Here is a 288,358-nt window from a genome sequence, read left to right on the forward strand (position 1 = left end):
TGACCAGGCTGCACATCCAAGATGGTGGCCCGCTATCCTGTGGCTGAGGACTGGAGAGCCTCCATGTGACCACTGCTCGTGGCCTGGACTTCTTCTAGCATGGCAGTGTCTTAGGAGATATCCTTAGAGAATGGAGTGGAAACTGCCAGGCCAGGGAGGCCCTAGCCATGTACTGGTACAGCACCAACTCTGCTGTGTCCTATTGATCAGTCCTTGCTCTTGTCCAGGTCACTCTGGAGAAGAGCAAGTGGGTTGGGAAGAGCAGCATGCTGGAAAATACCATCTACCGCAGCTGTTTACAATGAGAGACGTGGATGTGAACTTGCCAGAAGCCACATGGTCACCGTGGAAGAAGAAAGAACAGTACAGCACCCAGTCGGGGCTAGCTGGAGGGGCTGCTGTGGACAGGTGACAGACAGACTTTGGTCCTGCTGGAGCACAGTACTTCCACGCTGCAGTGGCAGAGCCCTCGAGGTTCCTTTGGTGGCATCGGGGACTTCCAAAGGGAGCAGTGAGGAGGCTGAGGGAGGAGACTCCAGGCCCCTTGCCCCTTTTTAACCAGAACTGATCTGTTTTACATATTGGCCTTTGTTTAAGATTTCATTAAAAGGCTGGGTTATGTTGTTAAGTTAGCTGAACTGTAAATACCAAATACAAAGTAGGTACTCAGAACTGCGAGTCTGTAAGTGTGGCAGAGGGCTAGGACCGAGCCATTGGGACTTTGTGCCAGCTCACTGGAAATCCCGGGAGGTATAAAGCATGAGCTCTTTTAGAAAAATGTTCCAGAGGCAACATGAAGAGTGAGTAGTGGGAGAAAATAGAGATCAAGAAATCAGTTCAGAATTCTACTGATCTCTGAGGAGATAGAAGCAGTAGTGTTTTCTGCCTCTGATGTATTATCTTCTAGTTATTACCATCCTCACAGGCCTTGCTGTGAAACCTCCAAATCAAACTAAATTCAAATTATGTAGAGGGCATAAATTTTAATCCCAAACCTCAAATTTACGAGAAACATCACATCCTTTTTTCCCCCATGCACTTTTTAGGGCACTTTATTTCTAAGCCGCTTAGAAAATATTTTTTTTCTGTTTGTGTAAATAACACATGTTCATTAGAAAATACAGAAGATAAATCTATAACTGAGATAACATTTGTCCCCATCTGTTGTTGTTGTTGTTAGGTGCCGTCAAGTCAGCTCTGACTCATAGCAACCCTATGTACAACAGAACGAAACACTGCCCCGCCGTTCTCACAATCGTTATGCTTGAGCCCTTTGTTGCAGCCACTATGTCAATCCATCTCGTTGAGAGTTTTCCTGTATTTCACTGACCCTGTCTAGTGTATTTTATTTCAGTTTTGGTTAGAATTAGGTTAGGCTGCATGTGTCACAAAATCCAAAACACCATGCCTGAGTAAGGAGTCTCCAGGATGGTGTGAACAGCTGACACGCCTGGCTGCTAACCGAAAGGCTGGAGGTTTGAGTCCACCCAGATGTGCCTTGGAAGAAAAGTCTGGAAAGTTACTTACAAAAAATCAGCCATTGAAAACTCTGTGAGTGCAGTTCTCCTCTGGCACACATGGGGGGGTCATGAGACAGAATCATCTCCACAACAATGGGTTTTGTTTTTAAATAAGAAGGGACCTGGGAAGTCGGCAGAGACACTTTCTAAGGCTGGAACAGCCACAAAGACATGAGGGGTCTATACTTGTCTGGCATACTGCCTCGCCACCCAAGATGGCGCTAGTACAGCAGCCATCAAAGTCGCTGTCAGGAAGGGGAAGAGCGTGCTGCCTTCGGTCTCAAGGAGGATTCCTGGAAGTGGTCAGGACCTTGGTCCCAAAGGAAGCTGGAAAATATGGTCTTTATTGCGAACATACAAGGCCGCAGCTAAAAGATCAAGACATCTATTCATAAGTAGAAGTGTCCTTGGGTGGTCCGAACAGTACTAAGTGAAAGATTGGTTTGAACCCACTCAGGTGCCTCAAAGGAAAGTTTTGCTTCTGAAATGTTTTGAGAAACAATCTTTTTGCTTTTTCTAGATGCGGAGATGTGAGATGTATAATTGAATAAATCAGAACAGAAAAAGAAAAGATTCTGTTTTTTGTTCCAGTGACTGTGAAATACAGCGTGGTTAAATTTGTGAAAGCCAGAAGCTGTGTAAGGTGGAAACCTGCCAGAGAAGAAAAATTTAATTTTCCACTAAATGAGTGATAGAAAAGTGGTAAGACTGCTCCCTGTCAAAGGTGGAAAACTTGCGAGACCTGGAAAAACAAGGCCGTCCCTTTGAGTTCCAGCTCTCACAGGTTTCACTGTGCCTGTAAATCTCAGCCTGGAAGGAAATGATTTACGTAGATGTAAAAATCAAGACTAGTAGACTATAATCCCTTCAGGGATCTGCATCTGCTGTCTGAGTGCTCTTATCAAATGTTCTTGGGTACAAAGGACACAATATTATCGTTAGGATACCTGGAGGAGGGGCGGTAAGTGGGTGGAGGGGAGACACTAGATTTCAGGACATGGGAAGCTGAGGTGGGGACTTTGGCTGGTGTGGACATCTCACAGAGGCTCAGACAAGCAGAACGTGTGGTCCTGAGTCCTATCAGGGAACTGGAGGCTTCAGGTCATCCCTTGCCTCAGAAGAAACAGAGCGCCTTAATTAGTTAAGGGTGCCTTAAAGTCCAGCAACATCCGCTGGGGGGGCGGTCTGACCGGGAAGATACTTGGGGGAGAGCTATTTATCAATGAGTATTTATTTGGTGCCTTCTGCACACCAGGCTCAGTGCAAGACCACGGAGGCAAAATGACGAGGAAGACAAGCAGGGTGTGTGCCGTCAGGTGGCATCTAGGCAACTGCTGACCCAGGAGTTCCTATGGAAGCTGGTTTCCCCATCTGTGAAGGGGAGGCCCAGCTACCTCACACTGACCACAGAGGTTAAAGGAATTGGTATGTGTAAACCAAGCAATAAACTCTCAGCATCCTTCAGGTGCTCACTTGCTGGTTCCTTCTCTCTACTGAGACTTTTTTTTTATGTTTATATATAACGTAAAATTTGCCATTTTAACCACTTTTGAGTGTGCAGTTCGGTGGCATTACATTCATAACATTGGGCAACAATCACCACTATCTTTTTCCAAACCTTTCCATCTCCCCAAAGAGAAACCCTCTACCTACTAGCAGTCACTCCCAACTCCCGCTCCCCTGCCCCTGCTGACCACTAATAAACTGTGGTCTCTGCATTTGCCTAGTCTAGACATTTGTATGCTTTGGATCACACAATATCTGTCCTTTCTGTCTGACTTACTTCTCTCAGCATCATGTTGTCAAGATTCACCCATGTCATAGCAGGCAACAGGACTTCATTTCTCTCTCAGGGTGAGTAATATTCCGTTGTGTGGCTGAACTGTGTTTGGTTTATCTGATCATCCCTTAATGGGTCCCAGACTCTTCTTTGCTCAGAACCTTGCCACTCTGCCCTGTCTTGCTAGGATATTTCCATGCACCCCATGGTAGACCTTCTCCTGCTGTCCTACCAAGAGGTTGTACAAAAGTCTGAACTTGCCCTGCCGGTGCACCCCACCACCACACCTGACTGCTCCCCACACTGCACACCTTCCTTGGATAGGAAAGCCAGCTTGTTCTCAAATGTGGCTGTATTTGGGCTGCCTTATTGGGTAATCCATCCCTACAAGTTCAAAGGATTTCTGGCCATTTTATAAAGTAAATCTACCCTCAAGACAGGAAGATTTGCAGCCACGGGGAATACTAAAAAAGAATATGTCACAGCTGCCAACGGAAATTTCATTCGGTTTTAAATATAAATTTTGAGCAATGGCTCCATGGCTGGAAAAATTTGCTCCCACGGTGATTAGCTCCCAAGGAATAATGGCCACTTTGGACGTTTAATGCACGGATTACTCGGTGACTGAGAGGTGCCGTGTTTATTATTTGGCATTTGTACGACACTTCCTACTGATGATCATTATCCCCATTTTATAGATGAGGAAACTGAGGCGGGAAAAGAGCTCGCCCACGAGCACACAACAGTAAGGGGCAGAGCAGGGTTTGAATCCAGGCAGTTTGGACCCAGGGGCAAAGCTCTTATTACAAAGCTTTGTTTTACAGCTTTGACTCATGTAATAACAAGTTTCTTGGTATTCTCCGTAATATCACTTCACCTGTACCCAGGTAGCATTTCAATTTGATGGGCTTAGAAAACCTACAAAATATCAAGCTGATGTTGTTCATTCATGTATTCTCCTGTAAGAGAAGGGAAAGGAAATGACAGCATCTGTCTTTGGTCAACCCTGAAGGTACAGGTTCAAAAGAGCAAAGTAAGATACTGCCCTTTATGGAAGGCCCGGAGACTCTTTTAATTAGTAAATATCAGGCTTGGCCAGATCCTTCTGCTCATTGGTCACCTGGTGCGGACGCTCCACAGAAGAGGAGAAGACACAGAAACATGGAAGGAAGGTCTCATGAGAAGGTGGGGACAGAGACTAGAGTGTTGTAGCCACAAGCCAAGAGTGCCTGGAGCCACCAGAAACTGGAAGAGATGTGGGAGGATCTTCCCCAGAGCACTGAGAGGGAGCATGGCCCTACCACACCCCAGATTTGACCTCTGGCCTCCAGAACTGTGAAACACTGAATTTCTGTTGTCTTAAGACCCCTGTTTTTGATCCTTTGTCACGGCAGCCCCAGGACACTAGCCCAGACCCCTTCGAATACCTATGAGAGCCATGGTTTGGCCGGAGTGTGGGCTGCAGGGACGGTGTGATGGCAGATGTAGTGGGGAAGGCAAGTGGGGGCCAGGGCATCTCAAAACCTAAAAAAAAAAACAAAATCGGAATGACCAAACTGCTCCCTCCTTGGTTCACGTGTAGTCTGCACCTTCCAAGCCAATATCAACCAGGTGTGGCCAAGGTCACTGCCTTTGGTGTCAGATTATAAACACAATGGGGAGAGGGGGTCTGGGACTGGGCAGGGACATCAAATGGGGACTGAGTAACTCCTGGGGCTGGACAGGTGACTCTTTCCCATTTTCCTGGTGTCAATCAATGCTTGGAGGGCCACAGGGACGCTGCCTTGATCCCAAACCCAGCACAGCCTTGGGCCTTACACCTTTGGCTGCCTCCTCCCTCTGCCACCATGGCTGGCCCCAAACTGGGCTCCTTCCTTTCCTGATGACACAGATCCTTGAAATTACTCACCCGAGAGAGCCTGGTGAGCAAACCACAGGATGAAAGTGGTGAAACTTGAACTAATATGGCCCTGAGAACAGCTGGTGTCTGTCTCAGTTACTTAGTGCTGCTATAACAGGAATACCACAAGTGGATCACTTTAACAAAGACAAATTTATTTTCTCACAGTCCAGTAGGCTAGAAGTCTGAATTCAGGGCTCTAGCTCCAGAAAAAGCCTTTCTTTCTCTGTCAGCTCTGGAGGAAGCTCCTTGTGATGCATCAGTCTTCCCTTGGTCTGGGAGCATCTCAGCACAGGAACCTCAGGCCTAAAGGAGATGCTCTGCTCCTGGCACTGCTTTCTCGGTGGTATGAGGTCCCCAACTCTCTCCTTGCTTTCTTTTCCTTTTTATCTCTTGAGAGATAAAAGGTGGTGCATGCCACACCCCAGGGAAACTCCCTTTACATTGGATCAGTGATGTGACCTGGGTAAGGGTTTTACAATCCACCCTAATCCTCTTCAACATAAAATTACAATCACAAAATGGAGGACAAACACACAATACTGGGAATTATGGTCTAGCCAAATTGATACACACATTTTGAGGGGGACGTAATTCAATCCATGACAGTGTCTTGGGCTGGGCTAGGTTTTCTGTGTTTGTTGTTGTTGTTTGGTGCCGTCCATTTGGTTCCAATTCATAGCGATCCTATGTACAACAGAACAAAACACTTCCCAGTCCTGCACCATCATCATGATTGTTATACTTGAGCCCAGAGTTGCAGTCACTGTGCCAATCAATCTCATTGAGGGTCTTCCTCTTTTTTGCTGACCCTCTACTTTACCAAGCATGATGTCCTTCTCCAGCGACTGGTCCCTTCTGATAACATTTCTAAAGTAGTGAGATGAAGTCTCGCCATCCTTGCTTCTAATGATCATTGTGGCTGTACTTCATCCCAGAAAGATTTATTCATTCTTCTTGTGGTCCAAGGTATATTCAAAATTCTTTGCCAATACCATAATTCAAAAGCATAAATTCTTCTTCATTCTTCCTTGTTCATTATCCAGCTCTCACTATGTCATAGGTCAGGTGCACCTTAGTCCTTAAAGTGACATTTGTGCTTTTTAAAACTTTAAAGAGGTCTTTTGGCGACATCAAAATGACAGCACTAAGCTCATACTTATCCATAATTACACTGAATGTAAATGGACTAAATGCACCAAAAAAGAAAGTGAGTGGCAGAATGGATAAAAGGACACAATCCGTCTATATGTTGTCTATGAGAGATACACCTTAGACTTAGAGACACAAACTAATACTCAAAGGATGGAAAAAAATTTATCAAGCAAACAACAATCAAAAAAGAGCAGAAGTGGCAGTACTAATTTCTGACAAAATAGACTTTAAAGTTAAATCCATCAGAAAGGATAAGGAAGGACACTACATAATGATTAAAGGGACAATACACCGAGAAGATATAACCATATTAAATATTTATGCACCTAATGACAGGGCTGCAAGATACATAAAAGAAACTCTATCAGCATTGAAAAGTGAGATAGACAGCTCCACAATAATTGTAGGAGACTTCAACACACCACTTTCGGTGAAGGACAGGACATCCAGAAAGAAGCTCAAAAAATATGGAAGATCTAAATGCCACAATCAACCATCTTGACCTCCTAGACATAGACAGAACACTCTAATAACAAACTATAGCCAAGTATACTTTCTTTTCTAGTGCACATGGAACATTCTCTAGAACAGATCACATGTTAGGTCATAAAGCAAGCCTTAGCAGAATCCAAAACTTTGAAATATTACAAAGCATCTTCTCTGACCATAAGGCCATAAAAGTGGAAATCAATAATAGGAAAAGCAGGGAAAAGAAATGAAACACTTGGAAACTGAACAATACCCTGCTCAAAAAAGACTGGATTATAGAAGACGTTAAGGATGGAATAAAGAAATTCCTAGAATCCAATGAGAATGAAAATACTTCCTATCAGAACCTTTGGGACACAGCAAAAGCGGTACTCAGAGGCCTATTTATATCAATAAATGCACACATCCAAAAAGAAGAAAGGGCCAAAATCAAACAACTATCCCTACAACTTGAACAATTAGAAAGAGAGCAACAAAAGAAACCCACAGGCACCAGAAGAAAACAAATAATAAAAATTAGAGCTGAACTAAATGAAATAGAAAACAGAAAAACAATTGAAAGAATTAACAAGACCAAAAGCTGTTTTTTTGAAAAACTCAACAAAATTGATAAACCATTGGCCAAACTGACAAAAGAAAAACAGGAGAGGAAGCAAATAACCCGAGTGAGAAATGAGACGGGTGATATTACAGCAGACCCAACTGAAATTAAAAGAATCGTATCAGATTACTATGAAAAACTATACTCAAACAAATTTGAAAACCTAGAAGAAATGGATTTATTCCTAGAAACACACTACCTACCTAAACTAACACAAACAGAGGTAGAACAACTAAATAGACCTGTAACAAAAGAAGAGATTAAAAAGTAATTAAAAAAACTCCCAACCAAAAAAAAAGCCCTGGTCTGGAAGACTTCACTGCAGAGTTCTACCAAACTTTCAGAGAAAAGTTAACACCACTACTACTAAAGGTATTTCACAGCATAGAAAAGGATGGAATACTACTAAACTCATTCTATGAAGCCACCATATCCCTGATACCAAAACCAGGTAAAGACACCACTATAGACCTATATCCCTCATGAATGTAGATGCAAAAATCCTCAACAAAATTCTAGCCAATAGAATTCAACAACATATCAAAAAAATAATTCACCATGACCAAGTGGGATTTATACCAGGTATGCAGGTATGGTTCAACATTGGAAAAACAATTAATGCAATCCACCACATAAACAAAACAAAAGACGAGAATCACATGATTTTATCAATTGATGCAGAAAAGGCATTTGACAATGTTCAACACTCACACATGATAAAAACTCTCAGCAAAATAGGAATAGAAGGAAAATTCCTCAACATACTAAAGGGCATTTTTACAAAGCCAACAGCCAACATCACCCTAAATGGAGAAAGCCTGAAAAAATTCCCATTGAGATCGGGAACCAGTCAAGGATGCCCTTTATCACACTCTTATTCAAAATTGTGCTGGATGTCCTAGCCAGAGCAATTAGGCTAGATAAAGAAATAAAAGGCATCCAGACTGGCAAGGAAGAAGTAGAAGTATCTCTATTTGCAGATGGCATGATCTTATACACAGAAAACCCTAAGGAATCCTCCAGAAAACTACAGAAGCTAATAGAAGAGTTCAGCAGAGTATCGGGATACAAGATAAACATACAAAAATCAGTTGGATTCCTCTACACCAACAAAAAGAACATCGAAGAGGAAATCACCAAATCAATGCCATCTACAGTAGCCCCCAAGAAGATAAAATACTTAGGAATAAATCTTACCAGAGATGTAAAAGACTTATCCAAAGAAAACTACAGTACACTTCTGCAAGAAACCAAAAGAGACTTACATAAGTGGAAGAACATAACTTGCTTGTGGATAGGAAGACTTAACATAATAAAAGTGTCTATTCTACCAAAAGTGATCTATACATTTAATGCAATTCCAATCCAAATCCCAAGGACATTCTTTAATGAGATGGAGAAACAAATCACCAATTTCATATGGAAGGGAAAGAGGCCCCGGATAAATAAGGCATTACTGAAAAAGAAGAACTAAGTGGGAGGCCTTACTTTACCTGATTTTTGAACCTATTATACCACCACAGTAGTCAAAATTGCCTGGCACTGGTACAAAAACAGATACATGGACCAATGGAACAGAATTGAGAATCCAGACATAAATCCATTCACATATGGGTAGTTGATATTTGACAAAGACCCCAAAACAGTTAAATGGGGAAAAGACGGTCTTTTTAACAAATGGTGCTGGCAGAACTGGATATCCATCTGCAAAAAAAATGAAACAAGACCCATACCTCACTCCATGCACAAAAACTAACTCAAAATGGATCAAAGACCTAAATATAAAATCTAAAACAATAAAGATCATGAAAGAAAAAATAGGGACAACATTAGGGGCCCTAATACATGGCATAAATAGTATACCCAACCCAGTGCTGTCGAGTCGATTCCGACTCATAACGACCCTATAGGACAGAGTAGAACTGCCCCATAGAGTTTCCAAGGTTAAACAGTATACAAAGCATTATAAAGAATGTAGAAGAAAAACTAGATAACTGGGAGCTCCTGAAAATCAAACACCTATGCTCATCCAAAGACTTCACCAAAAGAGTAAAAAGACTACCTACAGACTGGGAAAAAGTTTTTAGCTATGACATTTCTGATCAGCCCCTGATCTCTAAAATCTACATGATACTGCAAAAACTCAACTGCAAAAAGACAAATAACCCAATTAAAAAAATGGGCAGAACATATGAATAGACACTTCACTAAAGAACACATTCAGGTAGCCGACAGATATATGAGGAAATGTTCATGATCATTTGCCATTAGAGAAATGCAGATCAAAACAACAGTGAGATTTCATCTCACTCCAACAAGGCTGGCATTAATCCAAAAAACACAAAATAGTAAATGTTGGAGAGGCTGTGGAGAGATTGGAACATTTCTATACTGCTGGTGGGAATGCCAAATTTTACAACCACTTTGGAAATCGATTTGGTGCTTCCTTAAAAAGCTAGAAATAGAACTACCATACGATCCTGCAATCCCACTCCTTGGAATATATCCTAGAGAAATAAAAGCCTTTGCATGAACAGATATATGCACACACATGTTTATTGCAGCACTGTTTACAATAGCAAAAACATGGAAGCAACCAAGGTGCCCATCAACGGATGAATGGATAAATTATGGTATATTCACACAGTGGAACACTACGCATTGATAAAGAACAGTGAGGAATCTGTGAAACATTTCATAACATGGAGAAACCTGGAAGGCATTATGCTGAGTGAAATTAGTCAGTTGCAAAAGGCGAAATACTGTATGAGACCACTATTATAAGAACTTGAGACATAGTTTAAACTGAGAAGAAAACATTCTTTTGTGGTTATGAAAGGGGGGAGGGAGGGGGTTGGGAAAGGGGTATTCACTAATGAGATAGTAGATAAGAACTACTTTAGGTGAAGGGAAAGACAGCACACAATACAGGGGAGGTCAGCACAATTGTACTAAACCAAAAGCAAACAAGTTTCCTGAATAAACTGAATGCTTCAAAGGCCAGCGTAGCAGGGTCAGGGGTCTGGGGACCATGGTTTCAGGGGACATCTAAGTCAAATGGCATAATAAAATCTATTAAGAAAACATTCTGCATCCCACTTTGGAGAGAGGCGTCTGGGGTCTTAAACGCTAGCAAGCAGCCATCTAAGATGCATCAGTTGGTCTCAACCCACCTGGATCAAAGGAGAATGAAGAACACCAAGGTTACAAGGTGATTACGAGCCCAAGAGACAGAAAGGGCCACATGAACCAGAGACTACATCATCCTGAGACCAGAAGAACTAGATGGTGCCCGGCTACAACTGAGGACCGCCCTGACAGGGAACACAACAGAGAACCCCTGAGGGAGCAGGAGAACAGTGGGATGCAGACCTCAAATTCTCATAAGACCAGACTTAATGGTCTGACTGAGACTAGAAGGACCCCGGTGGTCATGGACCCCAGACCTTCTGTTGGCCCAGGACAGGAACCATTCCCGAAGCCAACTCTTCAGACAGGGATTGGACTGGGGAATGGGTCGAAGAGTGATGCTGGTGAGGAGCGAGCTTCTTGGATCAGGTGGACACTTGAGACTATGTTGGCATCTCCTGCCTGGAGGGGAGATGAGAGGGTGGAGGGGGTTAGAAGCTGGTGAAAAGGACACAAAAAGAGAGAGTGGAGGGAGAGAGCAGACTGTCTCATTAGGGGGAGAGTAACTGGGAGTGTGTAGCAAGGTGTATATGGGTTTTTGTGTGAGAGACTGACTTGATTTGTAAACTTTCACTTAAAGCACAATAAAAATTATTTTTTAAAAAATGACTGGGTTATAGAAGAAATTAAGGATGGAATAAAGAAATTCATGGAATCCAATGAGAATGAGGACACTTCTTACCAGAACTTTTGGGACACAGCTAAAGCAGTGCTCAGAGGTCAATTTATCGCAATAAATGCACCCACCCAAAAAGAAGAAAGGGCCAAAATCAAAGAATTATCCCTACAACTTGAACAAATAGCATGAGAGGAACAAAAAAAAACATGAGGCACCAGAAGAAAGCAAATAATAAAAATTAGGGCAGAATTAAATGAAATAGAGAACAGAAAAACCATTGAAAGAGTCAACAAGACCAAAAGCTGATTCTTTCAAAAAATTAACAAAATCCATAAACCATTGGCCAAACTGACCAAAGAAAAATAGAAGAGCAAGCAAATAACCCAAGTAAGAAATGAGATGGGCGATATCACAACAGACCCAATCAAAATTAAAAGAATCCTACAGATTACCATGAAAAATTGTACTCTAACAAATTTGAAAACCTAGAAGAAATGGACTAATTTCTAGAAACACACTGCCTACCTAAACTAACACAAACAAAGGTAGAACAACTAAATAAACCCATAACAAAAGAAGAGACTGAAAAGGTGATTAAAAAACTCACAACGAAAAAAAGCCCTGGCCCCAACGGCTTCACTGGAGAGTTCTACCAAACTTTCAGAGAGGAGTTGACACCACTACTACCAAAGGTTATTTCAGAGCCTAGAAAAGGATGGAATACTCCCAAACTCATTCTATGAAGCCAGCATATCCCTGATACCCAAACCAGATAGACACCACAAAAAAAGAAAATTACAGACCTATGTCCCTCATGAACTTAGACACAAAAACCCTCAACAAAATTCTAACCAATAGGATTCAACAACATATCAAAAAAATAATTCACCATAACCAAGCAGGATTCATATCAAGTATGAAGGGACGGCTCAACATTAGAAAAACAGTTAATGTAATCCATCATATAAATAAAACAAAAGACAAGAACCATGTGATCTTATCAATTGATGCAGAGAAGGCATTTGACAAAGCTGAATACTCATTCATGACAAAAACTTTCAGCAAAATAGGAATAGAAGGAAAATTCCTCAATATAATAAAGGGCATTTGTACAAAGCCAACAGCCAACATCATCCTAAATGGAGAGAGTCTGAAAGCATTCTTCTTGAGATCGGGAACCAGACAAGGATGCCCTTTATCACCGCTCTTATTCAACATTGTGCTGGAAGTCCTAGGCAGAGCTATTAGGCTAGATAAAGAAATAAAGTGCATCCAAATTGGTAAGGAAGAAGTAAAAGTATCTCTATTTGCAGATGACATGATCTTATACACAGAAAACTCTAAAGAATCCTCAAGGAAACTACTGAAACTAATAGAAGAGTTCAGCAGAGTTATCAGGATACAAGATAAACATACAAAAATCAGTTGGATTCCTCTACACCAATAAAGGAAAAGAAAATCACCAAATCTGTAACTTTTACAATACCCCCAAGAAGATCAAATACTTAGGAATAAATCTCACCAGAGACATAAAAGACCTATACAAAGAAAACTACAAGACACTACTGCAAGAAACCAGAAGAGACCTACGTAAGTGAAAAAACATGTCTTCTTCATGAATAGGAAGACTCAACATTGTAAAAATGTCTATTCTAACAAAAGCCATCTATAGATATAATGCAATTCCGATCCAAATTCCAGTGACATTTTTTAATGAGATGGAGAAACAAATCACCAACTTCATATGGAAGGGAAAGAGGCCCTGGATAAGTAAAGCATTACTGAAGAAGAAGAACAAAGTGGGAGGCCTCACGCTACCTGGTTTTAGAACATATAATACCGCCACAGTAGTCACAACAACATATACTTAGACCAATGGAACAGAATTGAGAATCCAGACATAAATCCATCCACATATGAGCAGCCGATATTTGACAAAGGCCCAAAGTCAGTTAAATGACGGGGGGGGGGGGGTCTTTTTAACAAATGGTGCTGGCATAACTGGATATCCATCAGCAAAAAAGTGAAACAAGACCCATAGCTCAAATCGTGCACAAAAATTAACTCAAAATGGATCAAATACCTAAATATAAAATCTAAAATGATAAAGATCATGGAAGAAAATATAGGGACAATGTTAGGAGCCCTAATACATGGCATAAACAGTATACAAAACATTACTAACAATCCACAAACACCAGAAGAGAAACTAGATAACTGGAAGCTTCTAAAATCAAACATCTATGCTCATTCAAAGACTTCACCAAAAGAATAAAAAAATTACCTGCAGACTGGGAAAAGATTTTTAGCTACAACAATTACGACCACTGTCTGATCGCTAAAATCTACATGGTACTGCAAAGACTTAACAACAAAAAGCCAAATAACCCAGTTAACAAATGGGCAAAGTATATGAACAGGCACTTCACCAAAGAAGACGTACAGGCAGATGACAGATGCATGAGGAAATGCTCACCATCATTAGCCATTAGAGAAATGCAAACCAAAACTACAATGAGATTCCATCTCACTCCAACAAGGCTGGCATTAATCCCCAAAACACAAAATAATAAAAGTTGGAGAGGTTGTGGAGAGACTGGAAAACTTACGCACCGCTGGTGGGAATGTAAAATGGTACAACCACTTTGGAAATAAATTTGGTGCTTCCTTAAAAAGGTAGAAATAGAACTATCATATGATCCAGCAACCCCACTCCTTGGAGTATATCCTAGAGAAATAAGGGCCTTTACACGAACAGTTATACGCACACCTGTGTTCATTGCAGCACTGTTTACAATGCAAAAAGATGGAAGCAACCGAGGTGCCCATCACTGGATGAATGGATAAATAAATTATGGTAGGTTCACACAATGGAATACTACACATTAATAAAGAACAGTGAGGAATCTGTGAAACATTTCATAACATGGAGGAATCTGGAAGGCATTTTGCTGAGTGATATTAAAAAAAAAAAATTAGTCAGTTGCAAAAAGACAAATATTGTATGAGACCACTATTATAAGAACTCAAGAAATAGTTTAAACACAGAAGAAAATACTCTTTGATGGTTATGAGGATGGGGAGGGAGGGAGAGAGAGGGATATTCACTAATTAGATAGTAGATAAGAACTATTTTAGGTGAAGGGAAAGACAACACACAATACAGGAGATGTCAGCACAACTGGACTAAACCAAAAGTAAAGAAGTTTCCTGAATAAACTGAACGCTTTGAAGGCCAGTGTAGCAGGGGCAGGGGTTTGGGGACCATGGTTTCAGGGGACATCTAAGTCAATTGGCATAACAAAATATATTAAGAAAACATTCTGCATCCCACTTTGGCGAGTGGCATCTGGGGTCTTAAGCGCTAGCAAGCGGCCATCCAAGATGCATCAATTGGTCTCAACCCACCTGGAGCAAAGGAGAGTGAAGAACACCAAAGACACAAGGTAACTATGACCCTAGGAGACAGAAAGGGCCACATAAATCAGAGACTACATCAACCTGAGACCAGAGGAACTAGATGGTGCCCGGCTACAACCGATGTTGGCCCTGACAAGGAACACAACAGAGAATCCCTGATGGTGCAGAACAGTGGGATGCAGACCTCAAATTCTTGTAGAAAGACCAGACTTAATGGCCTGACGGAGACTAGAAGGACCCTGGAGGTCATGGTCCCCAGACCTTATGTTAGCCCAAGACTGGATCCAGTCCCAAAGGCAACTCTTCAGACAGGGATTGGATTGGACTATAACATAGAAAATGATACCAGTGAGGAGTGAGCTTCTTGGCTCAAGAAAACATATGAGACTATGTGAGCAGCTCCTGTGTGGAGGGGAGATGAGAAGGCAGAGGGGGTCAGGAGCTGGCTGAATGGACACAGGGAATACAGGGTGGAGAGGAGGAGTGTGCTGTCTCATTAGGGGGAGAGCAACTAGGAGTACATAGCAAGGTATATATAAATTTTTGTATAAGAGACTGACATGATTTGTAAACTCTCACTTAAAGGACAATTATATAATATATATATATATACACACACACATATATAAAATATATAAAGAGGTCTTTCGGGCAGATTTGCCTAATGTAATGCATCATTTGATTTCTTGACTCCTGTTTCCATGGGTGTTGATTGTAGATCCAAGTAAACTGAAACCCTTGAAAACTTCAATCTTTTCTCTGTTTATCATGATTTTACTTATTGATCCAGTTATGGGGTTTTTTGTTTTTTTATGTTGAGGTGTAATCCCTGTTGAAGGCTGTAAGTCTTTGATCTTCACCAGTAAATGTTTCAAGTCCTCTTCACTTTCTGCAAGCAAGGTTGTATCATCTGCATAACACAGGTTGTTGGTGAGTCATCCTCAACCCTGATGCCACATTCCTCTTCATGTAGTCCAGCTTCTCCTATTATTTGCTTAGCACACAGATTGAATAAATATGGTAAAAGGATACAACCTTGACACACATCTTTCCTGATTTTAAACCACGCAGTATTACCACCTTCGGTTCAAACACTGCTTCTTGGTCTAAGTGCAGGTTCCTCATGAGCGCAATTACGAGTTTCGGAATTCTCAAGTTTCACAATGTTATTCATAATTTGTTATGATCCACACAGTAGAATGCCTTCGCATAGTCAACAAAACACAGGTAAACACCTTTCTGGCGTTCTCTGCTTTCAGCCAGCATCCTTCTGACATCAGCAATGACACCCCTGGTTCCACGTCGTATTCTGAATCCAGCTTGAATTTCTGGCAGTTCCCTGTCAATATACGGCTGCAACCACTTTTGAATGATCTTTAGCAACTTCTTCCTTGTGTGTGATATTAATGATATTGTTTGATAACTTTTGCATCCAGATAGATCACCTTTCTTTGGAATGGATACAAATATAGCAAAACCAGTAAAGCGTATAAATATATATAGAGAGAGATTTATATCAAGGAAATGGCTCAAGGGGTGGTAAGGCTGGAAAGTCCCAAGTCCGCGGGTCAGTCTGGAGGGGGCTCCTGGCTCACATAGCTGTAGCGCCTGGAAAACACAAGTTCGACAGAACCGACAGCAGGCTTCTGGTTGACAGGTTGTGGAGACTGAAGAATCTAGAGTTTCAAATACATGAAGTCATACACGAGGCCTGTTTTCTGCCTGGCTTCTTTCACTCATCATTGTCCCTGAGGTTCATTCGTGTGGCTGCCTCAGTGGTTTACTCCTTCTTGTTCCTGAGTAATATTCCACAAACACTGTCTCAGTCTCCTGGTGCTGCTGTAACAAAGTACCACAAAGTGGGACGCTTAAAGAACAGAAATGTACTGTCTCACAGTTCTGGAGCCTACGGGTCCACATTCAGGAAATCAGCAGGACCCTGCTCTCTCTGCTGGCTCCAGGGGAAGCTCCGTCCTTGTCTCTTCCAGCTCCTGGCTGTTTCTTGGTGTTCTTGGTCTGTCTTCTCCCTGTGTGACTCTGTCTCCGTGGCTGTTAGTGCGTGGGGTTTCTTACCTGGAGTTTGTCCTGGGTGCTCCTGCCTAAGCACTGGTAGGGTGTAGCCTCCTACAACTTCCAGGAGCAGCAGTAGCCTGTCTTCAAGGTGGAATATAAGGTTATGTGAAAAGTGACATAACCATTTGACTTCCTGTAACTATTAGGATAGCGCGGGAAAGAGACAAAGCCTACCAAGTAACAAGCACGAATGTCCTATGTATCCTGGCTGAGCAGTTCTCTAGCACAAGCTCTAGTACGAAGTCGGTGGAGAGGAATCCCTGGGTCTTACTGCCATCTGCTGCCACCTTGCCTCAGAAAGTATTTGCAGATCACAGGCAGGAAGATGATGAAAGATAAAAGCTCGTCTTGTTGACATTCAACGTTCAATATTTCTACGGCTGAACATCTGGGACAAGCATGTTCATTTCTCTCCTGTGACTCACGAACCTCTTAGAGATCTGTGCAGGACGAGGGGCTTCCGTCTGACCATCAGTGTCTCTTTCCCAGCATGCAACTACGTGCATTTAGAGTACGCATCTGTGTTATGCTGTTTCAAATAAAAGGAAAACCATCAGGCAACGTGCTGCTTTTTGTAGCACTATACTGTGTGGTTCAGGTGACGTGAGACCTTTTTGTAAACTAGTAACTAACTCATCCTAAGTTATTTAGAGTAGCTACTTAAGTGATTTATATAATGAAAGAGAAAGCTGGTGGTTCGGCTGGTCCGATGGCAGTGGGTTATCAGAACTTATTAACGTTAGTGTCACTAAAGTTGGTATACAACCCCCCCACTGCTGAATTTGACTGGCTTTTTACCATTTGATTTTGCATTCAGTTAAAGGCAGCTCTGCAAAACATGCTTAAATGATTGCACTCAAAGCAACGGAGGGTGGCATTGCTCTTTGTCTGATGTTAGCAACCAGAAATGGCAACCTGCAGATCTGATCCTTCTACTTGCATGCAGCCTAAACGCCAGGTTCCTGAGGCTTTGGGCTTGGAGGACACCTGTCTCGTTTCCTGTGCCCTGGGGGTGCAGCCAGTGCAGCCCCCTGGGAAGTGTGGGCCTCCGGGTAGAGCCTAGGAGAGGGCAGGTGTCCAGGCACCCATTTATCTGCTCAGAAGCGTGATCCGTTCTCAGGGCCCCAGGCACAATTGTCCCTGATTGTCTTCTGAGGGTCAAGACCTGGTGAGGCCCTGGTGATCTATGTCATTACTGATCTCCAGACGCATCTCTGTCTCCAGCCTAGTCTCTTTGTTTAGGGGAGCTTAAGGGCAAGAGCTACAGTGCAAGCTAAGAAGGGGAGGCTACCAAGTCTCTCCTCCATCCCCTTCTGTTTGCTCTGGTTTAAAATAGTAATGGTAACAATAACAGGAGTAATAAAACCAATGGCCTTTCTTAAGTGTAGCCTTTGATAGTGAGGCCATCCATCAGAGCAAAGCCAAGAAAATAACAAGGTGATATCACTCCCTAAAGCTCCTGAGTAGGCAGGAACAAATACATACCTTTTTCTTCCTTCCTTCCTTCCTTTCTTCCTCCCTTCCTCCCTCCCTCCTTCCTTCCTTCCTGCAGTGGGCAAGAGAGCGAAGGGCTGGTGGTGGGTCCCTGAGAGAGACATCACCCCAGTCCCCGGAAATTTCACTTCAGTGAACTGTCGTCCAAGTTGTGTCATGATTCCACCTGGTGGACCTGGTTATGGGAAATGAAGGGTAAAACAAACACCTGGAGGAGTCAGGCAGCCTCCCTCTGCTCCCCAAACTCTCTGCCTGCAGGCCTGGGTGCTGGTTCCTCAAGTGCCTGGATAGTGGACTCTGCTCTAGAACCTGGCCGCAGAGGAGGTGGGCACGGTGTGTGCTCACACGGGGGACACAGCCGCAGAGGAGGTGGGCACACTGTGTGCTCACAGGGAAGACAGGGCCACAGAGCAGGTGGGCACTGTGTGTGCTCACAGGGAGGATAGAGCTGCTGAGCAGGTGGACACGGCGTGTGCTCACAGGGGACACGATGCAGACCAGGTGGGCACCGTGTGTGCCCTGACACCGGGGACATGAGGGGCCCCAGGTGATGGGATCTAGGTCACAGTACCCTGGCTGTCTCTTGTTCACTGTCCCTCCAGGGGTAATAGCCCTGTTGATCTGGGTATGGAAAGCCTTGCTTCCCCGGGGCCAGCACGGAAACTGACTTCTGGAGCCCACCCCTTGGTCCCCACTCCCATCTCTGAGCACCCCAGCCTCTGACTGTGCCAAAAACCCTGCCCTCCCTCGAGGCAAAGCACCTGTGTGACCTTCATCCTGGCCTACAGCCCCTGTTCCACCATCCACTTAATGTTCTGGCTTCCTGCAAATTCACTTCTGACCCCAACTATGCGGATTTGGGCCAAATGTCACAGGTTAAGGGCACAGCCCCCACAAGAGGGCCCTTGACTCAACTACCAGCCACAAGCGCCTGTCCCAGGCACACCTGTACTTCTGACCAAAACAAAAAGACCAAACCAGGTGCTGTTGGCTTTACTCTGACTTAAGGCGCCTCCATGTGTGTCAGGGTGGAACTGCACGCCACAGGGTTTTCAATGGCTGTGATCTCTTGGAAGTACAGGCAGGGCCTGGGGTACGAACGTCTGTTTTACGTAATCTTATAATCTGTTGTTATGAACCAACCTCCATAAAGCCTATTCCATTAAAAATTCAAGGAACATAAGATGGTTCATAATAACAAATGGGTGCTGCTTTGTGACACGCATGAGAACGTTGTGATCGCTGTATCAGTATGGTAAAGAGAGTTTATCTGGAAGTGTTTCCTTAATGTTTTTTATGGATAGAAAAGGACACTATATACCGTATAATTTTTTTTAAGACAAACATTTGCCTAAATGACCTGCGATACGAACATTACCTAACTCTTTCGATTTAGGGACAAATTTGACTTAAAGACAAATTTAGGATCAGAACTCCCTTGTAATCTGGGGTCTGCCTCTACAGTGAACCTGAGAAAGCTGACACCTGTGTAAGGCAGAAACCTGTCAGAGAAAGGAACCTCAAATATTTTCCATTAAAACAAGCGATAAAAAAAGTGGCAAGGCAGTCCCGTGGCGTTCTGGCTCACACAGGTTTCACCATACTGTCAAGCCTTTCTTCCAAGGTGCCACTAGGTGGGCATCAACCTCCAACCTTTCAATCAGCAGCCGAGCAAACAAACCGTTTGCACCACTCAGGGACTCCACAGATCTATGCTGTAATTGGTTGACATGTCCCTTAAGTGTGTTAAAAAAATTTTTTTTCAATTAAGATATAATTCACATAAAATTCATCCCTTTAAAATCTTCGAATCTATTGTTTTTAGCGTGTTTACGAGGTTGTGCAACCATCACACCATCTAATCCCAGGACATTTCATCACACGGAAAAGAAACCCCTACACCGTTAACAGTCACTCCTGTTCCCCCCAGCAAACCCTAGGCAAAGACTAACTTGCTTTTTGTCTCTTCATTCTCTTTCAGTCTAAAGATCTCTCCTCTCTCTGTTGAGGTTTCCACAGGACCGACCTCACTGACTGTTCCTGCGTGCTGTGTCTCCTGTAAACGGGCCGTTAGAGCTGCAGTCTTGACCCCATTCAGGTTGCATTATCTTTGTATTGCTTTATAAGTGCTATTGTGAACTCCTTGATAATCCCTTTCTGTGGTGTTAGCAGCCATCGATAATTGCTGCCTAGATCCATTCATCCATCAGGGGTTGCAAGACAATGAAGCTTCAGTTCTCTCATTCCTTCTTCTTTTGTCAGTTGGCAACCCTGTATAGAGAGAAACTCCTTCAGAAGCTCTTAGACTGCTCTGAGGTGCAGGACAATTACGAAATGCCAGATGAATGCCTGATTCTTTTCCTTTACTTACAGTCAAAAACAATGAGCTGACTCCCTGGCACCCTCCAAAACTGATAAGTGAGGACTTTGGGGGCAGCATCACTATAAAGTGTAGGAAGGGTAGGGTGGGCCCAGATGCTGGAGGACCTTAAACCAGCAGAAGAGCATCAAGCGTGGCGTTAGGGAGCCTTGGAGGAGCCCTGATGTGCGGTGGTTAAGCGCTTGACAGTTAACAGATCAGCGGTTCAAACCCACCCAACTACTCCAAGAGAGAAAAGACGTGGTGGTCTGCTCGGGTGAAGATTACAGCCTAGGAAACCCTATGGAGCAGTCCTACTCTGTCACACTGGGTCAGAATCGACATGACAGCACACAGCAGCAATAGGGAACCTTGGTAATTTTCTGATTGAGACATCGTATGGTAAAGACGGCCTTAGAAAGGGCAGAAGAATGGTGGGGCCGACTCAGGGGTGAGGAAGCCAGCCAGCTGGGAACTGTCACCGTAACTGACTGAGAGATAAGCTGTTCAAGTGGATGTAAAGAAGAACAGGTGGAACATTTGCTGTTTCTCTAAGGTGTGTCGAGTTGACCCCATGTGACAGAGTACAACTGCCCCCATAGGGCTCCTAGGCTGTAATCTTTGTGGGAGCAGATTACCAGGTCTTTCTCCTGAGCTTCCAGTGGGTGGATTCGAATTGCCAGCCTTTCGATGGGCAGCTGAGCGCTTAGCCATTATGCTCCCAGAGCTTCCGGAGGACATGAACCCACTGCTGTGGAGTCAGTTCTGACTCATAGAGACCCTAAGGGACAGGGTAGAATCCTAGGGTTTTCAAGGAGCAGCATATGGATTTGAACTACTGACCTTTCGGGTAGCAGCAAGTGCTTAGCCATTGTGCCACCAGACTTCTGGAGGAACACTAGGACAATACACATCTGTCCTGAGAAGCCACCCATCTGTGGTGCTTTGCTACAGCAGAACTAGAAACAAATACAAAGGTCTGGGCTTTTGTAATTATAGAAACAACACCTGCACATTATAGAAAAAACTGGGAAGTTCTGAGCACACACACACAAAATCGCGAAGAATCCCAACGAAAGCAATTGGCTGATTTCCTCCAGGCCCCTTTCCTTTCCGTTTTCCCTTAGTGCCTGGTGAGGTCACATTGTCTGCAAAACTGCCACTTTCCCTGGAGTTCTCCCAGCGGCAGGTCTTCATCCTACTCTTGGTCTGGAGACACACAGCTCCGTCGTCCGCCAAGAGTAGGGCAGCAGCTGTGTCTGCAACCAGGGCGTAGGAACGGCACCGGTGTTTCTCTCCACAGGGGACCCGGTGGCAGTGCTACCAGGGAGCCGGCCAGTCAACACCAAGATGAGACAGATCCTGGAGGCCTGGGCCCCAGCATGTGAAGTTGCCAGAGAAGTCCACTGGTGCCAGAGCCCTCCAGTAAACTCTTGAGCCTTCACCGCCCACTTGTTGCCTCAGATTTTCACCCCTTGCCTGGCACACTGGGTGTTCACCACTCACCTGGGCCCTCAGGCTGATCCCCTTCAACCAAGCCAAGTCACCGTTGTCAGGTATTGTCTTGGTTAGGTTCTCTAGGGAAGCAAAACAAGTCCAAGCTGCTCTGAGCTGAAGCCATTAGCAAAAAACAAAGTTCCAGGAATTGACAGAATACAAGTTGAAATGTTTAAAAAATGGATGCCGTGCTCCAAGTGCTCACTCGTCTATGCCAAGAAATCTGGAAGACAGCTACCTGGCCAAGCAACTGGAAGAGATCCATGTTTATGCCTATTCCCGGGAAAGGTGATCCCACCTAATCCAAAAATTATCAAACAACATCGTGAATATCACACGCAAGTAAAGTTTTGCTGAATATCACTTAAAAGTGGCTGCAGAAGTACATTGACAGGGAACTGCCAGAAATTCAAGCCAGATTTAGAAGAGAACAGGGAACCAGGGATATCATTACTGATGTCAGATGGATCCTGGCTGAAAGCAGAGAATACCAGAAAGATGTTTACCTGTGTTATATTGACAATGCAAGGGCATTCCACTGTGTGGATCATAACAAATTATGGACAACATTGCGAAGAATGGGAATTCCAGAACACTTAATTGTGCTCATGAGGAACCTGTACATAGATTAAGAGACAGTTGTTCGCACACAACGAGGGGATACTGGATGGTTTAAAGTCAGGAAAGGTGTGCGTCAGCATTGTATCTTTTCACCATACATATTCAATCTGTATGCTGGGCAAATAATCCAAGAAGCTGGACTATATGAAGAACGGGGCATCAGGATTGGAGGAAGACTCATTAACTACCTGAGTTATGCAGATGACACAACCTTGCTTCCTGAAAGTGAAGAGGACTTGAAGCACTTACTGATGAAGATCAAAGACCACAGTCTTCGGTATGGATTACACTTCAACATAAAGAAAACAAAAATCCTCACAAGTGGACCAATAAGCAACATGATGATAAACAGAGAAAAGACCGAAGTTGTCAAGGGTCATCCTCGGAGCGCGCGCGGGTCCGAGAACCGACTGTCCGGACCCCGGTGAGCCCCCAATCCCGGCGCTGCTGCGCGCAGCCCAAGCGCAAGGAGAGGGCTCGCGGGGGCCCGGGGCGCGCGTGCAGGGTGTCTGGGTGCCGGGTGGGCGTGTCGGGGTGCCGGGGCCGTCACGCTGTGCAGGGTGTCGGCTGTGTAGGAGAGGGCTTGTCGGGGTGCAGAGGTGTCGGGTGCGGGGCTTGAGGCACCGGGACAGATGTGTGAGGTGTCGGGGTGCGGTCTCGAGGGTCCCCCAGCAGAAGCCGAAGCCCCGCCAGCCTGTCGCCCGGGTCCGACGCTGCGGACACTCGGGTCCCGTCACAGCTGCAGCGGGCTCCGCGCTCACCAGCGTCCCCTCCTCTTCGCCTGGCGCGTCTCACCTGGGGGCGGGCACACCTGGCCCAGGAAGGTGCCGGTGCGCGCGCGCCCAGGGGACGCAGCTCCGGGCCCGGAGGCGCTGGACCCTTTGGGTGCAGGCGGAGGGTCACCTTGCAGCCCCTCGGGACGCGGGCGCCCTTGGGGGAGGGGCGGCCCCGCAGCGTCCATCTCCCACAATGCCCCGGGCCCGGGCGGCGGGTTTCGGGTCCACGGAGAGGGAAAGGCACGCGTCCGGGCCAGGTCACCGTGCAGGTGTGTGCATGTCGTGACGTGCAGGTCACCGTGCAGGCATCCGTCTGTGCATGTGAGAGCCACCCCCCCAAAAGCTGATAACTCTCGCCCTAAGTGTAGAGTGAAGTGGGCCCCGCAGCCTTATATAGGAAGCGGTAGGGTTAGTGTTCTGGCTGGTCCGAGTGCAGTGTGGGGCTTACAACTAATTGATCACAACCAGTTACAGATTCCTTTGTTCCTTCTCCACTCCCACTGCTTCACTAGACCGGTCTTTTGCTCGTGGGACAGGAGAAGGACTTTGTATCCTTCTTTCTTCTTTTACTGGAAAGGCAATGGCTAGGTCCTGCCTGATTTTCCCCGCACAGCAGCACATCAGAGAAGGACGCGCGCAGCACCGCCTGCGGGAAGGTGCGGTTGGGGAGTCCCGCCTGGACCCTGCTGGGCAGGGAGGCCCCTGTGTCCCCTGGTCCCTGCAGAAAGGGCGAGCCCTGGTTTGCTCTTCATCCAGGTGGGCGCTTGCTGAGGGACCAGGGCAGGCACGTGGGGCTGGGGCATCTGCAAATCCTTTGTGCCCTGCGGTTCTGCTTGACTCTGCACACAGAGCAGAACCCCGAACCTCCACGTGTTGTACGTGTGTCAGTGGGAGCAAAACGGGAGACGAGCAAGGCCGCACCGAGGTCACCTGGGCAGGCCCCTGGACAAGTCCCCGGGAAATGCGCATCTGCCTGGAGGGAAAGGCGGCGCTGCCATCGCACAGCGGCCAGCACTGGGCCACTGAGCGCACGTTTCTGCGTCCTGGGGACTCGCTCGCTGAGGGCTCCTGCAACCTCACAACTCTGCAAGAAAGCTGTGGTTTCCATGAGGGGACGGAGACAACGAGGCCCGGAGAATCTCAGTCGCCTGTCCCAGACGAAACGAAAACAAAGCCGGAAGCCCCCGGCCCCGGGCGGAGGTGGGGCCCCTAAAAGACCAGTCAAGCGCAGCAGTGAGCGGGGTAGACGAGAAGGTCGACCTGTAATTGGCTGAGAAATCGGCGGAGAAAACTCACTGCCTTCGGACCAGTCCGTCCCGTGGCCGCCCTGGGAGTATTTAGAAGTCAAGGGGTAGCACTCTTTAACCTTACGGTGACCCCCCCCGCAGGGACGGCTCGTGAACGCCCACACCCCACTGCGGATGAGGGTATGTGCCCAAACCCCGCACGCGGTCACCTGGTCCGGGAAAAGGTGGGACCAGGGGAAACGCTCTCCTCGCCTGCGCGCGCCGCGGGGCATCCTGGGAGAGACATGCAAACGAGCGGCGCCCGCTCCGGCGCTGAGGTGGCTCGGCCTCGGCTGTGCCTTCCCGTCGCCCTCGGGCGGCGCTCAGCCCGCAGCGGGGGCGTGCGGACCGGTCTCCTCGCCCCCTGCTCCCGACCCCAGACGGGTCCTCCGCCCGGGCGCCGCCGCCCCGGGAGCCCCCGCCCTGGGAACCCAGACCCTGGAGCCACGCCCCCCTCAGCACCCCGGTTCTGCGAACCCCTGCCCTGGAAGCCACCGACCGGCAGGATCCTTCTCCTGGGAGCCCCCGCCCGGGAGCCCCCCTCCGGGAGCCCCCACCCCGGGAGTCACCGCCCCGGCAGCCCCCACCCCGGGAGCCCCACCACGGGAGCCCCACCACGGGAGCCTCTGCCCCGGGAGCCCCCACCCCGGGAGCCTCTGCCCGGGAGCCCCCGCCCCGGGAGCCCCACTACGGGAGCCCCACCACGGGAGCCCCCGCCCCGGGAGCCCCCACCCCGGGAGCCTCTGCCCGGGAGCCTTTGCCCGGGAACCCCACCCCGGGAGCCCCCACCCCGGGAGCCCCCAGCCCGGGAGCCCCGCCCTGGGAGCCCCCGCCCCGGGAACCCAGACCCTGGAGAGACGCCCCTCCAGCACCCCGGTTCTGCGAACCCCTGCCCTGGGAGCCACCGACCCGCAGGATCCCCCTCCTGGGAACCCCCGCCCGGGAGCCCCCACACGGGAGTCGCGGCCCCTGGAGCCCCCATCCCGGGAGCCCCCACCCCGGGATCCCCGCCCCGGGATCCACGCCCCCCTCAGCACCCCGGTTCTGCGAACCCTTGCCCTGGGACCTAACGACCCGCAGGATCCTCCTCCTGGGATACCCTGCCCCGGAGCCCCTGCCCTCGAACCACCGCTCCCTCCGGACAGGCTCCCCACCCCCGCAATTCCCAGGACCCCCGTCCTGGGAGACCCCTGCACCAAGAGACCCCTGCCCCGCACTCAGTCCTGGCTGAGGCACCGCCCCTGCCCAGGGCCCCTCTATTGGCAGCCCTCCCTCCTCCCCCAGGTGTCCCGTTGTTCCAGGGATGAGGACAGACAGGGGTCTGAGCCAGGGGACCAGAGGGACCACAGGGGGCTCTGTCGGGTGGCAGGGCGGCAGCGTTCCTCCCCCCAGGTACCAGCACGGGGCCCCACATACAGTAGGCGCTCAATTAATGTGTGGAGTGAGTGAGTGAACAGAACAAAACAGGAAAATGAACAATGAAGACTCAGCAAATGTCCTCATTTTCAGAAGAAGGAAAGAAGAGAACAGTCTGATGAAGTGGAGACAAGGCCTCATGGATCTCCCCAGCACCTTCTGGACAGTCATTGAGAAGGCAGGTGTACCCCTGGAGCAACTTAGAAGCAATGAGGGAAAGTCACACCAAGTTAATGTAATTTTTCTTTTTTTAGTTGGACAGGGAAGTAGACAGGAGAAAAACAAAAGAGCCTGGGGGCGACACTCAGCCTCGAGTGGGCACCAGTTTGGCACCCCCAGCCACGACTGCTCCTCAGGCCTTCGGTGGTCACCCCCCAGAGCACGAGGGGGGCGTCAGACCTCTCTCTCCTGGGGCCCCGCTGCCTTGGACTGTGAAGATGGAAACAGACCAGATGAACCTACACTCAGGCCACAGCCCCAGGCATCTGCCTCCACCCTGCTGGGCAGACCCTGGTGTCCAGGTGGTACTGGACCCGGGGCTGGCGTCGTGCAGGGCCTGCCTGCTGGGTTCTGGTCCAGATTTCACGCAGGCAGAGCTGGAGGAGGACAAGCGCTGGGAGCTCCCACCAGGCCCTGAGGGCCGTTCTTAGCTCACAGGGGTCACCTCTGGGCCGGCCAGGGCCCGTTACTGGACCGCATCTGGGCCTCAGCACCCAACTACCCCAGCCCAGTGTGTGAGGAAGCTCGGCCCCTCCTCCGTGAGGGTCTGCTCTGGGGGTAGGCCGGCAGCTCTTCAATCTTGAAAATGTGAGGGGCCTTCCCGCATCCTGAGCAGGTGGCTGTCCTGCCATGGGGTGGGGGAGGCCTCCTTAGGGGTCTGGAGGGGACTTCCCCAGAAGCCATGCTGGTCTAATCCCCAGGGTCTGCTCCTGCCACTGGCTGGGCCCCTCCTGTGTTCTCTCCCTCCAGGTATCCTTCTTCGGTGTAAAAAAGCCCCTCCTCTGTTCTCATCTGTCTGTCTTGAAAAACAGAGCCTCCAGGGCCAGAGGCAGGACAGGTGCCAGCCTGGTGGGCCAGGTTCACTGGGGCTCGGTGGCGCTCAGCCAGGCCTCTGTCTGCTTCACTGGGGAAAGTTCTGGAAGCCTTTCCCAGAGCTGGCCACCTGTCTCTCACATTCTCCATGTGGAAAGCATGTTTAAACAGCCGCCTGTGAGAGCCCCTCTGCAGGGGAGTAGGAAGGGGCAAAGTGGGAGGCAGGTGCCTGGCGGTGATCACAGTGAGGATGGCTGGGGGATGGGAGGGCATGGAGCCAGCACCACAGGGGTGTGCTTTTGGGTCCCTGGGGCAGCAGGGAAGGGGGCAAGGAGGGTCTGCGCCGGGTATCAGCTCAGCAAGGGGACCCTGAGCCTGGAGCTGTGACATGGAACACGCTGACAGTGGTCCCCAGCACTGCTGTTTGGGGCAGCTGGAAGTACCTGGGCAGCTCTGGGACAGTGGGCAAGCCTGTCCTTTCCCTGAGGCCTGACTCCTAGAAAAGCCAGCGCTCTCTGAGAGACCAGGGTGGGCGCTGCTTCCACACCAGTGTCTCTTGTGTTCCTAAGCCCACCCCCAAGCCTTTGCCACACTCAGGGGGTCCTCCGTGCCAGTCTGTATCTTGTGATCCTAACACAATCAGGAAGAAAAGAGGACGTGCCTTAGGCCAGAAGTTTCTAACTGAATCCAGCCCTCAGATGTCTTGTCTTTGGCCTACATAGTGTCGACAACAAGAATTTGTATTAGATCTAACATATAAAAATTGAAGGATTAAAAAAATTGTTTTTTTCTGTCTTTTCTTGAAGAACCAGAAGAGAAACAGCAGGCCCAGAGTCCCATGTGCAGAATGGCGGGGGTCAAGCAGAAGGGTCCATTCAGGTGAGACCTGGAGCTGTGTGCCCAGCTCTCCACCACTCCCTATCACCTGCCCATACCCAGCCCTTTCATGCAGCCAACTTTTCTGCAGGTCCAAGGAAGATACCGGATTTTTTTTTTTTTTTTTTTTGTATTGTGCTTTAAGTGAAAGTTTACAATCAAGTCAGTCTTTCATATAAAAATTTATATACACCTTGCTCTATACTACTAGTTGCCCTCCCCCTAATGAGACAGCACAGTCCTTCTCTCCACCTTCTGTTTTCGTGTCCATTCAGCCAGCTCCTGTCCCCCTCTGCCTCCTCATCTCCACTTCGGACAGAAGCTGCCAACATAGTCTCGTGTCTACTTGATCCAATAAGCTTAGTCCTCACTAGTATCATTTTCTATCCTATAATCCAGTCCAATCCCTGTCTGAAGATTTGGCTTTGGGAATGGTTCCAGTCTCAGGCTAACAGAAGGTCTGGGGTCCATGACCTCCAGGGACCTTCTAGACTCAGTCAGACCATTAAGTCTTTTTGTGAGAATTTTATGTCTGCATCCCACTGCTCTCCTGTTCCCTCAGGGGTTGTCTGTAGTGTTCCCTGTCAGGGCAGTCATCGGTTGTAGCCGGGCACAATCTAGCTCTTCTGGTCTCAGGCTGATGTAGTCTCTGATTTATGTGGCCCTTTCTGTCTCTTGGGCTCATAATTGCCTTGTGTCTTTGGTGTTCTTCATTCTCCTTTGCTCCAGGAGAGTTCAGTCCAATTGATGCATCTTAGGTGGCCACTTGCTAGTATTTAAGACCCTAGACACCACTCAGCAAAGTGGGATGCAGAATCTTTTCTTAATAGATTTTATTATGCCAATTGACCCAGATGTCCCCTGAAACCAGGGTCCCCAAACCCGCACCCCTGCTACGCTGGCCTTAAAATTGTTCAGATACGGGATCTTTTAACCTCTGACCTGGAAGATCTCCACAGTCACCAGCCCACTCTGCTTGTCAGTAATTTCTGAGTTGGGTGCTTTAGTAGTGGGCGGGGCAGGGAGGGTCCGCGATTCCCATGTTTTCCATCAGAGTTTTCCATCTGACCTGAGCTGAGCCCAAGGCCAGGAACTGTAGACAGAGAGGTATTTTCCCAAAGGCTCCTTCCCCAAGCCACAGCCCCCATTTCTAAAAGGTTGCCTTCTCTTTGCTGACAAGTGGCCCTTTGTCTTCCCCTCTTCCTGGGTATCTCCGTAATCTAAGAGGGGAACCTGGCGAGTAGAGAACTCCGTATGTTCTGTTCTGTGCTGGAGGGAAAGTGGGTGCTGTGGTGGGGCAGTTACAGAGGAGGGGGAGGCTGGGGGAGGGGCAGCAGGCAGCACAAGAGACCCTTCCCCATCCCAAGCCTGGTTGTTCCCAGGATCCCTGATTCTCCACTCATTCATCCAAAAGTTGTTTAGTGAAGAGGTGCTCAGCCCTGGGAGGCCACCCACCTCCCCCGTCTGCTTTCCCACGGTGCTTGCCTGGCACCATTAACCAATGACCACGCAGACAAGACGCACTGAAGTTAGGAGGAGTGCTTTTCTAAACTGGTGTTATGGATTGAATTGTGTCCCCCCCTCCCCGAATATGTGTGGGGATCCTAATCCCTGCACCTGTGGCCACACTCCCATCTGGGAATAGGGGTTCTTTGTTATGTCGATGGGGCCATGTTACTGTAGGTGTGCCCGAAACTCAATCACCTCTGAGTTACAAGGAGCAGCAAGACATCGACACAAGCAAGCACCAGTGGGTGAAGATAGATGCCATGTGACAATCACTCAGGAACGGGGCAACAAGGTGTCAGAGTAGAACTGTGTAGCACAGGGTTTTCATGGCAGATTTTTCGGAAGTAGATTGCCAGGCCTTTCTTCCAAGGTGCCTCTGATGGGCTCCAACATCCAACCTTTCGCTTAGCAGCCGAGCAGGTCCATCGTCTGCACTACCCAGGAACCCCAGATACTCAGCTGGGCAGTGATAAGTGAATGTTCCTCAGACTGATCTCGTGCCACACACACCTCCACGGGGCACAGATTCGTTGTTCCTATTTATCAGTGAGTGAGCCTCATGGGAAAACGAGTAGGTGAGGGGACTGCTCTAGAAAGAGGTTCAAGAGACACAGCGCAGGCCTCAACGCACCCATGGAAAAAGGCGTTGGGGACATTTGTGGACATCTGATTGTGGAGTGGGCATGGGACATCAGGGAGCCGTGTTTACGTTGGAGGCCGTGGTCACGACTGTGGTTACGGAAGGAAACGTACTCCCAAGCATGCAGGGGTGAGACAACATGCCTGGGATCTTCACTGTAATCCCTCGTCATGGAAAAGGGGGATGGACAGATAGTGCAGCCCAGCCCTCGTTGTTCTAGGAGTGTGAGGGGTGGGGGCACACAGCTCGCTCCTTAGTGTGCTGGAAAAGCTCCTTAATACAGGAACAAAAGCCCCCTCAATTCAGATAACACCCACCCACTCAGCCCTGGTCAGCCCGAGGCCTGGAGTCCTTCCCCAGCCCGCCTGGAGCCCATTTGCTCTCAGTCACTGATCACTGCAGAGCCTGTCCTCGCTCCCACTCAGCCTTCCTAGAGGAGGTCCACCAGAGGGGTGACTGACCGCTGGTGCAGACCCCAGCTCTGCCTTCGCCCAGCCTGCACCTGGCAGCTGGCACCTCCTCAAAGGGGCACAACGGCACCCACACCTTGGAGACAGTTACACGAGGTAACCTGGCAAACCGCGAACCTGGCTCCGCTTTGCTAAATGCCTAATGACTACGTGCTATCTCAGGATTAAAGTACCCACCCGATCACATCAGGCTCCTGCTGAAACCATCAATGGTTCTCACCGTTGGGGGTTGTATTGTGTCCCCCAGCAAGATGTGTTGAAGTCCTAGCCCTTGTAATGTGAATGTGACTCTGTTTGGAAATGGGGACTTTGAAGATGTGGCCTGTTCAAATGAGGCCATTGTGAGAAGGTGATCCCAATTCAACCTGAGTGATGTCCTTATGAGAAAAGGAGAAGAGACACAGAGGGAAGACGGCCATTGACCGCAGAGGTGGAGATTGGAGGGATGCAGCCACAAGCCAAGGAATGCCAGGGGCCACCAAAAGCTGGAAGAGTCAAGGAAGGATCCTTCCCTAGAGCCCTCAGAGGGAGCATTTGCCTGCAGACACCCTACATTTGGTACTCCCAGCCTCCAGAACAGTGAACCATAAATCTGTTCTTACAAGCCAGAGGAAACCCTGGTAGTGTATTAGTTAAGAGCCACATCTGCTAACCAAAAGGTTGGCCATTGGAATCCACCAGGCACTCCTTGGAAACTCTATGGGGCAGTTTAGGGGGGTATGAGTAGGAATCAATTTGATGGGAATGGATTTTTTAATGGCTTTTTTTTTTTTTGTCCTCACTGGGTGCAAAGTAGATGGTGGGGAAGCCATCCACCTTGTAGTGGTCGCTGGTGGCCTCGTTGGCCGTGGCGTCCATCTTGGCGATGACCAGGCCCTTGTGGCTGCGGTACTTCTTGCCCAGCGCGGTATACACGGGCTCCAGCTGCTTGCAGTGCCCGCACCACGGGGCGTAAAACTCGATGAGCACGTCCTTGCTGGGGTCCAGCACGATGTCCTCAAAGGTCTTTCCTACCACCACCTTGACCGGCCCCTTGTTGTTCTTGGGCACTGGCTGCGACTTGATGACTGGCTTCAGCTTCCCTGTAGGGGAAGCAAGAGGGGTGGGTCAGTGCACACAGGCCGCCAGCCCAGGAGGGGGCGGGGATGGCAGGGGGCCCCAGGGTGGGGGCGGGGGTGGCGGGTGGCCCCAGGGTGAGGGAGGGGGTTGCAAGCGGCCCCAGGGTAGGCCAGTGCAACCCTGCCAGGCTGGAAGGACCCAGCCCTAGAAGCTGAGGGCAAGGCTGGTCCTGGCCACCTATCTGGGGCGGAACGATCTGGGGACGCTGGCCCCACAGGACAGCGGACTGATGAGGCCCCAGCACCACGGAGAAGGAGGAGCCATGACTAGAAGACCAGAGAAAGCGGGTCTGCCGAAGCTCTGCCGGCCCCACCGAGCTCGGTAAGACTTCCATGAAGCCTCGAAGTGTGTTGCCTACCTTCGCAAAATGTCCAAAAGCCTAGTTTACTTCCAGTATATTAAAAATAAGGTTCCCCTCTTCAATCAGGCATTAGACTGGACTATGGGATAGAAAATGATACTGGTGAGGAGTGAGCTTCTTGGATCAAGTAGGCACAAGAGACTCTGTGGGGAGCTCACGTCTGGAGGGGAGATGAGAGGTCAGAGGGGGTCAGAAACTGGCCGAATGGGCACGAAAATAGAGTGGAGGGAAGGAGTGGGCTGTCTCATTAGGGGGAGAGCAACTAGGAGTATGTAAAAACCAAACCAAAACCCAGTGCAGTTCAGTGGATTCCAACTCATAGCGACCCATAGAGTTTCCAAGGAGCGCCTGGTGGATTCAAACTGCCCACCCTTGGGTTAGCAGCCCTAGCACTTAACCACTACCCCACCAGGGTTTCCAGGAGTACATAGCAAGGTGTATATATATATATATTTTTATATATATATAAAAAAATATTGTATGAGAGACTGACTCAATTTGTAAACTTTCACTTAAAACACAATAAAAACTAAAAAAAGAAAAGTTCCTAAAGATTTCCGAGATACACCCGCCATTCTTATTAAGAAAAAAGAACGGAAAAGAAACCAAGGAGGAGAAAAGGAGCTGGCCCTGCTCCAGGCCGCCCTCCGGAGGCCAAGAGGGTGCTGACGAGGCTCTGCGTCGAGTCATGGGACCCTACGTGGCTGCCCCTTCAGATATGTCCCACACCTCCCGGCTCCCAGATAGACACCCTGCCTGCGGGTAACCTGAAGAAGCTCTGAGCTGGACCCCAAAATCCTGCTTTTTCTTTCAAGCCGACATTGTAGGGATCGCCCCAGAGGACGAAAGAGGTTCCCACATGTTAGTGAAGGCTCTGCTGCACCGTCCTCCCCCTACTCTGGGGGCCACCCTGCCCCCGCTTACAAGATCGCAGGTGTGTTGTGGGGGCCGGCTTTCTCACTGCAATGAGGACGTGAGTGGGGCCTTTGGGGGTGCCGCAGGCTGGCGGTGGGACCCTGATCTCCCACTGCAATGAGGACCTGAGGGAGGCCTCTGGGGGTGCCACAGCCTGGCGGTGGGGGCCTGTGGGGCCCATGTGCTCACCCTCCTTGAAGGCTGTCACAAACTCGCGCAGGGCATCGGCGTCGAACTCAGTGGGCTCCATGGCGAACCTGCGTCCACCCTCATCCAGCACAGTCGCGTTGACGTCCTCCCCGCTCTTGCCAAGCCCCAGGTCCTTCACCTCCGAGGCATAGTCCTCCTCGTCGGCGATGGCAAACGTGTACTCGGGGAAGTCCTTGGCCACCTCCAGGACTTTGCTCCGCCAGAACTGCGTGGCTGGGGGGACGGAGGTGTTCCTGAGAGTCTGCTGGCTGCCCGCCTGACCCCCTTGACTCCCCACCTGCCAGGGCCCATCCCCCTCACCCCCACCTGCCAGGGCCTGTCCCCTCCATCCCCACCATGATTCCTTTCACACTAAATATCTAGAAGACGCATGTGCACAGAGACAGGAAATAGATCACTGGTTAGGAGGGGCGGCAGTGGGGAGAGTTATGGCTTAACGGGCCCTGATTTTCTCCTGGGCGATAAAAGTTTTGGGAATAGTGGTGGTGATGGTTGTACAACATGGTGACTATAATTAATGTCACTGAATTGGACACTTAAAATGGCTACAATGGTGAATTCCATGTTATATATACATACACTTACCACAACAACATCTTCTAGACGCAGCCCCAGCCACACCAGCCTCCTGCCCCCAGGGGAGATCTCCAAGTCTGCGTCCCAACCCGGCCCCCTGTCTGTGCTCTGTCTCTCCCTCGGATGACGGGCCTTAGGGGGTAGCAGGCCTTTCGCCGTTTCAGTCAATGTACGTGTAAATCCTCGTTCACACACAGGATCTGTGGACAGAAGGACTCAACACCTAGAGCCCTCACGCTCTTCCCAATGCTGTTTTTACTGTCATCGTCATCCGCCTCAGCCCTATATGCCAATATGCCTTTTTTCTGATTATAAAAGCAATAGATTCCTAGTGTAACAATCCAAGTATCACAGAAATATGTAAGGCTAAAAGTAAAAATTCCTTATAACCTCCTCTGCCCTGCTCCTCACAATAACGACTGTCCAGTTAGACATCCAGAGTTCTTCATATGTTTTAAAAAACAAGTGGGACTCTATGTATACTCTGTTCTACAACTGTGCTCCTTCGATATGAAAGGGCACACGCAAAATGCCAGCCAAGGGCTCTGAGGTTCAGGCTGGAACAATGCAAAGGAATCTATCTGAAAAGCAAAGAATGACTGGGAATGCATCCTTCCAGGAAGCCCTGGGGGCGTAGTGCTTAAGTGCTGTGGCTGCTGACCCACAGGTTGGCAGTTCAGCTCCACCAGGTGCTCCTTGGAAACTCTATGGGGCAGTTCTGCTCTGTCCTTTAGGGTTGCTACGAGTCGGAATCGGCTCGACGGCAACGGGTACAGCATCCTTCCAGGTTTTAGAAAAGTGGACCTCTGCCCATGTGTCCCCTGTCTGTTTATTTCCTCGAAGTTCACCCAGAAGGGTTGCTCTCATCAGAATTTATTAAAATGTGTGTTTTCCGTTTAACATTAGCGAACAAAACAAATCCTTCCCTGGACCAGCCTAGCCATCTTATTAACTGTCAATTGCATTGCCTGAAAAGCAGTCGGCGCTTCTCTGGCACACAGTGCTGGCGACGTAGAATTCTAAACAACGTGAGCAGCCAGAGCGGCCTCAGTAACCGGCTTTGTCTTCTCTGGCTATTGTTCAGATATCTTCACCCAAAGCCTGCAGTCTGAGCTGAGTGTTAACTATCACCGAGGGCAGGGAAAATGCCTTTGGAAAAAGTCATCATTGATGACTGTGGGTAAAGAAATGACACTTCCAGGCTTGATACCCAAATCCTACATCCCTTCAAAGAACGTACTCTGAGCGCATTTCAAAAGCTAAGCTCTAAACTGGGCGCTGGGGTGATGCAAAGACGGTTAAGGTGTGGCCTCTGCCCTGCAGAGGTGGCTGAGATGGTTTCTCTCTTTACGAAGTACTAGACTTTAAAACCCTCCACTGGTCAGCGATTCATGCTCACGTGCTGGCTATCAAGGAAAACTGCTTGCTTCCCAGCAGCGTTTTTCCGCCTAGGTGCATATTAACATCCCCATTCCAGCGTCCGCACCTCTGACCTGACGGAATAGAATTTTCAAAGTTTCTTGAAAGTGAATTTCTGCAAAGTGAATCGTTCCATTATGAATTCAGATTAGCTTTCTGCACACGCACACGCACACACACACACACACACGAAAACTTTGTCTTTGAATTTAAGAAAATTATTTAAAAAGCAACCCTCTTAAAAGCATATACACTGCGTGGGTGGGCTGGGTTATGCTTAATAGTGGAAGCATTTAGCAGGTACTTAATTAACTTTCATTATTGGAAAAAATATATTAATAACATTAGTATTTTTATATGCCCCTTCATCCATAAAGAGCTTATCCACTTACCGTGACTGAGAAAGTGCTGCCATGACCCTCACTGAAGAAGGAAGTGTATCAAACTTTATTCAGAAGCCCCGATGGTATAATTGTGTGTCATGGTCTCACAGACTAATCCCACCATAGATGCTGTGGTTCCTGGAGCTTTGGGATTTGGCTACATTCTACTCCTGCGTCAAACCTCCTCTCATATCTAGCTGTATTGCTCAAACAATTTTTTTTATGGATTTTGCTTTAATCCTACTTCTAGAACTTACTTTCTTCCTATCAACTGATCAGGTAAGAGATTAAGTGGATAGTTGGTTCATTTCCTGGGATTAGAGAATGTAATATCCAAGGCTTAATATGAGCGGTCTGATTTCTAACAATATATCTTTCTCTTTTATCTTCCGATGAATCTGAGCAACAAATCCCACCATTGCTCTCATGGGGAGGAAAGGGCAGCTGCAATGCTTCCGGAATATTCACTGATATTGGGGTAATGCAGGGGCCAGGTGACGAGGCGTGCCACGTTGCAGGCAGTGTGAGAGGAACCACAGCTTTACACAGGTGAATACAACCATGACGCCTGAAAAAAAAAATTGCCATGTAGTTGATTCCTTATGACTCCTTTGTTGTTGTTGTTGTCGTTGCATGCCATCAAGTGGATTCCAACTCATAGCACACTGTGTACCACAGAATGAAACACTGCCTGGTCCTTCGCCATCCTCAACATCGTTGTTAGGCTTGAGCCCCTTGTTGCAGCCACTGTGTCAGTCTATCTGATTGAGGGTCTTCCTGTTTTTCGCTGATGTCTATATTACCAAGCATGATGTCTTTCTCCAGACTCTGATCCCTCCTGATAAAATGTCCAAATTAAGTGAGAAGTAGTCTCACCATCGTTGCTTCCAATGAGCATTCTGGCTGTACTTCTTCTGAGACAGGTTTGTTTGTTCTTCTAACAGTTCAGACCAAAACAAACAAACAAACAAAACCCATCACCTTCAAGTTAATTCTGAGTCATAGTGACCCTACAGGCAGAACAGAACTGCCCCATAGGGTTTCCATGGAGTGGCTGGTGAATTCGTACTGCTCACCTTTTTGGTTAGCAGCTGATCTCTTACCCATTTCGCCATGAGGGCTCTGACAGTCCATGGTATATGCAATATTCTTTACAAACACCATAATTCAAAGTCATCAATTCTTCTTCAGTCTTCCTTACCATTGTCCAGCGCTCACATGCATATGAGGTGATTGAAAACACCACGGCTTGGATCAGGCACACCTTAGTTTTTAAGGTGACGTCTTTGCTTGTCAACATTTTCAAGAGGTTTTTTGCAGCAGATTTGCCCAATGCAATGCGTCCTTTGATTTCTTGATTACTGCTGCCATGGGCGTTGATTGTGGATCCAAGTAAAATGAAATCCTTGACAACTTAATTCTTTTCTCCATTTGTCATGTTGTTGCTTATTGGTCCAGTTGTGAGGATTTTTGTTTTCTTTATGTTGAGGTGTAATCTATACTGAAGACTGTGGTCTTTGATCTTCATCAGTAAGTGCTTCACGTCCTCTTCACTTTCAGCAAGCAAGTTTGTGTCATCTGTGTAACACAGGTTGTTAATGAGTCTTCCTCCAATCCTGATACCCCATTCTTCTGCATGTAATTCAGCTTCTTGGATTATTTGCTCAGCATACAGATTGAATAGGTATGGTGAAAGAGTACAACCCTGACGCACACCTTTCCTGACTTTAAACCACCCAGTATACCCCTGTTCTATTTGAACAACTGCCTCTTGATCTATGTAAAGGTTCCTCATGAGCACAATCAAGTGTTCTGTAATTCCCATTCTTTGCAATGTCATCCATAACTTGTTACGATCCACATGGTTCAATGCCCTTGCGTAGTCAACAAAACACAGGTAAACATCTTTCTGGTATTCTCTGCTTTCAGCCAGGATCCATCTGATATCAGCAATGATATCCCTTGTACCATGTCCTCTTCTGAATTCAGCATGAATTTCTGGCAGTTTCCTGTCAATATATACTGCTGCAGCTGCTTTTGAATGATCTTCAGCAAAATTTTGCTTGTGTGTGATATTAATGATAAAAAAAAATGATATTGTTGGATAATTTTCACATTCAGTTGGATCACCTTTCTTGGGAATACGCATAAATATGGATTTATTCCAGTCAGTTGGCCAGGTAGCTGTCTGTCTTCCAAATTTCCTGGCGTAGATGAGTGAGCACTTCCAGTGCTGCATGACTGAGTTTTGCAAAATCAACGACTTCATTGCAAATATCTTTTTTCATCAACATAAACAGCGACTATACACATGGACCTTGCCAGATAGAATACATAGGAATCAAATCGACGACATGTGTGGAAAGAAATGATGGAAAAGCTGAATATCATCAGTTAGAACAAGGCCGGGGCTAACTGCACATCAGACCATCAATTACGCACATGCAAGTTCAAGTTGAAATGGAAGGAAATTAGAACAAGTCCACGAGAGCCAAAGTACAACCTTGAGTGTATCCCACCTGAATTTAGAGACCGTCTCAAGAATAGATTTGATGCCTTGAACACTGATGACCAAAGACCAGACGAGGTGTGGAATGACATCAGGACATCATAAATGAAGAAAGCAAGAGGTCATTAAAAAGATAGGAGAGAAAGAAAAGACCAAAATGGACGTCAGAAGAGACTCTGAAAGTTGCTTTTCAATGTTGAGTAGCTAAAACAAAAGGAAGAAATGATGAAGAGAACTGAACAGTGGATTTCAAAGGCAGCTCTAGAAGACAAAGTAAAGTACTATGATGACATGTGCAAAAAGCTTTAGAGAGAAAACCAAAAGGGTAGAACATGCTTGGAATTTCTCAAGCTGAAAAACATGAGGAAAAAATTCAAGCCTCCAGTTGCAGTAATAAAGGATTCTACCAGGAAAATATTAAATGACGCAGGAGTGTGAAAAGAAGGTGGAGAGAATACACAGAATCACTATACCAAAAACAATTAGTCGACATTCAACCATTTCAGGAGGTAGCATATGATCAGGGACCGATGCTACTGAAGGAAGAAGTCCAAGCTGCACTGAAGGCATGGGTGAAAAACAAGGCTCCAGGAATTGATGGAATACCAATTGAGATGTTTCAACAAATGGATGCAGCGCTGGAAGTGCTCACTTGTCTATGCCAGGAAATTCAGGAAAAAATAGCTACCTGGCCAACTGACTGGAAGAGATCCACGTTTATGCATATTCCCAAGAAAGGCGATCCAACTGCATGCGTAAATTATCAAACGGTATCATTAATATCACACACAAGCAAAATTTTGATGAAGATCATTTGAAAGCAGCTGCAGCAGTATATATCGACAGGGAACTGCCAGAAATTCAAGCTGGATTCAGAAGAGAACGTGGAACCAGGGATATCATTGCTGATGTCAGATGGATCCTGGCTGAAAGCAGAGAATACCAGAAAGATGTTTACCTCTGTTTTACTGACTATGCAAAGCCATTCGACTGTGTGGATCATAACAAATTATGGATGACATTGCGAAGAATAGGGATTCCAGAACACTTAATTGTGCTCATGAGGAGCCTGAGCATAGATCAAGAGGCAGTTGTTTGGACAGAGCTAGGGGATACTGCATGGTTGAAAGTTAGGAAAAGTGTGCGCCAGAGTTGTATTCTTTCACCATACCTATTCAATCTGTATGCTGAGCAAATAATCCAAGAAGCTGGACTATATGAAGAAAGGGGCATCAGGATTGGAGGAAGACTCATTAACAACTTGCGTTATGCAGATGACACAAACTTGCTTGCTGAAAGTGAAGAGGGCGTGAAGCACTTACTGGTGAAGATAAAACACCACAGTCTTCAGTATGGATTACACCTCAACATAAAGAAAACAAAACTGTTAAAAAGCAAAGATGTCACCTTGAACACTAAGGTGTGCTGATGTAAGCCTTGGTGTTTTTTCAATTGCCTCATGTGCATGTGAAAGCTGGGTGAGGAATAAGGAAGACTGAAGAAGAATTGACGCTTTTGAATTGTGGTGTTGAAGAATATTGAATATACCATGTACTGCCCAAAGAAGGAACAAATCTGTCTTGGAGGAGGTACAACTGGAGTGGTTCTTAGAAGCAAAGATGGGGAGATTTCGTCTCACATACTTTGGACATGTTATTAAGAGGGATCAGTCCCTAGAGAGGGACATCATGCTTGGTAAAGTAGAGGGTCATCAAGAAAGAGGAAGACCCTCAACGAGATGGACTGACACAGTGGCTGCAACAATGGGCTCAAGCATAGCAACAATTACAAGGATGGCGCAGGACCGGTCAGTGTATTGTTTTGTTCTTCATAGGGTTGCTACGAGTGGGAATGAATCTACGTCATATTTCAGTTTCTGGAGCATCATTGACACCTGACGTAAAATACCGAAGCTCAGTTCCACATCCTTGGCCAAAATCCTCTCCCTTAAGGAAAATAATTAAATAGTTTGGTTGGCAAATTTTTCTATGTGCAAAATATGCAAGCGTGGGCAGCCCTGTCTAAGTTTGTCCTTAAACATCCATTGTAAATACTTAAAGTTTTAAAAAGTCACCAATGGCTCGTGCTCTTGAGAAGAAGCCCCTTGGCCTGCGACGCGGTCGGAGGAGCGGAGACTGATTTTTGGATGGTTTAAACCTCTGAAGTACTCCCGGAAGAGGGTCTTCTAGCACGCGCGGGCTGTCTGGGTGGTATTTACAATGACTGGAGGAAAAGAAGGGAGTCTTGCCTGAGTCACCTCTTTGACTGTTGTTTACTTGCTCTTACTCCTTAGCCAGTTGGAGACCTGGGTGGCGTTGACCGGGATTTCTGGGGAAAGGGTTCTAATGACTAGACCGTGGAGTAACTGCAAGTCCCCCCGGAGGGATGTGGCTGCCCCCGCAATGTCCCGACGGGGCCTCGCTGAGGGGCCGCTAGAATCTGACGGGGCGGCGCTCGCACGGTGAGGCCGAGGCGCAGCTCCCCAAGGCCTCCTTGCTGGGGCGCCCGCCCCTTTGACTTTACTAGGCAGCTCGGCGTTACCCACAATGCATTTGCAAAAATGAAATGCAAAAGACGCTGGTGGCTCATATAGTTCTTGGAAAGACTACTTGAGAGAGAGTAGTTTTGCTTTGTTTTCGTTACATTTAATCGGCCAGTGTTGGGCGTTTTATTTTTCATAATTGTGAAACTAACCATAAAAAGTCTCCTTACTGAGAAAAGAATTAAGATGGGAACCTTAAATACCCAGAATCGCACAGTTAACTGCAGTTGGTCCGAGGGCTGTGGGTTATTGTTAAACTGTTTAGCATTGTCTCCCACCCACACCCGACCTTGACTAGCTGTGCCTTTTGGCATTTCTGTGCAATTGGCAGACTGCTGCAGTGTTGAAATGCACATGAAAATACTTAGTTGATGATTTGAATGGAAGGCTTTTGGAAATGGCCCTCTTTCTATAAAATTTTTAAGTTTCCAGGAACATTTATATATTAACCTTCAGAACACCTGGGGAGGAAAAAAAAAAAGCCCCAAGTCCATAGGTGGACGTGCGAAATGTATTGCCAGTCATGTAACCTTATAGGACAGAGTAGAACTGCCCCACAGCGCTTCCAAGGCTGTAAATCTTTGCACACAGACAGTGCTTCATTCTGCTCCACGTAGGGTCGCTATGATGTGGAACCCACTGGAGGGCACCTAACAGCAAGAAGTGTTTATGATCACAAAGCAGACTGCCTCATCACTCCCCTGCCCAGTGAGAACACCTTCATGCTAGTAGCTAAGCGCTTAACCACTGTGCCACCAGGGCTCCTCCTGAAATACAAAAGGACGATTTTGTTTTAATTAACTTTGAACTTATTAGCATACTTCATTTATAAAATTCTAATCGTGAAGACTGCTAATTTGTATTTACACGATAACGAATTTCTCATTATAAGTTTGGAGGAATGAGGTTGAGTTGAAGCCTCCTTTCAAAAACACATGCAACATGAACTCAGATCTGAGTGTATACAGATAGGTGCGCCATTTGTACACGGATTCAGAAAATCTGGAAGATACGTACCAAATTATCACCAGGTGTACACAAGTCTGCGAGAGGGGTTTCAAAGGAGCGCATCTGACGGTAATTTCAGAATTAAAAAACAGCAGCTTGTTGCTATCTGGTAATTTCGTGTCAGTGAATGAGTACATAATGAACATTTCTTATATGTTTATCTCCTATTTGTTTCACAGATAAAATCCAGTTTTAATACCAAACCAAAAAAACCAAACCTGTTGCCTTCGAGTTGATTTCGACTCAAAAACTGTGTATGAAGGAGGTGTACCTTTCTGCTCTGTGGCAAGGGTTCCTGACTCAAGAATTCATCCTTCCTCTCTCATACAGAATCTGAAACCCATGAACTAGTGGCTGTACTACAATCTGAGGAGCCAACAAATGGTCTTCAATCCCGCAGCTGGGCTTGTGTCCACAGGTGCTCATTATGTCAGTTTCTATACTTTTTGTATGTTCGAAATATTTCATAATTAAAAAAATCATGTTTTCAAACACAGGACATCATGGAAAACAGTAAGTACCAACAGAACACAAAACATACAGTATGATCTCAATTCATAGACACACACATGAAATACAGTAAAGGAGGCTATCTTTGGTGATTTTTATTTTCTTAATTATGTTTCTACATATTATCCAAATGTTTTATAATAAATATACCTCATTACGACCTCTAACAATCACTGGTGGAGTACACGACAGATATACACACTCTTGTTGTGAGTCAGAGGAAGCCATGCTCACTGGGAGCTGGAGCCCAGAGCCCTCCACCATCCACCCACCTGGCTTCCTGCCTGAGGTCACAGGGTTGTGTCTGTCCTTCCAGTCCCTTTCTGTGCATTTTTCTTTGTATAGCTGCATTTCTGTGCATACAGCTCATATATTTACACAAATGTTATCATACTATAGACTGTCTTACACATTGCCTTTTTCATTTGATACTGCACGTTGGAGATCTTTAAATTTCAGTACATATATATTTTCTTCATTCTTTTTATTAAAAAAAAGAGAACAAATTAACTTTATTCATTTAATCTCATTTACTTAAATAGCTGCATATTGGTTAAGAGCTACGGCTGGTAACCAAAATGTCAGCAGTTTGAATTCACCAGCTGCTCCTTGGAAACCATATGGGGCAGCTCCCTGTCCTACAAGGTCACTATAAGTCGAAACTGACTCGACGGCAGTGGGTATGGGTTTTATAATTTGTTTCGCTATATCCCTATTGATGGGCATAAAGCCATTTGGGAATGTTTGGTATTATAAACAACGTTTCAGTTACTACCCTCACCTCTATGTGCGTGTGGGAACACTTCTGTGAGAAAGTTTCCCAGCAGTGGGGCCTCTAGGTCAGAAGGTATTTACATTCTGAACAATGACCGATGCTGCCCAATCATCTCCAAGAGGCTGTCACTTTACACTCCCGACTCACATGAGCCTGCTTCCTCAAATCTTCCTATTTCACTTAAAATCCTATCTGAAAACACATTTATTAAGAAGGTTTGACACATTTCTCTGAACCAGCATGTATTCATTTTATAACGAGACAATATTCCTAAATTAATGTGTTGCTTTTTCATGACTGAAGGCAAAGGCACCAAAATGGTAAAACTGGTTCTCTCCAGGAGAAGAGTGTGGACAATTTTCATTTCTTTCATAATCTGGAAAAAAAAAAAAAAAACAGTTAACTAAAAAACAAGAATGTTAACATGTAAATATAAATGTTATGGAAAAGAAAGACATCACAAATCCATTAACCCTGGGATAGAATGGCACTGGTTGTGTTTATACAATCAACGGACAAAAAGAAAACGGACACAGTGGCTTCAACGACCCGCTCAAGCACAGCCATGATTGTGAGGATGGCGCAGGACTGGGCGAAGTTTCCTTCTGTCGGACACAGGGTCTCCAGGAGTTGGAACTGACTCGAGGGCACCTAACAACAACATACTGTAAAGCAATGCTAACTTGGGCTGCCATTCAGGTATTAAAAGCAGTTATCTGGAGTAGACATTAGATTCTTTAGAACGTTATAAAAACACAAGTGATAATCACAATCTGAAAGCAGAAATGATTTAACACCATAGAAAGTTTAATAATCGCTCATTTCCTGCCAGATCCAGCCTACTTTAAAAAGGACATTGGTTTGTAAGATTACCAGTGCGATGCTCCAAGCTCAGTGGTGGTATTCTCAAAAACCCCATCAGATACGGTGTGTGGACCACACTGAGTGAAATCAGCTCCCTCACTTTGGTAGACTGCTGACTGCCCTAGTTTAAAATGGCTGCTTTTTAAAACATGGTTCCCAGCTTAAGTTTTATCACCAGTACTCTTTCTTTTCAAAAGATCATACACCCAGTCTGATAAATTTCATCAGGGGGGAAATATTTCCCTCTCAAGTTAGCAATGAATCTCTGCAGTTGGAAATGTTTTTTACATTAAACATATTGAATCGCAACATGCTTTTAACAATAGGAAAATCCTTAGTCCACAGTTCTCAGAACTCAGAACTGCACAGCAGGGTGTCGACAGGTTGTCATGGAGCTTGTGTAGACCACAGGGGAACTGCCTGAGTTGTCCATCTAGCCCATGTCCCGGGCCAACAAAGGCCACAGATCTTAGAAGCTGAGGCCCAGAAGGACCTAATGTAGCATAGAGAACCATGCAGCCCCAACCCACTAAGGACATGTAGGAGTTGGAGGATGGCACCACCTTGGACTTGGAACAGTGGGAAAAATGATATTCAGCATCTCGTTGACTGGAAGATCTATTACCCAATCTTTATTACCCCAACCCCCCCATCCAGTAACTTGGGAATTCCTCCGTCAGAAAGCTCCCTGAGCCCAGTCCTGATTTCACAGTACTTGTCAGTCGCCAGTTTCTGAGACCCCAGAGCCAGGAGCCACAGGTCACTCTGTTTTGGGAGCAGGTCTAGGCTGCCTCATCACTGACTTCTTAACGTTGGCATTGCTAACTCTCCTCCTCTGCCCCAAACCCCACAGCAGTCTCAACTTCTCTTTGCGGCTGACTCCCAGCCTCTCTCCTCCCTCGCCTCTTGCTTTCTTGCAGAATCCTTCTCAGATCCCCACTCCTGCCCTCCTTGTCCCGCCTACCTGCCTGATTTGGTGCAAGCAGGGCAGGGACCATATCAAGCACTAAGTAAATGTCTTTTGAAGGAATGAATGGTCACATACAACTATTTTAAATATTTATGTAAACACTTTTTGACTCTTTTATGTCTGTCCAACGTGTTTATGTATGTTTACATACAATACTATGTTTTTATTTTTAAGTAATGAGTTCCTTAAGTTTATTACTTACCAAGTGAAGTAATTCTTAATTCTTCTAAATACACAGCAGAGAATTCAAGGAATGCTTTTTAGTTGAAACATGTTGGGGTTCAGTGAAAACTTTGAGTTCATTTTATTCATGTTTTCAAAAAATCTGAACACATTCACCTCAACTTTTGCTGTTTCGGCCTAGAGTCCCAATCCTTTGTCTTCGTTTAGCCGATTCTCTCCTTTCCCTCCCGAGATCCTACCTCACTCTCCTCTTAATCCTTTTACGTCCAGTGATAAAAAATGCTCACAGTATTTCCTTTTGTGGACACACCAAATTGGTTTTTTTTTTTAAAGTTTGATGGTAAGACAACTACTGTTTGGTGGCTTTTTGGGCCTTATTTTCAGGTAACATACTTCCCAGGTACCTTTCCTAAGGTTCTGACTGATAGCTTAGTGATCATCCTTCCTTATGTACATAGTGGATTTATTTTATCCCTAAATTAGTTGTCTTGAACTTTTCTTGTGAGCAAGTATCATTACCTGGCATAGAATCTTTTGGTGGGGGAATGTCTGAACAAGTTACCCTATTTGTGTCCCTGAGTGATCACCCCTTCCTTCTTGACAACTCTGTGGGGATATCATTTACATAAAGTTCACCCATTTAAATTGTACATTTAAATGGTTTTAGTATGTTTACAGACTTGTGCAGCTATCATCATAATCTAACTGTAGAACATTTTCATCATCCCCCAAAAGACAGCTTATACCAGTCAGCAGTCACTTCTTCCTTCCTCTCTCCCTCCTCCCAGCCCTAGCCAATCACTACTTTATTTGCTCTCTCTATACACATTTCATAAGAGCCCTAGTGGGGCAACAGTTAGGTACCTGGGTACTAATCAAAAGGCTGGCGGTACCCAGGGCCTTTGTGGAAGAAACACCTGGAGATCTGCTTCCATAAACATTACAGCTAAGAAAACCTTCCTGGTCAGTTCTACTCTGTCACACTAGGTCACTATACGTCGGAATTGATTTGATGGCACTCAGCAACAGACATTTCACAGAAGTGGGACCATAAAATATGTAGCCTTTTATGACTAACTTTTCACTTAGTGTGTTTTGGGGGTTCAGTTGTACAATGTATTAGTACTTCATCCCTTTCTATTACTGATTAATGTTCTATTGTATGGATGTACATGGTTGGCCATTCATCCACTGACGGACATCTGGGATATGTTTACTTTTTGGCTATTATGAACAATGGTACTGTGAACATCTGTAATACGTCTTGGATGGGTAGACAGATAAGTAGAGGCGGAACTGCTGGCTCATACAGTAACTCTGGCACTTCGGGTAGTGTGAATGGTTAATGTGCTCTGCTGCTAACCAAAAGGCTGGTGGTTTGAGTCCACCTAGAGGTGGCTAGCAAGAAAGGTCTGGAAATCTACTGAAAAGTTAGGCATTGAAAACCCTGTGAAGCACAGTTCTGACACTCATGGGCTTGCCATGAGTCCGAACTGACTTGATGGCAACTCGTTTACTGTTTTTTTTTTTTAAAGTAGTAACTGTTTATAAACGTTTTGCCGAACTGCCAGACTGTTTTCCAAAGTGACTGCGCTGCACCTTTTACATTTTCATCTGTAATGTATGAGGCTTCAGTTTGCCCACATCCTTGCTAACGCTTGTTATTTTCTTTTTAGTTATAGCTGTTCTAGCAGGTGTGAAGTGGTATCGCATGGTAATTTTGATTTGCATTTTCTAATGACTAATGATGTTAAATATCTTTTCATATACTTTTAAGCCATTTGTATACCTTCTTTGGAGAAATGTCTACTCAAGACGTTCGTCCGTTTTTAATATGTTCTTACCGTTGAGCTGTAAGGACTCTTTATGTATTCTGTACATACCTCTTCCTTCTGAGAAAACTATTTTCATGTGGGTTCCAGGACATTTCACCCTGGCTTTCCTCCTTCCTGACGAACTCTTTTCACTTCTCCTTGCTGGTTCTTTCTCCTGTTCCTTTTTTCTTTTTAAGGTTATTATGTAAGTATAACATACTTCTAGAAACGGCGTACATGTAGTTTGATAAATCTTCACAACAGAAATGTCCATTTATCCAGCATTCAGACAAAACAACATTATCAGCATTCCAGAAATGGCCCTTTGCCCTCTCTAGTCACTACCCTCCCCAAGGATAACCAGCTATTCTGATTTTTAGCACCATGCGACAATTTTGCTTGTTAAACAACTTTAAATAAATACACGTGCTTGGCTGTTAATCGAAAGCTTGGCAGTTGGGAGTCCACCCAGAGACATATATTTTATTCTGATTTCTTTCACTTATCAGGTTTATCATATTCATTCATACTATCGCATGGAGAGGTAGACTGTTCATATTGCTATAGGATATTCTGTTTGTAAATTTACTACAAGTTTATTCATTCTGTTGATGGGCATTTGGATAGTTTCTAGCTATTAGAAATAGTGCTTTTATGAACTTTTTTTTCTCCAAGTAGAAAAGCTGCCCACTTTTTTAACAGAAGTGCGTGTGACGGAAATACCGCAGTTTAAGGGATGATTCTGCCGCCTCACTGCTGCATTTCATCATTTAAAAAATATTTTCCTGTGTTTTGGTCAAAGTTTACACAGCAAATTAAGTTTCTGTTTAACAATTTCTATATGTATTGTTCAGTGACACTGGTTACATTTTTCAGAATATATCAGCATTCTCATTATTTCCATTCTGGCTGCTCTTTTTCCCTTAATCTCGTTTCCCTGCCCCCTTGCCCTTGCCATCTCATGTCTGGTCTAGGGAAAATGTTTCCTGTTTGGTTTCATTTGGATGATTATTTAGAGGCGCGCATTTATTACTCACAGGTGATATGTATTTTATGGGCCAATGTGTCACTTAGCTGAAAGCTGATCTTTGGGACTGGCTTGAGTTCCATGTCTAAAGGGTATCCCAAGGCGATAATCTTGGGAATTCAATGCAGTCTTTACAGGTCCAGTAAGTCTGGCCTTTTCTTTTTTTCAAGGAATTTGAGTTTTGTTCTACATTTTTCTTCCATTCTATCCAACACCATCTAACGTGTCCCTGGTCAGAGTGGTCAGTAGTAGTAGCCAGGCACGATCTAGTTTTTCTGGTCTCAAGGCAGGTGACACTGTTGTTTGTGTAGATTATTAGTTCTATAGACTAGTTTCTTCTTTAAGTCTTTGGCTTCCTTCTTTCTCTTTTGCTTCAGACGAGTAGAGACCAATAGTTGCATCTTAGATGGCTGCTCACCAGCTGTTAAGACCCCAGACACTACTCACCAAACCAGGATGTAAAACATTGTCTTAACGGACTATACTGTGCCAATTGACTGACTTGCCCCATAAGACTATGGTCCTAAGCCCTCAATCCCAGTAAACCAATCCCTTAAGGTGTTTGGTTTTGTCTAGTAAGTATATGAACATTCTTGTATCTGCAGTGCAACAGGTTTCTCTTTTATGTGGCCTTTCTGGCCCTGGGTTTGTAGTTCTGCCAAAAATAATTGCTTGGGCCACAGCCTCTCTTGTGACTGGTCTATTTTACATACCTTGCAGAGATTGGACAGTTTATTATGCAAATATGGTATGTAAAACCCTCGTGGGGATTGGTCAGTCTCCTATACAAATAGGGTACGTAAAACTACCCAGTAGGACTGTGTGACATGCTTATAGAAGCAGCCAACCCAGCAGATGTTTTGAGAGACAAGGGAGAGCTCGAGAAGGAGCTGTAACGTTGACGATGGTGAGATGGTGCAGCGGCACGAGCAACAGCAGCAGCGTTAGCAGCGCGAACTGGGAGGCCAGGCCAAGAGTACTGCCTGCCTGCAGGCACGGTCAAGAAGCTGAGAGCTATCCTGGTTGGAAGCTGTTCTGATTGATGAACTGTATTCTAAGTGGTATCCAGTGATTTCCAAGTTGATACTGATCCTGAGTTGTAAGCTGTTACTTCCCCAGTAAAACACTTAACTACAGATACGACTCGTGAGTTCTGTGAGATGTTGCAGTGAATTACTGAACCCAAAGATGGGATGGAGTGTACTGAGGGAAGGAGGAGTAGTCGGTGTTAGAGATGATGGAGTGCTACAGCAGCTTGGAGAAGCTGCACATTTGGGACATCTTCAACCTCCGTCTCATAGGAGTTAGCTTTGAGCTGATTCTTCTTAAAGAAATTATTCCTTTGATATCTTTTGGTAAATATACACACATATATAAGGAGTACCCGGGTGGCAAAAACAGCTAAGCGTGTGGCTACTTAAGGCTGGTGGTCTGAATATCTGTTAGGTATACACACCCAGAAGTAGAATTGCTAGGTCAATAGAGTGTATTTGGAACCCTGCCGGCACAGTACTTAAGAGCTCAGCTGCTAATCAAAAAGTCAGCAGTTTCAATCTTCCACTTGCTCCTTGGAAACCCTGTGGGACAGTCCTACTCTGTCCTATAGGGCTCTTATAAGTTGGAATCGACGCAAAGGCAACAGGTTTGAGTGTGTTTGTTCAAGTTTAGTAGATTTTACCTCTTCTCAGTTTTTCAAAGTGATTGTACAAATTTATACTCCTACTAGCACTGTATCTTTGCAATGAAGAAGTGGCTGGTCTTGCAAAATTCAATCACGTGATCTCCGGCATCGTTTCTATCACCCAGGCCATATTTTCCAACTACCGATCTTTCTTCTTTGTTTTCAACTTTTGCATTCCAATCTCCAGTAATTACCAGTGCATCATGATTGCATGTTCCATCAATTTCAGACAGCAGAAGTTGGTAAAAATCTTCAATTTCTTCATCTTTGGTCTTAGTGGTTGGTGCGTAAATTTGAATAATAGTTGTATTAACTGGTCTTACTTGTAGGCGTAGGGACATTGTACTCAGGATAGATCTTGAAATGTTCTTTTTGACCACGAATGCAACACCATTCCTCTTCAAGTTGTCGTTCCCGGCACAGTAGACCATATGATTGTCCAATTCAAAATGACCAATACCAGTCCATTTCAGCTCACTAATGCCTAGGATATTGAGCTTTATGCATTCCATTTCATTTTTGGTATTTCCAATTTTCCTAGATTCATACTGTGTACATTAATAGTTCTGATTATTAATAGATGTTTGCTGCCATTTCTTATTATTTTGAGTCGTGCCACCTCAACAAATCAAAGTCCCAAAAGCTTGACTCCAACTGTGTCATTAAGGTTGACTTTAAGGAGGCAGCTTTTCCCCAGTCATATTTTGAGTGCCTCCCAACCTGAGGGGCTCATCTTCCAGCACTGTATCAGAAAATGTTCCACTACTATTCATAATGTTTTCACTGGCTAATTCTTTTCAGAAGCAGACCACCAAGGTCCTTCTTCCTAGTCCACTGTCATCTGTAAGCTCCGCTGAAACCTGTCCTCCAGGGGTGACCCTGCTGGTATTTGAATACCGGTGGCACAGCTTCCAGCATCACAGCAACACACAAGCCCCCACAGAACCACAAACTGACAGACACATGGGAAAGATCCATATTTATGCCTATTGTCAAGAAACGTGATCCAGGTGAATGCAGAAATTATTGAACAAGATCATTAATTTCATGTGCAAACAAACTTTTGCTGAAGATCAGCCAAAAGCAGCTGCAGCAGTACATCAACAGGGAACTGCCAGAAATTCAAGCTGGATTTAGAAAAGGACGTGGAGCCAGAGACATCACTGCTGATGTCAGATGGATCTTGGCTGAAAGCAGCGAATACCAGAAAGATGTCTACCTGTGTTTTACTGACTACGGAAAGGCATTTGACTATGTGGATCATAACAAATTATGGACAACATTGCAGAGAATGCGAACTCCAGAACACTTAATTGTGCTCATCAGGAATCTGTACATGGACCAAGAGGCAGCATTTGAACAGAACAAGGGGACACTGCATGGTTTAAAGTCAGGAAAGGTAGGCAACAGAGTTGTATCCTTCCACCATACCTATGCTATCTTTATGCTGAGTAAATAATCTCAGAAGCTGGACTATATGAAGAAATATGGGTCATCGGGATTGGAGGAAGACTCATTAACAACCTGGGTTATGCAGATGACACAACCTTGCTTGCTGAAAGTGAGGACTTGAAGCACTTACTGAGGAAGATCAAAGACCAGTCTTCAGTATGCATTACACCTTAACATAAAGAAAACAAAAATGCTCACAAGTGGACCAATAAATGACATCATCATAAATGGGGACACGGTTAAGGTTGTCAAGGATTTCATTTTACTTGGATCCACAATCAGCATTCATGGAAGCAGGATTTAAGAAATCAAAGATGCATCGCACTGGGCAAGTCAGATGCAAAAGACTTCTTTCAAGGGTTAAAACAAAGATGTCACCTGAAGACTAAGGTGTGCCTGCCCAAGCCATGATGTTTTCAATTGCCTCATACGCATGTAAAAACTGGACAATGGATAAGGAAGACAGAAGAATCGACGCCTTTGAATTGTGGTGTTGGTGAAGAGTACTGAATATGCCGTGGACTGCCAAAAGAAGAAATATGTCTGTCTTGGAAGAAGGGCCGCCAGGATGCTCCTTAGAAGCAAGGATGGCAAGACTACATCTCACATACTTTGGACACATTATCCGGAGAGACCAGTCCCTGGAGAAGGACATCATGCTTGGTAAAACAGAGGGTCAGCAAAAGACAGGAAGACCCTCAACAAGATGGGACTGACACAGTGGCTGCAACAACAGGCTCAAGTATAGCAATAATTGTGATGATGGTGCAGGACCAGGTAATATTTTGTTCTGTTGTGCCTAGGGGTCCCTATGAGTTGGAACTGACTGGAGGGCACCTAACAACAACAGCAGCATGTACATAAACTTTGGTTGCTCCATGAGGCCCTAAAAGATCTGCCTGTGCCCCTAGCACTCTGAGGTCACTTACCATTGTCCATGCATGTGAAAGTTACCACCTACCATGCATGTGAAAGCTGGACAATGAATAAGGAACACTGACAATGTTAAGTGCTGAGGAGGATGTGGAGAAAACAGGAATTCCAATACATTGCTGGTGGGAATGCAAAATGAACAGCCACTCTGGAAAACAGGGTGGCAGTTTCTTACAAAACTCAACACAGCATTACTATATGACCCAGCAAGTATGCTCCTTGGTATTTTCCCAAATGACTTGAAAATTTATGTTGTACATAAAAACCTGCAAGCAAATGGCTTTATTCACAACTGCCAGAACTTGGAAGCAACCAAGATGTCCTTCAATAGGTGAATGGATAAAGAAACTGTGGTACATCCAAACAATGAAATATTTTTCAGTGATAAAAAGAAATGAGCTACCAAGGCATGACAAGGCATGGAAGAAACTTAAATGCGTACAAGTGAAAGACACCTGTCTTAAAGACTATGTACTGTACAGTTCCAACTATATGATATTCTAGGAAAGGCAAAACTATAGCGACAGGAAGATTAGTGGTTGCAAAGGGTTTTGGGGAAGAAAAACCAAAAAAAACCCCACCACTATCGAGGTGATTCTGACTCAGGTGACCCTATAGGACAGAGCAGAACTGCCCTATGGGGTTTCCAAGGCTGTAAATCTTTACAAGAGCAGACTGCCACAACTTTGTCCTGCTTTGGGAAGAAAACCCATTGCCATTGAGTCAATTCTGACACATAGTGACCCTGTAGGACAGAGCAGAACTGGCTGATTCGGTTTTCAAGAAGCACGTGGTGATTTGAACTGATCTTCTGCTTAGCAGCCCTAGCACTTAACCACTACGCCACCAGGGTTTCCGAGGTATAAGTAGGTGAAGTACAGGGAATTTCTGGGCAGTGAAACTACTGTGTATGATACTGCAATGGTGGCTACATGCCATTATGTATTTGTCAAAACCCACAGAACTGTACAACATAGTGAACCCTAATGTAAACTGTGAACTTTTGTTAATATTATCAATACTCCTTGACCAACTGTAACACACTAATACAAGATGTTAATAACAGGAAGAACTGTGTATGGGGTGGAGAAAAAGGAGATATATGGAGAGCTCTCTTCCTTTTTGTTTAAATTTTTTGTAGACCTGAAACTGCTCTAAAAAGTAGTTATTAAAAGCAGTTATAAGTTACTGGTCTAAATGGAGGTATTTCTACCATGGAAGATGATTGTTAGGTGAATGAAATCGTTATTTTACAGCTACACTTCAGTTGTGAAACCTACTTATTTTTGCACGCTTGTTGTCATTTACTCATAATTGTCCTTTTATTTGGGCACATCATTTTTTATGCAGCTTCCCTCCGAACACACTTTCCAACACTGAAAAGTGGGGAAATCACGGGTTAAACCATCCCAGACGAAGACGTCTAGCCGACAGTTTATGGGTGACCATTTCTTCTCCCAGTCAGAATTTCCTATGGAGTCCAGTCTACGCGAGAGAGTGGTATCTTGCCCTAGAGCCGCAGTCCCTTAAAAATAAATCCAGACTAACCCTAGCTTCATTGTCAGGTGAAGCAACCGGCCGGTGTAGCCTGAAGTGAACATCCCTAGCTCCTCCGGGGGAGACCACTTTCAGGAACTGCACACCGCGGCGTGCACCCCAGCTTTCCCACCCGCGCCAGCCTGCGGCAACGTCGGCACCCGGACTGGGCCATTTCCAACGCCGACACGTGCTCGGAACCACGACCGGACGCGGCTGCACGCGGCCTTTCCGGAGAAGCGTGCGGTAACCGCAGGTCGCAGGGCCGTGAGGCGACGCTGCCGCCCGCCTGAGGGCAGCGCGGGCAGAAAACGGCTGCGGCGCCCGCCCGCCCGCCCGTTACGCCCCCGGCCCCTCCGGACGACGGTTACGGCCGTTACGCCCCCAGCTTGAATTGGTTCAAACCCGGCGACGGCCCCTCCCCCACCAGCCAGCCCGCCCGGGCGCTCCGAAGTTCCCGCCAAGAGCGGTGCGCGCGGCCCCGCCCAGCCGTCCCGCGTCCCCGCCCCCGGACGCCCGCTCCCCAGGCCCTCGGTCTCCGTTTGCCTGCCTGCCGCCGTCCTGAGGCGCCGTGCGTCCTCCGAGCGAACAAAGAGGCGGTGGCGGCCCCTCCACAGCCGAGCCCCATCCTGGGGCCGCGCACGCGCTGTGCGCCCAGTCCTCCGAACGTGCCGGCTCTGGGGCTCGCTCGGCGCCTCTGCGCGCGGCCGCGCCGTGATTGGTCGGTAGCCACACCGCTTCGACCAATCATAACGGCGCTTCCTAGCGGCGGGCGCGAACAAGAGCGCTGGCGATTGGGCCGTGCGTTTGGCGCTCGGTCCGGGAGCGCCCGACACCGGCGGGGAAGCAGAGGCGGCGGGAGCCGGCGCGGGACGACGGCAGGACTGAGGTAGTGCGGCCGCGGGGAGGGCGTGCGCCGCGGCCGGTCGCGGTGCGGGTGGCGTGCTGGCCGTGCCCGGAGTCGCCCGAGCGGGCTCCTTGGCGCCGCTTTGTGCGCGGGCTGAGGGGACCCGCGCGGGGCCGTGCGTCCGGCGCCCGCGACCCCGGGGCCGGCGCTCCCGGACCGAGACCCCGACCCGGCGGAGCGGCGCGCGTGCGGGCCCCTCCCCGCGCTGCCCTCGGGCCGGGCGTCCTGTGCGCGGGGGGCGCAGCTCGAGCCTTTGTGTGGGGCGGGCGCCCGCGGGACGGGCCGGGCGGGGGGCGGCGGAGCGGCGCAGACAAAGGCGCCGGGCTCGGGGGTCCGGGGGTGGCGGGGGGCTCGGCCGCGGGGCCGGCGGTTCCGGGGGCGGGAGGCTTGGGAACGGCCGGGGTCGCGGGGGGCGGGGACGGCGCGGGGCGGGTGCGCCCGGAGCTCTCAGCCCGGGGGTCTCGCCGGCGACCGGTCGGCTGTGAAGTTTGAGGGGCGGAGCTGCTCGCCCCGCCGGGTTTTGTCCCTGACGAGGGCTGTTTGTTGAGTTCCCGCTTCTTTGTGTATCCCGCCCCCTGAAAAATCTGTGCCCGAGTTAGTTCTGAAAATGGGAGGAATCGAGAAGCAATTGGGAAAACCGGGGAAGCGCCTGTACGTGACTGAGTTGTCGCCCTGAAAAACCGGAATCTTTTAACAAAAATCTCAGCTGTTTCGGCCAACTTGTCTGGTACATCTGAGAATGGCGACAGGTGCAGCGAAATCAGCTGTCATTTAATAAGCCATTATTCCCCAAATCCCTAGGGGATGGATGAGGATGAAACGGTAGAAATGGTTGATCAAAGTAAAATGCCTATGACTAATGTGTGTTTAGATTACGGTTAGCAATTTCTTGTTAATTGGTCTTGTTTTTCGTGAACAATAGCTTTAGTGAGTCACCAAAGGCTGAATGCAGGAATACTTGTGCCTAAGAAATGGAACGTGAGCTGCCCACAGTTAAAACTAAACTTCCTTTGTTTGTCACACAGGGTCTGCAAAATTTTCATTCATCGGGAAATAAAAATGTGTTCTCGGCCGTTAAAAATATTTTAGTACAAGGTTTACTTTCTGAGTTTGAAAGATCATTATCAGTTTAACTTGAGCGTGTAATGTAAGAAACATACTTAAAAAATAAACCTGAATAAACACTAATGCTAGCACAGTTCAGTGTAGTCTATACTTTTAGACATTTTGGAGTTTTTCATTACATTCATGAGCATTACCAACTATTTCACATTTAGGAATAAAACATAGAACAAGTGAGTAATTCTTAGTCGCTTATTGATAATTTTATTTGTAAGGAAATGAAAGTATTTAAGATCTATTTTAATTTTGTGTTCATAATCCCTAAAGTTAGGAAAAGATAGGATTCTGTTCTGAGATATGCATATCAAAATCCCCTTCTCTCTTTTTAGTGGTGTGTTAGGGAATGTAATGTTCAGAGTGGTGGAGACGACGTAGGAAAATTGCAACACAAATTTTAATTTTTGTGAGAAGTGAATATATTCAAGAAAATTTTAGAAAAACAGGCACTCATAATTTGCAAAGAAATGCAGGGTAAAATTCTTTATGACATATTTTACAGTATTGGAGGGCATTGAACAGTCATTCCAGGCGCTGCTCAAATGCCTGACAGAGATAGTTAAATAATGTTTACATTTATATTAAAAAGTCAGTTGAGTGGATTCCTATTCACAGCAATCCCGTGTATGTCAAAGTAGAACTGTGCTTTATAAAGTTTTCAATGCTGATTTTTCAAAAATAGATTGCCAAGCATTTCTTCCGAGAGGCCTCCGGGTGGGCTCGAACCTAATCGTTTCCCTTGGCAGCCAAGCATGTGAATCGTTTGTACCACCTAGGGACTCCTACATTTATATCAGTTACCAGTAATTTTATACTAAAAAATGGTGTTGATAATCTTGTCTTTTGTTGTGCCATGAGCGAGTTATGCAGAGTTTGGCATACAAATGTAGATATTTTAGAGTAAGAATTATAGTTTTGCCCTTGTGTGTTCTGTATTTGGTAATTATCATCTTTGTACTTGCTAAAAGATGTCTTTAAGTCTCTTTGGGAAATTGGTTTTAAAAAACCAAAAAAAAAAAAAAAGTAGTTGAATTGAAAATGTGCTTAGTCAATTTAAGTAGCAGGAATGAAAAAACACTTGTTGATTTAGTGCCAGTATGCAAAAGTGCTTTAATACCTTTATACTAGCTTTGCTTTGTGTGTATATATGAAAGTGATTCTTTGTGCTGTCCATTTAAAAGTTTTAGACAGATTTCCCTAGGCCACACTGGGATTTTTCCAGGATATTTCCTATTCTTTTGAGTTGGCCTGCTCAGAGAATCTGAATTAATTTAAACAAACAACAGGAAAAAATACACCCGTAATGTAATACATTCTAGGGTCAATTAGAAATGATTTATGGATTAGCCTTGAAATCTGACTTGTCAGTGTAGCTGATGATGTTTTTTTTTTCCCTGTAAATTATGAAGGGTTCTATAGGGGCAAGTGAAACCTTTAGTTTGAGGGACAGCATGAGGGAGAGGAGCAATTCATTAAATTCAGAGATGGCTCATGGTCAGGATGATAGGCTTTGTACCTTCTAGAACCCTTCCTTGAATTCCCAGGTACTGTTGTGTTCTCACAGGGTTTTATTTATATTTTTCTTATACCCGTTGCCGTGGAGCTGATTCCAACTCAGAGTGACTGTATGGGACAGTAGAACTGCCCCATGGGGTTTCTAAGGCTGTAATCTTTGTGGAAGCGGGCTGCCACATCTTTGTCCTGTAGAACGGCTGGTGGGTTCGAGCCATCAACGTTTGGTTAGCAGCTGAGCACTTAAGCACTGTGCAGCCAGAGCTCTTTACTTTTCTTATAGCATATGTCCAGTTGTATTGTAGTCACTGCTTTATGTGTCTGTCTCCTCCACTAGACTCAAGTGCCTTGAAGTAGAGGCTCTATCTTACTTTTCTATGCATACTTAGCACCTAGCTTGGTGGTTGCTGGAGAACAGGAGCTTAATAGTTGAATGAATGGAGATTTGAAAAAAAATGTAAGGAAATAGTTTGACAAAGAAACTTGCAAAGTAAGTAATATATATTAAAATTTTATTGTGAGGAACTTTGGAAGGTGTTTTTCTCCCTCCTTGAGAGGCAGTAACAATGTCAAGTAACAATGTCAAGGTGAGCAAGATCCCAGGCTTTTCTAGTTGTAATACTCAACATTAGATGATATTCTAATATTGAAAATTAGATATCCTTGAAATAGAACTATTGCTATTCATATTTAGTATTTTAGGGTCCCTGGGTGGTGCAAATGGTTTGTTCTCAGCTACTAACTCGAAGGTTGATGGTTCAAACCCACCCAATGGTGCCGCAGAAGAAAAGTCTGTAAAGATTACAGCTAAGAAAACCCTATGGAGCAGTTCTACTTTGTAACACAGGGGGTCATCACAAGTCGGAATCGACTTACAGGCAGCTGGTTTGGTTTTTGATTTTTAGATGCAACTGTTGTTATTCATGTTTGCTATATTAGGCAACTAGAGAGAAGCTTGATGTGTCTGGATGGCCAGCTTGATTTGATGTGATTTCGATGTGATGATCCTTGAACAAAAATACAAGGGCAGGAGAGAGGGTAGTAAATTTTTTCATTGAAAAGTCTTGTTAAAATCAGTAAGTTCTGTTGTTGTTAGGTGCTGTTGAGTCAGTTCCAACTCATAGTGACCCTGTGTATGACAAAATGAAAACACTGCCCAGCCTTGCACCATCCTCACAGTCATTGCTGTTTGAGCACATTGTTGCAGCCACTGTGTCAGTCCATCTCCTTGAGGGTCTTCCTCTTTTTTCCTGACATTGTATTTTACCAAGCTTGATGTCCTTCTCCAGGGACTGGTCCCTCCTGGTATGTCCAAAGTATGTGAGATGAAGTCTCCCCATCTTTGCTTCTAAGGAGTCTTCTGGCTGTACTTCTTCCAAATTGAATTTGTTCATTCTTCTGGCAGTCCGTGGTATATATGAATTCTATACTGGAATAATTCAACGTAGATTTTGAACCTAAAAACTGAAGTAAATAGTGAAAATGTTTAATTATGAATCTTTTATTGAGATGTTCTCTAGCATCCTTTTAAAAGGATAAGTATAGATTAGCAAGTCCAGTAATATTTCAGAAACCTAACTCCATTGCCATTGAGTTGAGTATCTTAAGAGTACTAGCTAAAAAAAATTTCTAAAATGTTTATAGTGTTCCATATCATGCCTCTGCACCACTCACTTCTTGGTGCAGAAACATGATAAAAGTGAAATGAAAAAAAATTTTTATTCAAGTACCTACTATTTGTCAGATGCTTTATTTTTTTTAGATACTTTGTTTTTAATTCTTACAGAAACCTTTACAGATAGGCAGACTGCAGTTTAGAGAGGTCAAGAGCTTGCCCAGGTTTATCCAGCCAAGAATTTGCAGTCAGGATCCAAACTTGGTTCTGTTTGACTCCATATTATCCGCTCCGTGTGATCTAGGGGAAAAAAAAAAATTTTTTTTTTTTTTAAAGAGCTATTTCATTTAAAAAATAGTTGATATTTCTTTAAGGCTTGCTGTGTATTAGGCACTGTTCTAAGTGCTTTATGTTTATCAATTTATATGGAAACTGTAATAACAGATGGAGAGATTAGGTAACAACTAGGTAGAGTAAGGATTTGAATTTGGGCACTGTGTTTTGAAAGCCCTGATCTCTAAGCAAATATATCCTGCAGGCCACATCTACCCCTTGGCTTCCTTGGCTTGTTTTTGTAAGGCCCACCAGCTAAGGATGGTTTAAACATTTTTTTTTAAAGGAGTTGTAAAATACAAAACAAAACAACCAGTCCCAAACAAGAATAAAATATTTACCATGTGGCCCTTTATGAAAGAATTTGCTGCTCTCTGCTCTGAGTCACCAGGCTGGTGTGTGCTTCCTCAGTAAGTGGTACGTGGTATTCTGGTTTATGAATGAGTCTTCGTATTGTAAACCAGTGCTCCAAGGTGGATGCTGTTTTCTCTCCTCAAAAGAAGTGAATGTCTTTATATATGTTTGAATGCTAATATGACAGTGTTCTAGAAGGAGAATAGTCATTTCGAGATTATGTACATTTTGAGTTTTAATATTATTTGTTAGTTGTCTCGATGGCCTTATACCTAATAGAGAGAAACGTTGCCGGTCCTGCATGACCTTCGTGATTGTTGTTTCAGTAGGTGATCAGGTTTTGATAAGTGTTGTCAAATTGCCTTCTAGGAAAGTATTAAATTTTAGTTAAAATATCAACTTTATTGAAGCGTCATTTACATACAATAGAGTGCACACATTTTAAGAGTACAGTTCCAAGAGTTTTAGGAAACGTGTATGCGTGTGTCATCACGCATCTGTCTGTCAAGATGAGCGGCGTGCCATCACCTCGGGCCATTCATGCACCTCTGCAGTCAGCTACCACCCCCAACTCTTGACCTTTCTCCTGTTCAGGAACCTCATGTAGGTGGAATTCTACGGTGTATGACTTGGCGTCTTCCGTTGAGCATGTGTTTGAGATTTACCCATGGTGTTGCTTGTATCAGGAGTTCCTTTTTATTTCTGAGTGGTTATCCATTGTATGGCTATACCATAACTTGTTTATCCATTTACCTATTTTATTGGTGGATGCTTTAGTGGTTTCCAATTTTTGGCTCTTATTAATTGTTATGGATTGAATTGTGTTCCCCAAAAATATGTGTTGTAAATCCTAACTCCTATATCTGTGGTTATAGTCACTTTTAGGGAGGCACTTTCTTTGTTATGTTAATGAGACAGGATTAATATAGGGTGTGTCTTTAAGTCAGGCTCTTTTGAGATATAAAAGAGATTCAACAAGCAAGGGAGAGAAGCAGGACTGGGGCAAGATAGATGCCAAGCCATATGAAGCTCAGAGACAGGACCTTATTCCAGGGCCGACAGACGGAAAGCCCTCCCTTGAGCCGGCATCCTGAATTCAGACTTCTAGCCTCTGAAACTGAGAAAACAAATTTCTGTTTGTTAAAACTGCCCATCTGTGGTATTTCTGTTACAGTAGCACTAGATAACTAAGACATTAATACAGCTGCTATGACCATTTGTGTAAGTCTTTTATGGACATACGTTTTAGCTTCTCTTGAGTAAATACCCCTAGGAGTTGGTATGTGGTAAATATAGATCCAACTATAAGAACGCTTCTTATAAGCAAGGGTGGCAAGACTACGTCTCATATACTTTGGACATGTTATCAGGAGGGGTCAGTCCCTGAAGAAGGACATCATGCTTGGCAAAGAAGAGGGTCAGTGAAGAAAAAAAAAACCCTCAATGAGTTGGATTGACACAGTGACTGCAACAATGGGCTCAAGCATAACAAACTATTTGTGAGAATGGTACAGGATCAGAGAGTGTTTCCTTCTGTGGTACCTAGGATCACTACAGTTAAACAGCTGTGACTGTACCAGAGTTAGTTTGTCCACATCTTCGCTGACACTTGGCATTGCCAGCCTTTTAAATTTTAGCCATCTAACGAGTGCCAGGAGCCCTGGTGGTGCAGCGGTTAAGAGCTCAGCTGCCAGCCAAGAGACTGGCAGTTCAAATCCCCCAGCTGCTCCTTGGAAACCCTATGGGGCAGTTCTGCTCTGTCCTGTAGGGTCGCTGTGAGTTGGCTTGGCAGCAGTGCCTTTGGTGTGCAGTATTTGTGTTTCCTAGATGATCAGTCATATTGAACATCTTTTCATATGCTTATTGGTCATTTGTATATATAGTTTTTTTGTTCAAGCCTTTTGTTCATTTAAAAAATTGAGTTTTCTTTGAGTTGTAAGAGGTCTTTAAAAATATTCTGAGTCCAAGTTCTCTGTCAGATATGTGTTGTGAACATTTTCGCCTCAATTTTCTAGCTTGTTTTTTTTTTGGATTTGTGACTGTACATGGATCAAGGTAGTGTTACTACTGCTGGGAGCATTGTTGTTTAAATTCAGTTAACTATATGAAAATGAATTTATTCCTAATCCACAAGTTGTTTTCTTTAATTCTTCTTTAAAAATTTTATTAATTTTGTTGTAGAGAGTATACATAGCAGAACATACACCAATTCAACAGTTTCTACATGTAAATTCAGTGATATTGATTACATTCTTCGAGTTTTGCTACCATTCTCACCCTCCTTTTCTGAATTGTTTCTCTCCCATTACATAAACTCACTGCCCCCTCAGGTTCCTAACTAGTCGTTCCAGTTGCTGTTGTCACTTTGATCCCATATAGATAATTCTTAAAAGAGTATAATGCTCAAAGCAGGTATTTTTTACTAGTTGAGCTAAACTATTGTGGCCTTCAGGAGACTTCAGGGAATATTTTTGGTTTAACGTTTAAAGATTGTTTCAGGGCAATAGTTTCAGAGGTTCATCTAGCCTCAATTTTTCTTTAATTCTTAGTGTAACGAAATGTCATGTGTTTACAAGAAACATATAATCTAAAAAGCTTTCATTTGTATAGTGTTAGGTATGAGATGGATTGACACAGTGGCTGTAACAATGGGTTTAAGCATAACAATGATAGGATGGTACAGAACCCTGCAGTGTTTCGTTTCCCTTGTGCATAAGGGTTGCTGTGAGTCGGGACTGGCTTGATGGCACCTAACAACAGGTGTGTGATATGGAGAATTTTTTTTCTTTAATCAAGTTAACTAGTTTTAATACAGAAAGTGATAGTATTTAGTAATTCAATTTTCAGTTTTGGATAATTCAGATCTTTTTATTAGTGAGCTGAGCCTTAAATTTTTTATTTTCTTCAAAAGATGAATGGAAATATTAAAAGTAAATGAAACATAACTTTGATCTTAGAATCTTGTATATAGAAGTGATATTCAAAATTGCCAAGCTTGGTTTGTCTTGACAGCTAAGTAAATTTTTTAGTTTTTCTTCATTGTATATGTAATACACCCCTCCTCCTCCCTGTTTTAAGAAGGGAAAAGGAAAAAAAGCAAAACTTTGGGGTCCAGATGCCACCAGGCATCTCGTGTCAGTCTTTCCAGTGGTGGGGGATTCAAATACGAAACTCCTGCAACTAATGTTCAAGGCAGTCTAAAGAAGAGGAAGAACAGCTTCTCTCAATGAATCTTCCCTCCAGTATTTTTGAATGCCTTTCCCATGTTGAACTCTACTGGTCTTCTAGTCTCTAGGAAGTTTCACTTGGAGATTGTGTGCCCTCTCTTTTTGGGATATCTTCCTTGTCAGTTTAGTTAGCATCTCAAGATGATTTTTAACCTGTGTGACTCAAAATACTCTTTCCCTTCGCCCGAACAACTAGACACCGTGTTTCCTGCTTACACCGAGCTGCCATAATATGTGCTTTATGCAGTTGTACTTTTCTTTCTCCCTTCTCCTTCGTTTTAAGTTCAAGGGAGGAATTCTCTTTTGCTCACCTGTATGTCAGCTTGGCTGAAAGGTCGGTGATTTGAACTCATCAGCTGCTCCTTGGGCAAAAGATGTGGCAATCTGCTTCCCTAAAGAGTACAGCCTTAGAAACCCTATGGGGCAGTTCCCCTCTGTCCTGTATGGTCTCTCTGAGTTGGAATTCAACTCGACACCAATGGGTTTGGTTTTTGGTTTCTTTTTGTTGTCTATAGGTGCTGTCAAGTACCTTGATTAAGGAAAAAAAAATTCCTCATATCGCATACTCGTTAGGTGCCATCAAGTCAGTTCTGACTCACTGCGACACTGTGTACACCAGAAGGAAGCGCTGCCTGATCCTGCGCCATTCTCACCGTCATTGTTATGCTTGAGCCCGTTGTTGCAGCCACTGTGTCAGTCCATCTCATTGAGGGTCTTTTTCTTTTTCGCTGATGTTCTCCTTTACCAAGTTTGATGTATGTCCTCCAGGACTGACACCCCCCACCCCCCGCCCCGATAACATGTCCAAAGTGTGTGAGACTGTAGTCTGGCCATCCTTGCTTCTAAGGATCATTCTGGCTGTACTTCTTCCAAGACAGATTTGTTCGTTTTTTTTGGCAGTCCATGGTATATTCAGTATTCTTCGCCGGCACCACAATTCAAAGGCATCAAGACCTTCTTCTTCTTCGGTTGTCCGTATTCATTGTCCGGCTTTCGCATGCATATGAGGCGAATGAAAACACCGTGGCTTGGGTCAGGTGCACCTTAGACTTCAAGGTGACATCCTTGCTTTTTAGCACTTTCAAGAGGCCTCTTGCAGCGGATTTGTCCAATGCAGTGAGTCTTTGCTTTCTTGACCGCTGCTTCGTGTTGATTGTGCATCCGACTGAAATGAAATCTTGGACAACTTCAGTCTTTTCTCTGTTTATCGTGATGTTGTTTATTGGTCCAGTTGTGAAGGTTTTTGTTTTCTTTATGTTGAGATGTAATCCATACTGAAGGCTGTGGTCTTTGATCTTCATCAGTAGGTGCTTCAAGTCCACTTTCAGCAAGCAAGGTTGTGTCATCTGCATGACGCAGGTTGTTAATGAGTCTTCCTTCAGTCCTGATGCCTCGTTCTTCTTCATGTAGTCCAGCTTCTCGGATTATTTACTCAGCATACAGATTGAATACATATGTTGAAAGGATACAGCCCTGACTTGCACCTTTCCTGACTAAACCATGCAGTATCCCCTTGTTCTGTTTGAATAATTACCTTTTGAACTATGTACAAGTTCCTCATGAGCACAGTTAAGTGTTCTGGAATTCCAATTTTCTGCCGTGTTATCCATAATTTGTTATGATCCACACAGTCTAATGCCTTTGCATAGTCAATTTTTATATACTAATAAATGGAGCTCTGGTGGTGCAGTGATTCCGTGGCCAACTGCTAACTGAAAGGTTGGCAATTTGACAGTGGCTCCTCTGGAGAAAAGACCTGGCGGCCTACTCCCGTAAAGATTACAGCCTAGGAGACCCTAAGGAAGTCCTATGGGCTCACTGTGAGTCGAAATGGACTTGGTGGCACACAACAACAGATACTAAGGAAATAATTGTGACATAGTTTTAGGACCAGAGCACTGAAAACTTGGGCGATCTCTTTAGCAGCAAGTCATAAATTAAATGTCCCCCTCTCCCAGCAAAACAAAACTCTTTAGAGTTGCGAGCATCTATATAAAAAAAATTTTTTTTTTTTTAATTAAGTGAAGCTTGCATGGCTGTATACTCTGTGTATCACCCAGTGAACTCTGCTGTAAATTTGTATTTACATCCATACTAGATTGTTGATTAAAGTTAGGAAGCTTGAGAAACTTTGATAATGGAAAAAAGTAAATGAGGAGTATAAAAAAGATCCTGCAAATTTTTTCGAGATGATCTTTATCCGTTAATTGTATTATATGAGCTAAATTAATAGATGGCGTATCAACCTGTCTTCAGTAAATTTTTAAGTGTTGAAAAGACAAAACATCATGACCTATTCATTTTAGTGTCTTAATTTTTAATACTAAAGACCATCTTTACGTATGTTACTAGCTGAGGAATGCTTATAAGCAAAACAAAGATTTAAGAAAATAAGACGATTGATTTTTGCTAAACATCGAATTTCAAACATCATTAAAGCCACCCTTGTATGTTTTTGATCCAGTAGCACATAGTGAAATTCTCTATGTTCTATCTGCAGATACATGAGTATCTTCAGTGTGTTTACAAATAATAGCCAGTTACTGAGAACCTTCCCTGTGCCTAGTATGTGTACAGTCTCCAAATCAAGCATTTTACTTTTGAATTTTGAAAATCATGCATTTTAATTATTTAAAAGGAAACACCATGTATCATTTGTTAAATGGGAAAAGTAGAATCCATCTTCATGGATTTTATAAAAGATTCTGTTAAGAGGAACTTAATTTTGAAGTATGCTGACCTGTCATATATTGGGTGGAAAAAATTGCAGCGTGAGTGTCCCTGTTCATCAATTCTGATCTACAGTACTTCAGTATTCAAATTATTTAATCAGTGTAAGCAGAATTGGCAAAATTTAATTTTAAAGCCCCAAGTTGGAATCGTCTTGATGACTACTAACAACAGCAGTGGTATTGTATGTTACCATAAAAAGTACTTATGGGTTAGAAAAGGTTGGAAATGCCTTCTAGAGTGAATTAGGGACTTGTAGTTTTTTTTTGTAGATGGCAGAAATGTTGCTTGAACAGGCTGGAAAAGATAAGTTGTGCCCCCTCCTTAGTAATTTTGCCTGTTTGGAGAATATTTGTTTGCTTGAAATAGAGCTCAAGTTATGCTACAAAGAATGTGTATTTTGACTCCCCGAGTGGTGTAAACGGTTAACGTGCTTGGCTGTTAACCAGAAGGTTGGAGGTCTGAGTCCACCCAGAGGTCCTTTGGAAGAAAGATCTGGGGATCTACTTCTGAAAAATCAACCATTGAAAACCCTGTGGGCACAGTTCTATTTTCAGACACATGAGGTGTCCATGAGTTGGGGTCAACTTGATGGCAACTGGTTTTGGTGTAAAGGAAACCAGCATTTTAGTTAGGAGAGGATATTGAAATCATATTGCTTAAATTTTGTTGGGTTTGGATTTGACCTTCTTTAGCTGTCTGTTCAATTGAGAGTGAAGTTAGTGCTATTAGACTAGTTAGGAAGGATGAGCGGTACTTGTAGTTATCACTTGGTTTTCTTTGGACAAGTAGGAACAACTGGAATGTTACCTTGGTTTAGCAAATCCTTTTTAGGAGTAAAGGGCCTTTAAGAAAGGTAGCCAAGGGCACTGAAGTGCCGGCTAGGGGACAGTTTTTGGTTTCTTGGCCTTTAGCAACTGAGTGAAGGACAGGGAGTCTTCCTAGGTAAGGCTTCTCCTAGGTAGACCAGAGCTGGACTCAGCTGGACTCAGGGCAGGTGCAGCCTGGTCATCTGAGAGGTAGAGAGGCTTGTCTCCTAGTGGGGAGTAAGTCAGCCCTGCATCACTAGTCTTCAAGAATGTCGCTGGTGAAGAGGAAACCTGCTGCCAGGACCTGCTGCTGCAGGGCATGAAATCTCAGCCCTGGATGTCCCTTAGCCAGAAGCCCCTGCACTTCAGGTGGTAGAAAGCCTGACCCAGACTGGTTTAGACAAACAAAGGTAGTTTGTTGACTATTGTAACTGAAGGAATGGGGAGGTGACTTGGCAGGGCTGGCCTGGCTCAGGGCGTGCACAGTGTGCCTGCGGTGGTTTCTTTCTTTCTCTTTTTCTGTTGTTGACTCTGCTCTTTGCAGACTCTCCTCCTGTGGTTACAAGATGCCCCCAGCAGTTCCTTGGGCTGCATGTTTCCATGTTCAAATCTAGTAGAGACCATTCCTAAGAGTCCTTGTGATGGACCTATCACTGTCTCCAGGGAGATGGTGTCCTTGGTCAGCTGAGTCGCCTCCTCAGATGTTCCTGACCCTTGGAGGATAGCTGTGTGAGTCCCTGACGAGGGGTGAGTTGAAGCAAACACTCTTGTGTTTACTTTTATGGGCAGTGAGGTTAAAGGGCCTGCCCGTGTGGGTGATCTTTCTGAGATTGGTTTGATTCATAAAACAGGCTGGACTTTGTGGTCTCTCCTGAGTTTTATTTAACCTGTAGAACAGCAGTCATGGAAGGCTGTACTGTATTCTGTGAAGGGTTTGATCGTCCCTGGCCATAGTCTGGTTTGGCTTTTGAATTTTCACTCACAGGTAGAGTCTCGTTCCAATCACTGGAGTTATGATTTGTTTTGAATGAGGAAGCTGTTTTCATATCCTGGATAATATCATTTCACCTATGAAACTAGAACATCTTTCCAACGAGAAATTAAAGACAGAACAAAACAAAAAACTGGTTGTATCCACAAGTCCCCATCCACGTAGTAGCCAGTGTTTAAATAAATGTTGCCTTTGCCGCTACATCATATTTGGAGCTTTAATCCTCGAGCACAGAAATGGAGTCAGAAGGCCCACTTGAGCCCAGCTCTGCCCTGTCGTGGGAGGACCTGCTGTGGGCCAGCTGAAGGGCCAGGTATGTGTGTGTGTGGCTCTCATTTGGTGTATCTGACAAGCCTTGAGGGTAGGTGGTGCTATCCCTGTTTTTGGATGAGGACTTTGAGGAAATACCAGCTTTCTTATCAAATGTAAATCCCAGAGGTGCCAGGATTTGTGCTCGAGTTGTATTCATTGGTAAGGGTAGGTGAGGCCACAGGGCCCATATTCCGTCCCTGAGATTCACGGGACATTTCTGCCTCAAGTGCGGGCAGGCAGCCTCCCTTCCATACCTGGGCCCAGTGGGAGACAAGCCTGCAAGTCATCCATTTCAGTGTTTTTTATTTGTCTTTAAGTCTACTGTTTGCCAGGCACATAGCCAGGCTCAGGGGTTTTACAAGTGAATAAAAACGATTCTTCTATTGAGGAACTTAAGAGTGGGAGCCGACCCGCTGACAAACGGGAAAGCTAGACATTCATAGACAGACATAGAGTGCTGTGAAGGCGGGTGGGCGTTTGTTTTCTGTAAAACATCCTTCTCAGTGGTGCCTTAAATTTTCTCATCTTTTCAAGGATCTGCCTACCTATCCCCATACTTTGAAAGAACAGTCTGAACACTTAGATTTATTTCTTAGCTTGTAATTCAGAGGTCACGATCCTTACATTTTGATAGTTTCTCCTGAATGAACTAGCATATATGTGTGTGTATATGTGTGTGTGTATAGTGTGTGTATATATATGCATGTATGTGTGTGTATATATAGTGTGTGTCTACATGTGTGTGTATATAATGTGTGTATATATATATTGTGTACGTCTATATATGTGTGTGTATATAGTATGCGTATGTGTATATAGTGTGTGCGTATATATTGTGTGTATGTGTGTCTGTCTGTATGTGTGTGTACATATGTGTATATATGTGTATGTGTATATACGTGTGTGCATATATTGTGTGTGTATGTGTGTGTACGTGTATATATGTGTGTGTATGTATGTAGTGTGTGTAGTGTGTGTGTATATATGTGTGTATGTGTATGTATAGTGTGTGTGTGTATATAGTGTGTGTGTGTGCGCACGTGTATATATATTTATCCCCCCCGCCCCCCCCCCCCACTTTGCAGTTACCAGACCATCCTGTAGGTTAAAATCTTAACCTATGTACTTCTTTGGAAGAGTGTTGAGAAATTTATAAGCATAGAACTTATCGTATATGCCCTCCTTTTTTCCCTAAATGTTATTTATTTTGTTATTGAGAATATACACTGCAACGTGTATGCCCTGTTACAGAGATGTTTGTTCTGGAGTCAGTTCTGAAGTGTCGTGTCGACCTGGCATCCTGTCTGGCTCAGGTGGCGTCTTCGGTAAGAGGGGAGAATCTTGTCATGGCAAGCTTTATTAGAGACCTTGCTTGGAAGGAGGGCAGCAGTGCTCAAACAATACAGTGCTGTCTCTTCACCAGGGCATAAAATGTGCATCTTAAAAGGCACGTTGCCGCAGTACCCACGCCACAGTCCATTAACTGAGCACCACAGTCCTGCAGGTTTTATGGCGCAGGGGCGCCAGCTCCAAGGACCAGGAAGTGGCCAAGGCAGCAGGTAGACTAGTTGTCATGATCCAGTGGGCTCTCATTTTTAGCTGATTCCTTTCCCTTCTAGTTTCTAGGCCTTTGGAGTGCTAAAAGGTCTGAAAAATTTTGCGTAGAAATACTTAAGCTCATCTGTTAACTAAGCTAGCATGTATGAAAGCAAACACGTCACTGAACTATTGACGTGTTTCTTCCTAACTGACGTCTTTTTGTCCTGCTTCACCTTCCCTTGCTAACCTCATTTTCTGCTTGAGTTAGTCTTCTCCGTTCTAACAACCCACAGATTTGCCCAGCCAGCCCCCTCAGGAAGGCCGTCCTTGGGGCCTGTGACCTTCTTCAGCCCTCATTGTCGCCCCTGCCCATCCTCAGAGCTGTCTCCTCCTCTTTCCCCCACCCTTGCTCCTGTTGACAGTGTCTTCCGGCCAGCTCCCTGCCTTCACCTGCCCCACGCCCAGCTTTCTCGAGCTCATGCCTTTGTTGTTAGTTGCCTTGAGTTACCCGTGACTCATGGTGACGTTGTGTATAATAAGGAAATGTTGCCCATTTTTGTACCATCTTCATGATTGTTGGTATGTTTGAGTCCATTGTTGGTGGCTGTTGTGTATCAGTCCATCTCACTGAAGGTTTCCCTCATTTTATGGACCCTCTATTTTACCAAATATGATGTCCTTTTCTAGTGATTGGTCTTTCCTGATGACCATCCTCGCTTCTAAGGAGCATTCTGGCTGTGTTTCTTCTAAGATGGGTTTATTTATCTGACAGTCCACAGTATATTCAGTATTCTTTGGCAAAACAACAGTTCAAATGCATCAGTTCTTCTTCTGTCTTCCTTTCTCATTGTCCAGCTTTCACATGCACAGGAGGTGATTGAAAAAGACCATAGAGTCCCTCATACCTCAGAGAAATCCAGCTCATCTTTAAGGCTCCCTTGTCGTGTCTGCCTGCAGTCCTTCTCAAGTGCGCATCCTTCTTCCCCACTCTTCCTAACTCTGACCTTATAGGTACTTTTGTGTCTGGAGCGCGTACCAGACTGCATTTGCTTCTTTATGCCTTCTTGGCTAGAGTGTAAACTCTGTAAGGGCAAGGTGTGTCTCATTCACCTTTGTACACCTGTTACCTGCTTCATAATAGTCATTTATTACATGCTCCAGAAAATGCCATTCTTTGTCTCCCTTTCTTTCAGCTCTGAATAAACCACCTTCTGCTTTTGCATCACCATTTGGTTGTGGATGGAGTATTGTAGAAGTTACCACTGGCCTCAGGACCCTTTTTCTTCCTCTGAAGCTTCTCCTCAGGCAGTGCCGTATGCCTGAGGGTGTTATGTGCACAGGTGCATGCATCCCTGGTTAGTTATTCCATCCAGAAAGCTACTTCCTCTCTCACTTTCCATTTTAAATCATCACGACGTCCTGGTGACGTTATCTCCTAAGTAACCCTTGGACTCATTCATTCTTCTCTCACTGCAGTCTCTGGCCTAGAGACCTCTGCCAGCAGCTCCCCATAGCTGCTCTCTCCCTGGCCCCTGCCCTGCAGCCAGCAGCTGCTCCATGTGTACCCCACCCTCTCAGTGCTGGATGACACTGGAGCAGAGGTCCTTGGTGTGCCTATAATAAAGCTCTGCCGGGAACTGCCCATCTCATCTCAACATGTCATGTGACCTCTGTGCTTTTGGAGGAAATGTGATAGAAAAGGATGTGACTTGGACCTAAGTGGGCTCCAAGGGTGCTGGGACCCCAGGAAGTGGGGCCCACCTGGGAGCGAGCCGAGGGCCACACCTCAGGGTTTGTTGCATCTCTCGGCCACTCTGCTGGCGGGAGCCCCTTGTACAGGAAGGGGCTCAGGTGGGGAGCGCTGGGATGCAAGCTTGCTGTGTGCTGCACGGGTGGGTTTCCACCCACAGTGACTGGACCTATCACCACTTCTTTCTGTTGACCCCTCTGACTAGTCAGTTCTGCCTTCTGTAACAGCCAGTTTAGTGACAAGAACTTAGAATGTGCTCAGGCATTTCTTTCCCACAGAAACAAGGCTCTCAGAGAGTAAGAACTGTGGAGGCAGTGCCCTCTGGTTCCTGTCATGCTGTCACACCCTGGAAGGCAGCTGGTTTTGTGGGATATCTTCAAGGTGTAACTGCAGAGTGTCTTGCAAACACGGGTGGTATGGTGTGTGGTCATTGATTGTCACTGCTGGGATTACAGCCTCAGCAGTCAGCCTAGGCTGGCCAGATGAGTGATTTTATCATGAAACTGTTGCTTCTGCAGTGATCATGGGCCAGACCGGGAAGAAGTCTGAGAAGGGGCCTGTGTGCTGGCGGAAGCGCGTAAAGTCCGAGTACATGCGGCTGCGGCAGCTCAAGCGGTTCCGGCGGGCGGATGAGGTCAAGGTGAGATTGGCTCCCGTGAGGGGCACACACCCACCCTGGGTGGCTTTTCCCTAAAGTCAAGTAAGCTTTAATTTGAATGGCACATTCCCACCAGAGTCCTGTTCACAGCAGGGTCCCTTGAGCTGTCACAGTTAACTCCGCAGTGTCCCCTGCACATCGGTGCGCACACAGCGATTTGTCACCCTGCTTGGAAATCATCTCTTCTGAGGATACCTTTATGTTGCATGCACAGACTCAGAAACAAGACATAAAGGAATGTGTTCTATGGTTTTATGTTTCTAAAGCCAAAGAAAGGGTGGCAATGATACCGTCTTCCCCCCCACCATCAGTAAAGTAACAGGTGCGGCGGTTTTGCATTATATGAATGTGGGAAACCAGAGTGTAGTGTAAAATCTGCGTGCATTTGAGCAAATGTTCTTGATATATTTGGGAAATCACTAGATTGTAGCCTTCTGTTCTCTAACAATGGACAATTTCTGTTCTCCTTCATTTTTTTAAAGAGTATGTTTAGTTCCAATCGTCAGAAAATTTTGGAAAGAACGGAGATCTTAAACCAGGAGTGGAAGCAGCGAAGGATACAGCCTGTGCACATCCTGACTTCTGTGAGCTCTTTGCGCGGGACCAGGGAGGTTGGTGAACACGCGTGCCGCGGGCTTACAGCACGTTTCGGTTTTTGGGTTGGGTGCTGGCTTGGTGGGGAGGATGCACTGACCTGGGGATGCCCCTCCCATGCAGGGTTTTCAGTGCAGCTGGGAACAGCAGTTAGAGCACACTGTTCACTGTTCTGTGACAGAGTCCCCAGTGCTTAGAATGTGTGTTCACTGTGGATAGGTGAACTCCTACGTCCGTACGCTCTGATGTCCTCCTCAGGTCCCTTTTTAGAGCCTGGCTTTCTGATGCACAGTTGTCATCTTTTCCTCCCTTAATAGGAATTAGCCATGTAGTAGGAAATGCTCCCTTTCATACTCATGGACTAGGAACGCGGTTTATTGTGCATTTTATTCAAAGGCTGAGGCTCTGGGAATTTTTAAAATTCAGTGTTGCGAGAATGGAATTGCCTTTTCCATAGCCTTTCCTGAATGAGGTATATCTTCATTACCCCAAGAGTTTCCTATTTTCAAAGGGAGGCAATAAATGTGTGTTAGAGTCTGTAATTAAATATGACGTCAAAATGCCGCTTGCATGTAGACAGGGCACAGGATGTGGAGGCCCGTTTCAGTAGGAGTCCAGGCAGAAAACGGGCGCGACTCCTGTACCCAGTGCTTGTCGATCTGGATGTCTAAACGTGGGGAGCGTCCAGACGGTGGAATTGTCCTAAAGTAGTTTTTTCAGGGAGTAGCTGTTTTTTAGGTAACATTATTCTAGCAATCAGGTAATGGCTTGCCGTTGCTTGGCCTGTGGTGACGGCGTGACCAGTGATTCCCAGGGCCTGTCAGTGAGGCCAGCCTCAGTGCCCGTCAGTGAGGCCAGCCTCAGTGCCCCTCAGAGCTGCAGGCAGGTCCTGGTGACACTGCTGAAACGCTGGCTTGTGTGGTATGCGTGGTGTGACACGCCAGAACTCCCATCATTCTGCTCTTTTGATGGTAAGTTCTCTGATACTCAGGAAGTTGCCATGGTGTGTTCTAAATGCCACAGGCCAATGACTTTGTTTTAACACGCTGGGGATGAAAGGGACTCTCACTTTTCAGGTACAGTGTTCTCAAAAAGGACAAGGACAGGGCTTCAGAGTATTTTTTGAAAGATCTGTCTGGTGACCCTTTTGAAAATTTAGAGATGAAGAAAAAGGAAGCATTGTTCCCCCCCGCCCCCCCCCCCCCGGGTAAATCTTTGAGATTTGGAGAAATAAAGTAGAAACACATGCAGTATTTACTTTTACTACCCATCACAAATCTCAAAGTGCTTTCCAAAGTCCAATTTAGATTTATAATAAAAGCAGCGAAAGGGGCTCCTGGCCCTGTGTTGCAGGGCTTTGCAGACCTACCCTCATTGTCTTAAGGAGGGGCACGTCCTTCCTGTCGCTCCTTTTTTTCTGGGCAAGGCGAGGAAGCATCCATAGGAGCGAGTCTACCTGCCTGCTCTCATGATCTGCATGCTGCCCACACACAGCAAGAAGCACGAAAGCTCACTGTCTTTGTGAAACTTCACAGGAATATTTACTCATTGAATTCTGCTTCCAGTTTTGTCAAATGGAGATAAAAGTAATTGAACTTAAAGATACCTAACTTTTTTGAGAGTTTATGTGAAATAAAAAATTGTGAGAAGAAATTAGCATTTTAATAAAACAGAACTGTCTTCTAACGTTAGTACTTCCACACTGCTACACAGGTGGAGAAAAAAGATTATCACAAAATACTTGGAAAAAGAAGGAAAAGAGTCCCCAGCCTCAGGAATTCAGCTTTTGTCACTTGCATCTCTTACCTGGTCAAGGTCATTAGTTTTTAGAGCTACTGTTTGAAGCTGATACTGCTTCAAATGACTTCTTGTTTACTTACCCCTTTTTTTGAACCATTATCACCGAAGATTTATACCATTTGTGATAAGCTTTTTGGCATTATCACAATAATAAATCACAGAATTTTAGGAAAGGAAAGGACTTTAAGATCTCTTAGTCTAACCCCTTGTTTTTCACATGAGAATATTTCCTTGCTTGTTTTTTCTTCAGTTTGAGCATTTCCAGCTTCTATGCATTTTTTCTGTGTGCTTTACGCACTGGAATATGAGGTAACTCAGACACACAGGAGGATAGAAGTTGGCCTGCTTTGAAAAGTCTTCCCTGTAGACTGTAGAGCACTGGGCTTGGCAGGATTTCCGATGCAGTGTTGATCCAAGACCTGAGTTGAGCTTTCAGCATTTGGAAGTGCCAGGACCGCCTTGGCCAATTAACTGCTTATTTACATGCCAGTCCTGTCTGAGTGCTGATGATGTCTGCTTGCATCCTCGGCAGCATGGCGAATCGGCAAGTGTTTGTTCTTGAGTCAAGCGTTGACTCTTCTGTGCTTTTGCAGTGGAGAGACTCACTCTTTACTGGGTATCTAGGTTACCTTGGTGAAGATGTCTGACCTCACGGAGGCCTGCTGGGGAAGCTGCCTTCAGCAATGTGGAGGAGCCAGGCCTGGTGGGTAAACTGCAGGCGTCTTTGGTGTGTGCTTCTGAGATGCTTTGGGTACCTGTTGTTTTTATTGCTGAGGTCACAGAACCTAAGCAGGGTTGCCATCAGGACTCTAACACAGTGTATGTGTCTGTTTCCTCTTTTAAGAAATTTTTGTGACTGTAATAAGTTTTTTACATTTATTTCTTTAACTCTTCCAGTTGATTTTTTAAAGGAATATTCAGCTTCAAAATGTCATTATGCAGTAGATGGAGGCCAAGGGACATTCACTTTATTGCCCAAATATGTGGCTCTTTGTAAAAAAAAATTGTGTCTAGGTGACTTTCATTACTTTGTCTTATCATTTAGTGAAGAATTTTATCTTCTGTAAATCTTCTTAAATTGGTAATTACATTCTTTCTTGTGTGTGTTTTTCCAGTTTAATGAAGAAACTGGTTAGGAGTTACTCTGGTAGTTCTCATTAGAGTATTTCTTTTTGTCTGTCTCTCCACTGACAAGAACAGAAGGTGCTTTCTCCTTCGTTGATTCCTCTTATAAAGATTTTTACTACCTACATATTAGACTGTGAAGAGAGGCTTGGTCAAATAATGCCTGTCTTCTGGGCAAGTGGTGCTACTGGTTTAGGGATTTAAAAATGTCTTGCCATTATGCAGACATTTCCCAGAAGAGCGTGTAGCTGAAAGAGGCTGGTGTCTTGTCTACCTGGTGTCCGTCTAAGCGCAGGACTTCCTCAGTGTGTTTCCCGTGGAGGCAGCACAGAGAGCCAGCCTCGCAGCACAGAGGGCCAGCCTCGTCCTCACACACGAAGAGCTGGAAAGCATCTTTTGGACTTCTTCGTGTGTGTAGACTTGCTCATTCTAGTAATATTTGAAATGATATTTGCAAATACAATTTTTTTGAAGGGGATTCCATCAAAAGAACATAGAATATGGCCTCTGTTGGACTTAAGTGTTTTTGTTGAAGAAGAACATTTATTGTCTCATTTATATGTAAACACTTGATTGCATTACTTGCTGACTTGGTGTGCAGTCACCTCAGTTGTGAATAGAAATTTATAAACTATTTACAAGGAAAAAAAGTAACATGCATAGTACCCAAGGTGTGACACCACGCTCTGTGCTGAGGTGATGCCTCACTTTCAGAGCAGGGACTTGGGCTGACCAGGAGCCCAGGCGTCTGCCCCCACCAGGCGTCTGCCCCACAAGTCTGAGCATCCCTTCTTGGGCCAGGAGCTCTCCTGTGGTTGCTCCCTGCTGTCACTTGCCTCTTGTGGCTGCGTGTTGGTTTTGGTTGGAGAGTTGAGTCTCCTAGTACCACGGCATCCTTCTGGCCAGGTGACGTTTTAAATCATTCAGCCTTTGCTTTCTCTAGGCTGAAATAGAACGTTTCTTAAATGACCACAAAGAGGGCTTTCCTTTTCTTTTGAAAGGAAGCTGATATAAGCATTCTGTACTTTTCCAAAAGGTTTTTTTTTTTTTTTAAAGAAAAGTCATTTATGATGTTTCCGTTTATTTTAATATCTTAAGTTTAATAAGTGAATTTTTAAAAAATGTCAAATGTTCATATTTTGGAAAACTCATAAACCAGCAGAAATTGCTTTTAATTTGTACTGTTTTTCTCTTAGAATACTGTGTATATAGTTTTTTTTTTAATTATTAAATTGATTATCACAGGGAGTTAGAAATCTTTTGCCCCCCCCCCCCGATTTCTCTTTCCCAAAATGAAAAACCAAAATGTGACAGTTATTTAAAATACAAAACAAAATAATACCAAAAGCAAAGGAACTGCTTACCTACTCAGGAATGTTAAAAATTGTTTTAAGAAAATTTAATTAGATCTAGAACTTTTGTCATAATTTAGCTTGATAACCTGGATTGACTTAAATTTACTGCTTAGAATTTGTTTTATCTTCTCTCAATAAGACTTTTAAAAAGAATATTACTTGAGTAACATTTTGGGAGAGTTGGGGCAGATTTCCCGAGCTACCCTGGCAACTGAGGAGACAGTTTTACACTAGCCTGTGTGGGTGTGTGTGGGGTTAATGAAACTTTTGTCTTTCTCTCACCAATCAAAAGGTAATACGTTATCATTGTGAAAATTCACATAACACAGAAGTTATAAATCAGAAGGCAGAATTCCCCCTCGTCCAAGTCCCCTGACTTTCACTTGTCCAGATTTCTTCTTCTCTATGTACTAATGTGTTAATGATGACTTTATTTTTTAAAATTACTGTCCAGGTGACTGTCCCAGCATTTGTGCAACAGGCCACAGCCTCCACCCAGCCCCCCGTCACTCTCAAAGACACACCAAAATTCCTGGGCCTCTTCTTAATTAATGGGCATTTAGGGTTTTCATTTTGATTTCTACAAATATATAGTGTTGCTGTGAAGTCCTTCACACAAATTCTTGGATCTTTTGATGCTTTTGTAGAAGTTCCTAGAAATAGAAGGATTGCAAGGGCAGAAGGATGTGCGTGTGTGCAAATGTGTGGCTCTGTTTGCAACATATTTAGAATTCAGTAGATACCACCAGATTTCTCCAGCCCCAGTTGTTTTATATTCTCCCTCCTGTCTATGAAAGTAGACACTTTTACCTGTATGTTCCTGACACAAAATATTATCAGTCTTTTTCATCTTTGTCAGTTGGATAGGTAAAAAAATCGCCACAATTTGAATTTCATTTAATCAGTGATAGAGTCTTTTTGTTGTCTGTTTTATATGTATTTTGTGAATTGGTTATTATGGTCTTGGATCTTTTAAAATTAGGGGGTCCTTTTCTCATTATTTGAAAACCCTGGTGGCGTAGTGGTTAAGTGCTACAGCTGCTAGCCAAGAGGTCAGCAGTTCGAGTCCACCAGTCCACCAGGCGCTCCTTGGAAACTCTATTGGGCAGTTCTACTCTGTCCTATAGGGTCGCTATGAGTCAGAATCGACTCGAAGGCAGTGGGTTTTTTTTTTCTCATGATTTGTAAGGACTTTCTGTGTATTATGAGTATTAGTTTTTTTTTTTTTTTAACCATCTGTGTTGTAGATCTTACTTTCCAATTTGTAGTCCAATTGGAATTTTTTTTCTTTCTTGTGTTTCTTAAAGGAGCCCTGGTGGCTCAGGCTTAAGTGTTCAGCTACTAACCAAAAAGTCAACGGTTTGAACCCACCAGTCGCTCCGTGGGAGAAAGATGAGGCAGTCTGCTTCCTCAAAGTTTTACAGCCTGGGAAGCCCTACGGGGCAGATGGACTCTGTCCTGTGGTGTCGCTATGAGTCGGAATCGACTCAACGGCAATGGGTTTGGTTGGTTTGGTGTTTCTTAAAGGCTTGGGAAGTCTCTCTCCTCTTCAGGGTTGTAAAGTCATCTGCCTGTCTTTTTCTTTGGTTCTTGTAGTTCTTTTTGTTTTCATTTTTTATGTTTTGATATCCTCTAACCTGTCAGGAATTCCATTTGTATGAAGAGCGAGTTGGGGTTCTGGTTTTTAATTTTTCTCTATTTGCCCTTCCAGTGGTCCACCGTTCTGTGTCGAGGAGCAGAGGTAAATCTGTTCTGCAGAGATGAACAGAGTCACCCCACCTGCGGGTGATCACCTGCGCAAGTCCACCTCTGAGCAAGGATTTAGCACTTCAGGGACGACAGCCCGCTGTCGGGCCAGCACAGACGACGCTGCTTGTATCAGCATCTCTATTCTACTTCTTAGCTTTTGTGTTTGAATTTTTGTTTCTTTCACTGACAGTGAAGGCCAGGCTTCTGCAGCTAGGAGATGCTGAAGGGCTCTAAACCCCGGAAGCTGTGTTCCAGACACTATCTGACTCATGTTCCACATGGGTGTGGCTGTTTTCCAGGGAGAAGTGTGAGCTCACTGACCCTGTGAGAGCGTCTTTTTCTGGCACTTGTGCGAGCTCAGCGGCCGCACACTGCAGGCTGGCGGGTCCCCTTGGGTCTGGAAAGGCTGTGGGCAGCGGTGGCCGCACACTACAGGCTGGCGGGTCCCCTCAGGTCTGGAAAGGTGCTGAGCAGTCTTGGCCACATGCTGCAGGCTGGTGGGTCCCCTGGGTCTGGAAAGGCTCTGGGCAGTTGTGGCTGCACACTGCAGCCTGGCGGGTCCCCTCGGGTCTGGAAAAGCACTGGGCAGCTGTGGCTGTACACTGCAGGCTGGCGGGTCACTCCCGGTCTGGAAAGGTGCTGGGCAGCCGTGGCTGCACACTGAGGGCAGGCAGGCAGGTCACCCCTGGTCTGGAAAGGCTCTGGGCCGTTTTGGCCACATGCTGCAGGCTGGTGGGTCCCCTGGGTCCGAAAGGTGCTGGGCAGTTGTGGCTGCACACTACAGGCTGGCGAGGCCCCTGGGTCTGGAAAGGCGCTGGGCAGTTGTCAAATGCTGCAGGTTGGCGGATCCCCCTGAGTCTGCAAAGGCGCTGGGCAGTCAGTACCTGTAACACAGTGGAGATAACTTATGGTCAGTTCTGGTAGGAGCTGCTCCTCTCTGCTCTAATACCCATGATTCGCTGCTTTCATGAGGTTGTCAGGTTTGTTTTCTTCCCCACTTTTATTTCTGACCCTCTGCCGTTTGAGCCACATATTTTGTTCAGGAATGTCTCCCCTCTCCCACTTTGGCTTCTCAACCAGGTTATAAACTCACTCCTGTGTTGCCGCCTCTTAACTCTGCCCACGGTGGACAGTTGTCGCACTCTTTGATATCTCACACTTGAAGGTAGTTTTTCCTTCAGCACTTTACTCCCACAAAAGGAGCCTGAATTTAAGTTATACGCTATCATTTTCACTAGAAGGGCTAGCTGATTTTAAACTGGGGCGTGCTATCTTTTCTCTGCTCAAATCCTGAAGAATATAGGGAGCGTCGGAAACCATCCTAAGCTTTTCTCGAGAGTTGGGTGGCAGCTAATGCCTTCTCCTCACTTCCTCCCTGGGGTGGCGACCTTCCCACACCATAGCTGTGAGAAGGCTCCTTGTTGTTTTACTTGGAAAGGCTGAAGGATATCAGATAATATCAACTGTTCATTGTGTCTTCTGGCGTGAACTAAATGGGGCAGTCAGTGTCCAGGAGTACTTTCTCACTTGGCTAATGGACTGTATTTCCCCTACTATAAGGAAGCTGTACTTAACCCTCCTGATGTTGAAGGTTGCTCAGGCAGGATGGCTATGGCTAGTGCCTTCTGGGGGGTCCCACTGTCAAACAGGGCATCACACCTGCACCACAGGGAGCTGTGGATTTTAAAGACGATAGCGTTTGTGAAGTCTCTAGCACCGTGCGTGGCACATAGTAGGTGTGTTAATGTTTCTCCCTTCCCTGCAGGCCACTCACCTGCTCTTCCCTCCGCGGTTTTCCATAACAGTTTTTGCTTGGAACCAGCCTCTGCCAAGAGTCTCAGTTGGGCTGTGTCCTCCTACAGCTGCTAGTTTGGGCGTGGCTCCCCTCTGCAGCCCCCAGTGGCCCAGCCACGTGCTCGCCTGTTGTACCAGCTGGTTGATGTAAGTCTACCGTCCTGAGAGGAACCTCGTTCCTTACCAGTAAGCTGCTTCTCTGAAAAGGTAGCATCCTTGATAACTAGCAGAGTTCTGTTCTTCCTTTATGACTGATGACTGCCGTCTGCAATGACTTTAACTTGTGTGGCCCTCAAGTTGGAGCTAGAGCTGGAGAACGTAGGTCGTCTGCACAGGCCTCCTGGTGAGTGCTAGGACACGGGGCCTTTCTGGTCAAGTAAAACGTTGTGGAGACTGCCCATAAGGTCAACATCATTTTCAGAATCTGAGAGAGATGAGACTTAATTACAGAAATGGTCAAGGATGATACATTTTCAAAGAAAAAGAAGTTACTGGTAAGTAACTGGGACTTTTGAGTTGCTTTCCTATAAGTCAATAAATAATTAAGAAATTCCCAAATTTGTTTTACCATCAAATGCTTTTGCATTTGAGTATTTCATAAAAGAAAGGAATGTGGTTATTAGTTAAGGTTAATAGTTATGGGATGGGATAGGTCTCTGGAGCTCCTACAAAGATACCTACGTGGGCTCGACCTTCAGTCTTCTGAATAGCCTGCTCTCTTAGCTTTAAACAGAAATTGGAGCTGATGTCTCTGCCAGGGGAGACCAGAGGAAGTGCAGTCTCTTCATTCCAGAAACATTTTTTGAGTGCCTACTCGTTTTGAGACACTGTGCTGGTTATGGGAGAGATACAACGACACTTTGCCTCAGCTGCTTTTGCCTCAGAGAGCTTATTTCCTGACTCAAAATTGGGAAGACGTGGATGGGAGCGTGACAGGTGTGGGACTGGAAGTAGTGCTCAGCACTATATATAGCCTTTGCTTCTTACTTTCCGTGCTTGTGAAGTCCTTGCTCTTCCTGGAAAGCCAGTGGACTCGTCAGTGCGTTTTCCACATCACTGGTGCACACAGAAGAGAGACCTCCATCTAGTTGTCGAAAAGTATACTCAGCTGCCTAACTGGCCTTCTTTGTGATTTTGGATTTCAATGTTAAAGCAGGTTTAAGCTTTAAAGGCAGCTGATCTTCAGAATTTAAGCCACAGAGTTCATTTGGCCGCAAGTTTAAAACCAAGATCAAAAACTTTACATTTTTTAAAGAAACGAAGATTATTTTATACTTAAAATCACTTGAGGGTATCTAATACTTTGGTAATTATTGCCCCCCTCCTCCCCATTTGCCCAGTCAGGTGAGGAGGGACACCTGGCCACCAGAGAGGAGCCCCCCCCCCGCCCCGCCATCGGGCTCCCTGTGCCTCTCCCACACTGCACACAGTGTGCTGGTGACTGCGCCTGGCAGCCTGTCTGGCAGGGGCTGTCCCTGCCACAGTCCGCTGGTCCTGGCTGTGTCGGTCGCCCCCTTTCTGAAGATGGGCTGTTTGATTTCTCAAGCCCCACCCCTCATTTGTGAGGTTGTGGTGCTCAAACACCTGTGTCCTGAGGCTGTGATGAGTAGAACCACTTAGCACAGTGCCTGCAACATCGTAGGTGCTCAACAAATGTCACCTGTGGACGGGAGGAGGCGGGCTGGATCAGGTTCCCGAGTGTCAGCAGCTGGTCACGCCCATTACTTACTGGAGCCCTGGGCTTGGTGGTGTGATCACTTTTTATCTTTGCCCTTTGGGAAAGCAGACCAGTGGGTTAACCTGGCACAGTTCTCCCTAACCACTGTCTCCATAAACCTTCGACCAAGGAAGGAGTTTTTTCTGGGCTGTGATGGCTGTGTCTATGGCAGCATCACCCTGGCCGATGGAGCGCGAGGGCCTGGCCTGCGTGCGCTTCCACTCTGATTCCACCAAACCCACCCGGTGTTTTCAAGACTTCTTTAAAAAATGAGACGTTTAACAGTTACACATGTGTGTATATAAAATTTTTTTGTTTCATTTTACTCCTTCAGTTCGACTTCTTTGCTCAATTTTCACTGATTGCAGGGCGTTTTTGAGAAGGCCTGGAGGCCTGACACTGGGTGGTGGTGCTTACAAGAAAGCTGATACCTGGGCCCTGAGGAGTGCTGAGGTTGCCTCTAGCACAGACGTACCGTATTTCATAGAATCAAAAGTTTGTATGTGTTAACATTTTAACACCTGAAACTGGGATGTGTCCTGGAGTTGCTGTGATGAGAAAGCATTGTGTCATAGTCAATTGGCAGCAATTTTTCCTTCGTGATATATAAAGTAACAGTGTGCCTTAAAATCGATGCCATCGTAGATTAGATGAAATACGGTATTTAAGGCAGTGTGTGTGGGTGGGGTGTGAGGGCAGGGCTCCAGAGTCAGGCTTTCTGGGTGTACCTGTCCAGTGTACTGCCTTGGGTGAATTACTGATCCTTTCTTTGCCTTAGTCTTCTCGCCTGTAAAATGGGGCTGAGAATAGTACCCATTTTACAGTGCTGTATATGATAAAACATGTAATGTGCTTGAAATAGTGCCTAGCACATAGGAAGCGCTAACTTTTAGCTGTTGTCATTACTAATTTAGAGATTATGGCTTTACGGAATCTATTTGACTCCATTTTGTGACTGAAACTCAGATATATTACATTTATATCTGTGTATCATTTGATAATATCAGCAAATACTAAAAAGGGGAAAAAAAGGTTAATAAGTTTCCTTATTCTCACTGGGTAAGATGTAAGTGGCATGTTTGCTCTTTATATTACTCGTCCATGTGGTTGAGATTTAAGAAAAGTGTGGAGTGGTTAATAACGTTTGTTTCTTCTTGATATTGGTAAGTATATGAAGGGTTAGAGGGTTTGAAAATTTGTAAAATGTAAGAATTGTTTTCACTCTAATTAAAAAGAGAAGGAAGAAGAGAGGCTCTTTGGGGCTGTGAAGTTTACTGGCCTAGGTGGAGGTAGAGGATACCCTTTGCACCCCTGTTGAAGTGGGCAGTTTCTCGACAGTGTGCCAGCTGCACCTCGAGGCTGTCCAGTCCTAAGTGCCTTCTGTCGTTTCTGCCCCAGTGCTCCGTGAGCAGTGACTTGGATTTCCCCACACAAGCCATCCCCCTGAAGACGCTGAACGCGGTCGCCTCCGTGCCCATCATGTACTCCTGGTCCCCCCTGCAGCAGAACTTCATGGTGCGTACCTGTTCTCTGCTCACTCCATCTGGAGACCCACCTCACGTAGAAATGCACGGTAATTTTCTGTTTGCCAAGGGGATCAAATGTAAGTAAAAGGGCCTCAGTGGCAGCCTCGGCTGGTTTTTACAGTCTTCACAGGGTTGCTCTTTCACTAGTCCTGCTTCCTTAGGTTAAAACATTCACCAAAAGAAAACGGTTCAGCAAAAACCACACCTGGGATCAAAACCTGTTTAAAAGATGAAGCTTAAAGTTCTTATCCTTTCAAAGATCAGTCAGCACCCTGCAGTCCCAGTCTGACTTTGAGTTTTTGTCAGTTGAGAACCCATAATTTAAAACCATTTTAGGAAGCATGTTATTTGCGATAATGTACATGATGAAATATTCTTGGGGCTTATAGAACACCAGCTTAAACATGTTTTGCCAGACAGTGGCCCCATAACTTGTAATGACACACTGGCATTTGACTCTTCGTGGAAGGAAGTAGGATGACAGAGATGGGATGGAAAGAAAGTCCATTTTGTGTTCTTGAGTTGTACTTTTAGATAAAAAGTACAGAGTTGTATTAATTGGTATATAAAATGGGAGGGCTAATAAAGAGGGTGAAGGAAGTCCTTGGTGAGCCTACAGGAGAGAATCATTAGATTTTTTGAATTAAATGTTTCTAATGTCTCTAGAGGGGAGCCTTGGTGGTGCAGTGTTTAAGAGCTCAGCTGCTAATTAAAAGGTCTGCAGATCGAATCCACCAGCCACTCCTCAGAAACCCTATGGGGCAGTTCTACTCTGTCTTATAGAGTTGCTACGAATTGGAATTGATTTGATGGCAGTGGGTTTGGTTTGGCTAATGTCTCCAGGAACTTCTTGAACAGTTGTCCTGTGGGGGCTGATGGTATCTTAGCTGCTGTCCTGTAGCTGTACAGATGTGTGTGAGGCTTTGCTGCTCAGAAACTCCGACTGCCAGAGCCAAGAGGAGGCTCTGTATGACATGGACTGTAACATTCCAAAAGGACATAGTATTTGCAGTGTCAGCGATGTACACAAGTCACACATGGGTTCTGCTGGGCACTGATCAAAGCAAATCAGGCAGACTGCCCTTAGAGAAGGGCCGGAATACGTTCTGGGGAGCAAAGGTTGTAGGGATACACCTGGGAAGACAAAAGGACCCAGCTGTCCCTTCATCTTGGCTTATGGCCAGAGAAATTACCACTCCCAGTTGCCAGTGAGCTGACTCCAACTCATGGCAGCCCCGTGTGTATCAGAGAAGAACCGCGCTCCACAAGGTTTTCGGTGGCTGATTTTTTGGGAAGTCAATTTCAGGCCTTTCTTCTAAGCCATGCCGGGGTGGACTCAAACCTCCAACCTTTTGGTTAGCAGCTGAGTGCATTAACTGTTTGCGCCACTCAGGGACTCCATCCAAAGAGATACAGTCTCCTGATTCTAGTGGGCCTCAGCAGGTCAGATGAGACGAAGACAGGCCTCTCTAGTGTGCACACTTCCTCAGGTTGGAGTAGACCGGCACGTGAGAGCCTGCGCTTTCATTTGTCCTCCTTTCTCCCACCCCCTTCTCAGCTGTCTGAGTACCGTTGTCTGTGAGAACTCTGTACTGGTCCACATGTCATTTCTCTGCGCTTCCTGTCTGCTGTACTGACAGGCACCTCCTGCATCCTCTCCTGCCCACCGGAGTTGCTGCTTGATTCTGACCTGACTAGCCCACTTCAGACAGCCCTGGGCTGCTCAGTCAGGGGCCAGCTGGGCCGTCCTGTGATGAGAATTGCCTCTCTATACTTCTGTTTTCAACCGTCACCCATTCAAAGACCTGTTAAGACTGAGCCCTGTGCTCACTTCATGTGAGTTTCCTTAAGTGTGGTCCATGGAACCCTCGTCTTCATCATGGCCACACTGCGAGCTCGCCATCGGGGGTCTCTGATGGTCAGCTTGAGCACACCCTCAACTTTTCTCTGGCTCTTCCCTGCTGGGCACCCTCCTCATCCCTATTGTCTTCTGAGCCTTGTCGTTTTTAGTAGCGTTGCCCAGCTTTGACAGGCATCCCACTCACCTGAGGACTGACATATTTTACATTATTGTGGAATTTCACATACAAGCGTGAATCTTTTTAGTGTAAACTTTAATGGACCAGGAGCACTCTTTGTCCTGATCATAAAACGAAGCTCAGAAATTCTTATCCTGCTGTTTTAAAAATATAGCTATATGTAGTTGATTTCATCAGTTTAAGACCCCTCCCCGCCTGTCTAACGTCTGAATGTAGGAAGGTGTCTGACAGTGAGTGGTGTATCCTGGTGTAACTGGCAGCAGCTTTTCCCTGCTCAGAGGTTCTTAACATAATGGTAAGTCTTAACGATTGATGACAGGTTAGCTAAAATACAGCATTAAAAAAAAAAAATCTCTGTAAACAGTTTCCTCAGATAATGGGTTAATTGGTGAGAGGGGTCTTGTTTTAGGGTTTGCTGCCTAACTTTAAGATCTGGGGGACCAGGTAAAGACATAACTAAAATACGACATTTCTTTCTTGTTAGGTAGCTGATTTGCATCTGTTTTTTACTTTGAGGTGGAAGATGAAACTGTTTTACACAACATTCCTTACATGGGGGATGAAGTTTTAGACCAGGACGGGACCTTCATTGAAGAGCTGATCAAGAACTATGATGGCAAAGTGCATGGGGACAGAGGTGAGCACCTAGTTATTTCTCAGGGAGAGGGACCAAGGGCCTGACAAAGGTACTCTGGTTTACTGAGCACAGGCAAGAAAAGAGCCTTTAAATATTAAAGTTTGGTTTTGCCCTGGTCAGTAAGAACTTGCCTGGGCTCACAAGCTAAAATTTTTGATGTTTTCCCTGTTTGTAAATTGGAGGATCACATTTGCCATGTAACTGACAGGCATTTGGAAGATCCCATAGTTGGTTGTAACATAAGTTATGGTGTCAGAGAAACTGTATGAAAGCTTGCCGGTGTCAGGACTATGTCATGGTGAAGTGGGTGGCTCAGCCCATGTGTGATATGCAGGCAGACTCAGTGTGGCCCAAGCACAAAGGTGTTCACTGGCCTGCTGCCCAGGGGCCCTGCCAGGCGCCTGCAGTCCCTGGATGTCTGTCAGTAGAACTGGGGCTTTGGATCCATCTCTAGAGGCTGATGGGAGTGTCTGGAGGGAGGTCACCACCCATTACCACATTAGTGGATAGCTAGGTCCATGCCCCTGGGTACCTTGGAGAGGGGTGATGAAGGAGACAATGCAGGTGGTGGAGATAAACCTGCTTTCCGAAGTTGGCCAAGGCCAGTCCCGAGAAGGGTCTCATCCACTCGTGTTTCAGCAGTTACGCTCTGGTGCTGACTGATGGGCTGTGGCTCTCTTCCGCATCAGAACAGGCTTCTGTTACCCTCCCGTAGGCTTCCGATAATCCATGTGGTAAATTTCAGAGTGCGGGTTTATCAATGACGAGATCTTTGTGGAGCTGGTGAATGCGCTTGGTCAGTACAGTGATGATGATGATGACGACGATGCAGATGACCCTGATGAGCGAGAAGAGAAGCAGAAAGACCTGGAGGAGCCCCGTGACGGTACGTCTGTCAGGGCATCTGTGCAGCTCTGCCAGCAGTGCGGTGAACGCAGCACTGAGCCCTTCTCTCTCCTTTTTGTTAACTATCACACGACAGTCTTCTAAACTGTAACACCAGGGCTCCTTGTTTCCTGGCTGTCAGGATAACGTCACCAGGCTGTGGTCTTCCCTGGGGGCACTCTGAGCACACGTGGGCACCGACTGCTACACACAAGATAGTGCGTCACTAGACCCGCTTTGTAGTTGAGGGACGGATTTCATGAGGCCAGATGTGTGCAGGATTGCGTTCTCAAAAGGACAGCGCTGGGGTTGTGAGTGGCCCAACGTGCATCCCATCTGCACCAGTCCCGTGCTTCCTGGAAAAACTGTTATTCTGAGACAGCCTCTGGTGGTATTCTATAGTGGGCAAAGTCTGTTATGATGGCTGCACAGAGGATTTTGAGGGAAAATTGTAATTTCAACAAAACACAAAATTTTTTGTAATGCAAAGGGCCCTTAGTGATCACTTAGTTGAACTCCATTTTACAGACGAAGACACACCCAGGTGGTTGAGGGACCAGCCACAGCCACAGGCAGTTTCCAGCAGAGCTGGGATCACAACTTGGGTTCTCTGCCTCCTAGGGCTCTTAAACTTCACATTTGAATTTGAATGTTGTGTTTATCTGAGCTACTGAGAACTGTATAACCAAAACCAAACCCAGTGCTGTCAAATTGATTCCGACTCAAAGTGACCCTGTAAGACAGAGTAGAACTGCCCCATAGAGTTTCCAGGGAGCGCCTGGTGGATTTGAACTGCCAACCCTTTGGTTCGCAGCTGTAGCACTTAACCGCTACGCCACCAAGGTTTCCACGAGTACTCTATAAAAAAAATAGACCCGTGTAAAATACCTTAGAAGTAAATGAAACACAAAGTTGATGATTTCAGCTTTGATATAAAGAGTTTGTGTGGAGAAAGTGAAAGATCGAGAATCTATTTTCCTCTTTTTTTTTTTTAACTTCCTATTGCCCTTTTTAGATAAAGAAAGCCGTCCACCCCGGAAGTTTCCTTCTGATAAAATTTTTGAAGCCATTTCTTCGATGTTTCCAGATAAGGGCACAGCGGAAGAACTAAAGGAAAAGTGAGACGTGGCTTATTTATTTATTTTTGTTGTACTTTAGATGAAGGTTTACAGAATAAACTAGTTTCTTATTAAACGGTTAGTAGACGTATTGTTTTATGACATTGGTTAACAATGTCATGTCACCATGACATGTCACCACTCTTCCCTTCTTGACCTTGCGTTCCCTATTACCAGCTTTCCTGTTCCTTCCTGCCTTCTAGTCCCTGCCCCAGGGCTGGTGTGCCCCTTTAGTCTTGTTTTGTTCCATGGCCCTGTTCAATTTTGGCTGAAGGGTGAACCTCAGGAGTGACCTCAGTACTGAGCTGAAAGGGTGTCCAGGGGCCATATTCTCAGGGCTTCTCCAGTCTCTCCCAGGCCAGCAAGTCTGGTTTTTCTTTTTGAGTTAGAAATTTGTTCTGTATTTTTCTCCAGCTCTGTCTGGAACCTCTATTATACTCCTTGTCAGAGCAATCAGTGGTAGCCAGGTACCATATTGTTATTCTGGACTCAGTCTGGTGGAGGACGTGGTAGTTGTGGTCCGTTAGTCCTCTGGACTAATCATTCCCTCGTATCATTAGTTTTCTTCATTCTTCCTTGCTCCCGAAGGGGTGAGACCAGTGGAGTATCCCAGATGGCTGCACACAAGCTTCTAAGACCCCAGATGCTACTCACCAAAGTGGAATGTAGAACATATTCTTTATTAACTATGTTATGTCAGTTGAGCTAGATTTACCTGCGACCGTGGTCCCCACAGCCCTCTGCCCAGCAGTTCAGTCCCCTCCGAGAGTTTGGATGTGTCCTTGGAGCTACCATGGCCTTGCCTTGGACAGGCTGTGCTGGCCTCCCCAGGATTAGGTGCTGTCTTACCCTTCACCAAAAGACATGGCTTTTTGAGCAGTGTTGCCTCGTGTGATGTCGTGTATGTAAGTAAGATGCCGTAAGCAGGTTGTGTGTCTGCGCTACACTTAGTGTGGGTCAGGTGTGTACAGACGTTTATGTAGTCACTCAGCACTGCACCTGAGGAGCGCTTCTCTGCACACTGGTAGCAACTCTAGTGCAGTTAATGTTTAATTAAAATCAATTTTGTAATATTCTTTTCCATGATACGCCTGAATCACAGCAGTGGATTTGATTGTTGTAGTACCATGCGTAATGTTTAATTGACTCTTTATCTAAATTACACTGTTGTAGACTGCTAGCTTTGTGTTTTAGGTATGATAAATGTCAAAAAATGTTACCTTCATAGAAACCTTTTTGAAGCCTGACTTTTATGAGGTTATCCTTCTCTCATGTTCCCTATGTCTCCAGGTACAAGGAGCTCACGGAGCAGCAGCTGCCTGGGGCACTGCCACCCGAATGCACCCCTAACATTGATGGGCCCAACGCCAAGTCGGTGCAGCGGGAGCAGAGCCTGCACTCGTTTCACACGCTCTTCTGCCGGCGCTGCTTCAAGTACGACTGCTTCCTGCACCGTAAGTGTGGCTCAGCGCATCCTGGGCTACGGGGTCAGCACTGTGGGCTACTGCAGCCGTAGCAGCTCTCCTGGCTGGGAATAAACGGAGAGGTTGGGATGTGAGAATCAGGAGCTGTCACATTTCCTCGTGCTTCTCTGCTGCTGGAGGGCTGCTCTGGGCCCTGCACGCACAGGCATCCAATTTGGAAGCCAGGCCTACAAGGTTTCCGCAGGTGCTCGCTGAGCAGTTGTTTCTCGCAAAGCTGCCACTGTGAGTAAGCCGACGGCACTGCTGACGTGATGAGCAGCATTTGTGTAACGAGAAATAGGCCAAAACATGTTTACATAAGTTTCTGTGTATTTAGTGTTAAGTTTTGATGTTTTGTAATACCTTAAACGATTAGTATTTGGAAAAAGTTACCCAGAGTTTGTAGTTGATTGTTGACAGTTTAAGATACTTCTCATATGTAAATGGTTAAATGCTCAAAACATAATTGAGTCCATTTTTGCTGTGTACTTAACAGGGTGACCTAACCTCTGTGTCTTAGTGTCTTAATGCTGCTGTAACAGAAGTATCACACATGGCTGAATTTAAGAGGGCAGAGGTTTATTTTCTTGCAGTTCAGGAGGCTGCAAGTCTGAATTCAGGGCCCTGGTCTAGGGGAAGGCTCTCAGTCTCTCTGGAGGAAGGGTTTTCAGGTTTCTGGAGCCCCTTGATTTCTTGGCGATCTCCACGTGACATGCATCTTCTGCTCATTTTCTTCTCTGTGCGTACTCTGCTCTTTTGTATCTCAAAAGTGAGTAGGTTTTACACATACCCTACACCGATACTACCTCATTAACAAAGAAAACCTTATATGCAGATGGGATTACATCCACAAGTAAGGGGTAAGGATTCCAACTCATGTTTTGGGGGGAAACAATTCAATCCCTAACACTATAAACCTGAGTTTTCTTCATCTGTAAAATGGCAATCATGACTCTAATAGCTGGGTTTTTGTGAGGATTAAATGAGCTGAGGCCTGTAGGGTTCTTGGCAAGAGCCTGGAGCGTGAAGTGTCTGCTTGCTGTTGTTGCTGTTGTCACTGTCCTCTGCTGTGAATATTGACACTGTATTCTCTGAGACACTTTTTATAAAAGCTGTCTGATGTCTGTTACTAACTGTAACACTCAGTTCTAATCAGATCAGACAAGATCAGTGCCGTAAGCAGAAGCTAATGTGTAAAACTGACATGTTGCACTCTATGACAATGTATCGTTACCATGGGGTAACAAGTTAGAGAGGTGCGTAAGAGAAGAGCTGTATGTGAATGGCCGCGGCTATGAGGACGCATTTGTAGAGATAAGAAGTTATCTGGCTGTAGCGAAAGCACCTACTGAGGTTCAGTCCCATCTGCTGCCGGCTAGCCACGTGAGCTCAGGCAGCTTCTTCTGTTTCTATCTCCGAATTTGTACAGTCCCCACTGGAGAGGGGCCGCGGGTCTGCGTGTGATGCACCACTAATATGCTGACACATTGTGGTATTCTAAGGGCTACACAGTACACTGTAGTCATTTTTATACTGTAGTCAATTTTTAGAGTTGCTCGTTTATTCTCAAGTAGACAGTTAAGTCTTTTTCCTTTGCTTGAAAACCTCTAGCTAAGACTTGTCATTGAGATTTTATGGATTGCTTTTGAAATAATTTTAAAAAATGTCCTTAATGTTAATGTTTTTTCCTTTTTGTAAAATTTAAAAAGTATTTGGCCTTAATTTCCTTTCTTATTTTCTCACCGGGAATTTTATATGATCTTTTCCGCACATTATATTTAGCTTGAAATAGATCTTATTTTGAATATTAGTATTTTAAGATGCCTCCTTAAAAAGATCATGTTCAACCTTTAAGCTATTTCTAGAAGAAAGGGTTTGTTACAGTGTTGCCAAAAAATTGATGCTTGTAATTCTGCTGAGGGAGATTTGGTCCTGAGAAAAGTTTTTCTTCTTGTTCTAGCCAAATGCAGTGGGAAATGAAGAATGTTAGTATGTTATCTTTCTAGCTTTATGGCCAGAACTTGGTGTCTTAGACTGTATTGACTGTGGTGTATTAGGAGAGTCCTAGTCAGTACAGCCTAAGACAAGAACAAGTTCCTGGCTTTCTAATTCTAATTAAGAGATGCCTCCTAGCAGAGGCCCTGACTTCATATGTGTGCGTGCACGGTTGTGCGTATACGCGCATGCGTGTGTGCCTGTGTTTGCAACAGTGTGTGCATGTGTTTTCACTGAATTGGGGGCAGGAGGATCAGTCTAGAAATATAGCATATGCTGGAGGAGGCCTCCAAACTAAAAACATTTTATTAGAAATGAGTAGCGAAACGTGCGTGACTAACTCTGGCAAATGAAAATCCTGTGTCTCAGATGGGGGTTGCTCTGGCCGCTGATGTGTTGTCGCCAGCTGATTAAACAGGCTCCTCTGTAAAAGAACGTAACGGGCGGGGGCCTACCCCACTGCCCATTGACGACCTAGTTGCTGACCCTTCTTCAGAAACCAGGAAACTGTAGATGTCAGAATCCTTTGGTAAAGATGGGAAATTTGACTACAAGTAGAGGAAACGTCAGTCGTCCTGCGGATTCATTAGATTCAGTTTAACTGAGTGTTCGCAATCATAGTGTATAGTCTGTGCGCATCAGTTACATGTGTGGGGAACAAGAAGCCACTAGTTGTTGCAGAACTGGCCGTCTCCTCCCCGGTGGGGATGGGCAGAAGGAGTGGGGTGCTCTGGGGGAGTTGGTGAGGGCCTCCGTGGTAACTCACGGAGAGCCCAGAGCACAGCTTTAAGATAATGTGGACCAAAAGGCAGGATGGTGCACTGTTGACTTTAACACTGAGATGGGGATGAAGATTAAATATTTTATAGTTACACTCAGACACTTTGTTTCATTTACTTTGCAGCTTTTCATGCGACACCCAACACGTACAAGCGGAAGAATACAGAAACTGCTCTCGATAACAAACCCTGTGGACCACAGTGTTACCAGCACCTGGTAAGATTTTTGCTTTGTTCTCCTGAGATATCTGAGAAGTCCGATTTGAACTCTGGAGGTCTGTGAAGTCAGGGTGAACACTCCTGCGCCACAGTTGGCCTCGGTGGGCAGCATCCTGTGAGCCACACTTGGCCATGTTGTCTCACTGTGCTGTTTCTTTCCTTCCCTCGTGGCCCACACTTAGTAGTGTGGCTCGCAGTTCGTGGTCCTTCATCGGTCCTGAGTCGTCCTTTGTTCACTGTGTTTTCTGCTCAGCAACAATGTCTTTACGATCAAGGATGCATATAGCTCCTGTGAAGTCTGTGTGTGAAACACAGCAGCCCACCTAGAGCCCAGTTGCCTGTGACTGTGTGGGGCTGCTTTTGAGACTTTCTCGTGGCTGCATCCCTTCTTTGGATTTTAGACCCATGATTGTGGGCCACATGTAATGTAGTATATGTGTATAGTTAGTCCCTGACTTATGGCAGGGTTCTGTCCCATTGACTCTGTTATAAGTTGGTTCTGACTTAAGTCGAATACCTCTTTTGTTTCTCAGTATATCTTTATAAATCTGATTTTTATGTGTTTGGGGTTGGTAAGAGAGTGATAATAACATCAGCAAATCGTGGGCTGCGACATTAGATGTAGTATGTGTTACTAGTAAGTGTGGCTTGTTGTAACTCGAGTATGTCGTCAGTTGGGGACTCACATGAAGTTCTTTTTAACGTGATGTAGAAAAGGTGAGGGGTTGGGGAAATAGGAGGTGCCATCTTATTCTTCCCTGCTCCCCTCTGAGGCAAGCCACTTCTGAGCACTAAATGGGCCTCTTTTCCTGTTGGATTTGGATAGATTTGGGGAGGGGCAGCAGCACACTGCCTCAATACGTCTGTTAGTTTGTTGTACTGTGGGGGCTTGTGCGTTGCTGGAAGCTATGCCACCGATATTCAAATACCAGCAGGGTCACCCATGGCAGACAGATTGCAGCTGAGCTTCCAGATTAAGACAGACTAGGAAGAAGGACCCGGCAGTCTACTTCTGAAAAGAATCAGTCAACGAAAACCTTATGAATAGCAGCAGAACATGGTCTGATATAGTGCCAGAAGATGAGGCCCCCAGGATGGAAGGCACTCAAAGTACGACTGGGGAGGAGCTGCCTCAAAGTACAGTCCACCTCAATGACATGGATGGAGTCAAGCTTTCGGGACCTTCATTTACTGATACGGCACGATGTAAAATGAGAAGAACAGCTGGAAATACGCATTAATAATCAGAACCTGGAATGTACGAAGTATGAATCTAGGAAAATTGGAAATTGTCAAAGTGAAATGGAACCCATAAAGATCGATATCTTAGGCATTAGTGAGCTGAAATGGACTGGTATTGGTCATTCTGAATCAGACAATCATATGGTCTGTGATGCCGGGAATGACAATTTGAAGAGGAACGGTGTTGCATTCATCGTCAAAGAGAACGTTTCAAGATCTGTCCTCAAGTACAGTGATAGGATAATATCCACATGTCTGCAAGAAAGACCAGTTAATATGATTGTTATTCAAATTTACATACCAATCACTAAGACCAAAGATGAAGAAATTGAAGATTTTTACAAACTTTCGCAGTCTAACATTGATCGAACATGCAATCAGGATGCACTGATAATTACTGGTGGTTGGAATGCAGAAGTTGGAAACAAAGAAGGATCGGTAGTTGGAAAATATGGTCTTGGTGATAGAAATGATGCTGGAGATCACAAGATTGAATTTTGCAAGACCAACGACTTCTTCATCGAAATACCTTTTTTCACTGACATAAATGGCAACTATACACATGGACCTTGCCAGATGGAATACACAGGAATCAAATCGACTACATCTGTGGAGAGAGATGATGGAAAAGCTCAATATTGTCAGTCAAAACTAGGCCAGGGGCCTGTTGTGGAACAGATCATCAATTGCTCATATGCAAGTTCAAGTTGAAACTGAAGAAAATTGGAACAAGTCCACGAGAGCCAAACTACAACCTTGAGTATATCCCACCTGAATTTAGAGACCATCTCAAGAATAGATTTGATGCATTGAAGACTGATGACCAAAGACCAGACGAATTGTGGAAGGATATCATACGTGAAGAAAGTAAGAGGTCATTGAAAAGAAAGGAGAGAAAGAAAAGACCTAAATGGATATCAGAAGAGACTCTGAAACTTGCTCTTGAACGTTGAGTAGCTAAAGCGAAAGGAAAAAATGATGAGGTAAAAGTTGAGCAGATTTCAGAGGGCAGCTAGAGAAGACAGTAAAGTATTATATGTGAGGAGAGCTGGAGATACAAAGCCAAAAGGGAAAAACACCCTCAGCATTTCTCAAGCTGAAGAAAGAGCTGAAGAAAAAACTCAAGCCTCGAGTTGCAATATTGAAAGATTCTATGGAAAATATTAAACAATACAGGATGCATCAAAAGAAGATGGAAGGAATACACAGAGTTATTATACCAAAAAGAATTCGTCGACATTCAACCATTTCAGGAGGTAGCATGTGATCAGGAACCAATGGTTCTAAAGGAAGAAGTCCCAAGAAGGCATTTGCGAAAAACAAGGCTCCAGGAATTGACGAATATCAATTGAGATGTTTCAACAAATGAATGTAGCGCTGGAGGTGCTCACTCGTCTATGCCAAGAAATATGGAAGACAGCTTCCTGGCCAACTGACTGGAAGAGATCCATATTTGTGCCTATTCCCAAGAAAGGTGATCCATCTGAATGCGGAAACTATCGAACAATATCTTAATATCACATACAAGGAAAATTTTGCTGAAGATCATTCAAAAGTGTCTGTGTTTTATTGACCATGCTAAGGCATTTGACTGTGTGGATCATAACAAAATACGGATAATATTGCGGAGAATGGGAATTCCGGAACACTTCATTGTGTTCCTGAGAAATCTGTACATGGATCAAGAGGCAGTCATTCAAACAGAACAAGGGGATGGTGCATGGTATAAAGTCAGGGAAGGTGTGCCTCAGCGTTGTATCCTTTCACCATACCTATTCAGTCTGTATGCTAAGTAGATAATCCAAGAAGCTGGACTGTATGAAGAAGAAAGGGGCATCAGGTTAGAGGAAGACTCATTAACAGCCTGCGTTATGCAAATGACACAACCTTGCTTGCTGAAAGTGAAGGGGACTTGAAGCACTTACTAATGAAGATCAAAGACCACAAAAATCTTCACAACTGGACCAATGAGCAACATCATGGTAAAAGAAGAAAAGATTCAGGTTATCAAGGATTTTGTTTTACTTGGATCCAGAATCAACACCCTTGGAAGCAGCAGTCAAGAAATCAAAAGATGCATTGCATTGGGCAAATTGGCTGCAAGAGATCTCCTTATTGAAAAGCAAAGATGTCACCTTGAGGACTAAGGCATGCCTGACCCCCAAGCCATGGCGTTTTCAATTGCATCGTATGCATGTGAAAGCTGGACAGTGAATAAGGAAGACCTTGATGTGTTTGAATTGCGTGTTGGCAAAGAATATCGAATGTAACAGGGACTGCCAAAAGAATGAACAAATCTGTTTCGGAAGAAGCGCAACCAGAATGCTCCTTGGAAGTAAAGATGGGAAACTAGATCTCACACACTTTGGACACATTATCAGGAGGGATCAGTCCCGGGAGAAGGACATCATGCCTGGTAAAGTAGAGGGTCTGCGAAAAAGAGGAAGACCCTCGAGGAGATGGATCGACACAGTGGCTGCAACAGTGGGCTTAAGCATACCAAGGATTGTGAGATTGGCGCAGGACTGGGCAGCGTTTTGTTCTTTTGTACGTGGGGTAGCTCTGAGTCAGAACCAACTCGACAGCACCTAACAACAACAGCGACCTGCAGATGGTATTTTATTTTTAAGCAATTTGGTTTTTGTGAAATAAAGTATAAAACTGTTGGCTGCTCTCCAACGCTTTTTCCATTTCCTCTAAAACTGGGGTTCCTGAACACCACGCCAGCCTTTACACCGCAAAACTCTGGCTGTGTGTCTGAGTGGTCCTGGTCCGTCTGCCCCATGCCCTCACGGATGTCTCCTGCACCTTGTCCTACGCATGTAGCCTGTGTCCTGTTCCAGAAGTTGTTTCATGTCCTCGGAGGAATAAAAAATTAAAGAGTAAGGTAAAGGAGCTCTGGTGGCACAGCGGTTAAGTGCTCAGCTGCCAACCGGAAGGCTGGTGGTTTGAACCCACCATCAGCTTCACAGGACACCACAGGAGAAAAATGCGGCACTCTGCTTCCGTAAAGATTATAGCCTTGAAAACCCTAGGAGGCAGTTCCACTCATACCACAGGAGGTTGCTATGATTTGGAGTCCACGGCACCTAACAACAAGAGGAAGACACGAAATGACAGAGTCGAGGCTGCTGATGTGCTGGGTATTCTTGTTCCTTTTAAATTTTGCTGCAGATGGTATTTGTTATCTTAGAAGATGGGAAAGTTTGACTCTGGGCTGCAGGTTAGGGTTTTCTACTTTTCGAAAAGATTCACTTTTAAATACACTGTGTGTGTGTCTGTGGAAGGGAACTGCCTTTCAGTTTGCTTCGACTCACGGCAACCTTATGTATAAGTGGAATGAGATGTGCCGAGTTGTGTGCTGTTTTCACAGTCATTGCCATGTTTGAGCCCATTGTTGCAGCCTGTGTCAGTCCATCCCGTTAAGGCTTGCCCTTGTTTTTGCTGACGCTCAGTTTTACTGTGATGTCCTTTTCTGGTGATTGGTCTTTCCTGATGACATGTCCAAGGTAAGTCTCGCCATCCTTCACCCAGGAGGACACATATTCTAACTTAACACACAAGCATGCAGAACTGTCTTGATAAGAACTCTGACTTACCTTTATGAATTTCTCAAAAATATGAGAAACAGATGGAAAACACGTACATTTAGGTGTGATAAATGAACAGTCACAGCTTTCTTGGCTGACTTTCCTGGGCAGCTGCTTTTTCCCTCCAGCAGATGAGTGTGGGACTCTGCCTTGACCTCTGTGTCTCTCTGTCTCTAGGAAGGAGCTAAGGAGCTCGCCGCTGCCCTCACGGCTGAGCGGATCAAGACCCCCCCGAAACGCCCTGGGGGTCGCAGGAGGGGGCGGCTGCCCAACAACAGCAGCCGGCCCAGCACCCCCACCATCAATGTGCTGGAGTCAAAGGACACGGACAGTGACCGGGAGGCTGGGGCAGAGACAGGCGGGGAGAACAATGACAAGGAGGAAGAGGAGAAGAAGGACGAGACGTCTAGCTCCTCGGGTGAGAGCACCGGCCAGGCTTGCTGTGGCTCTGCGGGTCTCGGGGGTCAGTGTCCAGCGTCACAAGCGGCTTTCTGGGGCGTGTCGATGAGTTGGGATGTTGGGGGTGGACGATCCCGTCTGCTTGTTCGTCTGCCTTTTCCCGAGTGGGCAGCCAGTCAGTTCTTTCACTTTAACGTGAGAATGAGACCAGCCACGGACATAGGGTTGGTGGCCGGCTATCCCGCGGATGCACCATGGACATAGCCTACCCACGCTCTCACTGAGAAGCTCATGCTCGTGCAGCCTGGCAGCGCAGGTGCCGCCCTGCGAGGAGATGCTCGTGGACATTTTGTAGCGTTTGTTCTTCTGAATTCTTCTGAATGATGGTGCACCTTCTGCGCCCCTCCCCACTGTTGATTAATACCCTTCAACGGCTGTTTCTTGGCCGACGCCGGACTTTGGTTTTACAGAAGCAAATTCTCGGTGCCAAACGCCAATCAAGATGAAGCCGAACGCTGAGCCTCCTGAGAGTGTGGAGTGGAGTGGCGCAGAGGCCTCCATGTTCCGGGTCCTCATCGGCACCTACTACGACAACTTCTGTGCCATCGCACGGCTCATCGGGACCAAGACGTGTAGACAGGTAAGCCCATCAGGGACAGCGGTGCTCGCAGCTTCCAGCCAGGGTGAAACTGCCCGGCCACTCCCAGGAATCACGTCGGCACCATTAAGCACCTGTTCATCTTCTCAAGAGGATTAAATTTTTTCCCCCAGAGGGAATGGAATTAAAATTATTTTTCAAGGTGTTTTATAAAGTTGTCCGTTAGGAAGCAGTGGATCTAAAAACCAGCAAGAAAGGAAAAGCTGGCATTGCTCCCCTGGAAGGGCACGTACTGAGCTCTCTCCCTGTGTGAGGATGGCATCCCTAGCACCTGGCCGTGCCGCAGAAGAGGCCGTGAGGCGTGGTTCCGTGTGAGTGAGGCTAGGAAGGCTCACTCCCATCGTCTGTCCTCATGGCTGTGACTGTGCCTCTTGTCAGGTGTATGAATTCAGAGTCAAGGAATCCAGCATCATTGCACCTGCTCCCGCCGAGGACGTTGACACGCCTCCCAGAAAGAAGAAGAGGAAACACCGGTAAGTCCTCGTGGGCATCCGGGCCAGCCAGCAGGGCCACCGGCAGACCAGGCCACAGGAGAATGCCCGTCCGTTCTGTCCGCACAGCTGCCACTAGTAAGCTTATGTCTGGGAGTCACAGGTGGCTGTCACACTGCATCTTGGTTAAGAAAACAGTATGTTCAGTAGTTCTCCAACACAGGCCACAGAAACACTTCCTTTAGCGCTTGTAGAATGTGTACGTGCACATGAACCTGGGCACGTGTGCGTGCGTCATGCCAGTTTTAGATGTGTGTCTTCTGGGAGCCCGCATTTTCTAGGTGGGCAGCCCCCTGTTCTGATGGCGTCCACAGAGCTGTGAGGCCAGCTGGTCTGTAGGTGCAGAGCCAGGAAACCACGAAGGGAAAGGAAAGATGGGCTTCCAGACCCCCCCTTTTAAGGAGAAGCTCTGCTGGTGGGTGGGTGGATCGGTCCTGAGAACAGCATGCACACGCTGCAGTTGTATAATGAACGTGGGCCAGCCTCACCCAGGGTAAAGACCTCAGATGTTTTTCCAGAGGAATGGAGGTGTTAGCATGTGTTTCTGATGTTTCTGGTTGACTTTAGAACAGGTCGCATATGGGCCCGATGGGCAGCTGGGATATTAGCAGCCGCTCTGCTCTGTGGTGGGGATGCCTGTGTGTGGCTGGCTGAGCTGCTGAGAGGCAAGGTGGGGCATGGGAGGCCTGTTCACAGCACGGGGACCTCACCCCTGTCCGTGTGCAGCCTGTTCCCCCAGCTCCCCGTGAGGTATGCTCACTTCCTGCCATCTTGAGCTTATTTCTTCTCTTTGTCTCTGCAGATTGTGGGCTGCCCACTGCAGAAAGATACAACTGAAAAAGGGTTAGCATCTCCTCTTCAACTTCACTCCGCTCTCATTTGTTCTAGAGTAGCACTGGGCAATCATGACCCTAGTTTGGGACATCCCAAGGTGGTGGGTGGGTGTGCTGAGCCACTGTAATGGAAGGTGTCTGGCTGGGCTCCATGCAGCAATCCTGGGTGTGCAGCCAGCCCATTGTTAGTGGCACTGAGATGGGGGTGGACACTGGGGCAGAGTGGGGGCAGCTTTAGTCCAAAAGCATGTGGGGCTGGAAGGTGGTGTTTTGCTGTGACTTTGTAAACAGGAATATGAGTGACACCACAGCTATGGCAACGAAATCCCGCTTGGCTTCAAGGGTGACAGGCTAGCTGTGTAGTCTTTGGTGGCTCCCAGGACTAACGGTCTCCCTGCTGTTGTCTGCTCCAGACGGCTCCTCGAACCACGTATACAACTACCAGCCCTGCGACCACCCACGGCAGCCCTGTGACAGCTCCTGTCCTTGTGTCATCGCACAGAACTTCTGCGAGAAGTTCTGCCAGTGCAGCTCGGAGTGTGAGTGCCACTGTGGCTTGCAGTTCACATCTGATCCCAACCTGGCTGTGAGGAGTGTGCTCCTGGTCTCCTGGTGATGTGGGTGGGGTGCACAGAGGAGGCAACACTGTAAGGCAGTCCCTGGATTACCAACACTTCCATTCCTAAGTCTGTTGAAGTCAAATTTGTATGTCAGTGGGAAACAGATACAGTTCATATCTAACGGCCGTTAGTCAAATGTTTGTCTTAGTACGTAGTGTACCTTTCTGTGCCTAAAAAAGGTTAAAGAAACATTTCAAGACACATTAGGACATCTTTAAGGAGGTAATATGGTAACAATAATGATATTTTGATGCATGTTGCAAAGTAGCACCTTTCTGTTATTATGAAGCATTACTGTATGTACCTTGAACTTTCAATAGGACATGGCTAGTCTGAACCACAGAAGTTTGACCTTCAGCACTGCCTGTAATTCTGTATTAATCTTTTTTTTCTTATTTGATCATGTAAATTAAATTCATAGTAAAGTTGGCACAGAATGTTGGGGGACTCGGAGGATACCTGCCCAGATGGTTTACAGGCAGCAGAAGTGCTGAGTTGTCCACACCGAGGTGGGTCGGGTGAGGGCAGGAACGATGGTGGTGACGAAGGGCTTGTCTCCCAAGGCCAGAACCGCTTCCCCGGGTGCCGCTGCAAAGCGCAGTGCAACACCAAGCAGTGCCCCTGCTACCTGGCGGTCCGAGAGTGCGACCCCGACCTATGCCTGACCTGCGGGGCCGCAGAGCACTGGGACAGCAAGAATGTGTCCTGCAAAAACTGCAGCATCCAGAGAGGCTCCAAGAAGGTGAGCACTGCTGGTGGGGGATGCAGGGGTTACCAGGAGGTCCCAGGAAGCAGCTGTTGATGGCATTGCATTGGGAAGACCAGGCTTTTTCCTGGAAGCTTTGAGTCTCCTTTCTGATTAGACAACAGAACTCTGAGTCCCTGGGTGGTGCAGATGGTTAACACGCTCAGCTGCTCAGAGGCTTGAGATTTCAGTCTACCCAGAGGCACCTCGGAAGAAAGGTCTGGCGATATACTTCCAGAAACTCAGCCATTGACAAGCCTGTGGAGCCCAGTTCCACTCTGACACATGTGGGGTCGCCATGAGTTGAAGTCATTTGATGGCAGCCAGTAGCTTCTCCTGTTAGACCTGTCCTCGTCACATGGTCTTTAGGTTCCTTTCTGAGCAGAGTGAAAGGTGACTATCCACGGCAAGCTTGCAGACTCAGCTCCTGCTTTGTGTAGGACCTTGCTGCTTCAGCCAGGTGTCTGACACTGGCAGCTTGGGACCACAGTCCTGAAGTCGATTCCTGACCAAGGAAACCAGTGTTGTGCGTGGAGAAGTCATTTCACTTCCTTTCTAGGGTAGACTGTGGTTCTTGGCTGATCCCGTTTGTGATAGTGATAGTTGATGTTTATTATTTCATGTGTATCAAGCACTGCTCTGACCCAGTAATTCTCAGGACCTTGTAAGTTAGGAAGTTGTCGACCTCGTCAGATCCAGGGTCATGGTGCTGTCCTCCTGCTCTTTTTCCCCATGAGTCTTAGCATTTTGATGCAAAGATGCTTTAGCAGTTCTGTTGTTGGATGTCACCAAGTCGATTCCAACTCTTAGTGACCCCGTTTGACAGAATGGAATGGCCCTGCTGGGTTTCCTGGGCTGTCGTCCTGACGGGAGCAGATCTTTCTCCCACAGAACCACTCCATGGGTTTGAACTGCTGGCAGCTGAGCGACAGCTGTTGTGCCACCAGGGCTCCTCCACTCGCTCTTGAGAGAGAATAGGGGCACACACGTGTATGTGTGCGTGTGTTTCACTGACGGCTTTATCATGTAACTGAGACCACGCCTGCTGAACCAGGCTATGTAGGTGGCTGTGTACATGGCCTGTGGGTTTTCTCCCCTGCGGTGCAGTCTGGTTGGTGGGTGTCCAGGTGCCGTGGCCATTCACCTTGGTGCTGTGCGCGGCTGTGTGCCTGTTCCCTCACACTGGGACTCAGTGCCCCCACCGTGCCTGTGGGGTATATTCCCTCCTCGTGTGTTCAGAACATGGACCTGGCTCTCATGGGGTGGGCGGGGCCTGTGAGGGGAGGTCCCAGAAGGGGGCTGGGTGTTCTCACATCAAAATCAAGAGTGAGCGATTCAGGGGCATCCAGGACCACAGCAGTAGTGGGGTCCCTGGCTGAGGAGGTGACAGGCAGGACCGCCACATCAAAGGCCACTCCCCTCTTCCACGAGCTGGTGCAGCCGCGTTGGGCCTGTGCTGACCCGTGACGGTCTGTCCTAGCATTTACTGCTGGCTCCCTCGGACGTGGCGGGCTGGGGCATCTTCATCAAAGACCCGGTTCAGAAGAATGAGTTCATCTCTGAGTACTGTGGAGAGGTAAGGAGGGGCCCCCGAGGGGTATCCCGGGGAGCAGAGCCTGCTGACCGCCTGTTCAGGGGGTTTGGTTGGCTCTTCCCTGGAGTTTAGTCCAGTCGCAGGCAGCTTTGAGTGTCTGGTGATGGTTGATAGGGAGACACCCAGGACTGGTTCAGTTCATCTCGGTAGGAGGAGGCTGGGTGGTGGCTCTGCCCAGGACATCTGCTCACCTTGCTGTGGAGTTGTACGGGATGTGTGGGTGGCACAGACACGTGTTTTCAGGAGGCCCAGGCCCGCAATGGCCTGTGTCCTGCAGGGTGACCCCTGACCCGCTTCGTGACTCTCCTTGCAGATCATTTCTCAGGACGAAGCTGACAGGAGAGGGAAGGTGTATGACAAGTACATGTGCAGCTTTCTCTTCAACCTCAATAACGGTGCGTGGAGACACGCGTCCCCTGGGCCACTGTTCTTGTGAGGGCTGAGCGCCATCGGCTGTGGTCACTCTTCCAGGGAGCACGGGTCACTAAGCTCTTCTAGGCCACTCTGCTTCCTGGGTTGGCAACCCCAGTCCTCCAGGTGGGACGGAAGCACTGAAACTAAAGGGTCGTGTTCTGGGGCTGTTACAGGGGGTGTTCCCAAATCCCTCTTGGTGGGGGCTAGCAGAAGGGAAGCCTAGGCGCGCGTTCCAGACTTCCTGTGTGAGGAAAATAGTAATGTGGCATCAAATCGGACAGTGGTCGTCGTCGAGCGGGATTCTGGTTTTGTTCTTTTGTAGCATTCGGCGTAGTGATCAGTCTTCACAGTGGTTAAGTACCACCTGTGAGTGCTGTCACCAGTCCAGACAGCAGCACGGTCCCACGTGCCCTTCTTTCCACACGGGGTGAGGCTGGCTGAATGGTGTCCTCGCTCTGGAAGGCAGACCCGAGATCAGAGCCAGTTGTATTTCCAGAATCGAGGTAACTTGATGTTTCCTCATCTGTGACTGAACGTACTCACTGGTTGTGCTTATTCTTTCTCTGCAGATTTTGTGGTGGATGCAACCCGCAAGGGTAACAAAATCCGTTTTGCGAATCATTCGGTAAATCCAAACTGCTATGCAAAAGGTAGGTGCCGGGAGCCTTGTGCGTGGTCTGGACGGTGCCGTCGCTCACTCGCTCACCCACGTGTTTCTCCCAGTGATGATGGTCAATGGTGACCACAGGATCGGCATCTTCGCCAAGCGGGCCATCCAGACCGGTGAGGAGCTGTTCTTTGACTACAGGTGGGTAACGCCCATTCCCAGTGTGGCCCCAGGTGGGCTTCTTGCCTCAGGCCTTGTGCTTGGTGAGGATTTTCCGTTCGTCACATATGCCCTGCACACACTTGGTCTCGTGTGCTCCCAGCACCTGCTCACTGCACAGCTAGCACCTGCTCACTGCACAGCTTGTTCAGCTCTCTGGTGTCTTCAGCGTCAGCACACCGAGCCTCGTGATCGCAGGCGCCCGTCACTCATGTTGTCACTGACTGCTCTCAGCGAGGCCTCGCATCCCTGGGTCCCCTCCTGGTGATGCGTGAAGGCCCGCAGGATGGGCCGTTTCTGACGTGAGCTCAGGCCCTGAGCCAGCTGTGCCATAGCTAGTGTGGGGTAGGGCCGACATTCACGTCTCAGTCTTACACGACATGTGCAGCTCGACCCCTCCAGTGTGAGTGTCTGGAGGGAGGAGGAGCGGCGGCCTGCCTTGGAGTCCCTTCGGCAGCAGCTGGGTGGGGGTGTAGGAGCAGCGACCCCGGGGGGTCCTGTGGTGGTTCTCATTCGCCATGGTGGCATCTGCTGTGGCCTTTCAACCCTGGGTGGATGCAACAGGCACAGTTCCTGATGGCTTCCATGTCCGTTGTCGTTGCAGATACAGCCAGGCCGATGCCCTGAAGTATGTGGGGATCGAGAGAGAGATGGAGATCCCCTGACAGCTGCTGCCTCCCAAAGCTGCTGCCTCGGTGCTGGGATCTCTAGTGCTGCAGCAACTTAGAAATGCAGTTTGAATTCTGAATTTGCAAAGTACTGTAACAGTAATTTATAGTAACGAGTTTAAAAACCCACTTTTTATCGCCTTCTCACCAGCTACAGAGTGTTTTGTACCAGTGACTTTTTGCAATAACGCCGTGTGGTACATTTTTCAACTTTGAATAAAGAATACTTGAATTTCCCTTGTTGCACACTCATTAATTAACTGTCCAGGAAGGCGGTTTCTGATGTGATGGACTCGGCTGTCACGCCTGAGGTCTCCAGTGTCTGCTGTCTTGTGTTGCCTGATTGTTGACAAGCAGAACGACACTGAGGGCACAGGTGATGCCGTCCTGTGCATGAAGCCAGCAGGGTGGGGCGTCTGGTCAGCAGTGCCACCCAGGCCTGTTTCTCACACACAGGATGCTGGGCAACCCTCAGAACCTACAGGTCAGACAGCCTCCAAAGCCTAGCCTTAAGAGATGCATGTGCAGGTGGGCCGCACTGGGCTTCCTGTCTCCTGAGGCTGCAGTTGTCTCCCACGCGGTTGACGCTGGCACCTGTGGGGAAGCCCACCAAGAGCCAACGTCAGCCCCTGGCGGGTGGTTACTGCCTCTTCTACACAGTTAAACAGATATTGCCAGAACAGGAAGCAAGGTGAGTTAGGCTGAGGCCTTCTCTGGTTTCTGTCACATTTTTGCACAGGACAGCTTTTCAGTTCCCGTTGTGAGGAGACCCTGCCTTAGACTCCGGTCTTGTGTGTTTCTCTGTTTCCAGGAGACGGGACCTCCAGCTCCGCCACCTCATGTCCACTGGTGGCCCTTGGCGTGGCCCTGAATTTTGCTGAGAGCACCAACACTTTAACTCACCAATTCACCTCCCACACTCCAGCTCGATGGTGACCATGAAGATGGAACAGACTTTTTCAGTGGCCACGCATGACAAAGAATACAGACTTCACAAAGCTAGTCTAGTCATTAACCAAACAGCGGTCCCAACAAGCGGCAACAACAAACTGAGAGAATCTGATTTCCCCGAGTTGCCAAATTAAAATATTTTAAATGTCTAGTTACCAACAAAAAAGTACAAGGCATGCGGAACACAGTATGACCCACTCCCAGGAGGAGAAAAAACAACTGTCACATCTACCCAGAAGCTGCTTCAGTACTTCCTGTGTCTTGTCTGGTTCACCCCATCTCCAGCCTTCAGCATATGCACTAGGTGACCTGGCCCCGCTCCCACCCCATCTGCAGAGAGACATCGTGCAGTCACAGCTGTAGACATTCAACACACGACCCTTCTGATCATTTCAAACTTGATACGCTCTGTTAGAGCTGAGTGAGCTTTAGGATCTTTCTGGAAGTAGCTAAAAGGCTTTTGCTTACCCCTCAGCTTACCAGCGATTTTAGGGCAGGACGTGTTGGTGACGGGCATTGAGGAGTGGTCCGTGCTCACTAAACCGTTCGCTGTCCACCGCAGGCTGTGCGAGAACTAGAAAGAGAGACTGAGGCATAGTCTTCCAGATGGGCGTGCAATTCAAAGACAAACCTATCAGTATGTTTGACCTTTCATCTGGGCATGGTAAAATCTAAATTTTTTTCAAAGGAAAACTAAATACCAGTGCACGGTGGTTAAGAGCTGGGCTGCTAACCAAGAAGTCAGCAGTTTGAATCCACCGGCTGCTCCTTGGAAACCCTGTGGGGCAGTTCTACTCTGTCCTACAGGGTCTCTGTGAGTCATAATCGATCTGACAGTTTTTCGAGTCTGGTTCAGCGAGGACGTAGGCTGTTTTATTATGCTGTCAGTAAGATGACTGTAAATTCCAGGTGTCTCTTGATCCTTACTGTGGGTCAAAGTGCCCCCCCAAAAAGATAGGTTGAAATCCTAACCCTGGTACCTGTGAGCGTGACCTTAATTGGAAATGGGGTCTTGCAGCTGTCATCAGTCAACGTGAGGCCTTACTGCAATAGGATGGGTCCTAGCCCCATCTGAGTGGTGTCCTATAAATGAAATGGAGACAGAGAAAAGATGACCATATGAAGACAGACTAGAGTGGCATAGCCACAAGACAAGTACCTGGAGCCGCCAGCAGCTGAAGAGGCAAGGCAGGACCTTCCCCCAGAGCCTTCAGAGGGAGCACAGCCCTGCCGACATTTTGATTTCAGACTTCTGGCCTCCAGAGCTGAGAGAATAAACTGAAGACACCCAGTTTGCAGTCCTTCGTTATAGCGGCCACAGGCAGTTCATGCTGTCTGCCCTCTCCATCTTCCAGGGCCAGGTCCCCCTGGGTCTCAGCGGCCTCACCTTGCAAGGCCATGAGAGTGATGCCTAGCAGTCCAGCTCCCGTGGGGGTGCGGGAGGGGTTTTCAATTCTGGTCCACATCCCCGGGGGCCTGCCCATGTGAGGAGGGAGAAGCCTGAAGGCTGTGTTGGAACCAGGTAAGCGCTCAGTCACTACCGCATCAGCCACTGCTTGCTTCTCTGCCACACCTTGTCCACCTTTCCACGGCCTCCTGTAGACGCACTAAGTGTGTCTGGGCATCTGCCCCTTAAGGAGCCGGCTGGTACTCTGAACTTCCACACTGAGAACTGAGTCAGCTGGCAGCAGCCCTCTGTGCAGCCAGGATGCGGCTGCATTTGGGGCTCGGGAGTGGCGTGGCTGGTGGCCCACATGGGCCGCAGAACTACCACATGGGCAGAGCAACCTTGGTCTCTGCAGGGATGTCCAGGTGCTGGCTGCATCCCGTGGCTCTGACCGCTGAGCTGCCGTCCACTTACCGGCCGCTGCCGCAGATGCCTGGCACTCTTTTGGGCTGTGGCCACAGGGCTGCTGCTTTCCCGCTGCCTGGAGACGGGCCCCAGGTGCACAGGGAGGGCTGCGGGCCACTCGCTCCCCTAGGACGAAGGCTGTTTCCATCTGTAAACTGTGGCCCCTTTTGTTGTAACGGCTGGCTAAGAACTGTGGAGATCCTTGCTGGTTGCTCATGCTGGAGTGAGGGGCAGCTGCTGCCCTGCCCGGCCTCGGTTTCCCTGCCTGAGGAAGGCTGCTGCCCTCAGGTTGTCAGGACACCGCTGTCCTCACAAGCACTGCCTTCCAGCCCTGCAGGAAGAAGCCTCAGAAATAAGCCTGAATGTAAAACAACACACAGCACAAGGGCCTTAAAACCTTTTCGGTGCAACAAATGAGCCCTTTCAGACTCTAGGAAACCACTGCGAATATGTGAAATTGCATAATTGTTATATCTTTTATTTACATATAGAAATCAGTAAAACTTAAGACAAAACCAAATGCAACTTTTACAGAAATCCTTTAATTCTCTTTATTTTCACACATTAAAAAATGAAGCACACTGTACAAATGTCTCCACGGCGGCGGCGCGGGGCCGCGGACCTGCCCTCTGGCCGCGTGTGCTGATGTGACGCATGCAGCCTCAGCAGAGGCCCGTCCCCTCGGTCCTTAAATTAGGTTAAATGGCGTCGCGTCTGTGAACACAGACGGCAAGTGTCAGTCCTGAGCGGTTCGGTGTGGGCCTGAGGCTGCCCTGGGGTGTCGGTCTCGGCTGAGGCGGCGGCCCGGGGGCCCCCGAGAGCGGGGTGGCAGCGTCCTCCCTCCTTGTGGCGTGGTCGCATGGCCACACCCTCCTGGAAGGCTACGCCAGGTAGCTGTAGGTATCCTTTTCACCGTCCACTCGCTCCAAATACTCCTTCTCAATCAGAATGTCAATGCACTTCTGGACGTTGTTTACAAAGGAAGAGGCAGCAGAAGGGAAGAAAAACACATTTACCGCCAGGTTTACAAAGAAGAGGCAGCAGAAGGGAAGAAAAACACATTTACCGTCAGACTGTGCTGCGGCCCCTGAGCGCTTGCTCGGCAGCCAGTCCCTGTCCTCTGCCCTGGCTGTCACCTCAGGTCCTGCTGTCCTCAAGCCCCAGCCCTTCCTTCTGTAAAATGACACCCCCTTCCCAGGACACATGGGAAGAAGGAGCCTGTGGAGGCATGGCCAGCGTCTTCATTGCCAGCCTTGAGCTGCTCACCACTGCCTGTGCCTGCCCACGGTGACCCTGGTGCTCCTCTCTGCCTGCGGCGCTACCAGGGTCTCACCCAAGAGGTTTGGAAAGAAGCCGGCCGCTTCTATTTTAGATGGTGGCAAACCAGGAGAGTGGGCTGTGGTTGGCTCCCATGCAGCCCAGCCGTGTGGCTGTAAAGATGACAAAGGACTGTGACATGCCACGCCACGGATGGCCCACCAATGCTTAGTGGCAGGAGCCCGCGTGGACCCCCGCATGACACAGCAGGCACCAAGTGGGGCAGCTCTCGGGGCCCAGGGTCAGGGGAGAAGCAGCTGAACTCCAGCCCTGTGCACCTTCTCTGTGAATATCCAGGTCAATGCCAGAAAATCTGTTACCTAGGAATAAGGCGAAACCCTGGTGGCATAGTGGTTAAATGCTATGGCCGCTAACCAAGAGTCTGCAGTTTGAATCTGCCAGGTGCTCCTTGGAAACTATCGGGCAGTTCTACTCTTGTCCTATAAGGTCACTATGAGTCAGAATCGACTCGATGGCACTGGGTTTTTTTTTTTTTTTTTTTAGGAACAAGGCGAGTCTCCTCTCCTCAACATGCAGCCAGCCCACCCCGGCCACGTTTCTGAATCTCAGCAGCTCTGTGGCCGAGCGATGCCTGTACCTTAATGACAGGGACCCGCGGCTTGAAGCGCGAGGACAACTGTGTCAGCACCTCCCCCAGCAGCTGCTGGTGCTTCAGGACCTTCCTCATCTTCATGATCCTCACGATGGCTGCCTGCAGGCACAATGGGGGCAGGGGGCGACAGTAAGGGAGGGGCCACCGAGGACACCAACAGAACTTGCACGCCAAGGATTATACCCGTAATAGGCAACAGAGATGCAGGCAAGCGCTAACCTGACAAACATTAAAATTGTTCCTCAGCTCTTATGAAACACCTGCATCAACCCTGGTGGCACAGCGGTTAAGAGTTTAGCTGCTAACCAAAAGGTCAGCACTGGAAACCGTATGGGAGCATTTCTACTCTGTCCTGTAGGGTTGCTATGAGGTGACAGCAATGGGTTTGGGTTTTTTTTTTTTTTTTGGTTTTTGGATAAAGTATTTTAGAAGTCGTGGTGGCACAATGGTTAAGTGCTCAGCTGCTATCAAGAAAGGTCAGCAGTTTGAACCCACCAGCTACTCTGTGGAAGAAAGATGTGGCAGTCTGCTTTCATAAAGATCACAGCCTTGGAAACCCTCTGGGGCAGTTCTACGCTGTCCTATAGGGTCAATATGAGCTGGAATGACTCAACGGCACCCAACAACAATGAAGTATTTTAAAATAAAAGTTTAAATCTTTAAGGCTGTTTGAGCTGCCCACACCTCCAGTAAACACCCTCTTCCCTCCTGCCCCCATCTCTCAACCCACCTGCTTCCAACCTGCAGGGTGGGGCTGCACCGTTCTGCCCTACCCTGGCCACCTACTGCCCATCCTAAGACCATCATATACTCAGGACAATGATCCACCCCTCCTGTCCCTCCGTCCACCTCCCACAAGTCACCTGAATCAGCAGTTTGCGGTCTTCCTCGATATTTTTGTGTGTGGTTTCTTGTTCCTGCTTCTGTTCAGTTTTCATTGGCACGTTGATGTTAACCCTTAGTTTCTTACTGTAGGAAAATGGAGGCTGTGTTAGCCACTAGGCTGCTTGCTGTCTCCTAACCCAATGGGACCGCCGCTCCTTCATCTGCCCCCTCACCCCCAACTGTGTCAGATGAGAAAATCAAGACACTTGGAAGTGAACAGACTCAAAGTGTCTCAGCCATTCAGGAGACACACTTGCCCAGGAGTCTGCTCGCTAAGAAACAAACTCTACGCAGAGGCACGGAGAAACCACGAGGACTGTCAGACCCCCACCCGGGCTCCTAGACCCCCACCCGGGCTCATGGACCCCGGTCTTCCCATGTGCGGCAACCCCGGGGAAGGCGCCAGGTGTATGGCTTGGCTCAGGGCCAGCTATCGATTAGACTTTTCTTACTTTTTATAACCAAGGTATAATTTTATTAAGGTATCTGGCTTCAATTCCACCTCATCGACATTTGCATTTTCGTCTTCTAGGACCTGTAAGAAAACAACTGTTACTACACAGTTTCAGGAAAAGCCTTTCTTCTCGTGTTAACATGGAAAGGGTACGCACATACCAGTAACTTTGACTTTAATAAAATCTGTAGGACTTGGGCTAGAATGTCCTGCAATCAAAGAGAAAACAACAAGTTAGAGGGAAAACGCATTTTTCTTTGCAATAAATTATAGGCGGCCCAGAGTCCACTGTGCTGTAGAAGACAACCACCACCCACAGAAGTTGTTTTCCCAAAGGAATGTGAGAGGGTGCCTTGTCTAGGCCCTGCCCCCACACCCCAGCGCGACACCAACCCCTGGCTGGCCTTGACAATCAGGAGGACGAGACAGTGACACTCAGCAGCGTGCACAGTAGTGTCCTCACGCCACAGGGACAGGCCACCTGACAGCTCACCACACATACTGGCCCCATGTCTGCACCACCTGAACTGGAGGAGGCCACGTGGCCAGAACCGTGGTCCCATCCTTTGGTGGTGCCCATCCTCCTCCCGAGGTCAAGGCTAAAGCTGTGACACTGGGGCCTCCAGACAGGAAACCCACCCAGAATAGGGGAGCTGGGGGTGCCGCTAGTGAGGTCAGGGCGAAGGGTCTGGGCGGGGGAGTGCAGCCACACCCCTCATACATGTTCTCGTCCCCAAACAGGGAGGAGACTGGCCCAGCGCCACTGCAGGCTCCCACATCAGCTGGAGGAGCAGCTCCCAGCCCACGAGGCAGCCGAGCCCACCAGGCTCTGTCTTCTGACTCACACGGGTCAGCAGGAGCGAGACTCCTGCACGCAAAGAGCAAACCTGCTTTGGTACTTGATTTTGAGATGTTTCTGGGACTAAATGGAAACACTATTTAAAAAGAAATCACTTTCCTAACTCATTCTGAGGATGGCATTACAGATACCAAAGCCAGACAGAGTCATCACAGACCAATATCTCTTAGGAATAAAAAACCAAATACAAAAAACAGTGAACCCAAACTTATTGCCATCGAATGGATTCTGACTCATAGCGACCCTACTGGACAGAGTAGAACTGCCCCGTACGGTTTCCCAACAGTACCTGGTGGATTCGAACTATCGACTTTTTGGTTAGCAGCAGCAGGTCTTTAACTACTATGCCACCAGGGGTCCCCCCTTAGGAATACAGATGCAAAATCATCAACAAAATACTAGCAAATCAAATGCAGCATCATGGTAGCCACTACAATGGGCTCGAGCATACCAACAATAGTGAAGATGGCGCAGGACCAAACAACGTTTCCTTCTGTTGTACGCAGGTCACCTGTGTCAGGGCTGGTCACCTGTGTCAGAGCTGACTTGATAGCAACTAACACTACCACCACCCGGCCAAGGAGGACTTATCCCAGGAATGCAAGGACAGTCAACATATGAACACCAATCAAGTAACAACCACAGGAACAGACTAAAAAATCCACACGGATAAAGCATTTGGCAAAATTCAACACCCTTTCACAATACAAGCACCCAAAAAACTAGGAATAGAAGAGAATTTCTTCAGCATGATAAATAGGCATCTATGAAAAAAAAAAAAAACGCTTTTGTTGTCATGTCTAAGAAAAAATTGCCTAATCCAAGGTCACAAAGACTTACTCCTATGTTTTCTTCTAAAAGTTTTATGATTTTAGTTCTTACATTTAAAAGGTCATTCATCCATTTGGAATTAATTTTTGTATTTGGCGTGAGGTAGGGGTCTAAGTTCATTCTTTTGCATGTGGAGATCATTTTCCCAGACCATTTGTTGAAGAGACTGCTTTTCCAATTGAAAAAAAAACAGCCAGCATTATATTCAATGGGGAAAAACCAAAAACTTTTAGATGAGGAACAATACAAGGATACTGGCTTTCACTACTACTGTTCCACATTGTACTGAAGTTCTGGCCAGAGCAATTAGGCAAGAAGAAGAAATAAAATATATAAAGGTATCCACCTTCTAAAAGAACTAAAACTATATTTACAGATGATCTTACGTATCAAAAACCCTAAAGAATTTACACACACAGTATCAGAGCTTAATGAACGTGTTCAGCAAGACTACCCAGACTCAAATTCCAAATGTCTTTTTTGCAGAAATGGACAAGCTGATCCTCAAATTTACATAAAATGGCAAGGGGCCCAAATCACCAAGACAATATTGAAAAAAAGAACAAAGCTGCAAGACTCGTACTTCCCAATTTCTAAATGTACTATAAAGCTACAATGATCAAAAGAGTGTGGTACTGGCACAATGGAATAGAACTGAGTCCAGAAATAAATCCACACAACTATGGTCAATTGATTTTTGACATGGGTACCAAGTCCATTCGATGGGAAAAGCAGTCTCTTCAACAAATGGTCTGGGAAAACAATCTCCACAGGCAAAAGAAAGAACTTAGACCCCTACCTCATGCCAAATACAAAAATTAATTCAAAATGGATGAATGACCTTTTAAATGTAAGAACTAAAATCATAAAACTTTTAGAAGAAAACATAGGAGTAAATCTTTGTGACCTCGGATTAGGCCATTTTTTCTTAGACATGGCAAAAAAAGCGTAAGCAATAAAAGAAAAAATACGTAAAACTGGACTTAATAAAAATTAGATTTTCTGCACAAAAGACTTTTATCAAGCAAGTGAAAAATCACCCACAGGATGGGAGAAAATATTTGCAAATCACATTATTATAAGAATCTAATATTCAGAATATATAAAGAATCCTTACAATCCAGCATTAAAATGACAAATAACCCAATTAACATATGTAAAAGGACTTGAACCAACATTTCTCCAAAGAAGACCTACAAAATGACCAGTAAGCATGGGAAGAGATACTCAATGTCATTAGTCATCAGGGAAATGCCAATCAAAACGAGGAGGAGCCATCTGGATGGCCATGATTGACAAAAGGAAAATAACAAGTGTTGGTGAGGATGTGAAGAGACTCGAGCCCTTACCTACTGCTCGTGGGAATGTAAGATGATGCTGCCATTGTGGAGAAGTTTGACGTTTCTTCAAAAAGTTAAACATAAAATTACCATACCAAATTCAACCTGTTGCCGTCAAGTCGATTCAAACTCATAGCAATCCTACAGGACAGGGCAGAACTGCCCCAAAGCGTTTTCCAAAGAGCGGCTGGTGGATTCAAACTGCCAACCCCTTGGTTAGCAGGTGTAACTCTTAACCACTGAGCAACCAGGGCTCCAAAATTACCATATGACCCAGGAATTCCACTTCTAGGTATAAACCCAAGGGAACTGAAAACATACGTCCACACAAAAATGTGTACATGATTGTTGATAGCAGCACTACACGTAGCAGCCCCAAAAGTGGAAACCACCCAAATGTCCATCAGCTGGTGAACAGATAAACAAAACTGGGCTATATCCACACAGTGGTGTATTACTCAACCATAAAAAAGAATGGAGTTCTGATCCACGCTACGACATGGACGAACCTTAAAAACATATGCTGAAAAGCAGCCAGACACAAAAGACCACATATGTATGATTCCATTTATATAAACTGTTCACAACAGGCAAATCCACAGAGGTATAGACTGGTGGTTGCCAGAGGCTGGAAGGAGAAGGAAAAGGGGAGGGACTACTAATGGGTACCGGTTTCTTTTTGAGGTGATGGAAATGTTCCGAAATGGGGTAAATAGCGATGGTTACACAACACTGCAAATATACTAAAAACCACTGAATTGTACATTTCATAACAGTGAATTTTATGTTATGTGAATTACACCTCAATAGAAAAATTAACAGGAAAAATAATATTAAAATAAGTGGAAACTTAAGCTTAGTAAGAAAACCCCAGCTGCACAAAGGGTTAAGAGGTGGTGAACATAAGTGTGTCACTGTACACGTATTTACAGCTGACACAAAGTTTAGAAATCAGGCTTTCTGTAACACAGTAAAATCCCTCACACCTATTTCATTCTGAAGACACCAACCACACCCCGTCCCCACAGTCAACCTGTGCAACAGAGAGGCTGGGAGAAGGTGAGGTACCATTTTGATCTGTGTGCTGTCGGTCAGCTGCTGGACGGTGTAGGCGTCCTCTGTGTTGTACTGCAGCAGGATTGCCATCTGGAACGTCGATGCCTTTGAAGCCCCACGCACAGATGAAAGAAGAAAACACTTAAGTGCATAGAACATCAGTGTGAAGAAGTCATGAAATTCTTTAAACAGACGCAAAAAATAAAGTGGGCCTTGGCAACATTTTCCTGAAAGACATGTCTATTTTCCATACCTTTCCATACTATAAAGTGAATTTTCTTCTAAGCAGTGTCGCCTACATGAATACACACTACACAGGTAGATCAGGTACCACACACCTGTTAGGTTCCCACGCACCATGCACCCATGCTCAGGTTTGTTTCTGCACAAACTCTGAACTGTGTTTGAATACACTGTTAACCTGTATCTGTTATGGACTGAAGTGCGTCCTCCCAAATATGTGTTCAAATCCTAGCCCTATACCAGTGGGTATAATCCTGTTTGGAAATAGGTTTCTTTGTTGTGTTAATTAGATCATAGCAGACTAAGGTGGGTTCTAAATCTAATCCCTTCTGAGTTACTAAAGAGCTCATTGGAACAGACACCCACGGGGGAAGACAAATGCCATGTGAGGGTCACCTGCAAGCCAGGGAATGCCTGGGACTACCCACAAGGAAGGACTCGACAAGGCTGAGGCCCTGATTCGGACTTTGAGCCTGAGAATTGTGAGAAAATGTACGTCTGTTCTTTAAAGCCCCCACTTGTGGTATTTCTGTTGCAGCAGCACTAGGAGACTGCGACAGTGTTGAATGACATTGCATCTGGTGTTTTATCAGAAGTAATCTACGTAACGTTCTAAACCATTCGTAAGTGAACCCAAACTGCTCTACACGGCACCTCTTACCAGGTGCGCATGGGCAGCACACTCAGTCCTGCTCTTCTCAGTGCCTTCCCCGTTTTCCCAGGGACCCAGAGGCCCCTTCTCTCCCCTCCTTGCCTCTAGTCCACAGCAACAAGCAATGACCACGAACATCACCACTTGCCTAGGCCGACCTGGGCCAGCAAGGGGTGCAGTACAGTGAATTACTACTACATGGCCCTTTTAGCCACGGACTTGTGACGCCCACAAAATGACTGGGTTGGTCTATGCAAATAAAGTGCTTGTGACACATCAAGGGGATTGGATAGCCTGCTAATATGGGTAGTCCCTGATTTACAACAGAGTTCCGTTCCAGTAACTCCATCATAAGTCGGTTCTGACATGTCAAGTACCTTTTGTTTTTGGTTTTCATTATCATTGCCTTTTATATCTTTATAAAATCCAATCTTTGTCTTTGGGGTTGGAAACATTAGCTATAAACTTACAGATATTTTAATACATGTTGTTGTTAAGTGTCATCAAGTCAGTTCCAACTTATAGCGACTCTATGTAAAACAGAATAAAACGCTGCCTGGTCCTGTGCCATCCTCGCGATTATTGTTATGCTTGAGCTCAATGTTGTACGCACTATGTCAATTATTTTGTTGAGAGTCTTGCTCTTTTTTGCTGACCCTCTACATACATGCATTAAAAAAAAAAAAATTTTTTTTTTGCGTTAGAAACATACAAATCATAAAATTTTACTCTGATGATGAAGAGTGAGATGATGCTGGAATTTTGTCAGTTGTGGTAGTTAACTCCACATGTGGAAGGTTCTGAACCATCTGGATTATGCCTGGGAACAGGGATTGCATTTCTAGTCAGAAAATTAGTCAGAGCTGTCTATATGGTCCTTTTCTTTTTTTCTTTCGTGGTAACATCTTACTACTTCCCGAACTGCCTATCAGCTTTAGCAAAGTGATCAGCGTTTGGGTCTACATTTTCAAGCAACCTACGCCCCTGATTTAGTCTAGAAAACTAAATCCATACAGCAGTGTTTTGAACAGTATATCATAAAATCGAACAACTGTGGGGAACATCTGAGAACGAAAACATGAGCAAATTACGTGCCGTGACACAGTTTGTAGTACACATTACTAACAAGATGTAAAAAAAAAAAATGATCAAAGTTGTATTTTGGTTCTAGTGGGCTTGCTCTGATTTTCTTCAGCTTCAACTTGAAGCTGCGTAGGAGTGTTTGATGGTCTGTCCTGCAGTTGGCCCCTGGCCTTGTTCTGACTGATGGCACTGAGCTTCTCCGTCATCTCTTTCTACAGAAGGAGTCGATTTAATTCCTGTGTATTCCATCCTGTGAGGTCCACATGTATGGTCACCATTTATGCTGTTAGAAAAATGTATTTGCAATGAAGAAATTGTTGGTCTTGCAAAATTCTATCATGCCATGTCCTGCATTGAAAAGCAAATATGTCACTTTGAGGACTAACGTGTGCCTGACCCAAGCCATGGTGTTTTTCAATTGCCTCATAAACATGCAAAAGCTGGACAACGTGAATAAGGAAGGCCAAAACAGAACTGACACCTTTGAATTGTGGTGTTGGTGAACAATATTGAAAATACCATGGACTGCCAAAAGAACGAACAAATCTGTCTTGGTTCTCAAGTACAGTCAGGGAGAGAATGCTCCTTGGAAACAGGGATGGCAAGCTTTGTCTCATGTACTGTGGACATGTTGTCAGGAGGGACCACTCCCTGGAGAAGGACATCATACTTAGTGAAGGGGAGGGTCAGGGAAAAAGAGGAAGACCCTTAATGAGATGGACTGACGCAGTGACTGCGACAACGGGCTCAGGCATAACAACCATTGTGAGAATGGTGCAGGATCAGGCAGCGTTTCGTTCTGTTGGACAAAGGGTCACTGTGAGTTAGAACCGATTCGATGGCACCTAACAACAGCAGGAGCAACACCTTCCGCTAAAAAAAAAAACAAAAAACAAAAAAAACCAAAATGGACAGTTGCAAAGTGTGGGTCATTGTAACTCAAATCCATCGTCAGAGACTGCCTGTAATATACATCAGCCACATGGAATACTTGTGGGGGTGGGACTATGCAAATAAAGTATAAGAAACACCGTAAGGGATTGGTCAGTTTTGCTACCCTGCTAGGTTTAAAAAGATCCAAACCCAGGGATGGGGGGACCGCACTACCATCAAGAAGAGCCAGGAGTGGAACACATCCTTTGGACCCAGGGTCACTATGCTAAGAACCTCCTCAGCCCAGGAGACAGGGACAGCGGTAACACCAGAAATGGCGCGAGATGGCAGGAAGTGACAGCAAGCACAGCAGGATGCAGGGGCCGAGAACCAGGAGACAGGTGTGAGATGAGATGACACAGTGGATTCCTTTCCAGCCCACTGAGCAAGGTGGCTGCAGTGGGCATGCCGACACATGGCGTGAGAGTGCCGAACTTCTGGGCAGCAGGCTTTCTGGTGGAGCGGGGTGCCTCCAGGCACTCGCTGGCAGAGCAAAAAGGCTTTAACACCTGCTGAAGCAGGGCACAGGCCAGGCACAAGCCGAGGGCTGAGAGAGACACCTGCCTGTAGCCGAGGCTGAGAAGAGGCTGTTCTGATGGAAGATCTGTTTCCCGTTGTTCCTATTAACTCCAAGTTGATCCTGATCCTGAACTGTAACCTGTTACTTCCCTAATAAACCCCATAATCGTTGAGTATGGTCTGTGAGTTCTGTGTGGCCACTGTAATTAATTATCAAACCTAGCAGAGAAGTAGAGAGTGCCGTGGGAGCGATGGCTGGTGTCACAATCAGAAAAAAGGCTGAAGAGCATGTCTGGCCTCCACCTCGTGTGGATAAGCTTTGGGCTGATGCTGGTCTTGATGCTCCTTCCCCTCCTCGACACTGGAGCAGATCTGATGCTGCCGCACCATTTTTACAAGGAGCCAAAAGTAACGCCGGGCATGTGCAAGCACACTGGGGACATCAGGCTCCTGGGAGGGCTTACGGTTCCCAGCTGGAAAACTGACCCGGAGGGAAGAAGATGGAGCAAGGCTCTTCTGCGCTCTGGGGGGCCTGACCCCCAAGATAGGGCTTGGATGCCACAAGCAGTGGTAGCTCCTTCTTCACTGTCATGGCAGTGACCAAAACCAGCCTGGACAGGTGCTACACAGTGGTGGTGGAGAGAGTGCACACATCACACACCAACGCACACTCACAACTGGTGTGTTTTGTTGCATGGGGTTATCTCCATAAAGTTAACACACATTTTTAAAAGAACCAAAGAAACAAGAAAAAGCACGGTTTGTTCCTTTAATAAAGACACCTGGGAAGAGGGCCAGCATGTGGCCAACGCTGCATCACACCTGTGCTCAGTGCCCACTGGTCAGAAACAGGCTGTGATATTAGCTCCCGGAGCCTGCACACGTGAGTGTGTGTATGTTTGTACTGTTCCACATGTAGGAGGGACAAATGAAGCAAAACTTCAACTGCACGTTAACACACATTCCCGTGTACAACATCTGTGCTTAGATCAACACAAGAGGAAGCCTTTTAACTACCTTCTCAGAAGAGAATCCTGAAAGTGGAAACGAATGACCATCCTGAGCCTGCAGAACCTCGTCGGAAGTCTCCTGAATAAACTGAACCCTTTGAAGGCCCAGTGTACCAGGGGCGGGGCTCTGGGGACCATGGTTTCAGGGGGCATCTAAGTCAATTGGCAGAATAAAATCTATTAAGAAAACATTCTGCATCCCACTTTGAAGAGTGGCATCTGGGGTCTTAAACGCTAGCAAGCAGCCATCTAAGATGCATCAACTGGTCTCAACCCACCTGGATCAAAGAAGAATGAAGAACACCAAGGACACAAGGCGATTACGAGCCCAAGAGACAGAAAGGGCCACATGAACCCGGGACTACATCATCCTGAGACCAGAAGAACTAGATGGTGCCCAGCTACAACCGATGACTGCCCTGACAGGGAACACAACAGAGAACCCCTGAGGGAGCAGGAGAGCAGTGGGATGCAGACCCCAAATTCTCATAAGACCAGACTTAATGGTCTGACTGAGACTAGAAGGACCCCAGTGGTCATGGCTCCCAGACCTTCTGTTGGCCCAGGACAGGAACCATTCCCAAAGCCAAGTCTTCAAACAGGGACTGGACTGGACAATGGGATAGAAAATGATACTGGTGAAGAGTGAGCTTCTTGGATCAAGTAGACACATGAGACTATATGGGCAGCTCCTGTCTGGAGGGAAGATGAGAGGGCAGAGGGGGACAGAAGCTGGCCAAACGGACACAAAGATAAGAGAGTGGAGGGAAGGAGCGTGCTGTCTCATTAGGAGGAGAACAATTAGGAGTATATAGCAAGGCGTATATAAATTTTTGTATGAGAGACTGACTTGATTTGTAAACTCTCAAAGCACAATAAAAATTGAAGAAAAAAAAAAAAAGGCTTGCAATTGTATTCATAACCTCTCCAGGGAAACCTCAGGTGTTAACACAAAGCAACTACCTGTGAAGCAGAAGAACCTACGCTCTTGGAGGGAAAAGGCCTTAACTGAGATTGTGGCTCTGGCATATGTAAGGTAGGATCCAGAGAAATCACTTAAAAAGCCTGAGCCTCAGTTTTCTCATCTGTAAAATGGAAACACTGCCAGTACGCGTGACTGCTGTAAGCACCGAGGGTTACCATCATCATGAAGCTGCTTCACCAGGTAAGAAGTGCATCACAATTGAACACAGGACGCTCTGCTTTTTAAGTGACTATCTGAACACAGTGTGCGCCAGGCAGCCCTGCCACACTCTCAGCTCGCTGTTTCATTTAGTTTTCAGGCCTCACCCAAAATATCCACATTGATGCCCCCATTTTATGGGGGAGGGAAGAGGGACTCAGAGTCATTAAGGAACTTGCCCCTGGCTACTCAGCCAGGAGAAGGAGAATCCAGGTCACCTGACTCTGACACCCAGGCTGTCGGCCTCAGACTACTTTGTCAGAAGCCTAACCCTGGGCCTGCTCCACGAGTCCCCTCACCCTTGCTCTCTGTTGTCTTACATTCATTTTGACTTAACGTGCTTTAAAGAGGTGACCTTACCTGCAAGGTGTATCTGTTCTTGAAACAGTTGGTTACCAATTCCCCTTTGGAGAGCTGGTACAGCCACGTCAGCTTTCTGCCGCTGTGCCGGCTGGCATAGAAGGCTGTGAACCGCTGGTAACTCCGCTCCAGCTGCAGAGAGGAGCACATCACAGAAAACACATGGCCATCACAGAGGACATGCGCCCCTCCGCAGGCTATGGCCCCCGTATCAGTAAAATATATGGTTCCAGTTCACATACAAAGTCTTGGTAAATACAAATACCATCAGACTCTTGTGAAGCACTTTAACGGACTCTGGGATGTACCACCGAGAAAGGTTTATGCCTCCAGCCACGGGGAACCACCGTCATGCTGACTACAGAACGAGCCAGCTTCGGCTTTACACAAGTACGCTGCCCTCCCACCCGCCACCAGAGCCCGGTCCTGCCCCTTACCTCTGAGGGCAGAGCGAAGGTGCAGGACTGCTGAAAGGGCCATGACCCGGAGCTCAGGACCTGGATGCTGAAGTCCACTGTGGGGCACACACACCAGTCAGTGGCTGGACCCACTGCCCAGACCCACCACTCACTGCTCATTAACAGAAGGTGCAGTCAGTCCCTGAAAATGCTGCTGAATGTAACACTAGCAAGTTCGACCATTTCTCACCTCAATTAGAATCAGGAATGTTTTGCTCCACAGAGTTCCCCTGCTTCCAATGCATCTGAGAGACCACCCACATTCTCCTCAGCAGTTATGGATTGAACTGCGTCCCCCAGCAATGTGTTGTGAATCCTAGCCTCTATGCCTGTGGTTATAATTCCATTTGGGAATGGGCTTTCTTTGTTATGTTAACGAGGCAGGATTAGTGTAGAATGTTCTTGAGTCAATCTCTCTTGAAACATAACAGAGATTAGTGCGCAAACTAGCCAAGAGAGACAGGGAAGGAGATACACCAAGCACATGAAGACTGCCCAGAAGCAGAAGCTCAGAAGAGACAAGGACCTTCCCCAGAGCTGACAAAGAGAAAAAGCCTTCCTCTGAATTTGAACTCCTAGCCTAACCAATGAACAACATCATGATAAAGGGGAAAAGGTTGAAGTTGTCAAGGATTTCATTTTACTTGGATCCACAATCAACAGCCATGGAAGCAGCAGCCAAGAAATCAAAAGACCCATTGCATTGGGCAAATCTGCTGCAAAGGACCTCTTCAAAGTGTTGAAGAGCAAAGATGTCACCCTGAAGTCCAAGGTGCGCCTCACCCAAGCCATGGTATTTTCAATCACATCATATGCATGTGAAAGCTGGACAATGAATAAGGAAGACTGAAGAAGAGTTGACGCCTTTGAATTGTGGTGTTGGCCAAGAATATTGAATATACCATGGATTGCCAAAAGAATGAACAAATCTGTCTTGGAAGAAGTGTGGCCAGAATGCTCCTTACAGACAAGGATGGCGAGATTGCGTCTTACATGCTTTGGACATGTTGTCAGGAGGGATCAGTCCCTGGAGAAGGACGTCATGCCTGGCAGAGTACAGGGTCAGCGGAAAAGAGGAAGACCCTCAACGAGGCGGACTGACACAGTGGCTGCAACAGTGAGCTCAAGCATAACGATTGTAAGGATGGCACAGGCAGTGTTTCGTTCTGTTGTGCACAGGGTCGCTACGAGTTGGAAGAGACTCAACGGCACCTAAAAACAACAACAGCCTCCTAAACTGTGAGAAAATACATTTGTTTGTTAAAGTCATCCACTTGTGGTATTTTTGTTATAACAGCACTAGACGACTACGACTCTGCCCTTTCTCTTGCTCAAGAGCCCGAGTGCCAACCCCAGGAATGCTTTCTGCACACGGTACTCACGGTCGAGGGGCTCTGAGTTGGTCAGGTGCTTCTTGAACTGCTCATTCAGGTCCTTGCTCACGCCAATGTCCTGGAACATGCGCTGGAGCTTGGAGGTGTACTCAAAGCCACAGGCTTGCTGAAACACACCCAAACGATGTCCCGTTATGATAGAGAGACAGTGTGCTGAGGACATGGCGGTCCTACAGATGCTGCGGCAGGTGGGAGGGGACTTCAGTGTCCGGCACAAGGGCTCTCCCAGTGGTCAGTGAGGAAGCCGCTGAGAGTTTATTTTTTTAAAAAAGGAGGATACAACTGGAAACGACATTTTACAAAAATGTGGTAACTGCAGATTTCAGGAGGGACCAGGGGGACCATCAGGATCATACAGAATGAGGAGGGGGGTGAGGGGTGTGGCCTGGGGGGTCACCAATCAGAGCAGCTGGAGGGAGAGAAGCTCGGTCCAGACATAATGTGACTGGGGAGGGGGGCCAATGCACTGGGGTGGTCTCGTGAGAGCAGGGGGTACTGCCCAGGGAGGGGGTTGACGGCATGGCTCGGGGGCTACTGCTGCCTGGGAGGGGTGAACACAGGAGGAGCTGGCCCTGCAGTGGTGCGACACTGACTCCTGCAGACTCACAGCCCACCTTCAGCTTAGAGATCATGCTGGCCTCAGCGTCGTCACTTGCGCTGTTCTGGTGCACCAAGCGCTTGGCCAGCATCTTCGCATAGAACTTCTGGAACACGTCCTTATCCTCAATGTACTTGAAGACCACCATCTAGCGGGGCCGCCACAAGACACACTGCAACTCCCACGCCTGGCAGCGCACTGCCCGCTGCACGGCCCCCACCCCGTCCCACAGCCAGGGGGAGCACTGCCCAGGCCCTTCAGAGTGGGCATCTCATCAGCCCCTCAGAGCACGTTCGTGGGTCTGGACTCAGGACTGACGAGGAAAGGACAGATGCTGAAACTGACAAGCAGCATGGGGAGGAGAGCCACAGGCTCTCATAAAGTGACCGCCCTGTGTGCAGACGACCCCACACAACGCGCGGACCCAAGTCCATCACCAAGCACCTTACCACTTGGTTAAGCGTGTCTTCCAGCTCTGCCTCTTCTGGGTTCTTGGAGCTGAAATTAAGAAAAAGGCATGGTTTTGAAACCAAGTGGCAAACATTTAAAAAACATGTACCCATCAGTCAAAGTATCCTACCAGAATGTGGTTCTGAGTGTCCAAACGATCATGTCTCTTCAGACAGGTATGTGGGAAGAGCACAGGTCAAGGTTTCTTACCTGCGGCCATCTGGCAATCCTATTTCAACCCCACTGAGGAAGTACCCACTCAGAACGTCAAAGGTGAAAATTAACACAAGGGATTTATAAAAAGCTCCCAAAAACATTCTGATGACGTTTTCCTTTAAGATACTACTCTACGTAATCCTATATAAATAAATGAGCTTTCCTCTTGAACTGCTTTCTACAATCTGCTTTAACTTTGGGAAAAAACCAAAATGGCACATGAGCAGCTTTCCCTTCATGGTCTGAGAACTGAAAATAACAAAAGAGTTAGAGTGTGGCCTCCATTTGTAGGTGTGTCTACAAAATGGGGCTGTCCTTTAACAACCGACTCAATCATGCAGATGAACTTCTCCGGTTCTACTGTAATAGTTCCTTACAGAGGAGACCCCTAACTCATCTAAAATGACCTGGCCCCCGACAAGCTCGCCAAGGTTCTGCTGCTTGTAACAGCTGGCTCTGAAAATTCAGCCCTTGACACCCTGCTGCTCCTCTGCCCATGCTGGGAAGTGCTGAACACCTAGGCCACCCGTCTCGGCAGCAGTCTGCATCACTCATCACCAGCATGTACTCCCGGTGTCTGTCATTCCGTTGCCTTCAGGAGCCCAACTAGGACATGACCTCTCAAGAGACATGTTTTTAGTGGATAAAGCCGATGCTGGTATTCTGCCAAACTGAAGCCCTAAGAGAACGTCTCCATAGCTCTCAACACTTAAATTCATACCACCATAGCCTGAGCACATGAAATTGAGTGGTCAGGGGAGTTCCAACCTGAAGTCCCTTTTCATTCATGGAAACAGTGCCCCAGAGGCTCTGGCTACAGCTGCTCAATGGTCCAGCAGACCTGTGTTATCACGTAACAGTGCACCAGAGGCTCTGACTATAGCTGCTCAATGGTACAGTACACCAGCGTTATCAAGTAACGGTGCCCCAGAGGCTCTGGCTACAGCCGCTCAATGGTCCAGCAGACCAGCGTTATCAAGTAACGGTGCCCCAGAGGCTCTGACTACAGCCGCTCAATGGTCCAGTAGACCAGTGTTATCAAGTAACGGTGCCCCAGAGGCTCTGGCTACAGCCGCTCAATGGTACAGTGCACCAGCGTTATCAAGTAACGGTGCCCCAGAGGCTCTGACTACAGCCGCTCAATGGTCCAGTAGACCAGTGTTATCACGTAACAGTGCACCAGAGGCTCTGACTACAGCCACTCAATGGTACAGTGCACCAGCGTTATCAAGTAACGGTGCCCCAGAGGCTCTGACTACAGCCGCTCAATGGTCCAGTAGACCAGTGTTATCAAGTAACGGTGCCCCAGAGGCTCTGACTACAGCCGCTCAATGGTCCAGTAGACCAGTGTTATCAAGTAACGGTGCCCCAGAGGCTCTGGCTACAGCCGCTCAATGGTACAGTGCACCAGCGTTATCACGTAACAGTGCACCAGAGGCTCTGACTACAGCCGCTCAATGGTCCAGTAGACCAGTGTTATCACGTAACAGTGCACCAGAGGCTCTGGCTACAGCCACTCAATGGTCCAGCAGACCAGTGTTATCACGTAACAGTGCACCAGAGGCTCTGACTACAGCCACTCGATGGTCCAGCAGACCAGCGTTATCAAGTAACAGTGCCCCAGAGGCTCTGGCTACAGCCGCTCAATGGTCCAGTGCACCAGCATTATCAAATGCTCAGACTGTAAACTTACTGTCCCAGCTATTGGCCTCCTGGCAGGTTAGGAGAGCCTGGGGACTCCCTGGGTGGCGCAAAGGGTTAAGTGCTCAACTAGCAGTTGAAAGGCTGGCAGTTTAAATCCCACAGAGCAGCTTTGGGAGAAAGCCCTTGTGAACTGCTTCCAAATGATCAGAGCCAAGAAACCCTATGGGGCAGTTCCAGGCTGCACAGGTAGGGCTGCCATGAGTCAAACTGACTCGACAGCACCTAAGAGCAACGACAGGAGCTGTGTGTGTTCCCATCATCCATGAGGATGACCACTGGTTTTCTCAGTTCACATCATAAACTATGTGAGATTTGCTACCATTGAGCCATCCTCACATTCTACAATACTATTACCATGTTTTGATGAATTTTTAAAATTCACTGATAAATTTGATTTTCTAATATCTTAGCAACACTGACAAGGCCTGCATGGTATTCCTAAGTCAGACCTGTCCTTGGTCTTTTTATTCCAGTAGTGTATGCTCTGTGACTGTTTTTGACCGGAGTGTGCTAGCCTTGGAGGGCTGCTAAAATAGAACTCAATAGTCTCACAACAGTATCATCTGAGGCATGAGAAACGACTACCACAGAAAACCAGAGGAGCTCTCCTCTCATCCAAGTGTTTGCTGTTGGGACGTTGGGGACAGAACAATCATCCCTGAGCACTGCTGAAGAACTGCAGGTAACGGCTGAACCGAAAGAGAGGCCGAGGAAAACCCAACATACAGGAGGAGGAGAAGGTCAGAACCCAGGGGAGCAAGGAGGCGAGGTAAGGTGCCTCCCGCCCCTTGTGCACACAAGCTGATTAGAAACGTCAGCTGAGAAGTAAGGTCATTAAAAAATAGAAAGCACAGCCCCGTATAATTAATCAGAAGATCCAGGTTTACAGAATTAATCTTGCAGCTAGAGGGGAAGGAATGTTCGTTCTGACACCACCTGGCAGCGGAAACCACAAAGATGGTCAAGCATCCTGGTCACAAGAAGACCGTGCCATTCTCTTGTGAACAGACAGCTCCCTGGTCATAGGATGGCCATGCTATCTGCACCCAAACAAAGGCACCTTCCTCTTCCCCCACCCCTTTTCTCACACAATCCAGCACAGGGAGCCCTCTGGTCTAGGCTCTGTAAACCCCGAGACTCCTTGTCTTCCACCTACAATGCATCGAGGGGTGTACACAGAGGAGGCTGCTTTGTCATCTCACCCAGGGACAAGGGTCCAAGGAAGACCATGCTATGATCAACCCTACCCAATTCCTCTTCATCCTAACTGTTGTGTAAGTAATAAAGCTTGTGATCACATACAAAAAAAAGCAGTTAAGAATGTACATTATATTGAGACAAATCACAAAAGGACAAATATCCTATGACTTCACTTATATAAAATGACAAAAACAGGCAAACGTATATTATAGGTCAAAGTTTATTAGTCGCTACCAGGGGCGGGGCGATGGAGCCCTGGTAGCACAGTGGTTAAGAGCTTGGCTGCCAACCAAAAGGTCGGCAGTCTGAATCCACCAGCTGCTTCCTTGGAAACCCTCTGGGGCAGTTCTACTCTGTCCTATGGTGTTGCTATGAGTCGGAATTGACTTGACGGCAATGAGTAGGGGCGGAAGGGAGGGGGGAAGGGGTTATTGCTTATGGAGTGCTGAGTTTCAGTTTACAGTGATGGAAAAATCACACCGATTAAGGGCCAGGGCTGCACAGCTGATTAATGTAATTGATGTCAGTAAGTTGTACACCTGCAAAAAGCTGAGCTGGCAAAGGCTGTGTGATACGTTTATTTACAACAACAACAAAAGAGCAACAGCTGGGGCTGCTCGTGTACAGTCAAACACCTCATGGGATTAAGTTTCCTGGTTTGGAGGTTTGAGATCACGGTTTCATGGGATATCCCTGTTAACTGGACTAATAACATGTTTAGTGCTTTTGTCCTACCTCCTAGTTCCTTGCATAGTGCCTGGGGTCTTAAAAGCTTGCTAGTGGCATCTAAGGTACGTTCACCTGGCGCGACAGAGGAAGAAGGAAGAGTCAGGAACAGGAAGCTACAGGCTGCGTGGCCAACTGCCACAAGGAACAACTGCCTCCTTTGCCGCAAGACCAGAAGAACTTGACGGTGCCTGGCTACCATCCCTGAACGTTCCTGGTCAAAAGGGTGAAAGGCAGAACGCAGAATTTCAAATTCTCATGGAATTCAGACTTCCTGGAGCCATGAAGGTTAGATAAAGCCCCGAAACTAGCCCTGAGATAATCTTTCAACTTTAAACCAAAAATATCCTCTGAAGTCTTCTTAAAGTCAATCGATAGTTTAGCTTAACTAGTAAAGAACGTCTGCCTTGAGCACTGTGCTCTTTTAAGAACTATCTATATGGGATCAAAGTGACAAAAGCAACTGAGAAGATTAGCCAGGAACCTTAAGGGCAGTGTTAATGAGGGAGGACAACTCAGAAAAAGAGGGTGTGGGTGGCTGCACAACTTGCAGAATGTAATCCGTGTCACTGAATTGTACGTGTAGAAACTGCTGAATTTGTGTATGGTCTGCTGTGTATACTCTCAGCAACAATAACGAAAAATTTTTAAAATTAAAAAAGAAAAAAAAAAGTAAGAACATGAAAGAGCAGTGCACGAAGCTCATAATGTGAAAACGCATCTTAAGACGTGTGGGATCAGCATCTCTGCCCTGTATTTCCAGGGCTGTCTCATCAGCAGACACGGCTGGTGGGGGCCTGCAGCTGCCGCTCACTCAAGAGTCTTGACAGGTGGTAACAAGGAAAATGAGAGCCACCTCCACCCTCAGTAAGAAGCGGTCTGACCCAGGACCAGAACTCCCTCCAGCTGACGGGTCCCAAGGCTGTTAGTGGGGTAAGAGAAACGAACTGGGCACTGACACAGAACCCCTTCGGGAAGGCAAGGAGGTATTTTAGGCTTAAGGAATCCTCTCGAAAAACATGTATGTAAAACTGAATGTGACTTTTAATCCCTCTGTGAAAGCTACAACTTTAAACAGATTTCCTGAGAATCAACGAGAGTGCTCGGTACCTCTTCTTCAACAAGGAGTCGCAGTACCGCGCCAGCAGCTCCGGGGACTTGCTGGATGACTGCGCCATCTTGGTCACTGCGTTGCTGTTGATGAAGCGGCCACAGGCCTGTGGTGCACGGGGTACAGTTAGGGGGCGTCCCACCCACATGAGCCCCACATGAGCCCAGGAGCACCCACCCACCTTATCGAGCGCGGCCACAAAGCCAGCGTCGTTGTTGAAGGCAGACATGACCAGGGCGTTGTACTTCCTGTGCACATCGAGCACGGTCTGCACATACATCTTGGGGTCCTGCAAGCAGGGGACAGCAGAGGCCAGTTACTGGGAATGCCACTCCACGCCAAGGAGCTGCTGAAAGGGGTCCTAAGGCTTAGATGCTTCTTCTAAGAAATGAACAGTCAAGATCAAGAAATAGGCGTCATCATTGAAAATACACTACATTTTGTTTATATGCATATAATAAAGGAAAACTGAGTATTCTCCACACTTGAAATTAAATACTGACTTCAAACCTGCATTAAAAATAGTGATTTTAAAAAATTATTTGACAACTTAAAGAGATCATATAAAACAATACTTTCAAAGTGACAGCTGTGTTTAGCCAATCTTATCCAAACCCCCAAATCTGTTGCCATTGAGTCAATTCTGACTCACAGTGACCCTAAAGGACAGAGTGGAACTGCCCCATGGGATTACCAAAGAGTGGCTGGTAGACTCGGACTCAAACTGTTGACCTTTTGGTTAGCAGCCAAGCTCTTAACCGCCATGCCACCAGGGGCTCCAATCTTTTATAGCAGGTACTAAAACTTCATATCCTGTGCTGGGAGTGGCAGACAGCCCATGGCCTCCATTGCACACAGTCTCTGCCGTATGGGGTCTGAACATGCCTACTGAGGCCTGTGTGGGACTGGTCGGTGGGAGCAGGGGGCTGGAGGAACAGAGAGCTTCTGGACAAAGGACAGACCAAACGCTCCACTACAGGGGCTGGCAGGGACTCAGGAGGCAGATGCTGAGCCCCCGCAGCTGGTTGCTACAGCCACACTATGTGGGGGCTCTGCTCTGCCCCAAGTTACAGGCAAGAAAACTGAGTTCCAGTCGGGTGCCTTGCCCTATACTCGGGTGGACAGGCAGGCCCAGCCCTAGGGCAGGTTAGAAGACCTCAAGGCTCAGCTGTGGATGGAGGCCAGACAGGAGGTTGTCTGGGATGTCGACTCAGCATGACTAGGAGTGGCTGCAGAGACACCACACCCTGCTCACGAACAAGAGGCCTGTGGTAGAGGGAAGACCCAAGGAGGGGAAATGGTTTCTCAACGCTTCCACAGTCCTGACAGATATTAACCTTCAGGAGTGAGGAGACAGACGACGTACCGAATACGCAACAGGTTCTTGTTAGCTACTGTCGAGTTGCTTCGACTCATGGTGATGCTGTGTGTGCAGAGTGGAACTACACCACAGAGTTTTCAAGGCTGTGTCCTTTCACCAAGACTATCTTCCAGGGTGCCTCTGGGTGAGTTTGAACCACCAACCTTTTGACTAGAAGTCAAGCACTAAACCATCTGCCCCACCTAGGGACTCCATGTAACAGTTTACACGAATAGATTAAAGCAAAAACGGCTTCACCAATCTACTCCTCTCTCTGTACCTTACAACAGGACAGACTCACCACAAAACACACTCCAGGGAAGTGAACCTGCTGTCTGGGCAGGGGACTGAGGTCCGAGTCAGCACTGTGGGAACACCTCATGTTCCCAGAAAGATGGTGCACCAGGCGGACCGCCCAAACCATGGGTGTGTGCATATGGGTGCTTACATGTGTGTATGTTTGCATACATGGGTATATATGTATAATGGATGTGTACAAGCATATGTGTCTAACATGGATCATGTGTGCATGTATGTTTATGTGTGTGATGTGTACCAAGCCCTTTAAAATAGAACATTTAGTTTGAAAATAAGGAAAACCATCAAGGTGTAAGGATAATTCAGGCAAGTTTTTAAGTGAAGAGGAACTACACACAGTGCTGAGAGTCACGATCACAGCCCCGCTGCTGCTCTGAGCACTTCTCTGTACTTCCTCACAGGCACTGGGAGGGGGCACTATCACCACCCTGTTTCCTCAAACGGCCTCTGTCGGCCGGCTGAGCAGGTGGCCCAGGGCCACATGTCGGCAGGGAGGCTGGCCTGACCCTGGGTGGCCTGTGCCCTTGCCCCAGCAGCACTGTACACTTCAGCCAGAAGCTCAGGGTCCACTGAAACGGGGCTATTTTTTCACAAAGCCCAACGAGAAGCTAGTTCCTTCCCGTTGGTAAGTGTAGAATTAAATGTTCTACAAACCTAAAGGAAGGGCTTTACCTTTGCCCCTCTAGTAACTTACATTCAACACCCACATTCAAGTTAGAGGGCTTTGGGAACCCTGTGAAATCTGATTCTACCACCTTGTGCCTCCGAGTTTCCTGATGCCTGAGAACCTGCAGAGATGCAGCGACAGGTGAAGCACTGAGTGCTGTGATTAAAAATGGAGAAAAGGGCCTCCCAGATGGTTCCAGGGGAACATGGGTTTTAAAGCTATACTACATACATTACTGCCAAAATAATTAACACCAAGCACAGTAAAACCAGAGAGGAAAGTTTTCTGAGTCAGGTGTGAGCATCAACTGCGTTCCAGGAACTTTTCTTTCCCGTTAGTTCTCCCAAACACAATTCAAGCTAACCTCTGCAGGAGGGACAAACTGAAGACAACCCTATCTCCTAACAAAGGCAGGGCTTCCCATGGAAACCCCCACTGCGTCTGAGAGCCCCGCACCGGCATTTATGAGCTCTGCTGGGGAGCTAACGTGTGTGTGTGTGTGTGTGTGTGCATGTGTGTAAAAGAATGCTATGCGTTACAGGGTCGTTACAGAGCAAACAGCCTGTCTGCACCTGGTCACAATCTGACCATGGTGGGACCTAAGCTCCTGAAGGGCACAACCTAGGGACTTCAGCAGCAAGTTTCTATAAGGCTTTATTTTAACCTTTTCTTTCTGTGTAACAATCTTCTATCTTCTGGTGCAACGAGTTTGGTAGTGAGAAGAAATTAAGGAAAAAATCTTGAGAAGTGATATTCTTAATGCCTAAAACATGCCAGAGAACCAGCTGCGGACATAGTCACTGAACAACTGCTGTCAGGTGAAAGCAGGAGTCCCTGTGAGTGACGCTGGTTCCAGTGAGGACCTTCTGCCTGGACAGAAAGGAGCGCCAAATACACAGGCCCGACTGCCCAGCGCTACTCACATTTAACGCGGCTTCTCCACACTTTTCAATCGCAGCGAGACCCTGGTTGTGGATGTGTGTCTCCAGGAGCTTCTTCAGCTCCCCTAGGCCATCCTGGATCCTGGACACGAGGTTGTACATGCGGCCCAGATCTGGAAAAAGAGGAGGCATCACCTTATGCACGAACAACTGGACATCCACCCCACTGACTGTTCCTACTGAGATGAAGAGAAGCGGCTCTGGAACACAACACCCAAGCTGTTAGACCTGGACAGCCAAAGCCACGTAATTATGACCAGATGCTCTGTGGTCATAATTCTGTGTGTACACAGAAGTCGATTTTTGCTACAAGTAACAACGACGCTATTCTACTATAAAAGTTTGTTTTTCCCCTTAATATGAAAAACCACAGGAGAACAGAGAAAAACAAACAAAAAACCTCATCAGAAACTACATCGGATGCTTCCTAAAAGGCTTATGCCTGACAGAGTAGGCACTTAGAACACTGATTTAAAAAAGTGAATACATTTAAGGAGACTGAATACTCAGCTTGAGTCCATAAACGAGCCCTTCGTCGACATGTGCGTGGCACGGGGTTGCTTCACAAAAGCCAGGGACATGGACACCACTTGGGGAGGGACTGATTCAGCCACTCATCGGGTATGGAGCTCCTAAGCACCCCCTTTTAAGGATCTACGATTATAATCCTCCATCTCCAAGAAATCAGAGCAGTGTCACTCGATGCTGACCATCGGGAACAGATTACATTCCATATCAAGCTGAAAAGATGCCCTCTAGTCACACCTGGACGCTCCCGAGGTTTGAAATCAGGACACGCAGGCGGACGTGCACACCCTGTCATCAATGACTTATGTCAGACAAGTATGCTGCTTTCATCTTTTCTTCATGTTTGTTCCCAGGTCAGCTTACTACCGTCATTTCCCCCCAACGCCTTGCTTGGTTCAAGTATGGGTGTGAAGCGCGCACTTTACACAGTTGTGGGCCACCCTCCTGAAAGTTATCATCAAGGGAAACAGCTTTAACAATTTGATTAAACTGTCTCTGTGGGGCAATATGTTTTGGTCAAAGTGTTTTATTTTATCCTGATAAATTCCAGAGATAATACAATTCTTGCTTCAATTTATTTGTTCCTTATTTGTAGCATTCCAAAGAATTCCAACCATAAGCTTGAAAAATACGTGACCAGATACAGTACTAACTACAAAATGTCTAGCAGTACTTTCTGAATCACATACGATTTTCCAAGAAAGTTAAAAAACAAAACACAAAACCCTGTTTGGTAAAACCTAATTACAGGTGGAATATGGCCATCAGAGGTGATGGGCTTATGTCCTGTTACTTTCTCTTTACACTTTTCTGTATATTACAAATTTTTAGGGACGGGAAGGTATTGCTCTTATAATCAGGAGAAACCCCAAATGTTAGAGAGAGATCCTCAGGCCCACAGAACTTCCTACAGCCTCCACCGGTTTGCTTGCATGCTCCCATGGCCTGCCCAAAGATGTGCCCCTGGCCCCCATGCCCACCGCCCAAGCCCCGCACTCCCCCACATGCTGAGGCCCAGGGCACAGGGACGTCTTCTGCTCTCCTGGGTTTTCTCGTGTTGCTCCCTCTGTGCTGCCCCCACCGACACCAGACGCCTCTCAAAGGGAAGGATCCGCCCAGCATCTGTCCCCCAAGGCCCTGGGTGGTGAGTGCCGTACACCTGCCACGCATGGCCCTCAGCATCCAGGCCCCACCCTCGGTGAGCACCACAGTGCTGTGTCCAGCTCAGGGGTGCCCGCTCAGCCTGGGCACATTGTAGGCCACCCGCCACATGTACCAAGACTACCACGAGGTGACGCTCCACCAAGGTCCCCCGCCCCTGCACACACCTCGTGCGTGTCTATGCTCACCTTCGTTCTTGTCGGCGTCCAGCAGGTTCTGGAACTCCGTGTGGAAGATCTCCAGGTGTTTCTCAATGAGCACCTGCTCACACTTGCGCGCCAGCTCATCCTGCGTGCTCTCGTGCAGGTATACCTGGACGCGGCGCTGCTCCTCCAGCAGCCGGGCCTCTGCCTGTGGGTGGCACATGGCAGTCTCGTTAGTCTTAGGGCTCCCATCTGACATGCTGAGAAACCTGGGGTCCCCCCACCCACAGACACCAACTGAGGAATCACAGGCCACTGTGGACTGACAGCCTCAGAGAGAGTCACACGCGTGTCGGCCATGAAATCACCGCTGGAGATCATCACAGGCAACTAGACTTTGAACAAACTTGAGGGCAAACATCCCCGGCTCCTTTGGATCACTGAATCTGTGTCCTGAGCTCTACTGGGCTATCTGTGCACCTCCTTCCAAGGAAGAGAAGAATCAGAGAGGCAATTCAAGACAGGAGCAGCACCAGCCAGTGCACCTTACAAGTGCCAGGAATGTGTGTGCTGCCACCGTGGAGCCATCGGCCACCAATGCAGGGACAAGAGTGATGGCTCCACAGCACCCAAGTGATGGGGACACATGGCAGACAGAAGTGTACTCTGTACTGTATAGGAGCCATTTCTCCCTGAAATAATGTTCAAACCTGGTATAATTTTAGAGAAATCTGACAAAATTTAAGCGGAAAAATAAGCGTTCAAGAGCTAAGAAAACTTATGGAAAAAAACACAAAAGGGCAATTAACACACGTCAAAGGACTGACCATACTGTCAGGAATTGAACTATATCGCCCAAAAATATCTGTCAACTTGGCTGGGCCATATTCCCAGTATTGTGTGACTGTCCACCATTTTGTCGTCTGAGGTGGTTTTCCTGTGTTTTTAAATCCTGTCTCTATGATGTTGATGAGATAGGATTAATGACAGTTATGTTAATGAGCCAGGACTCAATCTACAAGATTGGATTGTGTCTTGAGCCAATCTCTTTTGAGACATAAAAGGCAGAAGTGAGCAGAGAGACATGGAGACCTCATACCACCAAGAAACAAGAGCCAGGAGAACAGCGTGTCTTTTGGACCCAGGGTCCCTGTGCTGAGAAGCTCCTCAACCAGGGAAGATTGAGGACAAGGATCTTCCCCAGAGCTGACAGAGGGAGAGAGAGATCCTTTCCCTGGAGCTGATGCCCTGAATTTGAACTGGTAGTCTGCTAGGCTGCGAGAAAATAAATTTGTTTGTTAAAGCCATCCACTTGTGACATTTCCGTTACAGCAGCACTGGATGACCAAGAGACCATACTGATCTAACTTACGCTTTACAATTACCAATCGAATGCCACATCACCTACTACACGGCCCAAGGTTTGAAGGCCTACGGCCCCCCCAGTGGTGGCAGGGAGGTGGGCAGGGATGGTTCTCTGAGAGTCGTGTGCAAAGACGGTCAACACCTTCGAGAATGTCAGAGCCTAAGCAGGCAGTTCCATGGGCAGGCTCTTCTAGTAAATTCTCAGAGTTGCACATATTAAATTCATGAAAAACTACAAGCCATTAAATTTCCAATAAGGTGGTAATTAGATAAACTGTGGCATCTTCGGCTAATGGAATGCTATTATCCACTAAAACAGATAAATACAAAATATGTTCACATCACAAATCATTACTGAACAAAACAGGTTATAGCACATTCCAGCTTGGTTCTGCCCCCTCACTGGCAGTGTCCTGAGCCTGCTGTGTCCTGAGTGGTCCACACAAACGTGTGATTTCCTTCTTGCTCAACTCGGACGTGCTGAGTAAGGCCCTGCTGCGTCCGGATGGTGCTGTGAGCACCATCACCGAGGGGATGCCTACTGAGTGGACCATGTGCTGTCCGTCCACGTCACATGCCCACTAGGAGGGTTTGATGGCTCAGGATGCACAGACCCCCTCTCCCCCGCAGCCAGTGTGCAAACGAGGATGAGCCTGGTGTTCTCACAGCGTAGTGGCTTCTCACCTCTGTCCTGAAGACAGCATTGCTGCGCCTGCTCTGCAGGGCACAGTGAGGGGCCCAGATGTGGCGCAGCACGTCAGGCTATGGAATGACAGCCCTGTATTCTCTGTGGACGCCTCGCCCACAAATTCCTGACCAGCACTGCCTCTGACAGTTACATCAGAACAAGACGACACTTGAAATGATGGAATGGAATCAAGCAACTAAATATTGCCCCTACAGATTCTCTCAGGAACAGTTTGTAAAAAAAAAAAAAGAAAGAAAACAAATCAAGTAAATAAAGTATATTGTAGGGTTTTTTTTTAAATGACATTGGAAACCATGAAGAGCCATACGGATTTGTTTAAGCTCAGATCACATCAGGCACAGGAGACAGTAGTCGTTCAGACATACTGATGTGGACTAGGGGGCCCACTCCTCACAGTGACCTTGAGCAAGGGAAGTCCCTGCTCTTGGTGAGAGAAGGGCTAACGCGGGACCCTCCCACCGAGGAACTGCAGGTCCAGCTCCAGCTGCTGCCGAGAGCAGTCTCTGGAAGGTCACGTTACATCCCTGTGCCGTCACGGCTTGTCTCCCGTTTTCTGACAGTGATTTCCCTGAGGCGTGGACGCACCTGCCGTCTGTGCTGTACTTCTGTCCCTCCACGCTCAGGCCTGTGGGACACAGGTGGAGCAGCACTTTTGCACACCACACCAAGCACGTGATATGGAAGCTCACTTAGCTCTCAACCCCATCTTACAGATGAGGAGGCTGAGGCAGAGCTGGGAGTCACCCAGCTAGTGAACGGCACAGAGAAGGTGCTAAGTGCGCCCAGGCTCGGTCTAAGACGGGGCCGTGAGATGAGAGTGGCACTGTGCACACAGTTAAACCTGGCTGTTTCTCAGACTCCCTACATCGCACACATGCAGGCATGCTAGGGTCTGTCTGCTGTAACTACTGGGACCCGGCCATGCCTCTGGTCCTCCGGAAGGGGCTCCCCTGGAGAACAGGAGGCAGGCGATGTGCTGAGAACAGGTCACTGGGGATCCTGCTTCCTGATTCCTTGTCTCAAGCCTGATTTTAACAGCAGATTCCCTCTTCTGGGAGTGCTGACGTGGAACCGTGCTGAGAGACTTTGCATTGGACACGACTGACTGTGCAGCATGGTGATCAAGACGACAAAAGTCACAATGTCTGTAAGAAGTAGCACTGCTGCCACTGCTGAGAGTCTGCACTGGACAGAGACCTCGCTTTAAGAACACAGAACACACAAGGTGGAGTTCAATAGAGGTGTGTACAGACACTGTGCTGCACACTGAATTGTGAAGTAAAGGGTGACCCCAACTGATCGTTACAGAGCCGTGTGTCAGGCAGTCAGCCTGGACAGCTTCCAGGTCAGCACGTAAAAGCTGCTTCAGCCCACAAATATCGATAGAGAACCACTGTGACTCCCAATGTAATGCTGAGCAGTTCTACCACTGTGGATTTCCAAGTTTTGTTTGTTGAGGACTTGCACACTTGAACCTCCTGTGCCTGCTCTCACCACCATCTCCCTCCGGAAAATGCATGGGAACATCACACAGGTCGCTGGGCAGGGATCCTATGTACGTGGCTGGGTGCAGAGAAAGGCACTCTGCAGCCCAGCCGCTCTCCCAGGGGCAGGTGGGAATCAGACGCAGGCCCCCGGAGGTCCCAGATAGCCAAGTCGGGGGTCAGCAGGCTCAGCCACGGCCAAATCCTGTCTGCCGCTTTTTTTTTGTAAATAAGGTTTTACTGGTACACAGTCCTGCTCACTGTCTGCATGTCTGTGCTGTGTTCACATGAGGCTCACTGTCTGCATGTCATGTCTGCTGTGTTCACATGAGGCTCACTGTCCGCGTGTCTGTGCTGTGTTCACTTGAGGCTCACTGTCCGCGTTGTCTCTGCAGTGTTCACGTGAGGCTCACTGTCCGCGTGTCTACAGTGTTCACACGAGGCTGCCTGCGTGTCTCTACAGTGTTCACGAGGCTCACTGTCCGCGTGTCTCTGCAGTGTTCACGTGAGGCTCACTGTCCGCGTGTCTACAGTGTTCACACGGGGCTGTCTGCGTGTCTCTACAGTGTTCACGAGGCTCCCTGTCCGCGTCTCTGCTGTGTTCACGAGGCTCACCGTCCGCGTGTCTGTGCGTGTTCACATGAGGCTCACCGTCCGCGTGTCTGTGCGTGTTCACATGAGACTCACTGCGTGTCTGTGCTGTGTTCACATGAGGCTCACTGCGTGTCTGTGCTGTGTTCACATGAGGCTCACTGCGTGTCACGTGTGCTGTGTTGACATCACACTCACTGCATGTCTGTGCTGTGTTCATAAGGCTCACTGTCTGTGTGCTGTGTTCACATTACGCTTAGTCTGCGTGTCTGTGCTGCGTTCACGTCACAGTGGCTGAGCTGAGCAGAGCAGCTGCCATAGAGGCCGCAGAGCCTGCCTGGCGACAACACCCACTGCCTCCCCCTTACACGAAGTGTCTACCCTGAGCTAAGTCACCTCTTAGAGACACCTCGCACACTAGATAAGGAATTAAGTGTGTGCAGAGCAGTCCTGGGCCCCTCTCAGGCTAGGGGCTCTGAGACCCCATTGTTTCAGAAGGACCCTGCTCTATCACAATCTAAAGCTGTTATAGCTAGATCCTCAAGGGGCATTTTAGAAGAAAAAAACAAAAGCCTGAAGTTTGCAACCTGACAACATTTATTTCTTAAAAAGCGTCTTTTCTCACCGATCCTCACAATGAAGAGACTACGGCTCCCACTGGCTGTAGGTGAACATTTTAACAGGAACTAGAAGAGGTTCAAAATGTAAACATCATCCTGCTACTGTGCTGAGTCCCTGGCTGTCAGGGCACGGGGAGCTGTGGCCGGCCCCACGCTCTCCTCGGAGCCGCCCCCGCACAGGCTCCACAGGGCGACCAGGACTGGCTGTCAGGGCACGGGGAGCTGTGGCCGGCCCCACGCTCTCCTCGGAGCCGCCCCCGCACAGGCTCCACAGGGAGACCAGGACATGAGACTTGCACACTCAAGTATTCAACACCTGCCGTACACAGCAACCACTGCACTGACCGGCATCTACTCTTAAGCACTGCAGATGTTTGCACTTACCTTTTTCATATATTCAGTAACTGGGTTCTGCTGCAAGAATTCAGTACTCTCCCTGGTGTAAAATCTCTCTGTGTCCGCCAAAAACTGGGATTCAAAGGATTCTTTATACACAGTTAGCGTAGGGCCCTTTGCAAATGCATCGTCTTCATTCAGTCCCAATTCCACTGAAATAAACAGGAAGCACATTTCAATCTCCACGGTGTGATGTTTAAAAGCAACAGAAATAACAGTTACTCTAAAACAAAGATAAGAATGGAAGGGGGCAGGGAAACCAATGGAAATGGAACCAACAGAAAGGAAAGAATGAGAAGGTTCATGCATTGTGAAGACTGTGACCAGTGTCTCTGAACAACTTGTGTAGAAACTGCTGACTGGGAACCTAAGCTGCTGTGTAAATCTTCAGTGAAAACACACAAAGAACGACTCATTTTAAACTTGCAAAGAAACTCCATGCAACTCTAATTTTTTAAAAATTGTATTACTCTAATACATCAGCTTTGCAATCTTAATTTCCCAAACAAAATCAGACGTCTGAATTATTATTCAGCTCCATTCATGGTACTCTACGGACCTATCTATCTACACATCCACTAGACATTACAGGTCTGGTACCTCACTGTGAGACTAGAAAGGAAAATAATTCGCATGTCCATCCCATCAAAAGTTTCCTCAAAGGAACAAAGCAACTTCCAGGTGAAATTACAGAGAATCATGCCGACTCAGGATTACAAGTACCTCGGTAACTGCTAACAATATTCTTGAAAATAGCAGAACAGTTTAATGTGACTCTGTTGGAGCACTGTTATAAATGCCATTTGTCATGGAAACTCTGAGTAAATAAAGAGAAATTGTTTACCGTAAGACTGTACAACTCCACTAATCAGTCTGGTATTGATGGTTTCACCATTTCTTTCCTTTTCGATCAGTTTCAAAACAGCATTTGTTACCTTTAGGAAGAATACACGAAAAATATGAGATACACAGATTATAGAGTACAGTATACGCCATATTACTACGTATCCCATAAGCATTCAAATCCACTAAACAACCCAAGATGAGAGTTACTTTCGACACACTGCAAAGGAATGAGAAAGGCAAAGGCCAAGAAATGAAATTTTTGAAGGATTTAAAAGGAAAACACACACACTCACATGCACACACACTCACTCTTGCATAGTCTGTTTCTCTCTCCTTCTCTCTCACACACACACACACACACACACACACACACACACACACACACACACACACAAAAGCAGGTACCTGTTTATTCAACGGCCTGAAAAGACAGTCTCTCCAAGTCACCAATGCAAGCTGGCGGGAAAAGAAAAAGTATAAAACGTCTATGCTCTTACTATGTTTTTTCAAGACAGAAGTCATAGTAAATAAACTGAATCCTAGATTGTTATTTGTCAATATTTCTAGACGATAACCTGGTGATAATCCATCATTGTGAGGAGATCAAAGGGCCTCTCTCGAGTTAACAACTTCGAAAGGCATAAAAGCACCAATGCTTACGCACATGCGTCTTAACACTTAAAGTAAAATGGAAATCTAGATTTAAGAAGATTTATCAGCCCAAAGAGCAACAATGGATTTTATCTATAAATTTGTTCCCTAGGTCCTAAAACTCTAGTAAGTTCTGTATCTTGGCTGTGTTGGCTATTTCGTAAGTGTATGCTACAGTAAGCACGTCAAAGTGTACACTTCAAACGTATAGTTTATTGTATACAAATTATTCTTCAATTAAGTTGACTTAAAATATCTGAGGACAGACATACGGTTTTTTAAACTGAGAAAATGGATTTCAGTAATTTATTTATAAATGCACATGTCTCTTAAAAAATGAATTTTGTTTATCTTAGAGATCTCCCTCTGAGATTGACACATTTTTCCTATAGCATATTCACTTGGTCTTTAGGCCAGAGATGAAGTTTTTTCCCTTCCCATGTATTTCCATGCACTCCAACAAAAAACATCTCAACGTCACACTCTGTCGCTGTCGCTGCTGCTGCTATAAGGCCAAAGGGTAGGACCGAGTATCAGTTACAGCCTCTCCCAGGCCACGAAGGGGGACACCAGCTGTACTGGGGCCTGAGCCTCACCCCAGGCCCTGTCCTGTTGCGCCCTTGGGACTGAGGGGGCAGTGCCGCAGGCACAAGGGACAGCAGCCACTCTCGCCTCAGGTCAAGTAACAAGGGAGAGACTTTAAGGAGGTCAACGGGGAGGTGCCCGTTGTTGGTCAGAGCCCCACTCCAGGCATTTGCCTCCTTCCCTTGCCACAAAGCACTGAAGGGCCACGTACTCATCAATGAGAACAAAGGAAATTTATCTCCTATTCTGAAGTGTTTAATACTGGGCTAGACCCCGTTACAAGAAGGTGATGTATCTTTAAGAAAATGCACACTTGGAAGGTTTCAAAGGCCCTTACTGAATAGATCTCATAGATTCCTTTCCGTCCTTCATCACACTCACGGCGGACCCAGTGTCGGTTGAGGTAGGCGCAGATCCCGTTCAGCACTTTGCTGGAAAACCGATAGTCTTCCCACTGCTGCGTGTAGAACTTGAGGACGCTTTCATCCATCAGGTCCTCTCCATCCTGAAAACATGTCAACTACAGCTTTAAGATGGCTTATTTGTCACACGACACACTGAAGACGGAAGTCAACACAAACTCACCTCACTAAAATACACCAAGGCATATGGTTTTAGCCAGCTTTTTAAATTATTTTGTACACAAAGATATGCTAATTAATATAAATTGTAACAAGAATACAGCCAGGGAACATGAGACTAAAAACAGGATCTTAACAAAAATCTTTTCACCTCACTAAATATGCACGTAAGCACATGAAAAGTGCAGGAACCTCCAGGGCAGATGACCTAACAAGTGTTTATATGTTCTGATACAAAACACACAGTTTGACAAATAAAACAGGAAGACTTCAATACATGACCATGCATTTTAAATTAAAAAGCTCATCAATTTCTAATGAGCAAATACAACATGGTTAATAATTTATAGAAAGTAAAATTATGGGGTAGAGACCAAAACTTCCAATTTAACAAGTTTTTAAAGACAGATTACATCTTACGAAGAGTTCACCTTCGTGATGGGTAGAAGCCAAATCAACACCAGACACCTTCACACACCTGCTGGCGCCCACAACAGCCAACAGATGACACGGGGGACTTGGTGTTCAAGTTAGAGTCATTATTTCGCTACTTTTTTTTTAAACCATTCTGTTATAATGCTCAGTATGTTGTAAAACATCTTACCTTAAGAAGGTTTGTCAAGTAATTCTTCAAAAACTCTTTAAGTCGTTTGTATAGTTCCAAGCCGACAAACTGGGCTCCTCCGGGTGTCTGTCCCTTCTTAGACTTGGAGGGAGGGACGCCGGCCCCCCGAGCCTGGTTTGACTGGTGCACACTAGTACAGTAGTTGTACACATGGCTTGGAGGACGGTCAAGGAAAGCAACATGTACAGCTGGGTCGACAGTGATCAACACAGACACATTTTCTTACGTTTAAGTATCAGTAAGCTTCTGATACACCAACAAAAACGTGCTCACAACTAGAGTTGAAGTAAGAGCCCACTCTCAACATCAACAGCACTGACTGTCCCCAAGTCCTTGAGGAGTGGGGGATGCACAGCCGGGGGACAGATGTGCAGGAAGAAGGTGAGGTCGGAGTTCCTGGTACGGATGACCTTGTGGGAGACCTCCCTTGGAGAAGACTTAGCCAGCAGTACAAAGGGAAGGTTACAAATGCAATAGAGGAAAAAAGCAATTCTTTACTTTAGGAAAAACAAAAGGCTAATAACTGCAGTCTCTGGGATGCTCGGCTCTGAATATTATTTCCACAAGGGTGAATTAACGAATACTGAAATAACCAAAACGTTAACTTAAAATGATGTAGAAACGGATTTAAACAAAACTACATGTTGGGGATGAAAGATGAAAACCAGAAGAAATGACAGTGCAGGAAGTCAAGTCTCCTAAAAGTCACAGCTGTCTACAACGGACCAAACAAAAAGCAGCAGTATCACACGCTAATGAGAAATATCGGGGTGTCAGCAACAGCCGAAAGGGCTGCCACAGAGGGGTGTGTGTGAGGTGGGCCAGGTGGGCAAGGCAGGAGACCACCCTGTGCTGTAACAAACAGACGCTGAGTTTACCTGCATGCACTATGACGTGGATAAAACTAACAGAAAAACACTGATATTGAGTTAAACGTAAAGATAAACCAGTAAATCAGATCAGAAAGCAAGAGAACTTAAGATTCTAGTGTATTTAGGGATATACTACTTCAAGTCAGTGAGTAAGAGTATTCAAGGAATGGTATTAAGACAAGAGACTATTTCAAAACGTATTCTATATTCCAAAATACATTACAAGGGGATTAAGAATTGAAATATAAAAGTGGAAATCATAGAGGAAATATCAGCGACCCCAGTCTTGGAAGGAAGAAGGTCCTGAGCAGCTCCCCACCCAGGTGCTGGGGCCAACACAGAGGCCGGGCAAGAGCCAGGTTTCCCAGCTCACTGTTGATGGGGGGCACTGCCCCCTGACTTGCTAGGACACAGAGCGGTCAGTGGGGCCCATGGTCAATGCGCAGAGAAACATAGTGGGCCACAGCTCCACACCAAGGGCTGAACTGAAGGGAAACACACCTGTCAAACCAGTTCTCCATGTCCAGTCACTATCAAACCATTTCTGAAAGAAAGTCAAGTCAGCCAAAATAGCAAAGCTAAGCATAACAGCACCATTTGCTACTATCACTTCCCTCCCGACTGGGAGTAAAGCCACCCAGGAAGTCTGCAACAAAGTTGTGTCAGAAACACCCGTCCTCACGAGGCTGTGCTCCAGGCAGCACCAGCGCAGACGCTTGGCAAGATGATGAGCACCTGGTCTGCCGGCACGGATCGTCAAGGAGTAGCCCCCACGGCAAGTAAACCCAAACCCACAGACCCCTCTCAAAAGCAGACAACTCTCAAAACTCATGATTAACTACAAAATTTCATTTTAATATGTTCAGAGCACTCTGAGTACATAGATTGTGAATCGCATTAGGGAGAAAAGAAACTGAACACGCCACATTGGCACTAATAAAAACAATCATTTGGCAGTCCATGGTATATTCAATATTCTTCATCAACACGATAACTGAAAGGCATCAATTATCCGGTCTTCCTCACGCATTGCCCAGCTTTTGCATGCATATGAGGTGACTGGAAACACATGGCTGGGGTCAGGTGCACCTTAGTCTTTGAAGTGTCATCTTTGCTTTTTCACATATTAAAGAGGTCTTTTGCAGCAGATATGCCCAATACGATATGTTGTTTCATTTCTTGACTGCTGCGTCCATGGGCGTTGACTGTAGATCCAAGTAAAATGAAATCCTTGACAACTCCCCATCTTTTCCCATTTATCATGAAGTTGCTTATTGGTCTGGTTGTGAGGATTTTTGTTTTATGCTGGTGTATAACATACTGAAGGATTATATATTATATAAGATAGATATATAATTTGTCAATCATGAAATCTATTTTAACAGTACTAGATCAGTTCCAAGATTCTATAGAAGAATTCTGATCCAAAAATCCTGATCAAATGGGGAAAAATGCAGAACAGAACTTCAAATTCTCACAGAACCAAGACTTTCTGGAGCCATGGAAGCTTGATGAACCCCTGAAACTATTGCCCTGAGACAATCATTAAACCTTAAACTAAAAACAACCCCTGAGATTTTCTTCAACTTTGAGTTTTTAGCTTAATTAGTAAAGAACATCTGCCTTCAGCATTATGCTCTTTTAAGATCTATCTATATGGGATCAAACTGACAACAGCAACTTGAAAGATCAGATAGGAAACTTAGGGGACAGTGAGTTTATGTCAATGGGGAAGGAACAACTCAGAAAAGGAGGGTAAGAACGGTTGTACAACTCAAAGAATGTAATCAACGTCACTAATGTCACTGAATTGTACAGGTAGAAACTGCTGAATTGGCATATGTTTTGCTGCGTATATTCTCAAAAATAATAACGGAATAAATTTTATACATACATATATATAATATACATGGAAACCCTGGTGGCATAGGGCTTAAGAGCTATGGCTGCTGACTAAAAAAGGACAGCAGTTCAAATCCACTAGGCACTCCCTGGAAACCCTACAGGGCAGTTCTCTGTCCTATAGGGTGACTATGAGTCAGAATTGGCTCAACGGCAACAGGTGTGTTTTTTTTGGTGTGTGTATATATATTTATATATACATATACACATATACACACGCATACACATACATACACACACACAAAGTACCAGATTAGTAATGAAAAGTAGAGAAAATTTTTGCAAGTGAGTATAATTTGGGACTCACACTTGCATAAGGAAATGAAGATAATAAAAACTAACACGGAATATTTTTAGAAACATGTTCTATTCTGAAAACCCTAAAGCACAGGTAAGTGTTTGAAAACCTACCCTGACCTGCTTCCAGAGACGGCTGCCTCCGTGCAGCGGGAGGCACCAGGCGGTCAGATCACAGCCGGCTCGCAGTGGCGAGTCTACGCCTCACCCCACGGCAGTGATGCTCCTTAAGAGTCCCATCCAGTCCTTCCTGGCGAAGATTCAGGTTCTCTTTCACCGATTCCTACCACTAAAGTATACTGGAGAGCTCTGCACGTACAACTATTTCGTTAGGAGAGAATTAGATGTTTAAAAGTGACTGCTGGGCCAAGGGCACACCTACATCTTCAGAAGTGATTTCTGTGTGCGTCTCCAGAAGGACTGTGCCAGCCAGCATGCACTGCACGGGAGGGGCGTGCTGGCCTGCACTCCCCCACACTGGCTGTAACCATTTCTTTAAAACCGTTTCCAACCTAACCAGCAAACAGTCAGCTTAGTAATCAGGAGCCTGGAGCTCTCTATGTGCCTACTGAGCTTTGCGTTTCTTTTCGTGAGCCGGTTCTGTCCTTCAGCACCTTATTTTAAAAGCCTGGAGGATGACAGGTTACATTTGGAAAAAAATATGAAAAACCTTTCTATGTTAGGTTTATTTGACATGAGTCATGCTTGTTAGGTGAGCAAAATCAGGGTAACCAAGCTCTGGAGTAAAAAGTGCAAGACAAAAAAGGCCCAGGTGTATTCAGTTGGATGCAGGTCATCATGAATCCACGGTGGCAAAAGTGTACACTATTCCTTTTGTGTGATTTTTCTATGAGACTGTGATTTTTCATAAAACAAAGAGAGAACTGTGATGAGGCAGGCTAAGGAGAAGGGCCACTGGAACCTTCGTGACAAAAACCCGCCACAGAGGAAGGGGTGGCAGGTGCAGAAGCCAGGGAGGGGGACGGCAATGGTACGCCCGCACAGCCCAGGGGTGGCCGAGCTCATTGCCCGCACAAAGCACAGCGGCAGGCACCCGGCAGATCGGCGGGTGAGCCCAGGAAGCATGCACTGTATCACCAACATTACTGCAGAGGGCAGAGCATGACCCTGGACGTCCCTGGGCAACAGCTGGCAACAGGCAGACTGGAAAAAGTCAACGACATCCCCACTCTCCTGGTTGGAGGAAAAAGGGGCTTTGAAAACAGCTAAGAAAGCAGAAACTATTCAGCTCATAGTACTACAGGGAGGAAAGAAACAAAAACCTGCACATGTCTGTGGGAAGACCTGCCTAAGCAGATACGAAACCACAGAAGTTTAGACACAGTCTGAGGGAGGGCCGCATCCAGTGATGCGAGGCATATGAGGACCGCAGAAGGAGGAGTCTGACTCGGGAAGGAGGGGCAGGTGGGTCTGGGGCAGCAAAACAAAGGGAGCCTCAAGCAGTGACCTCAACTCGAGGCAGAGAGCTGTCCCTGTGACCCTGTGGGCCCCTCACACCAGTGGTCTCTGCGTCCCACCTTCCCTCTACTCTGGGACCTTGTCTGCATCCTAGCCTAACACGATACCCCAAGTACAGCCGGTGCCCCATACGTTCCAAAGGAAGGAGCCCCTCCTGCAGAAAACTATTCTTATAAGTTCACCCAAACACAGGAAAGACATTATAGAAAATGAGGACTGAACAGACAGACAGTTCTCAGAGCAGAGATGAAGCCTTTCAGAAGAGGCTGGCAACAAAGCCAAAGGAGCTAAAACTTTGGGTGTGAAGTACTCTGAGACTTTTTTCTTTCCCCAAATTCCCTTCTCTCCTCTTTGCCCTTTTGAGTTGGAGCTGTCAGGACAGTGTGTATGCTGTATGATAACTCACCTTCCTGCTACAGCAGCCACAACAGCAGGGCCCAGCGGCCTCTAGGCAGGTTTGATTCACACCCAGACCTGGGCCCCTTTCCCAAGACAGCACGCTGCATCTGCGTCTCCAGGACAGACAGCCTGTCAGCCTCCTCTCTTGCATTCCCACCCATCTTCCTCCACCAACAGCTGCTGAGCCCCCGGCTCTGAGTGCAACTCTGGGCCAGTGAGGTGCATGCACACCATCCCTCCTTCTCTGTGCCAAAAGCACCTCCTGATCTCAGGCGCACCCTCCAGACGGCATGTGGGGCACCCTGTCACACACCCTCCTGACAACAGCATAAGGCGTCCCTGTCACACATTCTCCACAGCAGTGTGGGGCGTCCTCGTCACACACTCTCATGACAGCACGTAGGGTACCCTGTCACAGTCTCATGACAGCATGTGGGGTGCCCTGTCACACACCCTCATGACAACAGTGTAGTGTCCATCACATATCCTTACAACAATAGCATGAGGTATGTGTCACACACCTTCACAACAGTGTAAGGTGTCCCTGTCACACATCTTCACAACAGCGTGAGACATCCCTGTCACACGCCCTCACGAAGACAGCGTGAGGCGTCCCTCCTGTCACACACCCTCACGACGACAGCGTGAGGCATCCCTGTCACACGCTCTCACGACAACAGCGTGAGGCATCCCTGTCATGCACTCAGGACAACAGTGTGGGCGTCCCTGTCACACATCCTCATGACAACAGGACCCACACTAGCCATCATTATACAAATAATGTCTAAAGAGTTAAAACAAGACGTGTTAGACTGCCGTGAAAAGGAACTTGAAACAAGGAGCACTGTGCCCACGCATCTTGACAGATGAAGAGAATAAATGAAGGCTGACATCTCTAATTTTTCAAAGGAAACTGGAAAAAATTAAGACAATTTTAAAAAAAGAATACCAATCAGGGATGAAACATGAGGTTCTAGTAGGCCTTAGGAAAGAAACAGCAGAGTTACCATGGAAATTTCAGCATCTTGTTTTATGTCATCAATACTATTCACAGAAAATAAATCCTGATAGGAGCTAGTTACCAATCAGGAGTATCCTATAAAACTTCTAAAGCACGAAAACGTGGTCTAAAGTTAACATGGACTCTCCATCATGAGGATCCCATGCGTTTTATAAAATGCAAGCCTTTTATAAAAGCCAATGACAAAACTTGGCATTACCCAATCTAGTCACCTGCTTTACTCAGAACACATGCCAGAACCATTTCTGACAGTCTCCAAAAATTAAATCCATTTTGAGTGAAAATTCCCCACAATTGGTTCTCAAAATAATGTGATGCTAATACTTGGCTGCTGACCAAAATGTCAGCAGTTAAATCCATCAGCACTCCTTGGAAATCCTATAAGGCAGTTCTACTCTGTCCTATAGGGTCACCATGAGTTGCAATCAGCTCAAATGCAACGGGTTAACGGGTTTAATTTTGAAGACAATTCCGAAAGTTCCAAAAATGTTGCTCATGGAAGCAAAATTATTGGCAACTGCGCATATGCCAATGTGAACGTTTTTATAAAGTTCTGGATGTTTGTCACAACCCAAAAAAGCCTCATGAATGTACAGGTATGTCAGTTAATATTAACCAGCTAAACACATCTTCAGCAATTAGTTCAGATTCTCCAATCTTAATAAATGTATGAAGCTTTTGCCTTCTCAGACAAAACTGGAAGGAAAAGTGTAATAACCAGTAGTGGCAATCTTAAAAAAATTAAAACTGCACATATCTGAACAACTATAAATTATAATTACTGGTAGACTAAAAGAACCCAGTAATGGCTGCAAGCAGACAAAGCTTCTACTTCCTCACAGTCTCTAAGAGCAGAACACTCTACGAGACCTGGGACCCATCTAATTTAGTCAAAAATTACATATTAACAAATTCTCCATAGAGACACATCAGCAATTAAACTTCCTCAGTCTAAACAGCAGTGCTCTCCTGCTTTCCGGTAGACCAGAAACACAACCTGGCATCTCTTCTTTCCACCGCAACCACCACCTTTGGCTCTACTACTTATAAGAACTAAAAATAAAAAGCACTGTACCTAGCAAGCCACAACCCTCTTGAGTGGAATAATAAACCATTTCATTTGGCAAAGACTCCACCTTCCTTCAAAGTGTTCTATAGACCATAGGATGCAACAGTCCGTTCCTAAGTACATACTCAAGAGAAAACCCACACACAATTTGTACATGATGCTCATAAGAACGTTATTCACAAGAGCCAAAAAAGCAGAAACAACTCAATGTTCACCAACAGACCAACGGATAAGCCAAATGTGGTGTATCCATACAACAGAAGTGAGAAGAAGCCAGTCACGGAAGACCACACACTGCATGACTTCACTTATATGAAATGTCCAGAATAAGCAAATCCAATGAGACAGGAGTAGGCTGGTGGTTGCCAGCGGCTGGGAGGTGGGAGGAATAGGGGAGTGACTGATAACGGGTGCGGGGTTTCTTTTTGGGGTGATGAAATATTCTAAAACTGCATAGTTTTGATGGTTGCATAATTCTGCAAACATACTAAAAACCACTGACTTGTCCATTTTAAAATTATGATAAGTGAATTCTATCTCAATAAAGCTATTATAAAAAAGCAAAGTGCCCCACAATGTAAGTATATATATGCACATATATGAATACATGTATATACATACAATAAATGCTAACTGAATTAATTCTGAGATAGGCACACAGTGTCACAGCTATTTCATGTTAATTTGAGAATTCGAAAACATGGGCCTAGTTGGGGCATTCTGGAATATCACATAACCAAGTCTGATAATCACTGACACATATTAAAGACTTAAGCTTAACTGTCCATTGAACTATCAACTTTTAAATTCCTAGAATCAGCAACCCAGTAGTAATCTGCTCTCTAGCTTTAGTTTCAATTTCCTACATAACAATGGAATCGAGATACCTTCAGAACGTGCAACACAGAGCAGCAGCGACACCGTTCACACCTCAAGGACTGCGTGGCCCTGTCCTGGCACACATCACAGACCTAGCTAACGAGTGGATGACATCACCTTGCCAAACAGCCACAAGAGTAAACGTGGGCACTCTCCTTGTAGACGGGGGATAAGCTCTGCCTGTGAGGAACCACCAGTCTCTGCCCAGGACTCAGCTGTGTCCACAGCGCCAAGACAGCATGGCAATTTTGACAAGAGGTCTGGGCTGTGGGCTCTGGTTTACGGACCCCGCCTCAGTCCAGCACGGCTCAGCAGCCTTCTGTGATAACAGAAGCATTCTATCTGGCTATTGAGCCCTGAAAGATGGCTCCTGAAGCTGAGGAAGTAACTTCTGAATTATTAACTACCATTATTATGAATTTAAGTAGCCACTTGTGGCCAGTGACTACTGAATTAACAGCACTGCTTTAGACTACTAACTAGCCAATTTCACCACTGTTCAAAAAGAAATGAGTAAATTACTTAATTTTTAAAGCTGAAAAGGAATGCTGTGATTACATGACAGAAAACATGACATAAAACGCTGATACCGCACAGCTGGTAACACCAAGTACCCGAACGTCTGCAAGCTTGAACGCAGCCCAGTGGCAGGATACGTATAGAGCTCCATGTACCTGGACTTGGCCATACTCTGCCTGGTGTAGACCTGCTGGATTCCAGCTCTGAGGTCATCCCAGATCTGGTCCAGACCAATCTGTTTCAGCCCATGGGGGTTCTGGCTCCGGTTCGATGACATTGTGAGCTATAGTCTCAAGTCGTCCAGGGCAGCAAACTGTATTCCAGACCCAGCTAATTCTCCATTAGATGGAAATACACAGTATCATCCCAAAGTTATTCACAGCAGCTCAGGATGGGTGTCCCTGAAATGCAGAGAAGATGCTCTCATTGCAGACAAACCTGGGGAAGAAACACAAAGTGGTCATTAATCCTCTTGGGGCGTGGGTTGGGGGGTAAGCAAGTATCCCACATAAACTGACACAAAAACCTTCAGCCTCACAAGGGGTCTGTGAATCTCACCACGCCGTTCTTCAAGATGAGGGGAAGTGGTCACTCCCTTTTCAGAAGGGGGTTTGGCCAGAATTATCAACATTTAAAATGTATCCTGGATCCTGAATGGCCTGGGTTCGACACTCTGCCTCCTACCTTGGATAAATTCCTGAACTTCTCTAAGCCTCAATTTCCAAGTCTACAAAATGGGGGCCAAGCTCCTCCTCAAATGGTGTTGTGAAGTTTAAATAAGGTAATGTACATTAAATACTGAACACACAGTGAGTGCCTGACAAACAGTAACTGCTATATGTGAGTCCCTTAAGTAGTACAAACTCAATTTCAACTCAAATGCTACAAAAATCCAGACATCGCTTTTGCCTCTAAGTGATTTGCCCCGATTCTATAAATTAAGGTCAAACACACCATGAGCAGATGCTGTCGCAGAAGCCAGTGGTAAGGAGTGTTAAACAAAGCAAGGTAACTTAAACCAGAGTGTAACAAGAAGGCATGAAATAAGGTTTCTGAAAATGTAAAAAGAAACAAAGCACTGACTTAAAATGGTGCTCTATCTTTTAAAAATAGTCTGTATTTGAGTTAGTGAAAATACAATTAAAATACACTGCTAAAAAATAAAACAAGACTATAAAGAATCCTGATCAAAAGCGGGAAAACGCAGACAAGAATTTCAAATTCTCAAGGACTTTAGACTTTCTAGAGCCATGGAAGGTAGATGAACCCTGAAACTATTGTCCTGAGATCATCTTTAAACTTAAAATCGAGTCATCTTAAAAACTAAAAACAGTTTAGCTTTTACTAGTAAAAAAGATCTGCCTTGAGCGTTATACTCTTTTAAGAACTACCTATTGCAGCCTGGTGGTGTAGCAGTTGAGAATTCGGCTGCTAACCAAAAGGTCTACAGTTTGAATCCACCAGCCGTTCCTTGGAAACCCTTTAGGGTAGGTTCTACTCTGTCCTATAGGGTCGCTATGAGTTGGAATCGACTCAGTGGCAGTGGGTTTGGTATTTCTGTTTGTTTGTTTATAGGGGACCAAACTGACAACAGCAAATGGAAAGACTGGATAGGAACCATACGGGACAGTGAGTTTATGTTAATGAGAAAGAAACAACTCAGAGAAGGAGGGTGAGAATGGCTGCACAACTGGAAGGACGTAATCAATGTCACTAAACTCTTCGTGAATATTCTCAACAATATAAAACTTAGATGAAAAAACAAGACTCAATTTAGCAAGAACATATGAAGTAATAGGCATATTCTACTGCTTTAGGTGGGGAAGTAGGTTCGCTGATGTCTACTGTATGCGTCTTAACTTATATTTTATGCACTGTTTGATATGAGGATGGATTTAGCAGGTTAGAGGGAACTGCACACCATTTAGAATTGAGACTGGAAAGCTCCCAAGCTGCGAAGTTCTTAAATTCCATTAGAAAGTCCTTAAGCTGCATTAGCAATTCTTTGGCCTTCCAGTGAAACCCAGGGTTCCGACTCATAGCGACCCTGTAGAATAGAGTAGAACTGCCCCATAGTTTCCAAGGCTTGGGCCTCAGTGAGTGTGAACTGCCCACAAGAAGACAAAGGCTTCAAGGAAGAACTCTGTAGAGAATTTTAACCGTGTGTCCCTCGGCACTTAACTGTAAGGATTTAAGGAGGAAGAGAAGCACAGGCTGCAGGAGGGCCCTCCCACTCTGCCCACCTTCAAGCCAACAGCTTGCCAGGAACCCCCCTGTTCCCAGATCTCCCAAAGACCAAAAGCCCACATGTCCAACACTGAGCTCCTTTCCTTGGCCTTCTCTCCACCTCAGTGCTCAGCTCAGTCTGAGAGGTCACAGAACCACCACCAGATTCTCTTAACTGCCTGGCCATCTGGTCCTGCCTATTCTCTCTTCACATACAGACACCTTACTGTCCTCCCCATTGCTCCATCATGACATTCGAGTAAGGGTCATGTGCAGCCTCTCGACTGGTCTCTCCACCATCAAACTCCCCGCCCCGCCCCTCCACGTCCTGTCCTGGTAAGAGAAGTTAGCTTTGATCCCTACATTCTCACCTGGCCATGAAATCAGCCCCATCAATTCCACCTCCACCTCCCCCGAACCACCAGAGTTGAGGAGTACTGCCTCTTACCTGGGTCACTAACAAAGTCCCCTCCAACCTGCCCACCACACTGCTGTCCAAGTTAACACCCTCAACACACACAGGCATTCGGTCTGTTAAATGAACAAACCCCGGCCTCCTCCACATACACTTCATTACTCCCATGTCCAGGGCACCTCAAACCCTGCTGTCCCAATAGCTGTGCCACGTGGTTCACTATTAAGGAAAGGGTCTGGCTGTCCCATAGGTGGCTGTCTAGCTCTGACTCAGGCTGCCCCTGCTCGGTGTTCTCCACATACAAGTGGGAGATGCTGGCTCAGGAAGGTCATCCAGCTGCCCTGAGTGCCTGTAACGAGTGGCAGGCAGGGTCCAGACCCAGGCGTGAGGGTCCCAAAGCCCAGGCTCTCCATCCCCACCCAGGACAGGTCAACCTCCAACAGCTGCGCTTCCGCTGGAGCCACACCATGACCAGGGACGGCACCACAGCGCGTATGTGTGAGGACAGGACCAAACCTGCAGCTGGACACGCCAGGAGGGTCTGGCAAGCCCACACAGGTGACTTGTATGTACACTCACATCCCCAAAACTTCTGAAGGTTTCTATTTCATTTGCATCCTCACTGATTAGCACTTGAATGTCAATTATTTTTAATTTTCACCCTTTTTTAATCAAGAAGGAATCCTAACTTAAAGACTCCAGAATGGGGGCTACTGTCTTGTAAATATAGAACCATTTGTACATTCGGTAATTAGGGTTCTATTTGTGCATCAGCAAGAAGGCTACTTAATACCTCACATACGACCACACACGACCTCACAGCTGAAATTCAAGCTTTGCAATATATAAAGCTTAAATATATTATTAAACTTACTCCCCTTATAAAATGTAAACATATTATTCCCTTACTGTATGGGAGCAAGGAAACCCTGGTAAGAGCTATGGCTGTTAACCAAAAGGTCAGCAGTTCAAATCCACCTGGTGTTCAGTGGAAACTCTATGGGGCAGTTCTACTCTGTCCTATAGTGTCCCTATGAGCTGGAATCGACTTGATGGCAATGGGTTTGGTTTTTTTTTTTTTTTTTTTGGTATGAGAGCAAGGGAATTTCTATTCAAACAAATTACAACTGACATGCATAGAAAAATTTCAGTTAGTATTCTAACAGACAGCTTTCTAGAGACACTGGCTGAGCTTTGTCTCTAGCTATTTAAAGCCATGTGAAATCTTTAAGTCCCACTGCTATAAAGTCAAGAAGCAACATAAACACATGCCCAAATAGGAAACAGGGTCTGTCTGCTACTGCTCAAACAACTAATTCAAAGCCAAATTCTTAAGACATCAACGGGTCATACGTGCTTGAGATGCCTCAGTGATGTCTTGACTCAAAGCTAGTGACTTAAACATCTGGTGCATTAAAAACCAGATATAAGATACTTGTATACCTATGTTCACTGCAGCACTGTTCACAACAGCCAAAAGGTGAAACTAATCCAAGTGTCCATCAACAGAGGGATGGACATACCAATTGTGGTCCATCCATACAATGGAACACTATTCAGTCACAGAAATGAAGGCCTGATACATGTTACAACATGAGTAAACCTTGAAAATATGATGCTAAGTGAAATAAGTGAGACAAAAAGAACACGTTATATGATCCCTGTAAGAACAGCACCAACTGTAAAATGGTGGAGGTATGTGATTTCCTCTAACTTCACAAGGTCAAAAGAGAATCACCACCACCAACAGCCCAAGGCTGATTCCTACGAGGCAGAGTCCAGACATACCTCTTCTCTCCAACCTTTTTACCAATTCTGACACCAACCCCCCCAGCCCACGGCAGTCTCTACTCCCCTGCAGGGTTCAATAATTTGTTGCAATGGCCACACAGAACTCACAGACAATACTCACGATTATGGGGTTTATTATGGAAATACCAGGTTACAATTCAGGATCTGAAACAACTCAGAGTATAAGTTCTTCTGTCAGGACAGCCTCTTCTCAGCTGTGCCCGCAGGTACACCTTTCTCTGGCCCCTTAGCTCCCCAGCCCGGCTTCTGTCCTGCTTGGGCAAGTGTTACAAAGCTCTTTAGCTCTGCCAGTAAGTGGCCGGGGCACCCTATTCCACCAGTAAGTCTCGGCCTGAAGGCACTCAGCTGTCTTGCTTGGAGCGAGCCTCCAAGTGCCCAGAGGCACTCTACTCTGCCAGCAAGCTTGTGTGCAAAGGTGCTCAGCTTTCTCGCTCTGTGGGCCAGGAAGCCCACGATGCTGTCTCCTGCCATCTCCACTGTTACAGCTCTCTTTCTCTCTCTCTGTCTCCTGGGTCTAGTAGGGTCTCAGCACAGAAATTGCGGGTCCAAAGGACATGCTCTGTTCCTATCTCCTGTTGCTTGTAGCTAGGTCCCCCCTTTCTGCCTCTGGGATGGCTCATTTTTAGCTTAGCGTAATTGCAAAACTGACCAATTCCCTCATTAGGGTCCCATACATTTTATCGGCATGGTCCTACCCCCAGAGGGGTTCCATACACCTTATTTGCACTGCCCCACCCCCACAAGGGTGCCATACACCTTATCTGCATTTTTAGCAAGCTATCCAATCCCCTCGGTGGGCCACAAGCATCTTATACGCACAGTGCAACTCAACCTTTTGGTGGAAATTACAAGACCATGGTAAAAAAGACCACATAGAAGCAATCCATCACACTACAATTCCATTCATATGAAGTACTAAAAATAGGCAAATGCACACAGACCAAAGTTTATTAGTGGTTAGCAGGAACCTTCAACGAGATGGACATAGTGGCTCCAACAAACAGGCTCAAGCGTAACGACGATTGTGAGGATGGCACAGGACTGAGCAGTGTTTCATTATGTTGCACAAAGGTTGCTCTCTTGGTCACCTGGTGCCGTTGAAACAGAAATACCACAAGTCAATGGCTTAACAAACAGAAGTTTATTCCCGCACTGTTCAGTAGGCTAGAAGTCCGAATTCAGGGTGCCAGCTCCAGGGGAAGGCTTTCTCTCTGTCAGTTCTGAAGGAAGGTCCTTGTCATCAATCTTCTCCTGGTCTAGGAGCTTCTCCACACAGGAACCCCAGGTCCACAGGACACGCTCTGCTTCCAGCGCTGCATTCTTGGTAGTATGCAGTCCTCATTCTCCTAGTTCATCTGGGTGGTGACTCCACCCTTTGAGACCCAGAAGTGGTAGCCATACCCTCTGAGACTGAGATAGCTCTTTCTGTGCTCCTTGTCTCTTCAGCTTCTGCTTCCTGGTTCCTTGGCCTCTCAGCCTCTCAGCCCCTTGGGCCTCACCACCCATGTCTGCCCTGCTGAGGGGCAAGTGTTCCAGAGGACTTAAGCTCCACTGATAAGTGCCTGGAGGCACCCCAATCCGCCAGTAAACTTTGGCTGGAAGGCACTCAGTTCTCTTGCCCTGTGGGTCGGCAAGCCCAGCTCTACTGATAAGTGCCTGGGGGAACCCCACTCTGCCAGGAAGCTTCCTGTGCACAGGCACACAGCTCTCTCACTCGGTGGATTGGCTCCAGTGCTGTTTTGCGCTGGTCTCTTGGTTCTGCCTCTGCTGGTTCTCTGCCGCTGCTTCTCACCATCTGTGCCATCTCCAGTGTAACAGCTCTCCTCGCTTCCTTCTAAGTCCTCTATTCATTCACAGTTTCAAAACCGTTTCCACATTCTAGGGATCTGTTAGAGCAGCACCCCACACTCTCGGTACCAAATTCTGTCTTGGTCATCTAGTGCAGCTGTAACAGAAATACCACAAGTGGATGGCTTTAACAAAGAGAAATTTATTTTCTAAAACAGTCTAGGTAGGCTAGGAGTCTGAATTTAGGGTGCCAGCCCAAGGTGAAGGCTTTCTCTCTCTGTCAGCTCTGGAGAAAGGCACTTGTCATCGATCTTCCCCTGGCTGAGGAGCTTCTCAGCGCAGGGACCCCAGGTTCAAAGGATGCACTATACTCCGGTGCTGCTTTTCTGGTGGTATGAGGTCCCCATGTCTCTCTGCTTGGTTCTCTCTTCTATATCTCAAAAGAGATTGACTCATGACACAGCCTAATCTTGTAGATTGAGTCCTATCTCATTAACATAACTGCTGCTAATCCCACCTCATCAACATCACACAAATAGGATTTACAACACACAGGAAAATCACATTAGATGACAAAATGATGGACAATCACACAATACTGGGAATCATGGTCCAGGCAAGTTGACACATGTTTTGGGGGGATGTAATTCAATCCATGACAGTTGTTATAAATTGGAAACGACTCAATGGCACCTAACAACAACAACAACAACAAAACAGCAGTATCACTAAGTGCTCTACCGGAGAGAAGGCTTTAAGAACTGGTATGGCCAACATAAGGGCTTTCCCTCCCCAGCAGTGATAACACACACAGCTGTAATACAACTTAAAATGTTTAGCTCAAGTTCCTAGAGGAGATGTCAGGGGGCATAAACAATTTACTGCCACATTAGAGATTCAAACAAAAACTGCCACACAAGGTCAGAGGAAAAAGAAATCACATCAGACTGTCATGATCAAGAGGGCGTGACAAGATGCGTGCTTATAATGCCTTCTCAGAGGACAGACGGCTGAACGGACGGGGACAGCAGCAGCAGGGCAGAGGCTATGCCACAGGGAAAGAGGGCTGTTTCAGTGGAGGACGTTCTTATTCTACCACAAATGCTGTAGCTATAATTTAAAGGAACTAGGCCTCACCTCAGAGCCTCACAATCCTACCCAGCTGCCTTCAAAGGCCTTCTCCTGGGAGCAGCCATCTGCCCTGTGACTGCTGGTCACTGAGTGACAGTGAAGTAGTTCGCCTGGTCCAGGATTTACGCTTTTTCATTATTTTCTTTCCACAAACATAAATTTAACCCTAAGTTCAAAAATTCTCATTGGTAACTTTGCCTTGTAACAAGCTTTCAAAGACACGTTCCATTGTACTACAAATTAATCCAAAAAGGAACTACAGTCCTACCATTCTCTTGATCTGAAGTGGAGCTCTTACTTTTTTATTGTAAATATGACTTACCATTTCATTCACCCCACTGCAGAGAAAGTGGAACCCTCACGCATTGGTAGTGGGAACGTAAAACAGTACAACTGTGGAAAACAGTTTGGCAGTTCCTCAAAAACATAAAGAGTTATTGTATGATCCAGCAATTCTACTCCCAGATATACATTCAGGAGGAATGAAAACATGTCCACACAAAAACTTATGCACGAACGTTCATAGCATCACTATTCACAATTGCCAAAACCAAAAACATCCTGAATGTCCATCAACTGAGGAATGCATGGATAAATAAAATGTGGTATATCCACATGTTGTCGTCAGGTGCTGTTGAGTCGGTTCCGATTCATAGGGTTCCAACCCTACGTACGGCAGAACAAAATACTGCCTGGTCCTGCGCCATCTTCACAATCGTTACCATGACTGAGCTCATTGTTGTAGCCACCATGTCAATTTAACTCATCAATGGTCTTCTTTTTCGCTGACCCTCTACTTCACCAAGCATGATGTCCTTCTCTAGGGACTGATCCATCTGATTACATGTCTAAAGTACATGAAACAAAATCCTGCAATCATTGTTTCTAAGGAGCATTCTAGCTGTACTTCTTCCAATACAGATTTGTTCATTCTTCTGGCAGTCCACAGTATATTCAACACTCTTCGCCAACACCGTAATTCAAAGGCATCAATTCTTCTTTGGTCCTCCTTATTCGCCATCCAGCTTTCGCATGCTTACGAGGCGACTGAAAATACCATAGCTTGGGTCAGATGCACCTTAGTCCTCAAAGTGACATCCTTGTTTTTTAATATTTTAAAGAGGTATTTTGCAGCAGATTTGCTCAGTGCAATACGTCATTTGATTACCTGACTGCTACTTCCACGGGCGCGGACTGTGGATCCAAGTAAAATGAGATCCTTGCCAACTTCAATCTTTTCTCCACTTATCATGATGTTGCTCACTGGTCCAGTTTTGAGGATTTTTTTTTTTCTTGATGTTGAGGTGTGATATCCTGAAGGCTGTGGTCTTTGATTTTCATCAGTAAGTGCTTCAAATTCTCTTCACTTTCAGCAAGCAAGGCTGTGTCATCAGCATAATGCTGGTTGTTAATTAGTCCTCCTCCAATCCTGATGGCATGTACTTCTTCATACAGACTAGCTTCCCTGATTATTTGCTCAGCCTACAGATTGAATAACCATGGGGAAAGGATACAACCCTGAAGCACACCTTTCCTGATTTTAAATCATGCAGTATCCCCTTGTTCTGTTCAAATGGCTGCCTCTTGGTCTACATACAGGTTCTACCTGAGCACAATTAAGTGTTCTGGAATTCCCATTTCTTTGCAGTGCTAGCCATAATTTGTTATAATCCACACAGTGGAAGGCCTTTGCATAGTCAATAAAACACAGATAAACATCTTTCTGGTAGTCTCTGCTTTCAGCCAAAATACATTTGACATTAGCAATGGTATTCCCCATTCTACATTCTCTGATGAAGTAAAAGAGCTGAACGGAAAATTTCAAAGGGTGGCTCGAGAAGACAAAGTAAAGTATTATAATGAAAAAAGCAAAGACCTGTAAATAAAAAACCAAACAGCAAGAACACACTTGGTGTTTCTCAAGCTGAAAGAACTGAAAAAAAAAATTCAAGCCTCAAGTTACAATACTGAAGGATTCTACAGGGAAAATATTAAACAACATGAGAAGCATCAAAGAAGATGGAAGGAATACCCTGAGTCACTTATACCAAAAAGAATCAGTTGACGTTCAACCATTTCAGGAAGCAGCATATGATCAAGAACTGACAGTACTGAAGGAATAAGTCCACGCAACACTGAAGGCACTGGCGAAAAATAAGACTCCAGGAATTGATGGAATACCAATTGCGATGTTTCAAAAAATGGAAGCAGAACTGGAAGTGCTCACTCATCCATGCCAAGAAACTTGGAAGACAGCTACCTGGCCAACCAACTGGAAGAGATCCATATTTATGCCTATTCCAAAGAAAGGTGATCCACCTGAATGCAGAAATTACCAAACAATATAATTAATATCACATGCCAAGTAAAATTTTGCTGAAGATCATTCAAAAGCTGCTGCAGCAGTATGCCAACAGGGGGCTGTCAGAAATTCAAGACAGACTGAGAGGAGGAGGTGGAACCAGGGATGTTTTTGCTGATGTCAGATAGATCCTGGCTGAAAGCAGAGAATGCCAGAAAAATGTTTACCTGTGTTTTACTGACTATGCAAAGGCATTCCACTGTGTGGTTCATAACAAATTATGGATAACACTGGAAAGAATGGGAATTCCAGAACACTTAACTGTGCTCATGAGGAACCTATATGTGGATCAAGAAGCAGTTGTTTGGAACAGAACAAGTCAGGAAAGGTGTGCATCAGGGTTGCATCTTTTCACCATACCTAGTCAATCTGTATGCTGAGCAAACAATCTGAGAAGCTGGACTATATGAAGAACACAACATCAACACTGGAAGAAAACTCATCATTAACAACCTGCATTATGCAGATGTCACAACCTAGCCTGCTGAAAGTGAAGAGGACCTGAAGTACCTACTGATGAAGATCAAAGACTGCAGCCTTCAGTATGGATTACATTTCAAGATAAAGAAAACAAAAATCCTCACAACTGGACCAATAAACAACATCATGATAAACGAGAAAAGGCTGAAGCTGTTAAGGATTTCATTTTACTTGGATCCACAATCAACACCCATGGTAGCAGCACTGAAGAAATCAAAACAGAGGCACGCTCAAGATCACAGCATAGTCAGGTGCTTCTGGTGGTCCTTCTTACAACAAAGACCCCAAAACACAAGTTTATTGATTATATATATGACAAACTAAGAGCCCTGAACATCAAAGGCATAAATTAAGAAACTGCACCCAGCAGAAGCGGGAGGGAGAGGTGGTTCAAAAGCAGCGAGGAGTTGCCAGACCTGACTCAGGGGGAACCGGTGCCCTGCAGGCCCGATCCCCTGGCATGACCATGGTGGGGCTGGCAGTAGCATTTGGGATGCGTTTTCCACAGCCAGAGAACGCAAGTGGCACAGAGTCTACTCATGCCTCCAGAATCAGTGAAGAACAGCGCTCTCGGCAAAAAGATAAGAACTTGGGTCTAATTTACCATGTGGACTAAAAGGCACTCCTTGCCAAAGAACTCTCTTCCATTTATCTGATCTCTCCTCTCTCTGCTCCAGCCCCCCAGCTGGCTTCAGTGGCGGCCTCTTTCCCTGGGCCTGAGATAGGTCGTGCTGTGTGCCCTGAGCCATTCTCCTGGCCCTGGAGGAGGAACAAATTAACAACTGGGGAAAAAAATAATTGGCTGGCTCTCCCAAGCTGGGAACTCAGGGCAGAAGCAGCAACTTTGCTGGGCCCAAGCACAAGTGGTCCATGGACTTTGAATGCCTTTCACCCCTGCAAGGACTGGTGTGGGCCCATTTCAGCAGCTTAGGCCCTGCTTGGCATACTGCAATGGTGTATGTGCCTAAAGTCTGACTTCAACCATTTCAGCTGTGTTGGAGAGGTGGGTTTTTGACGTTTGACACCACTCTGCCTATTAAGCAGGATTCTCACCTACCCACGTCAGGGGTCTCAGGACTGGTGGCTCTACCCACATCACCTATCTGCAAACATAAGTGGTGCCTCCCAGTCCTTACAGTCAAAAGAATTGGATGCCTATAGCTCAGCTGCAGAGCCCACCCGCCTGTGCGCTCTAGAGGACAGGGATGCGCTTTCCTCACAGATATTCCGGGAATGAGTTGTCAGCTCCCTGCCTCGCTCAGAGCGTGACTCCTTGCTGTGACCAGATACCTGTGCCTACACCAATCACCCCTGCTCCTCTAAGACTGTAGGTGAGAACCTGAACTACACACTTGGTGACCGACTACCTGGACATATGAGCTGAATCCATACAAGTAAAGTGAATGGCCTCCTGGGGTCAAAAACCTGGTAACAGCTCTAGCTGTCTGGTGACAGAAAGGCACCGATAATCAAACTAGCTCACTTGAGCAGCCCATTTGGGCATATCAAAAGAAAACAAAACAAGAAACTAAGACACCGTAAGCAAACATAAATTAATAGAATGACTTATAGACGGCTTGGAGACAATAGCCAATATCAAATCACACGAAGACACAGACCATGATCACTTCAACAAGTTCCTAAAACAAAGCATCAAGGAATCTTCGTGGAATTACCAGAGGCAGAATACAAAAGATTAATATACAGAACTCTTCAGGAGATCGGGAAGGAGATCAGGCAAAACACAGAACAAGCCAAGGAACACTCAGATAAAGCAGTGGAGAAAATTAAGAACGTTATTCGAGAGCATAATGACAAATATAATAAGCTGCAAGAATCCAAAGAGAGACAGCAAACATAAATTCATAAGATTAACAATAAAATTATAGAATTAGACAACTCAACACAAAGTCAGAGGAGCCGAATTGAGGCAATGGAAGTCAGAATCAGCAAGACTGAAGATAAAACACTTGGCACTAATATGTTTGAAGAAAAACCAGATAAAAGAATTAAAAAAAAATGAAGAAACCCAAAGAGTCATGTGGGGCTCTTTTAAAAGAAATAACCTACAAGTGATTGGAGTACCAGAACAGGGAGGGAGAAAAGAAAATACACAAAGAATTGCTGAAGATTTATTGGCAGAAAACTTCCCTGATATCATGAAAGACGAGGAGGTATCTAGCCACAATGCTCATTGAACCCCGCACAAGGTAGATACCAAAAGAAAGTCACCAAGACATATTATAATCAGACTTGCCAAAACGAAAGATAAAGAGAGAATGTGAAGAACGGCTAGGGATAAACAAAAAGTCACCTACAATGGAAAGTCAGTAAGAATGAGCTCGGGCTACTTGGCAGAAAGCATGCAGGTAAGAAAGCAATGACTGGGATGACATATATAAAGGCTTGAAGGAAAAAAATTGCCAGCTGAGAACAATATATCCAGCAAAACTTTCTCTCAAATAAGAAGATGAAATTAGGACATTTACAGATAAAAAAAATTTAGGGAATTTGCAAAAACCAAACCAAAACTACAAGAAATACTAAAGGGAGTCCTCTGGTTAGAAAATCAATAACATCAAAAAAGAGCAGGAGTGGCAATATTAATTTCCGACAAAATAGGCTCTGAAGTTAAATCCAGCACAAAAGATAAGGAAGGACACTATATAACAATTAAAGAGTCAATATACCAGGAGGGGAAGCCCTGTTGGCATAGTGGTTAAGTGCTACGGCTGCTAACCAAAGGGCTGGAAGTTCAAATTCGCCAGATGTTCCTTGGAAACTCTACAGGGCAGTTCTTCTCTCTCCTACTGGGTTGCTATGAGTCAGAATCGACTCAACGGCACTGAGTTTTTGGTTTGATACCAGGAGGACATAACCGTAACAGATATTTACACACCCAACGACAGTGCTTCAAACTACATAAAACAAAGTCTAACAGCATTGAAAAGCGAGATAGACAGCTCCACAATAATAGTGGGAAACTTCAACACGTCACTTTTGGTGAAGGACGGAACATCCAGAAAGAAGCTCAATAAAGATACAGAAGATCTAAATGCCACAATCAACCAACTTGACCTCATAGACATGTACGGAACACTCCACCCAACAGCAGCCCAGTATACTTTCTTTTCCAATGTACATGGAACATTCTCTAGGATAGACCACATATTAGGTCATAGGGCAAGCCTTAACAGAATCCAAAATATCAAAATATTACAAAGCATCTTCTCTGACTATAAAGCCATAAAAGTAGAAATAACAGAAAAAACATGGAAAAGAAATCAAACACATGGAAACTGAACAACACCTTGCTCAAAAACAACTGGGTTACAAAAGAAATTAAGGATGGACTAAAGAAGTTCCTAGAATCCAATAAGAATGAAAACACTTCCAACCAGAACCTTCAGGACAGCTAAAGCAGTGCTCAGAGGTCAATTCATAGCAATAAAGACACACATTCAAAAAGAAGAAAGGGCCCAAATCAAAGAATTATCCCTATAACTTGAACAAATATAAAAAAAAAAAAATTTTTTTTTTAATAAAAAAAACCCTTGGGCACCAGAAGAAAGAAAATAAAAATTAGAGCAGAATTAAGTGAAATAGAGAACAGAAAAAGAACTGAAAGAGTTAACAAGACCAAAAACATCAACAAAATCTATAAACCACTGGCCAAACTGATGAAAGAAAAACAGGAGAGGGAGCTAATAACCCAAATAAGAAATGAGATGGGCAATATCACAAGACACTCAACTGAAATTAAAAGAATCATATCAGATTACTATGAAAAATTGTATTCTATCAAATTTGAAAACCTAGAGGAAATGGACAAATATCTAGAAACACACTACCTACCTAAACTAACATAGAGGACCCAATAACTAAATAAACCCATAACAAAAGAAGAGACTGAAAAGGTAATTTAAAAACTCCCAACAAAAAAAAGCCCTGGCCCTGACAGCTTCACTGGCGAATTCTAGCAAACTTTCAGAGAAGAGTTAACATCACTACTACCAAAGGTTATTTCAGAGCATAGAAAAGGATGGAATACTCCCAAACCCATTCTATGAAGCCAGCATATCCCTGATACCAAAACCAGGTAAAGACACCATAAAAAAAAGAAAATTACAGACCTATATCCCTCATGAACTTAGATGCAAAAATCCTCACCAAAATTCTTGCCAATAGAATTCAACAACATATCAAAAAAATAATTCGGCATGCCCAAGTGGGATTCAAACCAAGTATGCAGGGATGGTTTAACATTAGAAAAACAACCAATGTAACCCATCATATAAATAAAACAAAAGACAAGAAACACATGATTTTATCAACTGATGCAGAAAAGGCATTTGACAAAGTCCAACACCCATCCGTGATAAAAAAAAAAAAAAAAAAAAAAACTCTCAGCAAAATAGGAATAGAAGGGAAATTCCTCAACATTAACAAAGGGCATTTATACAAAGCCAACAGCCAACATCATACTACATGGAGAGAATCTGAAAGCATTCCCCTTGAGAACAGGAACCAGACAAGGATGCCCTGTATCACATCGCTCCTATGCAAGAGGTCCTGGCCAGAGCAATTAGGCTAGATAAAAAAAAAAAAAAAAAAATGAAGGGCATCCAAATTGCTAAGGAAGAAGTAAAAGTATCTCTATCTGCAGGTGACATGATCTTATATACAGAAAACCCTAAAGAATTCACAAGAAAACTACTGAAGCTAATAAAAGAGTTCAGCAGAGTTTCTAGACACAAGATAAACACACAAAAATCTGTTGGATTCCTCTATACCAAGAAAGAACATCGAAGAGGAAATCACCAAATCAATACCATTTACAATAGCCCCCAAGAAGATAAAATGCTTAGGAATAAATCTAACCAGAGACATAAAACACCTATATAAAGAAAACTACAAGACGCTACTGCAAGAAACCAAAAGAGACCTACATAAGTGGAAAAGAATACCTTGCTCATGGACAGGAAGACTCAACATTGTAAAAACGTCTATTCTACCCAAAGCGATCTACAGATACGATGCAATCCAATCCAAATTACAATGACATTTTTTAATGAGATGGAGAAAACAAATCACCAACTTCGTATGGAAAGGAAAGAGGACCGGGATAAGCAAAGCATTACTGAAAAAGAAGAACTAAGTGGGAGGCCTCATATTACCTGATTTTAGAACATATTATACCACCACAGTAGTCAGAACAGCCTGGTACTGGTACAACAACAGATGCATAGACCAATGGAACAGAATTGAGAATCCAGACATAAATCCATCCACATATGAGTGGCTGATATTTGACAGAGGCCCAAGGTCAGTTAAATGGGGAAAAGACAGTGTCTTCAATAAATGGTGCTGGCATAACGATATCCATCTGCAAATAAATGAAACAAGACCCATACCTAACACCATGCACAAAAACTAACTCAAAACGGGATCAAAGACCTAAATATAAAATCTAAAACAATAAGGATCATGGAAGAAAAACGAGTGACAATTCTAGGAGCCCTAATACATGGCATAAACAGGATACAAAACATTACTAACAATGCAGAAGAGAAACTAGATAACTGGGAACTCCTAAAAAGCAAACACTTATGCTTATCAAAAGACTTCACCAAAAGAGTAAAAAGACTACCTACAGACTGGGAAAAAATTTTTAGCTATGACAAATCCAATCAGCGTCTGATTTCTAAAATCTATATGATACTGCAAAAAGTCAACAACAAAAAGACAAATAACCCAATCAAAAAGGTGGGCAAGGGATATGAATAGTCACTTTACTTAAGAAGATGTTCAGGCAGCTAAAAGGCACATGAGGAAATGCTCATGATCATTAGCCATCAGAGAAATGCAAATCAAAACTACAATGAGATTCTATCTCACCCCAGCAAGGCTGGGATTAATCCAAAAATCACAAAATAATACATGTTGGAGAGGTTGCGGAGAGATTGGAACACTAACACTGCTGGTGGGAATGTAAAATGGTACAACCACTTTGGAAATCAACTTGGCACTTCCTTAAAAAGCTAGAAATAGTAACTGCCATTCGATCCAGCAATCCAATCCCACTCCTTGGAATATAGCCTAGAGAAATAAGAGCCCTCACATGAACAGATACATGCACACCCATGTTCACTGCAGCACTGTTTACAATAGCACAAAGATGGAAGCAACCAAGGTGCCCATCAACAGATGAATAGATAAATTATGGTATATTCACATAATGAAATACCACGCAACGATGAACAACAACGATGAATCTGTGAAACATAACATGGAGGAATCTGGAAGGCATTATGCTGAGTGAAATTAGTTGCAAAAGGACAAATATTGTATGAGACCGCTATTATAAGAATGCAAGAAAAAGTTTAAACACAGAAGAAAATATTCTTTGATGGGTAGGGAGGGAGGTAGAGGGGTATTCATTAATTAAGATAGTAGACAAAAACTATTTTAGGCGAAGGGAAAGACAACACAGAATACAGGGGAGGTCAGCGCAACTGGATTAAGCCAAAAGCTGAGAAGTCTCCTGACTACAACCAAATTCTTTGAAGACCAGAGTAGCTGGAATGGTGGTCTGGGGACCATGGTTTTAGGGGACATACAGGTCAACTGGCATAAGAAAATGTATTAAATCGTTCCGCATCCCACTTTGGTGAGTGTTGTCTGGGGTCTTCAACGCTACCAAGTGGCCACCTAAGGCGCATTAATTGGTCTCAACACACCTGGAGTAGAGGAGAATAAAGAACACAAGGTAAATATGAACCCAAGAGACAGAAAGGGCCACATAAACCAGAGACTCCATCAGCTGGAGACCGGAAGAACTAGATGGTGCCTAGCTACCATCGATGGCTACCCTGATAGGGAACATAACAGACAATCCCTGATGGAACAGGAGAACAGTGGGATGTGGACCTCAAATTCTCTTAAAAAGACCAGACTTAACGGTCTGACTGATAACGGAGGGACCCCCAGACGTCACGGCCCCCAGGGCTCTCTCTTAACCCAAGATTAGAACCATTCCTGAAGCCAACTCTTCAGACAGGGATTGGACTGGACTATAAGACAGAAAATGATAATGGTGAGGAGTGAGCTTCTTGGCTCAAGTAGACACATGAGACTATATGGGCAGTTCCTGCCTGGAGGTGAGATGAGAAGGCAGAGGGGGACAGGAGCTAGTTGAATGGACATGGGGAATACAGGGTGGAAAGGAGGAGCGTGCTGTCATTAGGGGGAGAGCAGCTAGGGTTACATAGCAAGGTGTGTATGAGTTTTTGTATGAGGGACTAACTTGAACTGCAAACTTTCACTTAAAACACAATAAAAAAAAATCAAAAGATGAATTGGATTGGGCATATCTGAGGCCAAAAGACCTCTTTAAAGTGTTAAAAAGCAAAGATGTCACCTTGAAGACTCAAGTGCGCCTGAACCAAGCCATGGTGTTTTTAATTGCCTCATATGAATCCTAAAGCTAGACGACGAATAAGGAAGACCGAAGAAGAATTGAGGCCTTTGAATTATGTTGTTGGGAAAGAATACTGAATAAACCATGGACTGCCAAAACAACAAACAAATCTGTCTTGGAAGAAGTACAAACAGAATGCTCCTTCGAGGCAAGGATGGGAAGACTTCACTTCGTGTACTTTGGATATGTAATCAGCAGGGACTAGTCCCTGGAGAAGGACATTATGCTTGGTAAAGTAGAGGTCAGCCAAAGACAGGACGATCCTCAACAAGATGGACTGACACAGTGGGTTCAACAACGGGCCTAAAGTATCATGATTGTGAAGATGGCACAGAACGGGGCAGTGTTTCATTCTGTTTTACACCAGGTCTCTATAAGTCAGAACTGACTTGGCGACACTTAACAACAATTTCCTCTTCTGAATTTGGCTTGAATTTCTGGCAGTTCCCTGTTGATGTACTCCTGCAATCGCTTTTGAATGATCTTCAGCAAAATTTTACTTGCATGTGATATTAATGATACTGTCTGATAACTTCCACATTCTGTTGGATTATCTTTCTTTGGAATGGGGACAAATACGGGTCTCCTTCAGTTGGTGGCCAGGTAAGCTGTCTTCAAATCTTCTTGGCATAGACGAGTAAGTGCTTTCAGCATTGTGTCCATTTGTTCAAACATCTCAATTGGTATCCGTCAATTCCCGGAGTCTTGTTTTTCGCTAATGCCTTCAGTGAGTTTGGACTTTTTCCTTCAATACCATTGGTTCTTGATCATATGTTACCTTTTGAAATAGCTGAACATTGACCAATTCTTTTTGTACAGTAACTGTGTATTCCTTCCATGCTCTTTCGAGGCTTCCTGCATTGGTCAATATTTTACCCACAGAATCCTTTAATATTGCAGCTTGAGGCTTGAATTTTTTTCAGCTTGAGAAATATCCATATAGTGGAATATTATTCATACTACAACATGGATGAACCTTAAAAACATTATGCTTAGTGAAAGAAACCAAAAGCCAAACCCACTGCCACTGAGTTGATTTCAGCTAACGGTGACCCCATGTGTTACAGAGTATAACTGTCCCACAGGGCTTTCTTGGCTGTAAATCTTTACAGAAGCAGGTCGCCAGGCCTTTCTTCTGTGGAATTGTTGGGTAAATGCAAACCGCCAACCTTTAAGTTAATAGTGGAGCGCAAACTGCTTGTGCCACCAAGGGACCTTTAAGTGAAAGAAGCTAGACACAAAAGTCCACATATCGTGTGATTCCACCTATATGAAACGTCCAGAATAGGTAGATCCATGGACAGAAATTAGGTTAGAGGTTGCAGGGACTGGGCCAAGCAAGGAGTGAGAAGTGACTGCTTACTGGATACAGGGTCCCTTCTGGGGTGATAATAAAAGTGTTTTCGAACTAGAGGTGGTGGTTATACAACATTGCGAATGTACTCTGTATCACTGAATTATTCAATTTAAAATTATCAATTTTATGTTTTGTGAATTTCACCTCACTAAAAAAAATTAAACAGTGCACAAAAGTGACCAATGGGGAGAAAATGTTAATTGGTGAGTTTTACTTGTACAGATGTATGACAGTATCTCTTACACAAAATTTGTAATTTCCTCATAAATATCATGTAAAATACAGCCACCAAGACATGCTTGTTGTAGTTATCCAGTGACTGCTCCCATTGCATGGCTCACTGCTGTAGACATCAGGGGACCAGATACTGTCGAGGAAGACCAGGGAGTCTCGCCATAACAGTAATAACTGATACGCCTATGTGGTTCACTAGTTCTAATGTTTTCACTTAATTAGCTCATTCAATCCTCAAAACAGCGCTAAAATCAGACACCATTATCATCTCCATACTACAGGACACACAGAGAGGGTGGGTGACTTACCCCAGACCACCCTGTGGGCTGGGACCCACACCAGGCACCTATGCCACAGGGCAGGCTGCAGCCTCGACCTCCCTCTGCCTGACTTCATCTCATGCAGGCACAGGAGTGCTCCTGCCGAGCTCCTCATCCTCCAAAGGGAAGATGCCGTCTACACATGCAAGCACTGGATCAGACTCACTGAGCGCTCACTGGATCATTTTCTCCTCACCACCTTAGGAGGAAGGTTCATGGTCTTCATTTTACAACAGGAGACTGAAGCTCAGAAGCGAGGAGGCAACTCACCTAAGATCACAATGCTAGTAGTGGCAAAGCCAAGACTCAACCTGGTCTGCCCGACTCAAGCCTGCCGACAACAGAACAGGAACCCAAGGGATGGCAGCTGAAAAGCATTTGCACCAGAAGGACAACATAGAGAATAAACATCCTTACTTAAGCAGCAGATTCAGAAATACAATTAGAACAGCAAGAAGGAAGGACTGAGTTGAGTAAACTAACAGCTGACAAATGCACCTACATAGAGACTTTGGAAACAGTTATAATACAAGGTGACAACCGCCACTGACTTCTCTCTGGCTGTCATGATGCACTGGCCTGGGGAACCCTAACGTGAACCGCCATCATTTTTGCGCTCCCAGTGCTGATGTAGGCATGTTTAGTGAATAAACGAAGACTGCTCTGAGTATTAACATTCACTTAGAAAGTGGAAGTGCCTACATCACAGGAGTAATCTGGGTGGTAGAATAAAACGGTATCTTTATAAATTACTTATTAAAACTTGAATTTCATAACCTACAATAAACATATTAATGTGTAATAAAGTTTAAAAACTCAAATGCGATTCGTTAAGCTCCATGATATTTCCACTTTGCTCGGCATCTACCTGATGTGAATTAACAACCCGAACAGCCCCCGTGTTCCTGACTGCACCGTCAGACACTGGGCTTTGACCACCGGCTCAACGTGGGTTTTGGGGTAAGATCCAAATCTCACCGTTGCTCTCCAGGTGAGGAAGGTGAGGACAGAGTAAAGAAATGCATTCATCTTTTCTCAACGTGTTCGCCCTGTGCTGTCTGGAGCGCCGTCCTCCTCCCTGTGGCTTCGGGCTGGCCCTCCAGGACCGCATCTTTGTAGTGGGCATTTTAGAGGCCTTGATTTATAACCATAATTCAAGTGCCTAAAATACAATTTACATATCAAAACTCTGCAAATAAGTCAACTTCTGAAAGGTATAAACGCAATGAATTAAAGAGAAGCGCATTTTATAACTAAATTTTTTCCAGATTTCTCTCTCTCTCACACACACACACAGTGCGCTTATACTCCTGTTAGTGTGGACTAGGTCGTCAATAAAACAAGCAAATCTTCCTTTGCATTAAAAAAAAAAATCCTCTTTAAGACAGCAGTTCAAGTCACTGTTGCCAAGGGAGTTACTGAAATGCGCTTTAAAATCACTTTTCACTACAACTAGTAAGAAAATCTACTGTCCTAGTCACACACACACACACACACACACACACACACACTCACCTAAGTATCCACCAAAAAAGCCATATGGATGTCACCTTGCATAGCACCCATATCTTCACACTGAAACCGGCATAATATGTGCTGGTTGTTATAAACTGTGAATTCTTTAATCACCTAAGTTTTCCACAAATCAGCTTTATGGATCAAAAGGAAATGTCTACATTTATAATTTATTATAGGTAAAATCTCAAAGTTAACAGAACTTCCTTCACAAACTGGTTTGCTATCTCGAAATTTTAAAGCAGACTTATTACTAGAAGTCTTAAGCCCAGTTTAAAGAACTAGGACAGAAGACAAATGTCCAGAATAAACACTCTGCCTTTCTTAAAGTAAGGTGAGACGTGCTATACGGCCAGTTTATAGAAAAAGCGTACCAGTATTGTACACAATCTACACTTTGACATCTTTCACTATTGTGCTAAAGGACTGGCAAAGGCTGATCACAGTGGCCCTCAAATCCCCACTGTGGACACGCCTGTAGAGTGGACACGCCTGTGGTCAGTGTGGCCATCATCAACCCGAGCACAGGTGGACAGGTAATAATAACACATTGCTCCACCAGGCATGAGGACTGAGGGCAAAACGAGGCTGTGGTAGAGAACCAAACAGAAAGCATGAATAAACGGGGCATTAAAGGAGGAACTAAGGAAATTTGATGGCTCACTAAAGCTAGACAAGAGAAAAAAGAGAGCTGATCACTAATTTTTAAGCCTGGGCCTCAGATATAATGCTAGAAACAAAAAAATTCGGTATGGTTTAAGGAACAAGAAAGGAGGTCAATTTGGGATGAGTGGAGAGGGAAGTGTCTTAGTCATCTAGTGTGGCTATAACAGAAATACCACAAGTGATGGCTTTAACAGACACAAGTTTCTTCTCTCACAGTCTGGCAGGCTACGAGTCCAAATTTAGGGCACCAGCTCCAGGGGAAGGCTTTCTCTTTTTGTTGGCTCTGGAGGAAGGTCCTTGTCATCAATCTTTCCCTGGGCTAGGAGCTTCTCTGCACAGGAATCCTGGGTCCAAAGGATGTGCTCTGTTCCCGGCACTGCTCTCTTCGAGGTGTGAGGTCTCCATGTCTCTCTACTTGCTCCTCTCTTTTACATCTCAAAAGAGACTGGCTTAAGATACTCTCTAATCTTGTAGATCTCATCAACATCTTAGTGACAGGATTTACAACACACAGGGAAATCACATCAGATAACAAAATGGTAGGCAATCATAACTGGGAATCATGAGCTCGCCAAATTGATACACATATTTTTGGAGCACACAAGTCAACCCACGACAGGAAGTAAGGGTAGATTAGCCACATGGAAAGGCCCTGAAGGCAGCAAGGTTAGATGGATTAAATGGAGTGCAGCAGAAGTTCAAGCCAGAACAGTTAAACCTCAAGAACTGTTATAAAGCAAGACAAACTGCAACAGAGGATCAAGTCAAAAAGAACTCTCTTCAAAGTACGCGAAGAGTAAGAAAAGATGACAGGTCGGACACAACTAGGGTGGCAAAGCCCTCCACAGACACTGGTGCCAAGAGAGTGCCCAAGAAGGCAGTAGCCTGGTCCACTGCCTTTCAAGGGCACCAGTAAAGAAACATGCCCATCAACATGCTATGTGAATGACACTCACGCACTGGATTCACGGAGCAGGATGCAGGAGAACCGACTTCATGCATCAGGAACGACGCTCAGAAAACCCTGGAGAGGAGCAGAGACAAAGTCCTGCCTCTGACTTTCAACTGAGAAGCTTTTAAAAACGGCAGTTTAGACTTTCAGGAAAAGATTAACATTTTCCAAGTCTAAAATGCACTTTTTTTTTTTTACGGACTGATGATAGCTTTGTCACTGAACTATTTTCTAATAATTAATTTTATTTTTGTTGTCGTTGCAAATATATACAGCAGAACACACACCACTTCGACAGTTTCTACATGTACCATTTAGTGCCAGTAATTACATTCTTCAAGTTGTACAACCTTTCTCACTCCCCTTTCTGAATTGCTCATCCTCCATTAACATAAATTCACTGCCCCCTAAATTTTCTGGAAACCCTGGTGGTGTAGTGGTTAAGTGGTACGGCTGCTAACCAAAAGGTCAGCAGTTTGAATCCACCAGGTGCTCCTTGGAAACTCTATGGGGCAGTTCTACTCTGTCTTCTAGGGTGGTTATGAGTCGGAATCAACTTGAGGGCAGTGGGTTTTCTAAATTTTCTGTCTTATCTAAGGTTCTTATCTTAATCTTTCAAGCTGCTATTGTCAATTTGATCCCAGATAAGATAGATCTTAAAAGAGCACAACGTTTGAGGCGGGCATTGTTTAATAGTTAAGCTCAACTATTGTTTGCTTTAAAGATATTTTTGGTTTAAGGTTTAAAAGTTATCTTAGGGCAATGGTTTCAGGGGTTCATCCAACCTCTATGGCTCCAAAAAGCCTGCATCCCATGAGAATTTGGAAGTCTGTACTACATTTCCCCCCTTTTCATCGGGATTTTACTAGATAGTCTTTGGTTGAGATACTCAGTAATGGTAGCTGGGCATCACTCAGTTCTTCTGGTCTCGTGGCAAAGGAGGCAGTTGTTCATGGAGACAATTACCCACATGCGCCATTTCCTCCACCTATTCTTGACTCTCCTTCTTCTAGTGCTCCAGGTAAATAGAGACCAGTTGCTGTACCTTGGATGCTGCTCAGCAAGCTTTTAAGACCCCACTATACAACGAACTAGAAGATAGAACTGAAGCACTAAATACAATTTTAGGTCAATTAACTGGGACGTCAGGAAATCATGACCCTAAACCTCCAAACCAAAGAACCAAGTCCCATGAGGTGTTTGGTTGCATATAAAAGCGTACCCTTAATATATGACCCCTCCAGTGAATGTGGATGCCACAGGCTTGACTACTCGATATACTACCCTGACACACTAATGCTGGCCCCTGGTTTGCCTATGTGTTTAAGGCGATCCTTTCTGTGAAAGCACTGAGGATTCAAGACTGTAGACATGGAACGAAGTAAACTTTGTCTGCAGACAGCTAAACCCACAACTGTGCACCCAACAGGATCAATCTCCAAAGAACACACGTCTTAAGATGCTAACTGATGCTCCACCAAAGATAGAAAGAGCAGGCAGACCACCTTACTACACACCAAAGCTCTGCTGTAAGGCCCACTATCTTTCACTCTCTATGATGCTGAAGTCAGTACATGGTCTACAAAACAAACCATGTGGTCGTGGAGGTTTCTTCCTTCAAAAGCTACTGTTACAGATACTTGAGGAAATGCTCACGATCATTAGCCAATAGAGAAATGCAAATCAAAACTACAATGAGATTTCATCTCACTCCAACAAGGCTGGCATTAATCCAAAAAACACAATATATGTTGCAAAGGTTGTGGAGAGATTGGAACACTTATACACAGCCGGTGGGTACGTAAAATGGTACCACCACTTTGGAAATTGATTTGGCGCTTCCTTAAAAAGCTACAAATAGAACTACCATACGATCCAGCAATCCCACTCCTTGGAATATAGCCTAGAGAAATAAGAGCCCTCACACGAACAGATATATGCACACCCATGTTCATTGCAGCACTGTTTACAATAGCACAAAGATGGAAGCAACCAAGGTACCCATCAACAGATGAATGGATAAATTATGGTACATTCACACAATGGAATACTACGCATCGATAAAGAACAGCGAGGAATCTGTGAAACATTTCATAGCATGGAGAAATCTGGAAGGCATTATGCTGAGCGAAACCAGTCAGTTGCAAAAGGACAAATATTGTATAAGACCACTATTATAAGAACTCGAGAAACAGTTTAAACAGAGAAGAAAATCTCTGATGGTTACGAGAGTGGGGAGGGTGGGAGAGGGGCATTCGCTAATTAGATACTAAATGGGAACTACTTTAGGTGACAGGAAAGACAACAGGCAATACAGGTGAGGTCAGCACAACTGGATTAAACCAAAAGCAAAGAAGTTTCCTGAATAAACTGAATACTTCGAAGGCCAGCGTAGCAGGGGAGGGAGTTTGGGGACCATGGTTTCAGGGGACATCTAAGTCAATTGGCATAATAAAATCTATTTAGAAAACATTCTGTATCCCACTTTGAAGAGTGGCGCCTGGGGTCTTAAATGCTAGGAAGTGGCCATCTAAGATGCATCAACTGGTCTCAACCACCTAGATCAAAGGAGAATGAACACCAAGAAAGAGAGCCCAATAGACATAAACCAGAGACTACATCAGCATGAGACCAGAAGAACTAGATGGTGCCCAGCTATAACCGTTCCCTGACAGGGAACACAACAGAGAATCCCTGAGGCAGCAGGAGAGCAGTGGGATGCAGACACCAAATTCTCATAAAAAGACCAGACTTAATGGTCTGACCGGGACTAGAAGGACCCAGGTGGTCATGGCCCCCAGACCTTCTGTTGGCCCAGGACATGAACCATTCCCAAAGCCAACTCTTCGCACATGGACTGGATTGGACAATGGGTTGGAGAGGGATGGTGGTGAGGAGTGAGCTTCTTGGATCAGGTGGACACTTGAGACTATGTTGGCATCTCCTGCCTGGAGGGGAAATGAGAGGGTAGAGGGGGTTAGAAGCTGGTGAAAGGGACTCGAAAAGAGACAATGAAGGGAGGGAGTGGGTTGCCTCATTACGGGGAGAGCAATTGGGAGTATGTAGCAAAGTGTATACAAGTTTTTGTGTGAGAGACCGACTTGATTTGTAAACTTTCACTTAAAGCACAAAATTAAAAAAAAAAAGCTACTGTTACATTAAGGATGCACCTTACAGTCAATGGCATTTCTGAATCAATGAAATAAAATATTTCTCCCAGTGGACACAGCAACACATATTAACATGTTAAAGGTCCTTCGATATGCAAGCCAGCATTTCCTAAATGTATTTACTCACAGGTCTTTCCTCCTACCCCATACATTACATGTCACAGAACACGGACAAATGGTGGCCTCAAGAAAAAAGAAAATATCATGAAAAAGCAATAACTTGCGGGTGGTAAAGCAGCACTCCTTTACTGTAAAAATAACTGTGACCAAAAATCAATAAAATGGTCATCAGTTCAAACATGGCTCCACGTGTGACACAGTTCACCAGTCACGCCCCAGCTGAAGAGCAGATGTAAACCCCCCATATGGCACATCACATCACCACACACAGGGCCCGTCACCACACACAGGGCCCGTCACATCACCACACACAGGACATGTCATCACCACACAGAGGACATGTCACATCACCACACACGGGACATGTCACATCGCCACACACAGGACCCGTCACATCACCACACACAGGGCACATCACCATACACAGGGCACATAGTCACATGCTGGACATACTACTGGCACGTCATCCATACGCAGGACATGATACCTACAAGCAGGGTGCGTCACCCGCACGCAAGATATTTATAAAGTACCACTGAAGTGCCACCCTAGGCTGTTTGTCCTAGCCTCCCTCAACCCCTGTCTATCTTTGCTTGCAGGGACGTCCCCCCACATCAGGTGTCCAGCCCCAGCACATCAGGCAGGACTGGCTGACCAGGAGTGTACTGTGGGACCTGGAGAAGCAGCTGAGACATAGCGTCTTAGGATGGCGGAATGCCCTGGGGAGCAGCCAGTCATAAAAGGTGTCAGCCAGGCCTTGTGAAATACAGGTTGTTGTTGTTATTAGATGCCGTCGAGTCTGTTCTGACTCAGAGCGACCCTATGCACAACAGAACGAAACACTGCCCGGTCCCGCGCCATCCTTACAATCATTGTTATACTTGAGCTCACTGTTGCAGCCACTGTGTCAATCCACCTTGTTGAGGGTCTTCCTCTTTTCCGCTGACCTTGTGCTCTGCCAAGCATGATGTCCTTCTCCAGGGACTTGTCCCTTCTGACAACATGTCCAAAGCACGTAAGATGCGGTCTCGCCATCCTTGCCTCTAAGGAGCATTCTGGCCACACTTCTTCCAAGACAGATTTGTTCGTTCTTTTGGCAGTCCACGGTATATTCAATATGCTTCGCCAGCACCACAACTCAAAGGCATCAACTCTTCTTCAGTCTTCCTTATTCATTGTCCAGCTTTCACATGCATACGATGTGATTGAAAATACCATGGCTTGGGTCAGGCGCACCTTAGTCTTCAGGGTGACATCTTTGCTCTTCAGTAGTTTGAAGAGGTCCTTTGCAGCAGATTTGCCCAATGCAATGTGTCTTTTGATTTCTTGACTGCTGCTTCCATGGCTGTTGATTGTGGATCCAAGTCAAATGAAATCCTTGACAACTTCAATCTTTTCTCCGTTTATCATGATGTGGCTCATTGGTCCAGTTGTGAGGATTTTTGTTTTCTTTATGTTGAGGATAATCCATACTGAAGGCTGTGGTCTTTGATCTTCATTAGTAAGTGCTTCAAGTCCTCTTCACTTTCAGCAACCAAGATTGTGTCATCTGCATAACACAGGTTGTTAATGAGTCTTCCTCCAATCCTGATGCCTCGTTCTTCTTCATATAGTCCAGTTTCTCGGATTATTTGTTCAGCACACAGATTGAATAGGTATGGTGAAAGAATACAAACCTGACGCACACCGTTCCTGACTTTAAACCAATCAGTATCCCCCTGTTCTGCCTGAACAACTGCCTCTTGATCTATGTAAAGGTTCCTCATGAGCACAATTAAGTGTTCTGGAATTCCCATTCTTCGCAGTGCTATCCATAGTTTGTTATGACCCACACAGTCAAATGCCTTTGCATAGTCAATAAAACACAGGTAAACATCCTTCTGTTATCCTCTGCTTTCAGCCAGGATCCATCTGACATCAGCAATGATATCCCTGGTTGCACGTCCTCTTCTGAAACCAGCCTGAATTTCTGGCAGTTCCCCGTCGTTATACCGCTGCAGCCGTTTTTGAATGATCTTCAGCAAAATTTTGCTTTCGTGTGATATTGATGATATTGCTCCATGATTTCCACATTCAGCTGGATCATCTTTCTTGGGAATATGCATAAACATGGATCTCTTCCAGTCAGTTGGCCAGAAAGCTGTCTTCCATATTTCTTGGCATAGACGAGTGAGCACCTTCAGCATTGCATCTGTTTGTTGAAACATATCAATTGATATTCTATCAATTCCTGGAGCCTTGTTTTTCACCAATGCCTTCAGAGCAGCTTGGATTTCTTCCTTCAGTACCATCGGTTCCTGATCGTATGCTGAATATCGTCTAATTCTTTTTGGTATAATGACTCTGTGTATTCCTTCCATCTTCTTTTGATGCTTCCTGCGTCATTTAATATTTTCCCCATAGAATCCTTCACTATTGCAACTCGAGGCTTGAATTTTTTCTTCAGTTCTTTCAGGTTGAGAAACGCCGAGCGTGTTCTTCCCTTTTGGTTTTCCATCTCCAGCTCTTTGCACATGTCATTATAATACTTTACTTTGTCTTCTCGAGACACGCTTTGGAATCTTCTGTTCAGTTCTTTTACTTCATCAATTCTTCCTTTTGCTTTAGCTGCTCGATGCTCTAGAGCAAGTTTCAGAGTCTCCTCTGACATCCATCTTTGTCTTTTCTTTCTTTCCTGTCTTTTCAGTGACCTCGTGCTTTCTTAATGTATGATGTCCTTGATGTCATGCCACAACTCGTCTGGTCTTCGGTCACTAGTGTTCAACGCATCAAGTCTATTCTTCAGATGGTCTCTAAATTCAGGTGGGATATACTCAACGTCATATTTTGGCTCTCGTGGACTTGCTCTGATTTTCTTCAGTTTCAACTTGAATGTGCATATGAGCAATTGATGGTCTGTTCCGCAGTTGGCCCCTGGCCTTGTTCTAACTGACGATATTGAGCTTTTCCATCATCTCTTTCCACAGATGTAGTCAATTTGATTTCCGTGTGTTCCATCTGGTGAGGTCCATGTGTATAGTTGCCGTTTATGCTGGTGAAAGAAGGTACTTGCGATGAAGAAGTCGTTGGTCTTGCAAAATTCTATCATTCCATCTCCAGCATTGTTTCTAGCACCAGGGCCATAGTTTCCAACTACTGATCCTTCTTCTTTACTTCCAACTTTTGCATTCCAATCGCCAGTAATTATCAGCGCATCTTGATTGCATGTTCGATCAATTTCAGACTGCAGCAGCGGATAAAAATCTTCTATTTTTTCATCTTTGGCCCTAGCGGTTGGTGCATAAATTTGAATAATAGTCGTATTAACTGGTCTTCCTTGTAGGCATATGGATATTATCCTATCACTGACAGCACTGTACTTTAAGATAGATCTTGAAACGTTATTTTTGATGATGAATACAACACCATTCCTCGAGTTGTCATTCCCATTTCGAATCCATGTCCGATTCAAAATGGCCAATACCAGTCCATTTCAGCTCACTAATGCCTAGGATATCGATGTTTATGCGTACCATTTCATTTTTGATGATTTCCAATTTTCCTAGATTTATACTTCGTACATTCCAGGTTGCAATTATTAATGGATGTTTGCAGCCATCTCTTCCCATTTTGAGTCATGCCACATCAGCAAGTAAGGTCCCGAAAGCTTTATTCCATCCACGTCATTAAGGTCAACTCTGCTTTGAGGAGGCAGCTCTTCCCCAGTCATCTTTTGAGTGCCTTCCAACCTGAGGGGCTCACCTTTCAGCACTATATCAGACAACGTTCTGCTGCCGTTCATAAGGTTTTCACTGGCTAATGCTTTTCAGAAGTAGACTGCTGGGTCCTTCTTCCCAGTCTGTCTTAGTCTGGAAGCACAGCTGAAACCTGTCCTCCATGGGTGGCCCTGCTTGTATCTGAATGCTGGTGGCATAGCTTCCAGCGTCGCAGCAACACACAAGCCCCCACAGTATGACAAACTGACCAACACGTCAGAGAAAATACAGGTAGCGGTATTCATTGCTTCTTGTAAGGGGAGCCTCAAGGTCAACCTGTCAGAGCTTCCAAATCTTCAAATTTTCTCAGCCTTCCCCAAATCAAATGTCTCCCACTCCCTAAGATCAGTTGGGGCAGTCGGGCCTCACCTCTAGATCTGTCCCCGGGGCTCTTCCTGGGACAAAAAAGTTGCAGACCAGTCCCATCAGTAGGCTTGGTCCACCCCGCAGGAGGGAGGTCAGGGCCCTTCAGTCTTTTTCCACATCCTGATTCCCAAATGCCTTTGCTTATCAGGTACATTTAACTATTTCAGCCAGTATAGAATTAATTTCTACAGAGCAAAGGCATTTTTTTCTGGCATCTAGTGACGCATTTCTGTGCACCTATTTTCTCTAATTCCAATAACCCATTAAAACCCATTGCAGTCGAGCCGATTCCAACTCCTAGAGAATTACCTCATTACCTGTTGCCATCGAGTCGATTCGGACTCATAGCGACCCTATAGGACAGAGTAGAACTGCCCCATAGAGTTTCCAGGGAGCGCCTGGTGGATCTGAACTGCCGACCTTTTGGTTAGCTGCTATAGCTCTTATAATCACTATGCCACCAGGGTTTCCATCATAGAGAATAGTATTCTAATCTGTGCCATTTAGAACACATTTGTTAAACAATTGATTTGATGGTAACTTTTCCATTGCCCAAGCTATAGCACAGACTATGTCGAAAGAATTTATTTTTTCTAATTTTTAGCAAATTTATATTTTTAAGCATAACAAAATAAGGTTTAGGCATTCAGTTTTAAAAATACATCTACTATCACTGGTGTTGTTAGGTACCGTCAAGTAGATTGTGACTCACAGCGACCCTACAGGACTGAGTAGAACTGCCCCTAATATTTCTAAGGCTGTATTTTTTTTTTAATCTTTATGGAAGCAGACTGTCACATCTTTCTCCCACGAATTGGCCAATGGGTTCGAACTAACGATTTTCTGGTTAGCAGTCGAGTACTTAATCACCGTGCCACCAGAGCTCCCTCTACTACTATTACTAAAACTAAAAAACCAAACCCATTGCCACTGAGTCAATTCCAACTCAGCGACCCTATAGGACAGGACAGAGCTGCCTACAAAGTTTCTAAAGCTGTAAATCTTAACCGAAACAGACTGCCACATCTTTATCCTACAGAGTGGTTGGTGGGTTTGAACCGCAGACCTTCCAGGCAGCAGCTCAGCACTTGGCCACTGCACTACCAGGGCTCCCACTACTACCATCACTGGTGTGGGGGTGGGGGGGACCCCTAACCCATGGCTGTTGATTCTGACTCACAGTGACCCTACAGGACAGAGTAGAATTGCCCCATACGGTTTGCAGGGAGTGGCTGGTGGATTCGAACTGCTGACCTTTTGGTTAGCAGCCAAGCTCTTAACTACTGTACCACCGAGGCTCCATCACTAAGAGTTGTGAAATAAGCAAAAAAGAATCCCAAGTCCACGATATCAATAAGGAAAAGACAATTCCACACTAAAGACAATTCATCAGTATACACTCTAAAATTATAAATAAATATAATAGAATACCAAGATAGTAAATGAGTTTTGAGATTAAGACGCTTTCACGGAGGGCATGAAAAATGAGGGGATTAAGATACGGGGGGAAAAAGGGAAGATGACTCCAACAAAGGAGACAACTGGCCACAGGAGAAAGCAGCCATATTAGCTTATTATAAAAAGAAAAAAGACAGCGAATGCAATATGACAGTCTGGGGTAAGGTGTCCGCTCGGTGTCACGCTAGGTAACTTTAGTCTCTATCCCTGCAGGCCCTCTCTCCAGGTGTGTGGCTTTGGGGGCGGAGGGCCTTCTCCTGTCGCCAGGTGTCTCCTTTGCTGGACTCATCTTCCCATTTCTAATCCACTGTATTAAGGAAGCCTGGTGGTACAGTGGTTAAACACTTGGCTGCTAACCAAAGGTTGATGGTTCAAACCTTCCATCTGCTCTGCAGGAGAAAGATGCGGCACTCTGCTTCCATAAAGATTATAGCCACAAAAGCCGTATGGGGCAGATCTAGTAGGTCGTGTAGGGTCACTGTGAGTTGGAATTGACTTAACGGCTATGTGTTTGGCTATTTTTTTTGGGGGGGGGGTTAATTCACTGTATCATAATATATGTCTGCTGTAGAAAATCGGGAAAAATGAAAACACAAAGAATAATAGTATCCCAAAAATCCTACGACTCAGAGACAATCACTATTAATGTTTTGATTATCTTTAAAAAAGAAAATACATAACATACCTGAATTTTTTTTTTTTTGAGATATCATGTATGCTGTTTTATAGCATATCTCTGTCACTTAATTGTTGTGTTGTTGTTAGGGGCCATCAAGCAGGTTTTGATTCATAGTGTCCCCACGTACAAGAGAACAAAACACTGCCATCCTGTGCCATCCTCATAATCACAGGTATGCTTGAGCCCAGAGTTGTGGCTACCGTGTCAATTCATCTCGTTGAGGGTCTTCCTCTTTTTCGATGACCTTCTATGTTACCAAGGATGATGTCCTTCTCCAGGAACTGGTCCCTCCTGATAACATGTCCAAAGTATGTGAAACGAGGTTTCGTCATCCTTGCTTCTAAAGAAGCTTTCTGGCTGTACTTCTTTCACGACCAATTTGTTCGTTCTGGCTGTCCATGGTATATTCAATATTCTTCCACGACACCATAATTCAAAGTCGTCAATTCTTCAATCTTCTTTATTCATTGTCCAGCTTTCGCGTGCATAGGAGGTGACTGAAAATACCATGGCTTGGGTCAGGTGCTTCAGGTGCACCTTAGTCCTCAAAGTGATACCTTTGCTTTTCAACACTTTAAAAAGGTCTTTTGCAGCAGATTTGCCCAATGCAACACTTCGTTTGATTTCCTGACCACCACTCCCAGGGGCACTGATTGTGGATCCAAGTTAAATGAAATCCTTGACAACTTCAATCTTTTCTCCTTTTATCATGATGTTGCTTATTGGTCCAGTTGTGAGGATTTTTGTTTTATGATGAGGTGTAATCCATGTTGAAGGCTGTGCTCTTTGATCCTCATCAGTAAGTGCTTCAAGTTCTCTTCACTTTTAGCAAGAAAGGTTGTGTCATCTACACATTGCAGGTTGTTAGTGAGTCTTCCTCCAATCCTGGTGCCGTGTTCTTCCTCATAGGGTCCAACTTCTACGATTATGTACTCAGTATACAGGTCGAATAAGTATGGTGAAAGGATACCACCCTGGCACACATCTTTCCTGACTTTAAACCATGCTGTATCCCCTTGTTCCATTCAACTGACTGCCTCTTGATCTATGTACAGGTTCCTCATGAGCACAAGTAAGTGTTCTGAAATTCTCATTCTTTGAGATGTTATCCATAATTTGTTATGATCCACACAGTCTAATGACTTTGCACAGTCAATGAAACAGAGGTAAACATCTTCGTGGTATTCTCCGCTTTCAGCCAAGATCCATCTGACATTAGCAATGATATCCCTCACTCTGTGTCCTCTTCTGAATGCAGCTTGAACTTCTGGCAGTTCTCTGTCATGTACTGCTGCAGCCACTTTTGAATGATCTTCACCAAAATTTTACTTTGTGTGATATTAACGATATTGCCTAGTAATTTCTGCATTCGGATAGAACACCTTTCTTTGGAATGGACACAAACGTGGGTCTCTTCCAACTGGTTGGCCAGGAAGCTGCCTTCTAAATTTCTTGACATAGACAAGTAAACACCTCCAGCAGTGCATCTGTTTGTTGAAACATCTCAATTAGTATTCTGTCAATTCCTGGAACCTTGTTTTTCACCATTCCCTTCAATACAGCTTGGACTGCTTCCTTTAGTAGCATTGGTTCCTGATCATACGTTACCTCCTGAAATGGTTGAACATCGACCAATTCTTTTGGTAGTGACTATTCCTTCCATCTTCTTTTGATGCTTCTTCCATCGTTTAATATTTCCCTGAAGAATCCTTTAATATTGCAACTCAAGGCTTGAACTTCTGCTTCAGTTTCAGTTATTTCAGCCTCATTTACAATGAATAGCCATTAAATATTATATAAATGCTCAGATTCACCTAAGCAGTGCTTATATAACCATTTTTAATAAATAAAAAATGAAAACAAATGTTCAATAACAAGGAATTAGTACATAACGGCACACCCATGATGGGACATAAAAGTATTAATAAAGTTTTGTATTTTCTCAGACTAAATCCTTAGAAGTGGATTAGCAATTTCTAACAGCATGTATGTCCCATAAGGTCTTGTCACCTATTTCTCTCCTGAAAAATTGTACTAAGTCACACTCTTTCTAGTGAATCCGAGTGGGCCCATTTCTCCATGCCATGGCCATAAGTGGTTTATCCTTAAATCTATGCCAACATTTTAAAAACCACTGTCTCACTGTTTTGCAGTTCTGCAAGTACTGCTAGCCAAGTTGAAAGTCTTCTCATGTCTCCTGAGAAGACTTTCTCTTATTACCAGTTTGCCCTTTTTTTTCATGTGTAGGGGCCTTCTTTTTCTTATTGGTTTATAGGCCCTTTGTAAAAATGGTATGGGGGAGGCGTTGGACCTCTAACTTCACAAGGGGGAAGAAGAATCAAGATCAACAGCCCAAGGCCGATTCCTACAAGGCGGAGATCAGACACGTCTCTTCTCTCCACCATCTTTACCCATTCTGACACCAACCACCTCTCCCATGGCACTCTCTACTTCTCTGCTGGGTTTGATAATTGGTTCCAGTGGCCACACAGAAACTCACAGACCACTCACAGCTATGGGGTTTATTAGGGAAGTAACAGATTACAGTACAGGTTCAAGAATGCTCAGGATACAGTTCTTCCATCAAGACAGCCTCTTCTCAGCCATGTTGCAGGCAGGCTTTGGGCTGGCCCAGCTTCTGCCCTGCTCAGGCAAGTGTTACAAAGCCCTTTTAGCTCTGCAGTAAGTCCCAGAGGCACCCCACTCTGGCAGGAAGCCTCTTGGTGTAGGCGCTCAGCTCTCTTGCTCTATGGGCTGGGAAGCTGCTACTGTTTCTCTGCTGCTGCTTCCAGCTGTCTCTGGTCACACTGCTCTCTCTTTCTCCTCTGCCTAGGAGGCTCTCAGCCAGGAGTCCTGGATGCAAAGAATGTGCTCTACTGCTAGCTCTTTTTCTTGGTGGTAGCCAGGTTCCCCCTCTGCTCTGGGATTGGCTCTCTTTTAAGCCTAGCAGGATGGCAAAACTGAACAATCCCTTTGTTAGGGTTCCACACACCTTATTTGCATCATTATCAAGCTGTCCAATCCCCTTGGGGGGCCACAAGCACCTTACGTGTACAGTATCACCCAATCATTTGGTGGAAGTTACAAGACCATGGTGAGAACGGACACATAAAGTGATCCATCCTACTGTACCTTTTTTTTAAAGTAAGGAAATTAAAATTTGCTTGTAAGTTACAACATTTTTCTCAGGTTAATATTTGCCTTTAATCATGCTTACAGAATTTTAACATATGAGTTTTATCATTCTACAGTAGTCCAACAAATCTCCCCTTTGCAGTTCCTACTTTGGTGCTATGCTTAGACAGGCTTATCTTTTGGTTCTCAAAAATTTTTTTGAAAAATATTTTAAAAGCACACACATTCACTACCCTAAAACATTTTTACTACTTTAAATATTTTCACCAGTGCATACATACTTCATATATATACTTTAAATGACTGCAGTCCTCTCACACACTGTTTTCCAAAATATTTTCTGAAACAAGCCTTTAAAAAAATGGCAGCTTGTTGGACCTGAAGAGTCTTACATCGTTTTACAAATGTTTGCAAGGCTGATGAGTCAAAATACCATACCTGATTTCACAACAGCCCCAAAGATCCACAATTGTTCATTTGTATCCCATCAGTGCCCAGTTACTCTCCTTCAACACACCACCGGTCACCAGAAGACCAAGAAGAAGCTGCCTATTCCTGGTAGTCAACCCGAGTCTGGTAATGGGTTCTGTAGGAATGATCAGAGATGAATCCTATAAATCAATCTGGTCTTTGTATAGGTCTGTCAAACACTTTCTGACATCTGGTTAAAAGTTCAAGCTCTGTAGTTGCTACGAGTACATAGGAGTATTAATGTGGGCTTCACTGCTTCCAACCCTGGGGCCACCCACAGCCTTGTTTCTCCTTCCATGTCCCCTAAGCTGGATGTGACAGCAGCGCCTATAGCCCTCTAGGCTCTGCAGAGCCTGAGTGGAGGAGGTCCAAAGTAGGTGTTAAATGTATGCTGATGTGTGCAGAGTGCTAGGCAGGGGGACAGATGTGTCCACAAGGTTCCTGCCCCAAGGTAGCTCAGGCTAGTGGAAGAAACCCCCAAGAAAAATTCAAATGCTGGGTGCTGTGACAGTGCCGGGAACCGAGAAGGGCTCTCACCCAGGGGTGGCAATGCCTGTGCTAAGTGTTCTTGAAGGTGAAGGAGTTACCAGGTAACAGGAAGGGGGAGGAAAACCAAACTCATGGTGACCCACGAGACAAAGCAGAACTGCCCTCATAGGGTTTACTAGGCTGTAATCTTTACTACTACAGCAAATAGTCAGGTCTCTCGCCCTCGGAGCCACTGGGTGGGTTTAAACCACCGACCTTTATGTTAGAAGATGATCGCAAACCGCTTGCACCACTCAGGGACTTAAGGGAACGGAAGAGAGATGATATTCTAGGCAGGAGAAAGCATGAGCCACAGCGGCAGGGAGGGTGGCAGGGGATCCTGGGAACCTGGACAGCAGTAGGGTGGAAGCAGGGAAAGGAGAGGTAAGCTTCCTAGATCCAAGTTTTCCCACAAAGGAAAAAATTTAAATTGCTATCAAACTTGGGCTTCACAATTCTGCTTTTCAGTCATGATTAAGGTGGATTATATTTTATAAGGCAGTTTTTCAAAATGCTGTTGAAGTTCAAAGTTATGTCACTCCCACAGAAGCCAAACACTCTGAGGGCCTAAAGAAATCTTAAACAGTGCGATTAAAAACCAACTCATTTTACAAATGAGGAAATACAGGCTCAGCAAAGTTTAGCTCAGACTAGACCCCATGTCTTTGCTCTGAAGCAAAATGTTCTACGTCTAAGCAAAAATAAATGAATAAATAAACACCACACATATACGTAAGCTAGTAACAACACACAGCTATATATAGAGCTAGAAAAATCTATGAGTGAATAAAACACAGGAAAATCACTAAAAGTGTCATAATTTTGTTACGAAATAAAATTCACATATTACAAACTAGGAGCTTAACCTCCTCAGGGAGCTTAAAATCCCAAATTTGATTTATTCCTCATTTGATGCTCATTTTTCGATCTTGAAAATCAAACAAAAAAACACACTTTACTAAAACTACCAGATAAGCTTAAAAATCAAGATGAACTTAGAATTGATCCTTAGAACTATTATTCTTTTCTCTAGAAATATCTAAAAGACAAGCTTAAAATGAAGCTAACAATCCCCAAAAGGCATTTTATTCCAGGCTGTCCCACTCAATTGTCAAGGGTAGATGGGACCTACGGAGAATTAAAACAGCAAAGAATAAAAATACAAACACGTTCACAAGTTTTTGGGGCCCTCATTTTTTTAAACTGAAGAATGTCAAGTAATTCTAGACATTTTAAAGACTAGTGTGTTCAGACTGTCTATGACTGGGCATACTGGGAGTGAACTTCTGAAAAAGATCCCCAAGGACCTGAGAAGGGTCTTTCCAATCAGAGGCCGCATCCCGGATTCTGTAGTAGCACAAGCGGGTTTGCCTCATCTTTCCAACATGGAAGAGCCTCAACTATCAGGCTACTTTTTTCATTTTCAAACACAAAGTGCAATATTTAGCCTGGGGGAAAAAAATGATTAAAAAAAAAAAAAACTCACAAAAAGATAAACAAATTCGACACCTTAAATCTAGTTTTGAAGGGGAAAAAAGCTAAGTAAAGTTTCACAAACTGTTTTCTTGGCACCTGCTTGATTTCCACAGGTAAAGAAAACCTGGGCATATCTTTTGGGGCATTGGGCTAGATACTGGGGTACGGAGGGGGAAGGGACGAGGTAATGAAAAAGAAAGGATGGAGGAAAAAGACAGCAAATTCAATAACAGTGCAATAACAGTAACAAAGCTTGCATTCGTGAACAGTGTAATTGGGGTGTTTTCTGTAACCAAAATCAGGGCAAGTGGTCAAACAATAGGTATAACAAGTAGAACTACTCAGAACATTCATCCAAACACTGAGGTACCACCTTGACCAAGTTCTGTGCTAATCTGGGATGCAAAAATAAATAAGGAATATTCCTTGCCCTCAAGGAATCCAGTTTGAAACATACGGGAAATAAAGCTGTGTTCATCACCGAGGCTAATTATCACCAGGTGCTCATTAAGCATCAGGAACCTAACCTGCTTTAATACTCTGCGACGCTGTGCATAACCGGCTCACACACGCGAGTGTCCCTCAGTTTTCTGATGGGGTACAAGTTAGCAATGGGGCTGCCTACAAGGGCTAGGGCTAGGGGCTCTGAGAGTGGGCCGGAGAAATGGGTGAAAACTTCCAGTATACTAAACTTGGTTGGTTTAGGGGTTTTCAGGCAAAACAGCTTTTAAAAGATGAGACCAGCGACGGATAAAAGTTTAACATATTCAGAAAGTAATCCAGCCACCCCTCTGAAGCTTCGGGAACACGCTCCAAAACCTCCAAACATGGGCATAGTGGAGTTAACGCCAGGCCACCTTGCGTTCACCAGCTTCGGAATTTGAAATGCGATGCAACTATGTGGACTGTCCATGCAGAGCAATAAACAGAACTTCAAAATAAATTTTTCCTAATATTCAAAAACCTCCCGGACAAAGCGAGCCTCAGGTCCCGGCGCCTCCCCGCCGACACACGGTGTGCTTCGCCGGCACCACACGCACCGGCCACACAGCCACACGCCCTGCGGGCTTTCGGGGACGCAGCGAGGCCCCGACGCAGAGCGACCGCAGCCCGCGCAGCTTCCGCGGGGTCGGGACGGAGGCCCGGGCCGCGGCCTAAGTGGAAACCGCTTCGGTTCCCGTCCGTCACTCCGCGACGCGGCTCCAAGACGGCCAGGCCGCTCGCCGCCGCGCTCCCAGCTCCCGCGGAAGGCGCGGCGCGGCGGCCGGCGAGTCGAGCGCCCACCGCGCCGAGGGGCCAGGCCGGTCCTCACGGCGGGTCACCGGGTCACCGCGCCCCGCCTCGTCCCAGCGCGGGTTCGCGCTCGGCCGCAGCCGCCCGTCCGGGCCGCGAGAGAACGGGCCGCCGATTGTGACCCCATAACGGCCGCCGCCGGCCGCGCGAAGCCGCTGCGCTGACTCAGGCCCCTGCCGCCGCGCCGCGTCCCCGCCGCCGCCGCCATTCCGCCGGCGCCGCCTCGGCCCGGCCGCTGCGACACCGCGGCCCGCCGCCGCACTCACCGCGTCCGCGTCCCCTGCGCCGGCCGGCCCCGCGACGTCCGCGCTCCCCGCCCGCCCGGCCCCGAGAAGGCCAGACAAGGCCCGAAGCCCGTCCCGCCGAGGCCTGGCCGCGTCCTGCTCCCGGGCCGCCCCGCCCGCCGTGCGCCGCGCCGCCCGCCTCTTCCTCCGCTCGGCTCCTCCTCCTCCTCCTCCACCTCAGCCCGGCTCCGCCTCCTCCTCAGCCCGGCCCCGCCTCCTCCGCTCGGCTTCCTCCGTCCGACTCCGCCTCTTCCTCCGCTTGGCTCCGCCTCTCCCTGGCCCGGCTCCGCCTCCTCCTCGGCCCGGCTGTGTCTCCTCCTCAGCTCCTCGGCCCGGCTGTCTCCTTCTCAGCCCGGCTCCGCCTCCCCCCTGGCTCGGCTCCGCCTCCTCCTCAGCCTCCTCGGCCCAGCTCTGTCTCCTCCTCCGCTCGGCTCCGCCTTCTCCTCAGTTCACCTCCTTCACCTTTTCTTCTTCTTCCTCTTCCTCAGCCCGGCTCCTCCTCCTGCCTCCTCCCGCCGCACCTGGTCCTCGCCGGGCCTGCCGCCGTGTCGCTACCTCAGAGCCCACGGCCGGTCCTGGACGCCGACAACACTGAGCCCTGAGGGCCGCGGTCTCCGCAGGTGGGGCAAGTGGGGGCAAAGAGGGGGCGGGAAGTGTGCGCGGGCACCACAGACACACGACACACACCGCACAAGTACACACCGCACTTTATACCACATATCACGTATGTACACACATACCCCACACTACATATAGGTCACACATATACACACACCACACAGATGCACACCACACACAAACCCTAACACCACACACACCCACCTCACATGTTCACAGACATACCTGCCACATCACACATATACCACACAGACACACCTCACACATTCACACACCACACAGGTACGTCACACATCTCAGTACTCATACACGTGTACATACACTGCGTGGATACACACCACACACAGATACAGCACACAGACACGCCTCACGTTCACACAGGCATACATGCCACATCACACATACACCACACACACAGATCACCACATATACTGCACATACCTCCCATGTTCACACACCACATGATACATCACACACCTCACCACACATACGTATGTGTGTACACCACATGGATACACTTCACATACATGTACACACACCACACAGGTACACTGCACACCCACCCTCACACCATAAAGAAATGCACCACACATAGCTCACATGTTCACACAGACATATGCATGCCACACCACACATATGCTACACAGACACATACATCAAACACCACACACACACACTGCATACATCTCTCATGTTCACACACTACTCAGAATATACATCCCACACCACATAGACACATACACGACACATCACACACACCTCATACCACAAACACACTGCACACACAATCACACAAATATAACACACACACATACACTACAGACATGCACATCATGCCACACCATATCACACCACACAGACACAGATGTACACCACCAGACATATCATACAAGGACATCACGTACACAGACATCCCATCAATAGGCTTCTTGGGATGGAAGATAAATGCACCGGAGGCAAACCTAATGTAGTATCCTGATGGGCAGGTAAGACAGTCAGCTGTGGGAGATGGCCTGAAAATGAGGCCCAGACATCACACCGAAGTGTGGGATTCTCAGTGTCCTACACCTGCAGGCCTTAGGAATCAGGACCTAAAAGCCTGGGATTATCTGCACCTCTTTTTTTTGATCATTTCTAAAATAGAACCAAACCAAGCTTCCCTTTTCAAGTCCTGTAACCAAATCATTTTTGGCAAATTTTCACCAAGATTTACTTTATTATTAATCTTTGTAAAACCAAATTAAAAACAGACAGAATTTAAAAATTTGATTGCATGTATGTATAGTATGAGATGTGACTAAGTATTTTCTTACATGCAGGCTGAAGTAGTTAATCCCATTAGTTTGAAATTAAGTGTCATAACTCCCTACCTGAAATACTCAAGTTAAATATAAACTTTGGCAGCCCAAGTAGCTACCCGATATGTGGCAGAGGCTGAGAAGGCATGGATAGCCGCATACCTAGGGCCGTCACTCACAACCTAACTCTGTGAACAAGCAAGGAAGGATTTCAAATTGTCATCTGACTAAGAGATGTGAAGAATGTGACTTCCCAAACTAAAACACTGCAGAGATTCTAGTTCCATGCTGGGCAGCAGCCCTCGGCCTAGAGCAGAGGCACTACCTCCATTCACTACTTCCTGAGTAACCACCTGTCTCTTGTAAGACACATCCCATCAGGGTATTTGGCTCTTCCTACTGAACTGTGGTCTTTTCTCAACATCTTTTATACATTCTTATTGCCAAAATAGATGATCCTCCAAAATGCTTGGGGGATAGCCTACATTACTAATGATCTAGTAAGGAAAACATAGGTGTATTTTAACAGTTTTCTTGTTGGGCACTTGGTAAGATTGGAGGTAAAATGGAAGGCTTTTCCCTGGGGACCACACTTTCCACTGTAGATACGTGGTGTTTTTTATTTCCTCACTTCCTTTTCTTAGACAGACTAGGAAAAAAGGCCTGGTGATGTATTTCTGAAAATTAGCCAATGAAAACCCAGTGGAGCCCCCAGGCTGTCAGGCACTCAAAATACACGGTGGCCAAAACAATGGTCATGAGCATACCAACAATCACAAAGATGACACAGGACCAGGCAGTGTTTCGTTCTGTTGTACATGGGTCACCAGGAGTTGGAGCCAACTCAACAGCAGCTAACAACAACATATGTAAAATATGAAGCAGATGTTTTCCTACCACAGTCACAAAATATATCTGACTGTGGAACCATAGGATAGGTAGCCCCCCACTTTCTCAACTCTTGACTTATAAATGGCTTGCATACAGAAAGGCCTTCACAAAAGGCCTTGCTTTTATTGCTTGGATTTTCACCAAAGATTCTTCAGTAACCTCTCCTAAAAATCAAAATAGCTCCAGGAGGGTAACAGAGCTTGAGTCATTCAGTCACATTTAGCATTAACTAGTTGAGTTGGGTTGTCTTCTTTCTAACATGGATCAGTCCCACCTAAAGAATGGGAAGTTTTGGGCAAGTCTGAGAGAACACTGAGGGTCTCAGAGCAAGCTGAAAGCCTTGGGGCCAGTGGACCTGGGAGAGGAACCTTTAGGAATGGAATGGAATGCAGGAAAGGAGATAGGAGGATTTAAAATTCTAACTTTTCTCGTTTCAGGTATTCATATTGCCACTCCTATGCCTCTTGTTTTGGGATCCAGAAGTCAGAAAATACTACTGTAAGATAGTTATGAATTAAGTAGACATTTGAGGTCTTTCCTGAGGGACCTAAATGCCATCGTTACATTCAGTTAAGTTGGGGCCTATGAAATAGCCATTTTCAAATGATTCAACCTAGAACTGGCGAGCATTCAGAGTTCCAGAAAACTGTCCTAAAATCCTTTGTCCAGGAAGCTTTCTATGACCCTCCAAACCTACTCCACCCTCATCTCTAGATAAGGTGTTCTTTCACTGAAGAGTTTATAATTTGGCATTGCAATTTATTTTCCTTCCATATTTCCCTCTCCATCACAGATTGTTTCTTGAATCCAGAGTGTGAAATGGTGGGAGTAGTAGCATCAGTACCTGTCTAACTTCAGGGGGTGTATAATGAGAATCAAGATCAGCCCATGGCTGATCCCTATGAGGTGGAGGTCAGACATCTACACACTCCAACCTCTTTACTAGTTCTGATACCAGCTGTCCCTCCCACTGCACTCTCTACTTCTCATCTGGGTTCGAAAATCTGTTGTCATGGCCACAAAGAACTCACAGACCATACCTACAGTTAAGTGGTTTATTAAGGAAGTAGGGTACAACTTGGGATCAGGATTAGGAAGCATGTAGGCAGAGCCTTCAGTGCAGGACAGCTCTTTCAGCTCCTCTGGGTTGTGCAAGCAAGCAGGACCTCTCTGCTGTGCACACTCCCTCTGGGCTGTGCAGGCCTCCTCTCGGTCCCCTCAGGACAAGCCTCTTCTTGGCCATCTCAGGACAAGGTTCCTCTTGGCTCCTCAGGACAGGCTTCTTCTCAACTCCCTCAGAACAGGCCTCCTATTGGTCCCTGAGGACAGGCCTTCCTGCCTTTGGCTCTGCCACAGAGCCTCTTCCGGGCCTGTCACTGTCTTCAGTGTTCCAGCCCTTGACCCATATGGATCCTTTAGAAGGTTCTTTGCTTCTTCTCTCTCTGCTGCTTTTCTCCTTTTTGCATCTTCCTGCTTCCCGTTTTCTACTTTTTCTGTCTTGTCTCAAAAAACCTCTGTGGGGTTGGCGACTTCTGTCTGCAACTCCTTGTCAATTTCAAGGCATTGCCCCTCCAGCAGGCACCACAAGTTGACCAATCCTCTCTCGGTAGGCCACAGATAATTCATTTGCATAGTAGGCTACAGACACTTCATTTGTGACTATAGTTTGATCATAGCAGATTATGGATAAAGTTGTGAAGGATGGGATTCCAGAACACTTAACAGTGTTCATGAGGAATGCGTACATAGACCAAGAGGCAAACAAAACAAGAAGATACACCGTGGTTTAAAATCAGGAAAGGTATGTGTGTGCCAGGGGGACATACTTACTTAATCTGTATGCTGAGCAGGTAATCAGAGAAGCTGGACTGTATGAACAAGAACACAGCATCAGGACTGAAGGAAGACTCATTAACAACTTGGGATATGCAGAGGACACAACCTTGCTTGTGGAAAGGAAGAGGATTTGAAGCACTTACTGGTGAAGATCATAGCTTACCGCCTTCAGTATAAATTATACCTCAAAATAAAACAAAAATCCTCACAACTGGACCAATAAGCAACGTCATGATGAATGGGGAAAATATTGAAGTTGTCAAGGATTTCATTTTACTTGGATCCACGATCAACGCCCATACAAAAAAATCAAACAACATTTTGCATTGGGCAAATCTGCAAAAAAAACCTCTTGAAAGCGTTAAAAAGCAAAGAGGTCACTTTGAGGACTGTCATGGATTGAATTGTGGCCCCCAATATTGTGATGGTCTACCATTTTATGTGACTTCCCTATGTGTTATAAATCCTATCACTGTGATGAAATGAGATGGATTAGTGGTAGTTATATTGATGAGATATACAAGATTTGATAGTGTCTTAAGCCAATCTCTTTTGAGATATAAAAGAGAGAAGTGAGCAGAGAGACAAGGGGACCTCATACCACCAAGTAAAGCAGTGTCAGGAGCAGAGTGTGTCCTTTGGACCTGAGGTTCCTGCGCTGAGATGCTCCCAGATCAAGGGAAGACTGATGACAAGGACCTTCCTCCAGAGCCACCAGAAAGCCTTCCCCTGGAGCCGGCGCCCTGAATTCAGACTTCTAGCTTACTGGACAGTGAGAGAATAAACAACTCTTTGTTAAAGCCCGTCCACTTGCGGCATTTCTGTTACAGCATCGCTAGATGACTGAGACAAAGGCTAAGATGCACCTGACCCAAACCATTATGTTTTCAGTCACCTCATATGCATGTGAAAGCTGGTCAATGAATAAACAAAACTGGAGAAGAATTTGATGGCTTTGGAATTATGGTGTTGTTGGCGAAGAATATTGAATATACCATGGACTGCCAGAAGAACCAATAAGTCTGTCTTGGAACAAGTACAGCCAGAATGCTCCTTAGAAGTGAAGATGGCGTGGCTTTGTCTCATACTCTTTTGGTCGTGTCATCAGGAGGGACCAATTACTGAAGAAGGACATCATGCTTGGTAAAGTAGAGGGTCAATGAAAAAAAGGAAGAGCCTCAACAAGATGGATTGACAAGTGGCTGCAACAATGGGCTCAAACAGCAATGATTTTGAGGATGGCACAGGACTGGGCAGTGTTTCATTGTGTTGTACATAGGGTCACTAGGAGTCCAGACTGACTCACTGGCACCTAAGAACAACAACATAGTCACTTCATTTGCATAGTCTTTTGACCATCCCTTCAAGGGCCATACCAATCACACGGCAGGCTGCAGCCTAGGGCCAGACAAAAAGTCTCGAAACCAAGTTGTTTACAGTTTACCCAGGAAATGTCAATCAACCTAGGCAAAAGTAACAAACCCTCTGGGGCAGAAAACTAGGGCAAAGGTAACACCTCAGGATTTAGGGGAAAAATCTTTTCAGGTGTTTTCTAAAAACCAAGGCAAAAGGTCACATAAATGAACTCATTTTACCACACAGGGACTGTCTTTATTCCTCTATCTACAATATTCAGCATAGTGCCTGGCACATAGTATACAGAAAGAATGGTTGGACCCCAACTCATGTATAAATTGAAATGGTTAGTATTATTAAACCCAGTCATGTCATGGCTAGTATTATTAAACCCAGTCATGTCGTGTTCCTGCTCAAAGACATTTAATAATACAATGTTCCTATCAAAAGGATTACAAACACCCCATGCCTAACATTGAAACACCCTCTTCATGTTGGCTCCAGTGGATCAATCCAATCTTACTTTACCCTGGCTCGTTATGCATATCATGCTAACTTCAAACTGGCTCCTGTGAGGCTCCAAATGGGTTCCAGGCATTCCCTCACCCAACTTTACCTTCCTTATAAATTGCTCTTTCTCCATCTCTGCTCATCCAAATGCAATCAGTTCTTCTGGGCTCCTTGAAAGAAGTCTCTTTAGTGAAACCTTTCCTGTTCCTCACTAGTGAATTCTATGCCTCCCTCCACTGGATAAACTCATTGAGGCCATTCTTAAACAAGCTTGTATCCCTGCAGCACTTAGCAGGATACCCTGGACATAGCAAACAGCACTTTATCTCTTGAAAGAGTAGTTTATGGTCAACTTTCTGCCCTGCTGATGACTACTCAGCCTCTTCCAATCTACCTATTTAGTTCAGCTGTTCTTCTGTGCATTTGCACGACTACTGCCCACCCCTCCGTTCGGAATTAGTTCTCCTTTGGCTCCCAAACAACACACTCCTGTGGCCCTTCCAGCCAGTCTGGTAACATTTTCTTCACCTGGCTCTCTTCCACCCACCTCAAGTGTGGCTTCCTGAAGGTTCCATCTTGGCAGTCTTCTTTCTACATTTTCGTTTTGTGTGTTCTTCTCAGCTTCCATGGCTTCAGTTGTCATCTGTTTCAAATAATCACTTTCCAGCTCTTCCCAGGGACACATTAAGGGTTAGTGGTACCTTAAGTTTACACAGTCGGGGGAGAGGGGCTCTTTAAGAAAACTCGCACACTAGAATGGCTAGCAAAAACTGTACATGGAAACACATAGGTGTATCCCACTAAACCCAAACTATGCTGTGTTCCTAACTCAGCTTCCCTCTAGAAAACCAAACTGAACCCACTGTCATCGAGTCAATTCCAACTCAGCAACCCTATGCGACAGGGTAGAACTGTTCCTTAGGCTTCCAAGAAGCAATTGCTGAATTCAAACTGCCAAACTTTTGGTTAGCAGCCGTAGCTCTTCACCACTATGCCACCAGGCCTTAGTCCCCCTAACTGCCTGAAACACTTCAAAGCTATCTTACTGGAGTGAAGGAGAGGAATTTGGGGTACAAAGAAGCAGCAGTCTTAATTGCAGTTAAAATAACCTTTTGAAAAGTTTATAAAAATCTGACTACGTGAGCACATTGCAGGGGGTCAGTGAAAAAGAGGAAGACTCTCAACGAAATGGATTGACGCAGTGGCTATAACAGTGGAGTCGAACAGCAAAGATTGTAAGGATGACGCAGGACTGGGCAGGGTTTCTTTTGTACATAGGGTGGCTGTGAGTGGGAACGAGCTCGACAGCACCTGACAACAACAACATGAGCACAGTATAGGGGCCCAGTAGGGGCTTGGAAGGGCCAATGCAGGTAAGGAGGCTGGAGCTCACGCCTCACTACCTTCAAGAGTATCCTTCCTTTAAGGTATCCACCTCTACCTGTCTTCAGGCTTGACCCCTGACTGCTTGCCAGACCCTTCTACTTGAATGTCCCACATCTTTCAGACCATTTTGGCTTCAGACAAAGCCTACTCTTCTCCCCCTGGCCCATCCTAGGCCTTCTCTTTTGTTTTCTCTCTCAGGTGTTGGCATCACCATCCACCCAGTCATTGGAGTAAAAGCCTCAGTTGTGTTTTATTCGGCCCTCTTTCACCTCCGTGACCACTTGTTCACTAAATCCTATCAAGGTCAGACCCGTATTATCTTTCATTTGAACTGTGGCAGTGGGCCTTCCTCACTGCCTCTGGCTTCTCCTCTAACTCATCCTTCACAGCTCGGAGTTACCTTTTGAAAACATCGCAATGGCCTGTAAGCTAGACTAACTGCTTACTAGCTGTTTGATCTTGAGAAATTTATCCCATCTGTCTCCACCTCAGTTTTTCCACCTGTAAAGTAGGAACAGTACAAGCTTCACAAGATGATTTTTTTAACTGTGGTGAAGTATGTATAACAAGACATTTGCCGTTTCAGCCATCTTATGTGTGGGACCCAGTGGCAGTCACATTCGCAGCAATGTGCAACCACCACTGCTATTTGTTTCCAAGTTTTTTCATCACCTTTAGCAGAAACTCAGCCCTCCTTAAGCAGTACTTCCCCGCCCCTCCTGCCACCCCCAGGATGGTTTTGAGAAATAAGTTACAGCATTTCATGGTGTTGGGTATCTGGCACATACTGACCATTTGGTATATTGTCATTAATATGTAACTCACCTACGAAAAGTGCTTGATGGTTTGACAGACCTAAAGAGTAAAGTCCAAAGCTGGTAACAGTCTACCTTCCAGTTTCCATTTCTGCCACTTCTCCTGGCCCTTGGGCTGCAGTCACCTGTCCAACAGCATCTTCTCTGTGAAGATTTCCTCTGCCTCTTCTCTGCCCGCAGGGTGTCCTGATGTTTTTTTCATAAACATTGGGCAAAAGTCCTCTGAGAACCTCCCGCCACACTGAACTTGCCCCATTGCTGAAAGTGGGATGTAAGCTACTGAGCCACTGTTCTCTCATGAGCACACTTAGGGAATCTATGTAAAGTAGCTCTTGGATTATTCCAAGTTTTTATTGGTTAAATTGGAAAGAGCATTCTAGTCATGAATGATGACGTGTGTCTTCCAGGTCATACTTCATTTGTGCCAGGAAAAACTTTGTAGCTAATTACGATTTGTTTATGTGTTGTACTTTAAAAGACAGCTATAGTAACTATTGATGCCTTTGGATTACGGTGTTGGTGAAAAATAGCGAATATACCATGGACTGCCAGAAGAATGAACAAATCTGTCTCAGAAGAAGTACAGCCAGAATGCTTCTTTAGAAGCAAGGATGGTGAGACTTCATCTCACATACTTTGGACATGTTATCAAGAGAGACCAGTCCCTGGAGGACATGATGCTTGTTAAAGTAGAGGGTCAGTGAGAAAGAGGAAGACCCTCAACGAGATGGGTTGACACAATGATGGCAACAATGGGCTCAAGCATAACAACAATTGTGAGGATGTTGCAGGACCGGGCAGTGTTTGGTTCTGTTGTACGTAGGGTCACTATGAGTCGGAACTGACTTGAGGGTACCTAACAACAACAACATAGTATCTAGAGAGTGTATACAGAGGATTCAAGAAATTTCAGTGACCTTCAAGCTTGGTTTTCCTGGTATGTAGGTCGGTTGCTTTTCAAGTCAGTTCATTTTCTGTTGATAGAAAAATGGGTGCTCGAGAACCGTGCAAACTGGAGTCATCAGTTAACAGGTAATAACCAAAAAAGATATACTACTTTTTGATGGGAAGATTACTTCCCATCCGCCAATTAATTTTTCCTTGGAATGGTAAGTGAAGAGAGCTTTTTAGAATTTGCAGAATTCCTCTGACCATTTTTATTTATTTTTCATTGTGGTTGTTCAGAGTATGCACAGCAGAACATACACCAATTCAACCATTTCTACGTGTACAGTTTGGTGACATTGATTACACTCTTCAAGTTGTGCAACCATTCTCTACTTTTCTGAGTTGTTCCTCTCCTGTTAACATAAACTTACTGCCCCCTAAGTTTCCTGTCTAATCTTTTGAATTGCTGTTGTCTGACCAGTTTTTAATAATGTTTAATTCCGATTTGGAATCTGGATAAATAGCTCCTGGTTCCTTCTGCTGACAATGTAAATTCAGAAACTGGACTCTGTTGTGTGAAGACAGCCTTACATTATCTTTGCTGATAACGTCCCCACTGGTCCATCTCAGCAGCAGCAAGGCCCTTCGTGGGTTTTGGCTTCTCTGACAGGCCATGAGGGCTCAGGTCAGCTTTAACCAGTTAACCAAGAGGGAAGACCAGGATGAGAAAAAGATGTGAAAATATTCCCCCTGCATAGCTCAGAGGGGGAGCAAAACATACAAAACAGGTGGGAAGTCAGCAACTGAATATTCAAAATACATAACTTTCCTCTTGTTCCCACTCCTGTCAAAGATACTTTCTCTTAGTTCTCCCTGCCCCCTCCTCCCAACAGCTAACCCTTTACTCAGAGGGGAGACCTGGGTAACTCCTCCTCTGCCTCCTTCACTAGTTGTTACTAGATTGCTTATTTAATTGCTTCTAGATGAGGAAATTTTGTTTGGCAGTGCAAAAATATTTATATTCTGAAGGTACCAGCAAGACCACCTGGAAGAAACTGGTGATGGGATAAAATTCACTGACCCACAGACACATAAGTTTTCCTGATGGAATGAGGTGCGTAACGCAAAAAGTAAATGTAAAACTCTGATGCTCCGCCTAAAAAAGCCTTTTTTTTTTTTTAATCCCAGGATACCTAAGGTTTTGAAAAACAGAGAAATCATTTACTGTGATGGTTCTTGAGTAAACACTTTATAAACCACTTACTTCACTGGCCCACAGAGCCCCTGGGTGGTGCAAGTGGTTACCACGCTGGGCTGCTAACCCAAAGGCTGGAGGTTTGAGTCCACCTTGAGTGGGCTCCTCGCCGTACAAACATTCCTGGCACTTCCCTTCAGTGTTTGTAATCTGCCTAGGCTGCTCTTCTCACTCCTGGGTCCACTCGTTAAAACCTTACTTCATCTTCAGGTCCTCATCAGACTTCCCAGCTTTCCCATGCTGAAATTAATCTCATTCTGTGAATTCTAGTGCTTTGCTGGGCCGTTAATGTAAATGTGTCTTCTTGTTACTGGTGTTCCTGCTCCATTGGAATCTAGAACCTGTGTTTTCGTCCTCACAAATGGTCTTTTGCAGAGCAAAATTTCTTCATTTTGATTATGTCCAGTTTATCCATTTTTCCTTTTACGGACTATGCTTTTGATGTAAAGTCTAAGAACTCTTTGCCTAGCCCTAAGTCCTGATTTTTTCTTCTAAAAATTTTATAGTTTTATGTTTTAAGTCCAGGGTCCATTTTGAGTTCATTTTTCTATGAGGTGTGAAGTGGAGGTGGAGATTGATTTTTTTTTTGGCCTATGGATGTCCAGTTGCTCCAGCTCCATTTGTCAGGAAGGCTGTCCTCCTTCCATTGTTGTGCTTTTGCACCTTTGTCAAAAATCAGTTGAGAGATACTTGTGTGTTTCCATCTCTGGCTCTCTGTTCTGTTCCATCGATATGTCTCTGGGCCTGCACTCCCTCTACCAGCCCTCCCTGGGTGCCCGCACGCCTGCCTGTGATTGGAGGGTCACACCAAGCAGCAGCTGCTCACTCTGTCTTAGCATCCTAGGGCTACTATGGCAAAACACCGCAGATTAGATGGCTTTAAAGAACAGATATTACTGCCTCAGTTCTGGAGCTGAGGTTCAATTCAGGGTATCACGTGCCAGCTCCTTCTGAGAGCTCTAAGAGAGACTCTGTTCCACGCCTCTCTCCTAGCTTCTGTGATGGCCATCAACCTTGGGGTTCCTTGGCTTGTATTTCTCCATTGTCACGTGGCTGTCTGTCTTCTGTCTAAATCTGTGTCTATTCTCTTTTATAAGGCACCACTCAGGAAGGGATTAGGGTCCATCTAAGGAGCCCTGGTGGCACAGTGGTTAAGCACTCAGCTGCTAACCGAAAAGTTGTTTCGAACCCAGCAGCTGCCTCACGGGAGAAAGATGTGGCAATCTGCTTCCATAAAGATTTACAGCCTTGGAAACCCTATGGGATAGCTCTGCTCTGTGCTACAGGGTCACTATGAGTTGGAATTGACTTGACAGCAGTGGATTTTCTACTCCATTTCAAAAGGACCCTGCTCCTAAACAAAGTCATGTTCACAGGTGCCAGAGATTGACATCAGCATGTCTTTTTGGGGGGGATACAATTCAATACCTAACACCCTGCAGGCTCCGCTTCCACTCATGCACACAGCTTGCACTCTCAAGGCTTCTTGCCCCTAGGGGTGCCCCCACTGCAGCCCACCCACTGGTGGCTGGATGCCTGCTCCCTGTCCATACTCTGGAGGGGGCCTCCTGCCCTCCCAGCAACTCCAGACCAGCTCCAGCCTGGCCCAGTCATTGGCTTCTCTGCTGTCTGGTGAGTTGACCCCACCTTCTCCAAGGACGCCTGGACCCTCCAAGCTTGTTTTTCCCTGGGGGCTCTCTTGCAGCCCAGAGCACCACATTGAGTTTCCTGATATCTGATAGTTACTCTTTTATCAGGGTTAATAATTCTTTATATTCAGCTTTGCTGTTTACCCCACTGTGGTTTCTATTTCCTGGTTGGACTCATGCAGGACTCTTGGTTACCCACATCCTCAAGGTCCCTGCCACAAGTGGGTTCCCTTCACCTTCAAAGCAGTGCTTCAGGGCAGGGCTCAGAGAACTATAATTTACACGTTGGACTGAAATAAGTCAGCCTGTGACAGTGGAAGATGTAGGACTTTAGGTTAAAAAGTCAGCTTGGCCACTCCTGCTTACTATTTGCATGATGTCTACTGTGACCATGGCCATCTTTGGCCAAATCTCTTAGAACCCTGACCCTGGAAGGGAGGAGGACTGAGATGATAGTACTTCACAGTTTGGATGTGCAGGTCCAGTGAGTTAATGCATATGGAATGCCTTGTTCATTGTGAGAGTTCTAAACAAATGCTAATCATGTTCGTTTAGCTTAAGGCAAATTAGGGAATGAAAGACTAACTCCTGCTGAGTAAATGGCAAAGGTTAGGAGCAGTGGGAGATTCCTTCTTGCCAGTGAGGGTGGTATGGTACTGGCCCTGCATGTCTGTCTAAAATGGCTGCCTCCCCCACAAAGTCTTAACAGATACACTCTTAATAACATGTAAAATAATGATTCTTGAGTTTATTTTAAAGGCAAGAAAAGGGAAGTTGAGTATACTGAAAATATTGTAGGAGAAAAACTGGTGCGTTTAGACTATTAGGATTGCTTGCTGTATAAAAAGATGCAACAGTGTAAGGACACAGGCCTGGGAAAGAACAGTGCCAAATTAAATGTGGTTTTTAGCCAAAATGTTTGTATTTAGAATAATTATTGTAAGATAAGTATGATGTCAAATTGGATCTCACAAAGTAATTTTTAGGACCTGGTGATTGAAATAAATGTCAAGGAAGAATGCAGAAAAGAAGAAATGGTGAGAGAAAGAATTGCTCAAGAATTTTTCAACTTCTGAGGCAACTTTAGCCTGGCTTCAGAGTTCCCAATACTTACATTTTACACCCGTATTTATGCCTATTCCCAAGAAAAGTGATCCAACTGAATATGGAAATTATCGGACAATGTCATTAATATCACATGCAAGTAAAATTTTGCTGAAGATCGTTCAAAAGTGGTTGTAGTAGTATATTGGCAGGGAACTACCAGAAATTCAGGCTGGATTCAGAAAAGGGTGTGGAACCAAGGATTTCATTTGCTGATGTCAGATGGATCCTGGCTGAAAGCAGAGAATGCCAGAAAGATGTTTACCTGTGTTTCATTGGGTGTGCAAAGGCATTCGACTGTGTGGATCATAACAAATTATGGATAACACTACGAAGAAGGAACGTGTGCATAGATCAAGAGGCAGTTCTAACAGAACAAGGGAATGCAGCGTGGTTTAAAGAAAGAAAAGGTGTGCGTCAGGGTTGTATCCTTTCACCATACTTATTCAATCTGTATGCTGAACAAATAATCCACGAAGCTGGACTATATAAAGAAGAACAGGGCATCAGGATTGGAGGAAGACTCATTAATAATTTGTGTTACACAACTTTGCTTGCTGAAAGTGGAAAGGACTTGAAGCAGTTACTAATGAAGATCAAAGACCACAGCCTTCAGTGTGGATTACACTTAAGCCTAAAACAAAAATCTTCACAACTGGACCAATAAGCAACATCATGATAAACGGAGAAAAGATTGAAGTTGTCAAGGATTTCATTTTACTTGGATCCACAATCAGCATTTATGGGAGCAGCAGTCAAAAAATCAAAGACACATTGCCTTGGGCAGGCTGCTACAAAAGACCTTTTTAAATTGTTGAAAAACAGAGATGTCACCTTGAAGACTAAGGTGCACCTGACCCAAGCCGTGGTGTTTTCTATTGCCTCATATGCCTGCGAAAGCTGGATGATGAATAAGGAAGACCGAAAAAGAATTGATGCCTTTGAATTGTGGTGTTGGCAAGGAATATTGAATATACCATGGACTGCCAAAAGAATGAACACATCTGCCTTGGAAGAAATACAACCAGAATGCTCCTTAGAAGCAAGGCTGACGAGACTATGTCTCACATACTTTGGACATGTTATCAGGAGAGATCAGTCCCTGGACAAGGACATTATGCTTGGTAAAGTAGAGGGCCAGTGAAAAAGAGGAAGACCCTCAACAAAATGGACTGACACAGTTGCTGCAACCATGGGTTCAAGCAAAGCAATGATTATGAGGATGGCATAGGACCTGGCAGTGTTTCATTCTGTTGTACATGAGTTCGCTAGGAGTCAGAACCGACTCCATGGCATCTAACAGCAACATACTGTATACATGTAATAATAGGGAGTTCAGCATGCTAATGAGCAATGTAAAAAGAAAACTCAAAATGGCAAATGCAATATAATATTCAGTATATTAGAATGCTCCTTGTAATACCTTGTGTAAGGAATACTGAAAGTATTTTCAACCAGATTATTTGAAAATAGCACTTTGTTGACAGATGAATTTTGTAAACATGTTAATTTTTCACAGAGCCCTGTTGGCACAGTGGTTAAGGGTTCTCCTGCCAATCAAAAGGTCAGCAGTTCAAATCCACGAGCTGCTTCTTGGAAACCCTGTGGGGCAGTTCTGCTCTTTCCTGTAGGGTCACTATGAGTTAGAATTGACTTGATGGCAATGAGTTTTAATTTTCTCACTCTGACTAGTATTCTCAAAGAAAATAATAAAAATGCTAAGAGTTTTCCTTGTCTAATTTTAAAGTTAGCCATGATATGGGTTCTACTGAAGACAGCTGTAACCATTTAAAAATGATTTTGCATTGGTAAAATTGTATAATTTATCTGCTGCAAGGCACTCTGTCCACCCAAGGAGACCTCAGCCTCTAAGATGCAGCAGTCCTTGGAATTAATTAATGTTCTTTATGGTAGCTTTAAAATATGTCCACAGAATTTTTATATGCTTCTCTTTAAGAGGTGGAGCCAGATTTCTCTCTCTTGAGTGTGGGCTAAACTCAATGACTTGCTTCTTATAACCAGAATAAAGTAGAAGTGATGATGTGACACTTGGTCATGAAAGGCACTGTGTTTTCTTCCTTGCTCACTGCCTTAGTTTCCTAGGGCTGCCATAACAAAGTACCACAATCTGGGAGACTTAAAACAACAAAAAATTTATTCTCTTCACAGTTCTGGAGGACAGAAGTCTGAAATCAAGGTGTCAGTAGGCCTGTGCTCTCTCTGAAGCCTCTAGGGGAAGATCCTTCCTTGTCTGTCTGTCAGCTTCTGGTACCCCAGGGTTCCTTGGCTTGCAGTTGCAACATCACTCCAGGTTTTACCTCTGTCTTCACAAGACTGTCTCCCCTGTGTCTGTGTCTCTTCTCTTTTATAAGGACACCACTCAGATTGGATTAGGGCCCAGCCTATTCCAGTATGACTGCAAGTTAAGTCAACTAATAACATCTACAAAGAACTGATTTCCAAATAAGGTCATGTTCACAGGTACCAGAGGTTAGGACTCGAACATATCCTTTTGGAGGACACAATTCAATCTGTAACACTTGCTCTAGGGGAAGATCCTTCCTGGTTTCCCCCAGCTTCTGGTAGTCCCAGACATCTCTTGTGTTGTTTCCAGTTTATAGCTGTATGTGAACATATGTATTCATTTCTCTTGGGAAAATCCTAGGAGTGGGATTGCTGAGTTTTATGGTAACAGTAAGGTCCCTGGGTGGTGCAAACAGTTGGCACTTGACTACTAAACTAATGTGGTGTGGTAGTTAAGCGCTTGCCTACTGACTGAAAGGTTGGTGGTTCTAAACCGTCAGATGCTCTGCCGAAGAAATACGTGACGATCTGCTTCTGTAAAGATTACAACCTTGAAAACATTATGGGGACAGTTCTACTCTGTCATATAGAGTCACTGTGAGTTGGAATCAATGAAAACGGATTTTTTCTGCTTTACTAAACTAACGGCAATTCAAATCCACCCAGTGCTACCATGGAAGAAAGGCCTGGTGATCCTCTTCAGTAGCAATTACAGCCAAGAAAACCCTATGCAGCAGTTTTAGTCTGTAACACATGGGGTTGCCATGAACCAGAATCAGCTGGATAGCATTCGATATGGTTTTGGTTTTTATGGTAAGAATATGTGAAACTGCCAAATTGTTTTCCAAGGTGGCTGTACAATTTTGCGTTCCCACTAACAATATGTGAACGTTCCAGTTGCTCCACATCCTCATCAACACTTGGTGTTGTCAGTCACTTTAATTTTAGCCATTCTAGTTGTGGCCTTGGCTTTGTCATTTCCCTGATGTCAGATGATGTTCAGCATTTTGTTGTCAGCTTGTTTGCATTTATACACCTTCTAAGAGGAGGTGAAGTGTTTATTCATATATTTTTGCCTTTTTTGTTTGTCTTTTTATTGAGTTGTAAGAGATCTTTATATATTCTGGATACAAGTATCAGATATATGTTTTGCAGGTATTTTCTCCCGGTCTGTAGCTTATCTTTTCATTTTCTTAATATTTTTGGAAAAGCAACAGTTTTTTTTTAAGAGCAAAAAAATGGATGAAGTCCAATTTATTCTTTTTGTGTGTGTGTGTGGTTTTTGCATTCCGTTTAACAAATCTGCCTAATCAAGGTCACAAAAATTTTCTTCAGTGTTTTCTTTTAGAAGTTTTGTACTTTTAGCTTTGACATTTCAGTCTGTGATAATTTTGATTATACATTTTTTCCATATGCATATCTACCTTTTTGAGCACCATTTGTTGAACTGTCCTTTCCCCCGTTGACTTACCTTGGCACCTTTGTTAAAAATCAATTGGTCATACAGTGTGGACTTTATTTTGAATGCTCTCTCTTCTATTCCATTGATGTATTGTTTATCCTTATGCCACTATCATATTGTCTTGATTGCTTGAAATCAGTTAACGTAAGTCCTTCAACTTTGTTCTTCTTTTTAAAAATCATTTTGGCTATTCTAGACTGTCATAGTTATCTGGTGCTACTAGAACAAATATCACAAATGGGTGGTATTATGGAGTGAATTATATCCCCCCAAAATATGCCAACTTGGCTAGGCCATAATTTCCAGTATTGTGTGATTGTCCACCATTTTGTCATCTGATGTGATTTTCCTATGTGTTGTAAATCCTATCTCTATGATATTAATGAGGCAGGATTAGAGGCAGTATGTTAATGAGGCAGGACTCAATCTATAAGATGAGGTTGTGTCTTAGTCAATCTCCTTTGAGATATAAGGGAGAGACTTGAGCAGAGAGACAGGGACCTCATACCACCAAGAAAGTAGTGCCAGGAGCAGATCACATTCTTTGGACTCAAGGTTCCTGCGCTGAGAAGCTCCTAGGCCAGGGGAAAATTGATGACAAGCACCTTCTTTCAGAGCTGACAGAGAGAGAAAGGATTCCACTGGAGCTGGCATCCAGAATTCAGATTCTATCCTACTAGAATGCGAGAGAGAAAATTTTTCTCTGTTAAAGCCATCCACTTCTGGTGTTTCTATTATAGCAGCACTAGGTGACTAAGGTGGCTTTAACAAACAGAAATTTATTTTCTCACAGCCTGTTGTTAGGTGTCGTTGAGTCGGTTCTGACTCATAGTGACCCTATGCACAATAGAACAAAACACTGCCTGGTCTGCTGCCATCCTCACAATTGTTGCTATGCTTGAGCCCGTTGCTGCAGGCACTGTGTCAATTCTTCTCATTGAAGGTCTTCCTCTTTTTCACTGATCTACTTTGCTAAGCATGATGTCCTTTTCCAGGGAGTGATCTCACCTGATTAACATGTTCAAAGTATGTAAGATGCAGTCTCGCCGTCCTTGCTTCCAAGAAGCATTCTGGCTGTATTTCCAAGACAGATTTTTTTGTTCTTTTGGCAGTCCATGGGTATATTCAATTGGCTTCGCCAACACCACAATTCAAAGGTGTCAATTCTTCTGTCTTCCTTATTCGTTTTCCAGCTCTTGCATGCATATGAGGCAATTGAAAACACCATGGCTTGGGTCAGGGGCACCTTAGTCCTCAAGGTGACATTTTTGCTTTTCAACACTTTGAAGAGGTCTTTTGCAGCAGATTTGCCCAACGCAACGTTTCTTTTGATTTCTTGACTGCTGCTTCCATGGCTGTTGATTATGGAGCCCAGTAAAATGAAATCCTTGACAACCTCAATCTTTTCTCCATTTATCATGATGTTGCTTATTGGTCCAGTTGTGAGGATTTTTGTTTTCTTTATGTTGAAGTGTAATCCATGCTGAAGGCTTTGGTCTTTGATCTTCATCAGTAAGTGCTTCAAGTCCTCTTCAGCAAGCAAGGTTGTGTCATCAGCATAATGCAGGTTGTTAATGAGTCTTCTACCAATCCTGATGCCCTATTCTTCGTATAGTCCAACTTCTTGGATTATTTGTTCAGCATACAGATTGACTAGGTATGCTGAAAGGAAACAACCCTGACGCACACATTTCCTGACTTTAAACCATCCAGTATCCCATTGTTCTGTTTGAGTGACAGCCTCTTAATCCATTTGCAGATTCCTCATGAGCACAATTAAATGTTCCAGAATTCCCATTCTCCGCAACGTTATCCATAATTTGTTATGATCTACACAGTCGAATGCTTTAGCATAGTCAATAAAACACAGGTAAACATCTTCCTGGTATTCTCTGCTTTCAGCCAGAATCTATCTGATATTAGCAATAATATCCCTGGTTCCACGACCTCTTCTAAATCTGGCTTGAATTTCTGGCAGTTCCCTGTCAATGTACTGCTGCAGCCACTTTTGAATGATCTTCAGCAAAATTTTGCTTGCATGTGATATTAACGATATTGTTTGATAATTTCCTCATTTGGTTGAATCACTTTTCTTGAGAATAAGCATAAATTTGATCTCTTCCAGTAGGTCAGCCAGGTAGCTGTCTTCTAAGTTTCTTGGCGTAGATGAGTGAGTACTTCCAACACTGCATCTGTTTGTTGAAACATCTCAACTGGTATCCTGTCAATTCATGGAGCCTTGTTTTTCGCCAGTGCCTTCAGTGCAGCTTGGACTTCTCCTTCAGTGCTATTGGTTCCTGATCATATGTTACCTCCTGAAATGTGGTTGAATGTCAACCAGTTCTTTTTGGTATAGTGACTCTGTCTTCCTTCCATCTTCTTTTGATGCTTCCTACATTGTTTAATATTTTCCCCATAGAATCCTTCAGTACTGCAACTTGAGGCCTAAATTTTTTTTTTTTTTTTCAGTTTCTTTCACCTTGAGAAATGCTGAGTGTGTTCTTCCCTTTTGGTTTTCTATCTCCAGGCCTTTGCACGTGTCATAATTCTTTGTCTTCTTGAGCCGCCCTTTGAAATCTTCTGTTCAGCTCTTTTACTTCATTTTTTCCTATTGTTTTACCTGCTCGATGTTCAAAAGCAAGTTTCAAAGTCTCTTCTGACATCCGTTTAGATCTTTCTTTCTCTTCTGTCTTTTAATGACCTTTTGCTTTCTTCATGTATAATGTCATTCCACAACTTTTCTGGTCTTTGGTGTTTAGTGTTCAACATGTCAAATCTATTCTTGAGATGGTCTTTAAATTCAGGTGGGATATGGTCAAGGTCGTAGTTTGGCTCTTGTGGGCTTGCTCTAATTTTCTTCAGTTTCAACTTGAACTCACATATGAGTAATTGATGGTCTGATCTACAGTCGGCCCCTGGCCTTGTTCTGACTGATGATATTGAGTTTTTCCATAATCTCTTTCCACAGATGTAGTCAATGTGGTTCCAGTGTATTCCATCTGGCAAGGTCCACATGTATAGTCGCCATTTATGTTGGTGGAAAAAGGTGTTTGCAGTGAAGAAGTTGCTGCTCTTTCAGAATTCTATCATGCAATCTCCGGCATGATTTCTATCACCAAGGCCATATTTCCCAACTACCGGTCCTTCTTTGTTTCCAACTTTCACATTCCAGTCACCAGTAATTATCAGTACATCCTGATTATGTGTTCAATTGATGTCAGACTGCAGAGGTTGGTAAAAATCTTCAATTTCTTCATCTTTGGCCTTAGTGGTTGGTGTGTAAATTTGAATAACAGTTGTATTAACTGGTCTTCCTTGTATGCGTACAGATATTATCCTGTCACTGACAGTTTTGTACTTCAGGATAGATCTTGAAATATTCTTTTTCACGATGAATGAAATGCCATTCCTCTTCAAGTTGTCATTCCCAGCATAGTAGACCATAGATTGACTGATTCAAAATGACCAATGCCAGTCCATTACAGCTCACTAATGCCTAGGATATTGATCTTTATGTGTTCCATTTTATTTTTGGCAATTTCCAACTTTCCTAGATTCATACTTTGTACATTCCACGTTCCAATTATTGATGGATGTTTACAGCTGTTTCTTCTCATTTTGAGTCACGCCACATCAGCAAATGAAGGTCCTGAAAGCTCGACTCCATCCATGTCATTAAGGTCGACTCTGCTTGGAGGAGGCAGCTCTTCCCCATTCGTATTTTAAGTGCCTTCCAACCTGAGGTGCTCATCTTCCAGCACTAGATGAGACAGTGTTCTGCTGCTGTGCATAAGGTTTTCACTGGCTAATGCTTTTCAGAAGTAGACTGTCGGATCCTTCTTCCTAGCCTGTCTTAGTCTGGAAGCTCAGCTGAAAACCTGTCTGCAATGGGTGACTCTGCTGGTGTTTGAATACCGGTGGCATAGCATCAAAGCAACACACAAACCCACACAGGACAACAAAGTGACAGATACATGGGGGTTCTCAGAGTTTAGGAGGCTAGAAGTCCGAATTCAGGGTGCTGGCTCTAGGGGAAGGCTTTCTCTCTCTGCGGGCTCTAGAGGAAGGTCCTTGTCTCTTTTGAGCTTCTGCTCCTGGGCAGTCTTCATGTGGCTTGGCATTTCTTCCCCATCTCTGAGTCTCTCGCTTGTTAATCTCTTTTATATCTCAAAAGAGATTGATTTAAGACACACCCTATACTAATCCTGTCTTATTAACGTAACAAGGAAAACCCATTCTCAAATGGGATTATAACCACAGATACAGGAGGTTAGGATTACAACACGTATTTTGAGGGGACGTAATTCAGTCCATAATATAGACCCTTTGCATTTCCATATACATTTGAAGTTGGCTTATTGATTTCAATAAGAAAGCCTGCTGGGATTTTTTCTCTATATCTTGAATCTGTTTGTTTCTCTCCATGCCTACCACATCACCACCCTACAAAGAGCTAAGGACTACACCAGTGTACTAACTGGTCCTTCTGTCCTCATTCTGGCCTCCCTCCAATCTGTTATTCACCCTGCAATCGGGGTGGTATTTTCAAAATGTATATCTGATCATGTTACCTACTTAAAAGGCATCTTGTTGCTTGTGGGATAAACACTAAAGTCCTTACATACTCTGTCAGTAGGGAGTATATTCAAAATATCTAACAACCAGTATCGCATAGGTACTAGCCAATCGGAACAACTGCCAGTGTCTTGGAGTAGCATTTTTTAACCCCACCCTTACGCTGGCTATCACTAGATCATGGGGAAGTCCAGAAGAGGGGCTGGGAAGCAGGATTAGTGTGGAGGGAGAGTGTATATGGGGGGGGGTGGGTAGTGGAAGAGGGACAGGGTGGCTCAGTGCAGCACCTGTGCATCAATGGTACAGAGTATTTCAGTCTTTTAACAGCAGCATGGTCCTGTTAGTGTAGACTGGCTGGCCATCAGGCCTGCTTCCAGGGCCTTCTGTAGTCTGGCACTGATCCACTTTCCAGCTTTAACTCCTGCACTCCCTTGCCCTGAATCAACTCAATGGTAACTGACAACAGCAGCAACTCCCTTGGTGCAGCCGTGATGGTCTTCTCTCAGATCCTTGGAAATACCACAGTCCAGCCTTTGCACATTCTGTGCCCTCCTGAACGTCCTCTGTCTCTCCTTCACTTAGTTATTCCTGGTCATCCTATCTCTGCTCTAATATTAGCCCCTCAGGAAGGTACCCTGACTTCCTGGGGCAGATAAAATCCCCCAGTTAAAAGCCCTTGTAGCTTCATGTCCCTTTCTAGCGATCATCACAGTTGCAATTCATATGTAGACTGTGTGTTCTAAAAAGGCAGGGATCTTATCCCTTTCTGCTGACCATTATACCCACAGTGCTGGCCCAGTGACTGACACATAGTAGGTGGCCAATAAATATTCGTTGAATAAGTGAGTGAAAACCCAAACTTATTACCTCTCTTATGAAGCCCATTCTTTCTGAATTCCCCATTTCAGCTAATGAAACCATCTACCTAGTCGTGCAAGTTGGAAACCAAGAAAGCAATCTAGAACAAAGTGGGATGCCTCACTCTACCTGATTTTAGAACCTGTTATACTGTCATGGTAGTCAAAACAGCCTGGTAATGGTACAACAACATAGACCAATGGAACACAATCGAGAATCTAGACATAAGTCCATCCACCTATGAGCATCTAATATTTGACAAAGGCCCAAAGTCTGCTAAATTGGGAAAAGACAGTCTCTTTAGCAAATGGTGCTGGCATAACTGGATATCCATCTGCAGAAAAAATGAAACAAGACCCTTACCTCACACCATGTACAAAAACTAACTCAAAATGGATCAAAGACCTAAATGTAAAATCTAAATAAAGATCATGGGAGAAAAAATAGTGACAATGCTAGGAGCCCTAATACATGGCATATGCAGAATACAAAACATAAGTAAATGTACAAACAGCAGAAGAGAAACTAGATAACTGGGGGCTCCTAAAAAATCAAACTTGGGCTCATCCAAAGACTCCGCCAAAAAAGTAAGACAATCTACAGATTGGGAAAGAATTTTTGGCTACGACATATCCGCTTAGGTTCTAATCTCTAAAATCTACAAGTACTCCAAAACCTCAACAATAAAAAGATAAATAACCCAAGTAAAAAATGGGCAAAGGATATGAACAGGAACTTCACCAAAGAAGACATTCAGGCAGCTAACAGATATGTGAGGAAATGCTCACGATTGTTAGCCGTTAGAGAAATGCAAATCAAAACTACAATGAGATACCATTTCATCCCAACAAGGGAAGTATTAATACAAAACAGCACAAAATAAATGTTGGAGAGGTTGTGGAGAGACTGGAACACTTACACACTGCTGGTGGAAATGTAAAATGGTACAACCACTTTGGAAATCGATTTCACGCTTCCTTAAAAAGCTAGAAATAGAAGTACCATATGACCCGGCAATCCCACTCCTTGGAATATATCCTGGAGAAAGAGCTGTCACATGAATGGATGTATGCACATCCATGTTCATTGCAGCACTGTTCACAACAGCAAAAAGATGGAAACAACCTTATGTGCCCATCAACAGATGAATGGATAAATTATATATTCACACAATGGAATATTATGCAATGATAAAGAACAACAATAAATTCACAAAATACAACATGGATGAATCTTGAAGACCTTATGCTGAGTGAAGTTAGTCTCAAAAGGACAAGTGTTGTATGAGACCACTATTATAAGAGCTCAAGAAATGGTTTAAACATAGAAGAGAACACTCTTTGATGGTTGCAAGGGTGGGGAGGAAGGGGGGGGGAGAGGGGAATTCACTAACTAGATAATAGACAAGAATGATCTCAGGTGAAGGGAAAGACAGCACACAATACAGGGAACTAAACCAAAAGCTAAGAAGTTTCCTGAACACACAACCAAACACTTCAAGGGACATAGTAGCAGGAGTAGGGGTCAGGGGCCATGGTTTTGGGGGACATCTAGATCAACTGGCATGTTGTTAGGTGCCGTCAAGTCGGTTCCAATTCATAGCGACCCTATGCACACCAGAACGAAACACTGCCCAGTCCTGCGCCATCCTTACAGTTGTTGTTATGCTTGAGCTCATTGTTGCAGCCACTTTGTCAATCCACCTTGTTGAGGGTCTTCCTCTTTTCCTCTGACCTGTACTCTGCCAAGCATGATGTCCTTCTCCACAGACCGATCCCTCCTGACAACATGTCCAAAGTATGTAAGATGCAGCCTTGCCATCCGTGCTTCCAAGGAGCATCCTGGTTGTGCTTCTTCTAAGACAGATTTATTGGTTCTTTTGCCAGTCCATGTATATTCAATATTCTTCGCCAACACCACAATTCAAAGGCATCAATTCTTCTTCAGTCTTCCTTATTCATTGTCCAGCTTTCACATGCATATGATGCGATTGAAAATTCCATGGCTTGGGTCAGGCGCACTTTAGTCTTTAAGGTGACATCTTTGCTCTTCAGCACTTTAAAGAGGTCCTTTGCAGCAGATTTACCCAATGCAATGCGTCTTTTGATTTCTTGACTGCTGCTTCCGTGGCTGTTGATTGTGGATCCAAGTAAAATGAAAAATCCTTGACAATGTCAATCTTTTCTCCATTTATCATGATGTTGCTCATCAATCCAGCTGTGAGGATTTTTGTTCTTTTTATGTTGCGGTGCAATCCTTACTGAAGGCTGTGGCCTTTGATCTTCATTAGTAAGTGCTTCAAGTCCTCTTCACTTTCAGCAAGTGAGGTTGTGTCATCTGCATAACGCAGGTTGTTAATGAGTCTTCCTCCAATCCTGGTGCCCCGTTCTTCATATAGTCTAGCTTCTTGTATTATATGCTGAGCATACAGATTGAATAGGTATGGTGAAAGAGTACAAACCTGACTCAAACCTTTCCTGACTTTAAGCCAATCAGTATCCCCTTGTTCTGTCTGAACAACGGCCTCTTGATCTATGTAAAGGTTCCTTATGAGCACAATTAAGTGTTCTATAATTCCCATTCTTCTCAATGTTATCCATAATTTGTTATGATCCACACAGTCGAATGCCTTTGCATAGTCAATAAAACATAGGTAAGCATCCTTCTGGTATTCTCTGCTTTCAGCCAGGATCCATCTGACATCAGCAATAATATCCCTGGTTCCACGTCCTCTTCTGAATCCGGCCTGAATTTCTGGCAGTTCCCTGTCAATATACTGCTGCAGCTGTTTTTGAATGATCTTCAGCAGGATTTTGCTTGTGTGTGATATTAATGATATTGTTCTATAATTTCCACATTCGGTTGGATCACCTTTCTTGGGAATAGGCTTAAATATGGATCTCTTCCAATCAGTTGGCCAGGAAGCTGTCTTCCATATTTCTTGGCATAGACGAGTGAGCACCTCCAGCGCTGCATCTGTTTGTTGAAACATCTCAATTGATGTTTCCATCAATTCCTGGAGCCTTGTTTTTTGCCAATGCCTTCAGAGCAGCTTGGACTTCTTCCTTCAGTACCATCGGTTCCTGATCATATGCCACATCTTGAAATGGTTGAACATCGACTAATTTTTTTGGTATAATGACTCTCTGTATTCCTTCCATCTTCTTTGGATGCTTCCTGCATCGTTTAATATTTTCCCCATGGAATCCTTCACTATTGCAACTTGAGGCTTGAATTTTTTCTTCAGTTCTTTCAGGTTGAGAAATGCCGAGCGTGTTCTTCCTTTTTGGTTTTCCATCTCCAGCTCTTTGCACATGTCATTATAATACTTTACTTTGTCTTCTCGAGACACGCTTTGGAATCTTCTGTTCAGTTCTTTTACTTCATCAATTCTTCCTTTTGCTTTAGCTGCCCGACGTTTGAGGGCAAGTTTCAGAGTCTCCTCTGACACCCATCTTTGTCTTTTCTTTCTTTTCCTGTCTTTTCAGTGACCTCTTGCATTCTTAATGTATGATGTCCTTGATGTCATGCCACGACTCGTCTGGTCTTCAGTCACTAGAGTTCAGTGCATCAAATCTGTTCTTCAGTTGGTCTCTAAATTCAGGTGGGATATACTCAAGGTCATATTTTGGCTCTTGTGGACTTGCTCTGATTTTCTTCAGTTTCAGCTTGAACGTGCACGTGAGCAATTGATGGTCTGTTCCACAGTCGGCCTTGTTCTGACTGATGATATTGAGCTTTTCCATCGTCTCTTTCCACAGACGTAGTCAATTTGATTTCTGTGTGTTCTATCCGGTGAGGTCCCTGTGTATAGTCGCCGTTTATGTTGGTGAAAGAAGATATTTGCAATGAAGAAGTCGTTGGTCTTGAAAAATTCTATCATTTGATCTCCAGCATTGTTTCTATCACCAAGACCATATTTTCCAACTACTGATCCTTCTTCTTTGTTTCCAACTTTTGCATTCCAATTGCCAGTAACTATCAATGCATCTGCAGAGATCGCATGTTCGATCAATTTCAGACTGCAGCAGCTGATATAAACCTTCTATTTCTTCATCTTTGGCCCTAGTGGTTGGTGTGTAAATTTGAATAATAGTCGTATTAACTAGTCTTCCTTGTAAGCGTATGGATATTATCCTATCACTGACAGCATTGTACTTCAGGATAGATCTTGAAATGCTCTTTTTGACGGTGAATGCAACACCATTCCTCTTCAAGTTGTCATCCCCAGCGTAGTAGACTATATGATTGTCTGATTCAAAAATGCCCAATACCAGTCCATTTCAGCTCACTAATGCCTAGGATATTGATGTTTATGCATTCCATTTCATTTTTGATGATTTTCAGTTTTCCAAGATTCATACTTTGTACATTCCAGGTTCTGATTATTAAGGGATGTTTGCAGCCATTTCTTCTCATTTTAAGTCGTGTCACATCAGCAAATGAAGGTCCCAAAAGCTTTATTCCATCCACATCATTAAGGTCAACTCTACTTTGAGGAGGCAGCTCTTCCCCAGTCATCTTTTGAGTGCCTTCCAACCTGGGGGGCTCATTTTCCAACACTATATCAGACAATGTTCCTCTGCTATTCATAAGTTTTCACTGGCTAATGCTTTTCAGAAGTAGACTGCTGGGTCCTTGTTCCTAGTCTGTCTTAGTCTGGAAGCTCAGCTGAAACCTGTCCTCCATGGGTGACCCTGCTGGTATTTGAATATCGGTGGCATAGCTTCCAGCATCACGGCAATACACAAGCCCCCACAGTGCGACAAAGTGACAGACACATGGAGGCGTCAATTGGCACAACAAAGTTTATTAAGAAAATGTTCTGCATCCCATTTTGGTGAGTGGCATCTGGGGTCTTAAAAGCTAGCAAGTGGCCATCTCAGATGCATGTTTTCCCCAACCCACCTGGAGCAAAGGGGAATGAAGAACACCAAAGACACAAGGAAAATATTAGCCCAAGAGACAGAAAGGGCCACATAAACCAGAGACTCCATCTACCTGAGACCAGAAGAACAAGATGGTGCCCAGCTACCACCAATGACAGCCCTGACAAGGAACGCAACAGAGAGTCCCTGATGGAGCAGGAGAAAAGTGACGTGCAGAACTCAAATTCATGTAAAAAGACCAGAGTTAATGGTCTGACTGAGACTAGAGGAACCCCAGTAGGCATGGCCCCCAGACTCTCTGTTAACCCAGAACTAAAACCATTCCTGAAGCCAACTCTTCAGACAAAAATTAGACTGGACTTTAAGACATAAAATGATAACTCATGAAGAGTGTGCTTAGTTCAAGGAATTACATAAGAAAATGGGCAGCTCCTGTCCAGAGGCAAGAGGAGAAGGCAGAAAGGGATAGGAGCTGGTTGAATGGACATGGGAGATCTGGAGTGGAAAGGGGGAGTGTGCTGTCACATTGTAGGGATAGCAACTCGGGTCACATAACAATGTGTGCATAAATTTTTGTATGAGAAACTAACTTGAGTTGTAAGCTTTCACCTAAAGTACAATAAAAAACAAAAGCAAGCTATCTAGATTCTTCTTCATTCCGCCATTAAGATGGACACCAGATTCTGCTGGTCTGCCTCCTAAATCTGTTACTGCCTCACCTCAGGTTGGCATCACTTCTTGTCTGGACTCTAGCAGCATTCTACAAACGCTGATCTTGTTGTCTCCAGTTGTGCCTGTGCCTTGTTCATTCTTTATACTGCCCTTTGGTGATCCTTGAATCTCATCAGGGAACTCCCCGTGTGAAACATACCAGGGTCATGTCCATACTACCTCATCATCTGCTTTCTGCTTACCTGTTGTCTTAGTCACCTAGTGCTGCTGTAAGAGAAATACCACAAGAGGGTGGCTTTGAAGAACAGAAATTTGTTTTCTCACAGTTTTAGAGGGTAAAAGTCCAAATCAGGGTCTTGGCTGTGTTGATTCCTTCTGTGGCCTCTCTTCTAGTTTCTGGTGTCTGCCGGTGATCCTTGGCATTCCTTTGCTTGTGAACGGATCCTCACATGGCGCCGTCTTTCCCCTGTGTGTGTCTGTGACTACTGATGAGGTTTAGGATCCACCCTACCCTGGGGTGGCCTCATTGACATAACAAAGGAAAAATCCTATTTCCAGGCAGAATCATATCCACAGGTAAGGTGTTAGGACTTTAATACGTATTTTTGGGAATACAGTTCAATCCATACCACTATCCAGGGCCAGTTGTCTGTGACCCTCACTGCCCATTTCCCGTGCTCCAACGTCCCTTTAGTGGGACTAAGCAACGCTGAATCCAGAGCCCATGATTGCTTCATCTCTATTCTGAGGACTTCACAGGATGTCTGGCAGGGAGAGAGCAAAGTAACAAATGTTTGTGGAACTGAATGGAAATGAGCAAGACTTATTTTTGTCTCGTGCACTCTCTGCTACAACAGCACAGTGTGATGAACAAAGTTCATGGGGATGACTGTGAGTCATTAAGAGATGGATTGAATTGTATTTATAAACAATGTGATACATATTAGAAAGATTTCAAATGAGTATGATGTTAAAGTTTTGATTCTTAAAGACTTTCAACTGTTTTTGGAAAATCAGCTGTGCAGAGTCACATTCTGTAAGTCTTTGGGATATTAGTGGAATCTGACTATAGTTTAATAATACTGTGTTTACCTCAGGTGAGGGTGTTTTGCAAAAGGTGAGTTTGCCATATTCTTCCTTAAATTCCACATTTATGCAATTTTTCTGTTTCTGCATGTTATTACCACATCAGAAACTCTCAAACTTCTAATTACTTTTTTGTATTTGCTGCTCTGAGAGATTGTGTTTGGAATTAAAATTAAATTTAGGTATAATTTTAAGTGTGGAGAGAGCAGCCTGTAGGCAGAACTGTATGTCATTCTGTGTGAAATGGGAAGAAAAGATTCCAGCAGGTACCATAACAGATGTGATCCTTTTGAGGGATCAAATTTACATCTGCTGAAGGCAGCTGGCCCAAAGAGACTCAAGTAAAACCAAAAGGAGAGAGCTGCAGATACATGGTGTAAATCTCCTTTAAATGAGAAAACACCAGTCCCAAACCAGACTGTATCATTTTAAGAAGCTGTTTCAGTGAGGGGTGGGGGAAATGTCTGGGGAATAGCTGTGGTAGAAATATTGAATAAGACTCTATAATTACGGCATTCAAGACTATGACTTTTGCTAATATGTACTATGATTAATTAAGATACTTAATTGAGTGATAATTGTCTCCATTTCCTTACCTGGAAGATAACTTTGCCTCCTGTTACGGATTGAATTGTGTCCCTCAAAAATATGTGTTGGAATCCCAACCCCTATATACTGTGGATGTAATCCCATCTCCGAATAGGGTGTCTTTGTTCTGTTAATGTAGGGTGTGTCCTAAACCTAATCACTGCTGAGATACAAGGAGCAGCATAGACACAGAGACAACTGAGCACCAGTGGGGAAGACAGATGCCACGCGACAATCCATAAGGAACCCAGGAACAGAGCTGGAACCGAGCTGAAGGAGACAAGGACCTTCCTCCAGAGCCAACAGAAGTGAGAGTCTTTTCCTGGAGCCGGTGCCCTGAATCTGGGCTTCCAGCCTTCTGAACTCTAGTGGTATTTCTGTTGCAGCAGCAAAGTATTACGGAAGTCCAGAGAGGTAGAGATCAGTGCACTTTGGGTTAGCAAGGACAGACTTCTTAGGGGCCATTTGACTTACTGAGGTTGTGGTTATTGTTAGGTGCCGTTGAGATGGTTCTAACTCAAAGCGACCTGATGTACAACAGAACAAACACTGCCCGGTTCCTGTAACACCCTCACAGTGGTTGCTATGTGAACCCATTGTTGCAGCCACTGTGTCAATCCATCTCGTTGAGGGTCTTCCTCTTTTTTGTTGACCTTCTACTTTACCAAGGATGATGTCGTTCTCCAGGGACTGGTGGATAGAAATGCAATATCAGTTCTTCCAAAAAAAATTACAAACCAGACTTCCACCAATTTACAAAGGCCTTGTCTGCATTCATTTTTAGTTACTAATATTGACTTTTATGATGGATATAAGTGGGAGCAGGATTCTGAGAAACCCTTTTCCAATTCTATCCCTCTCCCCACCCTCCCCCCCCACACAAGCTCCATGTCTCTACAACTGTTCACAGTCTTAGGTGTGTCCCCTGGAGTCCTATACCAAACCACCACAACTCTGAGGGTTGAGGCTGCCAAAGTTCTGTTATTACCTCTCTGTAATAGATCTTTGTATGTCTCCTAACTTTCTAAGACACTCTTTCAAAATATGTTTCTGTGTCTGGCATGAATAAAAATTTTCTTTTGCATTCCCTTAAGCTAACTAGATTTCAACTTTTACTAAAATCTTACCTATCACTGATAAGAGACATCTATCATCTTTGACTGCCCAGCGTCCTTTCCACCTTATTCTGGTTGTAGAAACCTTCTCTTCTTGGGGCATTTGCCAGGGTGTGCTGAAGCTGGCTTGTACTGGCTCATGAGAGCAGTTTTTTAAATTTCAGGAATTTGGCAAGCCCGCTGTTATGTACAATCATTACTTAAAATCAAATTACATAAACTTATGATTAAACAAATGACATTAAAAACAAAGGTAAAAATACTAAAAACATCGTTTTCTAATTATTTTACTACATTTTGTTGTTAGGTGCTCTTGAGGTCATTTATGTTTATTGTACCTGTGTGGCATAAACATATAATGATGGTCTCCTGTGCATCCATCTTTCCCAACGCTGGTAGCTTGAAATCCTCCACAGTGGGAGAATTTACACTGCAGAAATTGGCAAATGCTACAAATGAGGCTCCCTCATCGCAGAGCTTGTTGAACATTTACCAGTACATCATTGGGTATCACCTGCTATCTCAGTTCATGCAGGCCAGGTTTTTTGATCACATTCCCCCAACTCTAGGAACCTTAATAAGTCAAGGTAACCCCTCTGTGGCTGCTCAGTTGTTGTTGTTGTTAGGTGCCAGTGAGTTGGTTCTGACTCATAGCGACCCTATGTACAACAGAACGAAACACTGCCCTGTCCTGCACCAGCCTCACAATCGTTATGCTTGAGCCCATCATTGCAGCCACTGTGTCAACCCATCTAAATTAGTAGGGTGGTGATAGCCTTTTTGCCGTCACAAGCAGACAGAAGGAAACCTGAAAAGGAAGTCAACACAGAAGAAAACAAAGTGGAGAGGCAGAAACTGTTTCCTAATCCCATCATTTAATATCTGGATCCAGCCCTGCCTGGAGCTGTTATATCCTAGACTTTTTTGTTGCATGGATCAATCATTTCCCCTATTTTTGACCTGGGCCAGTTTAACTGGCCTTCTATCACTTGTAACTAAAAGAAGCATTAGCCGCAATAAAAACAATCTTTAAAAATCACTGTAGGGGAGTTTGTGAGTACTCAATTACCACAAGAGAATCACAGAGTATCTGACAGTGGGTAGATGCCTGGGTGACTGTAGGGTCATTCTGAGAGATTTGCCTGGCAGAGCACATGCAGTACAGTGAATTGCTTTTATATGGCCCTTCTAGCCATGGTCTGGTAACTCCCACAAAATGATCAGGTGGGACTATGCAAAGCTGGTGCTCGTGGCCCACCAAGGGGATTGGATAGCCTGCTAATGCAAATAAGGTACATGGAACCCTTGTAGGGGATTGGTGAGTTCTGCCATCCTTCTAGACTTAAAGGAAGCTAATCCCGAAGGCTGAAGAGGACCCCACTACCATCAAGAAAAGCCAGGAGTGGAGTGTGTGCTTTGGACCTGTGGTCTCTGCACTGAGAACCTCCGAGACCCAGGAGGCAGGAGAGCTGTAACACTGTAGGTGGCAGTGGGAGATGGCCCATTGGCCTCCCGGCCCATGAAACGAAGTGGCTACAGTGCGCTTCCTGGCCCATGGAGGGAGAAAGCTGAGCACCTTTGGACAAGAGGCTTCCTGGCAGAGTAGGGTGCCTTTGGGCACTTATCGGCAGAGCTGAAGAGCTTTGTAACACTTGGCAGAGCAGAGCAGAGGCCAAGCCTGAGCGTAGGTCAAGGCCAAGAGCAAGGGCCAAGGCTGAGCATGAGGGCTGGGGCTGAGAGAGAAGGCCAAGCTCAAGAACGAGAGGCCAAGTTCAAGCAGGGCCCAGTGGCAGAGACCTGCCTGAGGCACAGCTGAAAAAGAGCTGTCCTGATCAAAGAAGTGTATGCCGAGTGTTCTGGTCCTGAATTGTAACCTGGTAGTTCCATAATAAACTCCGTAATTGTGAGTATGGTACTTGAGTGCTCTCTGACCATTGCAACAGATTAGTGAACCCAGCAAAGAAGCAGAGAGTGCCGTGGGAGGGACAGCTGGTGTCAGAATTTGTAAAAAGTTGGAGAGTGGAGGAATGTCTGACCTCCACCTCATGGAAATCAGCTTTGAGCTGAAGCTGATCTTGATTCTCCTCTGTCCCCCTGAAGTTAGAGGAGTTCTAATGGCACACCATTTTCACAGCACAGGATTCAAATCCACACATCAGCAAAACTACTGAGTCCATAGACCCTTTAGATCACCCTTGGATAGGTGAGTCTTTGAAGGTCAAATCTGTGAAGGCCCAGAGTCTATTTTATTGACAACATGCTCTGACCGTGGCTGTCCTGACTGTCAGTATGCTTTAAGAGGGGGACTGTGTGTTCGCTGATGGACCCCTCTGGTGTTAAAACACATTACACAAACCACATCAAGCTCAGGGCTATGTTTCCTCAAAAAGTCTTATGATTTGAGACTGAATAATCTGTTCCATTTGTAAAAAGAGCCTGGATTAGAAGCCAAGGATTTACTTTCTAGTCCAGACTCCCCCATGACATTGGGTAAAACATCTCACTCCTTGAGAGTTTTCTTCTCCGAAGAGTGAGGAGTGAGGCTAAGTGATCCTAGCAGTAGTTTCTGCTATCCCAAATTCTATGATTCCACTTTAAATACTCAATTACTATTAGTTCCCTAAATGGCTCTCAAAAATTTTCTCATCAAAGAAGAAATATTTGGATAATGACGATTTTTAGAATGGCTAATGTTTTCACTCTTTTAATCCAAGAAAGAGTGGTAAAGCCAAGAGGGGACAACGGGAATGACCAGTGACACTACCCTGGAAGGAGAAGGGGGAGAATGAGACTCAGAGAGACATTTGCCTGGGGAAGGAGGATTCTCTAGAGTTCATGCTTCGGCTTCTAGCTCTTGCACCCCCAGCCTGGAATCACAGGTGCTAATTAAACTGACAAAAAGGCATTTTGTTAAAACATCTGCCCTTTACCTGCTGTGCCACTAGGCCCAGACTTCTTACCTGTTGGGATGGGACAGTTTTACTACTTAACAGTGAAGACAAAAAGAAAACAGCAAGAGGAGAAAGCTAGAATGGTAGACAATATGTCTCTGATCCCCTGCCCCAAGTGCGTTTGTGGTGACATATTAAGAAAGTACATATTTTGAACCTGACATTCTGAATTACTTAGGGCGTGGCAGCTTTGTTTAATAATTATTATAATTACAAGAAATAACATCCTGTCCTCGCCCCATTAAGGATGAGGACAATACATTGAGGAATACAGCTTATAAAAACAAAGCTTTAGATGTAAACACCTGTTTTGCCATGACGCTTTTACCGTGTGGGGTGGGGTCCCTTATTTGGACTATTTTGGGAAGCTCTGGAAATGTCTGCTCTTTGATTTGCATGCAGGTACAATGTGTTTTTGTTTGAAGACAGAAAATTTTAAATGTCTTTAGAGTTTTAGCTACATTTTCTGTTAAAATGGACGTAACTGGTAACCAGTTGTCATCCAGTCAGCTCTGACTCGTGGCGACCCCACGTGTGTCAGGGAGAACCGTGCTCCACAGGATCGTCAATGGCTGATTTTTCAGAAGTAGATCACCAAGACTTTCTTCTAAGGCATCTCTGGGTGGATGTGAACCTTCAACCTTTCAGTTAGGAGCTGAGTGCCTTTGCACCACCTGGGGACTCTATACCCAGGTATATTAGGATTAGGTTCAGTTGTTAGAGAGAGAAAACCCAAAACAAAAATTAATTTTGCTCTCTCTGGAAATCTGGGCAGAATGTCCATTTCAGAGGACGCTCACGGTATTGGGGCCAGTCTGGTTTCACCCCGTGGCTCCAGCTTTGGGCCTCTACCTTCAAAATCACCTTTGGGTCAGGGTGGAAGTGTGTATAATCTTCCACTTCATGTTACTGCCAGCCCTTCATCACATGGCATACCAGCAGAGGATGCTGGGAAATAAAGTCCATTCCTGCAGGTTGTTGTTGTTAGGTGCCCCTGAGTTGTTTACAACTCATAGCAACTCTATGTACAAAAGAACGAAACACTGCCCAGTCCTGCACCATCTTCACAGTTATTATCCTTGAGCCCATAGTTGCAGCCACTGTGTCAGTCCATCTCATTGAGGGTCTTCCTCTTTTTCGCTGACCCTCTGCTTTACCAAGCATGATGTCCTTCTCCAGGGACTGATCCCTCCTGATAACATGTCCAAAGTATGTGAGACGTAGTCTTGCCATCCTCGCTTCTAAGGAACATTCTGGTTGTACTTCTTCCAAGACGGATTTGTTTGTTCTTTTGGCAGTCCACGGTATATTCAGTATTCTTTGCCAACACCTTAATTCAAAGGTATCAGTTCTTTATTGGTCTTCCTTATTCATCGTTCAGCTTTCACACGCATATGAGCTGACTGGAAATACCATGGCTTGGATAAGGCGCACCTTAGTCTTCAAGGTGGTATCTGTGCTTTTCAACACTTTAAAGAGGTCTTTTGCAGCAGATTTGCCCAATGCAATGATTTCTTGACTGTTGCTTCCATGGGTGTTGATTGTGGATCCGAGTAAAATGAAATCCTTGAAAAGTTCAATCTTTTCTCCATTTATCATGATGTTGCTTATTGGTCCAATTGTAAGGATGTTTGTTTTCTTTATGTTGAGGTGTAATCGGTACTGAAGGCTGTAGTCTTTGATCTTCATCAGTTAGTGCTTCAAATTTTCTTTGCTTTCAGCAAGTAAGGTTGTGTCATTGTATAACACAGGCTGTTACTAAGTCTTCCTCCAATCCTGAGGAAGTCCAGCTTCTCCGATTATCTGCTCAGCATACAGATTTAATAAGTATGGTGAAAGGATACAACCCTGACGCACGCCTCTCCTGACTTTAAACCATGCAGTATCCCCTTGTTCTATTTGAGTGACTGCCTCTTGATCTGTGTACAGGTTCCTCATGAACACAATGAAGTGTTCTAGAATTCCCATTCTTCACAATGTTATCCATAATTAGTTACGATCCACGCAGTCGAATGTCTTTGCATAGTCAATAAAACAGGGGACACTGGGAAACAAAGTCTATTTCTGTAGAGGACACCGCGAAATGAAATCTGTTCTTGCAGGGATGCTGGGAAATGAAGTTTATTCCTGCAAGGGATGCTGGGAAATGAAGTCTATTCCAGGCACCCATATACTGCCTAAAACTTGTGCCTTTTATTATTATAGACATTTTCAGTAACTATTTCATGTGGCTTTGCAGGACACATGGCCTCTGTCACAATTACTCATCTCTGCTGTTGTTGTGTGAAAGCAGCCATAGGCAGTATGTAAACAAGGGGGCATGACTGTGTGCCAATAAAACATTATGCACAAAAACAGGTTACAGGCCAGTTTAGCTCACTGACTTGACCCCTGCTTTAGAAGACAGGTAAAACAGATATTGGGAATAATTAGTGGGTTCTACTACACCAGATAATAAATATATTAGTAATATTAACTTTAGTAAGTTCTCCCCGCCTCTTTTTTAGTACAGTTAGTCACAAGCAAAATTACCAAGAATTAAAGTCAGCAAAATGATGTAGCTGGTACAACGGCCTAGAAAATAAATCTATCAAGTCATCCCGAGAACCTCAACAACAACCATGGGCTCTAGTCCAGTTACACTACTCCTACTACTCTTGACTACGAAAAGCATTGTCCTGGGAAGTTGGTCTAAAAAATAAATTTAACGGAAGTGATATGCCGGAGACTGCTTTTTGAAGAGAGCAAAAATAGGAAACAACCTGGAAGTCTAACTACGGAGGTTAGTCATCTGTACTACAAAAATTGGTTTAAAATTAAAGACTAGGAAATGAATGAAAAAAGCCAATAACAAATATATTTTCAACGTAAAAGTATGCCAAAAATGTATGCGTATGGACAAGAACTTGAAGCGTATAAGGATACTGACATTTGGGTTTTTTTTTTTTTTTCCAATTAAAAATTCCACTAAAGATTTTAAAATTAGAATACCTGATATGATGGTCAAGATCATGTGTCAGCTTGGCTGGCCATGATACTCAGTGTTTTGGCAGTCATATAATGTCGTAATCACTTTCCTGTTGAGCCATTTCCTCGATATAAATCTGTCTCTCTCTCTATATATTTATACGCATAACTGGTTTTGCTTCTCTGGAGAGCCAGCCTAAGACACCTATGAGGTCTAGAATGCATCAAAATGGATATTCTCACTTTCTGCTATTGGGAGTATAAACTAATAATCTTGGTACCAAAAACCAAACCAAACCTGTTGACATCGAGTCGATTCTGACTCATAGCAATCCTATAGGACAGAACAGAGCTGCCCTATAGAGTTTCCAAGGAGTGCCTGGTGGATTCAAACTGCCAACCTTTAGTTAGCAGCTATAGCTCTTAACCAGCATGTCTCCAGCGTGGCAGATGAGAATTCTACCACTGAACCACCCATGTGCTAATCTTGGTACAGGTTGTTACAATTTGCAGGACCTTTTGACTATATATCAAAAGGCTTAAAAAACTTTCATCCAGAAATTCCACTTCTAGGAATTTTTCCAAAAGAAATAAACAGGAATATAGCTAGATTTATGTACAAGGGTATTTATTACAATATTATTATATTGAATGACAAAAGACTTCAAATCACCTAAACAGTAGAGAAAATGGGTAAATAAATTACATAGCCATTTGATGGGTCACTACGTTGTTTTTAAACATGTTTTGAAAAGCACTTAATGGCAAAGAACAAAGGCCGTGATAGACTACATGGGAAAAATATGTATCATATGTTGTTATCTATCTGTATGATGTAAATCACCCATGTTCTGCACTGTACATACACCAGAATGTTAGAGATGATTATTTCTGAAGGGTGGGGTTACGAGCAGTTTTTATTTTCTTCTTTAGACTTTTATATATTTTTTAGTGTTTGGGGATTACTGTCAAAATCAGGGGAAACAAAACTAAAACCAGTAAATGTTATTTTTTAAAAAAGGTATTTAATGCTTACAGAAGAAAGCAGAGACATTCGTTGGCCAGGTCCTGTATGTCCCCCACAGTCACCACAGCAGAGCTCTCCAAGCTGACCTGCTTCCAAACATAAAGACGTAGGGTAGGGCAAGTTTGCTTCTGCTTGTCCCACTGACTCTTATTTTACTCTAGTAAAAACTCCTATCTTGCTTCTAATCTTGGTAAGGGACAGGCTGTTTTCTGAACCCAGTGCTGGTCCCAGGGCGTGGGCCCCGCAAAAAGAAGGCACAGGTACCCTGGTCCCTCAATCACGGTATTTCCGCTCTTCTTGGCAGAGCGCGAGAGGGCTGTGACTTTTCATCCACTTGCATCTCACCCTGAGATCTTTCTTTTCTTCTTGGTGGAGAGATTATACTCTATCGATTCCTCTGTAGGGACTGGATGAAGATTCATTTTTTATTAACTTTATTGATCTTTTCTGTAACAAGTCGAATATAAATACATTAATATAGAATGGAGAGTCTTCATTTCTGTTGCTTCCGGAACTCTTAAAGTGAGAGAAGCTATTTTGCAAACCACTAAAGACTCTGGTTAGTGGGAGAGACATCACCCTTTAGGATTTCCCCTTTTCGTAATGCTGTTGACTGTTAAATCTAATTTTAATCTCTCCCTGTCATGGATTGAATTATGTCCCCCCCAAAACATGTGTATCAACCTGGTTAGGCCATGATTCCCAGTATGGTGTGGTTGTCCTTCATTTTGTGATTGTAATTGTATGGTAAAGACGACTCGGGTGGGATTATAACACCACCCTTACCAGGTCACACTCCTGATGCAATGTAAAGGGAGCTTCCCTGGGGTGTGGCTTGCACCACTTTTTTTTTTTTTAACAATTTTTATTGTGCTTTAAGTGAAAGTTTACAAATCAAGTCAGTCTGTCACATATAAGCTTATATACACCTTACTACATAATCCCATTTACTCTCCCCCTAATGAGTCAGCCCGCTCCCTCCTTTCAGTCTCTCCTTTCATGACAATTTTGCCAGTTTCTAACCCTCTCTACCCTCCCATCTCCCTTTCAGACAGGAGATGCCAACACAGTCTCAAGTGACCACCTGATACAAGTAGCTCACTCTTCATCAGTATCTCTCTCCAACCCATTGTCCAGTCCCTTCCATGTCTGATGAGTTGTCTTTGGAAATGGTTCCTGTCCTGGGCCAACAGAAGGTTTGGGGACCATGACTGCTGGGATTCTTCTAGTCTCAGACCATTAAATCTGGTCTTTTCATGAGAATTTGGGGTCTGCATCCCACTGTTCTCCTGCTCCCTCAGGGGTTCTCTGTTGTGCTCCCTGTCAGGGCAGTCATCGATTGTGGCCAGGCACCATCTAGTTCTTCTGGTCTCAGAATGATGTAAGTCTCTAGTTCATGTGGCCCTTTCTGTCTCTTGGGCTCATAATTATCTTGTTGCACCACCTTTTATCTCTCAAGAGATAAAAGGAAAGGGAAGCTAGCAGAGAGGCGGAACCTCATACCGTCAATGAAGTAGTGCCGGGGAGCACAGCTCGTCCTTTGGATGGGGGTCCCTGTGAGGAGAAGCTCCTAGTCCGGGGGAAGACTGATGAGAAGGCCACAGAGAAAGCCTTCCCCTGGAGCTGACACCCTAAATTTGGACTTTCATCTTACTTTATTGCAAAGAAGTTAATTTCTCTTTGTTAAAGCCATTCACTTGTGGTATTTCTGTTATAGCAGCACTAGACGACTAAGACACTACCAAACACTTAATTTTGGGTGCTGAAAAGAATGCTTAATTAAACTGGCCAAATACTTTTTTTTACTACCTGGAACTTTAGAGACTGAAGGAACAGTAGCTTTATATTTCTACATTGGTGAGAGCCTTATATTTCCACGAATATTTCTCTAATCTGGAGTTAGGTTCGACTGGGAGAGTTAAAACAGCCTTAGAGATCCTCACTGATGGTTGAGCTGAGGCTCAGAGGAGGAAAGCCACATGCCCAGGAATGCACAGCTAGTGAGTGGCAGAGTTGGGCCAGTTCAGGCCTCCGGTTCACAGAAGTGCTCAGAGTCCCCTCAGGGTCCCTTGGTGGCATTAGGAAGTAGGAGGAGCTTTCTAAAACTGACAAAGGCTACCTTCAGTTGCAGGTCATTAAAGCAAAAGCATTTGGGAGGAAGGGCCATTTAAAGTTGAATCTGTCATTAAGTATTCACTGGGATCTCATAAATGATTTTAAGTAAAAGGGCTGTCACATGTGTTTAAGGTCATTATTTCACATTAAAGCAGCCCCTAGGCTTTTCCAGTAGAAAAATCTTTCCATAAAAAGGAGAACTGAGGTTTCTCAAGGTGGGGAGCTCTGGAGGTGTCCCACACAGACATGTCAGACCCGCAGCCGTCAATCTGGGAAGATAATTCAAGGTCTCTCAAGGCGAGAGGCCTCCAAACAAAACAGATCCATATTATTTCAAGAAGATTTGCTGGGTGTTTTAATTTACAAGATAAATCATAATGTTTTCTGCTACCTAAAAATCTGACATTGTGTTGAAATATAACAGCCCAGGTGTCACTTAGTTTATTCAACAGCTATTTATTGAGCCTGTCCAGCATGTCAGGCCCTGTCCTAGGCTCTCAGACAGAGCAGAGGACCCAAGTCCCTGCCCCTAAAGGTCCCTCCCTAGTTGTGGAGGCAGGTGGTAAAAATGCACCAGTCAGCACGAACGATGCCAGACCTTATAACCTGCAGCAGGAAACGGACAAACAATGCAGTGATTTAAAGATATGACACATTTTATGGACAGTGTGTTTGTCGGGATTCCCCGGAGAGACAGAATCAGCTCTAGTCTGTCCTGTAGGCCTGCTGTGAGTCAGAATCGACTCGACAGCAATAGGTTTGGGCTGTTTTTCTTTTATATACACACATATAGATCCATGCCACCCATCTGTCTGTCATACTATGGTGGGTTATGTGTTGCTGTAATGCTGGAAGCTATGCCACCAGTAGGTATTTCAGCTACCAGCAGGGTCACCCATGATGGACAGTTTTTAGCAGAGCTTCCAGTCTAAGACAGCCTAAGAAGAAAGGCCTGGTGATTTACTTCTAAAAATCAGCCAGTGGGAACACTATGGATCACAATGGAATATTGTTAGATGTAGTTCTGGAAGATAAGCCCCACTAGGTTGGAAGATACTCAAAATACACAGTGGCTGCAAAAATGGACACCAGCACACCGATGATTGTGAAGATGGCACGGGACCGGGCGGCATTTCGTTATGTTGTTCGTGGGGTCACCATGAGTCAGAGTCGACTTGACAGCAACTGACAGCAACAACACATATAAATACATATGGAACCCTGGACAAGCACTTGGCTGCTAACCAAAAGGTTGGGAGTTTAAACCCATCCAGTGGCTCCACAGGAGAGAGACCTGGCCATCCACTCCTGTGAAGATTCCAGCCTAGAAAATCCTACATATAACACCCACCCACCCACACACACACACACACACACACACACACACATATACTGAGAGAGAGAAACTGAGATTTTATTTCACAACAGCTAGATGAGGGTTAGATTGAATGCTGGGAACACAGCCTTGCCATATTGACACAGCTGACCAGGCATTAGAGATGGAGGGCCAGGTTCTCAGAATGGGGGAGGGAGGGGACTGTTTTCCTGGGGCAAATGACGCTGAGCTAAGACCTGGGGGCCAGGAGGGAGTACAGCCAAGATGGGTGTCTTAGGCTGGGTTCTCTAGAGAAGTAAAACCAGTAAAGGGTATAAATACATGGAAAGTTTTATATCAAGGAAAGGACTCATGCAGTTGTAGAGGCTGGAACATCCCAAGTTTGGGAATCAGGGTAGAAGCTTCTTCTGATTCACATAGCCATAGGGACTGGCGAATCAAGATCGGCAGGATTGTTGCTCACAGGCTGAGAAGACTGACAAATCCCAAGATTGGCAGGCGAGGCCATAGGTCTTCTCCTGATTCACGTAGTTGCAGGGGCTGACAAAGCCAAGATTGGCAGGTCAGAGAGCAGGGCTGTTGCACACAGGCTTTGAAGATTGATGAATCCCAAGATCAGTAGGCAAGGCTTCAGGTAAGCTGCTAGCTCAAGTCCCAAGAACTGGAGGTCAGACAAACAGGAATCAGCTGCAGGATCCAGAGTGGCCAAAAGCCAGAATGTCCACTTATATTCATATGCAGGTCATAGGCCCAAGGAAACTCCCTTTTAACTGATTGACTGCTCACAACAGATCGCAACTTGGGGGGTGATCACATATCAGATCTCAACAGGGAAGTGATCACAGTATTATATGACTGCCAAAACACCGAGAATCATAGCCCAGCCAAGTTGACACACAACCTTAACCATCGCAGTGGGTGAGAGCTTGAGGGGGAGGTAGGGATAGAGTGTTACAGGCAGGAAGAGCCTTGTGAGGCCCATAGGTGGGGAAGCCAGGTGAGAAAGAGCGTGAGGCATTTTAAGAACACAAATGGCGACAGTCAGTGTGGCTGGAGCAGGAACTGAGAAGAGCACAGGGGAGAGGCAGTGGGGTCAGAGGCCTGAGGTAAGCAAACCAAAAAAAAAAAAAACCAAACCCGTTGCCGTCAAGTCGATTCTGACTCATAGTGATCGTATAGGACAGAGTGGGACTGCCCCATAAGGTTTCCAAGGAGCAGCTGGTGAATTCAAACTGCCAACCTTTTGGTTAGTAGCTGTAGCTCTTAACCACTGTACCACCAGGGCTCCTTGAGGTGAGCAGAACTGTGAAATAACTAGGTGGAAGTGATGCGAGAAAGGCCACAAGGATGAACCAATGCTTGGGACATGGAGGGGTCCCTGCTGAGCCCAGCAATCACACATTTTGGTGGCACCAATCTGTGGGGCTGTCTGATGTTCTGGAGTGCAGCTTGGCAGCCCAGGTGTACAGAGAGCAGAAAGCTTGGCAGATGCAAAGGGAAGTTTGCCAGTGGCTGGGGTCGGGGGAGTGGACGGTGGGGATGAAGTGTCGGAGGAATCTAGGCTGGGTAGGGCAGGAAGGGAGATGCCATTCTTATTGGTTGCTATCCAGGCAGTTCCATCTTGGTGACCTTATGTAAAACAGAGGGCAACGCTGTCAGGTCAGGCGCCACCTTCATGATCATGGGCCTGTCAAGTCCACTACTGTGGCCACTAGGTCAAGGTGGGGAAATGAGAAGGACTGATTCTTGCTCTGGCTCTCGACTCTGCCACCTTGGGTAGGTCACCATGTGCCCCTGAGCTTCAGATTTCGTCTCACCTGGAAGTGGGGTGTTGACTAGATGATAGCTAACATCTCTTCCAGTTCTAGAATTCTGTGGTTCAGTTCTGCAAAAACATGGTGTTTCCTTGACACAGGTAGCCTCAGAGCTCAGCCCTTCTAGGAGACACCTGCTTTGGCTTATCCTCCTACACTGAGCGGAATAGGCTGCACAGTCTTCTGAAATTGTCCTTGACAAGATAACCACAAAACAGCCATAGCTGACCTCAACCAGCTTTAGCAGGTTTTCTCACCATCTTAACACTTTAAGTGACCTATTAGCTCACTAAGTACAAAATACATATAAGCACCCCACTTCTGAGTGGAGACTTAACATGCTAATGAAGGAAAATAGACTTCTTCCTTAATCCTGGGGGATTGAACCCTTGTCTAGAGAAAAAGCATAGTCGTCCCCAAACTCTGGGTGCTTGCATAAAGGTCAATCCTGAATAATCATAATGAATTTCCTTGTCAGTTCTCCATAAAAGCCTGCCTCCGCAAGCTGCCTGTGAGCAGTCTTGGAGGCAGCAGCCCCGACTGTCTCCTTTCCTTGTGCAATGAACTAACAGTACCTTTCTATTCTCCCAACTTGGCCTCTTGTTTATTGGCTGTAATGAGTCTCACCGAGCAGAACCTGAGATTTCCACTGGCAACATCCTGGCTGTGGGTGGGAAATGGCTGGCTCCTTCTAGTCACTGGGGCCAACCGTCTTCACTCTGTGAAGAAGCAGACTCCACTGACACTCTCAGACCATCGAGTCAGCCCCTCTATCTTCTCTAGAAATATGCAAAGTGCCCTGGGCCGCCCCATAAATCAGGAGTAAGCAGCTCATTGCCATTGGTCATCCCACCCTGCTACTCGCTTCCTAATCCACACTTGATTTCATCCAATTTAACTTAGAGACTTATTTGTTGAGTATCTATTTTGTGTAAGTTCTCGTGACAGCAGTTGCAGCAGCCATGGAGGTCAGACAGCCCAGTCGACGAGGAGGCCAGCAGCCAGTTTTCCCCCGAGTGCTCATTACCCTCTCTACACCTCTGAGTCCCTGCTCTGTCGGAGTCTGACCGGGAGGACAAGACACACAGAAATAAACGTATTGGGAGATAAATCTTAGGATTCAACTCACGTGAGAAAGAACAATTTCTTTGTATATTTTTCTTTAGCAACTTGTCATGGATTGAATTGTGCCCCTCCAAAACATGTGAATCAATTTGGCTAGGCCATGATTGTGTGATTGTTCACCATTGTGTTATCTGATGCGATTTTCCTCTGTGTTATAAACCCCATCTCTATGATGTTAATGAGATGGGATTAGTGGCAGTTATGTTAATGAGGCAGGACCAGCCTACAAGCTTAGATTTTGTCTTAACCCAACCTCTTCTGAGGTATAAAAGTTAGAAGCAAGCAGAGAAACATGGGGACCTCACACCACCAAGAAACAAGAGCCAGTAGAATAGTGCATCCTTTGGACCCGGGATTCCTGCACTGAAAAGCTCCTTAACTGGGGCAGATTGATGAGAAGGACCTTCCCCCAGAGCCAAGAGAGAGAGAAAGCCTCCCCCTGCAGCTGACACCCTGAATTCAAACTTCTAGCCTCCTGAATTATGAGAGACTAAATTTCTCTTTGTTAAAGCCATCCACTCGTGGTATTTCTGTTATAGCAGCACTAGATGACTAAGATACAACCTAATTTTTGTTTTCAGCCTCCTTTTGGGAGTTAGAATAAACTCAGCAGGGTCCCCACTATTTTTCAGTCATGACTAAATTCTAGGAGTGAAGGATCATGAGGCGGCCTCCACATTCCTCAGGGTCACCTCACGGTGCTCTCCGCTGAGATGTCACAGCCCCAGACTCCCCGTCATCCATCTGTGCAGCAGCGCCAGGGACACACTCCTTCCCTTTGAGTGGCCCTGCAGGGTCTTTTGTTCTCTCTGCCTCTTCTAGCCGTTCTCATTTGGCTTGCATGAGAATCTGTGTGCCACTTCTCAGCTTGCTTAAACACACCTCCCATTAATTTTCTTTAAGGGTCTTGCTGGGAGTCTCTGGGTGGTGCTCAGAGTCCAACCCCAGAGGTGCCTTGGAAGAAATACCTGGTGATCTACTTCAAAAAAGTCAGTCATTGAAAATTCTGTGGAGCATAGATATACTCTGACACACATGGGGTCACCATGAGTCGGTCCACTCAATGACAACTTGTTTTTTTTTTTGGTGGGGGTGAGGAGCAGTCCTGCTGCCTCCCTAAGGTTGAACCTGGAACACAGGATGGAGGGCATCATCCTTCCCTCCAGGACCAATTGGCACTTTGGGTGTGCCTTTGATCTCCATCTTTCCTCTGGTCTGGGAGGTTGGGCAAGTGGGGCGGGGAGTCCTATCATGAATAATAAAGTTTGCTTCTTTTCCCAATGCCGTGAGCCATTTCTGGTGTACTAAGAAACTTCTTTCTCTCTCTTTTTTCAGCTCCATCACATCCCTTCGAGGCAGCAGACACAGAATGGACCAGCTCTTGATTGTGGAGAAGAGCAAGGGGGAAGGAAGAAACTCAAGGAAAACAGTGGGGGCAGAAATCCAGTGGTTCTGAGATGTACAGCACCATGCTCCGGCTTCTAACCCATTGGTTCTGAGATGTACAGCACTGTGCTCTGGGATTCAAAGCTTATCAGGAGGGATCTTTGGATGCCCATGAAGGAAATGGACACAAAGTAACCTAAGTAAGAAAAATAGTGGGTTTACTGAATGGAGCCTGGGTAGATCAGCAGGCCCTTTACAGAGCCCAGAACCAGGGCAGCCATGGGGACTGCAGTGAGAGCTAAGCACCATCCAGGGCGCTGTGAGCAGCCGGCTCAGCCAACCACCCAATGTCCTGGGATGTCTTCAGCCAGCTGCTGTCCAACCTCTCAGCAGCTGAGTGTTATCTGTTTGCACCATCCTCTCTCCTGGAGTGTCTCCACTCAGGGGCAAATCCCCAGAGACTGGGTCTGATCGGCTAAGCTTGGTCACATGACCACACCTGTGCCAAGGTCTCTCCTCCCGAAGCTCCATTAGACCTACATGGAATGGAAAGGAGCATACTCCTGAGCCAAGGGCGGTGAAGGAAGGAAGGAGTGCTCAAGAGGAATGGAAGAACATCCCATTGAGAAGCCAGGAGAGGTCAGAGGAGATGCATTTGGGAAGGACTTGAAAGGAGGGGAGGGTTCTGGTGGACAGAGATGATGAGGGGATGGGAAGAGAAGAGAAGTGACTGTCTCAGGCAGAAGGAACAGCTTGAGCAGTGGCCCAGAGACAGGAAAGATGGGACTCTTCCAGAGACCACCTGAGAACAATTTGCTAGAGCTTAGTATATGAGCAGGGTAGGAGATAAGGGGGTAAGGTTGAAACCATTGATTTGAGGCTGTATTAAGAAATCTGAATGAGGACTATTATTTTGGAAGCAAATTGTGCCCACTGAAGCTGTTTAAAGAGGGGGATTACGTAGCTAGACTTAAGCTTCATGAAAGGGGGTCTATAAAGGAGGTGAAGTAGGTAGAGTCTGGAGGCTGGACGACCTGCTAGGAAGTTATTGCAAAAGTCCTTAGAAAGGTAAATGAGGACCTTAGCTCCATTAGTGGCAGCAAGGGTGGGGGAGGGACTGGGGATTCAGCAACTATCGCAGTAGTGGAATTCATGAGGCTCAGTCCCAAACTGAATTTTGGAAGAGAGGAGAGGAGTGAGTTAAATAGGTCTTGGATTTCTCTAACCTGTTGATTGGGAGGTGAGGGGAATGGAAGAGGGTGTCTAGGTGGTGGAGGCAGTTGACAAGCATAGCAGTCAAGACTCTTGATGAGTGACAAAATTACGATCTAAACAAGTTAAAGGGAAAAAGGAACTTATTAGCTGATATAATTGTGAAATTGTGATGGGGACACTGCGTCTTACATACTTGAACATGTTATCAGGAGGGACCAGTCCCTGGAGAAGGACATCATGCTTGGTAAAGTACAGGATCAGCAGAAAAGAGGAAGACCCTCAACAAGATGGATTGACACAGTGGCTGCAACAGTGGGCTCAAGCATAACAATTGTGAGGATGGCGCAGGACAGGGCAGTGATTTGTCCTGTGGTATATAGGGTTGCTATGAGTCGGAACAGACTCTATGGCACCTAACAACAACAACAGCAACATAATTGTGAAATCCAGGGAGTTCAATATTTTTTTTTTCCTTATGAGATGAAATTTGCACACAACGAAATGCACAGATCTTAAGTACATTCTCCCATGAGTTTTGACTCCTTCATACACCTGTGTAACCCAAACCCTTATCAAGCATTACCATCATCCCAGAAAGCCCCCCTCACGTCTCCTCCTAGTTAATCCTACCCTGCATCCCTCCACCCCCAGGCAGTCATTGTGATTTTTCCCACTACAGACAGATTAGTTTTGTCTGTCCTAGAACTTCACACAAGTGGAATCATGCAGTGTGCATGTGTCTGGATCTGGCACCCTTGCTCAGTGAGATGTCTGTGAGGGACATCAGTGCTGGTGCCTGGGCCCAGAGTTCTGCTGAGCAGCACTCCAGCGCATGCAAGTCATAGATTGCCCATTCCTTCTCCTAGTAATGGGCACCTGGCTGCTTCCAGTGGTGAACTTTCATGTACAAAGCTGCTATGGACATTCTTGTACAAGTCCTTCTGTGGACACACTTTTGTTCCTCTAGGATAAATACCCAGGAGTGGAATCCACAGCACTGTGTTGATGGCTTGGTTTAGCAGAGGTCACTAGAAGGTCCCTATCACTCAGAATGCCCCATGCCTCTGCCCCTCTGTCCTGGCAGGCAGGTCCAACCTCTCTGGGCCTCAGTCTCATGGCTTGTGCCCTCTCCAGCTCTGATGTACTGTGCATCACTGACTGCTTTTTCTAAGTCACAAATCAGGCAGAGACCAGAGAGGAAGGCTCGGAGACAGGGAAGCACAGCATCCGCAAGAGGAAATGAAGCTTCTCTCCTGCAGCCTGGCCAGCAAAGCAGTGCAAGTCCTCTGGGGTCAGATGAGTCTCCCACGGTTCATTTCTCTCCTCACTTGGGTCCTTCCGTCTGCTCCTCCCTAGCTCCTGACACTGAAGTGAGGCACTCCACCTGGTGAGTCTTTTCCTCTGCTGTCTCCCCTGTCCCAAGTTCTCTGTTCTGTCGTATCACTGTCTCCTTCAAGACAGCATTGTAAATGGATCTACACCAATCGCCAGCGAGGAAACCAAAAGAGGACCCTGCTTGCCCAGGTAAATATGTGCAGTTTAATGACAGCCCTGTGGATCTAATGCACTCATTTTTATTGGATGACCTGGGGGAAGGACACCAATGTCAGGAGGCTGAGGTCAAAGAAGTGAGGAGCCACCAGGAGGGCTGTTGAGAAGATAGAGTGGGCTGTGCATCAGAGACCTCTTCACCCCAAACAAGCCTGTGACCGCGTGAGCTGAACGTCAGGGTATAGCGTCACCTCCAAAAACTGTCCCGCTGCTGCTTTCTAAAGCACCCATGTCCTTGCTAGAATGCACGCTCCAGTTTCTGGCTCATCCATGGGTACCATTCTCGGCATGCTGATATCTTGGGCAGGCCTGCTGTGTGCCATAGCTAGCACATATGTTACCTTGAAACAGGAAGACTTCAGCCCTCAAGGGGGATTTAGAGAAAGGTTAAATGAAGGAGGAAACTAAAAGAAAGAGGAAGAGAGACAGCTTTTTAAAAAGAAGTATATAAAAAAATTTTTTTTTTTTTTTATCATAGAATGAAAGAGAGAAGAAAAAGATGGGACAAAACAATGAATAAAAGTGAAGAGAAAGAAATGGGAAGTGCGCAAAGAGAAAGCCCATAAAAAGTTTTACGCTAAAAAACAAAAGACAAAACAAAAAAGAAACACCAACCCTCCTGGCGAGCTCCTTTCCAAATTGCTTTGTCCAGAACCAGAAGTCGTGGAGTAGAACATAAACCCGGACCATAGCGCCGTCATTCAGTTCTCTGATGTATTTTTTTATTTGAATGCATTTTGAGGTATTCAGAATGTGCTCGTGTTAGACAACAAACACAAATTAATTACATCTCAAAAGGAGCAGAGTTACGCTTTCAATTGAAGCTCTAAGCAATCATATTAGTGATTATTTTTCTGTTTCTAACACACCAGTTAAGCTCTGTGGATTTCAGCTAATTAAGTTACTTACTCAGTGATCAGGGAGTCATAACCTATAATAAAGACCGAATGAGCTCCAGCTTTTAAATAACCATCTCTTTGAGGTTGGGGCTCTTCTGTTTCCTATGTTTTGCCGATAGGTTGGGCCTCAAGCATCGAGTCATCTAGAGGCAAATAAGAGGGCGACAGTTACCAAGGTGCCCACCCTCATCGGCTTACACTGGGTTATGAGTACTGTGACTTTAAGGCCCAGGCATGTGCACCTGTGGGACCTGGACCACACGCAGGCTTTGGCAAGAGGCCCTGCCACAGCTGAAGGCTCTGCTACTCACCTTATCATCATCTAGAACCCTCTTCCAGCAAGGAAGGGAGGAGTCTCACTTCAGGAGCCACTTGAGGGTTAACTCTGAGAAGAAAGCCTTCTAAAAACGAATAAGCAGAGATCCTAACTCTGCGAGCTGCAGAAATGATATGGCTTACCATGAGGAGGAAGAGCAATGAAATGCCCCAGGGTCAAAACCCTCAGAGCCAGAATTTGGGTCTAAAGGAGCGGAATGGGGGAAGGATCAGAGCACCTTGTTTTAAGAATCTAAATGAGCAAGGCAGATGGGCTGGGTTGAGGGATATGCAGCAGCAGAAGTGGACTGAGAGAATTTTTAAAAGTTGGAAACACCTGCCAACGTGGTCCTTCCGCTCAAGTCTGGGTGCAGAGAAAGCCACGTCCTTCACTATACCCCACTGTAATTAGTTAGCCCACTTCCTAGCTAAATTCTGAGAATGTCTACATAGAAATATTATTGAAAAACAGATTTTTCAATTCATTTAAAAAAAAAAAAAGGGAAGTTTTCAGTTTTTGAAAGACGGACAGCTACAAGCCAATAAGATGTTTGGCATGGGTGATCCGTGAGAAGAGACTGCAATCTGGGGCAAGGCAGTTTCCCGTGGCTGAGAACAATTTCCAATGAAAGACCCAACTGTAAGCTTTCACAGCTGGTCTTGCTGGCAGGTGGAGGATAGCTGCATTGGTCCTGAGGAAAGGACCTAGGTGGAGCAGCACAGTGTCCATTACAGTCCACCCCGTGGGCTGCTCAACTCCACTTGCTTCTTATAAGTTTGCCCTACTTGGAGCAGCTCCTCTAGGATTCTGGTCAGTCTTGTTTCTGGGGGAACTTACAAGGGAAGAGTTAGTGGAATGAACTATAGTCCCTACTGTCATGGTTGGTCTCCAGGCTATGATTGTTGCTTATCAGCCCCTCTGCTACTGCCCATTCCAGGCTCCCCTCTCCTTTGGCCAGTGCTCCTGCTGATCAATGTGACTTGCCCTGTTAGGTGATCTGACTTCAACCCCGAAGGGTGTGAGCCTTGTCACCTTGCTCTTCTTGGGCAGTATATTCTGTACTTGTACACATACCTTTAAAACTGAGCACAGGAGCACTAAGTGATGTCCCAGTGGATGACCTGAGTGCCAAACCAATGGCACAGGTGTGTAGCAGCAGACCTACCTGCCTACCTCCTACTGATGACCAGAGGCAATTTTCACTGCCAACATGGTGACACCTTTCCTTGTCTGCTGGACTCTTGGTACAAGGACCCTAAAGTGACTGAGCAGCAGCCTTGGCTTAAGTCCAGTGGGACTCTACTGGGTCTCTAGATGGAGGCGTTTTCCCACAGGGAACGAAAACCTCTAGATTCACAATGCTTATAGTAGTAGCTCAGGAAGCACAAATCCCCTAAATAGATGACTGGGGGTGATGGAAAATGGAGCCACGTCTACTTCCACATCTGGGTTCCTAGAGCCATGTAGTCTGCTGTAGGTGACTTACAGACATATCATGTTTATTGAGTTAGCAAGCTAAAAGAGATCGGCCTTGCAAATGCCTTTTTCTCCATACCAATCTCAGAAAAGAGCCAGCCACAGTTTGCTTTCAGGTGGAAAGGATCTCAGCTTACTTTCACTATGTTGCCGCAAGGTTACCTGAATTCATCAGCTTACTGTCATAGCTTGGTTAGAAGACAGTTAGACTTGGTGTAGATCTCAAGTACAATGATATATTACATTCCTGATATTATGTTAATATCAAGCACTGAAGAACAGGCTAGGGCTGATTTGAATACAGTGGTGGCCCACATGACCGACAGAGGCTGGTAATAAATCTGGCAAAACCCCAGGGCCCTGCCCAAACAAGGAAATTCTCAGGAATAACTTGGGCAGGAGCCATCCATGACACTTTGCAGGCAACCAAGAGTAAGTTGTTGTCGCTACCTACCCCCAAGACTAAGCAGGAGGCCCAATGTTTGGTTGGTTTATTTGGATTTTGAAGAACACATATTTCAGTCTGGGAATATTGCTGGCCCCCATTCATCAAACCACTCGGAAGAAAACTGCATTCGATAGGAGGCCACAGCAACAGCAGGCGATGTCTGAATTACAAAAAGCAATTTCACTCTCTCTGCCATTAGGCCTTTACGATCCACATTCAGACCTGATTTTGGAGGTATCTGTCACACGTGCTTATGCAGACTGGAGCTTACGGCAAAGACCTGAGAGTACTGTTCTACAGTGACCGCTGGGATTCTAGAATAGGAAGTTTCCAGATGTTGTGGCATGATACATGCCCTTTAAAAGGCAGTTACTTACCTGCTGTCAGGGGGTTGATTGAGACTGCCTCAGTGACAGAAGGACATAAAATCATCACGGGACCCAAAATACCTATAACGTCTTGGGCGATGTCAGAGAAACGCTTTAATAAGGAAGGCAGTGCCCAAAATAGTTCCATAATAAAATGGAATGGTTCATACAAGAACAAGCTACTGGGGAAATGCAGGGAGGCACCCACCATATCCATGAGCAGGTAGCCTTTTTCCCATAGGTCCTACCCTGGAACCACCTGAGAAGCTGCCAGAGCTCATTGCTACATGGACAGAGCCCTACGAACAACTTTCTGCTGACCAGGGGAAGGTTGCTTGATATACAGGTGGCAGTTCCAGGGTACATGGACATGTGAATGTAAATGGTTCTGCTGACTTGCTGTTATCCCCCTTTGCCTTCAATTTCTCCCACCTGTAATGGAAATGTCCACCTTGTGCCTGTTCCATCATTGTTCTTTGGAAGCAGAAAACTTGTAGTCTAGATTTCACAGGTTCACAGATGAAGAGGAATTTTGCTACAGGATGGAACATGCCTAAAGTCTCACTCATATTTTATGTAGATGATTTGGAAGATGAGATTTTGGACTTGGAGTTGATTTAAGACTTTTGGGATGATGTGTTGGGTGAATGTGTTTTGCAAGTGGGAAGGACACGAATTTTGGGGGGCCAAAAGGTGAAATGTTGTGGATTGTATTACGTCCCTTCCAAAAATGTGTTGTAAATCCTAACCCCTATATCTGTGGTTATGATCCCATTTGGGAATGGGTTGTCTTTGTTATATTAATGTGGCAGGATTAGAGTAGGGTATGTCTTAACCAATCTCTTTTGTGATATAAAAGAGCAGATTAAGCAAGTGGAAATGGAGGAAGATAGATGCCATGCCATGTGAAATCTCCAAGGAACCAAGAAATAGAAACTAAAAAGAGACAAGGACCTTCTGCCAGAGCCAACAGAGAAAGAAAACCCTCCCCAAGAGCTGATACCCCGAATTCAGACTTCGAGCCTCCTAAAGTGTGAGAAAATAAATTTCCATTTGTTAAAGCCACCCACTTGTGATATTTCTGTTACAGCAGCAGTATATAGCTAAGACACAAGCATAATGTCTCTGAGGTTTGTCCATATAAATGAATAATTTCTAAGTATCAGCACAAAGCTGGTTCCTATAAGGTGGAGGTTGAAGATGTCCCAAATGTCCAACTTTTCCAAGCTGCTGTACCATTCCATCATCTCTAACATCAGCTACTCCCTCTCACTTCAGTACTCTCCCTCCTGTCTTTGGGTTCCCTAATTCACTGCACCGTCTTATAGAACTCACGAACCGCATAAAGGAAATGGCTCATGCAGCTGTGGATGCTGTCAAGTTCCAAATGCGTGGGTCAGGCGTAGACGTCTCCCTGGCTCCCAGGGTCAGGTGCAGACGTCTCCCTGGCTCCCAATCTCTGCCCAAAGGCACTCAGCTTTCTCACTCCGTGGTCCAGGAAGCCTGCTGTGCTGTCTCCCTGGGTCTCTGCTGCAGTTCTCTGCTTCTTTGGTGGTAGTGGGCTCTCTTTTCTGCTCTGGAATTGGCTCTCTTTTAAGGCAAAACTGACCAATCCCCTCAGTGGGCCACAATTATTTGTACAACTCCATCAAATTACCTGGGTGGGAGTCACAAGACCAGGGCTGGAAAGGCCACACATAAAAGTATGTAATCGCACAGCAGGCCACCCCGTTGTTTTTCCAGCCATGGTTCTTTCATATTTGGAGGATAACTTCTCCCTCCCAATCATATTACCAGTCCAAAACAGTCATCAACAATTAGTCCTTCAATAGGGCAAAGAATCCAAAGGGTGAGTTTCCTCAGTTACCAGGCATTCAGGTCTGCTGCGGATTTCCATTCGATCTGGTCAGGTTCTCTGAAAGTCATCTTGTCTTCACCCTTTCTGGCCTCTGACAAAATTCAACTCAGAGAAGATTATTCCCTTGTTCTGAGTCTCTCTGGAGGTATCAGTATGTTAGGTTTCCCCTGCTGCTTAGCACATTTTATTCATTCCTTTACCTTCAGCTATTATTTCTCCTTCCTCCCATCTGTCATTTATTTTTACCCAAACTTTTCACCTTGGGAAGGAGCATCAGGTTCACTGCTGCTGTTGTCCAGATTGCTGGTGGCAAGGCCAGTCTAGGAAGTGCTTCCCCCTCAGTCTGCTCCCATTCATGTGGGGTAGGGTTACATAGGTACAACATTAGTGGGCTTTCTCCCACTAGGCAATACGGAAATATGGCAACCCCAATTTGCCAGATGAGGGATAGGCATAATCTGTCCCAAAAGGCCCTTGGGAATTCTGGCATACGTGTTCAGGGGTATAGTTATAGTCTCTTGCTTAAGGATCATCCCTGCTTCTGGCACCCGCAGCTGCATCCCTGCTCCTGGGACCACAGCATCTGGCAGGAAAAAAAAGACAATTTTAGATGATATGGGGAAGAATTGTATAATGGCACTAGTGTCCTCCGCCATCCCTCTTCCCCAGATCCCCCAGAGAAGCATAGGAATCTGTCCAGTGGTGATCTTCCCCTTGTCTGCCTCATGTTGAGTGTGAGTACACACTCATGAAGGTGTATGAGCCAGCCCTTCATGCGTTTATGTCCCCCTATTTTAGATAACAAATGTTTCAATTGCCCATTACAATTCTCTATCAAACCATTACCCTGAGGGTGGTATGCAACATGGCATGTCTATTTAATATGATGTCTCTTGGCCCATTGCTGTACCTGTGGGCTGTGAAGTGTGTTCCTTGGGCTGCTGAAATATAACTCAGTGGCCAAATTGGTCAGTATCTTTTGTTCCAATTCCTTAATGATATTTTTGGCATTTGCATCTGTCACGGGACACGCAAAGCCAGTCCAGAATACGAATCTATTCCTGTGAGGACCCATTTGTAGCCACCCAGTGCCACTGGCGTTATTGTCCAATATAATCAACTCGCCAGCTATGTGCAGGGCCTTCTCCCTGAGGAACCTGCCCCATAGCCATCTGTAACCTCTGGCTTTCTTCCTGGCAGACAGAGCAGTCTTTAGTGGCATTTCGTGCCTCGGAGGGTACAAGGGAATGTGTCTAGATTCAGCCCATCTCTGCATTGCTGCAGCACCCCCAGGTCTGTTTATTTCATGGACACAATTGGTCACCTCAAGTGAACATACGAACAGGTCACTTGCTGATTCCAATTGCCTTCCAAACCAGGAAGGGGGTTTATCTGCTGGGCATCGACATGCTCTTCTCTGATGCCCCCTCTAAGTTCCCAGAGTGCTTTCCGTAGGTTCATGCCCCGCTTGGGTGTCCCCTTAGTAGTCCAATTTTCCATCGCCTGTTTGTCTGACCCTATAGCCAGGTCGTTAGCCACTGCCCATGAATAGGTAAAAATCTAACATATGGGCTCTCACCATTGCTCAATTCTACCATCATGGCTAGGAAAACAGCATGTAGCTCAGCCCACTGAGCTGATTTGTTCTTACTTTCCTCAATCAGAGTCTTTCCATCTGCTGGTCTTAACTCAGCAGCTTTCCATATCACATGTCCATGTACCCTGGAACTGCCACCTGTATATCAAGCAACCTTCCCCTGGTCAGCAGAAAGTTGTTCGTAGGGCTCTGTCCATGTAGCAATGAGCTCTGGCAGCTTCTCAGGTGGTTCCAGGGTAGGACCTATGGGAAAAAGGCTACCTGCTCATGGATATGGTGGGTGCCTCCCTGCATTTCCCCAGTAGCTTGTTCTTGTATGAACCATTCCATTTTATTATGGAACTATTTTGGGCACTGCCTTCCTTATTAAAGCGTTTCTCTGACATCGCCCAAGACGTTATAGGTATTTTGGGTCTCGTGATGATTTTATGTCCTTCTGTCACTGAGGCAGTCTCAATCAACCCCCTGACAGCAGGTAAGTAACTGCCTTTTAAAGGGCACGTATCATGCCACAGCATCTGGAAACTTCCTATTCCAGAATCCCAGCGGTCACTGTAGAACAGTACTCTCAGGTCTTTGCCATAAGCTCCAGTCTGCATAAGCACGTGTGACAGATACCTCCAAAATCAGGTCTGAATGTGGATCGTAAAGGCCTAATGGCAGAGAGAGTGAAATTGCTTTTTGTAATTCAGACATCGCCTGCTGTTGCTGTGGCCTCCTATCGAATGCAGTTTTCTTCCGAGTGGTTTGATGAATGGGGGCCAGCAATATTCCCAGACTGAAATATGTGTTCTTCAAAATCCAAATAAACCAACCAAACATTGGGCCTCCTGCTTAGTCTTGGGGGTAGGTAGCGACAACAACTTACTCTTGGTTGCCTGCAAAGTGTCATGGATGGCTCCTGCCCAAGTTATTCCTGAGAATTTCCTTGTTTGGGCAGGGCCCTGGGGTTTTGCCAGATTTATTACCAGCCTCTGTCGGTCATGTGGGCCACCACTGTATTCAGATCAGCCCTAGCCTGTTCTTCAGTGCTTGATATTAACATAATATCAGGAATGTAATATATCATTGTACTTGAGATCTACACCAAGTCTAACTGTCTTCTAACCAAGCTATGACAGTAAGCTGATGAATTCAGGTAACCTTGCGGCAACATAGTGAAAGTAAGCTGAGATCCTTTCCACCTGAAAGCAAACTGTGGCTGGCTCTTTTCTGAGATTGGTATGGAGAAAAAGGCATTTGCAAGGCCGATCTCTTTTAGCTTGCTGTATTTTCTCCACTGTTGATACCATGCCTGGAACAGCTGAAGCCACAGGTGGCACTACTTTATTTAGGCCTCGATAGTTTACTATCAGCCTCCATGAGCCATCTGCCTTTTTCACAGGCCATACAGGGCTGTTATACAGAGAATTTGTCAGCACCAATACTCCAGCCTTTATCATGTCTTTAATGAAGGCAGCAATCTCCTTTTTGTTCACCAGGTATCCTATACTGTTTTAAATTAACAACCTGAGTAGGTTTGGGCAATTCTAATAGTTCCCATTTAGCATGTCCAATCAATACTGGCCTAAGGGCAGACTTATATACCTTCAGTTTTACAATATCAGGTATAGGGAGTGTTGCCCAATTAAACATAATATTCACACCAATAGTACATTCAGGTAAGAGAGATGCAACTACTTCATACAAGATCTGTTTAAGCCTCCCAATTCTCATCCAAACTTTCACTTTAGTCCATCAACCACCGTATCCCCATATCCCTCCAGTCTAAACTTAGGCCCCTTCGGGATTTTATTGACAGGTTTTCGGGTTACAGTACATTGAGCTCCTGTGTTCAGGTGCCCCAAGAATGTCTCTTCCCCACCCCTGGGCCATTTTACCCACACGTATGCATATGACCTTAGGTGCCCTGCTAGTGTTTGGACTAGAAGACCCTGACCCCTTGTCAGTCCTTACCTTGACCGGCTAGCTGAGCCTCTGCTTCCAATGTTCCTAGGTGGGAATTCCTGTCATTAAATACCTCCCAGCTGGGGTGAGCAGGACTGACTTGTTTAGGCCTCTTTAACATTGGGGGACCAGCAGGAATTTCCAGTGGTCCACCCAAACTCCTGTAGTGCTGCCTTAAAAACTTTGTCTCAGCTCCATCAATGTCTGCTATATTCATCCTATTTTTAGTAACCATCTAAAAATCTCTCTCGTGCTGGGATAAATTTTTTCCCCATTGCCTCTTCCTGTTTTCCTATGAATCACTCTTATGTTTCTTGCATCTGTAAGACCCATGCAGGGAAGCTGTGCCAACAGATCCGACGGGTCTTCTCAGATAGTTGCTTTGCTTCATAGTAGCAAGGTTACACGGGGTGCCCATGCAGAACGGGCTCCCATGATCACCATATCTGCCATGACTTGTGTAAGGGGCATACTCATTGAATGACTATCACGACCAACAGAAGGCCATTCCAGCATGCCTTGCATAAGCAGCACATCAGCTGCTTCCTCTGGAGAGTTCCATTTGTTACTTAGAGGAGGGGGCAGTTTCCCTCCTCAGGGTAAACAAATCTCACTACAAATTTCATCCAGCCTACCAGGCTGGCTGTCCCCTCCAGGTTAGCCTGCCGTGTAACTGGATCCTGTATCATCATTCGTGACTGTTCCATAGTGAGTTGTGGGTCTGTATCAGCCCAAACATACTCTTCTGTTCTGCAGCATTCAAAACTAAAGACACTGCCCCTAAATTAGTCATTCTCACAATCCATTTTAGTAACGGTTCCTTGGGAAGCTGACTATACTGATCTACAAATTGAAGCAACTCCTTTACACTATACCTCCAGATTTATATAGTTTCTTGGTTTTACCTGTTTCCCTCCTGGGCTACCTTGGCGGTTAACGGTAGTAGAGGAACCAACTGCTTGTTGTTCTGACCTGATTTTTCCTTTCCAGGTTGGCCCAGAGATTACTGGTCATAGCTGACTCTACCGGATCCGGGCTTGGTTCAGTGCTAAAATCAGTCCCTACCTTCTTTGCCCTGCCATTGCAGCTATTACAGAAACCAAGAAATTTTGTCTGCCCCTTTCCTTATCACTCTGTATCTCCATATACATCCAGTTAGCCAATTCCTCAGGAGTTAGATCCACTTTCCTGAATGCCATGAACAGCCTTTGCCTTGGGTAACTGATTGCAACAAAATAGCTGCTTCAATCCACAGGTGTTTTTTATCCCATCCAGAAACTAAAGGTTTCTCATTCTCCCATTTACCCCTTTTTCCAAAACCACATATTCCAGTGAGTCTGGGCTGTTGTAGTGAAACCCATTATTCTGACACCAGCTAAGCAAATAATTTCTTTTATAAGGATCAGCACCAAGCTGGTTCCTATGAGGCAGAGGTTAAAGATGTCCCAAATGTCCAACTTTTCCAAGTTGCTGTACCACTCCATCATCTCTAACATCATCTCTAACATCCCTCTCCCCTCGGCACTCTCCCTCTTGTCTTTGGGTTCCCAAATTCACTGCAACGTCTTACAGAACTCATGAACCATATAAAGGAAATGGTTCACGCAGTTGTGGAGGCTGTCAAGTCCCAAATTTGTGGGTGAGGTATAGACTTCTCCCTGGCCCTCAGACTCTGCCCAAAGGCACTCAGCTTTCTTACTCCGTGGGCCAGGAAGCCCAGTGCACCATCTCCCCGGGTCTCTGCCTCAGGTCTCTCCTTCTTTGGTGGTGGTGGGCTCCCCTCTTTGCTCTGGAAATGGGTCTCTTTTAAGCCAAAACTGACCAATCCCGTCAGTGGGCCACGATTATCTTATTTGCACAGCCCTGTCCAATCACCTGAGTGGGAGTCAAAAGACCAGGGCTAGAAAGGCCATGCATAAAGGTAATTAATCGCACTGCACCATATTATCGGATGTACCAGTAGTACATTCCTTTTTATTGCTAGTAGTATTCCATTCTACGGCTCTACCACAGATTCTTTATCCATATGTCTGTTGATGGACTTTGAGCTTGTTCCCAGTTTTTGCCTATTATGAATAAATCTGCTATGAACATTCACGTACAAGTCTTTTTGTGAACATGAGTTTTCATTTTTCTTGGGTAAATAACTAGAAGTAGAATTGCTGTAACTTACAATATGTATCCCTAACTTCCACAAAGCTTCTCAAAGTGGCTGTAGCAGTGTGGCTGAAATGCAGTGCACACTGAGAAGAGTGGTAAGCAATAACCTCAGAGGTATGTGTGTGTGCTGAGTGACCGGGGACTTGAAGGCCATAGTCTGACTTCTTCTTTTACTTTGGGCAAGGATGTGGAGTCTTTGAGGGCCTTGGGCAAAGGCATAATATAATCTTACTTATGTTTTCAGAGGCTCACTCTAGCTACTCTTGAAAATAAACTACAAGGGAACAAGGGAGGAAGCAACAGGATTTCCTGATGGATTGCTTACATGTTTTCAGATGGATTTCGAACACGTTCTGAGAAAGTGATAGCAAGGATGACACAAGGATTTTAAGCAACGAGAAAAATAGAGATGCTGTTAACTGAGATGGAGGAAAGTATGAGTGGAGTAGGTTTTGTGAAGAAAGATTAGGGATTTATGCTTGAACACAGGACGCTTGAGAAGTCTGTTAGGTATCTGAGAGGAGATGCCAAGCAGGCATTTGGATACGTAAATCTAGAGCTGAGAGAACAAATCCAGGTTGAAGACACAGATTTGGGAGTTGTCAACATATAGATGTTATTTATGGTCTTAAGCAGGATGAGATAACCAACAGAGAAGAGGACAAAGGATTGTCCAGGGGTGCTTCAGTGTTAAGAGGTTGAAGAGAAGAGGAGGAACTAGGTGATCAAGAAGGAGCAGCCAGTGAGGTAGGAAGGAATCCCGGAAGGGAAGTGAGAAAGTATTTTAAGGAGGACAGAGGGATTACTGTGTGTCAAGTGCTGCTGATGGGCCAAGAGAGGAGAGGTCTTGGCCCTTTGGCAATCTGGAGACGTTGGTGTGTAGGTTTGCATACCCTTTCGTAGTAATGTTTTTCTATACCAAATGTGTTTGTTTCCTGTGGCTGCCACAACAAAGTATCACAAATTTGGTGGCTTCAAACAACAAAAGTTTATTGTCTCACAATCCTGGAGGCTGGGACTCCAAAATCAAGGTGTCAGCTGTGTCCATTCCTTCCAAGGGCCCTGAGGGAAAATCTGTTCTGTGTCTCTTTCCTAGTTTCTGGTTGTTGCCTGCCATCCTTGGTGTCCTCGGCTTGTGGTTGCATCACTTCACTCTCTGCTTCAATCTTCACATGGCCCCTTCCCTCTGCGTCTGTGTCTCTTCTCCTCTTTTAAAAGAAGACCACTCAGATTGGATTAAGGCCCTCCTACTCCAGTGTGGCCTCATGTTAATGTGATAACAACTGCAAAGACCCTATTTCCAAACAAGGTTGTATCCACGGGTACCAGAGGTTAGGACTTTAGATATCTTTTTGGAGAACACAATTCAACCGACAACATTGAGCATGTATTATTTTAATAATTAGTAAAAAGTACAGTAAAATAGTGGGAGTTGGGGAAGTGGACACTCAGGGAAAGAAAGGATAAAGACAAAGGAGCTGCCATTTTGCTGTTCCAGGTGGAACGTGTGCTCCCTCAGTCTCTGTCCTCCAGTGGCCAGTTCTAGTCCAGGCCCCGCTCAGACGCAGGCCTAAAACCGAGTTACCAAGTTTTGCTTGTATACGTGTGTGTATACATATATGTGTGTGCACATGTATGGATATTGTGTACATACATGTCTGTATGTATGTACATGTGCATAGTGTATACATACATGTGTACATATGTGTATTATGGGCATACATATGTATGCATGTACACATGTGTACATATATGTGTATACATATGTGTGCCCACAGACGTGCACATTGTGTAATACATGTGTGTACACATGTGTATGTATGTACGTATGTGTGTCGTGTGCGTGTGTGTACATGTATGCTGTAGCGTGTACGTGTGTACATATGTATGCACTACATGTGTACATACATGTGTATGCATATACATATGTGTGTATTGTGTACATATGTGTGTGGGTATATATGTGTGTAGTGTGTACATGCGTGTGTGTACATATGTGCGTGTATGTGTGTACATGTACATGTGTATATCTACTATCTGCCTTTGGACCACCTTGCCATCCTGTTGACTCCCTCATTAATGAATTAACTAGAACTTTGACACCTGTTTCTATGTGTATATATTTTAAAACCAAAAAAACCGCCAAACTTGTTGCTGTCAAGTCGATTCCAACTCCTAGTGGCCCTATAGGACAGAGTCGAACTGCTTCGTAGGGTTCCAAGGAGCAGCTGGTGGATTCAAACTGCCGGCGTTTCGGTTAGCAGCCTGAGCTTTCAGCCACTGCACCACCAGGGCTTCCTATGTATTTTAGCATTTTAAAAATTACGCTTTTGACAGTTCTCAAGATCAACCACATTACAGCCTCTGCTCCTTGCAGGTGGGCTGTTTTGGGACCTTCGTTCGTTTTTTGTCTTGTTCTCTCCAAGTTCTCCACAGCTCTCAGGGGTAATTAAACTCGACACTCTGGTAAGGAGACAGGTTCTGCTCGCTCCCCCTCCAGCTCTCAGTGTGGATTTCACCTTACTTTAGCACCCGGCGACTTCCCGCACAACGCACTACACGCAAGCAGCTTGTTTACTTGTCTGCCCCTTTCTCTGTGAATTCCTTGATAGCACAGACAATGTTTCGGTTAACTTTTCATCCCAGCTTTCAGCGCGGTGCCTGATGGCCGGTACTCAGTAAGCATTTGAATGAATGAATTATGGGATGAGTATTACCTCTGGCTCACTGTGCATTCAGGTGTGCTATAGTTGTTGTTCTTGTGGTCGCTGCTGAGTTGGCGCCAATTTGTGGCGACCCCAGGTACAGCAGAATGGAATGTTGCCTGGTCCTGTGACGCCTTCATGATCACTGACAGGCTCGAGTCTACTGTTAAGACCGCTGTGTATTTTCAGTCCCTTCCAACCTAGGGGCCTCATCTTCCAGCACTATATTGGATAATACTCTGTTTGATACATAAGGTTATCATTGTCTAATTTTTGGAAGTCAATCACCAGACCTTTCTTCCTCCTCTGTCTTAGGCCAGAAGCTCTGTTGAGACCTGTCCACTGTGGGTGATCCTGCTGGTATTTGAAGTACTGGAGACATAACTTCCAGCATCACAGCAACATACAAGCCCCCACAGTAGGACAAACTGACAGATGGGTGCCGGATGCTATACTCGCAGTCATACATCATTTATGGTTCAAATAAACAACACGAATATCTATCTTGCGCGTTGCCTTGAGGCCTTCCTTTTTGGGTTTGCAGTGGTGGTGCGTGTCTGTGCGTAACCAAGTCTCTGTCTTACACCCGTTGCTCCTCATCCCCTCCCTAATTTTTTCGGAGCACTGCTGCTTGAAGACCAGTGGAAGCTGGTTGAGGAGAAGGCCCCCAGCAAAGACCAACTCTGTAGATTTACCAGTTACGAGCTGCTGTCGAGTCGACTCAGGCGCCCCTTGTGTGTCAGTAGGACTGGGCTCCACAGGGTTTTCAGAGACTGGTTTTTCAGACGTAGATCACCAGGCCTTTCGTCCGAGGCACCTCTGGGTAGGCTTGGACCTCCAACCTTATGATTAGCAGCCGACGGCTTTAACTGGCCCCCTTGAGGTGCCTCCTGTGTAGACTAGGCACACCTACTTCCTGTGCCCGCAGACCCTGTATCCTGCTGTCCATCCGCCGCTTTCTGGTCTGCTCTTAAACTCACTCCAGACGCGGGCGTTTCCCTGTGCTGGTTTGCACTTGGCGTCTCTGGCTGCCGGCTCGCCTCTGGCCCCCACCCATCCTGGAGTGTGCTTTTCTACTCTGGACCAGGCTTTGGCATCTCCAGGTACCTGACCTCAGCTCAACCTGCTTCTGGCGTTGTTCCTCCTGCCTGAGGCTGGCTCGGGGGAGCCTGCCTTCTGCAGGGAGAGAGACCAGCAGAATGTGGTTCACCCCAAAACAAAGCTTACGCTACAGGAGGGAAAAAACAAGTACATAGTGTTTCAGAGGGGCACTTTAGCTTAATGTCGGCGCTCTTTTCATGATCTTTCTTCTGCTTTTGTTCTGAAGCATTTGTTTTGCCAACACTAGATGGAATATTCCAGAGAAACAGAGAGAGAGAGAGAAAAAACAAACCCAACACCCTTGGTTGGCTGTCAGTAATTAAAGTAAAACTCTGCTTTATTTTAGGTTTCTTTTCCCGCTTCCTGTACAAAGAGGAAAGGTTACCTGTGGAAACACTTGGCCCAGCCTGGTGAGCTCAGGCCACTGAGCCTGGGTACAGTCCACCCTGTTAACTATACATTCCTTCGAGTTTTAACAAATATGTTATTAAAATATTTTCACAAATTACAGCAACCCTGGCTTTAGAAGATTGGAAAATAGCCACTTTAAACTGTGGCAGCTGATTTCCAGCTTTGTATTAATATGGCATTTAGTACAGCTGTTTTTAAGACAAAAAACTCCAGGGAACACATGTCGGAAACGGAGATACGCTTGCTTCCAGAGTGGGGAGCCCCTTGATGCTGGTCTGACATTGTTAGTTGCCAGTGAGTTGACTCTGACTCCAGGTGACCCTATGTGACAGAGTAGAACTGCTCTCCAGGGTTTTCACAGCTGTGACCTTTCAGAAGGAAATCGCCAGGCCTGTCTTTTGAGGTGCCTCTTGGGGGTTTCACACTACCAACCTTTTGGCTGGCAGCTGAGTGCTTAACTGTTTGTGGCACCCGGGGACTCCAGTTCTTAAAGGTACTTTTCATACAGCGGGCTTTTCTCAGTCTCTGGTTCCTATGGTGGGTGTTTCTCAGTCTCCAGGTGCAGTTACAGGAGCTGCCGTCCCAGCACCACTGTTTAGGGGGACCCCTGGGATCAGCCCAGGTGAGGCGTCCCGGGAGTTGGTCCACTGCACTTAGCCCAAGAAGTCCAGTGGCCCAAATGGGCACAAACAGCACCGATTCCAGGCCGGTTCTTTCGCCGTCTCCCGTTGTCCTGCCAAGTTCCAGCTATGTCTTTCTCTGGCGCCTGGCAAAACAAACGATCTTTAGAAAGTTCCAAATAGACAGGACCTGCCATTTCTCTTCGTTATCTTTCACTGGTGCATATTGACTTACCATTCCACACTGACCCAGTTTACCTGCAAATAAAGCTTTCAAATGAACCACATCCTAAATATAAGCTCTCCAGAGGGGTGGAGGCTGTTAAAACGTGAGGTCTTTTCTTCGTCAGTATAAGGACTTGCCTGACTAGCTTTAGAAAGAAAAGCCTTGGACACATTTTTCCTTTAGCCACAGTCAGGAAACTTCTCATATGTAACACAAAACCAAAAATAAACCAAGCCTGTTGCTGTCAAGTCGACCCACTCGTGGCAGCCCCGTGAGTGACTGAGCAGAGTTGTGCTTCACAGGGTTTTCATGGCTGTGACCTTTCGGAAGTAAATCACCAGGCCTTTCTTCAGGGGGCACCTCTGAGTGGGTTCTAACTGCTAACCTTTGAGTTAGTGGTTGAGCGATTAGCCGTTGTGCCACCCAGGAACTCAGTGAAGTATTCCCAACAGGACCTGTAACAAAATGTATTCTGCGCCCCTCTCCAGTGCGGTTTGTGGTTGGCCGTGTGTAATGGGTGTACCCTTTCAGACGCTTCAGGCACAATGGCAGAACTCAATTTGTATGATCTATTTTCCTTGATTAATAAAGTGATTAAAGAGTGCTGGTCACTGAGGTGCATAGGAATTATTCAAGACCAGTAAGTTAGTATGAAAGCGTATAAACATTGTAATAGAGAGGGGAGCAGAATAGGGACCAATTAAGGGGTTGGACCCTATCAGCATACATCGTTACTAATTCACCAGGTTCCACCATGACGTTTTAGCAACAAAATGAAGTGAAGCCCAGGAACTTTACAAAGTCCTCATTATCCTAACCAACTGGCCATTGGGGAAAGGAACTGAGTTTCAAGAAATGGAAACCTGTATGGTTGCTCATAGCCCAGCTGAAGGACACGAGCTTAGAAAGCTCGGCTGATCCTGCAAATAAACGTGGCCCCTTCAGTTGCTCTGGCCGGGGAGTCCCACCTCATCTTGTGGGTGCTGGGGAGCTGTGTCCTCTTGGGCTGGGTTTCTTTGACCAACAACAAGGCGATTGGTCCTGACTTTCCAACCAAGTAACCACGGCTACTCAGGATCTTAATGGCCCTACGGAGGCGTTTAAAAAAAAAAGAGCAAGTAGGGAGACGATGAGGAAATAATTCACTTTTTGGATGTGTTTATACAGATGTAGATGGCACAGTGGTGAAGAGCTTACGGCTAACCAAACAGTCAGCAGCTTGAATCCACCAGCTGCTCTTTGGAAACCCTATGGGGCAGTTCTACTCTGTCCTATAGTGTCACTATAAGTCACAATCAACTCAAAGGCAATGGATTTTGTTTGGATACAGATGTAAGGAGCCCTGGTGGTGCTACTGTTAAGCACTTGGCTGCTAATCGAAAGGTTGGTGGTTTGAACCTACCCAGTGGCTCCACAGCAGAAAAGACCTAGTGATCTGCTTCTGTAAAGATTACAGCCTAGGAAACCCTATGGGGCAGTTCTACTCTGTCACGTGGGTTTGCCATGAGTCAGAATTGACTCCGTGGCACACAACAACAATATGCAGGTGTGGCAACAATCGTTAGAGTATTCTTTGCTTTTTAAGATGATTGAAGCATTGAAGAAAATTTCACCTGCTAAATTTGTAGACATGGTTTAGTAGGATTATAAAAACCACCTGAGAGCTCAGGGGGCAGCTGCCTGGGGGCAGATACTGTCTGTGCTGAGGTAGCAGTCCATTTTCAACAGACCCGCCCACACACCAAGCCAGCTCCTGACCCAAAAGAACGTTAGAATGGTCTCTTACAAACACAGAGCAGGCACCAGCTTGGAGATGACACCCTGAGGGTTCAGTATACAGCTGGAGCCAAGGGTTCAGTACACAGCTGGAGCCAAGGGGTTTGGTATACAGCTGAAGCCAAGGGTTCAGTACACAGCTGGAACCAAGGGGTTCAGTACACAGCTGGAGCCAAGGGTTCAGTACACAGCTGGAGCCAAGGGGTTCAATATACAGCTGGAGCCAAGGGTTCAGTACAAAGCTGGAGCCAAGGGATTTGGTACACAGCTGGAGCCAAGGGTTCAGTACACAGCTGAAGCCAAGGGTTCAGTACACAGCTGGAGCCAAGAGGTTCAGTACACAGCTGGAGCCAAGAGGTTCAGTACACAGCTGGAGCCAATGGATTTGGTATAAAACTGGAGCCAAGGGTTCAGTATACAACTAGAGCCCAGGGGTTTAGTACACAGCTGGAGCCAGTGGCTGATCATTGTGCTCTGGGAACCATGGTTGGACTTAGGAGCAAAACCCTCACCACCACACTCAGGAGCCCCTTGGGGAATTTGTGCTTCCTGTCTTTACAACTTTACCTTTGGCTGGTTGTGCAGGGTTTGCCGGGAGGACACGCTTACCAGAGCATACAGTGAAGTCCTCACTGAAGCTCGGGTGCTGCCCAGTCATCTGGCCTCCTCATGCCCCTGGAGCAGTGGGCCAGAAGAGTGAACATGGTTGTCCTGGGAGGTGCGCTGCTGTGGTTGGGGGGACAGAGAGGAGCAAGCATGGTTGTCCTGGGAGGTGGACTGCTGGAGGGGGGCACAGAGAGGAGAGAACATGGTTGTCCTGGGAGGTGCATTGCTGGAGAGGGGGAAGAGAGGAGTGAGCATGGTTGTCCTGTGTTGTGCACTGCTGGAGGGGGACAGAGAGGAGTGAACAGGTTGTCCTGGGAGGTACACTGCTGGGCGGGGGACAGAGAGGAGAGAACATGGTTGTCCTGGGAGGTACACTGCTTGGTCGGGGGGAGGGGGGGGGACAGAGAGGAGTGTGTCTAGAGCCCTGGGGACGTCTCAGTGCATTTGAGGAGGGCGTGGTACAAAGGGGCTGAGGCTCCCCAGAGATGGTGGTCTATGTTAAGCAGAGAATTGTGTTCCCCTAAAAGACATGTTGAAGTCCTGACCTCTGTACCTGTGTATGTCACCTTGTTTGGAAATTGGGTCTTTGAAGATGTGCCTGTGTGAGGCCCTACTGGGGTAGGGTGAGTCTGAGCTGCATCCTTATAAAAGAGGACAAGAGCCACAGGGACAGAGGGAGGATGGCCGCATGGAGATGCATCTACAAGTCTGGGACGCTAGGGACCAACAGAGGCTGAAGCGATGCTCTCCTGCAGCCTTCAGAGGGAGCACGGCGCTGCCGACACTCTGGATTTCTGGCCTCGAGGACAGTAAGAGAATAAATTCCTGTTTTTATAAGCCCCCTAGTGTGTGTTCCTCAGTTGTTTGAACAGAACAAGGGGATATACTGCGTGGTTTAAAGTCAGGAAAGGTGTGTGTCAGGGTTGTATCTTTTTACCATACCTATTCAATCGACTCGACAGCACTGGGTATTCAATCTGTATGCTGAGCAAATAATCGGAGAAGCTGGATATCAAGAAGAATGGGGCATCAAGATTGGAGGAAGACTGATTAACAACCTGCGTTACGCAGATGACACAGCCTTGCTTGCTGAAAGTGAAGAGGACTTGAAGCACTTGCTGATGAAGATCAAAGACCACAGCCTTCAGTATGGATTACACCTCAACATAAAGAAAACAAAAATCCTCACAACTGGACCAGTAAGCAACATCATGATAAATGGAGAAAAGATTGAAGTTGTCTAGGATTTCATTTTACTTGGATCCACAATCAACACCCAGGGAAGCAGCAGTCAAGAAATCAAAAGACGCATTGCTTTGGGCAACTCTGCTGCAAAGGACCTCTTCAAAGTGTTGAAGAGCAAAGATACCACCTTGAAGACTAAGGTGCGCCTGACCCAAGCCATGGTGTTTTCAATCACCTCATAGGCATGTGCAACCAGGACGCTGAATAAGTAAGACAGAAGAAGAGTTGACGCCTTTGAATTGTGGTGCTGGCGAAGAATATTGAATATACCACGGACTGCCAAAAGAACAAACAAATCTGTCTTGGACGAAGTACAGCCAGAATGCCCCTTAGAAGTGAGGATGGTGAGACTTCATCTTACATACTTTGGACATGTTATCAGGAGGGATCAGTCCCTGGAGAAAGACATCATGCTTGGTAAAATAGAGGGTCAGCAAGAAAGGAAGATCCTCAACAAGATGGAATGACACAGTGGCTGCAACAATGGGCTCAAACATAGCAACAATTGTGAGGATGGCACAGGACTGGGCAGTGTTTCGTTTTGTTGTACACAGGTCACTATGTGTTAGAACGGACTCAAAGGCACCTAACAAACAACAACGAGAACCCAGTGTGTGGCACTTAGTTACGGCCGTGTTGGGAACCAAAGCTGTCTGGACTGCCACATCACAGAGGTGCTGGTGGGGGTGTGAGACTCTAGAAAGCTCAGGAGGTGGGAGGTGCAGAAGCTGGTTCCACCAGACCCTCTCTTCTTCTGGATGAATCCACTGAGCACAAAGTGAGAGGAAGAGGGGTCTGGGTCAGGGCCCCCTGCACCCTCAGAGCTGCTCCATTTTGGGCCTCCAGGTCCTGATGACTCCTGTGGAAAGATTGCCCTCAGGCAGCCAAGGCTGGAAGCGCCTGAGAATGTTTCGTCCCTGGGGCAGCCCTTGAACAGGGGCTGGTGGGGTGGGCTCATCAGGAGATACAGTCAGCTTTCAGCTGTGCACTAGGAAAGTCTAGGTTGTGCACTGTCTCAGATGGAGTCAATTACCCTGCTTGCCACGTCTTCTTTCTGGCCTAACTCTTCACCCCCACCTTCCCCCTTGTAAGTAACCTTTACATGAACTCTTTCTCAGGTCCTTGAAGTATTTGAGAGAATCAGATGTATTATTAAATTTCTAATTAGAGTTTGAAATGTCCAAGAGAATTTAATTAATTTTGTAAGTAATATCAAACATCTAAGCACAATTGGTCTGTTAAGAGTTCACTGCAATATTAATAAAGGAACAAAAGATAATGTTGCTTTTTATACAATCTTTGTTAGATTCAGAAATAAAGTAGCAAGATATATCTGTTTAGCTAAATGTTTTAAGAGAAATTAGATTATAATTTGTGACTTTAATACATGTAGCTTGAGGAGAACAAAATATTTTTAGGGACTTTATTCCAGGCTGGAAAGCCCTTTTTGTTACACTTTGAAAAATAAATACTGGATGAATAACTCAAGGATTACCTTTATATTTCAGGAACCTGTTAGTTGCTGTTAGGTGCAGTCAAGTTGGTTCTGTCTCATAGTGACCCTACGTACAACAGAACGAAACGTTGCCCCGTCCTGCGCCGCGCTCAGAATCGTTGTTACGCTTGAGCCCATTGTTGCAGCCACTGAGTCAATCCATCTTGTTAAGGGTCTACCTCTTTTTCACTGACCCTCTATTTTACCAAGCATGATTTCCCTCTCCAGGGACTGATCTCTCCTGATAACATGTCCAAAGTATGTGAGATGCAGTCTCACCATCCTTGCTTCCAAGAAACATTCTGGTTGTACTTCTTCCAAGAGAGATTGGTTGGTTCTTTTGGCAGTCTGTGATACATTCATTATTCTTCTCCAATACCACAGTTCAAAAGCATCAATTCTTCTTCAGTCTTCCTTATTCATTGTCTAGCTTTCTCATGCATATAATGGGGTTGAAAATTCCTTTCACAGCAGATTTGCCCAACGCAGAGTGTCTCTTGGTTTCTGCTTCCATGGGTGTTGATTGTGAATCCAATTTCAGGGGCCTAGAGAGGGTAATGAATGCCCAGGTAAGACAGAGGTCCCCAGGCTGTGGACAATTCCACTGCCTCAAGCCGCTTGTTTGACTTGTCCTGTAGCTTTACATTAACATCCTGATTTCCCTTTCCTTAACTGCTGCCCAGAGCTAGATGAAGTTAGCTGAAACCAGCCTAGGCACCATATTGACACTCGGGTGACCTTCCAACTATTAAGTGCCTAATGCATGTTAACTTTCCCATGTCTAGGCGAAGTTTCACTGGCGTTTTCTGAACATGCAATGCATGAAGTTATATGTAAACCACACTGCACCTGCATAGTGTGATTAAGAATGTTGCTGATGTAACTTGTATGAACCTCCTACTTGTAAACCCCTTAAAGTAACCTTCCTTCTCACCCTTGCTCAGCAATCTTGGAGGCACCAGTCCCGACTGTTCCTTTCCTTGTGCAACAAAATAAAGCTGCCTTTCTGATCTCCCAGCTCAGCTCCTTCTTTATTGGCTGTGACAAGTTTCGCTGAGCAGGACCTGGAGCCTCTAAGTTGCCCCCCTCCCACACACACAATGCAGGATGAACAGATGTTGATAGCAGCTGGGAAAAGCAGAAACCAAGTGCCCTGCAGCCTGCATGTGATTTCCCGCTGCTCCCTCGTCCTGGGGGGTGGGAGGCCTGACACGTGGCCTCCAGGGGCACCCAGGCCTTGAGTGGTGTCTCTGGGCTGTGACTTATCCTGGCAGACACAAGAGTCCCTGAAGCAGAGAGCTGCACTGAAAGATGGCTGAAGCAAGCACGGGCTTTCTGGGGCAGCTCGAGTCCTGTGCAGTTTGGTCTTGGATGTATCTCTGGACCGTGTGGTGTCACCCCCTCTGACAGTGTCACCCCGTGGGATCTGTGCCCCCTGCACCCCCCTTGTACTTGTGCCGAGGGGCAAGTGCCCCCCTGCCTGCCCTCGCTAAGCCTCAGCCTGGTGGTTATTGATGACGGGAAAGACACTGAAGTGCTGTGGCTGGTGCTGACGCAGCGTTTCCATGACTGGGAACAATGTACACTCAGGCTTGTGCCTAGAAAGACACGATTTGAAAATTTCTTAAATCTCCAACATGATGATGTCTGTTCCTTCTCCACAACTTTCTTTCAACATAATCAAAACCAGCTAAAGGTACAGATGCAAAATATTTCCATTTCGAGGGAAGCTGACAGATTAAAATTCTTGACAAATACACCCACTGTGCTAAAGTACACTTTGGGGCAATTTTTCATAGCAATGCATTTCATTTATTCTTGTCACCATGGCAACAAGAGGAGTCACTCTATTATTTTCATCACAGCATATCCAATTATTTTCTTTCACAGTTGAGGCCATACAAGAAACTGGAAAGAATTGTGTTGGCCACAAAGCAAGCCATGAACTCATACTTTCCTCCCAGACCTAAAGATCACTCCTGGGCAACTAATACCTTTGGCCACTGTCTTGGTTATCTAGAGCTACTACAACAGAAATATCATAAATGAGCAGTTTTAACAGACAGAAATTTATTTTCTCACAGTTTAGGAGGCTGGAAATCCTAATTCGGGATGCCAACTCTAGATGAAGGCGCTCTGTTGGCTCTGGGAAGGTCCTTGTCTCTTCCAGCTTCTCTTCCTTGGTACCTTGGTGGTCTCCACGTGGCAACAATCTTCTCATCCAGGCTTCCTGCTTCTGTGCCTATTGGGCTCCTTTTATACTCCAGAGTGATTGGTTTAAGATACATCCTGCACTGATATCCCCTTATTAACATAACAAAGAAAACCCATTCCCAAATGGGATTACATCCACAGGTACAGGGGTTAGGAGTTCAACACGTGCTTTTGGGGGACGCAATTCAATCCATAATAGCTACTAGGAATTCATACTAGCCTGTGGATCTAACAAAAAAGATTTGCTTAAAAACTTGTCATTTCATCCCTTTTGGGTTGGGAGGAGCTGGGCAGGGCAGCATTTTACCAACTAAGAAGATAAAGCCACTCAGTGAGCTCCAGGGTTTTTTTCTGGGGGGGTGGGGTGGGGACAAGGAAGGCCTACCATACCCAAATGTGCCAGATATTATTTCCAGTCTGTTTGCTCATGGTGGAGGCCACTTGCCCCAAGCCGTGCACCAGGACCCAATCTGTCCTTCTGGGCCCCCCACTCTTCTGTAACGGTCCTGCCTTTGTCCATCCCTTTATTTCACTGCTTCCCGGAAAGTGTGTGCAGGGGTAGAGTTTACAAGTTGTGTGTCTTAACTGTCCGTTCTACCTTCACAGTTCATTGATAGTTTGGTTGGGGACAGCATTTGTTTGAAAATCATCTTCACTCTGAATTCTGAAGGCACTTCTCTATTCTTATCTATCACCCAGTGCTTTGTGGGGAAGTGCTATGCCATTTTGATGTCTAGTCCTTTGTATTATAACCTCTTTTTGTTTGTCTTTGTTTGAGAACTTTTAGGTTCTTCCCTTTGCTCCTGGTGTTCTGAAATTTTACTGTTGAGTGACTTGGCTATGAGCTGGTTTCTCTTTTCTTATTTTTATGCTGAGCACTTAGTGGGTCTTTTCAATATGAGCTTTTATGTCTTTCAATTCTGGTAAATTTAGTTCTTTGATAGTTTACTTCCCTCCATTTTTTTTTTTTTTTCTTTCTTTCTGGAACTCCTCTTACTTGGGTGTAGGGCCTGCTGGGCTGAACCTCCATTTTTCACCTTTTTTCCTCTTATTGTCCATCTACTTTTCAATTTTTTCCCTACTTTCTGGGAGATTTCCTCTGTTATCTTTTGATACTTCTACTGAAAACACAATTTTATTTTATGTTAATTTCCAAGAGTTCTCTCTTGTTCTCTGCTAGTATTGTTTTCACGGTAGACTGGCCGACTGCCCGACTGTGTGCGGTGGGATGTGGAAGCCCACTAGAACTTTCCTGCAGAGGACAATACATAGCTTCCTCCCCGTCCATGGTCAGCAGGCTGTCAACGTGCCTGGCCTGGCCCAGTGGGAAGATCGAGGCTGGCTCCAGGAGCTGCACCTTCAATTCACAGGAATCTGACATTTGGGGACGAATCACTGAGTTTGGTACCAGGGGCTCTCTGGGAAAAGCCCCTCAGCACGGGGTCTCTCTGGGGCAAGCCCCTCAGCATGCAAACCCCAAAGAAGGGCCCTCTCTAGAAGTTCAGGAGATTCATGAGCAACACACACAACAGAATTAAGGTTAGTATCCAGAATTCATTTAAAAAAACAAAAAACAAAAAACCTCAAAATCAAGGAGAAAAACATAACAGAAAGCCGGTGGGAAAAAATCAATCACTAAGAAAAATGAGTAAAAGACCCAAATGAGCATTTCACAGCAGAGAAAACAAAAACGGCCAATACATTTATGAAAAATGTTTACCCTCATTAGCAATCAGAGAAACGTAAATTTTAAAACCACTGTGGGATGTCAGTTTAAACCAAAAAAGCCCATTATTGTCGAGTTGCTTCCAACTCATAGCGACACTACAGGACAGAGTAGAATTGCCCGTAGGGTTTCCAAGGAGCACCTGGTGGTTTTGAACTGCTGACCTTTTGTAGCAGCCGTAACTCTTAACCACTACGCTGCCGGGGTTTCCGGATGTCAATTTGCACAAAATTAATTGGCAAAAAGAGAGCCCAGGTGGCGTACTGGTTAAGAGCTTGGCTGCTAACCAAAAGACCAAAAAGCCCACTGCCAAAAGGTTACAGTTTGGCATCCTGTAAATTCTGGGCACGAGGCAAGGACCCCACCCTAGTTCTGACCCTGGAATTTTCTTTTCTTTCTTTTCTTCTTGGACATTCACCTGCGTAGATGCTTGCTCACCTGGTGGGCACTCCCGTTGTTAGAGTAGAATTCCCTGACGCTGTGTCTCCCCTCTTTAAAACTGATTTGTAAGGGTTTCTTTTCTGTGGTGGTCACTTACCGAGCACACCTGAAGCTCTGCTTAGTGGCCGCAGCAGCCGGAGAGTGCAGCGTGTTCTCAGCCTCCCAAGCATCTCTCCTTCGCGGTTCCATCGATCCATGTGTCGCCCATGGAGCCCCAGTCTCGTCCGCTTCCAAGAGCGGCTCTGCTCTACTTGCTGCTGAATAAGCTCACAAAGAACGCTTCTGGTTCTCAGTCTGTGAACGTCATGTTCAGCACAATCTCACACACACACACAAAACAACAACCACTTGCTGCCAAGTCGAGTCTGACTTGTGGTGACCCCATGTGTGTCAGAGTAGAACTGTGCTCCACAGAGTTTTCAGTGGCTGATTTTTTAGAAGCAGATCACCAGGCCTTTCTTCTGAGGTGCCCTTTGGTTAATAGTCAATTGTGTTCACCTTTGGCACCACCCAGGGACATTGATCACAAGCACTTTTGTTGAGTACTGGTGGCGCCCGCAGGCCCTTCCTGAGGAGTCTCCTTGGAGCTCCCGCAAGGACCGGTCTGTGTCACAGAGGCGGGACTGGAGCTTCGGGCTGAGCCGGCGGGACTCCCGTTGAGTCAACAAGGCGCCGTTGTCCCCAGTCTGTTTCCACATCACTTATAACTGTTAAACCGGCAGTTTTCAAAATTACCGTTATGTGATGTCATATCCTCAGTGCAAAAAAGGATCAATGACTCAAAAGGGACTGAAATAGGAAGGTAAACGGTACAGCTCAGAATAGCAACGTAGGTGTGAACAGGGTCTGTGCAGACACGGGGTGCAGACCTGTGTGAGCTGGACCAGTGGACGTGCGTGGGGACAATTCTCAAAATCAGCCCGGAGGAGGCTGCAGGTGTGGAGCACAGAAACTGTGTCAAAAACTCAGTCCTGCAGGACCACCTTGCTCCCAGCTAATTTTACTTCAAAACTTTTCAAGCGTTAGCGTGAGGCCGCTGAGATGCCACAGCATTTTCTAACAAAACGGTGATCCCCTGATGAACCAAGCTTTTGTTTTCACCTCCTTCCAAGGGGCAAGACGATGCTTTTCAGCATGAAATAAATGAGTTTGTCATGACAGGCGCAGATGAGGACAAAACTCAGACTTCATGCAAGGTTGCACTCTTCATAGCAAGGGTATGATTAATTACAGGGTTGCAGAAAAGTTGGTAAAACCAGCTACAAAAATTATCGCCAGATAGCACTGTGCTCAGAGAGAAAGCAGAACAAGCTTGTCTTAGCTTCCTGGGGCTGCTGGAACACAGGACCATTAACCAGGCCGCTTCAAACAACAGAAGTGTGTTCACTCACAGGTCTGGAGGCCAGAAGTCTGAATTCCGGGGGTCGGCAGGGCTGTGCTCCCTCTGAAGCCTCTGCGGGAGGGTCCTCTCTTGTCTCTCCAGGTTTTGGTGGTTGCCAGAAACCATCGGTGTGCCTTGGCTTGTGGCAGCATCACTCCAGTCTCTGCCTCCGTCATCATGTGGCGTCTTCCCTCTGTGTTTCTCCTCTTTTATGAGGACCCCACTCAGATGGGACCAGGACCCACCCCGCTCCAGTGTGATGGCATGTTAACTGATAACATCTGTGAAGGCCTGGCTTCCAAACAAGCTCACGTTCTCAGGTACAGGGGTTGGGACACCAACGCATCTTTTTTGGGGACACGTTTCAACCCATAATGGAGCTCTTGGCTAAACGCCTACATCAGATGACCCTGTGGGATGTCACATAACTTACGTGACATAAAAGCAGAAAGAGCACCTCTGAGGTTTTGCTTTACAGTTGGGTAAGTTCACCGCATACGAAGTAAGAGTCAGCTCTTGCAGATACGCAGAACAGGGGACACGCTTGGTGACATTCTGTTCTGCTCACCACCGAAAACTCGTGCTGCGGAAGTGAGGCATTTCATTCTATGACTATCTTTCGTGCCGTGATGCAGACTAGAAACGCCCATTGGTGCCATGTGGGTGGACCCTGGCTCTGTGTGTGGGGTGGCCACCAAGGATTCCACACACAGCTCTGCTCACAGAAAACCATTCCAGCCGGTGATGTGCTCCGAGGAGGGAGGTGCTCTGAGGAGGGATGTTTGAAGTGTGCCTGATGTCAGGGTGACTGTGGGCAGCTGGGAGATGAGGAGATTCTGCTGGCCCACATGCAAGTCCGCCGGCTCTGGGGGAAGTGCTGGTGGGGTTTAAAAGAGAGCCTGGGGGAAGCTCTTCTTCCTGCAGGGTGTATCATCGCCAGCACGTCTGTCCTTCTTGGCTCTGCAGCGGCCACTGAGCCGTGTTCGGTGTATTGTGAAGCCTGTACCTAGCGTGACAGCAGAGCCATGCGGTTATCTGTAACCTTCAGAGAAGCCACCGCCAGGATGCCTGAATGTAGAAGAGGGGTGTAGTGACTCGGTCACGGAGCTTACCTCTTTCCTGATGTGCAGTTTTCTTCATCAGGGAAGAAACTGATGATGTCTCGTGCAGCATATTTAAGTAGCATGTCCAAATGCAGAATAAACAAAAAGAAATACTCTCCATGAAAACAGAGATGGTTAGAGAGCTGCTGGACAGTCAGCTCCTACTCACGACAATTCTATGTTCAACAGAATGAAACATTGCCCGGTTCTCTGTCATCCTCACTCTCTGCAGCATATTGGAGTCCATCGATACAGCTACTGTGCTGATCCATCTCCTTGAGGGTCTCCCTCACCGTGGGCCCTCCACTTCACCAAACATGATGTCCCTCTCCAGCAGTTGATCCATCCTGGTGACATGTCCAAAGCAAGCGAATCAAACAATGTTCTGTTTTGATGGGTGAAATTGTCATTGGGTAATTGTAGAAATGGATCACCAGGCCTTTCTTTCTACCCTTAGTCTGGAAGCTCTGCTGAAATTTATCCTTTGCTCTCTCCTAGATTTTGACGGAGATAAGCTCAGTCAAAAAAAAAACAAAAAAAAAACACTGCCATTGAGTCGAATCCAACTCACAGTGACCCTATAGGACAAAGTAGAACCGCCCCATAAGGTTCCCAAAGCTGTAAATCTTTACGGAAGCATGCAGCCACATCTTTCTCCAGTGGAGCTGCTGGTGGGTTCTAATCCCCGAGCTTTTGGTTCACAGCTGAGCGCTTTAACCACTGCATTACCAGGGTTCCTGTTGATATGCTCATTAACTCAGTATTAATGCAGGACAGAAGTTGGTCTTCAGCGAACATTCTCTCCATAAAGTTCTAGGTTCTCTTTACATTTGCATGTCCATAACTGCTTATTAGCAAACCAAAACCAAACCCAGTGCCTTCCAGTTGATTCCAACTCATAGCGACCCTATAGGACAGGGTAGAACTGCCCCATAGAGTTTCCAAGGAGTGCCTGGCAGATTCAAACTGCCGACCCTTTGGTTAGCAGCCGTAGCACTTAACCACTATGCCACCAGGGTTTCCCACTGCTAATTAGAGAAACAAAAAAATTGCTGCCGTCTTGACAGCCTGCAATGGTGAAGCTCTGTAATTTTCTGATTTAGTAGAATGAAGAGAAAAGAAACAAATTAACTGGCAGTGGTATTTGACCAGTGGCTCAGGGTATTAATCATCAAACTACATGTAGCCATCTTGGTAAAAGATTGCAAACATGAAACATTCAATTACTTTAATGAGTTTATTGTTAGTTTAAAATTCTGTCGAAAGTTGTGGTGATCTGTATATTTCTAGAATGACCATTATATAATGTACAGATGCCCAAATTTGAGGAAACATCTTGGAGTTGAGCTGTATCTTAACCCTTAAACGCACCTTTCCCTCTCCATGCTCTAAGCCCTGAATATGTGTACACATTGTTTCTTTATTCTTGCTTTAATTTTTAAACACAACTTTTACCCCATTGTCAGTGTCCCCATTTTTGTTCCTATTTCTTCACCGCTCCTGAAAAAACATGCCCTGCTACTCTCTTAAAAAGCCAAACTGTGTATTCAGGCTGATGGGGATGTCTACTTCTGCTCAGACCTCTGCCTTTACTTCACCTCTTGTGAGCATTCTTCTCACCTTTAGCACACTCTTGTGTTTCCACCTTTAAAACTGGGCAGGACTTTCTTAAAAAAAAAAACTAAATCTACAACTACCACATGACCTAGCAACAGCACTCTTGGACATTTATTCCAGGGAAATGAAGGTTTGTGTTTATGCAAAAACCTATATACGAATGTTCATTGCAGCTGTTGTGGATTTTAATTGCGTCCACTAAAATATGTGTCAACTTGGCTTGGCCATTATTCTCAGTATTGTGTGGTCGTCCTCCATTTTGTATTCTGATGCAGTTATCCTCTATTTTGTGTGCTGTAAATCCTCACCTCTGCGTTAATGAGGCAGGATTGGGTTATATTAACGAGGATTAGGTTATGTTTGTTAAGTTAATGAGGCAGAATTAGGGTACGATGTATCTTGAATCTCACCACCCTTACTTAAAACAACACCCTTGATTGAGTCACACCTTTTATCTTGTTGTTAGGTGCCCTCTAGTTGGTTCTGACTCATAGCTATCCTATGTACAACAGAACAGAACACTGCCTGGTCCTGTGCCATCCTCACAACCGTTGTTATGCTTGAATTCATTGTTGCAGCCACTGTGTCAATCCATCTCTTTGAGGGTCTTCCTCTTTTTCACTGACCCTCTACTTTACCAAGCATGATGTCCTTCTCCAGGGACTGGTCCCTCCTGATAAAATGCCCTAAGTACATGAAATGAAACCTTGCTATCCTCACTTCCAAGGAGCACTCTGGCTATATTTCTTCCAAGACAGACTTGTGCATTCTTCTGACAGACCATGATATACTGAATATTCTTTGCCAACACCATAATTCAAAGGCATCGATTCTTCTTTGGTCTTCCTTACTCATTGTCCAGCTTTTGCATGCATATGAAGTGATTAAAAATACCACGGCTTCAGTGTCAGTTAATTGGGGAAAAGATAGCCTTTTTAACAAATAGTCCTGGCATAACTGGATATCCATCTGCAAAAAAATGAAATAAGACCCATACCTCACACCATGCACAAAAACTAACTCAAAATGGATTAAAGACCTAAATATAAAATCTAAAACAATAAAGATCATGGAAGAAAAAATAGAGACAACTTTAGGAGCCCTAATACATGGCATAAACAGAATACAAAACATTACTAAAAATGCCAAAAAGAAACCAGATAATAGGAAGCTCCTAAAAATCAAACACCTATGCTCATCCAAAGACTTCACCAAAAGACTAAAAAGACTACCTATAGACTGGGAAAAAGTTTTCAGCTATGACGTATCCAACCAGCAGCTGATCTCCAAAATCTATATGATTCTGCTAAAACTCAACCACAAAAAGACAAATAACCCAATTAAAAAATGGGCAAAAGATATGAACAGGCACTTCACTAAAGAAGACATTCAGGCGGCTAACAGATACATGAGGAAATGCTCTTGAGCATTAGCCATTCCAAAAAAACCCAAGAAATGCAAATCAAAACTACAATGAGATTCCATCTCACTCCAACAAGGCTGGCATTAATCCAAAAAACACAAAATAATAAATGTTGGAGAGGTTGTGGAGCGACTGGAACACTTATACACTGCTGGTGGGAATGTAAAATGGTACAACCACTTTGGAAATCGATTTGGCACTTCCTTAAAAAGCTAGAAATAGCACTACCATATGATCCAGCAATCCCACTCCTTGGAATAAATCCTAGAGAAATAAGAGTCTCTACATGAACAGATATATGCACGCCTACGTTCATTGCAGCACTGCTTACAATAGCAAAGAGTTGGAAGCAACCAAGGTGCCCATCAATGGATGCATGGATAAACTATGGTATATTCACACAATGATAAAGAGCAATGTTGAATCCATGAAACATTTCGTAACAAGAGAAATCTGGAAGACTTTATGCTGAGTGAAACCAGTCAATTGCTGAAGGACAAATATTGTATAAGGCCACTATTATAAGAACTGGAGAAACAGTTTAAGCAGAGAAGAAAATACTCTTCGATGGTTACAAGAGGGGGGAGGGTGGAAGGGAGGGAGAGGAGTATTCACTAATTAGACAGTAGATAAGCTTCATTTTAGGTGAAGGGAAAGACAATACACAATACAGGAGAGGTCAACACAAATGGACTAAACCAAAAACAAAGAAGTTTCCTTAATAAACTGAACACTTCAAAGACCAGTGTAGCAGGGGCAGGGGTTTGAGGACCATGGTTTCAGGGGACATCTAAGTCAATTGGCATAATAAAATCTATTAAGAAAACTTTCTGCATCCCACTTTGGAGAGTGGCATCTGGGGTCTTAAACGCTAGCAAGCGGCCATCTAAGATGCATCGATTGGTCTCAACCTGCTTGGAACAAGGAAGAATGAAGAACATCAAAGACACAAAATAATTATGAGCCTAAGGGACAAAAAGGACCACATAAACCAGAGACTACATCAGCCTGCCCAGACCTTCTGTCACCCCAAGGCAGGAACCATTCCCAAAGTCAGCTCTTCAGACAGGGATTGGACTGGAATAGGGGATGGAAAATGATACTGGTGAAGAACAAGCTGCTGGCATCAAGCAGTCACATAAGACTATGTTGGCATCTCCTCTCTGGAGGGGAGATGAGAGGGCAGAGGGGGACAGAAGCTACCTGAATGGACACGAGAAGAGAGAGTGAAGGGAAGTACTGTGTTATCTCATCAGAGGGAGAGCAATTAGGAATGTATAGCAAGTTGTATGTAAATTTTTGTATGAGAGAGTCTGACCTGATTTGTAAACTTTCACTTAAAGCACAATAAATATTAATAATAATAATAAAAATACCATGGCTTGGGTCAGATGCACCTTAGTCCTCAAAGTAACATCTTTACTTCCCAACACTTTAAAGAGGTATTTTGCAGCAGATTTGCCCAGTGCAATACATTGTTTGATTTCTTGACTGCTACTTTCATGGGCGTTGATTGTGGATCCAAGTAAAATGAAATCCTTGACAGCTTCAATCTTTTCTCTGTTTATCATGATGTTGTTTATTGGTCCAGTTGTGAGGATTTTTATTTCCTTTATGTTGAGGTGTAATCTATACTGAAAGCTGTAGTCTTTGATCTTCATCAGTAAGTGCTTCAAGTCCTCTTCACTTTCAGCAGGAAAGTTTGTGTCATCTGCATATTGCAGTTTGTTAATGAGTGTTCCACCAATCCTGATGCCCTGTTCTTCATACAGTCCAGTTTCTCAGGTTATTTGCTCAGCATATAGATTGAATAGATATGGTGAAAGGATACAACCCTGACACACACCTTTCCTAATTTTAAACCACGCAGTATTCCCTTGTTCTGTTCAAACGACTGCCTCTTGTTCTATGTATAGGTTCCAAATGAGCGCAACCAAGTGTTCTAGAATTCCCATTCTTCACAATATTACCCATAATTTGTTATAGTCCCCACAGTTGAATGGTTTTGCATAGTCAGTAAAGCACAGGCAGTTCCCTATCGATGCAGCGCTGTAACTGTCTTTGAATTACCTTCAGCAAAATTTTTCTTGCGCATGATACTAATGACATTATTGGATAATTTCTGCATTCTGTTGGACCACCTTTCTTTGGAATGGGCACAGATATGGATCTCTTCCAGTCAGATGGCCAGGTAGCTGTCTTCCAAATTTCTTGGCATAGATAAGTAAGCATCTCCAGTGCTGCATCCGTTTGTTGAAACATCTCAATAGATATTCTGTCAATTCCTGCAGCCTTGTCTTTCATCAATGCCTTCAGTGCAGCTTGGACTTCTTCCTTCAATACCATCAGTTCTTGATCATATGCTACTTCTTGAAATGATTGAACAGTGACCCATTCTTTTTTGTACAATGACTATGTGTATTCCTTTCACCTTCTTTGGGTGCTTCCTGAATTGTTCAGTATTTTCCTGATAGAATCCTTCAATATTGCAACTCAAGGCTTAATTTTTTTTAGTTCTTTCAGCTTGAGAAATACCAAGAGTGCTCTTCCCTTTTGGTTTTCTAACTCCAGGTCTTTGCACCTGTCTTTATAATACTTTAGTTTGTCTTCTTGAGCTGCCCTTTGAAATCATCTGTTCAGCTCTTTTACTTCATCATTTCTTCCTTTTTATTTAGCTATTCTATATTCAAGAGCAAGTTGTAGAGTTTCTTTGACATTTATTTTGGTCTTTTCTGGCTTTCCTGTCTTTTTAATGACCTTTTGCTTTCTTCATGTATGATGTTCTTGATATCATCCCACAACTTGTCTGGAGTTTGGTCATTAGTGTTCAATGCATCAATCTATTCCTGAGATGGTCTCTAAATTCAGTTGGGATATACTCAAGGTTGTACTTTGGCTCTCATGGACTTGTTTTAGTTTTCTTCAGCTTCAGCTTGAACTTGCACATGAGCAATTGATGGTCTGTTTCACAGTCGGCTCCTGGCCTTGTTCTAACTGATGATGTTGAGCTTTTCCATCATGTCTTTCTACAGATGTAGTCAATTGGATTCCTGTGTTTTCCATTCAGTGAGGTCCATGTGTATAGTTGCCATTTAAGTTTTTGAAAAAAGATATTTTCGATGAAGTAGTCTTTGGTCTTGCAAAATTCTATCTGGAATCTCCGTTGTCATTTCTTTCACCAGTGCCAATTTTCCAGCTACTGATCCTTGTTCTTTGTTTCCAACTTTCACATTCCAATCACCTGTAATTATCAATGTATCTTGATTGCATGTTCAATCAATTTTAGACTGCAGATGTGGTAAAAATCTTCAATTTCCTCATCTTGGGCATTCGTGGTTGTTTTTGTAAATTTGAATAAGAAACGTATTAATTGGTCTTCCTAGTAGGCATAAATATTATCCTATCACTGAAAGCATTGCACTTCTGGATAGATCTTGAAACGTTCTTTTTAATGATGAATGTGACACAATTCCTCTTTAATTTGTCATCCCTGGCATAATAAATCATAAGATTGTCTGATTGAAAATGACCAATACTAGTCCATTTTAGCTCACTAATGCCTAAGATATCGATCTTTATATTTCAATTTTGATGACTTCCAATTTTCCTAGATTCATACTTCGTGCATTCCACATTCTGGTTATTAATAAGTGTTTGTAGCTGTTTCTTCTCATTTTGACTCATGCAATATCAACAAGGAAGGGTCCTGAAAGCTTTACTCCACCTACATCATTAAATTTGACTCCACTTTGAGGAGGCAGCTCTTCCCCAGTCATATTTGAGTGCCTTCCAACCTGAGGCACTGTATCAGACAATGCTCTGCTGCTATTCATAAAGTTTACACTGGCCCATTTTTTCAGAATTGGACTGCCATGCTCTTCTTCCTAGTCTGTCTTAAGCTGGAAGCTCCTCTGAAACCTGTCCACCTTGAGCGACACTTCTGATATTGGAAAGAGTGGTAGTGTCGATTCCAGCATCACAGCACCATGCAAGCCACCACTGTACAGCAAACTGACGAGAGATAAAAGAAGAGAGAAGTGAGCAAGAGAGGAGAGGGTCCTCCTACCACTAAGAAAGAAGATCCGGGAGGAGAGTGTGTCTTTTGGACCCAGGGGCCCTGTGCTGAGAACTTTCTAGACCCAGCAGAGGATTGTTGTAAGACACATGGCAATCTCTAAGGAATGCTGAGACCACAGATTGAAAGGAGACAAGGACCTTCCCCAGGAGCCAACAGAAAGAGAAAGCCTTCCCCGAGAGCTGGTGCCCTGAATTTGAACTTCTAGCCTCCTAAACTGTGAGCAAATAAACTTGTTTGTTAAAACCGTCACTTGTGGTATCTCTGTTATAGCAGCACTGTGTGACTAATATAGCGGCTTGAGTTGTAATAGCCCAAACCCTGAAACCTTCAGTGGGTGAATGGCTAAACAACTGTGGTGCATTCCTACCGTGGAATACTAGTCAGAAACAAAACCAATGACACACACAACAATTTCGCTCCAGCTCTGTCTCATCTACTCTGGAAGCCTCCCACTCCCGACCGGGGCAGGGACTGGACATGGGGGGGCACTCATTACACATGTGTTGATCATCAGTAACCGCGTACAACGACAGAAAGGTGCAGCCCAGCCTTTCGGACTATACCTTGTGGCACCGTCAATTAAAGGCGACTGTGGAGTGGCTCTCGGGGCAGGGAGGCAGCACCTTGTGGCTTTGGAGCGCAGCGTTGAGAGGGCCACGGAGGTCGGCCTGAAAAGGGGGTCTTACTTGTGAGTGGGCAGGAGATGCCAGCTGAGAATGCAGAGCAACGATCACAACCCAACGGGGCCGGCTTGAGGCCCGTTATGATGCTCTAAGATGGGGTCGCACGCTCTTTTTGTAAAGGGCCAGGAGGTAAGTATTCTAGGCTTTGTAGACCACAAGGGTCTCTCCTGCACATGAGGCCCCCAGGATCTGCAGAAGTGTCAGGAAGCCCTGCCCTCCCTCCCACCCAGCTGGAAACACGTAGGCAGTCTGTTTCCTTTTCCCTACAAATCCTCCTGGGTCCCACTCATTTTATTTATTGATGATCGAAGGGTGTGGGCTAGCTTTTTCTACCAAACATCTTCTTACCTAAGAATCAGGCACTTTCACAAACACTTTCTTGATTACTTTGTTGAACGACCTATTTTACATGCATTGATGAGCATAATTGTAATTAGTTGTCTAGTTTGGTAAATGAGCGTCTGGGATAATTTATGAATACCTCTAATTTTTATTTTAGAGTTCACATTTTGATGTTGACTTGGGTATTTTATATTTCTTGCTGGATATAATTGATAACTGACATTTACAATGAAGACTATAGCTACCCACCCACTGCCGTCGAGTTGATTCCGACTCATAGTGACCTTATAGGACAGAGTAGAACGGCCCCATAGAGTTTCCTAGGAGCGCCTGGTGGATTTGAACTGCTGACCTCTTAGTTAGCAGCTGTAGCACTTAATCACTACACCACCAGGTTTTCCGATTATAACTACAGATATTTACAAATATAACAGAGGCATAGCAAGGGGTAACAGAGGGGGGCACTAGCCCCGGATGCAAGTCCAAGGGGGCACCAATGATGTCACTAAAGGGGCACGAGGGTTGTGGACTGCACCACGTGACATTGTCAGAGGGGGTGACACTACATGGTCCAGAGATACATCCAAGACCAAATTATGTGGGACTTGAGCTGCTTCAGAAAGTCCATGCCCTCTTCAGCCATGTTTTGGTGAGGCTCTCTGCTTCGGGAACTCTGGTGTCTGCCAGGATGAGTCACAGCCCTGAGGTCCCACAGCTGTCATGTCTCCAGGGACGTGGGGTGGTGGAAGATCTCACGGGCCGAGGGAGCAAGCTTCTCCTTTCGTTGCCACTATCAACTTCTATTCATCTTGCAATTGACGGGGTGGAAGCACAATTTAGAGAATGCCCCTTGTTAGCCTTGCTATACCCCTGCTGCCAGGATGGTGGGACTCAAAGGTCTGGCCTCATTTTGCGGAGGACGGCCCCATGGTCACCCCAGGGCTCTGCTCCCCATTTAGCTTTTGGTTGTGTGCGTGTTAGTGACCCTGATAGTTAGCAGCACTGAGTGCACTGTGCTAAGCATTTTACACCTGCTGTCCACAGTCTTCACAGGAACTCTTAACATCTAAGTATTACTGTCAGGACTTTGCAGATGGGGAAACTGAAAGCCAGAGAGGTTAAGTAACTTGCTCGAGGTCACACAGCCAAGTGCACAAAGGGATTTAGCCCTATGTGCACTTGGCCCCAGAGTCTGGATCTTCCCTTGATGCCTGCTGCCCCATCATCTCTACCTTGTTGCCCTTCCTCCTCATTGGTGCTTCTGGGCCATTCTCCCTTCTTAAAAAAAAAAAAAAATTTTTTTTTTTTTTGTTCTTACTCCACAACAAATGAACCAGACCTGAATCTTGCGTCATCTGACTATGCCTTCCACTTCCCCTCCCGGCTCAGGCACTCAGACCTATGCTCATGGCCTGGACCCGGTCATTACCAACAACTGCAACCCCCAACATTATCCCAGACAACTACTCCTGCCTTCCCAGTCCACTCCCCCTTGTATCCCAACCCCCACAATCCTTTGGCTATGCTGGGACCTCTGGTCCACTGTCCCCCATCCTCTCCTGTGCTCGCTTCTCTTCCTACTCCATTCAGTTGCCATGGGTAGTCAGTTACTAGCCATTCTAACCCCTTGAGTTACCCTCCACTCCTTCCCTCCTCTTTGGTTTCATCATACTCACTTAGCAGAACTATAGCCCTAGTTAGAACCACCCCTCTGCCTGCTCCAGTCCTCCACTCATGCGACTGTGGGCGGAGAAAGATCACGCTGCATCACCTGGCCCCTGTCTCACTCCAGGACCACAAACCTCCAGCTGGCCCTGATGCCACCTGCTAACCATAACACGCACTCCCGCCATTCACTCCTCCACTTCCTCAGAAGACGATTTCCTACCTGTTCTCCTCCCTCAAACTTCCTACACCTCCTATCCCATCCTCACTCGCAGCCCATGATCTGGCTTCTTACTTGGCTGAGCAAATGGCACCCATGGGAATAGAACATCCATTCCTGACAGAGGAGTTGAATCCAGAATATACAAAGAGCTCTCAAAAGTCAACAATAAGAAAACAAGCAATCCGGCTTTGACAAAAACAACAACAAAAACTGAAAGGACACTTCACCAAAGAAATACATGGATGGTAAATAAGTAAGTGAAATGATGCTCAACACCATAAATCACTAAGGAAATGCTGCAAATTAAAACACAGTGAGATATCACTACACACCTACTCGAATGGCTGTTTTTTTTTTAATGACAACGCCAAGTGCTGACCAGGATGCAGAGCCACCAGCACGCACACATTACTGGTGGGAATGCAGAACGTGCTGCACTTTGGAGAACAGGTTGGCAGCTTCTTATAAAGTTAAGCCTGCACTTACTATAACCAGGTGCTGTTGAGTTGATTCTGACTCCTGGCGACGCTACATGGGTCAAAGTACAACTGTGCTCCGTAGGGTTTTCAGTGGCTGGTTTTTCAGAAAAGCAAGACTTTCTTCCAAGGTGCCTCTAGGTAGATTTGAACTGCCTACCTTTCAGTTAGCAGCTGAGCGTGTTAACCGTTTGTACCACCCAGGGACTCACACGTACTATACGACACAGCAATTCCACTTCTAGGTATTTGCCCAAGAGAAACGAAAACTTAGGCTCACACAAAAACTGGAATATTTGCATCAGCTTTATTCACAATCACCAAAAACTGGAAACAACCCAGATATCTTTTAGCTGGTGACTAGATAAACTGTGGTACATCCATTTAATAAAATACTGCTCAGACATACAAAGCAATTCATTATTAACCCATGCAACATGGAAGAATCTCTGATGCATTTTGCTAAGTGAAGGAAGCCAGACCCAAAAGGCTACAAATTGTTTCCATTTACATGGCATTCTGGGAAAGGCCAGAGACTACATCAGTGGTTACGAGGCGCGAGGGGTGGCGGAAGAGGCTGACAAAGAAGGCGCAGCATGAGAGAATTTCTGGAGTTACGGAATGTTCTAGATCATAACCGTCCTGGTGGACACACCACTCAACCTTTTGTCAAAAACCACAGTTTATCTAGTCACCAGCTGAAAGATATCTGGGTTGTTTCCAGTTTTTAGTGATTGTGAATAAAGCTGATGCACCACAAAGAGTGATTTTCACTGTACGTTAATTTAAAATCTTTAACTTTTTAAAAAAGAATACAATGTTCCAAACTGTTTTGATTATAGCTGTACAGTATAGTCAGTCAGCCTTCCCACCTATGTCCAACCCATGTGGTCTATATGGTACCAATTTTTGGAATTTGTTGTGTTTTCCTTTGCGGCCTAATACTTGATCAATATTTTTAACTGTACTATTTATGTTGAACAAGGATGTGTTTTCTCTTTTGCAGGGTACAGATGGTCTATTTGATCAGTCTCTTATTGGTATGAAATTCTCTTTATACAGTGAAACCTGCGAGAGCTGGAACTCGATGGGACTGTCTTGTTTTTCTGGATCTTGCAAGTTTTATGCCTTTGACAGGTGCAATCTTGCAGTCTTAGCGGTTTTCTATTAGTGGAAAATATTTGAATTTTCCTTCTCTGACAGGTTTCTGCCTTACACAGGTTCTGGCCTTTGCAGGTTTTACTGTACTTCCTTATGTTTGGTCTGCTTAATTTGTCAGTTTCTGCCAGTGGTATATTGAATACTCCCACCGGTTTTATCAATTACCCTTGTAGTTCTATTACTTTTTGTTTACCTCTTTTGAAGCTATATTATTAAGTACAAAAATGTGCATGATTACTACACGTCTTATTAGATTGCTTCTTTTGCTTATGAAACATCCCTCCTTGGCCCTTTTTTGGAGCCCTGGTGGTGCAGTGGTTAAAAGTTTAGCTGCTAACCAAAAGGTCAGCAGTTTGAATTCACCAGCTGCTCCTTGGAAACACTACGGGGCAGTTCTACTCTGTCCTGCAGGGTCGCTATGAGCCGGAATGTACTTGATGGCAATGAGTTTTTGTCTCCTTTTTGCTTTGGCTTATATTACATTTCCTATCAATATAACAAAGATGTTACTTTAAGGACTAAGATGCACCTGACCCAAGCCATGGTGTTTTCAATCACATCATATGCATGTGGAAGCTGGACAATGAATAAGGAAGGCTGAAGAATTGATGCCTTTGAATTATGGTGTTGGCGAAGAATATTGAATATACCATGGACTGCCAGAAGAACGAACAAATCTCTTGGAAGAAGTACAGTTAGAATACTCATTAGAAGCAAGGGTGGTGCGACTTTGTCTCACATACTCCGGACATGTTATCAGGAGGGATCAGTCCCTGGAGAAGGACATCATGCCTGGTAGAGAGTCAGCAAAAAAGAGGAAGACTCTCAGTGAGCTGGATAGACACAATGGCTGCAACAATGGGCTTGAGCATGACAATGATTGTGAGGACAGCGCAGGCTGGAGCAGTGTTTCACTCTGTTGTATGTAGAGTTGGAACCAACTCAATGGCACCTAACAACAGCCATATGTCTAGACTGCCTCCTTTTTTGTCAGTATTTGCATGAATATTTTTCATTTCTTTACTTTAAAGCTTTCTTTGTCATTTATTATTGTACCTTTTCTAAATATCATATGATTAATTTGTTTTTATCTAATCTGAGGCATAGCTATTCCATTCATATTGACTTTTATTTATCAATACATTGATTTGTGATTTACTAGGATGTTATTACCCACTGCTGTCGAGTCGATTCTGACTCATAGCGACCCTATAGGACAGAGTAGAACTGCCCCATAGAGTTTCCAAGGAGCGCCTGGTGGATTTGAACTGCTGACCCTTTGGTTAGCAGCTGTAGCACTTAACCACTGTGCCACCAAGATGCATTGATAATAATTGGTGATTGGAATGCAAAAGTTGGAAACAAAGAAGAAGGATCAATAGTTGGAAAACACGGCCTTGGTGATAGAAACAATGCCAGAGATCGAATGATAGAATTTTGCAAGACCAATGACTTCTTCATTGCAAATACCTTCTTTCACCAACATAAACTGCGACTATACACATGGACCTCACCAGATAGAACACACAGAAATCAAATTGACTACATCTGTGGAAAGAGACGGTGGAAAAGCTCAATATCATCAGTCAGAATGAGGCCAGGGGCCGACTGCGGAACAAACCATCAATTGCTCATATGCAAGTTCAAGCTGAAATTGAAGAAAATCAGAGCAAGTCCACGAGAGCCAAAATATGACCTTGAGTATATCCCACCTGAATTTAAAGACCATCTCAAGAATAGATTTGAGGCACTGAACACTAGTGACCGAAGACCAGATGAGTTGTGGCATGACATTAAGGACATCATCCATGAAGAAAGCAAGAGGTCACTGAAAAGACAGGAAAGAAAGAAAAGACCAAGATGGATGTCAGAGGAGACTCTGAAACTTGCTCTTGAGCATCGAGCAGCTAAAGCAAAAGGAAGAATTGATGAAATAAAAGAACTGAACAGAAGATTTCAAAGGGCCTCTCGAGAAGATGAAATAAAGTATTATAATGACATGTGCAAAGAGCTGGAGATGGAAAACCAGAAGGAAAGAACACACTCGGTGTTTCTCAACCTGAAAGAACTGAAGAAAAAATTCAAGCCTCGAGTTGCAACAGTGAAGGATTCCGTGGGGAAAATATTAAACGACGCAGGAAGCATCAAAAGAAGATGGAAGGAATACACAGCATCATTTTACCAAAAAGAATTAGTCGACATTCAACCATTTCAAGAGGTGGCATATGATCAGGAACCGACGGTACTGAAGGAAGAAGTCCAAGCTGCTCTGAAGGCATTGGCGAAAAACAAGGCTCCAGGAATTGATGGAATATCAATTGAGATGTTTCAACAAACAGATTCAGCGCTGAAGGTGCTCACTCGTCTATGCCAAGAAATATGGAAGACAGCTTCCTGGCCAACCGATTGGAAGAGATCCATATTTATGCCTATTCCCAAGAAAGGTAATCCAACCGAACTTGGAAATTATAGAACAATATCATTAATATCACACACAAGCAAAATTTTGCTGAAGATCATTCAAAAATGGCTGCAGCAGTATATCGACAGGGAACTGCCAGAAATTCAGGCCAGTTTCAGAAGAGGATGTGGAACCAGGGATATCATTGCTGATGTCAGATGGATCCTGGCTGAAAGCAGAGAATACCAGAGGGATGTTTACGTGTGTTTTATTGACTATGCAAAGGCATTCAACTGTGTGGATCATAACAAACTATGGATAACACTGCGAAGAATGGGAATTGCAGAACACTTTAATTGTGCTCATGAGGAACCAACCTTTACATAAATCAAGAGGCAGTTGTTCGGACAGAACAAGGGGATACTGATTGGTTTAAAGTCAGGAAAGGTGTGCGTCAGGGTTGTAATCTTTCACCATACCTATTCAATCTGTATGCTGAACAAATAATCCGAGAAGCTGAACTATATGAAGAAGAATGGGGCATCAGGATTGGAGGAAGACTCATTAACAACCTGCATTATGCAGATGACACAACCTCACTTGCTGAAAGTGAAGAGGACTTGAAGCACTTACTAATGAAGATCAAAGACTACAGCTTTCTGTATGGATTACACCTCAACATAAAGAAAACAAAAATTCTCACAACTGGACCAATGAGCAACATCATAATAAATGGAGAAAAGATTGAAGTTGTCAAGGATTTCATTTTACTTGGATCCGCAATCAACAGCCACGGAAGCAGCAGTCAGGAAATCAAAAGATGCATTGCATTGGGCAAATCTGCTGCAAAGGACCTCTTCAAAGTGTTGAAGGGCAAAGATGTCACCCTGAAGACTAAGTAAGGTGCACCTGACCCAAGCCATGGTATTTTCAGTCGCATCATGTGCATGTGAAAGCTGGACAATGAATAAGGAAGACCGAAGAAGAGTTGACACCTTTGAATTGCGGTGTTGGCGAAGAATATTGAATATACCATGAACTGGCAAAAGAACCAATAAATCTGTCTTGGACGAAGTGCGGCCAGAATGCTCCTTAGAGGCAAGAATGGTGAGACTGCGTCTTACATACTTTGGACATGTTGTCAGGAGGGATCAGTCCCTGGAGAAGGACATCATGCTTGGCAGAGTACAGGGTCAGCGGAAAAGAGGAAGACCCTCAACGAGGTGGATTGACAAAGTGGCTGCAACAATGAGCTCAAGCATAACAACGATTGTAAGATGGCGCAGGACCAGGCAGTGTTTTGTTCTGCTGTGCATAGGGTCGCTATGAGTTGGAACCGACTCGATGGCACCTAACAACAACAACAAGGATATTATTCGTCATATCCAATTTTGTGTTTTCTATTTTCAGTGGTTTCTTTTTTATTTTTTCTCCTCTCTCCTGCTTTTGATTAATGTTCCTTTGGTCCCCTTTTTCTCTAATAATTGATAATTACATGTTTTAAAAAAAATTATTCCTCTAGGGGTTACACTTAAATTTTGTTTTTTTTTTTCTTAAAAAAAAAAAGTCCTAAAATTAATCACTTTCCAAATCGTTCCTCCTCCTATCCCCAGGCACGGAGAGAATCAGCTTCCTTTCATTCCCCTCCACCACCCCTTTTCCCCCACTTTTTCTATGGATATTGTCTCAGATTTTAGATCCAGCCTTTTCAGTTTACGAATAATAAAATTCTATTTAGCAATAAGTTTTACTTTTCTTTGCTCACAATAGTTCCTCATGTCTCACTGCTTCCCCCTGAATTCCTCTTCTTCACTTGCTCTACGATTTCTTTCAGAGAATGTCTAGGAATTGAAAGCTGTCTGAGTTCTTAAATAACTAAAAGCATTTCTTTTTGTTTTAACTCTCACTCTTGAATTTGGCTGATTATAGAATTTTGGTTTCAAAGTTACAGTCAGTTTTGCTCTAACATTTTTTTTGAAAACATGAATTTTTTTTCCTAATGTGATTGATGTATTAGGAAACAATTAGAGCATACCACAAATTTTACATTTGCTTCTGCTTGACTTCATCCACAAGATCCACTAAGGGAGCCGCAGAAGTAATGCACCCAACTGAACCGCATAGGAATACACAGTACGCACACGTGCACGCGGACACGCACACACAAACACGCACGCGCACACGGACACACACACGGCTCACACAGCTGCTATTAACCACATTCTTTCACATCTGAGGCCACAACTTTCCATCCTATTTCAGATAAGGCTCCTGCCACCACTTCACAGCCCTTCCAGCATCCACGTCTACAGACAAAGCTTCGATCTTTTTCTGAGGTAAGGTACCATATTTATTGTACCATTTACCGATTTCTTAGTTAACGTGTGTAAAACCGCGTTTTTATTAGTTTCCTATCTTTTTTTAATGTATCACCGTCAAAGTGTTGTCCCCCAACCCCATTTTCCCCATGAGCGTCTGGTTGTTGCTATGCAGCTTTGCACAGTACTTTGATTTTTAGAAGTGCGTGTGTCACATGAAAGCAGAATTGACTGTGTTTTTCTTAACAAACTTTTCTTGTTTCATAGCCACTTGATATTATTTCCACAACACAATATTTTCCCTTACCTCTCGGCATGTATCTAATGTATCTATGTATGAGGCACACTGAAACTCCCGTTCTGATTGCTTCATTAATGCCCCTCTTCCAGGATAGGTCTTCACTGGCGCATTTGGGGCTCCCGGGGATCTTCCCAGCTTGGTTGCCTTGTCTGTGTGCTCACCTTAGCTGATCTGTCTGTATGAACATCTAGGAGGGGTGGGACTCAGCAAGCCCTGCTGCAGGGCTGCACCGTTACAGCTTTTTGGCTGTTGGTTTCTTTGCGACTCATTCTGAGGTTACAAAAACATAAAGAAAACCTTCTACATCCAACTTTTGTGAGCGGCCTCTGGGCTCTTAAAAACTTGCGAGCGGCCACCTGAGATACAGCTACTGGTCCCATCCTGCCTGGAGCAAAGGAAAATGAAGAAAACCAAAGACACAAGGGCAATAATGGTCCAGAAGACTAATGGACCACATGACTCACAGCCTCCTCCGGCTTGAGCTGAAGAACTAGATGGTGCCCAGCTACCGCCACCAACTGCTCTGACAGGGATCACAATACAGGTCCTGGACAGAGCAGGACAAAGATGTAGAACAAAAGTTAAATTCACAAAAGACCAGACTTACTGCTCTGACAGAGACTGGAAGAACCCCTGAGACTATCGCCAATGGATACCTTGCTAACTCAGAACTGAAGCCACTCCCAAAGTTCACCCTTCAGCCAAAGATTAGACAGTTCTATAAGACAAACAATAACACACATGAAGAACATGCTTCCTGTTCATTCATGTATACAAGGCCAAAAGGGCAATGCCTGGTAAAAAGCAATGACGAGAAGGGAGGAGGACAGAAAAAATGGATGGATGGAAATGGGGAATTGGGGTGTGGAAGGGGAGAGTATTGACACTTCCCGGGGATTGCAACCAATGTTACAAAACAATTGGTGTATAAATTGTTGAATGAGAAACTAACCTGCTCTGTAAATTTTCATCTAAAGCACAACAAATAAATAAAGCTTCTATGAACATTCACATAAAAATACATATATTAGAGTGGAATTTCAGCCAGGGCACTGCACCGCATTTAGATATAAGGCCTTCGTGTTAGTTCACTATCACTGCTGTACCAAATTACCACAGTTTCAGCATCTGAAAACAACACAAATTTATTCTCTTGAAGATCTAAAGGTCAGAAGACCGGGTGGATTCAATGGTTTCTCCACTCTGGGCTTTGTTGTTGTGTGCTGTCACATTGATGAACTGCCCCATAGGGTTTCCTAGGTTGTAATCTTTATGGGAGCAGATTGCCTTTCTCCTTCGTAGTCGTTGGGTGGGTTCAAATTGCAGGCCTTTTGGTTAGCAGCTGAATACTTAGCCAATGCGCCACCAGGCTCCCGGCAGCTGGGGCTTTATAAGGCTGAAATCAAGGTGTCAGCCAGCTGGGCTCCTGTGGGGAGGCTTCCAGAGCGATGAGATTTCGGGCTCATTCAGGTTGTTGACCAAACTTAACTTCTTGTGGTTTGGGATTGAGGTCCCTGTTTCTATGCTTGCCATTGGTCAGGGACCGCTCTCAGCTTATAGAGACAACTCACATTCCTTGGCTCATGGCCCCCTTCATCCATGGTCAAAGCCAGCCGGTCAACCCTTATCACACTTCAAATCTCTCTTACCTGAACCGTCCCCCTCTTTTACCTGCACCGTCCCCCTCTTTTAGTTTTAAGGGCTCATGTGGTTACATTGACCCACCTGAACCGTCCATACACGCTCCCTATTTTAAGGTCAGCTGATTAGTAACCTTAATTACTTTTATGTTCTAAAATAAAAGATGAGTAATTTTTGAGTAATTAATCAAATAGTTCATAGAAATAAATGGAAAAGTTAATTTGCATCCTACTAAGATGGCAAAATTTATTAAGATGGCAAACTTAGATATATTTAGCTAAATGCTGGCTCTCTCCCAAAGTTAATGCTGGAGAAATTACAGAAAGATGGATTACAACGGGGGGTGGCGGGGGGAGGAGAAGTTCCTGGAGAGAATTAATTTCTGTTGTTGCTGTTAGGTGCAAACCTATGTGTAACAGAAGGAAACATTTCCCGGTCCTGCGCCATCCTCACAAATCATTGTTATGCTTTAGCCCATCGTTGCAGCCACTGTGTCAATCCATCTCGTTGAGTGTCTTCCTCTTTTTCGCTGACCCTCTACTTTACTGAGCATGATGTCCTTCTCCAGGGACTGATCCCTCCTGATAACATGTCCAAAGTATGTGAGATGAGGTCTCGCCATCCTTGCTTCTAATGAGCATTCTGGTTGTGCTTCTTCTAAGACAGATTTGTTTGTTCTTTTGGCAGTCCATGGTATATTCAATATTTTTCGCCAACACCACAATTCAAAGGTGTCAATTCTTCGCACTTCCTTACTCACCACCCAGCTTTTGTATGTATATAAGGTAATTGAAAACCCCACGGCTTGGGTCAAGCGCACCTTAGTCTTCAGAGTGACATCTTTGCTTTTCAACATGTGAAAGAGGTCTTTTGAAGCATATTTGCCCAATGTAATGCGTCTTTTGATTTCTTGACTGCTATTTCCATGGGTGCTGATTGTGGATCTAAGTAAAATGAAATCCTTGACAACTTCAATCTTTTCTCCATTTATCATGACGTTGCTTATTGGTCCAGTTGTGAGGTTTTTGTTTATGTTGAGGTGTAATCCATACTGAAGGCTGTGGTCTTTGATCTTCATTAGTAAGTGCTTCAAGTCCTCTTCACTTTCAGCAAGCGAGGTTGTGTCATTTAAGTAATGCAGGTTGTTAATGAGTCTTCCTCCAATCCTGATGCCCTGTTCTTCATAGAGACCAGCTTCTCTGATTATTTGCTCAGCATACAGATTGAATAAGTATAGTGAAAGGATACAACCCTGACATACACCTTTCCTGACTTTAAACCACAAAGTATCCCCTTGTTCTGTTTGAACAACTGCTTCTTAGTGTAAATACAGGTTCCTCATGAGCACAATTAAGTGTTCTGGAATTCCCATTCTTCCCAGTGTTATCTGTAATTTGTCACGATCCACACAGTTGAATGCCTTTGCATAGTCAAAACACAGGTAAACATCTTTCTGGAGAAAATTTATAACAAAAATAGCCATCTGAAAATCCTATGGAGCACAGTTCTACCCTTAAACACGTGACTTCACCGTGAGTTGGAATCAATTTGACTGCAGAGGGTTATAAAAGAATGTTAGAATGAGAGTCCTAGGTGAGGTAAAACTGGCCAATGTCCTAAACCCATTGCTGTCGAGTCAGTTCTGACTCATGGTGGCTCCATGTGTTACGGAGTAGAACTACTCCCGAGGGTTTTCTTGTATGCAGTCTTTATAGAAGCAGAGTGCTAGCCTTTCTTTCAAGGGTCAAACCACCAACCTCTGGGCAAATAGCTGAGCGCAAACTGTTTGTGCCACCAGGGACCTTGTGACTGTCCTACAAAGCAATGAATCAATCGCCTTTCAGGGTTATCTCTTCTACCAGACAGATATCTCAAGATAATAGTTGATGTCCCAGATTTTGGCCCTTTAATCATTAATAGAGAGCAAGATGAGTGCGTTGCCCTAAATATTTAAGTAATCCCAACCAGCACTGAGGAGTCCTCCTTATACCTTATTTCCAAGTGTTGGATACAAAGTTGGCTTTAAAAAAGTATCTTTCAATAGTTTCCCTTCTGAATAATTTTAAACATTCTAAAATAGTAGACAAATAGCCTTTTTAACAGTTCCCTAAGTTTTTCTACACAGTTCAGTGTGCTGATGGCCTAGGGAGAAGGCTGTGTAGTAAGGCTGCCAGGTTTTGCAAATGAAAATGCAGGGTGCTCAGCAGAATTTGAATTTCAGATGAACAATCAATAATTTTTTTTAAATAATTTTTATTGTGCTTTAAGTGAAAGTTTACAAATCAAGTCAGTCTCTCACACAAAAACCCATATACATCTTGCTACACACTCCCAATTGCTCCCCCCCCTAATGAGACAACCCGCTCCCTCCCTCCATTCTCTCTTTTCCTGTCCATTTTGCCAGCTTCTAACTCCCTCCACCCTCTCATGTCCCTTCCAGGCAGGAGATAACAACACAGTCTCAAGTGTCCACCTAATCCAAGAAGCTCACTCCGCACCAGCATCCCTCTCCAACCCATTGTCCAATCCAATCCATGTCTGAAGAGTTGGCTTCGGGAATGGTCCCTGTCTTGGGCCAACAGAAGGTCTGGGGGCATGACCACCTGGGTCCTTTTAGTCTCAGTCAGACCATTAAGTCTGGTCTTTTTATGAGAATTTGGGGTCTGCATCCCACTGCTCTCCTGCTCCCTCAGGTGTTCTCTGTTGTGTTCCCTGTCAGGGCAGTCATCAATTGAAGCCGGGCACCATCTAGTTCTTCTGGTCTCAGGATGATGTAGTCTCTGGTTCATGTGGCCCTTTCTGTCTCTTGGGCTCGTAATCGCCTTGTGTCCCCGGTGTTCTTCATTCTCCTTTGATCCAGGTGGGTTGAGACCTATTGATGCATCTTAGATGGCTGTTTGCTAGCGTTTAAGACCCCAGACGCCACTCTTCAAAGTGGGATGCAGAATGTATTCTTAAAAGATTTTATTATGCCAATTGACTTAGATGTCCCCTGAAACCATGGTCCCCAGACCCCTGCCCCTGCTACGCTGGCCTTTGAAGCATTCAGTTTATTCAGGAAACTTGTTTGCTTTTGGTTTAGTCCAATTGTGCTGACCTCCCCTGTATTGTGTGCTGTCTTTCCCTTCACCTAAAGTAGTTCTTTTTTACTGTCTAATTAGTGAATGCCCCTCTCCCATTCTCCCTCCCTCCCACCTCTCGTTACCACAAAAGAATGTTTTCTTCTCAGTTTCAACTATTTCTCAAGTTCTTATAATAGTGGTCTTATCCAATATTTATCCTTTTGCAACTGACTAATTTCACTCAGCATAATGCCTTCCAGGTTCCTCCATGTTATGGAATGTTTCACAGATTCCTCACTGTTCTTTATCGATAAGTAGTATTCCATTGTGTGAATATACCATAATTTATTTATCCATTCATCCATTGATGGGCACCTTGGTTGCTTCCGTCTTTTTGCTATTGTAAACAGTGCTGAAATAAACATGGGTGTGCATATATCTGTTCATGTAAAGGCTCTTATTTCTCTAGGATATATTCCAAGGAGTG

General features: G+C 45.3%; 2 protein-coding genes across 11 annotated transcripts; one reads left to right on the plus strand and one right to left on the minus strand.

Moving 5' to 3' along the window:
• The first annotated feature begins 54,322 nt into the window (after positions 1-54,322).
• Positions 54,323-107,571, plus strand: EZH2 (enhancer of zeste 2 polycomb repressive complex 2 subunit). Of its 6 annotated transcripts, none has more exons than XM_064289583.1 (20): positions 54,323-54,398; positions 71,226-71,347; positions 71,848-71,976; positions 82,898-83,014; positions 85,581-85,701; positions 86,447-86,587; positions 87,602-87,704; positions 88,995-89,158; positions 92,067-92,158; positions 97,170-97,410; positions 97,862-98,031; positions 98,428-98,522; positions 99,343-99,383; positions 99,787-99,912; positions 100,557-100,735; positions 102,219-102,314; positions 102,646-102,727; positions 103,316-103,396; positions 103,470-103,554; positions 104,177-107,571. In XM_064289583.1, exons 2-20 carry the CDS (start codon positions 71,231-71,233, stop codon positions 104,235-104,237), a joined length of 2,241 nt encoding a protein of 746 aa, XP_064145653.1. In that variant the 5' UTR covers positions 54,323-54,398; positions 71,226-71,230; the 3' UTR covers positions 104,238-107,571. The 6 variants fall into 6 exon arrangements, with proteins under 6 accessions (XP_064145653.1, XP_064145654.1, XP_064145651.1 ...); XM_064289584.1 differs by having other exon boundaries at positions 71,848-71,949; XM_064289581.1 differs by having other exon boundaries at positions 103,470-107,571.
• On the minus strand, positions 107,570-189,813 carry CUL1 (cullin 1). Of its 5 annotated transcripts, XM_023539562.2 has the most exons (25): positions 186,883-188,074; positions 186,106-186,253; positions 172,989-173,056; positions 170,830-171,013; positions 150,384-150,684; positions 141,789-141,963; positions 140,941-141,108; positions 139,773-139,823; positions 139,366-139,456; positions 138,510-138,673; positions 133,402-133,564; positions 131,507-131,637; positions 128,420-128,527; positions 128,238-128,344; positions 123,281-123,329; positions 122,848-122,979; positions 122,222-122,339; positions 120,819-120,895; positions 120,382-120,513; positions 114,411-114,503; positions 110,474-110,521; positions 110,311-110,393; positions 109,837-109,942; positions 108,959-109,072; positions 107,570-108,005 (listed from the first exon to the last, which is right to left on the minus strand). In XM_023539562.2, the coding sequence occupies exons 5-25, from the start codon at positions 150,521-150,523 to the stop codon at positions 107,925-107,927; spliced, it is 2,331 nt and encodes a 776-aa protein (XP_023395330.1). In that variant the 5' UTR covers positions 150,524-150,684; positions 170,830-171,013; positions 172,989-173,056; positions 186,106-186,253; positions 186,883-188,074; the 3' UTR covers positions 107,570-107,924. The 5 variants fall into 5 exon arrangements, with proteins under 5 accessions (XP_023395330.1, XP_064145659.1, XP_064145658.1 ...); XM_064289589.1 differs by lacking the exon at positions 172,989-173,056; XM_064289588.1 differs by lacking the exons at positions 170,830-171,013; positions 172,989-173,056; positions 186,883-188,074 and adding an exon at positions 189,702-189,813.
• Between the last annotated feature and the right edge of the window lie 98,545 nt (positions 189,814-288,358).

This window comes from Loxodonta africana, chromosome 8 (assembly GCF_030014295.1).
Source record: "Loxodonta africana isolate mLoxAfr1 chromosome 8, mLoxAfr1.hap2, whole genome shotgun sequence".
Lineage (NCBI taxonomy): Eukaryota > Metazoa > Chordata > Mammalia > Proboscidea > Elephantidae > Loxodonta > Loxodonta africana.

What these genes read in the sequence shown, in the direction of transcription:
- EZH2 (XM_064289581.1), top strand. Translation starts at nt 71,231, where the DNA reads ATGGGCCAGACCGGGAAGAAGTCTGAGAAGGGGCCTGTGTGCTGGCGG. An exon ending in CACAGTGTTACCAGCACCTG is followed by an intron (nt 92,159 to 97,169) that starts GTAAGATTTTTG and finishes CTCTGTCTCTAG; the next exon opens with GAAGGAGCTAAGGAGCTCGC. An exon ending in AAGAAGAAGAGGAAACACCG is followed by an intron (nt 98,523 to 99,342) that starts GTAAGTCCTCGT and finishes TTGTCTCTGCAG; the next exon opens with ATTGTGGGCTGCCCACTGCA.
- CUL1 (XM_064289588.1), bottom strand. Translation starts at nt 150,523, where the DNA reads ATGTCATCGAACCGGAGCCAGAACCCCCATGGGCTGAAACAGATTGGT. An exon ending in AGGTACATGGAGCTCTATAC is followed by an intron (nt 141,964 to 150,383) that starts GTATCCTGCCAC and finishes CCGTCCTCCAAG; the next exon opens with CCATGTGTACAACTACTGTA. An exon ending in GTGGAGAAGCCGCGTTAAAT is followed by an intron (nt 128,528 to 131,506) that starts GTGAGTAGCGCT and finishes CCCTGCTTGCAG; the next exon opens with GACCCCAAGATGTATGTGCA.